The sequence below is a fragment of the Neoarius graeffei genome, chromosome 7, assembly GCF_027579695.1.
Source record: "Neoarius graeffei isolate fNeoGra1 chromosome 7, fNeoGra1.pri, whole genome shotgun sequence".
Classification (NCBI taxonomy): Eukaryota; Metazoa; Chordata; class Actinopteri; order Siluriformes; family Ariidae; genus Neoarius; species Neoarius graeffei.
Window position 1 is genome coordinate 74,088,717 of NC_083575.1, and position 288,358 is coordinate 74,377,074.

Here is a 288,358-nt window from a genome sequence, read left to right on the forward strand (position 1 = left end):
GGACTGTGGGGGAAGCTGGAGCACCCGGAGGAAACCCACGCGGACATGGGGAGAACATGCAAACTCCACACAGAAAGGCCCTTGTCAGCCACTGGGCTCGAACCCGGACCTTCTTGCTGTGAGGCAACAGTGCTAACCACTACACCACCATGCCACCCCCATTCAAATACTGCATATATTTGATTAAAACTTCTCAAATAATTTGCCAACTCTATGATTTTTAGCACTGTCGCCTCACAGCAAGAAGGTTCTGGGTTCGAGCCCAGCAGCCGACGAGAGCCTTTCTGTGTGGAGTTTGCATGTTCTCCCCGTGTCTGCGTGGGTTGCCTCTGGGTGCTCCGGTTTCCCCCACAGTCCAAAGACATGCAGGTTAGGTTAACTGGTGACTCTAAATTGACCGTAGGTGTGAGTGTGAGTGTGAATGGTTGTCTGTGTCTATGTGTCAGCCCTGCGATGACCTGGCGACTTGTCCAGGGTGTACCCCGCCTTTCGCCCGTAGTCAGCTGGGATAGGCTCCAGCTTGCCTGCGACCCTGTAGAAGGATAAAGCGGCTAGAGATAATGAGATGAGATGATTTTTAGCACTGTCGCCTCACAGCAAGAAGGTTCTGGGTTCGAGCCCAGCAGCCGATGAGGGCCTTTCTGTGTGGAGTTTGCATGTTCTCCCCGTGTCCGTGTGGGTTTCCTCCGGGTGCTCTGGTTTCCCCCACAGTCCAAAGACATGCAGGTTAGGTTAACTGGTGGCTCTAAATTGACCGTAGGTGTGAATGTGAGTGTGAATGGTTGTCTCTATGTGATCTGGCGACTTGTCCAGGGTGTACCCCGCCTCTCACCCATAGTCAGCTGGGATAGGCTCCAGCTTGCCTGCGACCCTTTACAGGATAAGTGGCTACAGATAATGGATGGATGGATATTCTATAAGCTGGTTTTCATTACTCTGCCACAAACAAAAATACCTTCAGTAGAACGAAGGTGAGGTATTCACCCACCTACTCCACTCACCTACTCCACCCACCTAACCACCCTATCCATATACTTATATGCTAATCCACTTACCCATGTACCTACCTACCAACCCACCTACCAATCTATTCCCATACCAACCTATGCATTAACGCAATCCCCCACCCACCCTCCTACACACCTTACTACACACCTAAATATCTTCCTACCTACCTACTGAACTATCTATACAGGTATCCACGTACCTGCTTACTGACACACCACCGACATAACCACACACCTACTCATCTTACTCAGACCCACACTACTTCACACACACACACACACACACACTGAACTTAATTAATTCCAGGGCAATATCTCCAGCTTTAATTCCTTGTTAAGATATGCATAAATATATGTCATATTTGCTGAAGGTACTGTACTGAAGGTATTATACGTATTGCTTTGTTGGGCATATTAGGATGCCACCTACTGGACAAACACAGTAACATGTCTACACCACATCATTCACATTAGCCATCAAATAGACTGCTTTTCCCAAGTTTGAGCCTATCATGTGCTCAGTATTATTCCTGTTCAGAACAAAAACAATGATCAGGTATGAACAGTAGTTTTTAAAGAGCAAATGTGCTTCATATGTATAACTTTAACAGCATGATATTGCACACAAGCTATCGGACGTCCGGCAGACCACATTACTTGACCGGTAAAGATGCATTTTTAAATTCTGAAGAATATTAATTTCATATTATTTTTATACTACTGTGTAATGAATAACACACTCGCCAGTCACTTTATTAGGAACACTCATACACCTGTTTTATACAGTTATCTCATCAGCCAATCCCTTGGCAGCAGCATGATGCATAAAATCATGCAGATACAAATCAAGAGCTGCAGTTCATGTTCACTTCAAACATCAGAATGGGAAAAATTGTGACCTTAAAGTGTGAATTTCACTGTGGCATGAGAATTGGTTTGAGCCAGATGGACCGGTTTGAGTATTTCAGAAACTGTTCATCTCCTGGGGTTTTCACACACAACAGTCTCTAGAGTTTACACAGAATGGTGTGAAAAACAAAAAAAAAAACAATGAGTGAGCGATGGTTCTGTGGCTGGAAACGCCTTGTTGATAAGAGAGGTCAGAGGAAAATGGTCAGTGGTGGGTTTCCCAAAAGCCTCTTCACACTAAGAGCAGCTTAACTAGGAGAGAGAGCATTCATTGTGCTGCTCACGCAACCATTTAACGATGATCTTTGTGCTGCGATGCTTTTGCGAAACTTAGGCCAGATTGGTTCGAGCTGCCAGGAAGGATATAGCAACTCATAGAAACTCTTTACAACCATAGTGAGCAGAAAAGCATCTCAGCATGCAACAGTAGAAGACCACATTGGGTTCCACTCCTGCAGCCAAGAACAGCAATCTTAGGCCCTGTTTACATTATTTCGAATCAGCGGATCATCAGATTAACGTTTTTAAAACGATTCGCGTGCACACAGCAACGCCAATACACGATCCGCGTGCACACAGCAACGCCAATACACGGATACGCTAATCACATGACTAATTAGACGGCACGTTACATGATCCCAGTGCATATCGGGCATGCGCAAGTCACTCACCACTTGCAAGTGGAAGGATGGCAAGCGAACACCTTCTCCAGCAGATAAACACACCTGGCTGTGATGTTCATGTTCTCACTGAGTTTAAGCGCCTGAAGGAGGTTGAAATGTGTAAATAAACCTCAGTGCGGCTCAGCGCTTCCTCCTGCGCTCCAAATCACTCCACCCTGAACAGCGAGTGCCCTCTGGAGGGTGCGCACTCCGGCCCTGCGCAGCTCACAGAGCCCGCGAGTGAAGCGCACGAGCAGTGATTCGGGACTGAGCCGCTGTGTGTGTGATCCCAACGCCAGCGAATCAGGAAGGTGGATGTCACAGTGACGTTGTCCAATGACGACGTCAGCTAGAGCTCAGCACAGCGTATTCGCGTATCCTCAATGTTTACACAGCACCGGATCAGATACGAACTGGGTTGAATACGTAGGCCCTGGCGGATTCCCGTTTCCCGGCGTTTTAATGTGAACGGACAGTGCATCCGCGAAGAAAATGAGACAGATACGGTCTAATGTAAACTTGGCCTTAGAATCAAGTACAAGTTCCAGTTAAAGTGGCTGGTGAGTGTACATGAACTACTAGGCAGGAGAAGGAAGTAAAAAAAAAGACTATAATCACTGCTGAAATAATCAGTCTGAAAGCATTCTTCTTTCAAATTGTTACAGGAAAAAAATTGCTAGACTAAACAGAGGAGGAGAAAGAGAAGTATTCATGGAAAAGAAAAGTCCTTAAATCAGATTTGAAGATTGAGAAAGAATAGCAGCCACGTAGGGATTGAGGGAGAGAATTCCAGAGCTTGGGGCCATGGCACTGAAGGACCTGCCTCACAAGGTGGATAGTCTGGTACGTGGGACAGTAAGTTAAAGGAAGAGGACCTGAGAGAACGAGAGGACGAGTAGGGGATCAGGAGTTCACTGAGGTCAAGGGGAGCCAAGTTATGTAGAGTTTTAATGGTGAGAAGCAGTATTTTGAATTTTATCTGGGACAGGACCGGTAACCAGTGTAGCTGAGAGTGATGGGTGCCATGCATTTTGTGTGATTGAGAACTCTGACTGCCGAGTTTTGAATGTACTGTAATTATTGAAGAGACTTTGCAGGGAGGCCAATAAAAAGAGAGTTGCAGTAATCAATACTGATATGTAATCACAAAAAAAGTAATCATAATGAAACCATGACCCAGAGTTTGTGCATCATTATTGAACAGGAATGGGCAAAGGCGTGCAATGTTACGGAGATAAAAGAAAGCAGTCTTGGTGAGGCATTTAATACATGAGTCGAAACTGAGGTCTGGGTCAAATAGTACGCCAAGATTTTTGACCACTCTTGTGGGTTTAACAGGCGCACCATCAATGCTAACTGAAAGATTGGAATATTTGGAATGTGAGGATTTGGGGCCAATCAGTATGTTTTATTGGTGTTTAGCTTGCAAAAGTTGTCAGGCATCCAGAGTCTTAAATCAGAAATACGATCTGTTAGTTTACTGTGGGGGAGGAGGTGTCTGTGGAGGAATGTGAGCTGAGATACAACTGAATCTCATCAGCATAACAATGAAAGTAGCAGTGCAGCAGAGGAGTGGCTAGCCGGCTGTCCTTACTTAGGCCAAGTTTACATTAGACCGTATCTGTCTCGTTTTCTTCGCGGATGCACTGTCCGTTTACATTAAAATGCCTGGAAACGCCGGGAAACGGGAATCCGCCAGGGTCCACGTATTTAATCCAGATCGTGTCTGGTCCAGTGCTGTGTAAACATTGAGAATACGCGGATACGCTGTGCTGAGCTCTAGCTGGCGTCGTCATTGGACAACGTCACTGTGACATCCACCTTCCTGATTCGCTGGCGTTGGTCATGTGACGCGACTGCTGAAAAACGGCGCGGACTTCCGCCTTGTATCACCTTTCATTAAAGAGTATAAAAGTATGAAAATACTGCAAATACTGATGCAAATACTGCCCATTGTGTAGTTATGATTGTCTTTAGGCTTGCCATCCTTCCACTTGCAAGTGGTAAGTGACGCGCATGCCCGATATGCACTGAGATCACACACACAGCGGCTCAGTCCCGAATCACTGCTCGTGCACTTCACTCGCACTCTCTGTGAGCTGCGCAGGGCCGGAGTGCGCACCCTCCAGAGGGCACTCGCTGTTCAGGGCGGAGTGATTTGGAGCGCAGGATGCCTGCGGAGCCGAGCGTATCCGTGTATTGGCGTTGCTGTGTGCACGCGAATCGTGTATTGGCGTTGCTGTGTGCACGCTAATCGTTTTAAAAACGTTAATCTGATGATCCGCTGATACGGTCTAATGTAAACCCCACCTTAGCCAAGAAACCCTAAGAAAGGGACCCAACCCAGGACACACTGGACAGGCGAAGAAGAAGAAGAAGAAGAATTAAAGCCATGACTACAGATTATTTGGCTAATAGGTAGGATGTAGATTAAGAAGAGGAGGGGCTCAAGTACAGAACCCTGGGGGACACCATATGTGACTAGAGAGATGGAGGAGAGATCTCATTTTGATGAAATTTGGTAGACAGTATTATCCAATCTCTTTGGGATCCCTAGCAAGAGTCTTTAAAGACTGCAATACATTCAGAATAGCGCTGCAAGGATCCTGATGAGAATGTGAAAATATGAACACATCACACTCAATTCACTAACTCCCTGTATCTGCCAGAATTGAATACAAGGTCTCCCTCCTTACTCTCCAGTCTAAAGTCCTTCCCGCACCATGCAATCAGGTGACACTGATCTCCGTTTCCATAGCCCTCGGCCTCTCACCTATACAGCTAGGGTTACAGTGGGGGTCTAATCCTCTGGTAACCACAAGAGTTTGACTCCCCACTCACATCTGTATTGCATCATGCCTTCCCAGACAGCACTAGGTACCATTTTTTACGATGGTCTTTGGTATGACCTGACCGCGAGTAGAACTTGCAGTCTTCCGATTGAGAGGCAGACACACTAATCACTAGGCCAACTCATGGTTTACTCTCCAATGCAGAGCATTTTTTAACATAGTTACTGGGAGACCAAATGGTCTCCCAGTGGCCAGATTTGGTCTCCTAGTCAATGCCAAACCAGCTTCACTGGGAGACCAAATTTTAAACCAAGTTATGTCTTAGGGTGTTTTCACACTTGGTCCCTTTCAGCCATCTAACCGAACTCAGATCGATGACTCAGCATTTTTTGCGCATATGTGAACACTCCAACCGTACCCAGACCCCTTTAAAGCGAACCGAACTGAGACCACCTCAGGAGGTGGTCTCAGTACGGTTCGCTAAAAATCAACGGTATGGTTCGCCTAATCTGCGCATTGTGAACAAAAAGCGCACCGGGTTCACTTCGCCTTTTTCACTGTAGTTTAACCTTCTTCGTTTGCTGTAGTTGGTCACGTGACTGTAGCAGGGAAACTCAACTTCCTTTTGGAACTTACCACAGCTGCTTTACAGTTTTCTGAACTTACTGACTGATGAGTCGGCCACAATAATATAACTATATATATATATATATTAATATAATAAATTTATTTTCCTTAATCCGCACTATTTTGATCAAAGAATACAGCAGGGCAAGCATGGCAGCAGATATTTTGATTCAAGAGAAAATTACCCAGAATTCCGTGCACTGGGGGTCTGAGGGCTCTAGAGGACCTGGTGTGAACAGAAAGAGGACTAAGGCCCCATCAAAGCTTAACTGGACCAGAAAGAGAACCCAGTCCTCTTTGTAATAAATTCACAGTGTGAACACAAAAAGAACTGAGTTCTTTTTCTGTTGGTCCACTTTTTGGTCCACTTAAAGAGGACTGAGTCTGGTTCCTTTAAAGGGGACCAGGTGTGAAAACACCCTTATTTGGTTCAATCAGTTGCAATTAATTAACCAAGTACCATGTAAGTATACATTTAACAAGGAAAACGAAGATCTATGTTATAAGATATACACACAAGATCATGTTGGTTAAGAAAAACAAAACTAAAATTTGGTTACTGAGATGGCTGATGTCAGAATCCGATGTCATTACTGTGTAACTTTGAGTGTCTTTGACATAACATTTGTGCTTGGTAATTGCTCTTGATAGCTGTGTAGTCACTGTAGTGTGTTTGTCTGTATGGTGGTTGGTGAACCATTTTGCATCACAGAATATGCCGCAGCAGTGCAGCCGCATGGACTCTGGGGCCTGTGATTGTATTGCCCAGACCAGTTGGTCTCCTAGTGGAAAATCCTTAAAAAATGCTCTGCTCCAATGCATCTATGGAAATGCCCCATCTACCTGAAAGAATTACTTACCCCACTAACCTCAACGCGATCCCTCTGCTCTACCCACTCAAATTGCCTCCACCACCCCAGGACTAAGCTCAACACCATGGGTGATCGGACCTTCTGTTCTGCTGCCCCTCGCCTATGGAATGCCCTCCCTGACCATCTGAGGGCACCACAGACTACTGAGAGTTTTAAAAGAGGACTTAAAACATTTATTTTTAGTAGAATGTACATCTTTTAATTATGCTTTATCTCTGCTCATTTCTTGATGTTTTATGTTGTTTTTATCTGCCTTTTTAATCATGTGTTTTGTTTTGTTTTTTACCTTGTAGCACTTTGAGATTTGTTCTAAATGTAAAGTGTGTTACACGATAGATAAGATAAGATAAGATAAGATAAGATAAGATAAGATAAGATAAGATAAGATAAGACTTTATTGCTGGAGGCACGGAGGTGTAGTGGTTTGCACTGTCACCTCACAGCAAGAAGGTTCTGGGTTCGAGCCTGGTGGCAGATGGGGGCCTTTCTGTGTGGAGTTTGCATGTTCTCCCCGTGTCCGCGTGGGTTTCCTCCGGGTGCTCCGGTTTCCCCCACAGTCCAAAGACATGCACATTAGGCTCATTGGTGGCTCTATTGACCGTAGGTGCGAATGTGAGTGTGAATGGTTATTTGTCTCTATGTGTCAGCCCTGTGATGACCTGGCAACTTGTCCAGGATGTATCCCGCCTCTCGCCCATAGTCAGCTGGGATAGGCTCCAGCTTGTCTGTGACCCCGCACAGGATAAGCGGTTAAGGATAATGGATGGATGGAAGACTTTATTGTCATTGTAGTTATACAACGAAACTTAGTTTGGTAGCACTCAGAGAAAACAGCAGCAATAAAAAGAATATAAATAAAATCCAAGATAAAGTAAGTGGGGGAATTGGAGTGTAGGGAGGTATTGCACAATTGTAATAGGTGTGGGGTGGCACGGTGGTGTAGTGGTTAGCGCTGTCGCCTCACAGCAAGAAGGTCCGGGTTTGAGCCCCGTGGCCGGCGAGGGCCTTTCTGTGCAGAGTTTGCATGTTGTCCGCGTGGGTTTCCTCCGGGTGCTCCAGTTTCCCTGACAGTCCAAAGACATGCAGGTTAGGTTAACTGGTGACTCTAAATTGACCGTAGGTGTGAATGTGAATGGTTGTCTGTGTCTATGTGTCAGCCCTGTGATGAACTGGCAACTTGTCCAGGGTGTACCCCGCCTTTCGCCCGTAGTCAGCTGGGATAGGCTCCAGCTTGCCTGCGACCCTGTAGAACAGGATAAAGCGGCTAGAGATGATGAGATGAGATGTAATAGGTGTGTTTACTTATGTTTCTATATGTAAAGTGATCAAGTAAGTAAAATAAAGTGCACTGTAAGCAGATATTGCACAGACTGTAATAATTGCATTTACAGTCCTGAAAGTAAAGCAGCAACTTGTGTGTGTGTGTGTGTGTTTGTGTTGGGGGGTGACTGGCACTGACTGCCAATCACAAGCATTCATAAAACCACGTTTTCGGTGCTGGTCACTAGATGGCGCTGTTGTGTGATTTGACCTTGATTCTGTTCCTGGCACTATACTGCAAGCATTTGTGTGTGACTTTTGCTTGTTGGGTTGCAGGTCTGTAGTTGACAGCCAAATTGCTAATATTCCAATTTAAGCTGCTCTATTGTTCAATATTATGCATTTTTGTTGTGCAATAAAATTAAATATTTCTCTGAATTGACTGTTTCCAGTGTTTTTCATTTCAAATCTAATTTTGCCCTTAAAAAATTTCCCCTTGCATATTTGACAAGGTAAAAAAAAAAAACAGCAAATTTAATGATGTTGAATTGTGCCTAAATCAGCCCTAGATGCCACCAGAATGCACTATTTGAAGTCTAATTTCAAAATTTTCTGGGGGAGCACACCTCCAGACCCCCCCAGCAGCCTTACGGGTTGGGCTTCACTAGTCTGGCTAACACGACTTCAAAGCTCTACGAGCATTTGGTCTGGCAAAGATATTAAGCCCAACCATTTCCCAAAGGCATGGTTGACCCACCTCCCTGAAATGCCTCAGTTTGCTACTGGTCGAAGCCAGAAAAGGCTGTGACGAAGCTTAAACCAATCACATCACTCTTTCCTCTGACGTATGTGACGCGATGGAAACTGCTTGAATAACAGGAAGAAGATAAATACCTCCAGGGCTGCTCTTTGCTCCGTTTTCAATGAGAACTTCCCGTTGAATGCTTTCAATACAGCATCTACCGCTATGTCAAAGGCTTGCCGCTGCTCCATGTTCGTAATGTTTCTAGTGAATGAAGCGCTCCCGGCATAGATTCTGTAAACGATCTATGGCTTCCGGTCGCAGTTCTACTACGTCACTGCTTTGAACACGCCTCTACCCAGGGCCGTTGGAGATGCTCAAAGTTGATTGGCTCCCGATTTTTCGGGAGCTTGGAAGAGCTATAGATAGCTTGCTTTGCCAGACTAAGCTCGCAACAGGCCCTCGTGTTGCGTCACGCTTAGGATGGGCAGGCCCAGGCTAGGGCTTCACATCAGTAGCTCTGATATTTTTTTCTGGGGAAAGCCCTGTATCGTGTTAGAGGAGTGGATGGGTCTCATCTCATCTCATCTCATTATCTGTAGCCGCTTTATCCTTCTACAGGGTTGCAGGCAAGCTGGAGCCTATCCCAGCTAACTACGGGCGAAAGGCGGGGTACACCCTGGACAAGTCGCCAGGTCATCACAGGGCTGACACATAGACACAGACAACCATTCACACTCACATTCACACCTACGGTCAATTTAGAGTCACCAGTTAACCTAACCTGCATGTCTTTGGACTGTGGGGGAAACCGGAGCACCCGGAGGAAACCCATGCGGGCACGGGGAGAACATGCAAACTCCACACAGAAAGGCCCTCGCCGGCCCCAGGGCTCGAACCCAGGACCTTCTTGCTGTGAGGCGACAGCGCTAACCACTACACCACCGTGCCGCCCGAGTGGATGGGTATGCAGTTATATATGAATAGAGTGAAAAGGGCTGGACTAGGGATACAGCCCTGTGGTACTCCTGTGTTCAGGGTGAGAGTGGACAATGTGCAGTTGCCCACCATGACGTTTTGCAGTCTGTTCGTGAAGAAGTCCAAAATCCATGAGCAGAGTGTGGTGGTTAATCCCAGACAGCGGATACAAATAAGATACAAATAAAATGTATTATTATTATTATTATTATTATTATACAGATTAAAGTAAAAAGCACAGCAGAAAGGAGTCAGGTGATCCTGGCACAATCAGGCTGGTAAGGTACATCAGCAGCTCAGGGACCCTTGCCCCCTCTACATGCAGCCCAGACAGCGAATGGGACAAGTTCCCAGGAAGCGCTGCCTAGTCAAACCCACCAAGAACTTTCCTAAGGATATGAAGACTCCCCAACACAGCAGCCTTCTGCATTGTCCACAGAGTGAGAAGAGCTGTGCTCCTGGTGGAAAACCCTGGCACACTCCTAATCTGCGTCAAGAGATCAGGAGGTACCAAGCCTAGGGCACCGAGAACAATGGGGAGTCTGACAACTTTGTACCTGGGATACAAACGAGACATTGCATATGCGAGGTCCGCATACTTTGAGTGCTTCTCCTGAATCTTGTCAATCACATTAGTGCCAAAAGGAACAGAGAATTCTATGATGTAAATAATTTCATTGGTTTTGTCAAATAAGACAAGATCAGGTTTGTTGGCTTGTAAATGTTGTAGGCTGTATATTGGTCTATTTCAGTATAGTTTAAAGCACGCATTTTCCATGACGCCCTGTACATGTTCCGGGTCGTACCATGGATGGACCTCAGAGTCGAAGCTACAGTACAGGCATGCTGAAGACGGTAATAGGCCATGCTATTGTGCCTCTTGAGGTAGGAAGTTTGAGCCAAAGCAGGACATCCACTGACAAGATGCTGGACAGTCTCAGTCTCACTAAATTCATTGCACAATCTACATTTACTATTTACAATTTCCTTTAAAATCACAGTTTGGCTATTTTGGGTGGGAAATGACTGGTCCTGAGCAGCAAAAAGAAAGCCTTCAGTTTCACTTTTCAGGCCAGCCAACTTCATCCAAGCAAAGGAGTCAGAAGGACTTATTATTATCCATCCATCCATCCATCCATCCATCCATCCATTATCTGTAGCTGCTTATCCTGTTCTACAGGGTCACAGGCAAGCTGGAGCCTATCCCAGCTGACTATGGGTGAGAGGCAGGGTACACCCTGGACAAGTCGCCAGATCATCGTGGGGCTGACACAGAGACGAACAACCATTCACACTCACATTCACACCTACGGTCAATTTAGAGCCACCAATTAACTTAACCTGCATGTCTTTGGACTGTCAGGGAAACCGGAGCACCCAGAGGAAACCCACACAGACACGGGGAGAACATGCAAACTCCACACAGAAAGGCCTTCGCTGGCCGCTGGGCTCAAACCCAGTACCGTCTTGCTGTGAGGCGACAGTGCTAACCACTACACCACCGTGCCACCTATTATCTCAACTCATCATCTCTAGCCACTTTATCCTGTTCTACAGGGTCACAGGCAAGCTGGAGCCTATCCCAGCTGACTACGGGCGAAAGGCGGGGTACACCCTGGACAAGTCGCCAGGTCATCACAGGGCTGACACATAGACACAGACAACCATTCACACTCACATTCACACCTACGGTCAATTTAGAGTCATCAGTTAACCTAACCTGCATGTCTTTGGACTGTCGGGGAAACCGGAGCACCCGGAGGAAACCCACGCGGACACGGGGAGAACATGCAAACTCCACACAGAAAGGCCTTTGCTGGCCGCTGGGCTCAAAACCAGTACCGTCTTGCTGTGAGGCGACAGTGCTAACCAGTACACCACCGTGCCACCTATTATTATGTTCAAGTGATTTGACGTTTATATTGACGTTGATTATATGTGGCATGACAGAGGTATAGGCGGCACTGTCGCCTTATGGCAAGAAGGCCCTGGGTTTGAGCCCAGCAGCCAGCGAAGGCCTTTCTGTGTGGAGTTTGCATGTTCTCCCCGTGTCCGCGTGGGTTTCCTCCGGGTGCTCTGGTTTCCCCGACAGTCCAAAGGATATTTTCTTTGATTGACAGCTCGTTTCAAATATAGACAGGCAGCGGTGAATCTCAGTTCAGTCCCATGCGGATTCGCAAGTGCTGTGGTGTATTGTAAGAGATCGGCTTACATTTCGATTTCATTCATTACATACGGTTTCTACCAGCTTTTTTAGTTTGTATATATTTTCATTGTCAATAAAGTGTAAATATAGTGTTGTCAAGTTTGCTATCTTAGTTCCAGAAATTTCGTTTATTTGAGTGACTGAACTTGAACTTGAGGGGGCTAGTCAGCTAGCAAGAAAGCTGCGCACGGATGCCAAGCATTGCTGATTTAATTTTGGCGAAGCCATTTGCCAGTCTTCCTTTTGAGGAAAAAATTAAAATTAAAGAGCAGGGTAGACCAACGCCTCAAATTGACTTGGTGAAAAAGGTAGGGAATAATACTCATTCCTTTCAGCTCTCCTGGTACGAGAAAGTGAATTGGCTAACAGCAAGTGACCCACATCAACAACAGTAAATAGGCTACTTTAGTAATATGTCATGGATGGACCAAAAATATAGAATCTATTTAAAATGTTTATGCTGAATATATTATACTGGAATATATATTTTTCTGGATATGAATTAAACAGGGGCGGCATGGTGGTGTAGTGGTTAGTGCTGTCGCCTCACAGCAAGAAGGTCCGGGTTCGAGCCCCGTGGCCGGCGAGGGCCTTTCTGTGCGGAGTTTGCATGTTCTCCCCGTGTCCGTGTGGGTTTCCTCTGGGTGCTCCGGTTTCCCCCACAGTCCAAAGACATGCAGGTTAGGTTAACTGGTGACTCTGAATTGACCGTAGGTGTGGATGTGAGTGTGAATGGTTGTCTATGTGTCAGCCCTGTGATGACCTGGCGACTTGTCCAGGGTGTACCCCACCTTTCGCCCGTAGTCAGCTGGGATAGGCTCCAGCTTGCCTGCGACCCTGTAGAAGGATAAAGCGGCTAGAGATAATGAGATGAGATGAATTAAACACAGCTACAATTTGGAAAACATTTTTAAACAAAAACACAGCCGAGAACATTTCACACTACAGACCTGGATTAAAAGTGAAGGGTTATCAAAATTGTCAATAAAACATTTCTCAGTCAAAATAAGTAAAATATAGGGAAAGTGTCATTGAATGAAATGTGTGGCACCCAGCTCTATGTTTGGCTCCCCAAGGTCAGTGCTTGTGCCTATTCCAGAACACTCTGCTGTTACTGCTGAGGTTCCTGACAAAGAGCTGCTTTCAATAATGATCAATTTTTAAACAACATGCCACAATTTTAAAATATAAAATGTTAAAATATACCCCCCCCCCAACACCACCATCATGTATATTGGACAGTAGGCTAATGGGCCAAAAGAACCTGTTATTTTACAGTTTGTGACGCTGCCAACAATCAGCCAGATCAGAGGCAAGAGTATGGGCAAAATTGATGTGTTTTTTCTTTTAAAATCTGGAAATATCGTAACCGACCAGCCTCCCCTGTTTGAAAGACTACCAGCCGCCATTGCTCTAAATTGACCGTAGGTGTGAATGTGAGTGTGAATGGTTGTCTGTGTCTATGTGTCAGCCCTGTGATGACCTGGCGACTTGTCCAGGGTGTACCCCACCTTTCGCCCGTAGTCAGCTGGGATAGGCTCCAGCTTGCCTGCGACCCTGTAGAAGGATAAAGCGGCTAGAGATAATGAGATGAGATGAATTAAACACAGCTACAATTTGGAAAACATTTTTAAACAAAAACACAGCCGAGAACATTTCACACTACAGACCTGGATTAAAAGTGAAGGGTTATCAAAATTGTCAATAAAACATTTCTCAGTCAAAATAAGTAAAATATAGGGAAAGTGTCATTGAATGAAATGTGTGGCACCCAGCTCTATGTTTGGCTCCCCAAGGTCAGTGCTTGTGCCTATTCCAGAACACTCTGCTGTTACTGCTGAGGTTCCTGACAAAGAGCTGCTTTCAATAATGATCAATTTTTAAACAACATGCCACAATTTTAAAATATAAAATGTTAAAATATACCCCCCCCCCAACACCACCATCATGTATATTGGACAGTAGGCTAATGGGCCAAAAGAACCTGTTATTTTACAGTTTGTGACGCTGCCAACAATCAGCCAGATCAGAGGCAAGAGTATGGGCAAAATTGATGTGTTTTTTCTTTTAAAATCTGGAAATATCGTAACCGACCAGCCTCCCCTGTTTGAAAGACTACCAGCCGCCATTGCTCTAAATTGACCGTAGGTGTGAATGTGAGTGTGAATGGTTGTCTGTGTCTATGTGTCAGCCCTGTGATGACCTGGCGACTTGTCCAGGGTGTACCCCACCTTTCGCCCGTAGTCAGCTGGGATAGGCTCCAGCTTGCCTGCGACCCTGTAGAAGGATAAAGCGGCTAGAGATAATGAGATGAGATGAATTAAACACAGCTACAATTTGGAAAACATTTTTAAACAAAAACACAGCCGAGAACATTTCACACTACAGACCTGGATTAAAAGTGAAGGGTTATCAAAATTGTCAATAAAACATTTCTCAGTCAAAATAAGTAAAATATAGGGAAAGTGTCATTGAATGAAATGTGTGGCACCCAGCTCTATGTTTGGCTCCCCAAGGTCAGTGCTTGTGCCTATTCCAGAACACTCTGCTGTTACTGCTGAGGTTCCTGACAAAGAGCTGCTTTCAATAATGATCAATTTTTAAACAACATGCCACAATTTTAAAATATAAAATGTTAAAATATACCCCCCCCAACACCACCATCATGTATATTGGACAGTAGGCTAATGGGCCAAAAGAACCTGTTATTTTACAGTTTGTGACGCTGCCAACAATCAGCCAGATCAGAGGCAAGAGTATGGGCAAAATTGATGTGTTTTTTCTTTTAAAATCTGGAAATATCGTAACCGACCAGCCTCCCCTGTTTGAAAGACTACCAGCCGCCATTGCTCTAAATTGACCGTAGGTGTGAATGTGAGTGTGAATGGTTGTCTGTGTCTATGTGTCAGCCCTGTGATGACCCGGCGACTTGTCCAGGGTGTACCCCGCCTTTCGCCCGTAGTCAGCTGGGATAGGCTCCAGCTTGCCTGTGACCCTGTAGAAGGATAAAGCGGCTAGAGATAATGAGATGAGATGAATTAAACACAGCTACAATTTGGAAAACATTTTTAAACAAAAACACAGCCAAGAACATTTCACACTACAGACCTGGATTAAAAGTGAAGGGTTATCAAAATTGTCAATAAAACATTTCTCAGTCAAAATAAGTAAAATATAGGGAAAGTGTCATTGAATGAAATGTGTGGCACCCAGCTCTATGTTTGGCTCCCCAAGGTCAGTGCTTGTGCCTATTCCAGAACACTCTGCTGTTACTGCTGAGGTTCCTGACAAAGAGCTGCTTTCAATAATGATCAATTTTTAAACAACATGCCACAATTTTAAAATATAAAATGTTAAAATATACCCCCCCCCCCCAACACCACCATCATGTATATTGGACAGTAGGCTAATGGGCCAAAAGAACCTGTTATTTTACAGTTTGTGACCCTGCCAACAATCAGCCAGATCAGAGGCAAGAGTATGGGCAAAATTGATGTGTTTTTTCTTTTAAAATCTGGAAATATCATAACCGACCAGCCTTCCCTGTTTGAAAGACTACCAGCCGCCACTGCTCTAAATTGAGCGTAGGTGTGAATGTGAGTGTGAATGGTTGTCTATGTGTCAGCCCTGAGATGAGATGAGATGAGATGAGAATTCATTGACTTTTTCGACCTCTCTGCCTGGAGACTTGTATTTTGATGAGTGTTTAGTAACCCGGAAGTTGCTGCCACATTGTTTCTCGCCTGATACTGGTTCGAAAATGGCAGATGTCAGAACCAGATGGAGTATCATCTGGGTCATGTTGGTTTTGTCCGGATTTCTGGTGATCTCCTGAAGTGTGTGGAGTTTAGAGCCGGAAGTCGCTTTCACCTGCGTCGTGCTGTCTTCGATTATTTTTGGTGGTTCACATTGGCCGCGCGCGCGACTTGTTGCTAATCAAACTGGCTAATCCGGAATTTGTAAACATTGGCTAGCTAGCGAGTTATTCCCTGGGCTAGCTAAGCTAACGGTTTTTTTTTTCCTTTCTTCATTTTTTAATAAAATGGCCACTATGGAGAAATTAATGAAAGCCTTCGAGTCACTCAAATCATTCCAGCAACAACAGCAAGGCCCGCTGTCTGCCGAGGAACTTGTCCAGAAACAGTAAGCAAAAAAAAAAAAAAGATATAAGATTTTAAAAAGACAAAAAAAGTATTGCTAGCTAGTTAGCTAAAGTGTTGATAGTGCTAGTTTATTCTCGCCTTAACGTTTTCACGTCACATATTTATAGTTCAACGGTTTCTAATCCTGCTCCTGAAAGAAACATGATTAACATTAAAACTCCACCTGTACATCTATCTATCTATCTATCTATCTATCTATCTATCTATCTATCTATGTGATGGTGTGTGTGTTAGAACAGGGTGAACATATGTGTGTGTGTGTGTATATATATATATATATATATATATATATATATATATATATATATTCCAGATATTTCTAGCTATATTTCATTTTAGACTTGCATCTCATAAAATGTAAAATGGTACAGTAAAGTGTTGTTTATTTCTTACTCGTACAAAAATATGTGGAAAATGATGTAGAAATGATAAATAATAAGTTTATATAGTCTATATTTCAAAACAACAACTAGAAGTACCAAAAAAAATGCTTTTCAAGATTTATACCCTACCTGGTGATATACAGCACTGTACAGAAGTCTTAGGCATGTGTCAAGAAATGCTTTAGACCAAAAAAATGAAATAATAAGCCATAATAATAATAATAATAATAATAATAAATGAAACAAAGTCAGTATTCGGTGTGAGATGACCGTTTGCTTAAGGGTTGTTTTACAATCAGGGTATGCAAGCTAAAAATCACATTTAACACTTATTATCTTCAGTATTAAAAGGCTTGACTAAATAAACTTGGTTGTTTATTGTAGCCCTGTGATCGCTCTATTTACCATGCAAAAAAAAAATGTGGTGATAACGTTATTTTTGGTGAATGTATGGCAATATATGTCATATTTAGCAAAATTACTCGTGTCATTTAGAAAAAGTGCTTTTTTGACCACAGGTAGCTCCAAAAGGGATGCACTTAAATCATTCTTTATACCATAAAACACGTATTTGGTTCCATATAATTGGAAACATAGTTAAGTTTTAATGTTGAATGCCAGTAAGTTTTCAGACTATTTTGATCAAATTAGTATGTAATTGTGTCAAAAAAAGTCCTCTCCGAGACAGCTAATTTTTCAATATAAAATAACATATCTAAAATGATTATTTTCATCCTAAAATGTGGTCAAGATATTGGGACATAAATATTAGAGACAACTAACACAAAGCTTACAGCCTTGTATTTAAAAGCATTATGGAAGTAGTGGATTCTGAATTGTCCAAAAAAAAAAAAATGTCCTCTCCGAGAATTCCGGATATTTCTAGCTATATTTCATTTTAGACTTGCATCTCATAAAATGTAAAATGGTACAGTAAAGTGTTGTTCATTTCTTACTCGTACAACATATGTGGAAAATGATGTAGAAATGATAAATAATAATAGTTTATATAGTCTATATTTAAAAACAACAACTAGAAGTACCAAAAAAAAAATGCTTTTCAAGATTTATACCCTACCTGGTGATATACAGCACTGTACAGAAGTCTTAGGCATGTGTCAAGAAATGCTTTAGACCAAAAAAATGAAATGTTTCAACATTTCAACAGTAAGCCATAATAATAATAAATGAAACAAAGTCAGTATTTGGTGTGAGACGACCGTTTGCTTAAAAAAGTAGCAGTCTCAGGTACAACGCGTGCAGTTTTATAATGAAATGAGCTGTAGGTTTTACTGAACGTCTTACAGAACCAGCCCCAGTTCTTCTGGACACTTTGACCGTCACACTCGAGTCTTCATTTTGCCCCAAAACCCAGCAGCCTTCATTATGTGTGTGAAATGTCGTACATGTCAGCACGAGCTTGTGCTGCCGTTAGTATAGTATGGGGCCGAGTAAAATTAAAGATTAATTTCACGAGTGATTTCAAAGTTTTGCGACTCGGGCAATTTCAAAACTTTGCAATCATGAGTGAAATTGATCCTTAATTTTACGACGAACCGTACAATTACTTGTTTATAATACATACCGTAGGGCCAAATTCGTACTTCGGAAGCCATTCAAGTTCACAACATTTGTCGTTCACGTTTTCTGAACCAATCAGGGCGCAAGACTATCTTGCATGTTTGAATCAGTTTCTAAAGCGTCTTTCATCACGACACGACACGAGGATTTTGAAAGTGGTTTACAAACTTTTATTGGAACTTCTTTACAAAAGCCATTTTGTTGACAGAATTTGCTAATTTTTGTAACCGTAACCAAGCAATGAACTAGCCAATAGTGTTTCAGAAATACGGCCCTGCGTTAAGGAAAAAAGCCTTCCTTGAATGACCAATCAGAATTGAGTAATTTGGCCCTATGTATTATAAGTTTGTATATACTTCTGAGCCGTTTATATCTTTTTGTCCAACTTGTATGTTATTTATTGTTGATTTATTTATTGTACTACGTAATTTTGTGAGACCTCAGGTATTAGAGCTTATTGCTCTGTTGTGGATTCCCTGCCGTTTTTAAAGGCGAAGTCTATAAACAATGTTTTCTTTTTTTTTAATCGGAAAAGTGGTCTCTTGTGTAATATGCTGCTCAGATATAAACTTTTTTTTTTTTTTCCTGTAGCATTTAACCCCTTCAGTGCCCTTGGGACAAGTCATGTACGTCATGAAATCTTTTACCGCTGTGCCTTATGACGTACACTACTCGTCATAAACACCTCCTTTTATGTACCTTACATGGCACATATGTGCCACTTTTACTTCACAGTGGCACACATGAATTACAGTCAATGCCTAAAACATTCTTCCGCCATAAGCCAGAGCGGTAAAAGATTTCATGACGTACGTGACTTATCCAAGGGCATTGAAGTGGTTAATTTTGTGCTGGAAAACGAACATTTGGACTCTAAAATGTTTTTGTACTGACTCAATGATGTAGAAGTCATAAAATAGAAATCTAGAGCAAAGTTTGTATGGGTAAAAAAAAAAATAGGGGCAGTAAGACTTTTGCACAGGGCTGTATGTAAGTTAAGTGAGAAAAAGTTAAAGTTACATAAACACTTTGAATTTTTATGAAGAGAAGATTATGTATCTATGTTGATATCCTCTCAATTGTAGACAGATTAAATTATAAATGCCTCAGACTTTTGATTTCTTTATCATTAAAATTAAATTTTAGCTCTTGTACTTTTTCCTTTTTCGATTTCTTTCAAATGAATTCTTACCATTATTTATATTGTTTCCTGCATTGATTTTTTTTTCTTTTTGTCTTTATTTAATATATGAATGTAATATATCACCTCCTGCCTAGAATTAGTTTTAGAATTAGGGTGGCATGGTGGTGTAGTGGTTAGCACTGTTGCCTCACAGCAAGAAGGTTCTGGGTCCAAGCCCAGTGCCCGATGGGGGGCCTTTCTGTGTGGAGTTTGCATGTTCTCCCCGTGTCTGTGTGGGTTTCCTCCGCAGTCCAAAGACATGCGGTTAGGTTAACATGGGGCAGCCTTGGGCTGAAGTGCCCTTGAGCAAGGTATCTAACCCCTGACTGCTCCCTGGGCACTGTAGCATAGCTGCCCACTGCTCTGGGTGTGTGTGTGTTCACTGCGTCAGATGGGTTAAATGCAGAGGATGGATTTCACTGTGTGCTTGAGAGTGTGTATGTGACGAATAAAGGCTTCTTCTTCTTCTAGTTAGTCTATTGTTCGCAGGATGGCGTTACCTTATAATTATATTGTTTATTTTATTTTAATAAATTTAAACTTGGAGTTTAACCCATTCTTAAGGCCTCTGCATGCTCTTGCGACAAGGCTTTCGCAGATAGCTTTTCGCAGACAGTTGTAATTTATCGTTGAGCGGGGAGTAATAGGCGTGCGCGATGTTATTCACTGCCACAACGCAAGGGGGTGCGAAGTCGCGAAATCGCTAGGAGTAGTTGGTGGGTGTGGTTAGTGGAGTGTTTATCCTCCGGTTACTGATAATGACTAGAACTGGAGTCGTATAGATGTACGTACTTCCTCACTTCCTCGATCAACTGCTCTTCGTGCTGCTCCATCTTCGCTCGTGTTTTTAAAAATGGCGGTCGTGAAAACAAACCAAACCGGGAAAGTAGGGAAGCGGAAGTGCGTGTACAGCGGATGTAGAGTGGACCAATCAGAGCCCTCTTGTCTGCGACGCTGTCTGCGAGGCTTCTGCGGTGGTCACAATTTTTGGGAGGTGCGCGCAGAGCTTCTGCGAAGGTGGGGGGGGGGCTACGCAGACACTGTCTGTGATGCTCTCTGCGAGGACTGGGTTGTCAGCATAAATTGGCCTTTAGAACAAGTGCATTACATGGCTGGGAAAAAAAAAAGATGTTTGGAAACCTGACTTCCAGACCAGGATTGATTGATTGATTGATTGATTGATTTTTGTATTTGGATTAATTGCTTATCAGTCATTTTATAGCCACGCCCCCAACCCCCCGTCAAATACTCATCCGTCATTATAAACATGCAACTTCTGCTTATAGAGCTGTAACTTGGCTTCATAGTACTTGCATATCTGAGTGCAATTGAAACTGATGTCATGAAAGTCCTTGCTGTTCAGAGAGAGAGTTCTTAAAAGGGGATTAAAAAAGTTTAATTTGGGTGAAAATGTATAAAGCCGTGGGGTCTCTGAGGAGAGCCCAGACACTGTTCTGTTTGAATGGAAGCCTACAGGAGAAGTGGCTTAGTATCCTGAACAAACTCCTATTTCGTGAAAACAATTAGTTTCACAACAATTACACGACCTCTGTGATGATCTTTAACATCTTATCTATAGACTAACAAACTATGATGCCATCTGCTACGATCTAAAGAGAAAGAATGATTGTGTTGTGAGACAAGTGACCGTTTGAGGTGTTGCTCTTCAATTCGATTCTGACCTTTAATTCAGTTCAGTTTTATTTGTAGAGCGGTTTTAATAATGCACATTGTCATAAAGCAGCTTTATGGAAACATATAAATTCCAGATATAAATTTTAAACATATGGATTTATAAACGTATCCCTGCAGCGGTCTCAAAAGTAGCCGGTCACCGGCGGCAAATCGCCGGCTATGGCTTGTTATGCTGCCGGCTATTGTCAGTCGAGTCACAAAATTTAATATTAAATATTTCTGACAGCAAAAAAAGTTGTGAACGTAAATTACATCCACTATGTCATGTATGTCCGTTGCCGCGTCAACTGTGTTTACATCCTCGACACGAGTGCAGCCATTACTGCCGCCTGTGTTGCCAGATTGGGAGGTTTCCCGCCCAATCTGGGCGGTTTTAAGTGCATTTTGGCGGGTTTTGAACATATTTTGGGCTGTAAAACGTCAGCAGTATCTGGCAACATTTTTTTTTTACTTAATACAAGAAATTAATGGATGCCAACGTTTTTGCCAAAATGGTATTTTATTTTCCATTGTTTAGGCAGCTTCAGCATCATACTGTGAGATTCTGTTCAAATTGTTTTTTTTCTTCTATGAAGCCTGAGCCATTTATTTTATTAGTTTATAATTATTGTTTAATTTAGTCTTCAGGAGAGACTGCCTGCACACGGTACTAGTATTAATAGTTTTTTTTCTTACATGAAAGCTGAGGCATTTATATTATATTTTAAGGTAACTTCATGTTGTGCTGTGAGGTTCTATGCGCTTTAACTTTTGAACCAACAGGTGCATTTGGATAAGTAAAGCCTATTTTTCTGCATTTTTGTAGTCCTGGTAATCTTTTATATTGGTAAAGTTGTTTATAGGATCATTTCTCAGTGTCTGTTTTTTTAATCAATAGTTTTTCAGTAATAACTTAATATTTAACATATCACTCAATTTTAAACAACCCCCGTACCTCCCCCATGGCTTGCCCCCATAGTCTCCAAAATTTCTGCCGCTGGCAGACATTTTACCATTTTGCACCCTGCTGTAAATTATTTGTACCCTGCTATTCTCCCAAACTTTGAAGCCCCTGCCCTGATGAGCAAGCCAGAGGCTCAGGTGGTGGAGAAAAACTCCCCTGAGATGACATGAAGAAACGTTCAGAGGAACCAGACTCCAAAGGGAACCCATTCTCATCTGGGTGATAACAGATAGTGTGATTTATAAATAACTCACTTCTATAACTGTCCTACAGTGGATATAAAAAGTGTACACACCCCGTTAAAATGATAGGCTTTTCTGATGTTAAAAAAAAAAAAGCTGAGACCACGATAAATAATTTCAAAACTTTTTTCCCACCTTTCATGTGACCTATAACCTATACAGTTCAACTGAAAAACAAACAAATCTGTTAGGGGGGAAAAAACACAAAACATAAAGTACAATAAGCTGGTTGCATAAGTTTGCACACCCTTAAACTAATACTTTGTTGAAGCACCTTTTGATTTAATTACAGCATTCAGTCTTTTTGGGTTCACACCTACCATCAATTAAAATGACTCTAATTAACCCCAAATACATTCAGACATTTATTCATTTGCCTCCTCCAGCAAAAGCCACGGTTTGCCGAGAGCTTACAAAGCATCAAAGGGATCTCATTGTTGAAAGGTATCAGTCAGGAGAAGGGTACAAAAACATTTCCACGGCATTAGATATACCATGGAGCACAGTGAAGATCGTCTTGAAGAAGTGGAGAAAATATGGGACAACAGCGACATTACCGAGAACTGGACGTCCCTCCAAAATTGATGAAAAGACAAGATGAAAACTGGTCAGGGAGGCTGCCAAGAGGCCTACAGCAACACTGAAGGAGCTGCAGGAATTTCTGGTAAGTATTGGTTGTGTACTACATGTGACAACAATCTCTCGTATTCTCCATATGTCTGGACAAAATGGTAGGGTCAAAGTAAAACATCCAGGCCTGGATACATTTTGCAAAAAAATACATCAACTCTCCCAAAAGCATGTGGGAAAATGTGTTATGATCTGATGAAACCAATGTTGAACTTTTTGGCCACAATTCCAAAAGGTATTTGGTGCAAAAAACCACACTGTGCATCACCAAAAGAACTCCATACCCACGGTGAAGCATGGTGGTGGCAGCATCGTGTTTTGGGGTTGTTTTTCTTCAGCTGGAACAGCGGCTTTAGTCAAGGTGGAGGGGAATTATGAACAGTTCTAAATACCAGTCAATTTTGGTCCAAAACTTTCAGGTGTCTGCTGGAAAGCTGAAGATGAAGAGGAATTTCATCTTTCAGCATGACAATGACCCAAAAAAAGTTTTGGAACGGCCCAGCCAGAGCCCAGACCTAAATCCAGTTCAAAATCTGCGGGGTGACCTGAAGAGGGCTGTGCACAAGAGATACCCTCGCAATCTGACAGATTTGGAGCGCTTTTGCAAGAAAGAGTGGGCAAATATTGCCAAGTCTAGATGTGGCAGGCTGATAGACTCCGACCTGAAAAGACTGAATGCTGTAATTAAATCAAAATGTGCTTCAACAAAAAGCATTAGTTTAAAGTGCATATTCTGGACCAATTTCGTTTTTTTTTTTTTTAATATGAAAATATGTCCCAGTGTTTCCCCTAGAAAATGTTTGAAGGTGCGGTGGCAAGACCTGCGCTCAGACATCCCACCCCAGTACGAGGATAAAAACAGCCAACAGCACAGAAGGCTATACATAGATTAATCCATCGGTCATGACTTTAGCCCACAACATGCCAGCACATAACTGCGCAGAATAAAATGCTAAAACAGCCAACAGTACACAACAAAAGCACCTCGGTAGTAGGCTAACTCAACTTAAACAACTTGCTTGTATCAGTACCAATGCAGTATAGAAACATTGAAAACAGAGGAAGCAGTGCACTCGGCGGTGCTAATAGAAGTAACCAATGACTTACCCTTAAAACTTCCCAAAGGCCTGCCTGCGTCTGTCATTGGCCTGCACGAACTCCTTTGCGATGGCTGTCATGTCAGTTTGTTCCAGAATGTCACGGTGAATATGGCAGTTCATCAAGTCATTCAGTCTCTTTTGTGTCATTGTGGATCGGAGGTATGATTTCAGTCGACGAAGTGTGGAAAACGAACGCTCTGCTGATGCCGAGGGCACGAAGGCCAAAAGCCAGGGCACCGAGGCCATAAAATAAAACAATGATTTTAAGTTCATGTCTATAACGAATTTAATTTAAGGACTAATGACTCTTCTGAGGAAGATTGGAGTCCCGGTCAAAACTATCAAGCAGGTAAAGAAACATCTACAATATTATGTCTGAAGATAAGAAAATATTGAACACATCTAAACTTATCAATCCATCACTCACTTCAAAAACTGTAAAACTTATTAAATCTATATCCTCCCATAATTTCTGTTCAATTGACACCGAATGTGCAAGAGCATCTTCAGACTGTACTACTACGCAGATTTTTGATTAATCAGAATTGAGCCTGGAGTCCATCAAAATGTTTGACTGTAAATGGAACATATACTAGCATGCAGGCTGCTGATTAACCCGTAAGAGCCCAGACCGATTTCTCAATCAAGGAAAATTATTGAGGAAATAAAATGAACTAAATAGGCGACAAAGAAAACATCTCTGACCTTTTATTTTTTAAAATAGCACTTTCATGTCTCAAGATCTGAAATATTAAATTGCAAATTTGCAGAACACTGCAACACTATTACAGTGCACTGTTAACCCGAAAGGTCATTCTATGCAAACAGTTTGAGTAAATTCCACTTTTAAAGATTAGTTTTATTGCATTACTTAAACAGTATGAGTGTATGAAGAGTATATGAGACAGTCATTGGGTGTACTCATTTTTGTAATTTAAACAAACTTAAACTATCATGTTTTGCGTCAGGCCACAGTGCTGCCCTGTTGTGATTGGCTCAAAACTCAAGACAAGTTGAGCTGACGGCTACAGAGGAAGTTGCGCCATTTTCTAATTTACACAGAGCAATTTAAGGTCTTTGCACTTTTGACAGCAGGCTAATTAGCATGTTACCGGCTACAGTCGAGTCGGTATTCAGCACGTTAAAAGTGGGTCAACGTTGTAACGACATAACGTTACTGTACAAGCAATGCTTATTTAACGGTAGCAAACTTAAGCCCTATATGTTGAAACTTCTCTCTTATTCATTCGCTAATTTATCACACAGTCTTACCTCAGTCAACTTCTTCCCTCCTTCTGTGAAAATTCAACGTCAGACGCGGACACAAGTGGGCGGGGGATGCGTTTGATTAAGTCTCCTGATTGGCTGGTGGTAGATTGGTGGGCGGGGGATGCGTTTGATTAAGTCTCCTGATTGGCTGGTGATAGATTGGTGTCATTATAGCGCGTCGGAGCGGTTCATGCCAGGCTCGAGTCCGCTCAACGTCAAAAAATATTGGTTTAGCCTATTTTTTTAAATAGGACTGCCTAGGGGTGCTACGGAATTCCTGAAGGTGCGGCGGCAAAAATCAAGGTGCGGCGGCCCGCCGCAGCCAATTGTACATAGCGGAAACCCTGTGTCCCTTTACACACTCATCCAGAAGGGTAATTTTGCACAAGGCCATCTGTCTACAGCAGAAAAAAAAAAAATAAAACGTGTCTGGAAAAATCCCAAGGGAGTCTGGAGCCAGATTCGTGACGTTATCTGTGGAAGCGCCAGCAGGCTGTGCGAGCTTTGCACGGTTTCAGTGCACAGCCTGTGTAGCCCAAGCGCTCCCATTTCTCTCTCATTGTCCGGTCTTTTGGGAAACGATGAGTACTAATCCCATCAAGATTGGTGTTGCTACACCCTCCTACGATACATCTGTTAACCATTTTAATAATTACGCGATAACGTTGAAGAAATTTACAGAAAACCACCAGGTCGTTTTCTCATAAACAAATCAGCGCTCTCGTAAGATTCAGACGTCACGAAAATCAATGTTTGCTGGGAAATCCAAATGCCAAGTTTTTTCAGAGGTGGACCAGTTCGCCTCAGATGGCTTGATTTCAACTGAATTTTTCTGGTATTGCACAAGGTAAAAAATTGCACAAAATGCAAAATGTGACAGATATTTGACCAAAGTTTAATATAAAATAGGAGAATTACATTGATCTTGCTCCTGAATTTACCCGTGATATGCACTTTAAGGGCGTGCACACTTGTGCAGTCAGCTTATTGTACGTTTTAAATTTTTTGTTTTTCCCCCTCACAGATTTGTTTGTTTTTCAATTGAATTGTACAGGTTATAGGTCACATGGAAGGTGGGAAAAGTTTTTTGAAATTATTTATTGTGGTCTTTTTTAAACATCAGAAAAACCTATCATTTTAACGGGGTGTGTACACTTTTTTTGATATCCACTGTATATGGTCAAAAAGTGCAATTGTTTAACCAAGAAATTATAGTTTTAACAGGAAGTCTGTTTTGTTGAAGTTATAAACTGTTCATTGATGGAGACTCAAGTGCAAATCTCATCTCATTATCTGTAGCCGCTTTATCCTGTTCTACAGGGTCGCAGGCAAGCTGGAGCCTATCCCAGCTGACTACGGGCGAAAGGCGGGGTACACCCTGGACAAGTCGCCAGGTCATCACAGGGCTGACACATAGACACAGACAACCATTCACACTCACATTCACACCTACGGTCAATTTAGAGTCACCAGTTAACCTAACCTGCATGTCTTTGGACTGTGGGGGAAACCGGAGCACCCGGAGGAAACCCACGCGACACGGGGAGAACATGCAAACTCCACACAGAAAGGCCCTCGCCGGCCCCGGGGCTCGAAACCAGACCTTCTTGCTGTGAGGCGACAGCGCTAACCACTACACCACCGTGCCACCCCAAGTGCAAAACTGTTCTTGGAAACCCAAGTCCTAAAGTTATCATGGCAGTTGTAGTCCTCAGCCATCACTTCGCAAAACTTTTTGTATTGCAGGGCTTGACATTAACTTTTAAACCACTTTTGCAAGTACTCCTTTTTTTTTTTTTTTAATTAGGAAAACCATAGAATAGTTGTGAATTGCAACATAAAATGACGATCACACATTGAGTTGAAGTTTGGTTATTGATTAAGTTTATTGTTAAGTTTGGTTATTGGTTACGTTTTACTTGGAACGGACAATAACAATTTTATCCCAAATATTTTTCCTTGTTTAATCGATTTATTTCCATCTCACAGGCACGCAGCTGTTGTAAAGTTCAGTGTGTTTGTGTAGAACTCTCTGACTGTAGGTTCATTACTCGATAATGTAGAAATCATAAAATAGAAATCTATAACAAAGTTTGTATGAAGAAAACAATAGGGTGCCAAAAACAGTACTGTTTGAGAATATTTATATATTCATTTTTTTTTTGTTTTTGGTCATCATCCACCTCTAGGCTTAAAGAAAAAAAAACGTGCTGTGTCATGACCGACAGGATAATGTTTAAGTTTAAAATTATTGTTTAGTGTGTAGGTTGTGGGTGTTTTATACAGACCTGGCAACCTGTAACTGAGTCTGTGCAGCCGGTCTGCCATGGCATAAGGCTTTTTTTTTTTTTTTTAAATAAATAAACCTAGAGGTGGATGATGTAACAAAAAATAAATAAATATTTTGCACAGGACTGTGTTCCTCTGATGACAGAAACAAAGCTCCAGCTCTCTCTGCTCTTCATTAGGGGTGTCATGAGACACTCATCTCACGAGACGAGGCGAGATACAATTATTGGGTTCACGATAATGAAACAAGACGAGATTTTTAAAATATTTTTAAGAAAACTTCAAAGATAAAAAATATGTCTGGAAAAATAGTTTTATTTGACAAACTCAAAAAACTCAGTCAGCAGACTGGTTTCTCTCCTTTAGTCTCCTGAAACGTCCACCAAATCAGTTCCAGGCCTGGTTCGGGGCCAGTGCTGGTTCACAACTCGTTCAACTTGCGAGCCAGCTGAGAACCAGTTTACTTTTCCATAGCTCGGGGTGCTAAGGGGAGCCACGTCATTACGTCGCTGTATACGTCCGTTACGTTGCTGCGTTTGCATAAACCTTGGCACGAACATCGACGCAACAACAACACGGAGAAGAAGAAGCAGCAACAACAACAATAATGGATGACTTCGCGTTTGTACAGCTGCTGCTTCTCGGCGCTTAAAAATGGCGATCTTTCGCGGTCTTGCGATTGTTGTTGGTCTTAACAACTCTGCCCCCCCAGTTCTTTCCTCTGGCCCAGCAGAGAGTTGGTGCTAGCTTGGAACCGGTTTTTCTGGCCCCAGAGCCAGTTCTTTGTCAGTGGAAACAGAAAACCCGGTTCCAAACTAAGCACTGGCCCCGAACCAGCCCTGGAACTGCTTTGGTGGAAAAGGGGCATCAGAGTCTGTTTAATTATAGCCTTGGTCACTTCGTAAATATTTGGCACCACTGTGCGAGCAATATGCGAACGTGATGGTTTGGTGTATTTTGGTTCCAAAGTGTGGATGAGTCGCCTAAATCCTGCATTTTCTACTACAGAAAATGGTCTCGTATCAGCTGCAATGAAAACGCTTATGTCTCTTGTTATTGCCGTGGCTCTAGCACTTGACTGTGGAAGTTGAGGTCCAAAGGCATTTTTAAGTGTTGTCTGTCCTTTCGTCATTTTCTTTCCAGCCACGACTGGCTTAAGTAGAGAGCCATGGTGGTGCTGTGTTTTTGCATAGTGCTTGTATTAGCCGCAGTGTACGGCATGATTTTCTTACAGTGCTTACAAATGGTTCGTGTCTTGTTTGTCGCTGTATTGCCGTTTATTGTTTCCACCGGGAACCCAAAATGCAGCCAGACATACGACTTAAAAGTAGCGGGAGCATCTTCTACCCGAATTTCCTCCAACTCCGACATTACACTGGCTGCTACTACCCACTAGCAAAGATCCTCTGTAACTGATAACTACTTTTGTTTTTTGTTTTTTTGTTCCCGCGAGACAGGTTCAAGCTTGAGGAGAAATATCGTCATGTTTTAATCTCGCGAGATCTCGTGTCATGAGATCTCGTTACACCCCTACTCTTCATCTGTTCTATTCTTTCAGGATTCATCGCTCATGTCACTCCTTGTTGAGCTTTTTATGCCCAAGTTGTTTGAAACCAATCTGGGTTTTCTGTGTTGAATCAGGAAGCGGCTTCACCTTTAAGAAAGTCAAACAGTTTTTCATGAAAGAGCTAACTCTAATGCGAGCAGAAAAAAAATAAAACGAGATTCTTAAGCAAACTCTTCCATCCTCACTTCCGACTTTGTTTTTGTAAAATACATTTTAAATACAATTGTGAATTTCTCTGGCGTTTTCAGGCTGAGCTCCTCTCTTCATATTCTTCAACCACTTGTTCTTGAAGCATTTGCTTCTATTTGTTAACATTTTTCTTGATAGCAGGGAGACGGTAATGTCTTTTATCTATTTCTCTGTTTGAACAAGCAAAAACAGCGCAAAAATTAACCATGTTTAAGACAGATTAAGCCTTGCTTGCATGAAAGACGGTGTCTGACCCCAGCTGTAATTATCACGTGATGTGTGACGTCATGCACAAGGGGTCTATAAACAGTACGCGTACCATACTACAACAGTGGGGGTATATAAAATAACTTGCAAACAGTGTTGGGCACGTTACTTTCAAAAAGTAATTAGTTATAGTTACTTTTTGGGAAAAGTAACTAGTAACTGAGTTAGTAACGGAGTTACTTTGTCATAAAAGTAACTAATTACCAGGGAAAGTAATTATTCCGTTACATTTTGTGTCCCCCCCCCAAAAAAAAAATTCAATTAGTGTAATCATAATAAAAGTAAATGTTAAATGTGTTTAATGACTGAAATGGACACTTAACAGAACCAATTAGTAACGTTATCTACACTACATTAATATTTTTGTGGGACAATGTGAGATAAGACATCTATCAAATGTAATATATTTTTGTAGTTATTAAAATTGTTACTAATTACTGGCCACTGACGAGGACAAATGCTTTGTTCCTCGACATAATGTGCATTGCACGTAGACATTTTTGCCTTTTATTTCAAGTAATGAAAAGTAATGCTGTATTTCCAGTGTGAAAGCGCAGTGCTGGGCTGACCGCTCGCCATCGCGGTGTCTTCTGATTGAAAGTGTGTGCAGTAGTGCAGTAGGCGGAGGCTACCTACGTATGTTGTCCAAATCTACTCTGATTGGCTTACTGTGCCGTTGTCTCGCGTCTCCCCGCCCCACACTAAAGCAGAGTAAAGAAAGGCTGAACGAGCAGCGTGCCATATGAGAACAGCTTTAATAAAGTAACGCAGAGCATTTTATTGTAAGTAACGGGAACGGCGTTATAACGATGTAAAAAGTAATTAGTTAGATTACTCGTTACTAAAAAAGTAACGCCGTTAGTAACGCTGTTTATTTCTAACGCCGTTATTCCCATCACTGCTTGCAAAGCAGTAAATGAAACTGAGACTAAGAAAACAGTCGAGACGTAATGGCGGATACGTAGTGAGGGATGCTTTTAGGAACTGAAATAAAAGATCAAAAAGTAAAATTTTTGTGGTGCTAGTTTGTAATATATGCTCATTCCAACTTGCCTGGTTGGGCATGTCGGGGACATATATCCCACTTGCCCGAATGCATATTTCACTTGTCCCGGGCAATCGGGCAGTCCTTAGTGTCGAGCCCTGTATTGCCCAAAACCATCTACTAAGTGTATCTTTAGGTTGTCCCTGTAGGGCCGTCGTCTACAGGAGCGAAGTGATGAGAACTCCAGCCAAATTGTTCTCAGCCAGATTCTTAGAGATTTTTTGAGAATGACTTTTCCACAACATGTCGTACTGTCAGTTTTTATCACATTATAATCTGAAAGAGTGTGTGGCAGAAAGAAAAGATGACTGGCTGAGTCAAAAACAAAGCAAACCCCCCCCCCCCCCCCCCCCCCCCAAAAAAATCTAACTAGCTTAGCAGTGTTCAGTGCTCCTTAGTCAAAAATAGTTTTGTTTCATTGTGCTCAGCAATGCAGGGTTCTTCTGAGCATTTAATAGCTGTCGTGTACGATAAAGATGTGAATGGGCTGGGAGTGACAGCAGAGACAGTTGTGTAACGTGTACAGCAGTAGCGGCTGAAATAGCCAAAGTGTTTCTCAGCGAAATGGAGGTTGCTGTAGTATTTAGGGCGAGGAGTCCAGCGGGAGGAGAGAGGTGGGGAAAATTTTGTAGAATCACAGCTGGATGCAAAAGTGATGAGAACCGCTGGAGTAAGGAGCTTGAGTGTGTGTGACGAACAGGTACTAGACACTGATAGACGGAAATGTACTTTAATCATCGTTGAGTTAACTGTCTGATAATGCAGTGTGTGTAACTGTGAAACCATGACACTATAACAGCCCGAGTTGTCGTATACAGTACAGTATACTTTAGTTAATTCTTCAACTTCTCCAGCATGTACACCACTCATCAGCCAGCTATTTGAGCTCCATTTCCTGTGCAGGAATGAATACTGCATTCAGCTTACCTCAGAAATGGGGAGTCCGAGTCGGGGCTCGGAATGACGTCATTTCCAAGGAGGCACAGATGCCCAGATTCTATTTGATTTCAATTCACAAGCTAAAGATTTGATTTAATCCGATGCGATTCAATACTGATTCAGTAGGAATGAGGTTTGAAATAATTTACAGCAAAAGTTAAACAAAGAGTGGCATCTAAAAGGGAGAAGGGAGCAGTAATTGCCTTTAAACTAGTCAGAACCTGGATATTTAATTCTCCGGCTATGTTAAATCACTGAGGAAATGAACCTGGGGGAAGCCATGGTGTAATGGTTAGCGAAGCAGCTTTGGGACCAAAAGGTTGCTGGTTTGATTCCCTGGACCAGCAGGAATGGCTGAAGTGCCCTTGAGCAAGGCACCGAACCCCTAACTGCTCCCCAGGCTGCTCTGGGTATGTTGTATGTCACTCTGGATAAGAGCGTCTGCTAAATGCCATTAACAGAATGTAATGTAGTTCACCCAAGTAATACATATTAGTCTAAAAGCTTGATCCATAAATTTTATTGAATAAAATTTCAGATGGAATTGGATGAATTTTACAAAACGATTAATAAAAAAAAAACCCACACATTTTTGGACATCTTTATTTCCGAACTATAAAGTGGGGGGGAACACGGACAACTCCGTTTCTTTTGTTCGCAGCAGTGTACCTAGCTAACTGCAGGGCTCGAAATTCTTTTTTTTTTTTTTTCACCAGCCAGCCGGACTAGTTACCTTCCAAAGTAACTAGCCAAACAGAAAATCAACTAGCCAGAATTTGTTCATGTATGAATTTTACTTCTGTCAAAAATAACGCAAAAGAGAGTAGTTACCGTTGTTCATGACTAATGTGCATTTATTTCAAGACCCGAGTATTTTGATACTGTTGTTAAATACATAAATGAGAACAACACAGAGCACCATAATATAATATCAACAAGTAATAATATATTGGAAAACTTGACAACTTGGTGTATGAGTATTGAAAACAAATATACTTACTATCATGACTATAGCACCCAAAATATGTCCAACATGCTTTCTGTATTTAACCATTTATGAGAGAGAAAGCATTAGGAGCTTCATATTGACTAGGAATCAACTTGAAAAAAATTAATTATTCCATAAAAATCGTATCGCAGCCAAGGCCTACCCTGCTCCCATGTTTGTTTACAAGTCCTTTGTCGTTTCTCCTCTTCAGACCGAGGTCGCTTTGTCCCCGTCTCTGGCGGTTTCTGTACACCTTTCAGAAAATTCCACATCGCAACGTAGCTTTGGCAGATGGCGGTGTAAACAACAAAAACACACGTGTTTAAATGGGCGATAATGTGGCCACATCTATTGAATTTGATAACGTGATGTGGCAGCGGGGGCATGGCCAAGCGGCGGTCTGTGAATGGAGGGCGGAGTCAGGGAAGGTAAGTGGTGGAATCCTTGCACCTGATGGGGATTAACCTGTGTTTGTGTGTCTTCCCCAGTGACCGTGCCCTTTAAAAGGAGAGGAGAGCAGAGAAAGGGAGCTCTCTCTCCCCAACCAGAACACTTTTGTGTGTGCGCGCGCGCGCGGGGCTGGGAAGTGATAAAAGGCTGAAAAGCTAGCAATAAATAGTTCATTGAGAACTCAGTTCTGGCCTGTCGTGCTTCTGTGCTCCACCCACCTGGTCCAATACTACACGTGATTACCGCGATATTCAACGAGATGCGTTATATGCATGCGCAGTAGTGAAAAAACCGACAGCCTGACTCGTACACGATATGATTCAGAATTCGGTATTTTCCGTCCTGCCGATTAACACAGACACGGCACGCGCTTAATATGTGGCGGCTTTAGTTGACGGTGTGTCTGAATCTTCGCTTCATATATGTTTTTTATTTTCAACTAGCCAGCCCGGCTGGCTAGTGACAGGAATTACCAAATGAAAAATTAAGTCACCTCGGGTGATCGGACCACCGCGAATTTCAAGCCTTGTAACTGTGATGAGTGATATGTATTTTCTTCCTCAGACAGTGACCTGTATAGTCAGTGTACAAGCCTTAACGCCAGGTATTGCCCGAATGCCTGATTTGCCCGACCAAGACGCTCGGGCAGAAATATTTTAGCGAGTTAGGCCTGTTTGGGCACGCCGTTCGGGTCGGCTGCTTTAAGCACAAAAATGATTTTCGAGTGACTACATTACAAAAAACAAGACGTATTAACCAGCATCCTTGCCTCCCCTGCGATCGCCGTTTTGTTTTTTCTTCCCGGTTTGTATCGACGATTCTGATTGGCTCGCTTCAGGCGCACATGCACATTTGTGCTTTTCATGACTACAAGTGGTCGCTGGTGCCTTCAACGTTTTCCTGGGTTGACTTCAGGACGTCCACATATTAGACCCCTTGCACTGATGTCACATTTACCTTAGCAACCGTCTCTTCCCTATGCCTGGGGGGCAAGTGAAATTTGTTCACATACTGAAGCCAAGCGAAGATGTCTGAAGAAAACTACAGCTAAAAAAGCTCTACTACCGGATTACTTAGATAATCTTAATCAGAAAGAAGAGCAGGATAGATGTACACTGAAATTAGTTTTAGTGGTTATGATCCGTACAAAATTCCTCAACGACTGGAATGACGGTGCAGATTTGTGTCCTAGTGTTCGCATTAGCTACATGTTGGAATATACCTTCTTTTTCCCCGAAGAGTTCTGACACGGAAGAACAGTTTAAAACAAACAAACTAGAAAACCTTCTTTGTGTAAAGACTTTTTCCCCACATCAGCTTTTGGGAAAAGAATGTTGTAGAAGCCAAAGCATTTACTCTCAAAGGACTCCTACCTGAACTGTGGGCTGGATGGTATTCCCACCCCCCTCCATGTCTCAGCAACCCCAAGGACGTGTAGTTACAGAGCTGTTTGCACTCTATCATTTATACAGTGATGCTTATTATTGTTAAAACAGTATCTGAAATGTTATTTGTAAAATAACAAAATATCTTGCTCTAGACTTTCATACAGTGTTGTAAGGTTTTATTTAAATTTTATCTAATAGTGGATGGTACAATAATTACAAACGCAAACAGAATCAGCACATTCCAGTTGTAGCTATAGTCATAGTAACTATAATCAAAGCTAGTGGTAAGTACATTCAGTGAATGGAAAGAGATGCTTTTGTGTTTCACGTAGTAAACCACACTATAAAGGTTGTTTAATTTCCTCCTAAACGCAATGGCAAACTGAATAAGACAGTACTGCAGTCCAGACTCCTGTTTTATAATGTTTTTAGTTTTATAATTCATCTGTGCAATATTGCTGGTCGTTGTTATTGGCAAAACAAAGTGTGATTTTTGGTGTACGAAACTATATAAAAAGACGTATTATGTACTAGTACCGTACGTGAGTCTTACATATATGGTATTGATTTATGTTTCATGTTTTCAGGGCTTGTTTTGTTGCAGAAATAAATGTTTTTAAAAATAAATGGACTTTTGTCTAAATAACTCAATGATACCCCTAGAAAATATATCAGTATTGCCTTGCACGGTGTACTTGAAAACTTGCCGAAATACCGCAAAATTTTAGGGCAAAAGGAAATTCAAGGGGGGCAAAATTTTTTTTTGAGGCCATTCAAAGGTGTCAGAAGTTAACGTTGAAGCCTGGTGTGATAGATTTTAACAATTGAATATGTCTGTGTGTTCACTGATCGAAAGTAAATACTCCCTTTAAATATTCATTGACAGATGAGAAGCGCTGCTTTCTTTACTGTTCGTGCTGTGAGCAGCCACGTCACTTGCTGAACTCACTTGGGTTGAGGAGACCATTCAGGGCTTGACATTAACGGTTGTCCGCTTGTCCGGGACAAGTGATCCTTTATGTCGGACAAGTTCATCGTCTCAGTTACTTGTCCGATCGGACAAGTGCCAAAATACGCCAATATTCGGGTTACATATCAAATTTATCAGTTTATTCACATGATTTCCGAAGCATCTCACTTGACATATTGTTTTGATGAATCGCCGGATGTTTCTCTTCGGAAAGAGCGATGTGCGCATGCGCAATATTCCGCTTGCGAAACCGGCCAATACCGCTTCGTGTATTTGAGCTGAAAAGTAAACGGTCGTTTACCAGACCCTCCAGGATTTCGCGATGTTGCGATTTGCAACTTCAACGCAAATTCAACCAATCCCTGCGAATTCAGGGCGGTGTTGCAATTATATCCAATCACCGCAACTTTCCTGCAAATTTGACCAATCATTGGCGTCATCTTGAGGTGACGTCGACAAACTACCTTCCGCCTTACTTCCGTGTATGCGTTCAAGAGAAGCAGCATGTGCGAGTCAGTGTTTATGTAGGCTTAAATTCTGTTACTGAAAGTGTGTTATGTTTACAGTGAAGGACTGTGTGCACTTTACATTATTTTTTTACTTAATACAAGAAATTAATGGATGCCAACATTTTTGCCAAAATGATATTTTATTTTCCATTGTTTAGGCAGCTTCAGCATCATACTGTGAGATTCTGTTCAAATTGTTTTTTTTCTTCTGTGAAGCCTGAGCCATTTATTTTATTAGTTTATAATTATTGTTTAATTTAGTCTTCAGGAGAGACTGCCTGCACACAGTACTAGTATTAATAGTTTTTTTTTTTTTCTTACATGAAAGCTGAGGCATTTATATTATATTTTAAGGTAACTTCATGTTGTGCTGTGAGGTTCTGTGCACTTTAACTTTTGAACCAACAGGAGCATTTGGATAAGTAAAGCCTATTTTTCTGCATTTTTGTAGTCCTGGTAATCTTTTATATTGGTAAAGTTGTTTATAGGATCATTTCTCAGTGTCTTTTTTTGTTTTTTTTAATCAATAGTTTTTCAGTAATAACTTAATATTTAACATATCACTCAATTTTAATCACAAAAAGAGAAAATCGCAACAATTTCTCGCAACTTTCACTTCCTCCTGCAATGTAATCGCAACAAAAACCTAAAAAACACTGCAACTTTCATCGCAACCATTAAATACCATACAGGAGCCACACTGAATAATTAGACAACAACAATTAATCAATGGAGGATATATATTCAAAGTTAATAATTTAAAAATGAAAATGTACTGTATAATTGTAATTTTCTGGTTTTCAATTTCTCATAAATTAATGATTGATTGGAGTCCAATTTTTTTCTGCAGTGAATAGATTGTGTTAAACTAATTTCACCAGAATTACTTTATTACAAATAGTTTTTGTGTTTTTTTTTTTTTTTTTCTCAAATTTTTCTTCGGACAAGTCAGCTTCACATTCGGACAAGTAAATTTCCTTTCAACTTGCCCTACAGGACAAATGGTTTCAAAAGTTAATGTAGAGCCCTGCATCCCAAGTAGGAAGTCCTACTTTCCGAGTCGGAAGTGGGAACTTGCATGATGAGTTCTACCTGGTTATTTCAGAGACAGAGTTTTACAAATAGTTTAATAGAACTTGACCTTGAACGTCTTAGTAGTGTATTTCAGATTCCAAAAACATGCAAAATTCACTTTTTTTTTGACGCAGTGTTGAAAAATGACTTTCATGTATTCACACTTTGATTAGATCTCTGAAACATGACCTGCACGTCTTAAGGGCCTCTGCATGCTCTTGCGACAAGGCTTTCGCAGATAGCTTTTCGCAGACAGTTGTAATTTATCGTTGAGCGGGGAGTAATAGGCGTGCGCGACGTTATTCACTGCCACAACGCAAGGGGGCGCGAAGTCGCGAAATCGCTAGGAGTAGTTGGTGGGTGTGGTTAGTGGAGTGTTTATCCTCCGGTTACTTATAATGACTAGAACTGGAGTCGTATAGATGTACGTACTTCCTCACTTCCTCGATCAACCGCTCTTCGTGCTGCTCCATCTTCGCTCGTGTTTTTAAAAATGGCGGTCGTGAAAACAAACCAAACCGGGAAAGTAGGGAAGCGGAAGTGCGTGTACAGCGGCTGTAGAGTGGACCAATCGGAGCCCTCTTGTCTGCGACGCTGTCTGCGAGGCGTCTGCGGTGGTCACAATTTTTGGGAGGTGCGCACAGAGCTTCTGCGAAGGTGGGGGGGCTACGCAGACGCCATCTGCGACGCCATCTGCGAGGACTGCGTTGTCAGCATAAATTGGCCTTTAAGCCTCGGTCACAACCGGCCATACGTGCTCCTACGGCCGGTCTACGTGCAAAAAACGCAAGAAACGCACGGAGGGCGCGCGTGTGATGTGCTGATTTTCGAGCCGTAGACTGGCCGCAGACCGGCCACAGAGGTTCTTTGTCATGTCAAACAAACTCTATGGGCGCTTACGTTTTTTCAGGTTGCAAGACAAACTTGCGGCCAACGTGCGTCTTTCTCCACGAACAAAAAAAACGCAGCGATTTGGGAAACGCCAAAAATCGCACGGCCAAAAAATCGTACGACCGGTTGTGACCTAGGCTTTAAACTTGTGTGACATGCAAATCTTTGCTAAAGCAAGTGCACGTGCATGATTTCGGTTTTCTTATAGCAAGAGTTTTGCCATGATTTTAGCTTGTGATTAGGGCTCTTTGCTGAGGTGCCGCTTTAGAGCCCAGGACGGGCTGATTGATTGATTGATTTTTTTTTTTTTATGAAAGTTTTAAAAAAATAATTTATCAGTGAGCAGTCTTAGCATGTTACCTCCATGGTGTCTCAGAGCATGTCTATGCAACAACCTACTGATCAGTTCTCATTTCCTGGAACCTGTCTGGAGACGTATGTTTTTGTACTTAAGTCTATTCCGCAACATATTCAAGAATAACTTGCATCACATGTAAGGAACGAGACATGACAGTTCATGCTGTTATACAAAACTAATCCACACACAAGTGTACTGTATTATTTTCGTATAACAGCACGGTCCGAAGTGTGTTGTTTTGCTTATACCACAGCCCTGTTTCAGTAAGTGCCAATGTTTAATAAAGCAGTTTTATATCTAAATAATCACTGACTGAGTAGTAATGTATAACTTTTATAAAATGTAAAAAGTGATGTACAAGCAAATCCAACATGTAAATAAAGTGCACTGTTTTTCAGATACAGTATAAATATATACACGGTCGATGCTTTTTGTTTTTCTCTGCAGGAAAAAAGATCTAGCGACGACCAAAAAGGACCGAGTGACTCACTGCTTGACGATATGTGAGAATATTGTAGCCCAGTCTCTGAGGTAGGATGCACTCTCACAGCCACTTCATTTTAGTTTTTCAAAGGTTTGGTCAGGTTTCATGAGTCATCCTCAAAAAAACAAACTAATCTTGTCTTCTTCAACAAATATATACATACACAAGTGCCATCCTGAGTATCCCAGCAATACAGAATAATCTTTAAGCCAGATTTGAGTTGACGACTGAGATGTTGTTAATGCTGTCTACAGTTAGGAGCAGAGATGCACCGATTGACCGGCTGCCGATCGGAATCGGCCGATTTTCACGTGATCGGCCATGACCGGCGACCGGCCGGTCAAAATTAAAATATGCCGATTTTCTGCCGATCAAAACTTGTGTATCACATAGAGATGAAAGTGGAAATACTCGTAATTCGCAACTAAAAAGGCTGCAGCTACACTGGCAGCTTGAACATGCTTTCTAGTGCGATTGTGTTGCGCTTGCGCAGAACAGTGTCAGTCCTGAGCGCCTAACGAGCACCGGCGCGCGCGCCGTTAACAAAAAAAAAAATTCACGATAGTTAATTTTTTTTTTTTTGTGCCAGATATTGGATGTGAAAAGAAGAAAACATTTGTGGTTGTGTGAATTTCCCATTACAGGAATTAATACGTTAGCCTATTACCAAACATCTAGTTAGATTTGTACAAAGAGAGAAAGAAAAAAATGTCTTTTTGTTTGTTTTACGACCTTGGTTGCACTTGATTCCATTGGAAATTACTCTACAAATACACATTTGACAAAGATGATAGAATGGCTGTGGTATAAGTATGACTGGAAATTATTTTTGTATTTTGATACTGAATGAAGAAATGGGTTGTTCTATAAGGCATAAGTTTTCAGATGTAAATAGGCTTATGAAAGTGTGTTCCGTAGCAGTTGGCAAATAATATATGAGGGGGAAGTTGTTTTTGTGCCAGATATTGGATGGGAAAAGAAAAAATGTTTGTGTGAATTTCCTATTACAGGAATTAATATGTTAATACCAAACATGAAGAAAGATTTTACAAAGAACAATGTCTTTTTGTTTGTTTTCAACCTTTGAGGTGTTGAAAATTTATTACTGAAAATCTGGCAGAATGTTCTATTAAAGAAAAGATAAAAAGAAAATAGTCTTTGTGTGTGCTGTGAAGTGGTTTGAAAAAATGAAATCGGAATCGGCCAAAATCGGTATCGGCAGGTCACACTCCATGGAAAATCGGAAATCGGAATCGGCCCAAAAAATTGCAATCGGTGCATCTCTAGTTAGGAGAACTGAACCGATAATGCTAGTCCTTGTGTCATTAATACTGAAGAAGGAACCTGATTGGATATAAACATTTTTGGATGTTAATATATGAACGGCTGATTTATTCTGGGTCTCGGATTAACACGGATCAAAATGCCGTATTGGTTAAAGGGCAGCTCTGTAGACGTTAATATCCTCAGTATGATGGCAGACGGCCAGGCCATCCTTTAAAAAAAAAATCTGTTTCCTGTCCACCGGGTGAGCAAAAAAATTTTCAGTTGGGAGGGAGGGATTTTTTTTTTTTTAAATATATGGATGGATAAGAAATCGCAATGCTGTGTTTGCTTTTTCTTTCAGTACTTTTTTATTACAAAAGCAGACACATTTAATAAAATGACAGTTTAATCAACTGAAACTTGTACAAAAACTTTAAGTTAGCATTTTAAATGCTGACTGCAACATTTGCAAAACTTTTACAAAGGTACTTAAAATGTCCGACACACGGACTTTTTGTAGTTCTTAATCGAGCGTTAGGCCTAGTTCGGATGAAATTACACTATTAAAATGATCACTGAATGATTTGTTTTTCTGAATCTTTACTATTTTGTTGTTCGCTAGAATACCATTTTGCGATTTCACACTTAAGCAAATGTTTGAAAACTCCGGATCTCCTTCCTTCATGGTGGCTGCCGTTTTTTTTGTGCCGCACGGCGCATGCGCAGAGCTGATTCAATTCTATATTCTGCGCGGAATGCAGGGCTTTCCACAAGCGCCGGCTGCCGGCCACACAATTAAGTCCAGCCGGCTACTTTAATGACTATTATTTTTGTAGCCCACAGGCTCTAAATATTAATTTTCGATTTTAATAAAATTAAATGTTTATCTAACGGACTGACAATAATGTCAAACTGAACCGCACTCATTTAAGTTGTGATTCGCGCTGTTTGTACCGATAATAACCACAAATTCCCCGCCGACTTCGTTGATCAAGGGAGAGTAACTCATCCGCGGCCCCGACATGCGATGTGTGTGTGCGCGCGCGCACTCGGCGGAGGCAGTAGTGTGTCGGGGAGGGGACAGAAGCAGAGATAACGCTTATTTTGTCTCCGGTAAACCAGTCTTCTCTCGTTCAATTACGTGCTGGCATCAAAAGACACCGCTGGTTGTAAATGAACCCAAACTGAGTCGTTGGAGTGTATTTGGATACACAAATGGAGAAATGTTCGCTGAGTGTGTAATTGTGTAGCCCCACTGCAGACCGTTGTCGTTGTTAATTCATAGCATGCTCAGCTGCGTGAATGTGTCATGCACCGAAAATAAGAGATTTACAAGTCAGGAACGCCTCATGATGCAATACGCAAGAAAAGAAAGAAGATTTACTGCCATTTTACTTTGTATTTGAGTAAAGTGAATAAATAAATGGTCTGTGGAAAATACATTTAATCCTGGGAACTGCGTGCACAGGAGTTTATTTTGTGTTTACCCCCCCCGGCTGGCTACTTATTTGTCATGGCTGGCTAGTATGAGCCTTAGTGGAAAGCCCTGGGAATGCGTAAATGTCAAGTTCGATTTTAGATTTACGAACCCGAAAAAAATGTCGAAAAACTGGCGTTAAAAAAAAAATGCATCAGTTGCCCTCACTTTCATAAAATCTGATGCATTGTTGTTTGGGTGTTCCTTTTCACCAATAAAGACATCCTGTAAAATTTTTTGACCATATTCAAAAGTCTAATGGTGGCACCATGAGGTTCATTTTTTTGCCAAAAAACGCTTATTTTATGTTTTTGCGTAAGGTTTGAATCACAACGCTGGACTCCATTTATTGATTGCTTGTGAGCCAGAGATCATGTTAAGAACCTTTGCAACGGATTGAGAAGCATTAATGTGATTCATAATACATTTGTATTGTTTAAAAGTAGTTGAACAATGATTCAATGAACAGCTAAAACTCAAACTGTGCTTGATAATATATTTAGAATATGTACTAAAAATGTGTATCTAAGATATTTGGTCTACTCTATAAGGTGCCATAATGTTTCATGAAAAGTGATCGAAATTTTGTCATAAAAGTCATAAAATAGCAGCTTTTTCCATAACTTTGAGCTCCTGGTGCCACCATTAAACTTTTGAATTTTGTCAAAATATTTCACCCAGTGTGTTTTTTTTTACCAAAAGGAAAATAAAAACAAAACTTTTAATTTTTAGGGGGCAACTGATGCACCCTTATTTATTTTTATATATATATATATATATATATATATATATATATATATATATATCAGGGTCTCCGCGGATCCTTAAAAAGTCTTAAAAAGTCTTATTTTTAATATGTGTTTTTTAAGGTCTTAAAAAGCATTATATTTCGCTATTTTTTGAGCTATGGTATTAAATTTCACATGGGAGGTATTAAATTTCATCCGGGTAGCCTACGGTAAATGAAAAAAAAAAAACGTATGTCTGGATTTTTTTTTCCGCGCTAACGTTATTTATTCAACCAGCGTCGTTTGTTATCAAGATGCTGAACAAGTAGCACAAGGGCCGTTGTGTGTCTAGCACTAGTTCTAATAGCGCAGGAACCACGCCACTGGGGGCAGTGTGTTCTTTTATCCATGTACTAATATATATACACACACACACACACACACCGGCCACTTTAATAGGAACTTGTTCTTGATTCTAAGATTGCTGTTCTTGGCTGCAGGAGTGGAACCCAATGTGGTCTTCTGCTGTTGTATACTGAGATGCTTTTCTGCTCACCACAGTTGTAAAGTTGCTATATCCTTCCTGGCAGCTTGAACCAATCTGGCCATTTTCCTCTGATCTCTCTTATTTTGTCATGTTTTTTGGACCATTCTGTGTAAACTCTAGAGACTGTTGTGTGTGAAAGCCCCAGGAGATCAGCAGTTTCTGAAATACTCAGACCAGTCCATCTGGTGCAAACCAACACCCATACCACAGTAAAAGTCACAGAGATCACCCCCCCCCCATCCTGATGTTTGACGTGAACATTCACTGAAGCTCCTGATTTGTATCTGTATGATTTTATGCATTGTGCTGCTGTCAAGAGATTGGTTGATTAGATAACTGCATCAAACAGCAGGTGGATGGGTGTTCCTAATGAAGTGGCCAGGGAGTGTACAAATAATGATGGCTGGAAAAATAATTAAGCCTTGTGGACATTATTATTATTTTTCTGCAGGACCATCATTTAAAACTGTCAATGCTGCGAGTGCACATTTTTACAATTTGTTTTGTTTTGTTTGAAGTCAAATTGCTGTATGCAAATCATAGTGGCTATAAAAAAGATTCTGATTATGTATTTGTCTTTCTCCTGCACTACGGCTCTGGCATCAGGACTTCCCCGGAGTTCCAGAAACTTCTGGGAATTGCCATGGAAATGTTCCTGCTGTGCAGCGATGACAAGGAGTCCGACGTCAGGATGGTTGCAGACGAGTGCCTCAACAAAATCATTAAAGTGAGTTCTTCCGTGCTTCTAAAGGGGCATACACGTAAACAATGATTTGCTCGTCGCCCATTGCTTTGTAGCTGACAGTTGTTTGCTCGTGAATATTTGAGGGTCTGGTTGCCTCGGTATCCCTCTTGTATATTTATTGATCAGTCAACGGTATCCTTCACTCCCAGTGGTAGTCACTTCAAAGATGAGATTAGTTTAACTCGGTACCCGCCCACTTCATGTTGCCAACGGTTATTTCACCCGCCGTTGTTACACGTCGCCGAATTTCATTGACATTCCATGGTGTCTGGTTGCCACATCGCTGCTAGTCTCTTAGCCCAGTCGACATTATCAGTACAGTACAGGCATTTAGCAGATGCTCTTATCCAGAGTGACGTCCAACATGCCCAGATCTGCCTGGGAAGCAGTTAGGGGTTCAGTGCCTTGCTCAAGGGCACTTCATTCATTTCTGCTGGTCCAGGGAATTGAACCAATGACCTTTTGGTCCCAAAGCTGCTTCTCTAACCATGTGTACACCCCTTAATTCCTGAAGTCTGTCCTTGGTTATGTGTTTTATTTTGTTTTTTTTTTTTTCTTTAAAGGTGATATCTTGAAATGTATTTAATTATTGGAAACTTTTTGGAAACTTATTGACATGAAATAAAGCAGAAAGAAAACTTCTTATTTCTGTTCTCTCACTAGGCACTGATGGATTCCAACTTGCCTCGATTGCAGCTTGAGCTTTATAAAGAGATTAAAAAGGTACAGTCGACGTTTTTTTCCCCTCAGTAAAATGCATTCCATGTTCATTGTTCATCGTATTCATGAAAAACGTGCGATGTTGTCCCAGTAAGCTCTGTACATTTTATATGGTGTGAAATTTTCAAGAAAGTTCTGTTTGTAGGCAGTTTGTCTGTCGGTCAGGTGAAATGAACATGAACCAGTTCCTGTGACGAAGCTGCTTATGCTTTGTGGTTTGCATTTTAAAGCACAGCACAGTCAGTTTCAGGGAGAACAGAAACAACTGAAAATGCAGAAACTAAGCAGATCCAGTGCATATTAATATTGTGAATTCTAAGCTGTCTCTAACATTGTTTGATTACTGTAGATCTGGAAATACATTTAAATGTTACAAAGTGCACCTTTTAGATAATTAGTGTTCTCTCTTATGTCTTATTTTTTCAGAATGGTGCCTCTCGGAGCCTGCGGGCAGCGCTGTGGAGGTTTGCCGAGCTCGCTCATCTCGTGCGGCCACAAAAATGCAGGTACTATTAGCAGGGTGCATTCTCTTTTTAAGCTTCTACTGGATGTTAACTTGGCTGAAGCTTGCTGTAGGAATTATATGATCTATCACTGTCTCACTGCATATTCAGATTTGCTAATTCAGTCACATTTTTTTTGAGGTTGTTTGTTTAGATTTGGACCAATAATTGGTTTGAATTATACACTAATGTAGTATTCTCATGATTGTAGTTAGTAGATTTTTATATCAGATAGAAGTGTTTATTTGGATGTAACTGGCACTTTCCGCTCACGTGCATCAGGCCATATCTCGTGAACCTGCTGCCCTGCCTGACACGCATCACTAAGCGACAGGAGGAGACGGTGCAGGAGACTCTGGCGTCCTCCATCCCCAAAATCATGGCAGCCCTCGGGAACTTTGCCAACGACACTGAGATCAAGGTACAATAAGAAACTCCAGTGAAGAGCAAAATGATTTCTATTCATGTTCTCGTTATTCATTTTAGAGCTTTGCTTTGCATAATGAATGGAACAAGAACAGTTTGCAGGTGCATCCGAAAAATCGACCTTCACACTTCAGGAGCTGGGAGTTTTCATTTACAGTATTGTACAGCCTCACACTTCCTTTTTCTTTCTTTCTTTCCCTCGCTTGCTTTTTCTTTCTTGCTTTTTCTTTCTTTCTTTCTTGCTTGCTTGTTCTTTCTCTCTTGCTCCTTCTCTTTCTTGCGTTCTCTTTTCTTTCTTTCTCGCTTTCTTTCTCTTTCACTTTCTCGTCTCTTTCCCTTTCTCTCTCGCTTTTTCTTTCATTTGTCTCTCACTTCTTCTTTCTTGCTTTCTTTTTCTTTCTCTCTCCTTTTCTTTTTTGCTCTCTTGCTCCTTCTCTCTTTCTTGCTTTCTTTCTGTCTTTCTCTCTTCTCTCTCTCCTTTTCTTTCTTGCTTTTTGTCTCTTTTTCTTGTTTTCTCTCTCCTTTTCTTTCTCTCTCTCTCTCTCTCTCTCAAAATGAAACCGCTCTTTGACACCCCCCCCCCCCCCCCCCCCCCCACGATTTCCTGAGCAGGTTCTTCTGCACTATTCTGCTGTTCCTGTGTCACAGTGGAGCTTCAGGTTAATTGCTGAAATGATCATCAGCCCTTTTAGCATCCAGTGAAGTGTGCATAATAGACATGTGACCTTGTTTATGCCATGTGACTTGACTGTAATACTTGGGATCAGCTGCGGCTGTAACATGTTTTTCTCTTTCAGTGCTGCTCGCATCTTGCCTGCACCAATTCTAGTCATGAGAGCTTGAGGGTGACATCATATTCTAAATGTGGAGAGTGACTCATTCAGATTGGCTTCAATTATCCATGATCTCTCTCTCTCCCTCTCCATCTTTCCCTCCTCCACTGATTTTTCACTTGCTGTGTCTTACTCATTCACCCACTTTCCCTCACACTTTCCCTCTGGAGTGAAATACATTTTTTTTTTTTTTGTTTCTGTCTTAAATCTGGCATTATGTTGTTCAGTGTCTTTGTGGTTAATTAAATTGTCACACTGAACGTATGGACGGAGGCTCACTTTTTAACTGAAATAAAATAAATCTTATAAAAGTAGTCTTTACTTTATATTGCACTAGAAAGTGGCCCAGAGGATTATTTCCCTTAGTTAATCATCAACATGGGAAAGATTAGAGAAAACAGAAATGAAAAGAAACGGTGTGTTGGTCTTCATAAATCAGGCAGTGACTGTAAAATTAGTGACCTGAAAATGCTCATAACCACCGTCAGGAGATGACGTATCCCCCGCTCCGGCCTCCACATGAAACCCCACTCCAAATTTTCCTAAGTTTAATTGGTTGCCATGGAAATATGGCAAAAATAAAAATCTCAGAAATCCCAAAATGTCAAAAAGCATAACTCCTCTAGTCACTTAAGATAACGCTGGTTACGAATGTAACCGTGGTTCTATGACTAAGTGGAAGACTGCCAGGGCGGTGCTGAAAGCACTAGTGGAAAGATCTTTGCATCTGCGCGTTTCGAGAATCGCATACAAAAGTTGTCATCTCATGACGTATGACGTGCCTGCCTATATAAGGCAACATCCCACATCATTTGGCCTCAAGATCATTCTCGCGCAATCCGAGTGACCAAAGACCCTGGCGGTCTTCCACTTAGTCATAGAACCACAGTTACATTTGTAACCAGCGTTCTATTTCCTTCACTCCAGACCGCCAGGGCGGTGCTGAAAGCACTAGTGGAAGACGAATACCAACCCAGTCACGAGGAATTCAGAAGAGCATCACCACCTTCTGGAAGAACAGCTGCACACAGCAATGGCATGGACGCAACATTTAGCCTGTAGTACCGGGCAAATGTACATGTATTTGACCAAGTTGCAGCAGCACAAATGTCAGAGAGTGGTACGCCCCGGAGAGCTGCCCATGATGTTGTCTGAGCACGCGTCGAATGGCAGCGGACAGGAGAGGGCACAGTGTGTCCCATAGATTCATAGGCATGGGTGATTGCCTCCACAACCCATCGGGAGAGCCGCTGCTTGGACAGAGGCCTTCCTCTCGGAGCACTACCAAAACAAACAAACAATTGGTCTGTCATACAAAAGGCTGCCGTCCTATCAAAATAAAACCTCAGAGCCCTGACAGGGCACAACTCTGCACGCAAGTCCGTCCTGTCCGCCGGTATAGCAGTCAGCAAAATCGGCTGGTTGCTAAACTGGGGAGATAAGACTTTCGGGAGGAAAGCTGGGTTAGGCCACAATGAAACACTGTCAAACATAGGGCCCCAACGAAGACAAACAGTACTCACTGAGAGGGCATGTAGCTCACTCACACGCCGGGCTGTTGTGATGGCAAGGAGAAAAGCCGTTTTAACAGAGAGCCACTTAATGTCAGCTGCTGACAGGGGCTCATAAGGAGGCAAGCAAAGGGATTCAAGCACAGTGTTCAGATCCCATGACGGACTCCGCACAAAATGAGGAGGATTAAGACGAAATGCCCCCCTCAAAAAGGCTACCACCAGCCGGTGGGACCCAAGTGAAACACCTCCAATCTCTGAACGGTGGGCTGTTAGTGCTGCAACATACACCTTAAGTGTAGATGCAGCCCTGCCAAGCTCTAAAAGGTGCTGCAGGAAATCTAAAGTCTGTGGTACAGAGCAGCTTAGGGGGTCGATGTTGCGTTCTGCACACCAATCACAGAACACCTTCCACTTGCCTGCATACAAGCGTTGGGTAGATTCTGCACGTGCGTTCACCACAGTGTTCCTGGTCCCTTCTGAACACTCCAGTAGTAGCCCCGGGGCCCCAAGGGCCACACCCAGAGCTTCAGGCGTTCGGGACATGGGTGTTGAATCCTGCCCTCCATCTGCGTCAGCAAGTCGGGCCTGCTGGGGAGCTGACAAGGGGGTCCCACTAGTAGTGACAGCAGGAGTTGGAACCATGGCCTGGATGGCCAATGAGGAGCTATCAATAGCACATGGTGACTGTGATCGTGCACACGGCAGAAAGTCCTCCACAACAGTGGTAGAGGGGGAAAGGCATAAAGGATGGCCCTCGGCCAGTTGTGGGCCAGAGCATCCTGGCCCAACGCTGCCGTTTCTTCTCCCAGGGAAAACCATGTCGGACAATGAGTTGTCTGACTGCTCGCAAACAGGTCCACAGTTGCTCTCCCATAGGTTTTCCAGATCTGTTCCACCATGTCTGGATGCAGTTTCCAATCCCCTTGAGACACCTTGCTGCGTGACAGAGCATCTGCCACACTGTTTAGGCGTCCAGGTAGATAAGATGCTCTTATGGAAAGGAGGTTGTCCTGAGCCCATACTAGGAGACTGTGAGCCACCTGAAGCGCAGCTACAGACCTTGTGCCCCCCTGATGATTGATATAGAAAACAGTTGCCACATTGTCTGTACGTACCAATACATGTTTGCCCCGTAGCACTTCCTGACAGTGGTGCAACGTCAGAAATGCTGCCATCAACTCCAGTGTGTTGATGTGGGACGTGTGCCACAGAGCAGGCCAGGTGCCGTTCACACCTTGCCGACGCCGGACTCCACCCCAACCCATGAGGGAAGCATCTGTCTGGATAACCTCCCACTGTCCCGGTGGGGGACCAAGTGGAACTCCACAAGTGAGAAAGTGTGCCTGGGACCAAGGTCTTAGCGTGAGCATGCAACGGTGTGTTATTCTCACCCTCGTGTCTGTCTCGCACTGGACACAGACACAGTTGAAGAAGCCATCTCTGAAAAGCCCTTAGCCACAGAAGACCCAGAGGAATGACTACTGAGGCCGCTGTGAGTTTCCCCAACAGCTTAAGGAGAGAAACATAATGCTGAGTTCCCCCAACACGAAGGTGGTTCACTCCAGTGAGAATTGAACTTATTCTGTCTGGTGTGGGACTGGCCAGCATAGTGTTCGAATCCAGGGCAAGGCCGATGAAATGTGTTGCCTGGACTGGGACCAGTTTGCACTTCCTCTGGTTCAACCTTCTTAAATCTAAAATCGGCCTGAACCCGCCGTCTTTCTTTGGAACAAGAAAATAAACTGAAAAGAAACCCCCTGGGTGAACAATGGGGTTGACCATCTCTATGGCTCCTTTTTGTAGTAACAACTGAACTTCTCTCGACAAGGCTTCTGCCTGTCTTGGATTGGTTATAACTGTCTGCCTCACACCTGAATGCGTTGGTGGCCGGCAGCGGAATTGCAGGCGGTACCCTTCTGAGAGGGTGGTGAGTAGCCATTGGTTGGTTGTTATTTCGCGCCGGCGCACTAGCTGGCTGCCTGTAAAAACTCCTGCCACTGGCCCTGACCTGTCAGTGGTCCTGTCTACGTTTTTCGGAAGGGATGGGGGGGCGACGACAGCGGGGAGGACCTGTCTGTCGAAAAGGGCAAAAACTCACATGTGGCTGAGTGCCACCCTGCCTGGCTGAGGGAGATGAGGGAGGTGGGGGATTGGGGGCCTGCTGCTGGGGTCGATGGGGAGACCTTTGTGCAGCTCTAGGGGCCACATGCCTAAAGCGTGAGGCAGAAGGGTTTGGCGGAGCTCTGAAGGTGGGTGCTATGCCCACATGATGGGAGCAAGACTCTGTAACAGACACATGTCTGTCAAGGGCCTCTTGTGCTGCTGGCCCAAAGACCTGTCCAGGTGCCAGTGGGAGGTGCCTCAGGTTGTTCCTGCATACTTCTGGCAGAGGCGATTGAGCCAGCCACACTTGTCAATGGGCTTGCAGCAAGGTGCCCAAGGTAGTGCCACACTGGTTGGCAATGACACCCATAGCCTGCAGTGCAAGTTCCAGTACCTCAGCTGCCAGTGGGTCTGCCGATGATGTGTTGAGTGTCGAGTGCAGCATAACAAGCATGTGTGCCAGTGAGTTAGACACCCTGCCAAGAAAGGCAGTAGAGTTGTAAGCACGAGAAAGTCGCTCGTATGTGCGGCGGCACTCAGGGTTAGGGCAATGCACCTGCTCCTGAAGTGCTTCATTGGGAGACACAATGAGCGAAGCAATGCTTGAGTTGACTACTGGCATGCTACCCAAGCCAACAGCACCAGGGTCCTGCATCACCGCAAGCATGCGAGACATCTGGTCTGGACGGGCAGGTTTCATAGCAGCCTCCGGGGCAGAGGCCACCAGAGAAGTAAAGTCACGACACTGTGGAATTACCAGAGAGGCACGCTGAACACGGCGCAGGAACATGTTCTCAGATCCGGTAGGAGGCGCTGGGGTGTCCAACTGCAAACGTGCAAGCAAAGCCTTCAGTGTGGCCTCCACCGAACCCACCACTGAGGAAGACTCCCCAGATCGCCCAGAGGTAACATCACTGCCCGAATCACGGGGCTCAACACCTGGCAGGACTTCGCTTGGTGGCTGCGCCGAGGGAAGAAGGCTGACTGAAAAAGGTGTCTGAGGCAGCCACAGACATCACTTCCTCTTGGTCAGGTGGCTGAGAACATGAGCCAACGGGCGACAAGGAGGCAGGCGGTGCAGGCTGTTCCTCTACAGTACCTACCTGTGCCCTTGCTCTGGGGGGGGGCTTGCAAGCAGAGGCAGCAGACGCTCCACTGTAGATGAGAGCAGTTCCACTTTACGCTCTAACTCCGAAGACTTAGATTTTTTGCGCTGTTTTGCATGCACTGGTGGTGAAAGCTTATGCTGTGTCTGAGAATCTGAGAGCAGAAAACTGCTAGACGCACGTTCCACACCAGCCAACCGCGCCTGTCTAACAGTAAGCGGCATTAACGCACAGGAAGGGCATGGATCAGACATTGCCTCCCTTAGATGTTGCATGCCAAGGCACTCTGCGCAGCGATCATGTGCATCCAGCACCTCCATCAGGTTGGGGCAAGTGGAACACCTCACTGAATCCATCTCAGTGTCCACTCACCCATGATATTTATTTATTTTTTTTTTTAGAAAAGAAGCAAGGTGTAGCGCTGCTTGCTAGCCTGGCAACCAAGGCTAGCGAGTTCGCAAGCGCAACTTTACCGCTACAGACAACGATTTACTAGCAACCAGAAAACCGATGCTCACGTAAAGTTGTAAGTACGCGTTAATGTTATTGGCAACCAATTCGCTAACTCACTCAACACTGACAAACCTGCCGGCAACCGAACAGTTTGTGACAAGACTGATATAATAGCTGTCCCTGAAAACTTGGCATCCAAGATTCAGTGACTATCGATGCATAAAACAACCTCAAAATAATGTTTACCAAGTTACCTTAGCGACCAAACAGCTCGCGTGGAGTCGAGTCCCACTGAAGTCCTCTTCAGTCACAAGCTGCACTGTAGATTGTCGCAGGTATTCCCACAGTTAACTGATGACACACACACAATTCCAGTAGAAGAGATGCGATTCCAACGCGAGAAAAAAGAAGAGGCCAAATGACGTGGGATGTTGCCTTATATAGGCAGGCACATCATACGTCATGAGATGACAACTTTTGTATGCGATTCTCGAAACGCGCGGATGCAAAGATCCTTCCACTAGTGCTTTCAGCACCACCCTGGCGGTCTGGAGTGAAGGAAATAGAACTGTCAGGTTTCATGGAAAATTTCCAAATAGTTTGAGTTATGCTCCAGAAACTAAAATGTTTACAGACGGACAGAGCGATAGCTGTATCCCCCTGCATTATATGTCGGGGGGGATGATGATGAATCAAGAAGCTTCAAACAACTGGAGCTTGTGTGAACCTGCCTGGAGGAGGAGCCAAGTGCATTTAGTCTTCACACTCGGTATAAGCTGTTTCTTTGATTTAAACACAAGCATAAGCTCCTGGAATTCACGAGAACCTCGAGGTGGAGGATCTGTGAGGCTGTGCTGGTATTTTTCCTCCAAAGGCCCTGAAACCCTTGTTAGGATGTATAACGTTATGGATTGGCGTAAAGCATCAGGAGATTCTAAATGAAAACTTGGCTGCCGAAAAGCTACAGCTGGGTCATTGTTGGATCTTGTTGCAGCGATTCAAATGATCTTCTTTCAGCTGTTCCCGTTAAGGGTCACCACAGTGGATAACGTCCTTTCATCTCCTCCTGTCCTCCGTATCTTTTTCTGTCCTCAGTCCTCCAAATGATATATCCATATAAATAAAATTCACTGACCACAGAATCAAACTGTTGACGCTTTACTGTAAAAACCTGGAGCTCAGCTGAATAGGAGTCCACAAGAGAAGAACCAGGACCATGGAAGATCTGTTTCTCGCTCTGTATTCTCCAGTCTGATCAAGCATTATTAAGAATGTTTGTTTGTTTTTGTGCTATTACACCGGCAAAGGGAGGTGGCACAAAGTATTAAATGCACTGGTACCAATAATTGTCAAAGTCTATTTCACGGACTGCCTAACCACAATGTGGGTTTAATTTTTTTTTTAAACCAAGGGTGCCAATAATCCTGGAGCTGAATGTTTTTATATAGAAGATATCTAATGTTCTTTAGTTATATTCTAGAGACACTGATTTAAACAGCAGGATGTACGCTTGCTTATTTACTCGCTGTTGTCGTCATTGCCGAACCCAATCCGGGCATGAGGCGAACCATGTTTGGTTGACTTGGCCAGAATTGCAGCAGTAGGGTAGTCTGGCTAAAGCGACTTCAAAGCTCTGTGAGCATTTGGTCTGGCAAAGATATTAAGCCCAACCATTTCCCAAAGTGCGTGGTTGACCCGCCTCCCTGAAATGCCTCAGTTTGCTACTGGTCGAAGCCAGAAAAGGCTGTGACGAAGCTTAAACCAATCACATCACTCTTTCCTCTGACGTATGTGACGCGACGGGGCTAACTGGTAGATTAAACTCTTACCGAAGCCAGTCGGGAGCAAGGCGAAAACGTCCTTCCTTTCAATAAATCCCTCCAGGGCTGCTCTTTGCTCCGTTTTCAATGAGAACTTGCTCCATGTTCGTAATGTTTCTAGTGAATGAAGCACTTCCGGCATAGATTCTGTAAACAATCTATGGCTTCCGGTCGCAGTTCTACTACGTCAGTGCCTTGAACACGCCTCTACCCAGGGCCGTTGGAGATGCTCAAAGTTGATTGGCTCCCGATTTTTCGGGAGCTTGGAAGAGCTGTAGATAGCTTGCCTTGCCAGACTAAGCTTGCAACAGGCCCTCGTGTTGCGTCACACTTAGGATGGGCGGGCCCAGGCTAGCAGTAGGGTGGCTGGTTCCTTTCTGCGCACTCACACACACATTCACACCTACGGGCAACTTAGAGTAGCCAGTTAACCTAACTGCATGTCTTTGGACTGTGGGGGAAACCGGAGCACCCGGAGGAAACCCACACAGACACGGGGAGTACATGTAAACTCCACTCGGGAAGGCCCTTGTAGGCTCAAACTCAGAACCTTCTTGCTGTGAGGCAACAGTGCTAACCACTGCACCACCATGCTGCTGTTTATTTGCAAGGTGACCGTTAATGAAGAAAAGAAAATGTGCACCTTGACCTGAGATTGAATGTATGTTTGTGTAGGTGCTTCTGAAAGCCTTTGTGGCAAACCTGAAGTCCAGCTCTCCCACTATTCGGCGCACAGCAGCCAGTTCAGCTGTCAGTGTTTGTCAGCATTCGCGCAGAACCAACTATTTCTACACTTGGCTCCTTAACGTGCTGCTAGGTATGACACACACACACACACACACACACACACACACACACACACACTACTCCAACACCCATGCATACATCTCCGTGCTTTCATTTTCGCCTTCCTTCTTCTCTCCACGTCTCTGTTTTCTGTTCTCTCCTAGGCCTGGTGGTGCCTGTGGATGAGGAACACTCCAGCCACCTGATTCTGGGTGTGTTATTAACCCTGCGCTACCTGATGCCCCTGCTGCAGCAGCAGGATGCAAGCACCAGTCTGAAAGGCAGCTTCGGTGTCATGCGGAAAGAAGCGGACGTCTCCCCCACACCTGAACAGCTCATCCAGGTATGATGGCTTTATCCAAGATGTCTTGTGTTAATCTTTGATAAAACGTATTGAAGAGCTGTGAGGTTTTTTTTTTTTGGTTTACAAATCCTCAGTCTTTATATTAGTGGAGATGTGTGTCTCCAATCAGGTGTATGAGCTGACGCTACACTACACACAGCACCGTGATCATAACGTGGTGACCGCATCTCTGGAGCTTCTGCAACAGCTGTTCCGTACGCCATCTCCTGAGCTCTTAAACACACTCATAAGTCCTGGCAAAATCGCGCACACCCGTGTCTTCAGAGAGGAGCTGGAGAGCCGTGCGCGCAGCGGGAGCATCGTTGAGCTCATTGGTACTTTGTTGTGTTATTCATGCAATTTTTGTCTGCTTTTGTGATGGTGTGTTTGAATAAGGTCTTTATTCCATTATAAGCTTTCTGTTAACATTAATAATACAAGCACCATAAGATCTATTTGGTTATTCAGTGAATTAGCTTAAGCTACTTGATGGATAATATTTTAGCAGTAGGGGCCCTCAAGCAGCAATCTGATAAAACTAACCACGTTTGATATCAGGATTTTGCCTAGGTTTGTTTAATTCAACTTTGACCCTGCGTAGATCATAAAACAATTCGAAACATAATGAAGGTAGGTTTAAAACGTAATGGAGTTGATTATTTTCCTGTAACAACATGTCCTGAATTTTTTTTCCCTCTTATAACACCGCAATTTGCAAATTTTTAATTATATTAAAGAATCTCACACTACTTTTTTGCCTGTTTATCGTTGCCTTTAATATTGGAGCATGTGCAAAACAAGATCATTCCCATATAGCAGTTATTCTTTCTTTCTTTCTTTCTTTCTTTCTTTCTTTCTTTCTTTCTTTCTTTCTTTCTTTCTTTCTTTCTTTCTTTCTTTCTTTCTTTCTTTCTTTCTTTCTTTCTTTCTTTCTTTCTTTCTTTCTTTCTTTCTTTCTTTCTTTCTCTCTTTCTTTCTTTCTCTCTTTCTCTCCTTTGTTTTTCTTTCTCTCCTTTCTTTCTGTCTGTCTGTCTTTCTCTCTGTCTGTCTTTCTCTCTCTCTGTCTTTCTTTCTCCCTCTCTCTGTCTCTCTCTCTCTCTTTCTCTGTCTTCTTTCTTTCTCTCTCTGTCTGTCTTTCTCTCTTTTTCTTTCTCTCTTTTTCTTTCTTTCTCTGTCTTTCTTTCCTTTCTCTCTGTCTGCCTTTCTTTCTTTCTTTCTTTCTTTCTTTTTCTCTTTCTCTCCTTTGTTTTTCTTTCTCTCCTTTCTTTCTGTCTGTCTGTCTTTCTCTCTGTCTGTCTTTCTCTCTCTCTGTCTTTCTTTCTCCCTCTCTCTGTCTCTCTCTTTCTCGGTCTTTCTTTCTCTCTCTCTGTCTTGGTCTGTCTTCTTTCTCTTTCTCTCTCTTTCTCTGTCTTCTTTCTTTCTCTCTCTGTCTGTCTTTCTCTTTCTTTCTTTCTCTGTCTTTTCTTTCTCTCTCTGTCTGCCTTTCTTTCTTTCTTTCTTTCTTTCTTTCTTTCTTTCTTTCTTTCTTTCTTTCTTTCTTTCTTTCTTTCTTTCTTTCTTTCTCTTCCTTCCTTCCTTCCTTCCTTCCTTCCTTCCTTTCTCTTACTTACTTGCTTACAAAACCCAAAATCCAGCTTGTCCTGTTACAGAGAAACTGAAAAGACTTTCCTGTTTAGAAAAGTTTAATGTTGTAGCCTTATCTCTGACTGTTACAAAGCAATGACACTGGAGACTCCATCCATAAATGCTCACAGAAAACCTGAACAACCACACGTTTTTTAAAGGAGATACGCAGAACCTTTATTTTTAAATAAATTTCTGAGTGGATAGTATCTCCATCTTTGACTCTTATATGCTGCATAAACAGGAATAAAAAAAAAAAAAAAAAAAAATATATATATATATATATATATATATATATATATATATATATATATATATTTTTTTTTTTTTTTTTGAGAGTTAAAATCGACCGCAAAGTTGGCATTCGAGCTGAGCCAGCCAGCCCTGAGTGCGTGACGTCACTGCGGTAACCGGTTTTAAGGCCAAGGCCTTTTACAGCTACAGGCCAAAGTCATATAAATAAAAATTTATGGTGAAAGTAAGAAATAGCATTACCGACTTGCTCAACTAAGACTGATTTGACTTCACTGATTGTGGGTTGACTCTCATTAAAACAGGATGGGTGTTATAACTTATGCAACAAACATGTACATGCGTGCATTTTCACTGATAAAATGTAAAAGGCTAATTAAATAATCAGATGAACTGCGACAAATCACATTCTGAAGCAAATTAAATAATCTTATATCGCTAACTTAAACACACAATACAAGTTACATGTATTAATCTAAATGCAGGTAAACAACGAGTGTTGTTTTATCCAAATGAGAGTCGGAGCTTACCTGTCTGCGTTCTCGCTTCTTGAAGGCCGATCTTGTGGCTAATTGTTTTTGAAACAATCTGACTTTCAGTTGTTCGTTCAGTTCTCCGTTCATTCGCTTCTTCCACATAAGGGCGAGATGGCAGCGATATCCAGCAGAGAAATCAGACAGCTGCTCCACTCATTCTCCATTTTCTCCATACTGAGTACTCCGCCATTACTGCTCGACTCGGGCAATTACTAAAACCCGGGACGGAACGTCAGCGGTTTTAGCAACAACCACAGGGAGGTCACTGCCTCAGCAATAATATGTCCCGTTCCGTCCCAGGTTTTAGCAACTACCCTCGGCTCGCACTCCAGGAGAACTGGTGTAACTGAACTTACTTTCTTTTTTAAAAATAAATACTTTTTCTTGTAGTTTTCTTTAATTGTTGATACTGCACCCTCTTTTAGTACAGGCTTGTAGCCAACGCTCCTCAACAGATCAGAGGTTTCGTACGAGTCTTCAGTAAAATGTGCAGAGCAGAGGAGAGACCACTTCGTAGGCGCCCAATGTGTTCGTGAACTTCTCGCAAAACACGTCCAAATCTTTGCAGTTTGAAGATTCTCGGGCCATGAATGCAACGTAAATCCACCTTCTGTCATGTAGCTGCACCCGCCAGCAACACATCTACATGGCATGGCGATAAATTAGCTCAAAATGGAGGATCGGAGTTGCAGTCAGCTCTGTGTTTTAGTATAGCGGAAATGGCGATGAGACCGATAGACTTCCTGCTGTGACATTACGGATGTCAAGGTCATTCACTCAGACCGCTACCTATATAAATCACTTTAATCGTAAAAATTACTATATTAGATTTATTGTTAACGCTTAAAACTATTCCTGTGCCATTCTTGAGGTCTCAAAGCATTTATAAACAAAAGTGAGGCCATGGCTCTGCGTATCTCCTTTAAACTCTGTTTATCTGGACTTTTTTCTATACAAGTGCCTGCGTAAATTGTTACTATAGAAATAATAATGCATTAGAATGAGCCCATGCTATTGTTAGAGTTGTTATTATTTAATAATTATTCACCGAAGGCAAAGTGAATATCGGTGAATAATAACAGATGAAGTTGAGGTTAGTATTCACCAATATTCACTGAGCCTGAGGGGGATAATTGTTCTAGTATAAATACACAGGTGATTATTTTTAAAAAAATCATTTATTTCAAATTTCAAAAGCAGCCTGCAAATGTAATAACGGCACGGCGCAGGATTGTGTTACTCATCTATGCTGACTCACATAAAACACTTTTGTTTTGAAATGGATAAAATAAATCTCAATTCCACCTTACCTTTGAATAGTTTTAGACCAGACTTCGGAGCATCTTTAGCGCTTTTAGGAACCGCATTTTCTTTCATAATTTGTAATTCTTTCTCACTTACAGCGACGAAACGATTGGCTGCCATTTTGCCGAGTCACTCAAGGTGATTATCGAGAAATAGTCTGAATCTCTCGACCAATCTCTGCGTGCGATTTCCTGTAATCACCTGTGTGTTTATATTAAAGACAAGTTTTCAACTGCTTCTGACCTATAAGAATTAAATTGCTGTGTGGTATCAAGGGAATTGCAAAAAAAAAAAAAGATTCGCAAAGAAATCCCACAAAGTGAAATTCTGGTGTGAGGTCGGTTTCACCCAAAGCTCCTAACATCTCTAACAATGTTCTTCATTTTTCATATACTGTATGTAACTTGCATGTCACTGTTGTTGAATAAATATTTCTCTTATTCCACTTAATGACCTCCTGGGGAACTCGTATCATTCTGTGAAATAATCATTCATCTGATTTCAGTTCCTACTTCTCTGCTTTGCCTGTTGACCTAATCTCTAACTGTCTAAACTCCATTTTCCTTCGTTTCTGGGGCCTTTTGCTGTTCTCACTACTTCCTGTTGCATGCGTGCAGCTGGTGGATCAACATCCAGTCCACTCATCCTCAGGAAGCAGAAAGGTGATGTCCCGCCTGACCTTTTAACCTTTGTATCGCCCTGCCTTTTGATTCCATCACCATTTTAAGAGAAACATAAACCAGAAATAGAGTTGTAGGGTTTCTTTATATTTGTTCATTCATTCATGATGAGTAGCACGCTGCATTATTGCATGTAGCGCAAAATAAATATCGGGATACAAAATGGCATATTGATATACAGGTACGTTTGTCAAAAAATTGCCTAAACTTAAATTTGTCGAGTTATAACGTTTTGCATCATTAACTGCTTTTGGCCTGTTATATCTGTGAAGTAACTGCCATCTTTTGACCTTGTTTCAGCAACTTATCACTCATTGAGGGATGTTTTTTGGTTGGAACATGACATTCTGTTGTAGTCATTTAAAACTGTGTAATATGCACTACATTGCATAATTTTATGGGGTCGTTTCACCTACCTGCTGTAACTGTTTCAGGTAAACTCCTGTCTGGGGAAGAGGAGGGTTTGGAGGACGATCCTGAGAAGGCAGAACTCAGAACAAGCTCCTTTACAGGTAGGACTGAAGACATTAATGTTCAGGATGTCCATTCAGTAATAGACATAAAATACTTGGGGCATACTGTTATAGGAAAATAATCAATGAAGGGGTGATGGGATTTATTTGTTTTCCAAGAACAGCATAAATCCTGAGGCGTTTTATTCCTCTTGTCATGATATAGCAGTTTACCAACTATTATAATGTTATGTTTATTAAAAGAAGACATGCCATACTTTTAACCATTTCATGTTGTGGAACATTCACAAAGCAAGCTAGCTCCTGTTATGACTTACATCATAGGAGCGATAAACAATTGTTCCCCAACCTACCTCATTTTTTTTTCCTCTGTATTAAGTTAACGAGACAAACATTTTAGTTAAGAAAGTGTAAAGTCAGTTCTTTGCCCTAAAGACTTTCTCATATTGGACAACTTCCTGATAGGTATGTAACGATATATTGTGCTATGATAAATGGGCGTACAAATTTATGATGATGATTTGAAGTGATGAAATAAACAATGAACTGTGATTATCATCAGGCTGCGTAATCTTAGTTTTTCCAGTCTGTAATTGCGTTCTTTAGAGAGCAAAGGGTGCAATAACGTACAATGCACATGACTTCACCTTAAGCGGAAGTAACACAGCTCTAGTGCTGCAAAAACAGATAGAAAATCAGAGAGCGCTGTTCTGTATACACTACCGTTCAAAAGTTTGGGGTCACCCAGACAATTTTGTGTTTTCCATGAAAAGTCACACTTTTGTTTACCACCATAAGCTGTAAAATGAATAGAAAATATAGTCAAGACATTTTTCTGGCCATTTTGAGCATTTAATCGACCCCACAAATGTGATGCTCCAGAAACTCAATCTGCTCAAAGGAAGGTCAGTTTCATAGCTTCTCTAAAGAGCTAAACTGTTTTCAGCTGTGCTAACATGATTGTACAAGGGTTTTCTAATCATCCATTAGCCTTCTGAGGCAATGAGCAAACACATTGTACCATTAGAACACTGGAGTGAGAGTTGCTGGAAATGGGCCTCTATACACCTATGGAGATATTGCACCAAAAACCAGACATTTGCAGCTAGAATAGTCATTTACCACATTAGCAATGTATAGAGTGGATTTCTGATTAGTTTAAAGTGATCTTCATTGAAAAGAACAGTGCTTTTCTTTCAAAAATAAGGACATTTTCAAAGTGACCCCAAACTTTTGAATGATAGTGTAAATAGATTTAACAAGAAATCAGAGCTGTCTTTTTACAGACTGCTTAAAGCTAAAGAAAAGAGAAGCAGATGGAGGTAGGACAAATGCTCATGAAAGTTTTATTAAGAAAAGGCGTTTTTGTTATTCACATTCGAACCACGAATTGAGTGATTTGTTACCCGGCTACTTACTGACCGATCGTTCCCCAGCCCTGACGCTGGAGACGCCTTCTGTAAATGTTAAACGTTAACATCTGTTTATTATTAAGCGGAGCGTCCGCGATTGAAGTTCCTGTGAACGAGCTGTTGCTCTAGAACTGATAACTGTTGCATTAATATAATCCTGTGGTATGAATTACTGCTGCGATAGAAAATGAATCCTCACCTTTTGACCAATCAGATTTGAGAATCCGACAGCGCTTTGTGATTATACTAAATGATGTTCATTCACCAATTCGTTACATTGTGTGAAGCAATCTAAAACGCATTCTTCGCATTTATCTGTTGAACACCTGCAGCCTCGGTGGGAGGGGAAAGCTCCAGCGACGCCCCTTCCTCATCAGGCGTGTCGTCCCTCAGCCAGGCTGACATAATCACAGAGCAGCCGCGCTCTTCCCAGCATGCCCTGCAGCCAGGCGACTCTGTAGACCTGAGCGCATCATCAGAGCAAGGGGGTGGACCTGATACACCCGACGAAGAAGACGAAGACATGCTGAGTCGCAGCTCGAGCAGTGCCATCAGGGCCGTGGGCGCCACCACCGACTTGCACTCCGAGACCAATCCTCCTTCAGCGGGTGCAGGTTCATCGTCGCCTCCTAGCGACAGCTCCCAGACGACCACGGAGGGACCGGATTCGGCTGTGACGCCCTCGGACTGCGCCGAGCTCGTAAGATACACTTCCTTCCACTCCGACAGCGAGGCCTCTTCATCCTACACAGCCTCCTCTTCCACATCCTCTTCCATATCTTCTTCTTCTTCTTCTTCCTCTTCTGCCGTGTCCTTCGCTAGCAGTAGTGACAAGGTTAGCAGGTGGCAGAATGAGGATTGTTTTAATCATCCCATCATCCTGTCTGAGCTCATCTGCGTGTTCTCCCCCCCCCCCCCCCCCAAAAAAAAATAAGGCTTTCTTACCCATGCACGCACATAATGCACTTGACAGATTTTCTTGTAATATATATATTTTTTAAATTAGTTTCACTTTCTCCCTAAAAGAAGGGTTCAGAAATAACCCTCGAAACTTTTAATTCTGACCTTCAATAAGGAGCATGATTGAGATCTTCTTCTTTAGGTATTTGGATTCTAGCACCCTGAATGCATGTTTGTGCATTTTTGAGGTTCATCTGTTTAGTTTTTAGGGGTGTTCACACGGCAACTTTTACTCCGGTGTAGCACCGGGGCTGCCCCGGTAGAGCGTTCACACGGTACAAAGTTATACCCGTGTAGCTCCTGAAAGCTGCTTAAACCGGTGCAAATCTAACCCTGCTCGGGAGGTGGTTTAAGAAATTTACTCCAGAGTAAATGCTAGTTTGCGGGGCAGCACCGATATAAAATGGGACGTCTGAACGCTACAGGGGTAGACTCGCTACGCGTGAGGAGAGTTGATTACTGTACATACGGGCATTGCATAATTTGCATCCTGGTATTTTGCGCTTCCAAAATGGCGAATATCAACAACAGAACTGCGTTTCTTCCAGTGTTGCCAGATTGGGCGGTTTTAAGTGCATTTTGGCGGATTTGAACATATTTTTGGCTGGAAAACGTCAGCAGTATCTGGCAACACTGGTGTCTTCATCCACGTTGTTTTCTCGGCGCTTGGTGATGCCATGACAACCGGGAAAAGGAAGTACATTTTCACGCATGCGCATATTTCATTTCCGCATTATTCCTATTGTATAGCACGGTCGCAAAAACTGCCGTGTGAACGCAAGTGGGGCTGCACCGGTGCTAACATGCTTCTCTCTAGTAAGCAGGTTTGTGACATGTGAACGCTCCACAAAATTTACACCGGTGTAAGATATATCGCAACAAAATACATCTGTGCAACATCGATGCAAATATGTGCCGTGTGAACACCCCTTTTGACTCCGCACTCACTACACTTGCCTTTCTGCAACCATTTCTCCCAATAAAAAAATACCATATGCATTGATTTTGTGTACAAAGTGTACATTCTTTGGCTGAATATTTACATTGAGTCCATTCATGCTTTGGTTTTTCATAGCAGTTTGCAAACTCGAATATTCTGATTGGCTGTTTATTTAAGAAATGATAAAGCATGTCTGTTTTGTTTTTGTGTGTTTTTTTTTTTTTTCTTTATGCCTGTGTTTGTGGCCATGTTTGTCTGTGAATGTTGGTGTGTTCTTGGTTCTGCATACTCATTGTTGGTTGTGTGTGTGTGTGTGTAGGTGTTGGATGGCAGTGAGAGTCAGTACTCAGGGATGCAGATAGGCACTTTGCAGGATGAAGAAGAGGAGGGAGTGGCTCCTGCCCCTGATGAAGCGCCAGAGTCTTTTGCTCACTCTGTGCTGGGTACGAACCACATTCAGGAAATACACACATGCAGAGACACCGAGAATCATGGCCATATCAGTGTATTTCTGAACCTTCATATGACCTGTTAGCAGTACTGTACATGACCTAAAAGCAATTTTTAATAGTTTTTATCTGCTAAAATCTTTATCTGCTACCCACCATGTAGTCAATTCACTGCAAAACTTGCATTTAAGGCTATGTTCACGCTAATACAGTTTAGTTTTAAAATGCATCACTTTTGTTATGTTAACGCCTGGTGTCCATGTTACTTTGGATATGTATTTTCATTTTCGTTACGTTTATGGCGTCTGTAAATGTGATATGCATCTTCAGGCATGTTTGTACAGACATTATTTCTTATACAGAGCTAAAGCGCTCGTCTGGACGAAGATCATTAAAACATTAAAGTGCATATCACGGGTAAATTCAGGAGCAAGATCAATGCAATTCTCCTATTTTATATTAAACTTTGGTCAAATATCTGTAACATTCTGCATTCTCTGCAATTTTTTTGCGCAATACCAGAAAAATTCAGTAGAAATCAAGCCATTTGAGGCGAATTGGTCCACCTCTGAAAAAACTTGGCATTTGGATTTCCCGGCAAACATTGATTTTCGTGACGTCATCTGCGGGACGCCTCCTTCTGAATCCTACATCAGCGCTGGTTTGTTTAAGAAAACGACCTGGTGGTTTTCTGCAAATTTCTTCAACGTTATCACGTAATTATTAAAATGGTTAACAGATGTACCGTAGGAGGGTGTAGCAACACCAATCATGATGGGATTAGTACTCATCGTTTTCCAAAAGACCGGACAATGAGAGAGAAATGGGAGCGCTTGGTCTACACAGGCTGTGCACTGAAACCACGCAAGCTCGCGCAGCCTGCTGGCGCTTCTGCAGGTGACGTCACGAATCTGGCTCCAGACTCCCTTGGGATTTTTCCAGATGCATTTTATTTTATTTTTTTCTGCTGTAGACAGACGGCCTTGTGCAAAATTACCCTTCTGGATGAGTGTGTAAAGGGACATACTTTCATATAAAAAAAAAAAACACGAAATTGGTCCAGAATATGCACTTTAATGTGGATGTAGCCTCAGCGTCTGATTATATGGTACCATCTGATCTGATCTGATTTTGGCTACCAAACTCAAACTACATGCACATTGTTTTATGCTCTTTTAAATAGTTAAATGTGTGGTTGTCCATATTTGTTTTCCAGCACTGAGTAAGCCTCACCTACTGGAGGCTAAAGGCCACAACAGACAAGCTTCTGATAGCAGCGTGGATCGCTTTATGCCAAAGGATGAGGTTTTGGAGCCAGTGGACCTTGATAACAAGGTTAAAAAACACACACAATACAATGTTATGTTATTAATACAGACACACACACACAGTCCCTGTGTCCGAAATCGCTCACTCGTTCACTACTCCCTATATAGGGAATTACTATATAGAGGACTGTATAGTGAGCTCATTGGTAAAATGAATAAAAGCTTTCGGACACTACTCTGCCGCGCCGTTATTTACGTCATTACTGTCGCACAATTAAAACGTGCCAGATCAGGCGGCTGGTGGGTTTTCAAAATAATAAATACATGCATGTATTTTTGTGATAAATCCATATTATACTGAGCGCATTTCCCACATTAATAAATACAAAGTACCTGCATCTTTCACTTCTTTTTAAATCAAGGCCGAATACTTTCTTCTTCGTCGCTGCCTTTTATTAAATCAAATTGGAGGCTTTTGATTTGATTTCTTTCAGCGCGACCGCAATGCATGATGGGATATATTGCTTTGTGAGTGACCATCGGTTGTACACTACTTTTCGTGATGCATTGCGGGATACTTTGAGTGCACTATATAGGGTATAAATAATCCTCACTATACATTCGGACAGCACTACAAAATGGCGACCTCACTATAGACCCCTTTCACATGACGTCACCGCGCCGCGAGATTTTGTTAGGCGCCATATTGGAAGACCAAGTACATGCACTCACAATATAAAACAAAGTACGAGCGAGAGTAAAGTGACACGATGGCTGATAATTCTGGTTATGTGAGTACATTACCAGCTGCAGAAAGGGCACGGTATGTGGAGAAACTGGCTGTGATTGATGGGTTTGACCCATATGATAAGACTCGGGGCAAGGGAGAATGGAAACATAAGGAGGACCTGACACCAATTCTGCCATCTGTTTGCTACCCAGACATTGTAAACTATTTGTTGTTTACACCCAGTGCCTACACTCAGTGTTCGAACTATGCCGATATTTTCGGGGGTCCCTTTTTTCCCTTGGGGGGGGGGCGCTTGCGCTTGTCTCGGAGCGCGGATCTCCAAACACATGAGAAGCCTATCTTACGCACATATCATGCGGACTCCACACACGCATCGCGTCTGAAGTCATAACTCATCAGGGGAAATCGTGTCCGCATTGGCATGTTCAAAAAACAACCTCGTGTCAACAATGATACCACACGCAAGAAAAAAAAAACAGTCAGGCTACTCAACAACCAACCTGGCAGCAGCGAGCAAGCCACAAACCATCCTAAAGTATTATTATTATTATTATTATTATTATTATTATTATTCTCATCTCATCTCATTATTTCTAGCCGCTTTATCCTTCTACAGGGTCGCAGGCAAGCTGGAGCCTATCCCAGCTGACTACGGGCGAAAGGCGGGGTACACCCTGGACAAGTCGCCAGGTCATCACAGGGCTGACACATAGACACAGACAACCATTCACACTCACATTCACACCTACGGTCAATTTAGAGTCACCAGTTAACCTAACCTGCATGTCTTTGGACTGTGGGGGAAACCGGAGCACCCGGAGGAAACCCACGCGGACACGGGGAGAACATGCAAACTCCACACAGAAAGGCCCTCGCCGGCCACGGGGCTCGAACCCAGGACCAGATCCAATGAGTTTTTTTTTTTTTTTTTTTTTTTTTTTGGGGGGGGCACGATGGAGTGTCTGATTATAATTTCATCAAAGTAAATTCTGTATTAAAATTACTAAATAAGCAAATGCCGTTACAGTCCATGAAACATAGGAAGTATAAGTATGAGAAGAAAACAGTAAATCAGAAAGCTGCGCACGTAAAGCCAATTACGCAAGTTACGTTGGACTGACAGAAATCCTTGCGCGTGCAGTGAAGTGCAGTCAGCAGCAGATAATGGCGCACAGCCAATTGGCTTTACGTGCGCAGCTTTCTGATTTACTGTTTTCTTCTCGTACTTATACTTCCTATGTTTCATGGACTGTAACGGCATTTGCTTATTTAGTAATTTTAATACAGAATTTACTTGGATGAAATTATAATCAGACACTCCAACGCCCCCCCCCCCCAAAAAAAAACAAAACAAAACAAAAAAACCTCATTGGATCTGCGCGATTCACACAAGTCCCCCAGACAGCCGTGAAAAAGGCGGCATCCGCCAAAAGGCGCGCCGTTTGCATCCATGGAAAGTACAGTCGCTGTTGAGCTTTCCTAACCAGCTGGGTGGTGTTAGGTGTCCATGTGAGGTCCTCACTGATGTGAACACCCAGATATTTGAAGCTGCTCACCCTCTCCACTTGAAGCTCCCGGATGAACAGTGGCCGATGAGGTCTCCTCTCCTTCCTCGTGTCCACTATCATCTCCTTCGTCTTGTCCGTGTTGAGGGTGAGGTTGTTGTCATCACACCATGACACCAGACTGGCCACCTCCCTCCTGTAGGCCGTTTCGTCACCGCCAGTGATGCATCCTGTCACTGCGGTGTCGTCCGCGAACTTCAGGATGATGATGTCCTTGTGGGAGGTGGCACAGTGACAAGTAGTTATAATAATCCATCAGGAATGAAATAGTTGAAAGCTTTATGTGCTTCAAAGAAATACAGGCTTTGGTCTCTTCCCATTTGTCCTTAATCTACACTACTACCTTTTCTTTATTTTCATAAAAGAATGCGCAAATTCTGAAAGTGCCCTTTAAAGGGCTGATGACACAAACATGACTCTATGCAATTTCTTAAATAAACTATACAACATGGCAAACATGTTAGATTTCTAATTACGTGAAAAGAAGCTGTTACGCAAATATCCAACTTTTAATTGCACAGCGCAAGAAAACTGGGTCCGTGGCTCGCAGCCATGTTGTGACGTCAGCGGAAGAACACGCTGCGGTTCACTGGCTGTTCTACTCTGGTTCTACTCAATGGAAATGGCGCATGAAAATGCTGGTGAACTCTAGTGCTAGCTCTTCCTCTTCTGGGAGTCTAGAATTGTGTTGATCTCTTCCGAATAGAATCTATGATAGCCTACCCTCTTTACCCTTTGCCTCTCGTTGCTAGGCGGCAGTTACATGAAAGCCGCAAGCTTTCACAAGCAAATACATGACTGATATCACGCCGACTTTATGATTACATTTATGATTATCATGTAGAATCTATAGCTCTACGTACCTTTATCTTATGTCATTTCACAACACATGTTCTGACAGAAGGACTGTCTTTGGATCCGGCATAGCTACTAGTAGACCCCCTCCGGAATACTGGCAGTGTTGCCAGATTGGGAGGAATCCCGCCCAGTTGGGCGGTTTCAAGTGCATTTTGGTGGGTTTTGAACATATTTTGGGCTGGAAAACTTCAGCAGTATCTGACAACAGATACTGCTGACGTTTTCCAGCCCAAAATATGTTCAAAACCCACCAAAATGCACTTGAAACCGCTCAACTGGGCGGGAAACCTCCCAATCTGGCAACACTGTGTAGGCACTGCTGATGGTAGTAACACATGTTTGTGCTGAACTGAACACCCAAGAGATTCTTTTAAGCTGGGAAGGGTGTCAAAACAATCCAAATTGAAGTGTTCAGAGCACAGGACGGATGTTGGTGAGGGCTCCCACTTGTCACGAGTGCGCCTGACTTGCTTCACCCACTTCGCATGCAGCTCGGGATTTCTGGGAAACTTGAATAAACTTACCCCATCCTTGTGGGTTTTGGAGCAAAAGCCGGCAACACAACGCGAAGGCATAATAACTAATATATATATGTGTGTGTGTGTGTGTGTGTGTGTGTGTATAATAATAATAATACTAATAATGATAAACTGAACACCTGTCGCATCAACAACAAACTGGTAAGTGAGGAGGAAGATTCTTTCGCTGACGTCATATAGCTCCTCCTCCTTCGTCTCCTGGGTGCTGCAGCCCTGTCAAATTTGCCCAAATAGCCGCGGTTTTTATCATAACTTGTAAAATAGGCGCCTTCGTGAATTAATATATGGATCATCGGGAATTACTTTTTATGTTATAAAACATCGCCAAAGATGTCAAAAATGTGTCATCAGCACTTTAAATTGTGTGTTTTATCTGCGTGTTACAGCTGTCCAGGATTAAAGGGGACATCGGACACTACACCGATCCGGCAGAGGCGCCCCTGGTGCACTGTGTGCGGCTGCTGTCTGCCTCCTTCCTGCTCACCGGCCAGAGAAACGGTAAGAACTGTAAGAACATCAGCCATTCATTGCACTTTGAAAGTGCTGTGATACATGAGTAAATATGACATTTGAGCTGTGACACACATTTACGGTTAAACATGTACAGATGATATTTTGGTCAGGAAGTGTACGGTATAGTGGTTATAGAAATAAACCTCTGGCATTTTATTTTGACAGTATGTGCATGTACTACTTTGCAGGGCTGGTTCCTGATAAGGAGGTCCGTGTGAGCGTGAAGGCTTTAGCTGTCAGTTGTGTCGGAGCAGCAGCAGCTCTTCTCCCTGAAACGTTTTTTAACAGACTCTACCTGGAGCCCCTGGATGGACAGCAAACAGATGGCAAGATACTGGAATATGTTCTGAATATAATTATAGTAAAAAAAAAAAAAGCTTATATTAATATGCTGTTCATTGTTGTATATTGCAACTGGAGTTACACACCGATATCCACAACTTTCCCGCACTCTGACTTTTCCCATGATTCATAGCGGAAGCCGGGATCTTTCTTCCGCTTCACTGTGTTGACGTTTGTATGGTAGCTAACGCTAACTGCTAGGTAGGTAAGATCGAAGATGGTTACTCGGGTCCGATCTTCTGGCCTGCTCTAGGGAGAATACGATCACAGTGCCCCATCCGTCTGCCCTCACGGAATGGATAGACGATATGAAGATGTGGGCCGACGTCAGCTACGTTGACATTGTCAATAGGCCGTTTGCAGGAATTGGTCACATGTCAATTTTCCCCATACTGTAGCAACAAGCCCGTGGTGGGCAAGCGAACTTGACATTCCTTGACAACCATAAAAGTTTGACTGGCGATGCGAAGCAATCCATTTCTATAATAGCTGTTTTTACCTTTTCTACTGTCTTTTTTGACCCGAATTTTTGTGTGTACTTGGAAAAAGTGTTTGTGGTTTTAACTTCTGTCGTAAGTTAAAGCGAATCATTGGCCGTAAAAGAGTTTTTTGGACTCAAGTTGGTCGCCGCCGAAAGAAATTCACGTGCGAAATGGCGGATTTCTCAGGTATGTTTATAACTTTAATAATTTCTCCTTTTCTACCTTTATCATTCGCTCGAAACCCCTTTTGCACTGTTTCTTTTGCAAACATAGCATTGCTTCTTATGTATTTGAATCAGTTTCTTACCTGTCGACATGTCGTACGATTTTTCTTCTTTGCTTTACAGTACCACTCCAAGATTTTAGATTTCTTTTTCCTTTGGTACTTGCTGTTCGATAATCAATTTCTTTCGGCAGCAACCAACTTGAGTCCAAAAAACTCTTTTATAGCCAATGATTCGCTTTAACTTAGGACAGACGTTAAAACCACAGACTTTTTCCAAGTACACACGAAAATTCGGGTCAAAAAAGACAGTAGAAAAGGTAAAAACAGCTATTATAGAAATGGATTGCTTCGCATCGCCAGTCAAACTTTTATGGTTGTCAAGGAATGTCAAGTTAGCTTGCCCACCACGGGCTTGTTGCTACAGTATGGGGAAAATTGACACGTGACCAATTCCTGCAAACGGCCTATTTTATTCTTAGTGAGGGCGGTGATGGCGAGGAGCTAAGGAACTACAAAAGCACGGAGGCGTAGAATTATCTACACAGTAATAAAATTAGCAAAAGTATGTGTAAAAGAGAGGGCGAGTTTGTTTGCTCAAAGGCTGAGGTTGAGCAAAGCCAGAGCATGAATAAACCCAAACACCTGGCTTGGGTAATGGCATGATAAAAGCCTCAACGCTAACTTTTGACACCGTTTTTGAGGCCATTTAACTTTTGCCCCCCTTGAGTTTCCTTTCGCACTAAAATTTTGCAGTATTTCGGCAAGTTTTCAAGTACATGGTTCAAGACAATACTGATGTATTTTCTAGGGGTATAATTGAGTTATTTATGCCATGTACACACGTAGCCGGGTATTTTTAAAACCGAACATTTTCCCCCCCTCCGTTTATAAAAATGTTTTATCCACACCACCTCGTCTTCGAAAAAAATCCCTTCCACACATAACCGAACATCTGCGTTTTCAATCACATTCATAAGCATTCCAAACCTGTAGATGGCATTATTTCCCCAAATCCTCCCCCCTAATCACATCGCCTGTGCTCTTGGAGCAGTAGTTGGGCTTCTAAAATTAAAGATGTAAATAGCACCTGCACAATAATTAACGCTTTCAAGGCACTACTCCGATCCATTACTCTTTAGCTAGCCGCACACTACGCCGATTTTCAGCGTACCGAGCCAACTGAAGTCGCGAGTCAGGCGTAAAGACTAGTTTTCGATGGTACCGACTCATCTCACAGCCGATTCGAAAAACTAATCGGGAGCCAGACTGATCGGCGAGAGTCGCTAGCAATAGCCAATCATATCTTTCGCATATAACACGTGACATCATTAAACACAATTTCTAGCGTGAGGAATACGTGTTGGTAGCACCTAATGCAGGTATATACTGTAATTCCATAGACTGAAGCTTTATCCATAGACACAGTGGGCTGGAAAGCCACTCTGCTCAAGTTGTGTGGCTGAATTCCAAATCGCTTTAACTCCCCTATATAAGTGCACTATTTAAGGTTGGGAATAATAGCTCATGCAGCCTAGATAGTGCGCTACATATTCCATGTTGTGTCATTTGTAATTCAGCCTGTAGCATCTTCAAGTGTTGGATTTAACAGTAACTATATCCAATAGCCAATCACAAAGCTATTAAGATGTCACGTGTCGCTTCAATCGCGACTGCACTCGTCAACAGTCGGGCGATATGTGCGTGCCCTGTCGGGAGTCGGCTCTGAAATGGGTCGGTTCGGTACCGCGTGGATCGCCGTGGTGTGCGGCTAGCTTAAGTCCATGCTTAATCTGGCTTCTGCAGTAAACAAAGGTCGCACGTTTGACGTCAGGGCAGATTTGTTGTCATTTTTTTGGCACAGATTGTGACATTCTAAAACGCAAACCTCCGGTTATCTCTGTCCACACGAAAAGGCATACACGGAGTTTTCAAAAATCTTCACTTTGCCCGGAGTTTTTTTAAATATTCGTTTTTGATGTGTTTTCATGTGGATGACAGGCCAAAACGTAGAAAAATATCTTCGATTTAGCAGATACCCGGCTACGTGTGGACGGGGTCTTAGACACAAGTCCATGTGTGTTTTGTTTTTTGTTTTTTAAAAACCAACATTTATTTTTAAAAACATTTATTTCTGCAACAGAAGAACAAGACAAGCCCTGAAAACATGAAACATAAATCAGTATCATTATATGTAAGACTTAGGTATGGTACGGTACGAGTACATAATACATCTTTTTATATAGAGTTTAGGACACAAAACGCACTTTGTTTTGCCGATAACAACGACTAACAATATTGCAAAGATTAATTATAAAACTAAAAACATTATAAAACAGGAGTCTGTACTGCAGTACTGTCTTATTCAGTTTGCCATTGCATTTAGGAGGAAATTAAACAACCTTTATAGTGTGGTTTACTGTTTGAGACACAAAAGCATCTCTTTCCATTCATTGAACGTACTTATCACTAGCTTTTTTACATACATTATATATACACACACACACACACTACCGTTCAAAAGTTTGGGGTCACCCAGACAATTTTGTGTTTTCCATGAAAAGTCACACTTTTATTTCCCACCATAAGTTGTAAAATGAATAGAAAATATAGTCAAGACATTTTTCTGGCCATTTTGAGCATTTAATCGACCCCACAAATGTGATGCTCCAGAAACTCAATCTGCTCAAAGGAAGGTCAGTTTTATAGCTTCTCTAAAGAGCTCAACTGTTTTCAGCTGTGCTAACATGATTGTACAAGGGTTTTCTAATCATCCATTAGCCTTCTGAGGCAATGAGCAAACACATTGTACCATTAGAACACTGGAGTGATAGTTGCTGGAAATGGGCCTCTATACACCTATGGAGATATTGCACCAAAAACCAGACATTTGCAGCTAGAATAGTCATTTACCACATTAGCAATGTATAGAGTGGATTTCTGATTAGTTTAAAGTGATCTTCATTGAAAAGAACAGTGCTTTTCTTTCAAAAATAAGGACATTTCAAAGTGACCCCAAACTTGAAGTCAACCTGGGAAAACTTAGAGGGCACCAGCGACCACTTGTCGTGATGAAAAGCACTAATGCGCATGTGTGCCTGAAGTGAGCCAATCAGAATCGCCATTACAAATCGGGAAGAAAAAAAACAAAACGGCGAGGATGCTGGTTAATGCGTCTTGTTTTTTGTAATGTACTCGCTCGAAAATCATTTTTGTGCTTAAAGAAGCCGACCATAGGTGTGCCCGAACGGGCCTAACTCGCTAAAATATTTCTGCCCAAGCATCTTGGTCGGGCAAATCAGGCATTCGGGCAATACCTGGCGTTAAGGCTTGTGATAGAAACAGTCGGTTGTTCCTGCATTGCAGGGTTCAGGAAATCCTGCAGTCATGCAGCAGCTGTTATCTTGTATTACTGGATTGGTTTACTAATAATGTAGTGTTTATATATTGTAAGTCACTTTGGATAAAAGTGTTGGCCAAATACCATCACCATAACTACAACCCCGATTCCAAAAAAGTTGGGACAAAGTACAAATTGTAAATAAAAACAGAATGCAATGATGTGGAAGTTTCAAAATTCCATATTTTATTCAGAATAGAACATTGATGACATATCAAATGTTTAAACTGAGAAAATGTATCATTTAAAGAGAAAAATTAGGTGATTTTAAATTTCATGACAACAACACATCTCAAAAAAGTTGGGACAAGGCCATGTTTACCACTGTGAGACATCCCCTTTTCTCTTTACAACAGTCTGTAAACGTCTGGGGACTGAGGAGACAAGTTGCTCAAGTTTAGGGATAGGAATGTTAACCCATTCTTGTCTAATGTAGGATTCTAGTTGCTCAACTGTCTTAGGTCTTTTTTGTCGTATCTTCCGTTAGATAATCCGCCAAATGTTTTCTATGGGTGAAAGATCTGGACTGCAGGCTGGCCAGTTCAGTACCCGGACCCTTCTTCTACGCAGCCATGATGCTGTAATTGATGCAGTATGTGGTTTGGCATTGTCATGTTGGAAAATGCAAGGTCTTCCCTGAAAGAGACGTCGTCTGGATGGGAGCATATGTTGCTCTAGAACCTGGATATACCTTTCAGCACTGATGGTGTCTTTCCAGATGTGTAAACTGCCCATGCCACACGCACTAATGCAACCCCATACCATCAGAGATGCAGGCTTCTGAACTGAGCGCTGATAACAACTTGGGTCGTCCTTCTCCTCTTTAGTCCGAATGACACGGCGTCCCTGATTTCCATAAAGAACTTCAAATTTTGATTCGTCTGACCACAGAACAGTTTTCCACTTTGCCAAAGTTCATTTTAAATGAGCCTTGGCCCAGAGAAGACGTCTGCGCTTCTGGATCATGTTTAGATACGGCTTCTTCTTTGAACTATAGAGTTTTAGCTGGCAACGGCGGATGGCACGGTGAATTGTGTTCACAGATAATGTTCTCTGGAAATATTCCTGAGCCCATTTTGTGATTTCCAATACAGAAGCATGCCTGTATGTGATGCAGTGCCGTTTAAGGGCCCGAAGATCATGGGCACCCAGTATGGTTTTCCGGCCTTGACCCTTACGCACAGAGATTCTTCCAGATTCTCTGAATCTTTTGATGATATTATGCACTGTAGATGATGATATGTTCAAACTCTTTGCAATTTTACACTGTCGAACTCCTTTCTGATATTGCTCCACTATTTGTCGGTGCAGAATTAGGGGGATTGGTGATCCTCTTCCTATCATTACTTCTGAGAGCCGCTGCCACTCCAAGATGCTCTTTTTATACCCAGTCATGTTAATGACCTATTGCCAATTGACCTAATGAGTTGCAATTTGGTCCTCCAGCTGTTCCTTTTTTGTACCTTTAACTTTTCCAGCCTCTTATTGCCCCTGTCCCAACTTTTTTGAGATGTGTTGCTGTCATGAAATTTCAAATGAGCCAATATTTGGCATGAAATTTCAAAATGTCTCACTTTCGACATTTGATATGTTGTCTATGTTCTATTGTGAATACAATATCAGTTTTTGAGATTTGTAAATTATTGCATTCCGTTTTTATTTACAATTTGTACTTTGTCCCAACTTTTTTGGAATCGGAGTTGTATAACCGTATTAACCATAAGCACCTAGATCTAGTCTAATAGAACTTTACCAACCAACTGTACCGTAATGTCTCTTGTATAGGCTCAAGAAGCAAAAGCTTGGTCAGAGAAGCACAGGCTAATCATTTTAATGCAGATCCTGTCAAACTTTACCATATTGGATGGTATTTGTAGGCGCTTTGTTTTACACTAGTACTTCAGCACTGGTCGCTCTTGGATTCTCTTGGCTACTGAGAGAGAGAGAGAGAGACTTTATTTATAATGAGGGTAACACTAAATAGCAATGCTAATAAACTTGTGGCCCTCCCTAAAATAAATGTATACAATATCTCATCTCATTATCTCTAGCCGCTTTATCCTTCTACAGGGTCGCAGGCAAGCTGGAGCCTATCCCAGCTGACTACGGGCGAAAGGCGGGGTACACCCTGGATAAGTCGCCAGGTCATCACAGGGCTGACACATAGACACAGACAACCATTCACACTCACATTCACACCTACGGTCAATTTAGAGTCACCAGTTAACCTAACCTGCATGTCTTTGGACTGTGGGGGAAACCGGAGCACCCGGAGGAAACCCACGCGGACACGGGGAGAACATGCAAACTCCACACAGAAAGGCCCTCGCCGGCCCCGGGGCTCGAACCCAGGACCTTCTTGCTGTGAGGCGACAGCGCTAACCACTACACCACCGTGCGGCCAATGTATACAATATAAACTATAAAAACTATTTACACTAAATTACAATAAAAACAATACGATAATCATATTAATAGATATAAATAAGAAACAAATCATTATAAAATTATGTTACAAAATGATATAAAAGACGCTGCTCAGAAAATGCCCGCTCTCTGAGAGATTCCTTAAAGGGCATAAGCTGTTCAATTCGCCTTGTAGAGAGAGGGAGAGTATTCCAAAGGCGGGTAGCAGAAACAGGAAAAAGTGCGCCCGCCTTCTGTCTCCCTTCTGTATTTTGGGCAGCGTAGATTAAGATCAGCGTAGCGCGTGCGTCTTTTGTTGGCATAGCTATTTAGAACAAGTTGCTCTCTAGAAAGGTAGGAACGTTACCATAAATCCGCTTATGAACAAGAGCGCATTTGTTTATCTTAAACTGTTCGTGTACTGGAATCCATCCAAGTCTATTAAACAGTTCCACAGATGATGCTCGCGGTTCTGTGAAAAGAATAACTCTGGCAGCGCGCTTCTGTAATTTAAGAATCCGATTTAGACATTCTTTATCGCACTCAGACCATACTGCACTACCATAATTAATGATTGGTTGAATTAAGGCATTATGGTATTTTTTACGTTGTGCTAACGGCAAAAACGATCTTATTTTCCTTAGAATTGCAATACGGGAGGCCACTTTTTGACATATTTTTTTCTACATGTTCGTGAAACGGAAGTTCACTATCTATATCAAGTCCAAGTAATGTTGCACTTGAGACATTATCTAGTGCTGTGGCGCTATTGCCCGCCTTAACGCACAGTTCTACACTTGTCTTCGAAGCAAGGCGCTTGCCCGTACTGAGGCTACATGCACTTATTGTAGCCTTGAGTTTGACCTTTCAGGGTCACTCAAGGTCAAAGATCATGGTGCCAAATGAAAGGCCATATGGGCGTTTCTATGTGCTCATAATAGTAAACATTTGTCTATCAGCAACTGTTTTTGAGTTTTGACTAAAAACGTCAGCGAAATGACCAGTGTAATGTTTGAATAATGTACAATATCTAAACAACAGTTAGACAGAATTAATGTTGTTGATTCAGGTCCAGAATGCAGTGGTTAGTGGAAAGACAGGAATCGCTTGTACAGATGAGCAGCGTATTGTGCTGGGCAACACGCCTTGCGAGTTCATTTGTGCTCAAAACGGATTCCGTTCATAAAATATTTAAGCTTTCGCGAGTTGTTTGTGCACCCGACAACAGCACACACTGAACCAGAAAAAGACATAATTTAAAAAGACGTTATCGTAGCTAGCTCCACTCGGCTACGTTCCGCTCCATCAGCATCGGCTGCTTGGATAAACCGGAGCTCAAAGACCGGCATCCGGGAGAGGCAGGTGTCATGGCGACCCCCATTGTCTCTTGCAGGAAAGCCGTGGATACTGACAGTAACAGTATTCTACATAAATGTTACTTCTATATGCAGATTTCATTTGTGTTATGTAACATAGCTTAGATGTTTATTTTGATTGTAACTGAGGGCCCGTTTACACGAGGACGCTGTCGGGTAAAAACAACTAAATATTTTATCGGAAGTGCCTTTCGTCTTCATGGGGACGGCGTTTCCGAGGCTGAAAAACGGAAAAAATTGAAAACGCCTTCCAGAGTGGATAAGTTTAAAAACAGCCCCCGTTGCATATCCGTCTAAACTACCCAATACGCGAAACTCTGCTCGGATCTGCTCACGTCGGGTACGCGTTTACGTCATACATATGTCATATACTGTACATGCCAGCCCGGGAAGTAAGAAAGTAAGTAAAAAAGTAAGAGCATGTCTGATTACATCGATCCAACGGACCTTCAAGCTGCTCTGGCAGCTTTAATAAACGTCCAGGAGTCCTTCGAACATCTATACCGAATCTGCACATATACCGTTAATGAACAGAGGCGGGTATAGCATGCTCTTACTTTTTTACTTACTTCCTTACTTACCATAGCCTAGTAGTCAAAGTTTTCACGGCGCAGATGTGCAGATCAGACAAGACGGAAGACGTTGCGCATGCGTGCAGACATAGCGGAGGTCTTTCACAGCACCACCGAGCCGCCTGGCATGCACATCCAGTTGAATTCCACACATTTATGCGTCACCGTATAGACGCAGATTTCCTCCTTGAAAACGGTCGTGTAGACGCGGAAAAAAGTGAGAACGAAAACGGACTTTTGCGTTTTTGTTTCAGACCGTGTAAAGTGGGCCTGAATGCTTTCTTAGAGTGCTGCGCTTACAAATTTCATTCCCATTTTATACGTTTATTCCTTGCGTAATCTGTGACATGATGATGAAGCCAAACACATTAGCCGAACTCTATCATCGAACCATACGGACTTCACTACTCCATAATGCTGATTGTTGCATTGCTAAAATCTTCTACAATCTTGGCCTATAATCACAATTAGCTCACAAAGATGTCTTTCTTGTGCCTGCCAGGAGCTGCACAACAGATTGATTGATTGACCATTCAGTTGTCTTGAATCACTTTCAACATGTCCAGCTCTTACTGTGGTGACAAAGTGAGCTCTAACATGTGCTGGGGTGTTTGTTTAACAGAGCAGCAGTACATCAGTGACATCCTGCAATACATTGGGCATGGGGATCCTCAGATTCGGGGAGCTACAGCCATACTGTGTGGAGCTTTGATCCAAGCCATCCTGCTCAAGACTCGCTTCAGCACGGAGACATGGCTCGCACGCCTCCACAGCACTACTGGTGAGAATCAGGGGGGGAAAAAAAAAACATGCTAAACTTCAAAAAGATAAAAATCAAAAAGAAATTCAGTATAACAAGTGTTACCTGGCAAAACAAACCTCGCCCGGCAGCACTTATTTTATACCTGTATGTTGATAATGGTAATATTTCTCAATCATCAGCTGTCACTTTATAGTCCTAATGAAAATCCATGACCTTGAGTTTGACATTTCAAAGTCAAAGATCATGGTGCCAAATGAAAGCCCGTATGGCACTTCCTATAAGTTGATAATGGTAAACATCTATCTACCGTCAACCGTTTTCAAGTTATAGCCCTCTGAAAACCCATGACCTTGAGTTTGACCTTTCAAGGTCCAAGATCGTGGTGCCAAATGAAAGGCCATATGAGAGTTCTTGTCTGTGAAGATTCTCAATCATCCAGGTCATAGTAAACTGTGGGTGGTAGAAAAGGGCAACTGGACTTGCTTGAAGATTCTTGAAAACGTTTCACCTCTCGTCCGAAAGGCTTCCTCAGTTCTGTCTGACTAATAGGACAGAACTTCCTCAGTTCTGTCTGACTCCCTATTAGTCAGACAGAACTGAGGAAGCCTTTCGGACGAGAGGTGAAACGTTTTCAAGAATCTTCAAGCAAGTCCAGTTGCCCTTTTCTACCACCCACAGCATATGGGAGTTCCTATATGCTCATAATAGTAAACATTTGTCTCTCAGCAACCGTTTTTGAGTTATAATGGAAAATGTTATTTTGACTGAAAGGTTGACTTTTCCGGTGACCTTCACCTTGACCCGATTACCCCCAAAATTTAATCAGATCATCTACGGACCATTGCCCACCTACCCTGAAAATTTGAAGTCAATGGGTGCAACCGTCTAGACGCTAGATTGTTAACAGACACAAACAAAGGTCATGGTTCCAAATGAAAGCCCATATATGACTTCCTATATGTTGATAATGATAAACATCTCTCTATCTATAACCATTTTTGAGTTATATTGGAAAATATGCAAATTTTAGCAATGACCTTGACACCCCCCTCCCCCCCAACTGCTAAGAAAACTCTGAGCGAGACCCCATCATGTAGCATATCAATGGAAGCAGAATTGAAAGATGAACATTTTGGAATTGGTTTGAAGTAAATATGATGAATATGAAGGAAGATATGAAAAAAAAAAGATTTTGACTTTTTGGTGACCTTGACCGGATGACCCTCAAAATGTTGGAGGTTCTATTTGAGACCAATGTCCATATATCTTGAAAGTTTCATGAAGATTGATCCAGCCATTTTCCCGTAACGTTGCTAACAATAAAAGAAAGAAACCCCATTGAAAACAGTACCTCGCCCCCTGGTGGACTCCGTTCCGGGTGAGCTAATTAGGAGAATTAGCACAGCTTAAATGAAAACCCCCACCCTGAAACATTAATGATGAGCGCATTAAATACGTTTACCGTACAACTGAAATATTTGTCATGTGTTCAGTAGTTTCATTGTTCCTGCGAGAAGTTGATGTCCGTTGTTTCAGCAACAGCAAAAAAAAAAAAAAAATACAGGTCACGTCTTGCTGTTAAAATCTGAAAACCAACCAGCAAGAGCTTCCTTTTTTTAATTCACCTTATTTCAGCAGGGATCACTGCCATTATTGAGAAGCGTAGAGGTCGTGGAGAGAGCACATGTTTGACCCAAGGTCCCAGAATGCAATACAGCTGTGCTGAGCCATGGCAGAGACTCTGCTCGGCTAGCGAGATGACAAACGATAGTGGTATTAGCATGACAGTTAAAACTTTGGAACTGTATCTGTTTGAGCAGAGTGTACAAATGAGGAAGGAAGAGCGCTGGACAGACAAAAGAACTAAAGAGCTGCTTTACGACATGAAGTCCGACTGCCGCAAACCTTTAGGTACAATTTCAGTCATCGCTTTATCTCGTCGTCTTGTGCATTCTTTTTCTTTATGTCCAAGGAACCAAAGTGTCTCTGGAAGACATTGTACCCTTACTACAGCGCAGTCTGAAGGATGAGTCCTCCGTGACGTGCAAGATGGCCTGTTCGGCTGTGAGGGTAAGGACACGCGTGCATGTTCATGCCATGGCAATGGAGCAAATCTGCTACACATGGATATATTAAAATAGAAAATAGTTTTCTCTACACTCATGTGTGTTTCTTGTTTCAGCACTGTATCATGGCTCTGTGCAGCAGCAGTCTAAGTGAGCTGGGTCTGCAGCTCCTCATTGACCTCTTGACCCTGAGGGATTGCTCTTATTGGCTGGTCCGTAATGAGCTGCTAGAAACCCTGGCAGAAGTGGACTTTCGGTAAGATGAGGCTGAGGTTAACTCGGCTTCGTTATACCCCCGCTCTGAAAGAAGGGGGGTATGCTGGTTTACCTCTGTCCGTATCTCCATCCGTCCGAAACTATGGAATCAATTTTGTGCCAAAACGTTCATACAATACTTTTGAAATATCAAACAAAAACGACAAATCAAAATACAACAAAAAAGGTCAATTTTTTTAGACTGGCAAACAAATTATTCGTGTAATCGTGCAAAATATCAGTCTATTACTCTTCAGAAACCTTTTCTTTTTGTTCCACGTCTTTCTCAGTTTTGTTTGACGTAATTTATTTTGGTTGCGATTCCAGCTTTCTCGTTTGCGCTCCCTGACTTTTTGCTTGCAGTTTTGGCACAAACTTCACGTGTGGGTGGGCTGTCCAGGAATGCATTCCCATTGGCTAACTTGTGTTTGACTGACAGCTACGCTCAGCCATTCCCTACTCGGATTCTGGCGGACTGTTTGACGAGTGACCGATCCATTGACGGTAAACAAGGATCGAGTGGACTTCAGTGGCGACTATGATGTTGAATTAATTCAACAAAGTGTAAGTGCGGGACAAATGTGTTGTATGTGTTGCAGTAGTACACATTATGCAGGTGTTTTGTGGCAAGTCAAATGTTAGACTTGGCTCCACTACTCAATATAATAGCTGTCTTGCTAACGTTAAACACACCTGCATAATGTGTACTACTGCAACACATACAACACATTTGTGACGCCTCACCGAATTCAGGGACACATGTCGGCCGAAACGAATCCGAGATAATCGCAAAAGAAGCATTTTTTTTCGAAATTTGTGATTTTTGTTTTTTTCCATCATGTGCAAGTTGAGATCTTGAAGAATGCAATCAGTATTTCAGATAATAGATTGTTTTGTTGGAAAAGCATGCATTTTTTGTTGCAAATTGTCTCGTTTTTGTCAGGACTGTAGCCTGCTGGGGGGTGTGGGTAAATTACCATATGGGCCATTCACATGATGATTTAAGTCTTTTTTTTTTTTTTTTTTCTGCGAATCAGCTGTATGATCCGAGTTGAGCGCATGGCTGCTTAACTGCATACAGGCGTGTGATTTCACTATGGAATGAGTTACTAAACAGAGCGCAGAGGAGCAAACACCGCGAAGCAAACAGACACACGGTATTTACATCGGAGATAACCACTTCTAGCAAAAAAAACCCGCAACCTCGTTTTCCAGATTGAATGGAATACTTGAATGATCGGATGATACACGGGCCGTTCTAGGACTACATTCCATCGGAGGCATTGGTGTGTGCAAGGCGCCGTTTCTCTTTCTGATGGGGTAAGTTTATTAATCTAAGGCTGTGTGGTTATTTTTGCATGTAACGGAGAGTGTTGTGGTTTGGTTAAGCCTAGGTCACAACCGGACGTACGATTTTTTGGCCGTGTGATTTTTGGCGTTTCCCAAATCGCTGCGGTTTTTTTTTGTTCACGGAGAAAGACGCGCGTTGGCTGTAAGTTTGTCTTGCAACCTGAAAAAAATGTAAGCGCCCGTAGAGTTTGTTTGACATGACAAAGAACCTCTGCGGCCGGTCTGCGGCTCGAAAATCAGCACGTCACACACGCGCTCTCGTGCTTTTCACACGCGTGCTCTCGTGCGTTTCATGCGCGCTCTCCGTGTGTTTCTTGCGTTTTTTGCGTGTAGACTGGCCGTAGGAGCACGGTACGGCCGGTTGTGACCGAGGCTTTACATGAAACTAGTGTTGTGTTAGTTGTGTCATCATCGTGCTATCTTTCTTTCTTACGGTGTGAGTAATTTTTCAACCACAAAGCGTTAAAGTATACTTTAGGACTTATTTTTGTACTTCATAATTGTGTTGGGCATACTTTGCACGGAAGGAAAATTGACGTGGTGATCTTTGTTTACATGAAAGTAGTATCGTGCTAGCTCGTAGGGGGTAGGGCTTTCCTTAATGTCATGCAAATGAGCACCATTATGTGCCCGCCCTGCACCCAGAGTAGCTGAGATGGAAAACTTTGAGGGTGATTTTCTCCCTTTTCTGTTTTAAGAGGTATACACTTTCAAAAGGCCACACATTCTTCAAATATTGTCAGATCTCCACATGGAAGGCATCATTGGAAAGCTTAGAAACTGTACTTTCTGAATCTGTCAATAACTCAAAATGCCCCCGGGCCGACATGTGTCCCTGGATTTTGTGTTCTGCCACATTTGTCCCGCACTTACACTTTGTTGCATTAATTCAGCATCATAGTCGCCACTGAAGTCCACTCGATCCTTGTTTACCGTCAATGGATCGGTCACTCGTCAAACAGTCCGCCAGAATCCGAGTAGGGAATGGCTGAGCGTAGCTGTCAGTCAAACACAAGTTAGCCAATGGGAATGCATTCCTGGACAGCCCACCCACACGTGAAGTTTGTGCCAAAACTGCAAGCAAAAAGTCAGGGAGCGCAAACGAGAAAGCTGGAATCGCAACCAAAATAAATTACGTCAAACAAAACTGAGAAAGACATGGAACAAAAAGAAAAGGTTTCTGAAGAGTAATAGACTGATATTTTGCACAATTACACGAATAATTTGTTTGCCAGTCTAAAAAAAATTGACTTTTTTTTTTGATTTGTCGTTTTTGTTTGATATTTCAAAAGTATCGTATGAACATTTTGGCACAAAATTGATTCCATACGAAACACCCTTTTTCTCAGCAACCACAAATCATAGCCACTTGGTACCAAACTTCAGCTTGAGGTTCTGTACCGTTTTCAGGTCTGCCGCACATCAGCTTCCTGTTTACCGACCGAATGTATTTATGAAACATGTAGCGTGGATTTACAAAATTTTCCTCACACTTTTCTCAGTAACTACAAATCACAACTGCTTGATATTTGGTACTGAGCTTCAGCTTGGGGTTCTATACCGTGTGTACCATTTTCAGGACTGTCCCACATCGACTTCCTGTTTACTGACTGAATGTATTTAAGAAACATTTCGGATGGATTTCAACGCATTTCAAGAAGTAGAATGCCATTTCAAAATGACAGTTTACCAGGATGCTATTTCAAACCGCTGGGGAGAGACACTGCTCTTTACTTACTTGTTTGAGCGTTAATTCCGTTCTAATAAGTGTCCGATTGCTTGCATTCTGATATGAGCGGTGGTATACGTAAGTGAGCAATAACTCACAGTTGATCTTGTTCGTCATACCATGCTTAATACTCATCTTAAAATATGAAGATTGCAAATGTGTTGCTTTAACATTACATCACTACATTGTTAAAGCAGTGGTAAAGACTCTAACATGGCTACTCTTGATTGCAGGTTAGTCTGCTTCTTGGAGAGGAAAACAGAGAAGTTGCACAGAGGAGAGCATCACTACACTGGGGTAAAGCCACACAAACCTCACTCTCACTGGAAATAATACATTTTTATGATCAAGTCTGTCTAATGCTACAATGTCAGTCTTCTGCTTTACGGTCACTCCCTGTGCCTGTAGTACACCAGTGCCATCAGACTGCATTGTCACTTATTTATTTATTTAAAAATCCTCAAGAACAGGGGTTCTCAACCTTTTCTGCTTTGAGGCCCACCTATTCATACTTGTAACGAGTTGGGGCCCATTAAAAAAGATCCCCAATTATTTGGGCTCATCTGTTCTATTAGAATCTAATAATCTATTGTCAAGTGTAATTAACGGAATGCAACATCACTCCCTGTTACAGATGGGAGCCCAGGAATTAAATAAGTGCAATAAAAACAAACTGTTTTTAATTGTAGGTATTGTATTTAAAACTATATGGATGTGCTAGAAGTCAACGTAAAACCCTGCATGCAGGGCATTCTCACTCAAAACGGATCAATGATCCAAAAGTGGAGTCTGGTCCATTAACACAAGAACGGTAAACAAGCAAGTTATTAAAACCAAGAAGTCCACTCAAAAGAAGTGGATATACTGTAGAAACCACTCAATGGATTAGATCAGGGCTTTTCAAAGTGTGGGGCGCGCCTCCCCTAGGGGGCGCCAGAGTTCTTCAGGGGGGGCGCAACCTGAGGAAAAATAAACCAGAATAAGTTACTATTGCGGACATTTAGCGAACTTCAGCTCGCCTTTGGCAGAGACAAAATGGATCGATTTTTAGTACCTAAAACTACAGTGAGTGAGGAGACAGAGTCTGGGCCAAGCAAAAAAAAAAGTATGACTACGATTATTTAAAGTTTGGATTTTCACGGACTGGATCTGAAGATGCTCCACTGCCACAGTGTGTTGTCTGCCAAGAGGTGCTAGCTAACGATGTTATGAGATGTTTAAAATGTGTAAAACAAGATGATTTTTTTTTTTTAAAGCACAGATGTTTAAAATGTGTAAAAGAAAAAAATGTGTACAACCATTTTTTTTTTTTTTTAAAATACGAATGGAACATTAAGTATAGCAACAACAAAAATTGTAAGGGGTGGGGGGCGCTGTTGTTTATTTGCTCTCTGAGGGGGGGCTGACTCTCCCACACTTTGAAAACCCCTGGATTAGATCCTTACACGTTGAAAAAAAAAAAAAAAAGATTTTTCTTACAAGTTGGAAAATTATCCATCCGTTGAGTTCCCCGACATCTCAAACTACCTGGTGCTGCAGATATCGTTCTACACGGACAAACAGATGAAAACCTGGAAGAGCATGGAGGAGTATAACTTTTTATATGTGGCTGGGTTCAAGGTCTGGGGATCAGGACAAGACAAGATAGACAGCAGTATAGATGGAGCCAAGCGCAGGAAGAGTGTTTCTTAGGAGGCGTAATATTTACAAAAAACACAAACGGAAGCAGAATCATAAAGCAGAGTATTTAAACAGCATTATAAACATTGCTTGAAAAAAACGTGACGGTGATGATGAGATTTTGCAAAGCCTCTGTGAAAACAGCGTCCGTATCTGCTGATTGCACTCAAATTGGTGTCAGGTGTTTCCCATAACGACTGGGTCCTAAGAACATGCACCACACGCTCCGTGAGTGCACACGGCCGGTTGAGCTGCACCAGACTCAAGTGCGCAAAGGCGTGACAGTCAAGTGTTCGTGTGCTGTGTGACCGCAACTTTTACCGTAGCTCATGTGTATGTCACCATGCATCGCCGCCAAAATGCCTCATTTTCATCGATAACCCATCGCAAAGCATCGCGAGCTGTAGTGTGACCGTAGCTTAATGAGACGGATGTGACGTTGGATGCAATCCAGCAATTGTACCCTAGTAGTAATTGAGTAAAAATTAGCTTCAACATGGGGGATGGGGGGTGTAAAAATATTCACGGCCCACTAGATGGCCCAGTGGTTGAGAAACACTACTCGAACACTGATATATATTTAGGAAACAAATGATTGGATTTCATTTTTGCATAGAATTATAGTTTGTAATGTACGTTTCTGTGTGTTCTCGATCTCTCAGTTGTTGCGTCTGCAGGACAGAGTATTAAAGGACGTAGTGCTTTACCTTCTTGGTGACGACGATCCACGTGTACGACACGTCGCGGCTTCTATTGTTCCCAGGTAAATGACTATAACCCTGTGTTCACAATAATGAACAATAAAGTCACAATGCAGTGACCATTCATATCAGTGCATTCACAAGTATAACACAGATTTATTCTATCCACATTCACTGGATATGAGCAATCGCGCGCTGTGATTGGCTACTCTACTACTAGTCTATCAGCTCATATACCGTGAGTAGAGAAAAACAAAATGGCGGAGCGTGTTGCTGAACCAACCGAGGACGAAATAAAAACTCGAAAACAAAACCCCGAAAAATACAAAAAAAATCCCCCCAGCAAAATATGGAATAAAAGCATTTTGATGGTAAGAACGTATCTTTTTTTTTTTTCTCCCAAGAATTATAATTAATTACATTTTTCACAAATTGCTACTGTCATTTTGCCGGTTTGTTTACACTCTAAGTGGAAATTATTTTGTCGATAGTTTTGTATAAAGTTTTTATTTATTTATTTATCGAATTTGCCACCCCCAAAAAAAGCTCCATTTCTCAAAATCCAGTGAATGTGGATAGAATAAAACAGTTATTCCTCTCGATCTCGTCGTACATGGCTTATAACCATCTCGGCACTATGCGCCTCGTCAGCGATCAGCTCATGTACGACTCGATTTCATGGAATAACTGTTAAATATGCTGCGATTTCAGTGTCCCCAGCAAGCTACAAGCAAGATAAAACTTAAAACCATGCTTTTGTTTTATTGTTCTGTCATGTACGAGCTCTCCTTAAAGAAGGATTTAGTTTCTTAGTCACTCTGGTGAATATACAGTGGTGGGCAAAAGTTTACATACCCCAACAGAATGTTTCGTTTCTTGCCTATTTCTAAGAGAAATTGAATGATAATACACAAAAACCTTTATTTCACTTGTGGTTAATGGTTGGCTGAAGCTATTTATTGCATTCATTACTGCGTTTACTCTTTGAAAACCATGAAAACAACAAAAACTACCTAAATGACCCTGATCAAAAGTTTACATACCCCTGTGAATTGGCCTGAGAACCTGTACACAATTTGACATAAACAGGACTGAATGGCCTTCACCTGTGATCTGTTTTCTTCTAATTAGTGGGTGAAAATAAGTCAGTAAATTGCTGGACTTTTGAGAGAACCTTTTATCCCTCATCCAGTGCTGCGCGTCATCTTTGAGATTGAGCCATGGGAAAATCAAGGAATTGTCAAAGGACCTGTGTGAAAAGGTAGTTGAACTTTATAAATCAGGGAAGGGATATAAGAAAATATCAAAGCAATTAAAAATGTCAGTCAGCACTGTTCAAACAATAATCAAGAAGTGGAAAGTCAGGGGCTCTGTAGACACCGAAGCCCGTTCAGGTAGACCAAGAAAAATTTCACCCACCACTGCTAGAAGAATTGTGCATGATGTAAAGAAGAAGCCCCAAATAACATCTGGTGAACTTCGAGATTCTCTGAAACAAGTTGATGTGGATGTTTCAAAGAGTACAATTAGGAGACTCTTGAGAAGAAATGGGCTGCATGGGAGAGTTGCCAGAAGAAAGCCCCTTCTATGCAAATGCCACAAAGAAGCCCGTCTACGATATGCCAGACTGCACAGAGACACACCCCAAACCTTCTGGCAAAAAGTTGTGTGGAGTGATGAGACCAAAATTGAACTTTTTGGGCACAACACTAAAGGCTACATCTGGTGAGGAATCAACAAGGCCTATGATGAAAAGTACACCATTCCCACAGTGAAACATGGTGGTGGATCTCTGATGTTTTGGGGATGCGTGAACTACAAAGGCACTGGAAATTTGGTAAGAGTTGATGGCAGGATGAATGCAGTCACTTATCAAAAAATACTGGAGGAAAATCTACACGCCTCAGCCCGGAAGCTGCGCATAGGACGAACTTGGACATTCCAGCACGACAATGAGCCAAAACACAAGGCCAAATCAACTTGTCAGTGGCTACAACAGCATAAAGTGAAGGTCTTAAAGTGGCCATCTCAGTCTCCTGACCTCAACATTATTGAGCCACTCTGGGGAGACCTCAAACGTGTAGTCCATGCAAGACAGCCCCAGACTTTACAGGAACTGGAGGCTTTTTGCCAAGAAGAATGGGCAGCTTTACCATCTGAAAAGATAAAGAGACTCATTGACAACTATCACAAAAGACTTCAAGCTGCTATTGATGTTAAAGGGGGAAATACACAGTATTAAGAATTGGGGTATGTAAACTTTTGATCAGAGTCATTTGTGTAGTTTTTTTTGTTGTCATAATGGTTTAAAAAGAGTTAACATTTTCTTGACAATAAATGGCTTCAGCCAACCATTAACCACAAGTGAAATAAAGTTTTTTTTTTTTTTTTTGTATTATCATCATTCAATTTCGTTTAGAAATAGGCAAGAAATGAAACATTCTGTTGGGGTATGTAAACTTTTGCCCACCACTGTATGTAACTAGTACAGTTGGCTTGTTTTTCTAATCTGCCAGCAAAGTGACACGAGTGATTTGTCATTTGCTTGGGCGGACATGCTTGCTTGTTGAAAGTACCAGGCATTCATCGACAAGGAACTCCTTTCTGAGATCATGTTGTCTTTATTGGCACACTGTACGCCTATTTATTATCCTGGTCCATAAAAAAAAAAAGAAGCCAAGCTATTATTTTTGCTGTCTGTGCTACCTGAGTTCAAGACAAGTCAAGTTTATTTGTATAACGCTTTTAACAATAAACATTGTCACAAAGCAGCTTTACAGAATTTGAACAACTTTAAATATGAGCGAATTTCATCCCTAATCTATCCCCAATGAGCACGTCCGTGGCGACGGTGGCAAGGAAAGACTCCCTCAGATAACATGAGGAAGAAACCTCGAGAGGAACCAGACTCAAAAGGGAACCCATCCCCATCCGGGCAACAACAGACAACGTGACTAACAGTCCTAACATAAAGTCAGCTTCGTTGATGCTATAAACCCCTCACCGACGGAAACCCGAGCACAAAACCGTTCATGACAACCGTAGTCTCAAAGTCGGCAAGTCGGCTGCAGTCCCAAAGTCGGCAAGTCGGCTGCAGTCCCAAAGTCGGCAAGTCGGCTGCAGTCCCCAGCCACAAAAGCACCACTGCAAGAGTCCAGAGCGTCCTCCAGGCGCGACCCCCAACTGTCCTCGTGGGGCCGTCCTCCACAGGAGCGATGCGATGAGACTCCAACCAGACACAAAGCACCAGGATGGATCAGGCAGGTCCGAGGAGCAGAAGAGGTCAGCATCTCGATCCCAGGACCAACATGTAACTCAGAGGGACAGATTTGGGGGGGGGAGAAAATGCAGGTTGTTAGGTATGCCCAAAGAGTTCACACAGAGGGAGATTGCAGTCTTTTACCATTGGAATGCCAACAGTCTTTGTACCCTGTAAACATCTTTGTTTTTTCCCCACTTGACGTGAAAATGAAAAACCTGTGCGCGCTTCTTTCCAGGTTGGTGTCTAGGTTGTTCTACGATTGTGACCAGGCTCAGGCAGATCCAGTGGTGGCGATTGCACGTGATCAGAGCAGTGTCTACTTGCAGCTTTTAATGCACGAGACCCAGCCACCGTCTCAGTTTACTGTCAGCACCATCACACGGTAAAAACACTATCGATGCTTTAACGTGACATCACTGTCTAACATTTCAAGGTAAAATATTGCGAGATACGCCGTAACATTGCATACAGTGTCATGATCAATTGCGGAATGTGTTATATCTGAGATTTATTTATTTTTCCTCTCTAAATGACTGACTTGTGCAATGCATGTGTTTTCTGATAGGACATATCGAGGTTACAGTCTGTCACTGGGCGTTTCTGACGTTACAGTGGAGAACAACCTGTCACGAGTCATCACTGCTATCTCTCACGCGCTTACCTCTTCCACCTCTCGAGCTCTGACTGTAAGTTTCAGAAGGCTGAGACTTGAGTTCGGTTTCCTCTACAGCTATACAAATCAAGTCCATTGACAATTTCTTCAATTATACATGAAACTCGGGGCATAAATTTGTCTTGTGTTTTCTATTCTCTCTTCGAATCCAGTTTGGCTGCTGCGAGGCACTCTGTCTGCTATCCTTCACTTTCCCAGTGTGCACCTGGAGCACAGGATGGCACTGCGGCTTTGTCAGCTCCCCTGCGTTCCATTATGGCCGTTCCAGCCAGTACCGCACCCAAGCACGCTCCTACAGGTGAGCACTGTACTGTACGTGTGTGGTATTTTGTCAACAGTAAGTCGCTCCAAAGTATAAGATGCATCACCTAGAATGTGCGTGGGCTGAGAGAAAAATGTAATCTTATTGGTGCCCTTCCTCGAGCAAAATCATTCTCATGACACCTTCTGTCAGACTTAAGAGACATGTGTAACAAATAACAAACATCTATATAAAAATATAACAAAATATTAACAGGGCTTGACATTAACTTTTCAAGCCACTTGCACAGTCGGACAAGCAGCAAGATGTTTCTCTTGTCCTGACCATAACCTTTTTATTACCAGGTTTGTTGTACGCAATTCCAGGACTCGGACTCGAGTCCGACTCGTGACCTAATTTTAAGGACTTGTGACTCGACTCGGACTTGAGCACCGATGACTCGGACTCGTGCATTAACTGCATTCAGACTCGGAAAATGGAAACGAGGACTCGGATTTTTTCTTTATTTTTTTGTAGCATGCCATAATAATTTGGCATAAGATATTTATATCTACATTCATTGTGTACTAATTTCGTGCAAGAGTGTCACACCTGCACGCCTTGGCGCGTGCATTAGATAGACCCTCGGGCGCGCTCCGGACAGCGCATACCAAGTGGACTCTTGTGCCGTAAATGACTCTCACCTGCACAGGATTAAGGCGTAATCAGCACGCCAGTATACAAACTATGAAAACACACTCACTTTGCGAAGTATTGAGTTGTGTTGCTGACACATTACCGAGCCTTATTTCCTTGTTTGGTTTCCTGATTTGCTGTTTCTTGTCTTTTGATTCTGCCAAGTCTATGATAGCCTGTTTGTGCCTCGCTCGACCTATTTCCTGTTTTACAATTTTGCCTGCCGTTCTGGATTGTTTACCTTCTTCACTTGTATTAATAAACACACCTTCTGCACTTACATCCGTCTCCCAACCATCTCTGATCGAATACTTCGCACTCCCTGACAAACACTACGTTCAGACTGCAACCTGAAACGACCCATATCCGATTTGTTGTGAAATCCGATTTTTTTGTTAGGCCGTTCACATTACCAATTATATGAGACTTGTATGCGATCTCCAATATGAACAGAAAACGACCCAAAAGTGTCCCGCGTGCGCAAATTGACACGTAATAAGCACATCTACGTAATACGTAAACCAAAAAAAAAGCGCACTCCAAGTTTGCAAGTAAAGCATGGAGATGAGGCGAGACCTGGCGATGTGGTTTTTGTGGCGGCGGCGGAACTCACACAATAATCTGATTAATGTGGGCAGCAGACTAATGAGACCGAAGGTGTCAAATTACTGGAAATTTCCAGAACAATCTTATAATCTTGTAATACAGGATGGTTTCAGTTATAAATCAGTTATAGAAACTGTTTTATTAAATCAGGCTAACAGATCAACATCCAGGTCCCTACCAAATCCACCATTAGCTTGATCAATTCTATAAAAGTCTATTTAAATTCTGAAAACTGTACAAATGTTGTTGTTTTCCACCAAAGAGGCGGAATTAGCCAATGCAGAATAGTGACGTTTGTCTCTTGTTGATGACGTGTAGGTCGCATGAATGCGACCTGTCCGGTCAGACTGCAGTCGCATGTGAAAATAACGGATATGCATCGGATTTAGGACCACATATCCAAGCGGCCTGGGTCGCATGTGAAAAAATCAGATCTGTGTCGTTCAGATTGTCAATAACAAATCGGATACAGGTCGCATATGGGCAAAAAAATCGGATATGGGTCGTTTCAGGGTGCAGTCTAAACGTAGTCAAAGAGAAGCACATTCACCTGTTCATACGTCATGTTCAGGAACAAACTAATGTTAATGGCGCTAAAACAGCTGCCGTCAAATGGTGCGGTTGGAGTGTTGGACTCGACTCGGATCAATAGTGGACTCAACTCAAAATTTTCTTTAATGACTTAGACTTGAACACTGGAGACTGGACTTGGATACAACGCTGTTTATTACTACAGTGGTGCTTGAAAGTTTGTGAACCCTTTAGAATTTTCTATATTTCTGCATAAATATGACCTAAAACATCATCAAATTTTCACACAAGTCCTAAAAGTAGATAAAGAGAACCCAGTTAAACAAATGAGACAAAAATATTATACTTGGTCATTTATTTATTAAGGAAAATGATCCAATATTACATATCTGTGAGTGGCAAAAGTATGTGAACCTCTAGGATTAGCAGTTAATTTGAAGGTGAAATTAGAGTCAGGTGTTTTCAATCAATGGGATGACAATCAGGTGTGAGTGGGCACCCTGTTTTATTTAAAGAACAGGGATCTATCAAAGTCTGATCTTCACAACACGTTTTGTGGAAGTGTATCATGGCGCAAACAAAGGAGATTTCTGAGGAGCTCAGAAAAAGCGTTGTTGATACTCATCAGGCTGGAAAAGGTTACAAAACCATCTCTAAAGAGTTTGGACTCCACCAATCCACAGTCAGACAGATTGTGTACAAATGGAGGAAATTCAAGACCATTGTTACCTTCCCCAGGAGTGGTCGACCAACAAAGATCACTCCAAGAGCAAGGCGTGCAATAGTCGGTGAGGTCACAAAGGACCCCAGAGTAACTTCTAAGCAACTGAAGGCCTCTCTCACATTGGCTAATGTTCATGAGTCCATCATCAGGAGAACACTGAACAACAATGGTGTGCATGGCAGGGTTGCAAGGAGAAAGCCACTGCTCTCCAAAAAGAATGTTGCTGCTCATCTGCAGTTTGCTAAAGATCACGTGGACAAGCCAGAAGGCTATTGGAAAAATGTTTTGTGGACAGATGAGACCAAAATAGAACTTTTTGGTTTGAATGAGAAGCATTATGTTTGGAAAAAGGAAAACACTGCATTCCAGCATAAGAACCTTATCTCATCTGTGAAACATGGTGGTAGTATCATGGTTTGGGCCTGTTTTGCTGCATCTGGGCCAGGACGGCTTGCCATCATTGATGGAACAATGAATTCTGAATTATACCAGCGAATTCTAAAGGAAAATGTCAGGACATCTGTCCATGAAAGGAAAATGAGAAGGTGGGTCATGCAGCAAGACAATGACCCGAAGCACACAAGTCGTTCTACCAAAGAATGGTTAAAGAAGAATAAAGTTAATGTTTTGGAATGGCCAAGTCAAAGTCCTGACCTTAATCCAATCGAAATGTTGTGGAAGGACCTGAAGCGAGCAGTTCATGTGAGGAAACCCACCAACATCCCAGAGTTGAAGCTGTTCTGTACGGAGGAATGGGCTAAAATTCCTCCAAGCTGGTGTGCAGGACTGATCAACAGTTACCGGAAACGTTTAGTTGCAGTTATTGCTGCACAAGGGGGTCACACCAGATACTGAAAGCAAAGGTTCACATACTTTTGCCACTCACAGATATGTAATATTGGATCATTTTCCTCAATAAATAAATGACCAAGTTTAATATTTTTGTCTCATTTGTTTAACTGGGTTCTCTTTATCTACTTTTAGGACTTGTGTGAAAATCTGATGTTGTTTTAGGTCATATTTATGCAGAAATATAGAAAATTCTAAAGGGTTCACAAACTTTCAAGCACCACTGTATATATTTACTATTTCAATGAAAGGAAAGTGGTTAGCAAAGTTTATCAAAAAGCAGGTATAGTTATAATAATCATTATGCTTTAATGATTTTTTTTTCAATAAAACTAAGACTTTAACTGTAACAATAAAGAGAAACTATCCAATGCCCTGTTATGCTGCATGTGTTTTCATAACCTGTTACCTAATAGGCAATTTTAAGAGTTGGAATTGTCATCTTTTTCACTTTCTTTGGATGAAATGAAACGAAAGAAAACAAGTTGGACATGATAAGGGTGACAGAATCACACTGCAAACAAACTAAGTGAGTTCAGCGCTGTTGTAAATTTCCCGCAAAATATTTTACGACATTTTGTAATTGTTAATGTGTACCATGCAAAAGAAAAATGCAAGGAATGTCTAAATGAAATGAAGATTTACCACAGATATTTATTTTATTGCGGTATTTGACTAGCCTGGGAAATCCCGTGCTGCTTTGCACAATCGTTCCGATCTGAAAGGACAGCATGGAAACTATGGTCTAAAGGCTCGCCTGAGTTAGGGAGCCAATCAGAGAGTGGGGAGGGTGGAAAGACGGTGACGCGTACTACTCGACAAACGGAAGCTTGTAGTTTATTTGGGACTGTTTACGGATCACATTTAACATGGCGGCGAGCGATACGAACCAAACTTTCAATCAACCTTTAGACACTGTTCTGAATTAGTCTGGTTAACACCAGACCATATCACAAGTGAAATAAGTTCGGTGCCATTGTTTTCCTATTTTTGTTTTGCCTTCTCTTTCTCTTTCCTTCTCTTCTTCGTCTTCTTCGTCGCTCTAACTACGTCACCGGGTACAACTGCCATGATTGGCCATGGGCTACGTATACGCCAAATGATAGACATTCGCAACGTCCAATAAACCGCCGTTGACAATCGTAAACCACACCTCCCCTACGAGAAATTCAATAGGCGGATTCCAGACCATATTTCACTTGTGATATGGTCTGGTGTTAACCAGACTAGTATTTGACCACCGTTTCTCCGTTTTCATTGAATTCCAAGTCTAATGATCTATAATTAGGTATTACGATGTGGTTATTTTTACACACGCACCTGCTGTACTCGGCTTCCCGGAATTAAACGAAAACACGGCCGGATCGCTGAGGTGATTGAACTACTTTTGTTGCAACTTTATTGGTAAAATAATGCTTAAAAGCCTGGGAAACGTATACATACATACATACACACACACACACACACACACACACACACACAGCATACTCATTTCACACTATCTTGTTAACACTTATTACTCAAAGCCTTAATCTGTATCTCTCTCTCTCTCTCTCTCTCTCTCTCTCTCTCTCTCTCTAGTCTGTCTCAGAGCCAGAGTAGAATATTTACTATAAAAATGGGGATTTTCAACAAATATTCAACTTGTCCCGTTGGACATGTAGATGCGGATTTGACCGAACGTTTGGTTGTCCCGGACAGTCGGACTACCGTTAATGTCATGCCCTGATTAATGTTCCAGTAGAGCTTGTTTGTGGAAAGCATTCTAACTACTATATTGTAGTACTACCTAGCTAACATATAAACACCTGTTATGTTGCATTGCCTGCTAGATGGTAAAATAATGCCTAAAAGCCTGGGAAACATATACATACATACATACATACATACAGCATACTCATTTCACACTATCTTGTTAACACTTATTACTCAAAGCCTTAATCTGTATCTCTCTCTCTCTAGTCTGTCTCAGAACCAGAGTGGTAGCAGTGAAGACAGCCGCAGGTCGTTGATTGTGGGCGTGGCCAGCATGGTACTGTCCCTGCTCTCCTCGGCCTGGTTCCCGTTGGATCTCTCTGCCCATCAGGATGCCTTGATGCTGGCTGGAAACCTGCTTGCTGGTCTGCACCTACCTTCGACTGTCGATCATTAAATTTTGGTTTGACTGATGATAATCGACTGTCATTTCTGTTAATTTAATGCTGCGGTTTTAGCATGAGTACAAAAATTGAGCATCAGATATGTCAAACACTACAGTATCTCAACTTTAGGCATGGTGCTGTGGTCCAGCGACGCAGTGTCAGGGCTGAAAACCAATCAGGGCAGAGTGTGAGAGAATGCGAAAGTGTAAATAAAGAGGAGTCAGAGTCTGATATGATGCCATCAAGGTCAAAAAGCAAACAGGACTGATGGAAATTGTAAATCCTTATATCCTGTTGCCTTAAATTTGAATCAACTGGTGGCTTAAAAGGAGCAGATGTGTGACAAAAGTACCATAATCTTGAAGGTTCGTTCTTGTGGGTGTGAGATTTATTGCCTTACCTGTTTTTGTTTCCTTTCTGAAACTCAAGCTGCTGCACCAAAGTGCATGAAAAGCCCCTGGGGTGGTGAGGAAGAGTCCAGCTCCACTCCTTCCAAACAGGAAGAGGTGTGGCCTGCTCTGAGTGACCGTTCCGTAGTTGCTATGGCAGAGCAGTTGTTTTCACACTTGCTAAAGGTCCTCAACATCTGTGCACATGTGCTGGAGGACACTTCCCCAGGCCCTGCTGTGAAGGTAATATCAGGAAGGTCCTGAGCAGAACAACACTGCAGTAATTTTCTAAACAAGAAATGCTTTGAATATATATTTCATATTTGCATGTTTGATGATATTTTGGTATGTTATAAATCACTGTATGAAACTATACTTTTGATATCTTCAGTAAACCATTATTATTATTATTATTTTTAACCAGGCTACATTGCCATCGCTGGCCAACACTCCATCGCTGAGCCCAATCAGGCGAAAGGGCAAAGAGAAGGACACGACTGAACCCAGCGCCACTCCCCTGAGTCCAAAGAAAGGAGGAGAGACCAATGCAGGTAAGATGGGATGACCCATCACGCTTACTTCACAAGTATTTGCGTCAGTCCGGTCGCGTTTTCTTTGCCTGTTGTGGTCAGCAGTTCCATTAAGTAGTTGTCAGAAGTTGAACATGAAAGCCTCCTTAAAGGAGATACGCAGAACCTTTATTTTAAAATAAATTTCTGAGTGGATAGTATCTCCATCCTTGACTCTTGTATGCTGCATAAATAGGAATAAAAAAAATATATATTTAAGAGTTTAAATTATCCACAAAGTTGGCATCCGAGCTGCCCCGCTGAGCCAGCCAGCCCTGAGTGCGTGACGTCACGGCGGTAACCGGTTTTAAGGCCGAGGCCTTTGACAGCTATAGACCAAAGTCATATTGTATAAATAAAAATTTATGGTGAAAGTAAGAAATCCCGTTACCAACTTGCTCAACTAAGACTGATTTTGACTTCACTGATTGTGGGTTGACTCTCATTAAAACAGGATGGGTGTTATAACTTATGCAACATACATGTACATGCATGCATTTTCACTGATAAACCGTAAAAGGCTAATTAAATAATCAGATGAACTGAGACAATCACATTCTGAAGCAAATTAAATAATCTTATACCGCTAACTTAAACACACAATACAAGTTACATGTGTTTGTAACAGTTCCTAATGTGGGTGGAGCACAGAAGCACGGCAGGTGAGAGTTGATGTTTACACAAAACACTTTATTCAGCTTTTCAGCTTGCTTTTTACTCTTTCACTCGCTCACTCGCTCACTCACTCACTCACTCGCTCGCTCACTCACTCACTCACTCACTCACTCACTCACTCACTCACTCGTTCGTTATGGTTGGGGAGAGAGCCCCTTTCTCTGCTCTCTCTCCTTTTATGCTCCATTCCTGTAACAAACACACACATTAATTGACAGCAGGTGGAACGACTTAGCCACTTACCTTCTCCAACCCCGCCCTCCATTCACAGACTGCTGCTTGGCCACGCCCCCGCTACAGGTAAACGAGTTTTTTTTTTTTTTTTATCCAAATGAGAGTCGGCGCTTACCCGTCTGTGTTCTCGCTTCTTGAAGGCCGACCTTGTGGCCGATTGTTTTGAAACAATCTGACTTTCAGTTGTTCGTTCAGTTCTCCGTTCATTCGCTTCTTCCAGGTAAGGGCGAGATGGCAGCGATATCCAGTTTAGAAATCAGACAGCTGCTCCACTCTTTCTCTCCATACTGTGTACTCCTCCGTTACTGCTCGGCTCAGGCAGTTACTAAAACCCGGGATGGAACAGGATGTCACCGGTTTTAGCAACAGCCGTGGGGAGGTCACTGCCCGAGCGATATGTTCCGTCCCGGGTTTTAGCAACAACCCTCAGCTCACGCTCTGGGAGAACTGGTGCAACTGAACTCACTTTAAAAAAAAAATAAATACTTTCCTTTTCTTGTTTTATTTTCTTTAATTGCTGGTACTGCACCCTCTTCCAATACGGGCTTATAGCCAACACTCCTCAACAGATCAGAGGTCTCGTACGAGTCTTCAGTAAAATGTGCAGAGGAGAGACCACTTCGTAGGCGCCCAATGTGTTCATGAACTTCTCGCAAAACGCGTCCAAATCTTTGCAGTTTGAACATTCTTGGGCCAACGTAAATCCACCTTGTGTCATGCTGCTGCACCCGCCAGCAATACATCTACGTGACATGGCGATAAATTAGCTCAAAATGGAGGATCGGAGTTGCAGTCAGCTCTGTGTTTTAGTATAGCGGAAATGGCGATGAGACCAATAGACTTCCTGCTGTGATGTTACGGACATCAAGCTACCTATATAAATCATTTTAATCGTAAAAATTACTATATTAGATTTATTGTTAACGCTTAAAACTATTCCTGTGCTATTCTTGAGGTCTCAAGGCATTTATAAATGAAAGTGAGGCCATGGCTCTGCGTATCTGCTTTAACAAACAAAACCAACCAAGCAAAAAAGACCTTTCTCCATTGTAATTTTCTGCCATTCAATTTGAAGCTTGAATTCACTGCCAAAGTTCAACAAATTTAACTTTTTAGCTGGAAAACCGAGGGCTTTGCATCCTATAAACCACGACTGAGAAATGTTCTTATTAGTCATAAACTTGATAAGAGTGAATAACCATCCATGCTCATAAGCCTGTTTCGGTGGTCCGGTTCTTGAATATGTTGACTTGAACTACTTGGTCTGTTTTATAAAAAAAAAAAAAAAAAACAGGATCTGCTTAATTGTATGAATTCCTAAGTCACAAGTAATTGTAAAATGTCTCAAATATTCTGAGAGGCCTGTTTTTCATTTTACTGTTGAGATCTGAATCCTGGGATCCTTCTCTCCTTCTCCGTGTTTACACAGGCAGAGCAGCAGACAGTACAGGCACAGCTCCAGCAAGCAAATCCACCTCTGTGGGCAGCTTTTATCACCTGCCTCCTTATCTGAAGCTTTACGACGTGCTAAAGGCCACTCACGCCAACTACAAAGTGAGACAGTTTCATGGCGGATATCTGGTTATTTCATCTGAAAGTTGTATGACCTCAGAAGGATGTCTGTGCATTATAAATGAATGAAATGATTAATGGGTAGTTTGTCATGTCTGACTTTGTGGGTGTTTTCAAGGTAACGCTCGACCTCCACAACACCAGCGAGAAATTTGGCAGCTTCCTGCGCTCTGCGCTCGACGTTCTGTCCCAGCTGTTGGAGTTGGCCACCCTGCACGACATTGGCAAAGTATGACTGAATGCATGACGTTCATGGAATTATTTTTGTTTCTTGGAGTACGCCGGCATTTTTAACTTAATCTCCAACCTTAACCTCGTCTGCGTCAGCAGACAGGGATTTTGACGCGTTTACGAAAAACTCATTTGCTCAAAGCTCGCTTAAATAATGAAAGTCTTGTGGTAGTTGTTGGCCTCGGTTAGCAAACGTTTTAATTCTAGTAGTGGATGAAACAGATGAGAGGCTGCCTTAGTAAAGCTGTTCATGAGTTTATTCACCTCTTCATTATTATAACAATATAATGAAATCCGGCGGCACGGTGGTGGAGTGGTTAGCGCTGTCGCCTCACAGCAAGAAGGTCCGGGTCCGAGCCCCGTGGATGGCGAGGGCCTTTCTGTGTGGAGTTTGCATGTTCTCCCCGTGTCCGCGTGGGTTTCCTCCGGGTGCTCCGGTTTCCCCCACAGTCCAAAGACATGCAGGTTAGGTTAACTGGTGACTCTAAATTGACCGTAGGTGTGAATGTGAGTGTGAATGGTTGTCTGTGTCTATGTGTCAGCCCTGTGATGACCTGGCGACTTGTCCAGGGTGTACCCCGCCTTTCGCCCGTAGTCAGCTGGGATAGGCTCCAGCTTACCTGCGACCCTGTAGAAGGATAAAGCGGCTACAGATAATGAGATGAGATGAGATTTATATAGTGAATCAGTATGGTCGATTATTTTCTTGAAACATCACGTCTTCTGTTTTATTCTTATTTCTGTGTATATTGTAGTTTAGTTTATTGTAGTTTGCCACAAAAAGTGAAATCATTACAGTTATTAAAATGGATGAAAAAAATCCCCACCAGAATTAAATACAACCAAATACAAAACAATAAACATGATGACAAGGGACAGTAACAGTGCACGCGCCCCAATTCAAAATAGTCCCTTAGGCTATAAAATGAAAAAATATATTTAAAAAAAAAACCCCATAAATATCAAAATACAAAAGTACAGAAAAATCGGAATATTAGTAATAAAATAATGCTGCAATGAATGTTACATGGAAGAATATAATAGGCCGATGTAAATCTGTTTTATAATATACTTTTGAAATATGTAATCAAGTGTTTAAAAAAAAAAAGGAAAAAGTATCATCTTTTGCAGCCACTTGAAGCGAGTAAGGCGCCAGGATGATGATTATACAGGAATTGATTTTCAGGGAAGCGTGTGCTTGGAGACGACGACGGTTGCACGATCCGTCATCCACTTGGTAGCAAGGTCCAGAATCCAGGGCAAGAAAGAGAGTTCAAGACGCTGGTAGACACAAGCCACTGCAGGGCAGTTTCTGCCGGTCTTCCGGTTGCCACAGGACTGAGTGAGTCTGCCGTTGGCTGGATGAGCTCATCCGCCAGGCTCGCCATCCTGTGACCCTGGGTAGGGAGGCAGGAGGGTACTATCACTTGCCCCAGGTGAACCCTCAGACTCGTGGAGGGAAGGAGTCGTCTTACTTCTCCGTTCTAGACCGGCTCTAAGCAAGGTCTCGCCACTGCCTAGTAGGATTAAGGAAGCTGGTAATTATGTTGTTTGTCTTTCAGAAACTGCAGTAAGGCAGTATTAAATGCACTTGCATTACTTTTGCATGAAGACGGCAGATTGTTCCATAAGTTTACAGCTCTAGGGGGAAAAAAGAAAGTCTAAAGTAACTTTGTTTCTTGTGATTGATGATGCACAAGTTATTTGACTTACGACTGCGAATGTTATAGTGAGAAATGTCAGGTTTAAAATACTTGTCACAGTTAATATGCATAATGCCAGTTTTATAAATTTGAAAAGCATAAATGCATCATTTCTGTGTCTGCGCTATTCGAGAGACAGCAAGTTCAGTGTTGAGTCTTTTCTTGATGATGAACATCAGCTGGATAATTAAAGATGAGCTTTGTAGCACGTCTTTGTACGTTTTCTAGAAGACGGCGGTGCTTTATAGTCTGTGGTGACCAAAGACAACCGCAGTACTCGAGACGTGGTCTCACTAGCGAGCAGTAAAGGAGCTTTCGAGTGTATTTTGTCCGTAACGTCCTTGCACACCCTTTTAATCAGTCCAAGAACCTTGTTGGTTTTACGAACAGTGTGTTCGGACCAGTCAAGGGATTGTAATGTGTTAATATGGATAAAGAGAACGAGAGTTCACTCTCTCTGTGTTTTGCATTCAGTGTGTGGAGGAAATCCTGGGTTATCTGAAGTCGTGTTTCTCACGGGAGCCAACTCTCGCCACAGTGTGTGTCCAACAGGTGTGTCACATGCTCACAGCTTCGCACTTACGCATACACACCTCTAACTGTACCATATACACTACCGTTCAAAAGTTTGGGGTCACTTTGAAATGTCCTTATTTTTGAAAGAAAAGCTCTGTTCTTTTCAATGAAGATCACTTTAAACTAATCAGAAATGCACTCTATACATTGCTAATGTGGTAAATGACTATTCTAGCTGCAAATGTCTGGTTTTTGGTGCAATATCTCCATAGGTGTATAGAGGCCCATTTCCAGCAACTCTCACTCCAGTGTTCTAATGGTACAATGTGTTTGCTCATTGCCTCAGAAGGCTAATGGATGATTAGAAAACCCTTGTACAATCATGTTAGCACAGCTGAAAACAGTTGAGCTCTTTAGAGAAGCTATAAAACTGACCTTCCTTTGAGCAGATTGAGTTTCTGGAGCATCACATGTGTGGGGTCGATTAAATGCTCAAAATGGCCAGAAAAATGTCTTGGCTATATTTTCTATTCATTTTGCAACTTATGGTGGGAAATAAAAGTGTGACTTTTCATGGAAAGCACAAAATTGTCTGGGTGACCCCAAACTTTTGAACGGTAGTGTAATAGCACTGTGATATTCCGCTGAGCCTTGTTGTTTCTCTCTCAGCTGCTTAAGACCCTGTTTGGGACTAACCTAGCCTCCCAGTACGACGGGACCTCTTCGCACCCGTGCCGCTCTCAGGGGAGGGCCCTCCGTCTGGGCTCGTCCAGCCTGCGACCAGGCCTCTATCATTATTGCTTCATGGCACCGTATACACACTTCACCCAGGCTCTTGCAGATGCCAGTTTAAGGAACATGGTGCAAGCTGAACATGAGCAAGACACATCAGGGTGAGTAAAGGCACACACGTAAAGATTCACATGCTTTCATGGCACTTTTTAATAAGAGATGGTGGGGTTTGTCCACGTCTGCAGGTGGTTTGATGTCATGCAGAAAGTGTCCAATCAGCTGAGGTCAAGCATCACTAATGTGACGCGTCATCGAGGAGACAAGGTAAAGCAGACTGTAAGATTATCTTTATTCTCAACCTCTCATGGTTAAGTCTTTCTAAACGAATGCGATTTCTTAATTTTAATTAGTCCCTGAGATGATCTCGTAAGAAATGATGCGTGTTTAGATCACGCTCAACGTTTGTAATAGATACAGTGGCTCTTTTAAAAATTAGAATTAAAGTGCATCTTTAAAATATTTGGGGGTGGGAGGACCCTTTACATTGTGATAGCCGCCTCCCCCTACTCCCACGCAGAATACCATAGTAGGCATAAACCAGGTTTATTTGGTTCCTGGATTAGTCTGCTAAATGTCAATGTACCCTCACTGGCCACTTTATTAGGACCAGCCATCAACCTGCTGTTTTATGCAGTTATGTAATCAGCCAATCCCTTAATGGCAGCACAACAGGCTTGTAGTACTCGAGTCCAGGACTCGTGACTCGACTCGGACTTGAGCACCGATGACTCGGACTCGTGCATTAACTGCATTCGGACTCGGAAAATGGAGACGAGGACTCGGATTTTTTTCTTTATTTTTTGTAACATACCATAATAATTTGGCATAAGATATTTATATCTACATTCATTTTTGTACTAATTTCGTGCAAGAGTGTCACACCTGCACGCCTTGGCGCATGCATCAGATAGACTCTCGGGCGCGCTCCGGACAGCGCGTGCCAAGCGGACTCTTGGCGCCGTAAACGACTCGCGCCTGCACAGGATTAAGGCGCAATCAGTGCACCTGTATAAAATCTGTGAAACCACACTTACTTTGCGAAGTATTGAGTTGCATTGCTGACGCATTAACGAGCCTTATTTCCTTGTTTGGTTTCCTGATCCCTGATTTCCTGTTTCTCATCTTTGATTCTGCCGAGTCTATGATAGCTTGTTTGTGCCTCACTCGACCTACTGCCTGTTTCACTGTTTTACGATTTTGCCTGCCGTTCTGGATTGTTTACCTTCTTCACTCGTATTAATAAACACACCTTCTGCACTTGCGTCCGTCTCCCAACCATCTCTGACAGAATACTTCGCACTCCCTGACAAAGAGAAGCACATTCACCTGTTCATACGTCATGTTCAGGAACAAGCTGATGTTAATGGCGCTGAAACAGCCGCCGTCAAATGGTGTGGTTGGAGTGCTGGACTCGACTCGGATCAATAGTGGACTCTACTCAAATTTTTTTTAATGACTTAGACTTGACTCGGACTTGAACGCTGGGGACTCGAGACTGGACTCGAACTCGAGGTTTAGTGACTCGACTACAACACAGCAGCACAATGCATCAAATCCTGCAGATACAAATCAAGAGCTTTAGTTAATGTTCTCTTCAAACATCAGAATAGGAAAAATTGTGATCTCAGTGTGTTTTTCACTGTGGCGTAGCCAGGGCTTTGAACCAGAATTTTTTTCCTATTGGTTCGTTCCGAACAGAAACGGAATTTTAACATTTCCGGTTTTGGGTTCCACCATTAAATAGACGTTCCCGAACCGGTTAGAACAAAAAAATTTCGCTCCCGGAACGGTTAATTACGTTCCCTGTCAGCTGTTTAACAAATGGCTATAAAATTATGTCTCTGTCTCATCCAGCTTAAGCCAAATGTAGGCTAATTCTATTACAACCTTCATTAAATAAGACAAGAAATAATTCAAAACAATTATTTCAAATGTTGGCGATTTGGATTCTCAGTATGTCTTCCCATCTACACAAACAGAAAAAGTGCCAAAAATGAAAGAGAATTCGTTTAGTGTGTTACCAAAGGCGAGTCAGGCCCTATGCATTGATAGGCTAACAGAGGTTAACGTCATTTAATGTTCGCAAGCCTCTCATTAACGTGGACAAATATATTGATATCGTGTTTGAAATTGATGTTTTTGAATAACGATAGACTGCAATATTTACCTCTTATTTAAGATGTGGAGACGTGATAGTAGTCCACCTTCCCGCTCTCTCCATTCAGTCAGCGAACGTCACACAGGAAGTGAACCTCAGCGGGTCATAGAAACTTGCGCAGGAGAAGAATGACTTTATTTGTAGGCTACAGAAATTTTGAGGAACGAAATAAAAACCGGTATTAACCGGTTACCATTATTTTTAATAAGCGTTTCTGTTCCGGAACATAAAAAATAATAAAGTTTCTGGTTTCGTTTCTGTTCCATGTGAAATAGAAAAAGTTCCCGGTTTTCGTTGTGGTTCCTTGAACCGGTTCAAAGCCCTGGGCGTAGCTGCTGGTGCCAGATGAACTGGTTTGAGTATTTCAGAAACTGCTGATCTCCTGGGGTTTTCACACACAACAGGCTTCAGAGTTTACTCAGAATGGTATGAAAAAAAAACATGGAGTGATTGACGGTTCTGTGGGTAGAAACGTCTTGTTGATAAGAGAGGTCAGAGGAAAATGGCCAAATTGATTTGAGCTGCCAGGAAGGATATAATAACTCGGATAACAACTCTTTCCAGTCGTGGTGAGCATAAAAGCATCTCAGCATGCAAGAGTAGAAAACCACATTGGGTTCTGCTCCTGCAGCCAAGAACAGGAATCTTAGAATCAAGACCAAGTTCCTGTTCTAGTGGCCGGTGAGTGTATATTTCCGTCCATAAAATATTTATGCGTGACTGACGTTTTGCATTGTGTGTTTCAGAATGCCATCCACAATCACATCCGTCTGTTTGAGCCGCTAGTGATCAAAGCACTCAAGCAGTACACTACCAGCACCTCCGTGGCCCTGCAGAGGCAAGTGCTGGACCTGCTCGCTCAGCTAGTGCAACTCCGAGTCAACTACTGCCTGCTCGATTCTGACCAGGTGAGTCACACAGCTTTACCAAAAAATACTGGCGCTTAGTAAAGGTACAGAACCTTGAATTAAATCAGTGACTCAGGTCCACTACTGCCTGCTAATAAAAATGTTATACACAATTTTCCACTTATCCCAAATGTGCTTAAAGCATTTACGCAGAGCCATGGCCTTACTTTTCATTTATAAATGCTTTGAGACCTCAAGAAAGGCACAGGAATAGTTTTAAGCGTTAACAATAAATCTAATATAGTAATTTTTATGATTAAAGTGATTTATATAGGTAGCGGTCTGAGTGAATGACCTTGACGTCCGTAACGTCACAGCAGGAAGTCTATCGGTCTCATCACCATTTCCGCAATACTAAAAAACAGAGCTGACTGCAACTCCGATCCTGCATTTTGAGCTAATTTATCGCCATGCCACGTAGATGTGTTGCTGGCGGGTGCAGCAACATGACACAAGGTGGATTTACGTTGCATTCATGGCCCGAGAATGTTCAAACTGCAAAAATTTGGACGCATTTTGCGAGAAGTTCACGAACACGTTGGGCGCCTATGAAGTGGTCTCTCATCTGCTCTGCACATTTTATTGAAGACTCGTACGAGACCTCTGATCTGTTGAGGAGCGTTTGCTATAAGCCCGTATTGGAAGAGGGTGCAGTACCAACAATTAAAGAAAAATAAAACTATAAGAAAAGGGAAAGTAAGTTCAGTTGCACCAGTTCTCCTGGAGTGCGAGCCGAGGGTAGTTGCTAAAACCTGGGACGGAATGACACACGCACTAATGCAACCTCATACCATCAGAGATGCAGGCTTCTGAACTGAGCGCTGATAACAACTTGGGTCGTCCCTCTCCTCTTTAGTCCGAATGACACGGCGTCCCTGATTTCCATAAAGAACTTCACATTTTGATTCGTCTGATCACAGAACAGTTTTCCACTTTGCCAGTCCATTTTAAATGAGCCTTGGCCCAGAGAAGACGTCTGCGCTTCTGGATCATGTTTAGATACGGCTTCTTCTTTGAACTATAGAGTTTTAGCTGGCAACGGCGGATGGCACGGTGAATTGTGTTCACAGATAATGTTCTCTGGAAATATTCCTGAGCCCATTTTGTGATTTCCAATACAGAAGCATGCCTGTATGTGATGCAGTGCCGTCTAAGGGCCCGAAGATCACGGGCACCCAGTATGGTTTTCCGGCCTTGACCCTTACGCACAGAGATTCTTCCAGATTCTCTGAATCTTTTGATAATGATATGCACTGTAGATGATGATATGTTCAAACTCTTTGCAATTTTACACTGTCGAACTCCTCCTTTCTGATATTGCTCCACTATTTGTCGGTGCAGAATTAGGGGGATTGGTGATCCTCTTCCCATCTTTACTTCTGAGAGCCACTGCCACTCCAAGATGCTCTTTTTATACCCAGTCATGTTAATGACCTATTGCCAATTGACCTAATGAGTTGCAATTTGCTCCTCCAGCTGTTCCTTTTTTGTACCTTTAACTTTTCCAGCCTCTTATTGCCCCTGTCCCAACTTTTTTGAGATGTGTTGCTGTCATGAAATTTCAAATGAGCCAATATTTGGCATGAAATTTCAAAATGTCTCACTTTCGACATTTGATATGTTGTCTATGTTCTATTGTGAATACAATATCAGTTTTTGAGATTTGTAAGTTATTGCATTCCGTTTTTATTTACAATTTGTACTTTGTCACAACTTTTTTGGAATCAGGGTTGTATCGTCTTGTATTGCTAAAACATTTAGATCATTCTTTGTTTTTCCGAGTGACAGTAAGAGAAAAAAGACCTGAGGTTATGAATGGGTTGTTTTGCTTTTCAGCAATTTCTGCACTGAAGACCATGTTTTCATGGCTGGGTTTTAGCTAAATAATATTAGCTTCCAGGGCAGCATAAAAAAAAAAAAAGCAAACATAAGGGTAAGTGGGGTAAGAAGGAAATTGCGCAAGTTTGAATTTTTTTTGGACTGAATTGTGTTTCATCAAATCCAGGCTTGTTCAAAAAACAATAACTACCAGATCCAAAACCATCAATTAATTAAAATCATCCTCCATTTGTACCAATGAGGCTTTGATGCTTAAATGTCGATTTTGCCCAAATTTCAGTAAAAAGAGAAATCTTAGCCAGCAAAAAGTTAACATGTGCGACATTGTGCATTTCAGGTGTTCATTGGTTTTGTGCTGAAGCAGTTTGAATACATTGAGGTGGGGCAGTTCAGGTAAGCTGTAGTGACGGAATAAATACACACGTACATTTATAATAGTAACAGTTAACAGTGCTATGTGCTTCTTATACCTATGCAAACTTCAAATAATAAAAAAAATCTCTAACTTTTTTTGTTTTTCTCTGAAATATTTCCCTGCTCTACAAGCTCCCTGTTGATGAAAATGGTTGTCTGCTTACACACCAAGATCCTCTGGACTATTTTTAAGGCATCCGTTATTTACTTTCTCTTTATTTCGCTCTTCATTTCTTTCTCACTGTCCCAGGGATTCCGAGGCAATCATTCCCAATATTTTCTTCTTCCTGGTGCTGCTGTCCTATGAGCGCTATCACTCCAAACAGATTATCAGCATTCCAAAGATTATTCAGCTGTGCGACGGCATCATGGCGAGCGGTAGAAAAGCGGTCACCCATGGTGCGTGATACCTCCCTGAAACATACCACTTGCCGAAGTGTGTTCTTATATCGTTGATGAAATGAATACAGTAATTAACGTTTTCTTGATAAAAGCATTAGATAGTTGCTGTGAGTTGTTTTTGTTTTGAAATTTATTTGCATTGCTTCTCAGCAATCCCCGCCCTGCAGCCCATAGTGCATGATCTTTTTGTGCTGCGAGGCTCCAATAAAGCTGACGCAGGTAAAGAACTGGAGACTCAGAAAGAGGTGGTTGTGTCCATGCTGCTGCGCCTTATACAGCATCACCAGGTAGCACCGCACTCGAGAGCGTCTGCACTGTGCACTGCTCCGACACGCTGATCTGTGTTTTTCTGAAAGCGTTGCGTGTGTGTGTGTAGGTGTTAGAGATGTTTATCCTGGTCCTGCAGCAGTGTCATAAGGAGAACGAAGATAAATGGAAGAGGCTGTCACGGCAGATTGCTGACATCATCCTGCCCATGATCGGTAAACAACAGGTAAGACGTTGTTGCTTAAAGGTAGACTGACTTTCAGATTTTTCAGGTTTAGGTTATATAAAGAATTTTCCCCGACACCCAATTATTTTTGTTTAGTGGACCGAAAGCTACTGAATTCGAATCACAGACTTCCAATTCTATTCGTTTTTTTAATTAAAAAAAAAAATAGAACCGTTAATGAATTTAGGGCCATGTGGCCCTAAATTCTCCGCTGTTATTTCTTGCAATCCAAGATACTACATCATGCATCACGTGCTGGGCTTTCCCTGTTCGTACAAGGCATTGCAGGATGTAAATTTGAAACAGGAAAGGAAAACGAATGAAACGTGGAAGACCGACTACAGTAATGGAAAGCGAGAAGAAATGTATGTTATTTACCAGCTGGGAGGTCCGTATCGTGAAATACCGTGACCGAGGTCTTGAAAGTACTGCCCGAGGCCCTCTGGTCCGAGGTCAGTATTTAAGGCCGAGGTCACGGTATTTCACCATACGGACCGACCTTAAGCTGGTAAATAATATTTTAATTTTTTTCTTTACCAAATTCTAACAGAAAACGAGAGCGCCCGAAAGGGCAAACCGAGCTGAGGCGCCATTTTGAATCCTCATTCACGGCTGTAATGCAAATGGCTTCCTCCTCGGTATACAAGTGCACTTCTATGGCAGGAAAAAACTACATTTTGCTGCCTATGTAGTCCCCTATTTATACAAAACTGAGTCATTCAGGATTCAGCCATGTTTTTGCTCGGCGTTAGCAAGAGTTAGAGGTTTTTAGCTTTCTCCTGAAATGTTTTATTTTATTTCTTCTTCCTCAGGGTAGTAAAACTCGCTTTCACTGTGAGCACTGTCGTTATCGCTGTCCATGCTGTAAAATTAATGCTATTCTCCTGAGAAATGCGAAAATAAATGTTGACAAAAATTGCTACTATGTTTGTTGTTGTTGTGAACGAGCAAGTCGCCAGAGGTCCATATCCGGGGTCTGTAACCGGGGTCTGTATCGTAGGCTATGGACCCGCTTGCCAGCCAATCAGAGCGCAGGATTTGATGGAAGCCGGACCGTGAAAAAAATAAGACATTATGTTCTATACAAAGGAAAGGAAATGCAGGACCAAACTAATAAATATCAGCGGTCGGCGAGCACCTCGGTGTGATCAGCTGTTCGTTTAGTGACAGAATGATGGAACGGTCAGTGCACGGTCAAAGGTAAACCTGTAGATGGCAGTAATGCAACACTAGATGCCAGCTGCTGTAAAACCCAAGATAAGAAGACGACGATGCCGAAAAGTAAACCTGCACATGCGTACACCGGACTTCCTCTATCTGCTTGACTGTGCGAAGCAAGCGATTTCATGCACATTATTTACTAGAGATTAAATAACTTCCCAGCCACAGAATAGCCTGATTGTAAATAGATATTACAGAAATAAACATCCATCACAATGACCAAATTTCAGAGGGAACTAAAGTTCACTGGTTTTATGGAATCGAAAGGCCGTCTTGGTTTAACAGTGTATGTTAATTATTTATTAGAGGCATGTGGATGTGTTTATGTATGATACAGATGCACCTGGATTCTCCTGAAGCATTGGGAGTGCTGAACACACTTTTTGAGACAGTGGCACCATCGTCACTGAGACCAGTGGACATGCTGCTGAAGAGCATGTTCGTCACACCTCCTACAATGGTCAGTGCTCAGTTACAAATAACCATATGAACCCATCGCCATCCATGACATTTCATCATCATAACTGTCTGCACTGTTGTATTTATGTTACCCACTTTTCTTTAAATTCAGTTGCAGATAGATAAATAAATAAATAGACATTTGTTGTATACAGACCGGTAGGTAGGTAGATACATACATACAGTTGTGCCTGAAAATTTGTGAGCCCTTTAGAATTTTCTATATTTCTATATAAATATGACCTAAAACAAAGTCCCAAAAGCAGATAAAGAGATCCAAATTGGACAAAAATATTATACTGTCATTTATTTATTGAGGGATATTGCATATCAGTGAGTGGCCTAATACCCTGTCCACACTAGGGATTTTGTACTGATACGAAACTACTTTCGTACCGCAACACCTGTCCACACTAGCAACTATACCGGTACTGTAGCGGTATAACTGTATCAGTACGAAACCCACAAATGTATGGGTTTCGTACCGGTACAGTATCGGTACTGTAGCGCTTCGCTGTAGTGTGGACAGACGAAGCGGCTCTGTATCGATGCAAATATAACGCGCATGCGCAAAGTCACACACCTCAATCGATGTCTTCGCTGAATAAAATAGTGAAGAACGGAGATTCATTTGTTTCTTTCTCAACTGCCTCGCGTGTTTTATACGATTCGACTGAATAAATGACCACCAGAAATACAGACTGTACATTAACAACAAAAAGCACACACACGTTGTTTCATCCGCCATATATTCTCGGAAGGAAGTTACTCGGTAACCACGGAAACATTTTGCGCACGCGCATTTCAACTACCGTGAAAGAAAACCACAAACATTTCCCGCTAGTGTGGACAGATGCACTAAACTGTACCGGTATACTTTGTATCAATACAGTTATACCACTTTCGTACCGGTATAAGTGTGAACACAGCATAAAAGTCCCCCCAAGTCGATGTGCAGGACCGATTAACAGTTCCCGGAATCGTTTAGTTATTGCTGCACAAGGGGGTCTGAAAGCAGTAAAGGTTCACATACTTTTGCCACTCACAGATATATATAATGGATCATTTTCCTCAATAAGTAAATCACCAGATATTGTGTGTGTGCGAGATTAGAATACACAATTATTGTTAATGCTACACATTTTCTTGTGTTACTGATTTGATAATTTGATTGAGGTGCAGATGAAATTCCATAGCTTCAGCTCTATTGTTTGTGTTAGAGGTGATTTTTGAAATCAGGTGATTCTAGATTTACCTACGTGATTTTGGGTTAGGGTTGGGTAATCTAGTGGAATGTTTAGTTTCTTGTCTAATAAGAGGATAGAAGATATAAAGGGGATGGCGTGAGTGAGAAATGAGAGGGAGAGGTGAATAGAGAGTGGTTGTCGAAGTGTTCTCATTCTTTTATGAAACCCCTAAAAAATCCAAGCCCCTTTTTATCCCGCACTGGCTGAAAGGCCCGAATGGGGATTATGTCATGGCGATGTCTGTCCGTCCGTCTGTCCTGGGAAGGGAACTCGCCTTCTGAAATCAACTCCTCTCACAATTTTTGGTAGCCTGGCAAGCCAGACTAAATGTGAATATTTAGTCTGGTCTCGGCCGTAGACATTTCCGAAGGGTGTGGGAGGAACAAACCGCTGTCTTTCAAACTGTCTCTGTGCGTATAGGCCAACGCTCTGACCAATCAGCGCAACAGTGACTGTGACATAGTCAGAGCGACAGAAAGCAGTGGGGGAGGCCTTGAAATAAATAATTTTTCAAAATGCGTATTAATTAATAAACAGGTTCTAGATATTAAGAAGTTTGGAGATAATGACCGCAAGTTTGGAGTCTGTACCACATACTTAACATACTCATTTTTTTTCCAAGTGTTTTTCAAGGGTTTGCTTAAACTGTTTTTGAGAGTTTTTTTTTTAGTGGTGTTTGGTGAAATAATTTCCCTTAAATTTAAAATAACGGGAAAATAAGAAACAATCAAAAAGTAATGTTTCAAAGCTGTTTATTAATTCTTCGTCCTGCACAAACTAGCCCCATCCTTTTGGCTACGAGCGGAGCCAGCTGGTAGATCAGACTTTTGCCATAGCCGGTCGGCAAAACAGCGAAAACGTCCTTCTTGAAAAGGAATGAGCGGAGAGCCTCTTCCTGCTCATGTTTCAACGAAAACTCCAAGTCTAATGCCGCTTTTCCACTACAAACGCGGCTGAGTTGGGCTGAGCCGTGCCGTGCTGAGTGGGGCTGTTGGAGTTGCATTTCGACTACAACTGCGCTGAACCGTGCTGGCTGGAAGTGGGTGGACACATTAGGTGGAGTTAGCGAAAGTGGGTGGACGTCACGTGATGTCGTTAAGCAGCGCAAACAGTGACATCAGTGAGCTTTTAAGCGGTAGTCTCACGACCCGAATAGTAAACAATAAACATGGAGGACATGGAGTCGTTAGTGTTGCTGGTCTTGGTGCTGTGGCTTGTTGTCACCGACAACGCCAACAGATACTGGCAAGAGCGCATAGATGAGGCGAGGCGCATAAGGCTTCAGAAATTCTCGTAATTCGTAATTCTCCTTCTTCCGGGTTTGCGGTGTTTACAGATCCCAACGTGCTCGCGGGGCGTGTGTGGGCATGTGAGGACACTCCTCCTCACCAATCAGTGCACAGGGGAGTGTCTGCTCACGCCCCCAGCCTCACTCGGCTCGGTTTGGCTCGCTTCAGCCCCACTCCAAAACGGTGCGAGTTTTAGGGGCTAAGCAGGGCTGAAGCGAGCCGAGTCATGCTGTTCTTTGGTAGTCGAAACGCGAGCCGTGTCGGGCTGAAGCGAGCTGAAGTGAGCTGAAAAAGGGTAGCGGAAAAGGGCCATAATTCTTCTAAAACTAATTCCAAAGCGGAGTCAAACGAGCACTGTTCAATAGCCGTAGCCATCTTTCCTGTTGTGCTTTCTCCAGCGTCGCGCAGTCTTGTCGTCACTCCTGCAAAAGCCCGCCCAAAGAATCCAAACAAAAACCTTGCGTTGTGATTGGCGGGCACGATTTGATGCCTGGGGTGTTTTGTTTATATGGTGCGAGGCTAGACCCACTCGTAGGCAAAAATATTTTTGGCCGCTAGGTGGGTGGGTCTAGTTTACTAGGCTAAATTTTTGGAGGAATTTCACGAAACTTGACAGGATTCTTTGTTATATGTCGGTAATACGCATTTTTGCAATTTCATTCAATTCAGTCCTATTTTGAAGAAGAAGAAGCCTTTATTTGTCACATGCACACTCAAGCACAGTGAAATTCATCCTCTGCATTTAACCCATCTGAAGCAGTGAACACGCGCGCCCACACACACACATGCACACCCAGAGCAGTGGGCAGCCATACTACAGCGCCCGGGGAGCAGTCAGGGGTTAGATACCTTGCTCAAGGGCACTTCAGCCCAAGGCCGCCCCATGTTATGTCTTTGAATTGTGGGGGAAACCGGCACACCCGGAAGAACATGCAAACTCCACACAGAAAGCCCCCAGAGCCTTCTTGCTGTGAAGCGACAGTGCTAACCACTACACCACCAGAGTTACAGCCCTTGATTACCAAACTTGTACTCTGACAATTTCATGAGGGTGTGCTTGTCTTCTGAAATGAACTCCTCTCACAATTCTTGGAGGAATTTCACGAAACTTAGCAAAAGATTTTGTTATATGTCGGTAATACGCGTATTCAATTTAGTTCAGTTCAGTCAAATTTTTTCAGAGTTAGGGCCCTTGGTTACCAAACTTGTACTTTGACAGTTTCATGAAAGTGTGCTCGTCTTCTGAAATCAAGTCCTCTGACAGTTTTTGCAGGAATTTTCTGAAACTTTGCAGAAGGCTTTGCTACATGTCGGTAATGCACGTATTACAATTTCATTCAGTTCGGTCACATTTCACCAGAGTTATGGCCCTTGATTACCAAACTTGTACTTTTGACAATTTTATGATTGGGTACTTTGGAAAAAAGTATTGAAAAAGGGTGTATTAAGCACTTGTAGCATAAATATAGTTGCCAGCGGAGGATATTGTGCTCTCAGAGCACTCTTGTTTTAATGAGTCCCACCCCACCCACCAAAAAAATCCCTTTTAAGAACGTCACCCTAATTCACCTAGGTAAATCTAGAATCACCTAGATGAATCCGGATTCACCCGATTTTCAAAAATCACCTGTAGCATTTATATTGTTTCCATCTTTGCATCTGCTGCTTTGCTAATCATCTGCTTTACATCTTTTATACTAATTACAACCCCGATTCCAAAAAAGTTGGGACAAAGTACAAATTGTTAATAAAAACGGAATGCAATAATTTACAAATCTCAAAAACTGATATTGTATTCACAATAGAACATAGACAACATATCAAATGTCGAAAGTGAGACATTTTGAAATTTCATGCCAAATATTGGCTCATTTGAAATTTCATGACAGCAACACATCTCAAAGTTGGGACAGGGGCAATAAGAGGCTGGAAAAGTTAAAGGTACAAAAAAGGAACAGCTGGAGGACCAAATTGCAACTCATTAGGTCAATTGGCAATAGGTCATTAACATGACTGGGTATAAAAAGAGCATCTTGGAATGGCAGCGGCTCTCAGAAGTAAAGATGGGGAGAGGATCACCAATCCCCCCTAATTCTGCGCCGACAAATAGTGGAGCAATATCAGAAAGGAGTTCGACAGTGTAAAATTGCAAAGAGTTTGAACATATCATCATCTACAGTGCATAATATCATCAAAAGATTCAGAGAATCTGGAAGAATCTCTGTGTGTAAGGGTCAAGGCCGGAAAACCACACTGGGTGCCTGTGATCTTCGGGCCCTTAGACGGCACTGCATCACATACAGGCATGCTTCTGTATTGGAAATCACAAAATGGGCTCAGGAATATTTCCAGAGAACATTATCTGTGAACACAATTCACCGTGCCATCCGCCGTTGCCAGCTAAAACTCTATAGTTCAAAGAAGAAGCCGTATCTAAACATGATCCAGAAGCGCAGACGTCTTCTCTGGGCCAAGGCTCATTTAAAATGGACTGGCAAAGTGGAAAACTGTTCTGTGGTCAGACGAATCAAAATTTGAAGTTCTTTATGGAAATCAGGGACGCCGTGTCATTCGGACTAAAGAGGAGAAGGACGACCCAAGTTGTTATCAGCACTCAGTTCAGAAGCCTGCATCTCTGATGGTATGGGGTTGCATTAGTGCGTGTGGCATGGGCAGCTTACACATCTGGAAAGACACCATCAATGCTGAAAGGTATATCCAGGTTCTAGAGCAACATATGCTCCCATCCAGACGACGTCTCTTTCAGGGAAGACCTTGCATTTTCCAACATGACAATGCCAAACCACATACTGCATCAATTACAGCATCATGGCTGCGTAGAAGAAGGGTCCGGGTACTGAACTGGCCAGCCTGCAGTCCAGATCTTTCACCCATAGAAAACATTTGGCGCATCATAAAACGGAAGATACGACAAAAAAGACGTAAGACAGTTAAGCAACTAGAATCCTACATTAGACAAGAATGGGTTAACATTCCTATCCCTAAACTTGAGCAACTTGTCTCCTCAGTCCCCAGACGTTTACAGACTGTTGTAAAGAGAAAAGGGGATGTCTCACAGTGGTAAACATGGCCTTGTCCCAACTTTTTTGAGATGTGGTGTTGTCATGAAATTTAAAATCACCTAATTTTTCTCTTTAAATGATACATTTTCTCAGTTTAAACATTTGATATGTCATCTATGTTCTATTCTGAATAAAATATGGAATTTTGAAACTTCCACATCATCGCATTCCGTTTTTATTTACAATTTGTACTTTGTCCCAACTTTTTTGGAATCGGGGTTGTACATCGTTTATATAATTTGTCCCAAATTAAGCTATTTGTCAGGCATCAAATATCTATCGTTTGCCATATTTATTATGTTATGTCTAATCGTACAGTATGTCATGCCTGAGTTCATGATGTTACTTTTCGGCATTTCTTGCTTGAGTGTTGTCTGTATTCACGATGCTCTTTTGTTCTTGCTGCAGATGTCCGTTGGCACAGTGCAGTTGTGGGTATCTGGGATCCTGGCCATCTTACGTGTGTTGATCTCGCAGTCAACAGAGGACATCATTCTGTGTCGCATTCAGGAGCTGTCTCTGTCTCCTTACCTTCTGTCCTGTGCTGCCATCTGCCGTCTCCACAACAACGATTCTTCTTCTCCAACTGCCCCGCCTGCTGCTGCTGATGATGCAGAGACCAATGGAGATCCACAGCGCTTCCTGCCTGAAGAAACATTCGCCAGGTGAGACTCTGTTTCTAAGGAAACATTTTTGGAGCCTGTTTGGAAAAACTCCTCCTCTCATTTTTCTTCATCTCTCTCTCTGTGTCAGATACCTTCTGCAGTTGGTAGGTGTACTGTTGGATGAAATCTCCAGTAAGCAGGTGAAGGTGGATATGTCTGAACAGCAACACACTTTCTACTGCCAGCAGTTGGGCACGCTCCTTATGTGTCTCATCCACATCTTCAAATCAGGTATATAACGAGCTCGTGTGTCATCCGCGTTTTTCGATTTCTTTATTCATCTTTGATTTGCTGTGCTATTGCAGTATTTGTCCCATAATCATCGCTTGCATCATCCTACGTGTTGTGTTCAGGAATGTTCCGGCGCATCACGGCTGCAGGCAGCCGGCTGCTGAAGGTGGAGGGGGCTGAGGGGGGGAATTTCTACACACTGGAAGGGCTTAATGGCCTGGTGGTGCAGCTCATCACCACGCACCCCTCACTGGTGCTGCTCTGGTGCCAGGTGCTCCTCATCATCAACTACACTAACTACACCTGGTGGTCCGAAGTGCACCAAACCCCCAAGTATGCTGGTCTTTCAAATACAGTTTATTTAAATTCAGATTAATAATAATTCAGATTAATTTGGCTCTAGGTTCTTCTAATGTTAAGATCCATGTGATGATGCAAAAATTGAGCAAACCCTATCTGTGTAATCATGTCAAGACCACATTATTCTTGCATTACCCATATATATACAATTTTTTTTTTTTTTTTTTGTCTCTAGGAGGCACAGTTTATCCAGCACGAAGTTGCTGAGCCCTCACTTGTCTGGAGAGGATGAGGAGCAGAGGCCTGAGGGAAAGCAGGCCATGTGTAACAGAGAGATTGTTCGCCGAGGAGCGCTTATTCTCTTCTGTGACTATGTGGTGAGTCTTATAGCTTGAGGCAGTTTAAGGGTGCTTCCACACCAAGCTAGTCCTTTGTTGTGTCCTAAATCAAAAAATATATAATATATATAATTTTTAATCTTAGTCTTAGCAGTGGGACTATACCTAGCTCATGGAAGACAGCACTGGTCCTTCCACTGTTAAAGGTCCCATGGCATGGTGGTTTGTTGATGCTTTAAACGGGCTCGTGGAGGTTTCCGGATGTTATATCCGCAGCCTTTCTCGAAATGAACCCTCGGCACGTAGATATAGCCTCCTGGGAGAAAGCCCCATTTCAGCGCTTTTCCCAGTGCGTCGTTTTGCTAATGAGAAGCAGGAGGCGGGGAAGGGTAGAGGGTGGGGGCGGGTCTTATCATTAATATTCATGACATGTAAACGTGTTACCTCTGATTGGCTAACAGCACTGTGACGCTACCTCCAGTGGGTCAGAACAAGCGGATGTGGGTGTCTTACTATGAGACAGAAGGAACAAACCACGAAGGGAAAAATACCGCGCGCTGACGTCATTAAGGTGCGACGCGAGGAAATAAAATAAATTCAACAGATGTTTGGGTTTTTACTGAACAAACAAACAAATAAAATGAACGAGTGACTTAAAAAAAAAGAATGTGGGTGTCTTTGTAAAAACTGCTTTGATTGGCTATTATAACAGAGCATGCTGCATGCTTTTTGGTTTTGTAGCGCAGAGTACCTGGCTAACTGCAGGAAGCGGTTAGCTGCACAGCTAATGTAGCCATTGCAAGGCTAACGTGGCACCGATTTTAAAACACGGCAAAACGACTTAACAGTTATACACTTACTTGTTCGGTGTTTGTTGCTGATGCGGCAGGGATGCTTGGTACGGACCCAGGCTTCAGTGACAGTTGATGTGCAAAACCTGCCCTGTACTGTCCCAAGTTGTGGAAACATTCATCAGGAAAATGCTTCTGACAAACATACACCGTCTTAGGTAGACTCGACGGCGTATTATTGGAGTAAATAAAATTAAGCCACTGCGTCTTCAGGGGCTCTCCCGTCGGCAGTAAAAACAGACTCCTTTCTGTGTTGTCACATCCATGTACAGCACAACTTCCATGTTTGGTGGCAACTTTTGAGCTGGGTGGGCAATCCATACAGTGGGTGGGAATCCGGGGGGGGGGGGGCGTGGGGATCATCTCCCTTGCTGACGTAGGCAAGGGAAGAGTTTATCAACGCGCCGTTTTGACGCGCCATTCTCAAATGTTGGGCATAGTTTGGTTTACACATTATGAAATTTCTAGCCACTGGGGTGACTTAAGAAGGTCAGAGGAACTCATTTTGACGTTAAAAAACCTCAGAAAGTGACAATTTCATGCCATGGGACCTTTAAAAGGTGGCGATCCCTCTATTTTAGATAACTACCGTCCCATTTCGAGGCTGTCTGTCACAGCTAAAGTTTTTGAATCTCTTGTAAATGAACAACTGAAGTGTTTTTTTTTAACAGAAAATAACATTTTAAGTTCCTCACAATCAGGTTTTAGACAAGGCCACAGCACAATAACTGCAGTTACATCTGTTACAAATGATATCATCACTGCCTTGGATAACAAAAAATCATGTGCAGCCCTTTTTGTTGACTTAACCAAAGCTTTTGACTCTGTAGACCATGGGCTTCTTCTACAGAGCCTGAAATGTATAGGTTGCAGTGATGGTGTATTGAACTGGTTCACTAATTATTTAACTGGGAGAACTCAGTGTGTGTCGGTCGAAAATTATAATTCTAAATATCTACAGGTGAAGATGGGTGTTCCTCAAGGATCCATTTTGGGGCCCATTTTGTTTTTCTATTTTTTTTATTAATAATCTCGGTGTAGGTTTAGAACCGGCTAAAGTTCACCTCTATGCAGATGATACAATTATCTACACCACAGCATCATCTGTTCAAAGGGCAGTAGATTCTTTACAGTCTTCTTTTAACACTCTGCAGGTCTCCCTTCTTAGGTTGAAATTGGTTTTGAATGCCAAAAAGACTAAATGTATGGTTTTAACACGCTCTCGATTAACTAATTTAAATGATGTTGTTTCAACACTAGATGGCAGTCATCTAGAGAGGGTTACCTGTTACAAATACCTAGGTATATGGCTTGATGATAAACTGTCCTTTGGCACCCACATAGTCTGTTAAAAAAGCTAAGGCCAAAGTTAGGTTTTTATTTTCGTTTGAAAAAATGTTTTCCTTTTGCTGCCAGAAAGAAACTAGTTCAAAGTACTTTTATGGCAGTTATAGACTATGGTGATATAATATCTGTCTGGGGAAACACCTACAAAACCACTCTGCAGCTGATATGTACAATACAGAAAAGAGCAATAAGGACAATTAACAAAACACGATACAGAGATCACACAAACTCACTATTCATAAAATCACATGTTGAAATTTATGGATCTGGTCAAATTCAGAACAGCACAAATAATGTACAAAGCGAGAAATAATCTATTGCCAAAAAATATACAAGGAATGTTTAGTGAGAGAGAGGGGGGATATAATCTAAGGGGAGACCTCAATTTTAAAAAACCAAAGGTTCGAACAAATATGAAAAGCATGTGCGTATCGAGCTGTGGGGTGACTTTATGGAACAGACTGGAGACAGAAATAAAACAAAGTGCAAATATAAATCTGTTTAAAAAAAGGTACAAAAAATATTTTTAAACAAGTATATAGAAGAGGAAGTATGTTAACGGAGGATGACGAGGGATAAATAGAATAGGGTTGATTGTTATATTAGAACTAACTTAGTATATGGTATATATTTATTTATGGGGATAGTTTATATCTTCATATTTACAGGGATAGGTATGTAGTATATATTTATTTTTGTAATTATATATTTATATAGATATTCATGAAGTGTATATATGGTATGTAATATATATTTTTGTAATTATATATTTATATAGATATTCATGAAGTGTATATATGGTATATATTTTTATAGGAGTATTAATGAAGTTTGGATTTCAGGGTAGTTAAAAAGGGGTGGGAAATTAAAACAGTACTGTACTTCTTCCCACTCCTTTTCGAGCAATGTGCGGTGTATTGTAATGTCTTAGCTCTTTATGTATTTTATTTATTAACTTTTTTTGTCACTTTCCTGTTTTCTTTCTTTTGTATGTACAAATAGTTACTTTTTTTTATACATGTTCGAAATAAAATAAATTCATTCATTCAATATATATGCATGCTGGCACATCCCTTCTGAAAAAGTTGGATGTGGTGTACCATTCTGCCCTGCACTTTATAACGGGGGCAAACGCAAGGACGCATCACTGTAACCTTTATCATATGGTTCAGTGGACATCTCTGTCTATAAGAAGGAAAAGTCATATTTTAATATTTGTTGCAAAAGCTATCTTAGGTAAGTTGCCGTTCTATATATCTAGTCTGCTTGTATGGCGTACTTGCACTTATAGCACTCGTGCATCAGAGAAAATACTTTTTCAAATTCCAATGTCACGAACAGAACTTGGTAAAACAGCCTTCTGTGCATATGCACCGTGTGCTTGGAATGAGCTACCAAATACACTAACACTACGTTCAGACTGAAACGACCCATATCCGATTTGTTGTGAAATCCGATTTTTTTGTTAGGCCGTTCACATTACCAATTATATGAGACTTGTATGCGATCTCCAATATGAACGGAAAACGACCCAAAAGTGTCCCGCATGCGCAAATTGACACGTAATAAGCACATCTACGTAATGCGTAAACAAAAAAAAAAAGCGCACTCTTCAAGTTTGCAAGTAAAGCATGGAGATGAGGCGAGACCTGGCGATGTGGTTTTTGTGGCGGCGGCGGAACTCACACAATAATCTGATTAATGTGGGCAGCAGACTAATGAGACCGAAGGTGTCAAATTACTGGAAATTTCCAGAACAATCTTATCTTGTAATACAGGATGATTTAACATCCAGGTCCCTAACAAATCCACCATTAGCTTGATCAATTCTATATAAGTCTATTTAAATTCTGAAAACTGTACAAATGTTGTTGTTTTCCACCAAAGAGGCGGGATTAGCCAATGCAGAATAGTGACGTTTGTCTCTTGTTGATGACGTGTAGGTCGCATGAATGCGACCTGTCCGGTCAGACTGCAGTCGCATGTGAAGATATCGGATATGCATCGGATTTAGGACCACATATCCAAGCGGCCTGGGTCGCATGTGAAAAAATCGGATCTGTGTCGTTCAGATTGTCAATAACAAATCGGATACAGGTCGCATATGGGCAAAAAAATCGGATATGGGTCGTTTCAGGGTGCAGTCTGAACGTAGTCTAAATCTTGTGACAATACCTTCTATTGCATTTTTTTTAAAATTGTTTAAAGTCCGTACTTACAGAAGAGTGCCATTGTTTTTAATCAAGCCTACTGCTTCTTCATTTTATACTACTTATGTTTCATTTCTTTTTTGCTCTGTGTTCTGTGTGTGATTGACTATTTTGTCCTGGTGTTTTGGTTTGTTAGTCTGTATTTCTTGTATGAAACTTTTAAGTCGCTATCTTGGCCAGGACTCCCTGGAAGACGAGATATTGTATCTCAATGGGACCTTCCTGGTAAAACATGAGATAAATAAATAAAAAAATATATAGAGCTGAAAACAACTCCTAAAACTATTTTATTGATTGGTCAGAAATGCATTATGGTAACATGAACGCTAAATAAAACCTCATCCAAGCACAGAGAACGTGGAGCTGGTGTTAAATAAATACTATTAACTAGTTTTCTCTTTTTGTCCATTTTTCCAAATATTCATAACGGATCACATTTCCGGAGTCGTCGAGGTCTGTCTTTTGGCTCGGTGTAGCAGCTCGTGTTGAAAAAAAAAAAAATGCTGCTTGTAATACACATTTGGTTCATTTCATGCATTTGAGTTGAATCCGAGTCAGATCACTTTCTCACTGCGACTGAAGCGACTGAACCATGCTAGTGGATCAGAACTACTCGAAATTTGTTTTGAAGATTTTAAAGGGGGCGGAAAAAAAGGCATCTGCTTATCTGAAGACATGCATTCCCATCCTCCCTTCCTCTTGTAAACTGGTGTAATTGTAATTGTCATGTAATCTGCATTATTTTCTATGACACAATAATTCTTGCCTGTCGTATGTTAAAGCTTACTTAAATTTGTTTTTTATTCCCCACCCAAATGAAGTTAGGCGGGGGATATATAGTAGAAACAGGTTCCGGCTGTCCGGTCACGTTTTTAGTTCCGGGCCATATCTTTAAAACCAGGGCTTTGAACCAGAATTTTTTTCCTATTGGTTCGTTCCGAACAGAAACAGAATTTTAACGTTTCCGGTTTTGGGTTCCACCATTAAATAGACGTTCCCGAACCGGTTAGAACAAAAAAATTTAGTTCCCGGAACGGTTAATTACGTTCCCTGCCAGCTGTTTAACAAATGGCTATAAAATTGTCTCTGTCTCATCCAGCTTAAGCCAAATGTAGGCTAATTCTATTACAACCTTCATTAAATAAGACAAGAAATAATTCAAAACAATTATTATTTCAAATGTTGGCGATTTGGATTCTCAGTATGTCTTCCCATCTACACAAACAGAAAAAGTGCCAAAAATGAGAGATAATTCGTTTAGTGTGTTACCAAAGGCTAGTCAGGCCCTGTGCATTGATAGGCTAACAGAGGTTAACGTCATTTAATGTTCGCGAGCCTCTCATTAACGTGGACAAATATATTGATATCGTGTTTGAAATTGACGTTTTTGAATAACGATAGACTGCAATATTTACCTCTTATTTAAGATGTGGAGACGTGATAGTAGTCCCCCCTCCCGCTCTCTCCATTCAGTCAGTCAGCGAACGTCACACAGGAAGTGAACCTCAGCGGGTCATAGAAACTTGCGCAGGAGAAGAATGACTTTTTTATTTGTAGGCTACGGAAACTTTGAGGAACGAAATAAAAACCGGTATTAACTGGTTACCATTATTTTTAATAAGCGTTTCTGTTCCGGAACATAAAAAATAATAAAGTTTCTGGTTTCGTTTCTGTTCCATGTGAAATAGAAAAAGTTCCCGGTTTTCGTTTTCGTTCCTTGAACCGGTTCAAAGCCCTCTTTAAAACTACTGAAGATATCTTCATGAAACTTTATATACATATCAAGCAGCATGTGAATTGGTGCCTTTTGCTATTTTTTATTTTTTGAAGGAAAAAAAAGTATTTTTTTTTTTTAGTGCTGTCAAGCGATTAAAATATTTAATCGCGATTAATGTCGCGACTGTCATAGTTAACTCGCGATTAATCGCAATTTAATCGCACGTTTTTGTCACATGAAAAACCATTGTAATTCTCTTATCAGCATAAAAAAGTGAATGGGCTTGCTTTGTACCAATGTTTTTTTTTTTTTTTTTATTGCAGAGCATAACACGTCTTGTCACAGCCACTGACATCCATAACTTCCATATTAGATGAGAAAACCAAGGGATGAAAAATAGTGCATATCACTGTGAAAATAAAAAAAGTTTTATTTTACTCTTCATTAGTTTCTTTTGAAGAGAAGTATTTGTCATAAAAGAAGAAAAAAACAGATAAAAATAAAAACATTCATCATACGTTCAAAAACGTTCATCATAGTGTGGCACTCTATTCTCTAATTCTCACTGCTTATAACTCTAGACCTACCCGGTGGAGATGAGCTGGGAAACTGAAGACTGAAGGAACAGTATTGAAAAGTATTTTTCCAGTCTCACCTGTGAAAGGTAATCCCATGTGATCTCGTTTGGACGGTAAACCTGTTGGTACAGTTAAACGCAGCACATGAATGAGGCGTCTTTATTCTCAGCTACTGTCTAGACGCTATACCAGAGACAGTTGAAGAATCTCCACTTTGCCCCATCCAATATGGCGGTGAGGATGTTTATATGTCTATGCCTTTCTCCATCACTCACACGTACTCTTATTGAAGCAGCGCGCGACAAGCCTCAGCAGGAACTACGGGTGACTCGCAGGGCCAAATTAGAATTTGCGTTAACGGCACTATTTTTTTTTAATCGCGATAAATTGAGATCGCGTTAACGCGTTATCGCGTTAACTTTGACAGCACTATATTTTTCAAATTTTTACGTACAAAATAGATTTTGACTTAGTTTCTAAGAGCAATGCTCGTTTCCTGAGCATATATCCAAAACTTTTCATGATACGTATTTGAAACTTGGTGTACATGTTAACAAGGTGATGTACTGTAGATGTGCCTTTTCATATTAAGAAATTTAAATTTTTCATGTTTCCATGGAAACAATTTCAGGGTTAGTCTTCAGGGTAGGTTGTGTTTCCGGAGCAGAACTTGAAAACTATGGTCTTGAAAGTTGGTATACGTGTTGATTAAGTAATGTATATGTGCGTTTTGATACTAAGAAATGTGAGGAAATTTTAATTCTTAGCTCACATGGACCAAAGGTCCGGTGAGTTTATGCCATGGGCTGCTGAGGTCAGTGTAAAGAGTTAGGGTTGGTTTCCTGCAGCAGAACTTGAAAAATGTGACAAATAATATTTTTGAAACTTGGTATATAGGGCGGGGGATATAGATGACTGTCATCTTGTTTAATTAGTTTTTTCAGATTTTTTTTTTTTAACCGGTTTCTTAAAAGTATTCTGCAAAGACATTCCATGTAATGACAACTTTTACACATTGACCAGTCTGCACACTTGAGATGAATTTCCCCTTAAATAATTTAATCATAAACAACAATCTCTAGCAGCTTGAGTTCTACAATTTTTAACTCTACAATATAGTGTAACCCCCCGAGTTTTTCTTTCACACTTTACAGTCAGTGCGTTTACATGCACATCCAAATCGAGCTACTGTCGGTAATCGAGCTAAGGGTCCCAGCAGGGGTGCCAGAGAAATCCAATCCTACATGCACACAAGGAAATCGAGCTATTGTGTGAGGTACATTGTGCACCCGAGCCACAGGTGGCGCTACACGCCCCATCGTGTTGGTACACTTCCGGTTGTCGTCATGAAGAAGAGCTATTCAGGAGTATAAACAAAGTTATCAGCAGTGTTGCCAGATACTGCTGACATTTTCCAGCCCAAAACATGTTCAAATCCGCCAAAATGCACTTAAAACCGCCCAATCTGGCAACACTGGCAGTTCCGTGTTCACAAGTTCCGTGCTCAAGCTGTTAGGCTTGCTCTAACAGACTGTATGGCTACAAACTGTCCTGCGCAGACCACTGTTTTGTAAGACAACTTATTTTGCACAATTGTATATTTTTCTAAAGTCCATTTTTTGCTTACAAAAAAATATGTATTTTTTTGCTTACAATTTAACTTATGTCTTAATAAACACACAAAAAGTTCACTTGTTTTGTTTTTATTGACATTCTTCAGATGTTGGACACGTGTGTATGTATGTGTGTATATATATATATATATATATATATATATATATATACACACACACACAAATACAATTACTTGTTTATGTACACAATTCACAGCTATGCAACAGCTGTACAGATGTATTTGGTGATACAGTAAGTGAGCTAAATTTTAACAGTGCAAACAATGCCACAAAAAGAAAAGATTCATGCCGTTGTCATGATTCGTTGTCATGCCGACTGAGGCTGTTGTGTTTCCCTTGTGGTCTCGTCACTTCCGGAAGGGGCAGTGCTGAAGTAAGTAGCTCGAATACGTAGCTCAATAGGGTATACATGCACTAAGTAGTTCGGCAGAAATCGCATAATCTAGGTCGTGTAGCTCGATTCCGAGAAATCAAGTTCGGTTCAATTTCAGCCGAATTAAGGTGTATACATGGCATTTTGAACTTCGATTTCAGTCGAGCAACGGCAGAAATTCGATTCTCTCTATGTGCATGTAAACGCACTGAGTGTCTCACTTGGAAACTCTTGCACTTACTCATACAGTCTTACCCTCGTTCTCTCTCCCTGTGCATCTTAGTGTCAGAACCTGCATGATTCAGAACATCTGACGTGGCTGACTGTGAACCATGTGAGGGATTTGATCAGTCTGTCCCATGAGCCGCCCGTGCAGGACTTCATCAGTGCAGTGCACCGCAATTCTGCAGCCAGCGGCCTGTTCATTCAGGCCATCCAGTCCCGCTGTGACAATCTCTCTACTGTACGTCACACACACAAATGCTGTACACACCCAACAGCCAGTGACCTCATCATTTTAGGCTGTCCAGTCTTTATTCGTTCAATGTGGTAGTGAGACATTAGGAATGAGTCGGTAATGAGACTTTCCTGTGTTTTCTGTTGTCCGAAACACACCCAATAACTCTTCTCTTTCTCTCTCTCTCGCGCGCTGTCTTCCTCTTTTTCTGTGCAGCCGGTGATGCTGAAGAAGACTCTGCAGTGTCTGGAGGGAATTCATCTGAGTCAGTCTGGAGCTCTGCTCATGCTTTATGTGGACAAGTTGTTGAACACGCCCTTCCGTGTGCTGGCCCGCATGGTGGACACACTCGCCTGCAGACGAGTGGAAATGCTGCTTGCTGAGACTTTACAGGTCGGGGAAACACGCAAACACACACGCTCCCGATATCATGCACAACAGTTCAAATGACACTTTTATACTTTGGAACACTGAAGCATGGGAGAAAGTTCATAATTATTGTGATGTGGTCACTTGTCAATGAAGGATGCGATCACTTGGAAAGAACCATCACTAAACTGTTAGCCTTTACTTAAACAGTGATGCTGCAGTCTCTACCTCAAACTAAATGAAGTTTCGCTTTGTCACTATTTCACATAATTCTGTTTTGTGGCTCGGCAATATTAACAATCAATATTATTATTATTACAATAGCCCCGCTCCAAAGGAGGGGTATACTGGTTTACCGCTGTCTGTCCGTCCAAAACACCCTTTTTGTCAGCAACCACAAATCATAGCCACTTGGTATCAAGCTTCAGCTTGGGGTTCTATACCGTGTATACCATTTTCAGGTCTGTCGCACATAGACTTCCTGTTTACCGACTGAATGTATTTACGAAACACACAGCGTGGATTTATAAAATTTTCGTAACATTTTTCTCAGCGACTACAAATCACACCTGCTTGATATTTGGTAGCGAGCTTCAGCTTGGGGTTCTATACCGTGTATACCGTTTTCAGGTCTGTCGCACATCGACTTCCTGTTTACCGACTGAATGTATTTACGAAACACACAGCGTGGATTTATAAAATTTTCGTAACATTTTTCTCAGCGACTACAAATCACACCTGCTTGATATTTGGTAGCGAGCTTCAGCTTGGGGTTCTATACCGTGTATACCGTTTTCAGGTCTGTCGCACATCGACTTCCTGTTTACCGACTGAATGTATTTACGAAACACACAGCGTGGATTTACAAAATTTTCGTAACATTTTTCTCAGCGACTACAAATCACACCTGCTTGATATTTGGTAGCGAGCTTCAGCTTGGGGTTCTACACCGTGTATACCATTTTCAGGTCTGTCGCACATCGACTTCCTGTTTACCGACTGAATGTATTTATGAAACACACAGCGTGGATTTACAAAATTTTCATAACATTTTTCTATGTTAGAAACACCTCATGGATGCACTGGGACGCATCCTCAGTGATGTATCCTGGGGTCCTCGGGTGTTTTGGGTCTCGCAACATCATACACCCTCACCCAGGCGACCCAGCCGGGGTTGATCAAGCCCTGACTTGCGTCCCAGTAGCAGTCCACGGATCACCCCTTTTAATCCAAAGCCACCGTGTGGCTTTCTCTGCGGCTTCGCTTGCGGATGCAGTGGCCCTCTTCTTAGCTGCTCCTATAATGCCCAAGCGGCTCAGGACTTTGCAGAGGGAGTGCCCTGCAAAACCCCTACAGCCGACTTCTATGGGCTCGTAGAAGGTTCTCCAACCTCTCTCCCTGCACTCCTCCACCAGCTCCTGGTACTTGGCTCTTTTCCTCTCATTGGCCTCCTCAAGATGCTCTTCCCCAGGGAACTGTTAGTTCCAGAATGATGGTGTTTTGAAGCCTCAGATGTTATCACCACGTCTGGACGGAGAGTTGTTGCTGCCACATATTGGGGAAACCTCAGCTGCTTTCCTAGGTCGGCCTGCAGCTGCCAGTCATTTGCCATGTGGAGGAGGCCTGTTATATGTTGGCGTGCTCGGGGTTTCTCTCCAGCTTTTACGAAGGAGACTGCCTTCTTTGGGGCATGATGAGTTTTCTCAGTAACTACAATTCACACCTGCTTGATATTTGGTAGCGAGCTTCAGCTTGGGGTTCTATACCATGTTTACCGTTTTCAGGTCTGTCGCACATCGACTTCCTGTTTACCGACTTAATGTATTTACGAAACATACAGCGTGGATTTACAAAATTTTTGTAGCATTTTTCTCAGTAACTAAAAATCACACCTGCTTGATTCATGATAAGTGTTCTATTCTTTCGATTGCTTGCATTCTGATACAAGTGAGAGTGGGGGGGGGGATACGCAGTAGCTCACAGTTGATCTTGTTACAAATTGAATTACAAATAAATGAAATGCGCTGATGCTGATCTTCAGTTTCCTTGTCTCTCTTTCCTCTGTAGAATAGCATAGCTCAGCTGCCAGTGGAGGAGCTGGACAGGATCCAACAGTACCTCCAGACCAGTGGCCTAGCTCAGAGGTAATTCTGTGTTTTTCGTGATTTTCTTGTGGTGTCTCCATGCACTTAATAATTAATTTACTGTTGTGTGGGTCTCACTGTTTATACAGAAGCAAACGGCCTGCTGTTGACCCATTTTGTCGTCCCTTTTCGCAGGCATCAGAGGTTCTACTCCTTGTTAGACAGGTTTAGAGCCACTGTTGCAGAGGAAACCACAAGCCCCTCCCTTCCCATTACATCACACCCGCTGGACGGGAATCCACCCCCTGCCCCAGAGAGCGTCACGGCCAGTAAGGTGAGATTTGTCACAGGGTTCATAGCACTGACCTGATATGATGCTTTATTGTGTCATTTTCTGTAACAGCAGCGTTTACAAGATTTACAGGCTCTAATTCAAATTATAGATTTATTTTAATGCACTCGTTCTACATTATCATTTATATAGCAAAAACCTTTTCGCAGGGAAATGTATAGTGGACACTTCATAAACTACAACTAAAAATACACGTATCGAATAAAAATGTGTTATTTAACAAAGACGTATAATTGTTAACATGGTGAAGCCTTTTCATAGGAGATGCTTAACATTCATGGAAGGAGTTTCCAGTGTCAGAGCTGTGTAACAGTTAGTAGGTTTCCTCCATGAAAGAGTCTTCAGAACAGAGAATTTGCTTTACGTGGGTTTCCTCCGGGTGCTCCGGTTTCCCCCACAGTCCAAAGACATGCAGTCAGGTTAACGTGGGGCGGCCTTGGGCTGAAGTGCCCTTGAGCGAAAAACAAAATGGAAAAACAAAATGGCGGCGCGTTTTGCTGAACCAACCGAGGACGAAATAAAAACTCTACTCCAGTGGTTCTCAAACTTTTTATACTCTGTACCACCTGAGAAAATATTGAGCTCTCTGAGTACCACCATGATGACCAACATTATAATATAGCAGCATAGGCCTTCCCTATTAACTTCAGCCACACAGGAGAGATGTTTATTCCTTATTATGGTTATTTATTGATAGCTGTTAACACCGAATCAGACATTTACAACTCTGTCCAACAATTCTCACATACTCCTACATACACAGCGCAATACACACTCAAATTGCAACTGAATGAAAATGGCACAGAGCCATACAGTACATATTCGACCTCTACAAAATTATGCTCCTAATCTGGCCCACAAGTAACACAAACATCAAGTCTTTTTTTCTCAGCAGAAGATATGTGAAACATCAAACATCTCAGCACAAAAAAAGGAAAAAAAAAAGAATCCTGAAGACTTGCATTGCCACAAAAATGTAAAAGCCAGACATAATTTTTCACATTCTCACACGTAGCTACACATTTCTTTTGAAACGTTGTATTTATTATGCACTGTATGTTTCAGGGTTTTTTTTTTTTTTTTTAGCTGAAAATGTTAATGCGAAAATATGACTTTCCCCTGCGTACCACCAGAGAGCGCTGGCGTACCACCGGTGGTACACGTACCACAGTTTGAGAACCACTGCTCTACTCCAAAACAAAACTCCCCCAAAAATACAAAAAATAAAGTGACAAAATATGGAAAGTGGATATTATAAAGAAGAAGAAATCTTTATCTGTCACATGCACACTTCAAGCACACTGAAATTCATCTATTTGAAAACTGTGCTTTACGATTTCTCCGTAACAGCTGTTAATATCTGTTTAGTATAAATATGCAGGTGATTTATAGGAAATCGCACGTGTTGATTGGTCGAGAAACTCGGACTATTTCTCAGTAATCCCCTCGAGCGACTTGGCAAAATGGCGGCCAGTCGCTTCGTCACCGTAAGTGAGGAAGAATTACAAATTATGAAAGAAAACGCCGTTCCTAAAAGCACTAAAGATACTCCAGCGTTTGCTCTAAAACTATTCAAAGGTAAGGTGGAATTGTGATTTATTTTATCGATTTCAAAACTAAAGATTTTGTGACTCGGCGTAGATAAGTGACACAAGTCTGCTCATGCTTTTATTACATTTGCGTGCCGCTTTTGAAGTTTGAAAATTGTTTTAATAATATTTTTTTTTAAATAATCACCTGTGCATTTCTACTAAAACAATTATCCGCCTTGATTGTTCTATCCACATTCACTGGATATGAGCAATCGCGCGCTCTGATTGATTGGTTAATCTACTACTAGGCTGTCAGCTCATATACCGTGAGTAGAGAAAAACAAAATGGCGGCGCGTTTTGCTGAACCAACCAAGGACGAAATAAAAACTCTACTCCAAAACGAAACTCCCCCAAAAATACAAAAAATAAAGCGTCAAAATATGGAATGAAAGTGGATATTACGTATAAAGAAGAAGAAATCTTTGTCACATGCACACTTCAAGCACACTGAAATTCATCCTCTGCATTTAACCCATCTGAAGCAGTGAACACATGCGCACGCACCCAGAGCAGTGGGCAGCCACACCAGAGCGCCCGGGGAGCAGTCAGGGGTCAGGTACCTCGCTCAAGGGCACTTCAGGCCAAGGCCGCCCCATGTTAACCTGACTGCATGTCTTTGGATTGTGGGAGAAACCCATGTAGACACGGGGAGAACATGCAAACTCCACACAGAAAGGCCCTCGCCAGCCACTGGACTCGAACCCAGAACCTTCTTGCTGTGAGGCGACAGTGCTAACCACTACACCACCGTGCCGCCCTTAAAAATATAGTACCGCTTTTTCCACGCAATCTTGTCATACAAGGCTTATAACCAACTTGGTGCTACGTACGTGCCTCGTCGACTGTCAGATCATGTATCACTCGATTTCGTGGAATACTTGTTCAGTAATAACCTCAACTTCGTCTGTTATTATTCACCGTTCTTCACGTCACCTTTGGCGAATATTTGTTGATGATTACCGTACGCAAGTGAAAACAAGAACGAATTTCCCTCATGGATGGTCCACAGCATTACATATAACATTTAATATTATGAGATGAAAGTATGTGTTCTGTAATACAATAAAAATTTAATAAATAATTTTTGGCTAATAGCTGTGCTATGAGAGCAACAGAGCACTTTGGGATACTTCGCTTGATGTTGGGCTGCATCACACCACCCCACCCTGTCACTGAGGATTTTTCCTCTGATGCCCCTTTTCCACCAAAGCAGTTCCAGGGCTGGTTCGGGGCCAGTGCTTAGTTTGGAACCGGGTTTTCTGTTTCCACTGACAAAGAACTGGCTCCGGGGCCAGAAAAACCGGTTCCAGGCTAGCACCAACTCTCTGCTGGGCCAGAGGAAAGAACCGCTTATGTCAACGGGGGGGCGGAGTTGTTAAGATCAACAACAATAACAAGACCACGAAAGGTCGCCATTTTTAAGCGACGAGAAGCAGCAGCTGTACAAACACGAAGTCATCCATTATTATTATTATTGCTGTTGTTGTTGCTGCTGCTTCTTCCGTGTTGTTTTTGCTTCGATATTCGCGCCAAGGTTTATGCAAACGTAGCGACGTAACTGACGTATACAGCGACGTAATGACATGGCTTCCCTTAGGCAGCTGGGCCATAGAAGGTTCACGCTGCACGCTACACGCGTGTAAAGAAAAGTGGACAAACGTAGCATGACTTGCTCTGGGCCATAGAACGGCGTTCACGTTGCACGCTGCACGCTGCACATTTTACGCGTGAAGCGAGAAATGAACATGCACACTTTTTTCTAGGCGTGAAGATGGAAATTCCAGTCAATGCATGCGGTCACCGCCGCGCCAGCCAATCAGAACGGGTCTAGGGAGATAACTCTATGCTTTCAGGGGAAAACTTCAGAAAAAATATAATTGAATGGTATAATTGAAAAATAGTTCTTCATCGGGATTGTCAAGCAGATTATAGAATGTTCGGTGAAATTCACCACGGGTTTCTCTCAGAAGGAAGTGTTCTCGGCTCCAAATTCTGTTCCTTTTTCTCTTCCTCTGTCTCAGTAAAAGCAGAATGAGGCAATCGTCGTCATCCGAAGAGTCCATATTGTTGGTTACTCGGTCAAAGTAGAACAGACGCAACACGTGAACATCCAAGCATGAAGTTTAATGGCCCAGGGTCCGGTTCTTCACGTGAACGTGTAGCGTGCAGCGTGAACCTTCTATGGCCCAGCTGCCTTAGCACCGTGAGCTATGGAAAAGCAAACTGAGAGCATTTCCCAAGAGCTTTCTTCCTTGCGTACTGTAATTGTGTGTGTGCTCTCGTATGGCTTGTCTGTTACAGGATTGGTATGTTGCCCTGGTGAAATCCCAGTGCTGTGTGAGAGGTGAAGGATCTCTATATGAGACAACTGACCTGCTAACCAAACTACCCCAATCTGACTTAACCGCCATCATGTCCTGCAAGGTACGCATCATAAACCTACATAAGGAATACACTGATGATGAAGTTACAGGAAAAAGCAACTTGGTAGCCTTTGTGCCTTCTGTCTGCGTGTCTGTCTCAGGACTTTAACCTGTGCCTGCTGGCTCCGTGTTTGAGTGTTGGACTGCAGAGGCTGTGCAGAGATCAGGGAGCGGTTCTTTTTGAGACAACCCTCCAAGTGATTTTCGAGCAGTTGGCAAGCATCACAGCACTGCTGCCCTCCCCTCATCAACCACTCCTCCTCTCTTCACAACCCAACGCGGACTCTGCTTACTGGAACGCACTTAGCACTGTATATGGTGAGTGTTCCAGATTGTAAATAGCCCTGTTTATATCTGCTATTTTCACGGGTTTCAAATGCGTCCCCACGGAGTACTTGTTATCTGGTTTTGTGACGAGGTGCAAACTATATGGCCCAGTATGCACATGCTTATCTGTAGCATTTATTATTTTTAACCTCTCCCTGCGATAACTGAGGAGACACCTAAACCTACACTTTTCTGCTTTCTCAGCTAAAACAGCAGTCACAACAAATGCAGATCACATTTGCTCAGTGGACAAGCCAGCTCACTGAAGGTCACACGTGAGCCCTGAAAGAGGCATGTTCTTTAGTTAGGTGAACTTTGACGTATGAATGCACAAGCCATGAACCTTTTGTTGCTTTGTGATGGCCGGATAAAAAAAATTGCCGTCCCATTTAAGATTTTTTTTTTTTGTGTGTGTGTGTGGTAAGTCTGTTTTTATCCAACTCTACTAGGATTTTCTTGTCAGCCTCTGTTGCAAAAAGAACAGCAGGGTTTATTATTTATTATGTTACGTTTTACTACTATTAATTGTGTGTGTGTGTGTGTGTTGCAGGTGAGGCAGGATTTTACCAGAAAGTGATGAGTGTGTGTAGTGCATTGAGTCGGTACCTTCTGTCTCTGCCCAAACTGCCCTCGGCACTACAGATCCCTCCTGCCACCGAGCACCTGATCACCTCCTTCACCACCCTGGTCATTGAGGTATATAAACACACACACACACACACACACACACATTTTATATTTATATACAACCCCGATTCCAAAAAAGTTGGGACAAAGTACAAATTGTAAATAAAAACGGAATGCAATAATTTACAAATCTCAAAAACTGATATTGTATTCACAATAGAACATAGACAACATATCAAATGTCGAAAGTGAGACATTTTGAAATTTCATGCCAAATATTGGCTCATTGGAAATTTCATGACAGCAACACATCTCAAAAAAGTTGGGACAGGGGCTATAAGAGGCTGGAAAAGTTAAAGGTACAAAAAAGGAACAGCTGGAGGACCAAATTGCAACTCATTAGGTCAATTGGCAATAGGTCATTAACATGACTGGGTATAAAAAGAGCATCTTGGAGTGGCAGCGGCTCTCAGAAGTAAAGATGGGAAGAGGATCACCAATCCCCCTAATTCTGTGCCGAGCAATATCAGAAAGGAGTTCGACAGTGTAAAATTGCAAAGAGTTTGAACATATCATCATCTACAGTGCATAATATCATCAAAAGATTCAGAGAATCTGGAAGAATCTCTGTGCGTAAGGGTCAAGGCCGGAAAACCATACCGGGTGTCCGTGATCTTCGGGCCCTTAGATGGCACTGCATCACATACAGGCATGCTTCTGTATTGGAAATCACAAAATGGGCTCAGGAATATTTCCAGAGAACATTATCTGTGAACACAATTCACCGTGCCATCCGCCGTTGCCAGCTAAAACTCTATAGTTCAAAGAAGAAGCCGTATCTAAACACGATCCAGAAGCGCAGACGTCTTCTCTGGGCCAAGGCTCATTTAAAATGGACTGTGGCAAAGTGGAAAACTGTTCTGTGGTCAGACGAATCAAAATTTGAAGTTCTTTATGGAAATCAGGGACGCCGTGTCATTCGGACTAAAGAGGAGAAGGACGACCCAAGTTGTTATCAGCGCTCAGTTCAGAAGCCTGCATCTCTGATGGTATGGGGTTGCATTAGTGCGTGTGGCATGGGCAGCTTACACATCTGGAAAGACACCATCAATGCTGAATGGGATGTCCAGGTTCTAGAGCAACATATGCTCCCATCCAGACGACGTCTCTTTCAGGGAAGACCTTGCATTTTCCAACATGACAATGCCAAACCACATACTGCATCAATTACAGCATCATGGCTGCGTAGAAGAAGGGTCCGGGTACTGAACTGGCCAGCCTGCAGTCCAGATCCTTCACCCATAGAAAACATTTGGCGCATCATAAAACGGAAGATACGACAAAAAAGACCTAAGACAGTTGAGCAACTAGAATCCTACATTAGACAAGAATGGGTTAACATTCCTATCCCTAAACTTGAGCAACTTGTCTCCTCAGTCCCCAGACGTTTACAGACTGTTGTAAAGAGAAAAGGGGATGTCTCACAGTGGTAAACATGGCCTTGTCCCAACTTTTTTGAGATGTGTTGTTGTCATGAAATTTAAAATCACCTAATTTTTCTCTTTAAATGATACATTTTCTCAGTTTAAACATTTGATATGTCATCTATGTTCTATTCTGAATAAAATATGGAATTTTGAAACTTCCACATCATTGCATTCCGTTTTTATTTGCAATTTGTACTTTGTCCCGTGCATTTATTTATTCATTCATTCATTTTTACACGCACACACACACGGTTGCATTAGAGTATCCAGTCACTGGCTTGCCACGTTTATTTTTATATATTTAATGAAATTAATGTTGGCACACACTGAAAGTTAAGGTGTTTCACATTTGGTCAGTGTGCGTCACTAAAGCATAAATCTAAATCTAAAAATCTTTTTTTTTTTCATTGACCCTTTTTCATTTCCGTTTCCAGTTGAGAGTACGCCGTGCGCATTCTGGTCGGCGCTCCTCACCGGAGCGTTTTATTTTATTTTCTCTTGTTTTTTTCTTTTTTGTGCTTGTGTAGTTTGATGTTTGTTTTTGTTTTCTCTGCCGGTTGTGGTGTAGCTCCGGACCCAGTTTTGGGCGTCGGTTCCCTCCAGGCCTTGGTTCGCTGTGGGTGATGCCTGTGCTGCTCGCTGTGGACTGCAGTGAGCTTGTCGCTCATTTTAACATCGTGGTTGTCAGTGCTTTAGTGTGCTTGGCATGGTGTTCCGAGCGATGTTGCCTGGTGCCGTCACGGCGGCTGTGCTGGCGGTGTGGGACTTGTTTTCGTGTTCCTTTTTGTGGGACTGTGGCTGCTACACCATTGCAATGACATCCTGACCTTTATTTGGTGGAATTTTTTTTTTCTTTTTTCCCCCCCTATAATTGTAAAGCGACCTTGGGTTTTGAGAAAGGTGCTATATAAATTGAAATTGTTATTAATATTATTAATAATAATAATAATAATAATAAAGAGACCGTAAAATACCAAATAATAGCCCGGGCGATTATTTGTCTCAATCACGTAAGAGACCCGGTGCGTATTAGAGACTAGGCGGCTATTTGGAACAGGCGATTAATTCCTTCTTCACAAATACCTTCCCCAAAATCTACCTCAAAACGGGGAAAAAATCATCCTCAGATAGGCCTACTTTTAACCAGTATAACTTACAGTTTGTTTAGAGTTAGATTACAGATAGCACGGTGCCGACTTCGGGGAATTTTGAAGACGCAGAATGCATCTTCGCATGGCACAGTCGGGGTGGATAAAGGATAAATCACACACCTTTTCCTGTTAATGACTAGTTAAGTGCATGCTTTACAAAATAATCAAGAAACCACACCATTGTCTGTGCGCAGCACTGTGATTTAATTACTCTGCAAAGTTATGGTCACTTGCGATCACCCTCACCCATGCAGCCTCCACCCTTTGCGCTTCGCGATGTCTGTCAATCTGAAATTGCATGGAGGGCGCGACGTTGAAGCAACATAATTAGGGTGCGAAGTGTCAAACCAAAGGGTTTTTTCTTATGCTGAAAAATAAGTGACCTGCAGTGGCTACATACTGTCATCTTGCATTCTCACGTTTCTCTCCAAGACGTCTCCCTATTTGGCCGATATGAGCCTATTCCCCGAGTGAGTTGGTACGGTGGCTCGACCCCGTAGAAAACTTAAAGTTCGGATGAAAGTTAGTTGAATAGGTTACTGACTTGTAGGCCTACATGTTGCCTGCCTGACGCGTGCTTCTGCCCAACTTGCACGACAGATTACTTGTTGAAAAGGCCCCTTGGATTAGATTGGCCGCGAGCAGACTGAAATGCATGTTAGAACGCTCTCACCTTTTTTGGAAAGCGTCTTCCAGATCCGAATGGGTAAGGGCAAGTGAAATGGTATAAGGTCTTTAATAAAACTCAGTGTGTGCTTTGACGCATGCATTCGGCAATTTAGGTCGTTTAACAGAAGCAGCAGTCCAACCTTGGAAACCCGCAGTCCTCAATGTCACCACACACGCTGGCTTTCGTTGGGTATACCCAAAGGGGTGGCTAAGACATCTGTCAAAAGTTACGGAGTTGCATTCCTCAAGAAATATTACGGTAGACCAAGATTATAACATTGAAATGGCATGTTTATTATCACGTAACAAAATGTTGTAAACAGTATTATAGAAATAATTTCATTCATTCATTCATTCATTCATTCATATTGTTTCGGTAGAAAACTATGCAATGCAAAATCGTTTAAACACCAGAAAACCAGAAAAGTGCTGGGCCTCAAGATTCTAGATAGAACGTTCGGACGCTTTTTTTTTTTTTAGACCCCGGCGAGTATTCGGAACCGGCCTTTATTTGTCACAACACACGCGTACACCCGGCTGTTAAAGGGAACTCGGCGGTTAATTGGAACTCGGCTATTATTTGGTATTTTACGGTAAGCATGTAACGATTTGATTCACAATATTGGGTTTACAATTCGATTTCCCCACAATATTTTTGAAATGATATTAAATGAAGAAACTTTCTTCTCCTTTTTTGTATCAACTTAAACATTCTTTTTGTTGATTTAACAAAATCCTTTTGTTTCATTGTCTTAACAATAATTATTTACCCACATTTGCAAAGGATGGAGTAAAAAATAATCGCCTATTAACTAAAATATTCCACTTAAGGTTTTTTTTCCTTCATTTTTAATAACAGATGGGTCTTTTCTTAATACCTTCATTTGTCTTCACTTTTCTTTAGCATTCGACAGTCTGGAAAAAGAGAGCTTTGATTTCTTGTTAAATCTATTTGTACAGTCTACAATTTGTACACTGCACACATTTCTACACAGTCTGTTTATACGCTAACAGCTCTTTCCCATTTTAGATCTGTTTTTTTTTTCATGGCATTAGAGCTGTGTTACATCCAGAGTTACAGCTCGGAAAAACTAAGCTTGCGTCACCTGACAATCGGGATTCATTTTTTTAAATTTTATCTGTTTGATCCGTCATAAATTTGTATTGCGATTTATCATCACGTGATGTGATATATCGTTTCATGCCTACTTGGAGCTCGGTAATATGACAATGTAGTACAGATATCGTAATAATTTATATGGCAATGCACTGTTCGGTGGTGATGCTGGTATAGTGATGTTTTGACATTTTTAAAAAAATACTTTTAATATAACAATTGCGTACAGTGGAAGCACCTGATTTGATGTTGATTTATAATATTTTGAATTGTTAAAATTGTACCCCCCCTTCTTTTCAGTGTTGATTTATACTGATTTTAAAAAAAAATAAATTTCAAACTAATTTTTGTCATTTTATATTTTTTTATAATTTTAGATATTTTTACTAATATAAAAACGTCAAACTAATTTTTAAATGTTTGTGCTTTCATTGACGCCGCAGTACAGTTTTCGTATCGGCTCTCTTCAGCTAATGATTGATGCTAATTTTGTAGACGTGCAGTAAGTAATATTAAAAACATGCGCTGAAATAATCTCTGTGAAGTTCCAGGTCCTGTCTGTGGATGCAGACTTGCATTACTCACTCTTGTAACTCCATGCATTTGTTTTGCAGGGCTTCATAGTAGTCATTATGTTGTAAGATCGATAAAGAAAGTGTAATGGTCTCATCTCATTATCTCTAGCCGCTTTATCCTGTTCTACAGGGTCGCAGGCAAGCTGGAGCCTATCCCAGCTGACTACGGGCGAAAGGCGGGGTACACCCTGGACAAGTCGCCAGGTCATCACAGGGCTGACACATCGACACAGGCAACCATTCACACTCACATTCACACCTACGGTCAATTTAGAGTCACCAGTTAACCTAACCTGCATGTCTTTGGACTGTGGGGGAAACCGGAGCACCCGGAGGAAACCCATGCGGACACGGGGAGAACATGCAAACTCCACACAGAAAGGCCCTCGCCGGCCCCGGGGCTCGAACCCAGGACCTTCTTGCTGTGAGGCGACAGTGCTAACCACTACACCACCGTGCCGCCCAAGTGTAATGGTGATCAGGAAAGCCAACAATTGTGCATTTTAGTTAATATTCATAACCTGTGGTTGGTGATCCATCTTCTTCTCCATCTGCCCCCCCCCCAAAAAAAAATAAGAAAATCTGGATATTCTGACACACTCTCTTTCTGTCTATAGCTTGTGACATGGCGTTTGCTCCAGGACCGGTTACCTCTCAGTGTGGATGTGCAGATGAGTGTGTCCTGCCTGTGTTTGGCCCTGCAGCAGCCGTCAGTCTGGACAGACTTTGCCTCTCGAACCTACCTCACTCACACCTGCTCCATCATCCACTGCATCCACCTGATAATCTACGCAGGTATGTGTGAGTAGAATGTTAGCGAACTTCAAACATGAGCTTTTATTGGTTATATAGGATGTATGAAACTGAATGTTTTGTTTTGGGTGTGTTTCATGCAGTCACAGTTGGTCCTGGTGATCAGCTAGTGAGGCCTGAGAGAAAGACGCATACTGACCGAGACTCTGAGGAGGACCAGGTGGATTCGGGAAAAGCCAGTGAGTATTATATGTATGCACACACTTACTGAGGCATATGCCGACAGAGCTGGCACTAAGGATGGGCCTGAGTACTTACAAGCGAATAATCATAACTTGAATGTCTGTTTGTTTACTTATTTCCGCTTATAACTTATTGAGACCAAATCACTGTGTGTATTTCAGACCTGTGTGAGCAGCAGTGTTGCGAGATCATGGCTGAGCTAGTGGAAAGCCTGCAGAGTGTTTTGGCTCTCGGTCACCACAGAAACAGCAATATCCCAGCATTCCTTACTCCTACTCTTAGGAACGTCATCATCAGTCTGGCCAGGCTGCCTCTTGTCAACAGCTACACACGCATCCCTCCGCTGGTGAGTGAAATATAGTTGGGCAGCGTATAGACACATTTGATTTCACTTTGTCAGTATCTTTTCAAAATTCTCTTCCAAATAGCTTTCAAAAAATTTGCATACAAAAATTTTCTACATTTTGTAAACCTGGAACTGAAGTTGACTTAAAGGAGAACTGAAGTCATTTTTAAACTTGCTTTATTTCTTAATTAACGTGTTATTCAGTTACGTTTTCGGTTTTTAGTAACCTTATATCGTGACTCGTATTGGCAATTAAATATTAGACTTATCGGCCTATTCGGTTTTTAGCCGTGTTGAATTTAGTTCGTTTGGTCCACGGCAGGCGTCGCTTATCCACGCGATCTTCACGAGACTTGTGCGAGACTTCGAAATGTCAAGTGTCAGCGCCACCATTTTGAAAACTGTTTTCCAAACGAAGTATTGCACAAAAACGAGTTTAAACGACTGCCTACTTTTTTCAAACTTTCCTGATTGCGATCAAAACAAACAAAACTTCCGGCTTGATTACGTCAGCATTCGAAAGAGGGCGCGCATTAGCCTAGTAAACTAGACCCACCCGCCTAGCGGCCAAAAATATTTTTTGCCTAGCGAATGGGTCTAGCCTCGCACCATATAAACAAAAACACCCCGGGCATCAAATCGTGCCCACCAATCACAACGCAAGGTTTTTGTTTGGATTCTTTGGGCGGGCTTTTGCAGGAGTGACGACAAAGCTGCGCGACGCTGGAGAAAGCACAGCAGGAAAGATGGCTACGGCTAGTGAACAGCGCACGTTTGACTCCGCTTTGGAATCAGTTTTAGAAGAATTAGACTTGGAGTTTTCGTTGAAACATGAGCAGGAAGAGGCTCTCCGCTCATTCCTTTTCAAGAAGGACGTTTTCGCTGTTTTGCCGACCGGCTATGGCAAAAGTCTGATCTACCAGCTGGCTCTGCTCGTAGCCAAAAGGATGGGGCTAGTTTGTGCAGTACGAAGAATTAATAAACAGCTTTGAAACATTACTTTTTGATTGTTTCTTATTTTCCCGTTATTTTAAATTTAAGGGAAATTATTTCACCAAACACCACTAAATAAAAACTCTCAAAAACAGTTTAAGCAAACCCTTGAAAAACACTTGGAAAAAAAATGAGTATGTTAAGTATGTGGTACAGACTCCAAACTTGTGGTCATTATCTCCAAACTTCTTAATATCTAGAACCTGTTTATTAATTAATACGCATTTTGAAAAATTATTTATTTCAAGGCCTCCCCCACTGCTTTCTGTCGCTCTGACTACGTCACAGTCACTGTTGCGCTGATTGGTCAGAGCGTTGGCCTATACGCACAGAGACAGTTTGAAAGACAGCGGTTTGTTCCTCCTGCCCGCTTCAGAAATGTCTACGGATCGAGGCCAGACTAAATATTCACATTTAGTCTGGCTTGCCAGGCTAGGCGCGCATGTCTTTTGACAACGTTGGCAGATGTCGGTCGCTTTGATTTCCGCTGTACGTTTTACTTTCGTCCTACGATGTCTCGCACAGGTCTCAACGAATCTCGTTTACGGCCATTACTCTGACATATGGACTGATATATATTACAGAGCGTATTTCAAACACTCGTAACTTGCTATAGCAGCGACAAAATAGCCATCAGAAATGCATTCCGATATTTAAGAACATGAGAGAAATAGAATTTTGATGATAAAATATTTGCCTTCAGTTCTCCTTTAAATTGGATTATACGTCACAAATCTACACATAACAGCCTATAATATTGGAGTAGAGGAAAATTAACTTTGTTTTGTTTTTTTTTTCATTTGTAAATGGTTGTAATTCCAGAAATTGATACTTGTTGATGTGTAACCCCTAAACCAGTTGCCATCAGAAGTCACCTCATTCATAAAGCCAAAGATGCCATAGTGTCAGTCCAGTCTGGTTATTAAAAAAAAAAACCTTTGAACAGTCTGTGAAACGCCATTAAAACCGCTTTTAAAAGTGGAAAAGGATACATCCCAACAGCAACTCTAACTAGAGCAGCCAACAAGCCAAGGGTATCGTTCAACATAATGCTGCCACCACCATGCTTCACTATGTAGACATTCTCAGGATGATGTGCGCTGTTGGGTTTCTGCACATCACTGAAAATAAGCCAGCTCTCCTCCTGTGTCATTAAATGTCGCTGTTTTATTTACATCTAGTATGTATATCTCCCACCACTAATGTGTAGTGTGTTTAGTAATCAAATGTGTGCCTGTGTGTGCGTGTGTCATAGGTCTGGAAGCTGGGCTGGTCCCCCAGACGTGGTGGGGAGTTTGGCACAGCACTGCCTGAGATTCCTGTCGAGTTCCTGCAAGAGAAAGACGTCTTCCGAGAATTCCTCTACCGCATTAATGTTCTCGGTACAATAAAAACCGATGTGCTTGGGCTCTCGTTGCATTCTTATGATATCAGAAGCTTGTTTCGTGTGCTGATTGGTGTGTTTTGTCTGCTGCAGGCTGGAGCAGTAGGACCCAGTTTGAGGAGACTTGGGCCACTCTGTTAGGGGTGCTGGTCACCCAACCAATCACGATCGATCAGGAGGAGGAAACTCAGCAAGAGGTGACAGCATCGAGTGCACACCGAATTATTTGCCATTTCATCGTAATCCAACTGACCCTGTTACTGAAAAATGTACTGTGTGTATCAGGAGGATCTGGAGCGGACACAGATAAATGTTCTGGCGGTGCAGGCCATCACCTCCCTGGTGCTGAGCGCCATGACTCTGCCTACAGCCGGGAACCCTGCAGTCAGCTGCCTGGAACAGCAGCCGCGCAACAAGAGCCTCAAAGCATTAGACACCAGGTGCATTTGAAGAGCGCTTTTCCAAAATGCTATAAATCCATTTTGATTGTTTTGAGAAAAATGACTTTTTTTTTTTTTTATACACAGACCCAAAAATCCCCCCCCCCCCCCCCAAAAAAAACCTCATTCCTCTGATTTAAAATGGTTTATTAGAAAAGTCTGAACATGTCCAACTGCAAACTTCAAATCTGTCAACATTTTGGTTGATTATAGGGGTGTTCACACGGCAACTTTTACTCCGGTGTAGCACCGGGGCTGCCCCGGTAGAGCGTTCACACGGTACAAAGTTCTACCGGTGTAGCCCCTGAAAGCTGCTTAAACCGGTGCAAATCTAACCCTGCTCTTGCTCCGGAGTAAATGCTAGTTTGCGGGGCAGCACTGATATAAAATGGGACGTCTGAACGCTACAGGGGTAGACTCGCTACGCGTGAGGACAGTTGATTACATACGGGCATTGCATAATTTTCATCCTGGTATTTTGCGCTTCCAAAATGGCGACTATCAACAACAACAGAACTGCGTTTCTTCCAGTGTTGCCAGATTGGGCGGTTTTAAGTGCATTTTGGCGGATTTGAACATATTTTGGGCTGGAAAACGTCAGCAGTATCTGGCAACACTGGTGTCTTCATCCACGTTGTTTTCTCGGCGCTTGGTGATGCCATGACAACCGGGAAAAGGAAGTACATTTTCACGCATGCACATATTTCATTTCCGCATTATTACTATTGTATAGCACGGTCGCAAAAACTGCCGTGTGAACGCAAGTGGGGCTGCACCGGTGCTAATATGCTTCTCTGTAGTAAGCAGGTTTGTGACGTGTGATCGCTCCACAAAATTTACATCGGTGTAAGATATATCGCAACAAAATACATCGGTGCAGCATCGATGCAAATATGTGCCGTGTGAACACCCCTTACATAACCAAAGCTAATTATTTTTTCTCCCAAAATGATAAATATCCATGAATTTGAACTTTTTTCCAAATCGCTATAAATCCAGGAACTCTGTTTTGCCTTATTAACTGCTGTTTTTTCACCTGCTGTATCAAAAGTCTATGTTCCAACCTTGCAGGACATCATAAATCAGTATGAGTGCAGGTAGTATCAGAGTTCCTTACTGGATGTCCAACCTCACAAAAAGGATCACCCGTCAAAACGGAGTCAAATCCATATTTTACTTCGTATATGGGACGTGGTTCCTTTGGCAGAACATAAAAGCATGTAAAATCGGTCACTTTGAGTCAGCTTGTCTGCATGGCATAGCTGTGCGTTACGAGCAGCACTGTGTGTATGGACTACTGCTGGAAACAGTCCGCCACCAAAATGGTGAATTTTCTTTTCTTTTTTTTTTCTTTTCCCTTTTGTGGTTGTCTGTGTTTAATCTACGCTTCCTACCACCTGGCGAGAGCATCACCTGCTCGTCAGAGCCTTCGAAATTGTTCATTTTGTACAACCTCGATTCCAAAACAGTTGGGACAAAGTACAAATTGCAAATAAAAACGGAATGCGATGATGTGGAAGTTTCAAAATTCCATATTTTATTCAGAATAGAACATAGATGACATATCAAATGTTTAAACTGAGAAAATGTATCATTTAAAGAGAAAAATTAGGTGATTTTAAATTTCATGACAACAACACATCTCAAAAAAGTTGGGACAAGGCCATGTTTACCACTGTGAGACATCCCCTTTTCTCTTTACAACAGTCTGTAAACGTCTGGGGACTGAGGAGACAAGTTGCTCAAGTTTAGGGATAGGAATGTTAACCCATTCTTGTCTAATGTAGGATTCTAGTTGCTCAACTGTCTTAGGCCTTTTTTGTCGTATCTTCCGTTTTATGATGCGCCAAATGTTTTCTATGGGTGAAAGATCTGGACTGCAGGCTGGCCAGTTCAGTACCCGGACCCTTCTTCTACGCAGCCATGATGCTGTAATTGATGCAGTATGTGGTTTGGCATTGTCATGTTGGAAAATGCAAGGTCTTCCCTGAAAGAGACGTCGTCTGGATGGGAGCATATGTTGCTCTAGAACCTGGATATACCTTTCAGCATTGATGGTGTCTTTCCAGATGTGTAAGCTGCCCATGCCACACGCAATAATGCAACCCCATACCATCAGAGATGCAGGCTTCTGAACTGAGCGCTGATAACAACTTGGGTCGTCCTTCTCCTCTTTAGTCCGAATGACACGGCGTCCCTGATTTCCATAAAGAACTTCAAATTTTGATTCGTCTGACCACAGAACAGTTTTCCACTTTGCCAGTCCATTTTAAATGAGCCTTGGCCCAGAGAAGACGTCTGCGCTTCTGGATCATGTTTAGATACAGCTTCTTCTTTGAACTATAGAGTTTTAGCTGGCAACAGCAGACGGCACGGTGAGTTGTGTTCACAGATAATGTTCTCTGGAAATATTCCTGAGCCCATTTTGTGATTTCCAATACAGAAGCATGCCTGTATGTGATGCAGTGCCGTCTAAGGGCCCGAAGATCACGGGCACCCAGTATGGTTTTCCGGCCTTGACCCTTATGCACAGAGATTCTTCCAGATTCTCTGAATCTTTTGATGATATTATGCACGGTAGATGATGATATGTTCAAACTCTTTGCAATTTTACACTGTCGAACTCCTTTCTGATATTGCTCCACTATTTGTCGGTGCAGAATTAGGGGGATTGGTGATCCTCTCCCCATCTTTACTTCTGAGAGCCGCTGCCACTCCAAGATGCTCTTTTTGTACCCAGTCATGTTAATGACCTATTGCCAATTGACCTAATGAGTTGCAATTTGGTCCTCCAGCTGTTCCTTTTTTGTACCTTTAACTTTTCCAGCCTCTTATTGCCCCTGTCCCAACTTTTTTGAGATGTGTTGCTGTCATGAAATTTCAAATGAGCCAATATTTCGCATGAAATTTCAAAATGTCTCACTTTCGACATTTGATATGTTGTCTATGTTCTATCGTGAATACGATATCAGTTTTTGAGATTTGTAAATTATTGCATTCCATTTTTATTTACAATTTGTATTTTGTCCCAACTTTTTTGGAATCAGGGTTGTACATGAAATCGAAGTTTGAAGTCCAAAAATCCACGTTGAAATTCCTAAAGCGTGGGTGCCGCCATGTTGGATATCGATTGGTCGAGAGGAGCTATCGCGGTTTGCGGAAAAACGGGAATGGCGCTTGTCAGGATATGAAATGAAACTATGATCAGGAGTGTTAAAGACATGGGGGTTTATCGCGATTTGGTAAAAGACAAAGACGGAATAACAAACGGGGATCGGCTCTTGATATGTTGGCACTGCTAAGTCTTTTTTTTTTTTTTTCAAATCGGGAGCTTATCACGTTTTGGAAAAGAGCGCTTCATTTCCTTTATAATGGTTGAGGGTCAACTTCTAAACTAGTGAGCAGAAGATCAGATGCCAGGACTGCAATAGTGAAATGAAGGCGTTATCATTGCTCTTAAGACTGACTTGCTCAGTTATTCACTTGCATTATATGCCATCTTTACTGTAAATGTCTTCTGAAACCCAGAAACTGACCTGACTAGGCTATAAAGTTGGATCTAATTAGGTAATTAGTGAATTAACTATAGCTAAACTCCCAGACACAGAATCTGCTCGGCCCTGAGACAGTGACTCATCCTCGTCTCGTATTAAAAGAAGACAACTGCGATTTGATGTTTCTGTGGAAATGAGAAGAGTAATGAGAAAATTAATTAGCGTAAAATTATTAAATGAAGAGTAATTGGGTACAAATTCAACAAGGTCACCAGAGGCCTAAAGTCATCAGTAAATGAGTTGTGAAGTCTTTTCTTTCTTGCCCTTTCTTTCTGCAGGTTTGGACGTAAGCTGAACGCCATCAGAGGTGTAGTGGAGAGGGAGATTCAGGCCATGGTGTCCAAGAGAGACAATATAGCCACACACTTCCCTTACCAAGCCTGGGACCCAGTGCCATCGCTGTCATCTTCATCTGCAGGTCAAACACAAGCAGTCCTATACACTACTGTTCAAAAGTTTGGGGTCACATATGCCTCTTTTTCACCAAATCAGTTCCAGGGCTGGTTCGGGGTCAGTGCTGGTGCTGGTTCACAACTCGTTCAACTTGTTAGCCAGCTGAGAACCAGTTTGCTTTTCCATAGCTCGTGGTGCTAAGGGAAGCCACGTCATTACGTCGCTGTATACGTCATTACGTCGCTACGTTTGCTTAAACCTTGGCACGAATATCGAAGCAAAAACAACACGGAAGAAGCAGCAGCGGCAACAACAACAATAATAATAATGGATGACTTCGCGTTTGTACAGCTGCTGCTTCTCGTCGCTTAAAAATGGCGATCTTTCGCGGTCTTGTTATTGTTGTTGGTCTTAACAACTCCGCCCCCCCGCTGACGTAAGCGGCTCTTTCCTCTGGCCCAGCAGAGAGTTGGTGCTAGCCTGGAACCGGTTTTTCTGGCCCCAGAGCCAGTTCTTTGTCAGTGGAAACAGAAAACCCGGTTCCAAACTAAGCACTGGCCCCGAACCAGCCCTGGAACTGCTTTGGTGGAAAAGGGGCATTTGAAATGTCCTTATTTTTGAAAGAAAAGCACTGTTCTTTTCAATGAAGATCACTTTAAACTAATCAGAAATCCACTCTATACATTGCTAATGTGGTAAATGACTATTCTAGCTGCAAATGTCTGGTTTTTGGTGCAATATCTCCAAAGGTGTATAGAGGCCCATTTCCAGCAACTCTCACTCCAGTGTTCTAATGGTACAATGTGTTTGCTCATTGCTATATGCCCCTTTTCCACCAAAGCAGTTCCAGGGCTGGTTCGGGGCCAGTGCTTAGTTTGGAACCGGGTTTTCTGTTTCCACTGACAAAGAACTGGCTCTGGGGCCAGAAAAACCGGTTCCAGGCTAGCACCAACTCTCTGCTGGGCCAGAGGAAAGAACCGCTTACGTCAGCGGGGGGGGGGCGGAGTTGTTAAGACCAACAACAATAACAAGACCGCGAAAGATCGCCATTTTTAAGCGACGAGAAGCAGCAGCTGTACAAACGCGAAGTCATCCATTATTATTATTGTTGTTGTTGCCGCTGCTGCTTCTTCCGTGTTGTTTTTGCTTCGATATTCGCGCCAAGGTTTATGCAAACGTAGCGACGTAATGACGTATACAGCGACGTAATGACGTGGCACCGCGAGCAATGGAAAAGCAAACTGGTTCTCAGCTGGCTCGCAAGTTGAACGAGTTGTGCACCAGCACCGGCTCCGAACCAGCCCTGGAACTGATTTGGTGGAAAAGGGGTATCAGAAGGCTAATGGATGATTAGAAAACCCTTGTACAATCATGTTAGCACAGCTGAAAACAGTTTAGCTCTTTAGAGAAGCTATAAAACTGACCTTCCTTTGAGCAGATTGAGTTTCTGGAGCATCACATTTGTGGGGTCGATTAAATGCTCAAAATGGCCAGAAAAATGTCTTGACTATATTTTCTATTCATTTTACAACTTATGGTGGTAAATAAAAGTGTGACTTTTCATGGAAAACACAAAATTGTCTGGGTGACCCCAAACTTTTGAACGGTAGTGTACATTCAGGTGTGGATAGTTTTCTGAGCCTTTTTTCAAACTTTTTTTTTTTTTCTGCTTTGTGCAGGCACTTTAATCAGTCACGAGAAACTCCTCCTGCAGATCAACACCGAGAGAGAAATGGGCAACATGGATTATAAACTAGGCCAGGTTAGAAAATGCAGATCCAACTAGCAATAACGCAGTAAACCTTGTCCATCTTTTAAAAGCGATCTGGTCATGTCTGGCTTGTATTCTGATTGCTGTAGGTGTCGATTCACTCTGTGTGGTTGGGGAATAACATCACTCCTCTGAGGGAAGAAGAGTGGGGTGATGATGAGGAAGATGAAACCGATGCTCCTGCAATTGCCTCACCTCCGACATCTCCTATTAATTCTAGGTGAGGTCATATAGAGACACTTAGACACACAGAACTACATTCAATTTGAATTTTCTCAACCTCGTTTCACACCCGCATGCAAAAGAGCCTCAGGCGAGAGGGCTTTTTCTCGGTACGTGTGCTATATGGGTCAACCGTTTCAGCAACAGCAGCAAGCAACACTGTCAAGCTATGCACTTTAACCATAGGCGGTACTCCAAGTTCAGTATGAAGCAGTAAAGCGACTGGCTCGGATGAGTCTTCGGACCAATCCAGTGGAAAGTGTGGTCAGCCTTTTTTTTTTTTTTTAAATTCCCCACCCATATTTCTTACTTGCAGTTAGTTTTGTACAAAATTGGTGTCTCATCCTTTCATGTACACCAATATTAAATGTCCATAGAGGCATTACGAAGAAACATAACGCTTGGACAGAAGTAGCAGAGATCATTGGTGCCTATCAGGCCTTTCAATTACATGAAACCTGTGACGGATAACGTCCTAGACACCCAAATTAAAAAGGCGCCCAAATTAAAGTGCCATTCCACCATTGGATGTATTCTTTGGCATAAAATACAATATATTTTATGACAACATGACTAGACAGAGAAATCTTTTAGCTTCAAAATGATATATCAAACATAATTTTTTGACAACGACAAGTATATTAATTTTGCGACCAAAGTCACCTATCCTTTTAATTTCCGCACGGTAGTGAAACGTGATGTCATCGGCAGGTTCCCCTTCTTGTGTACCACGTCACGTGTGACGTGGCACAGATTATCAGCAATGGCGGATAGAACGTGATTGTCAGCTTCGGAAAAGAAGCGAAGGAAAATAGCAAGTGATGCCCAAAGGAGACGGTCGATGGTGAATACGGCACAGCAATCGACAAGTGGAAATCGCGTTCTATCCGCCATTGCTGATAATCTGTGCCACGTCACACGTGACGTGGTACACAAGAAGGGGAACCTGCCGATGACATCACGTTTCACTACCGCACGGAAATTAAAAGGGTAGGTGACTTTGGTCGCAAAATTAATATACTTGTCGTCGTCAAAAAATTATGTTTGATATATCATTTTGAAGCTAAAAGATTTCTCTGTCTAGTCATGTTGTCATAAAATATATTGTGTTTTATGCCAAAAAATACATCCAATGGTGGAATGGCACTTTAAGGTCAAGCGCCCAAAATATGCTACCAAAAGTTAAAAAAAAAAATGTTGGTTAAATAAACTTGGCTGCATAAAACCCAATATCTTGACTTTTTATCTTTAAAAACACGGAAATTAGCAAGAATTAGCATGTATTTCTCGTAATTGAGGCAAAATCCGCACCATTCATGTCGTTCCGGGTTCGTCGAACTGGCCGTAAGCCTCGCGCAGAGCTTGAATTCTCTATCAACGGCAATCGGCACACCATGATTTCGTAGAGGAACGAGACTCGCGTACCAATGACCAGAGTAGGATTTCCACATCATCTTTCTTCTTTTTATGCCTCCGCCACCGTAAGGTGCAGGAGGCATTATGTTTTCGGGTTGTCCGTCCGGAAACCTTGTGAATGCGATATCTCAAAGGCTAATGAAAGGAATTTCACCATACTTTCACCATTTGTGCGCTTTGGGACGAACATGAACTGATTTAGATTTTGAGATCAAAAGGTCTAAGGTCAAGGTCACTGTGAGGTCAAATGTCTGTCCGAAAACCTTGTGAACACAATATCTCCAAGGCTAATGTAAGTAATTTCACGAGGTCAAGATTACTGTGAGGTCAAATGTCCATCCCCAAATCACAACTTACCGTAATAAGGCGTGTAGTCTACCGGGTGGAGGCATCCCCATCGACGCCGTTGGCCTCGAGTTCTATCTAGTTTTATATTGTTTTATGGCGGTTGGCAAACAGCTCTTATGTGCATTACCGCTACCTTCTGGACTGGAGTGTGAACCAGGATGTCCTATTGTGCTAAATTCTCCTAATAATTCCTGTATCATTTAAAAACCTAAAGCCTAGGTCACAACCGGACGTACGATTTTTTGGCCGTACGATTTTTGGCGTTTCCCAAATCGCTGCACTTTTTTTGTTCGTGGAGAAAGACGCACGTTGGCCGTAAGTTTGTCTTGCAACCTGAAAAAAAACTTAAGCGCCCGTAGAGTTTGTTTAACATGACAAAGAACCTCTGCGGCCAGTCTACGGCTCGAAAATCAGCATGTCACACGCGCACCCTCCGTGCGTTTCTTGCGTTTTTTGCACGTAGACCGGCTGTAGGAGCACGTACGGCCGGTTGTGACCTCGGCTTTAAAATAGCCCGATATCTTGCTTTTTCATTCCCAGGCTCCTTTCCTCCAGGCTCTCCTCAGGCACCAACACATCTTTTAAATACTAGCTAACTGTATTCTAATTATTTTTGTCATGTACATCAAGACGGATTAATGCTGTAGACATTTTGCAGTAAAGGTAAAAATAATTCATAGATTTCTTTATTTATTCATAACTTTGTAGCTAAAAAAGCAGCAGCGGGTTTAAACACAGAGCGCTGGGAAAACAGTATTTTGCGCGTGCAGAAAAGCCCAAATTACCCTGCATCACGACGGAAAAAGCCCAGATTCAGAAATACAGGGTGTAGGCCAAATTATGTAATTGAAAGGCCTGCCTATGGTGAGTGTATGTGGCTAGTACAGCTAGCTTAGGCCCTGGTCATACTACAGCTCACGATGGGTTTACAAATACTTGGCAATGGAAAAATTGGTAGCATCGCCACCAATCATGCAATGTTCTCTGAGCTTCGCGAGTTGTTTTCTGATGCATCTCTGCATCATGAGTGGCCAAAAACCTTATGAAAAATTTCAGAGCATGCGTTGAAATTTGGTGGCGATGTTTTCATTGGCAAACTAACTGGTGAATACTTGCATATGGGTTTGGGAATATTTCCTGAAGCTCAGGGAACCTTCGCCGAGCCGCTTGAGATGTATTTGTTTCGAATCCATGTCCGTGATACTCGTGAGAGCCTCATCAACGCAGTGGCTCGGCATAGCCTAACCTTCGCCAAGACTTGAAAAGTGCGTTTACATCCTGGGATCCTTTGGAGCGCGTTTTGCGCGCACTTGGGACCCAGTCGTTATGGGCATCTGATGTTGATTTGAGGGCAGTCAGCACACGCATACAAGGACGCTGTTTTCATAGAGACTTTGCGAAGTATTCAGTCAGGTATGCAGCGGTAGACGGATGTACGTGCAAGAAGAGTGTTTATTAGCAAGCATGATATTTACAAACACAAAGCGTGAGGCAAGGTCAGAGAAACAAAAGCGAAACAGAAAGCAGAGTCATAAACATGGCTAGAAACAAACATGACAATACTTCGCAAAGTCTCTGTGAAAAGAGTCCTTTTCTGTGCATGCTGATTGCACTCAAATCAGCATCAGGTGTTTCCCAGAACAACTGGGTCCCAAGCGTGCGCACAGTGCGCTTTGTGAGCGAGTGTTGCCGCTTGAGCTGCGCCAGACTCAAGTGCGCGAAGACGTGACAGTCAAGTGTTCGCCTGCTGTGTGACCACAACTTCTCGCTCACCTGTATATTGCCATGCATCACCACCAAAACACCTCATTTTCATCGATAACCCATCGCAAAGCATCGCGAGCTGTAGTGTGATCGTAGCTTTATATTGCTAGTCTGGCAGTAACATGAAAATCAAACCGCCAGTTTCTACATGGAAACATTAGTGCATTTATTTAATTTATTGAACTAGTTAGCTGTAGGCTATATATTTTGGTTACTATTGTTTCTCATTATTATTATTATTATTATTATTATTATTATAATACCCCTACTTGGGGATACTGGTTTACCTCTGTCTGTCTGTCTGGAACATCCTTTTTCTCAGCAACCACAAATCATACCATGTATAGGGTTCTATACCATGTATAGGGTTCAGGTCTGTCCCACATCGACTTCCTGTTTACCGACTGAATGTATTTATGAAACGTATAGCTAGTGTGGATTTACAAAATTTTCCTAACACTTTTCTCAGCAACTACGAATCACAACTGCTTGATATTTGGTAGCAAGCTTCAGCTTGGGGTTCTGTACCATGTATACCGTTTTCAGGTCTGTCGCACATCGACTTCCTGTTTATTGATTTAATATATTTGAGACATGTAGCGTGGATTTACAAAATTTTCGTCACACTTTTTTCTCAGCAACTACAAATCATAACTGCTTGATATTTGGTCGCGAGCTTCAGCTTGGGGTTCTATACCATGTATACCGTTTTCAGGTCTGTCGCACATCGACTTCCTGTTTACCGACTGAATGTATTTACGAAACGTATAGGGTGGATTTTGACGCTATTTGAAGAAGCAAAATGCTATTTCAAAATGCCAGTTTACCAGGATGCTATTTGAAATCCCTGGGGAGAGACACTGCTCTTTACTTGTTTCAGGGTTCATTATTTATTGAGGTCAACATTCATAAGTGTCTGATTCCTTCGATCGCTTGCATTCTGATATACAGGTGCTGGTCATATAATTAGAATATCATGAAAAAGTTGATTTATTTCAGTAATTCTATTCAAAAAGTGAAACTTGTATATTATATTCATTCATTACACACAGACTGATATATTTCAAGTGTTTATTTCTTTTAATTTTGATGATTATAACTGACAACTAATGAAAATCCCAAATTCAGTATCTCAGAAAATTAGAATATTGTGAAAAGGTTCAATATTGAAGACACCTGGTGCCACACTCTAATCAGCTAAAGGCCTTTAAATGGTCTCTCAGTCTAGTTCTGTAGGCTCCACAATCATGGAGAAGACTGCTGACTTGACAGTTGTCCAAAAGATGACCATTGACACCTTGCACAAGGAGGGCAAGACACAGAAGGTCATTGCTAAAGAGGCTGGCTGTTCACAGAGCTCTGTGTCCAAGCACGTTAATAGAAAGGTGAAGGGAAGGAAAAGATGTGGTAGAAAAAAGTATACAAGCAATAGAGATAACCGCACCCTGGAGAGGATTGTGAAACAAAACCCATTCAAAAATGTGAGGGAGATTCACAAAGAGTGGACTGCAGCTGGAGTCAGTGCTTCAAGAACCACCATGCACAGATGTACGCAAGACATGGGTTTCAGCTGTCGCATTCCTTGTATCAAGCCACTCTTGAACAAGAGACAGCGTCAGAAGCGTCTCGCCTGGGCTAAAGACAAAAAGGACTGGACTGCTGCTGAGTGGTCCAAAGTTATGTTCTCTGATGAAAGTAAATTTTGCATTTCCTTTGGAAATCAAGGTCCCAGAGTCTGGAGGAAGAGAGGAGAGGCACAGAATCCACGTTGCTTGAGGTCCAGTGTAAAGTTTCCACAGTCAGTGATGGTTTGGGGTGCCATGTCATCTGCTAGTGTTGGTCCACTGTGTTTTCTGAGGTCCAAGGTCAACGCAGCCGTCTACCAAGAAGTTTTAGAGCACTTCATGCTTCCTGCTGCTGACCAGCTTTATGGAGATGCAGATTTCATTTTCCAACAGGACTTGGCACCTGCGCACAGTGCCAAAGCTACCAGTACCTGGTTTAAGGACCATGGTATCCCTGTTCTTAATTGGCCAGCAAACTCGCCTGACCTTAACCCCACAGAAAATCTATGGGGTATTGTGAAGAGGAAGATGCGATACGCCAGACCCAACAATGCAGAAGAGCTGAAGGCCACTATCAGAGCAACCTGGGCTCTCATAACACCTGAGCAGTGCCACAGACTGATCGACTCCATGCCACGCCGCATTGCTGCAGTAATTCAGGCAAAAGGAGCCCCAACTAAGTATTGAGTGCTGTACATGCTCATACTTTTCATGTTCATACTTTTCAGTTGGCCAACATTTCTAAAAATCCTTTTTTTTGTATTGGTCTTAAGTAATATTCTAATTTTCTGAGATACTGAATTTGGGATTTTCATTAGTTGTCAGTTATAATCATCAAAATGAAAAGAAATAAACGTTTGAAATATATCAGTCTGTGTGTAATGAATGAATATAATATACAAGTTTCACTTTTTGAATGGAATTACTGAAATAAATCAACTTTTTCATGATATTCTAATTATATGGCCAGCACCTGTAAGTGAGAGTGGGGGGGATACATACAGTTAGGTCCATATTTGGACACTGACACACATTTTGGTTTTTTACCTGTTTACTGAAACATATTCAAGTTATAGTTATATAATGGATATGGACATAAAGTCCAGACTTTCAGCTTTCATTTGAGGGTATCCACATTAAAATTGGATGAAGGGTTTAGGAGTTTCAGCTCCTTAACATGTACCACCCTGTTTTTAAAGGGACCAAAAGTAATTGGACAATTGACTCAAAGGCTATTTCATGGGCAGGTGTGGGAAATTCCTTCGTTATGTCATTCTCAATTAAGCAGATAAAAGGCCTGGAGTTGATTTGAGGTGTGGTGCTTGCATTTGGAAGATTTTGCTGTGAAGAAAACATGCGGTCAAAGGAGCTCTCCATGCAGGTGAAACAAGCCATCCTTAAGCTGCGAAAACAGAAAAAACCCATCCGAGAAATTGCTACAATATTAGGAGTGGCAAAATCTACAGTTTGGTACATCCTGAGAAAGAAAGAAAGCACTGGTGAACTCATCAATGCAAAAAGACCTGGACGCCCACAGAAGACAACAGTGGTGGATGATCGCAGAATAATTTCCATGGTGAAGAGAAACCCCTTCACAGCAGCCAACCAAGTGAACAACACTCTCCAGGAGGTAGGTGTATCAATATCCAAATCTACCATAAAGAGAAGACTGCATGAAAGTAAATACAGAGGGTTCACTGCACGGTGCAAGCCACTCATAAGCCTCAAGAATAGAAAGGCTAGATTGGACTTTGCTAAAAAATCATCTAAAAAAGCCAGCACAGTTCTGGAAGAACATTCTTTGGACAGATGAAACCAAGATCAGCCTCTACCAGAATGATGGAAAGAAAAAAGTATGGCGAAGGTGTGGTACAGCTCATGATCCAAAGCATACCACATCATCTGTAAAACACGGCGGAGGCAGTGTGATGGCTTGGGCATGCATGGCTGCCAGTGGCACTGGGTCACTAGTGTTTATTGATGATGTGACACAGGACAGAAGCAGCCGGATGAATTCTGAGGTATTCAGAGACATACTGTGTGCTCAAATCCAGCCAAACTGATTGGTCGGCGTTTCATAATACAGATGGACAATGACCCAAAACATAAAGCCAAAGCAACCCAGGAGTTTATAAAAGCAAAGAAGTGGAATATTCTTGAATGGCCAAGTCAGTCACCTGATCTCAACCCAATTGAGCATGCATTTCACTTGTTAAAAACTAAACTTCAGACAGAAAGGCCCACAAACAGACAGCAACTGAAAACCGCTGCAGTAAAGGCCTGGCAGAGCATTAAAAAGGAGGAAACACAGCGTCTGGTGATGTCCATGAGTTCAAGACTTCAGGCAGTCATTGCCAACAAAGGGTTTTCAACCAAGTATTAGAAATGAACATTTTATTTACAATTATTTAATTTGTCCAATTACTTTTGAGCCCCTGAAATGAAGGGATTGTGTTTAAAAAATGCTTTAGTTCTTCACATTTTTATGCAATCATTTTGTTCAACCCACTAAATTAAAGTTGAAAGTCTGAACTTCAACTGCATCTGAATTGTTTTGTTCAAAATTCATTGTGGTAATGTACAGAACCAAAATTAGAAAAATGTTGTCTCTGTCCAAATATTTGTGGACCTAACTGTAAGTGAGCAGTAGCTCACAGTGGATCTTGTTGAAACTAAAGCAAACAGTGGACACCCAGGAGAAACAATTATTGTAGATGCTACACACCAACAACAGAGAAACTACGTCTGACACTCGTGACCGGTCACGTTATTGTGAGTCTAGGGTGAAGCGCAGGTCCTGGCGTGGTATATTACGCATCACATCAAATATGCTCATCAGCTATGCATGGAATTTCTCTCAACTGACACTGCTGCTGCTTGTCCTCTCTCCCATTCAGAAAGCACCGCGCTGGGGTTGACATCCACTCCTGCTCCCAGTTCCTCCTGGAGCTCTATAGCCAGTGGATCCTCCCTGGCAGCCCCAGCAACAGAAAAACTCCAGTGGTGCTTATAAGTGAGGTGGTGCGATCGGTGAGTGTGTGTCTACTTTCTGATTGTGTGTGGGGGGGGAAGCTAGTTCTTTATACCACAGAGCTTTGAATTCTTGAATCTGATTGGTCAGAAAGTGGTGATTCGTTTTCTATAATAGCATCTCTGACGGCAGTTGTATGACATCACAAATAATTATGCAGGTTGGTACATGGTGTACTACCGTAAATATGCAAATTGAGACACGGCGAATGTAATCACTCACTTTCTCGCATGCTATGCACGACATCACGTCAATACAGCATCTCCATACAAGTTTAATAGAGAGAGAAGAATCTGGAGTTTTAATGGTATTGAAAATCATACTGTTGAGATTTCTAAATACCCCAGTATACCATAATATTGTGATACCACCCAAGCCTAATGGACGCGCCATATAAATGGATTTTTTTTTCTTTTTTTTTTTTAAATCATGTGAAAATGGTAAAGCTTTTTATTAGAAGGCATCAAGCACTTTCTGGAAGGAATCAGAGTTTTCTAACAGTCAAATGGCAGATTCTACCGTAACTGGATCCATTAACCACTTGCCCACAAAATAAGAGATTTTTCTTGTCTTTTTTTCAGTGAGGTAATATTTTCAAGATTGAAAATATGGTATTTGGTCTTCTAAAACAGCACGTCATTTAAAAATACACCGAGTATATCAATAAAAGATTTTTAAAGAATAAAGTTCTATTTCTTTGACATATCTGACAGACATAACTCCCATTTTAAAAATCACTTACATTATCCCTGTTGCTATCGTCAGTGGATTTCTGTCAGATGACCTGACGATAGACTCAGCCATTATGGATCTTTGGTAGTTATCATGTGGAAGCAGGCTTTATCATTTTTGGGTGTCAACAGATAGAGTTGAAATACACTTGTGTTCAAAATAATAGCAGTCCAACACGACTAACCAGATCAATCAGTGTTTTTGGTGGAAATTATATTACTACATGGCAAATAATTTACCAGTAGGTGTAGTAGAGTCATAGAAAACCAACAGACCCAACATTCATGATATGCATGCTCCTGAGTCTGTGTAATCGAATAATTAAGTGAAAGGGACGTGTTCAAAATAATAGCAGTGTGGAGTTTAATTAGTGAGATCATTCATTCTATGAAAAAACAGATGTCAGTCAGGTGGCCCTAATTTAAGGATGAAGCCAGCACATGTTGTACATCCATTTCTCTCTGAAAACCTGAGAAACATGGGTCGTTCCAGACATTGTTCAGAAGAACAGCGTGCTTTGATTAAAACGTTGATTGGAAAGGTAAAACGTATACTGTAAAGAAGTGCAGAAAATGATGGGCTGCTCAGCTAAAATGATCTCCAGTGCTTTAAAATGGACAGCAAAGCCAGAGAGACGTGGAAGAAAACAGAAGACTACCATTCGAATGGATCGAAGAATAGGCAGAATGGCAAAGACTCAGCCAATGATCAGCTCCAGGGTGATCAAAGACGGTCTGAAGTTACCTGTGAGTACTGTGACAATTAGAAGATGCCTGTGTGAAGCTAATCTATCAGCAAGGAGCTCCCGCAAAGTTCCACTGTTAAAAAAAAAAAAAAGACGTGCTGAAGAGGATACAATTTGCCAAAGAACACATCGACTGGCCTAAAGAGAAATGGAAAAACATTTTGTGGACTGATGAAAATAAAATTGTTCTTTTTGGGTCCAAGAGCCGCAGACAGTTTTTCAGACGACCCCCAAACACTGAATTCAAGCCACAGTACACTCTGAAGACAGTGAAGCATGGTGGTGCAAGCATCATGATATGGGAATGTTTCTCTTACTATGATGTTGGGCCCATTTATTGCATACCAGGGATCATGGATCAGTTTGCATATATCAAAATACTTGAGGAGGTCATGTTGCCTTATGCTGAAGAGGAAATGCCCTTGAAATGGGTGTTTCAACAAGACAACGACCCCAAACACACCAGAAAGCGAGCAGCATCAGGGTTCAAGACCAACAAAATGAAAGTTATGGAGTGGCCAGCCCAATCCCCGAACCTTAATCCGATAGAAAACTTGTGGGGTGACATCAGAAATGCTGTTTCTGAGGCAAAACCAAGAAATGCAGAGGAATTGTGGAATGTTGTCAAATCATCCTGGGCTGGAATACCTGTTCACAGGTGCCAGAAGTTCTCAGAAACCGTGGTTATACAACTAAATATTAGTTTAGTGATTCACAGGAATACTAAATCCTTAAGATTTTTTCAGTTTATACAGTAAATATTTGGAGTTTGTAATGAAAAATGCAGACACTGCTATTTTTTTGAACAGCCCAACGTTAATTTTTGTTAATTTTCTATAAAGTAAGTAAAATATTGATACATTTTTCTTCATGTTTTGATGTAGAATATAATGTGCATTGTTCCGAATGCATGGAAATCAAAACTATTATAAGGATTTTGAGCTTTGCTCACGTTTTTAAACACACTGCTATTATTTTGAACACAACTGTAGATTAACAGCAAAAAAACTATTTCGTTCACGAGAGAAGCCCACAGTTATTTTTAAAAAATGCTATCGTCAGTCTGTCAGTCAAATGCACCTGACGATAGCAAAATTCAAGCCTTCACCACGCACACGTTGACTGACGCAAAGAGGAAATTCTGCTGCGCATGATTTTTGTGACAGCAGACATTTACTTCCGGGCAAGACTTGGAGTTCTGACAGCTAGATTTCATCAAATAAATCAAGGTAAGATTTTCAGTCAGCTATCCTGACGATAGAAATTTTTGACGATAGAAACATTGAGAATATATTTGTGCATTCATATTTAAATTTTTCTGGAGGAAAACTATCGTAAGTTGAGATAAATCAGAGCCACTTGCGACCCTTTCAGCCGACAGGCCGTTTCAATGTGTTATTTCCCCGCGAAAGTGATACGGTCGTGTCTATCGTCACTGTTCTGACAATTATTGTTGATATTTCAATTTTGAAAATAAAATTTATCTTTTTTATTTCAATATTTTATTTTATTATTTGGTTCTAGTGATGAGGTATTTAATATTATTACTAAATTTGTCAGATTAATAATGTAAGAAACAGTCTTGTTGCTATTGTCATCTAGAGCGTCTGTCAGAATATGATGGTAGACGTTAGTTTGTCTGTCAGATTTTGATGATAGAAACCGATGTGTTTCTATTGTCATTTAGCATGTCTGTCATGTCAGGCTTTTATTAATTAGTTACCAGGACTACTGTCCTAAAATTTACTGTGAATGTCCAAGACCCCAAATGCTACTAGAAAAACTTAATAGAATGATCAAAATAATCAATTCAGCAATTTAAGGAGATGGGACTTAACTGGCCTCTGTTATGGTAGAATCTGCCACATGTAAATTGTATCCCCGATATCTTTAATTGATGTTTAATTCACATGTAAAGCCAAAAATCATGGTCATAATTAAATGATAAATAGCTGTACTTTCTTCATGTGCATTCTGTCCTTCTCACTGTTTGTCTCTAGCTGTTGGCAGTGTCTGATCTGTTCACGGAAAGGAATCAGTTTGATATGATGTTTTCCACTTTGATGGAGCTGCAAAAGGTTCACCCTCCAGAGGATGAGATCCTCAACCAGTATCTTGTCCCTGCTATCTGCAAAGCAGCTGCCGTGCTAGGCATGGTGAGTGTGTGTGTGTGTGTGTGAGAGTGAGTGTGTGAGTCTAGCAGCAGTGGGGTGATGTAGGATTGACTTGGTAAAGGTTTTGTGTTTGCTTAATCATGCGAGTGAGTGAGTGTGTGAGTCTAGCGGCAGTGGGGTGATGTAGGATTGACTTGGTAAAGGTTTTGTGTTTGCTTAATCATGCGAGTGAGTGAGTGTGTGAGTCTAGCGGCAGTGGGGTGATGTAGGATTGACTTGGTAAAGGATTTGTGTTTGCTTAATCATGCGAGTGAGTGTGTGAGTCTAGCGGCAGTGGGGTGATGTAGGATTGACTTGGTAAAGGTTTTGTGTTTGCTTAATTGTGGAGTGTGTGTGTGTGAGAGTCTAGCGGCAATGGGATGATGTAGGATTGACTTGGTAAAGGTTTTGTGTTTGCTTAATTGTGGAGTGTGTGTGTGTGTGAGAGTCTAGTGGCAATGGGATGATGTAGGATTGACTTGGTAAAGGTTTTGTATTTGCTTAATCGTGTGAGTGAGAGTGTAGGAGTCTAGCGGCAGTGGGGTGATGTAGGATTGACTTGGTAAAGGTTTTGTGTTTGCTTAATTGTGGAGTGTGTGTGTGTGTGTATGTGAGTCTAGCGGCAATGGGATGATGTAGGATTGACTTGGTAAAGGTTTTGTGTTTGCTTAATTGTGGAGTGTGTGTGTGAGTCTAGCGGCAGTGGGGTGATGTGGGATTGACTTGGTAAAGGATTTGTTTTTGCTTAATCGTGGTGTGTGTGAGAGAGAGTCTAGCGGCAGTGGGGTGATGTAGGATTGACTTGGTAAAGGATTTGTGTTTGCTTAATTATGGAGTGTGTGAGAGTGAGTGTGTGCGAGAGTGTGCGAGTCTAGCGGTAGTGGGGTGATGTAGGATTGACTTGGTAAAGGTTTTGGTTTGCTTAATCGTGGTGCGAGAGTGAGTGTGTGAGTCTAGTAGCAGTGGGGTGATGTAGGATTGACTTGGTAAAGGTTTTGTTTGCTTACTCGTGGTGTGAGAGTGAGTGTGTGAGTCTAGCAGCAGTGGGGTGATGTAGGATTGACTTGGTAAAGGTTTTGTTTGCTTAATTGTGGTGTGAGTGTGTGAGGTGAGTGTGAGAGTGAGTGTGTGAGTCTAGCGGCAGTGGGGTGATGTGGGATTGACTTGGTAAAGGTTTTGTGTTTGCTTAATCATTGTGTGTGTGTGTGTGTGTGTGTGTGTGTGTGTGTGTGTGTCAGGATAAGATGACAGCAGAGCCTGTGTGTCGGCTGTTGGAGTCGTCACTGAGGAGCACTCATCTGCCCAGTCGAATTGGAGCACTGCATGGAGTGTTGTATGTGCTGGAGTGTGATCTTCTAGATGACACAGCTCGCCAACTCATACCCACTGTCAGCGAATATGTACTGTCTAATCTTCGGGCCATTGCCCAGTGAGTGACTACATGTGCACTTTTTTTTTTTTTTTTTAAATAAATACATCCTGTCAGAACTTAGAGCTAGTCCTCTGTGACGAATAGCGTATGAATACCATGTGTCCAGTTGTAAGATCTCCATGCGCCACTGAAATAAATACCATCCGTCTTGATGTGACAGTGAGTAACGATATTCTCAGTCTTTCTGACCTCACAGTGATCAGATTGGAACACACACACTTGCAGGCACTCAGCTTGATGATAAATCATTAGAGCTAGCGTGGACGCATTTGTCTCATATGAGGGAATATGAGATGAGAAGGAAACTGTCAGCAGCTCATTCCCGCTCCAGATAAAAGACCTCATGCTGAAATGGCTCTCTTTAGTCTCGGATGCCTGGTTTTAAAGTTAATGGCAGAGCTTGTGTACCATGCCGAGAGCCTACATAAGAGATACACACCCTTTTAGTTCCTTCTTAGCTGTAGTATCGTGTCTTATAGAGCCTTGAGGTTTTGAATTCATTGATGGCAACTAAACTCGTTTGTTTGTGTGTTTCAGTTGTGTGAACCTGCATAATCAGCAGCATGTGTTAGTAATGTGTGCTGTGGCATTCTACATGATGGAAAACTACCCACTGGATGTCGGGCCAGAATTTAATGCAGGAGTCGTCCAGGTAACAACATACACACACGTTCAGAAATGCACCATGTGGCCAAAAGTATGTGGACGCCTCATCACCACACCCATATATGTGGTTTCTCATCAAACTGTTGCCACAAATTTGGAAGCACACAGTTGTATTATAAGTTATATATCCTTGGACGCTATACCATTACAATTTCCAGCATGACAATGCCCCTGTACACAAAGTGAGCTCCATGAAGACATGATTTGCCAAAGTTGGAACGGAAAAAATCAAGTGGCCTGCAGAGCTCTGACCTCAACCCCTTTGGAATGAACTGGAATGCTGACTGCTCCTCAGGCCTTCTCGTCTGACCTCACTAAACCTCGTGTGGCTGAAAGAACATGAATCACTAATTTATCCCCAATCCCTAATTTATCCCCAATGAGTAAGCCTGTGGCGACGGTGGCAAGGAAAAACTCCTTCAGACGACACGAGGAAGCAGATGAGTGAAGAAAATGGTAAAGGGGGACTAAATCTGGAGTGGGATCTTCAGCATATAGGGTGTAATGCTCAGGTGTCCGCAAACTTTTGGGCATGTAGTGCAGATTATTAAATTTTAAAGGAGAACTGAAGGCAAATTTTTTTTATCATTAAAACTCTATCTCCTATTATTAAATATAGGAATGCATTTCTGGTAGCTATTTTGTCAGTGCTATAGCAAGTTATGAGCGTTTGAAATATGCTATGTACAACCCCAATTCCATAAAAGTTGGGACGCTGTGTAAACTGTAAATAAAGACAGAATGCGATAATTTACAAATCATGGAAATGCTGTATTTAATTGAAAATAGTACAAAGACAACATATCATATATTGAAACTGAGAAATTTTATTGTTTTGTGAGAAATATATGCGCATTTTGAATTTGATGTCAGCAACATCTTTCAGAAAAGTTGGGACAGGGGCGTGTTTACCACTGTATTGCGTCATCTCTACTGTTAACACTCTGTAAACGTTTGGGAACTGAGATGATCAGCTGCTCTAGTTTTGAAAGAGAAATGTTGTCCCATTCTTGCCTGATATACAATTTCAGATGCTCAACAGTTCGGGCAGCGCTCGAAACTAACGGTGTCCTGACGTCCCGGGGACCATAAAAAATGTCACCGGGACACAAAATTATCATATCTGGGACAATCCCGGGACAATGGAAAAAAAATAGATCTAGAAAAAAAGTTCTACATTAAAGGTGCAGTACGAGATTTTGGAATAACGGTTCCCGCAAGCCATATTTTGAAAAGAAACACTCCCACCCCCCGCGTCTCCACCCCTCCTCCCCCTTATAAAGCCTGAGAAATTCCGGCTTTATAATGGGTGTCTATTGCGTTACACACCAGTGGAGCTCGTTAAGTTAGAGTGTAGAGAGCTTGGAAAAATAGCTCAAACTTTCTCATTTAAACTGTGTTTTCAGCCCCAATTTTCACTCCACACACAATTTTCTCAAAAGTAGTAGCCACAATTGTCCTGATTCACACAATGTGTCTACCTGAGCGATAGGATTTACAGTTTTTGAATGAGAAGCCTGAAAGTAACGAGAGCACAGCCGCGCAGCCTCATAGACTCCCATTATAAACGTGGCAGAAAAGTCACTCGTTTTTAACTCGCTCTAGTGACCTCATTTTTTACACTACAGAAAAAAAATTACATCCGTGTGTTCAGGAGAGCCTTGTGGCGCTCACTGTGAAAGAATTTTGTGAATATCTCCTTCTGTTTTCGTGTAAATCCCCGTTGTTTGGAGGGAGCGCACAGAGAATCCTGCGCTCTGTGTGACACTCTGCTCGCTCGCTCTCTCACACACACGCACAGAAGGGCCGGGTTGTTCGCGGGCTTCAGTCTGATTGACGTGTCAGTATCCAATCATTTTGAGGTGGTACCTCGATATGATTGGATGGCGTTTTTCCTTTATTTTACACTGTAGACTGGATTAAAATATTTCGTTTTTGGGTCAAACCTTCTATTGTACTGCTTGCAACATGGGTGTGCATTTCATCCATTGATGGTATGGCTGATGGCTTTCAAAACATCTCTGAATGGGGCAACAGGTATATTACATAAAAATGGATAACGGTAATGGTGAAAATGATAAGTTGGCCTTATAAGTGCCAACAGATATTCAAGGTATAAGTAGATGAAACGAACATAAAAGGGGTCTTATTTTCAGCTAAAGTGTCCTGCAGATGTAGGGAGTTGAAACATTTTCTGAATGAGCTAGTTGGCCCCTTTAAATAAACGGGTATCTATTCATACAGTGAGATCGCCAAAGTTTAATAAACTGAAAATGCAATAACTGTAATTTTGAAGTAGATGATGTATAGGACATGTCACTTGTGTTTTGTGACTTATTGTAAAAATGATAAAGGGTTCAAAATCGTATAGTTACAAATATAATAGTAACTTCATATGATAATATTAACCACTGGTTATTTCAGAGAGGAAAAAAATGGGGACACTATTGCTTCCATTCGGGACAATACAACACAGAATTCGGGACCACTGGGGGACACAAAGAAAAAAAGTTAATTTCAAGCCCTGAGTTCGGGGTCTCCTTTGTCATATTTTGCGCTTCATAACACGCCAAATGTTTTAAAAAGGAGACAGGTCTGGACTGCAGCAGGCCAGTTTAGCACCCGGACTCTCTTACTACGGAGCCATGTAGTTTTAATATGTGCAGAAAGCGGTTTGGCATTGTCTTGCTGAAAGAAGGAAGACCTTCCCTGAAAAAGATTTAGTCTGGATGGCAGCATATTGCTCTGAAACATGTTTATATCATTTCAGCATTAATGATGCCTTCCCAGATGTACAAGCTCCACATGGCATGTGCACTAATGCACCATCATACCATCAGAGATGCTGGCTTTTGAACTGTGCACTGATAACAAGCCGGATGGTCCCTCTCCTCTTTAGCCTGGAGGACGTGGTGTCCATGATTTCTAAGAAGAATTTCTACTTTTGACTCGTCAGACCTCGGGACAGTTTTCCACTTCGCCTCAGTCCATCGTAAAAGAGCTCGGGCCCAGAGAAGGTGGCGGTGTTTCTGGATATTGTTTATATCTGGTTTTAACTTGCATTTGTGGATGCAGTAATGAACTGTTTTCACAGGCGATGGTTTTCTGAAGTGTTCCTGAGCCCATACAGTGATTTCCACTACAGACACATGTCTGCTTTTAATGCAGTGTCGCCTGAGGGCCTGAAGATCACAGGCATCCAGTGTCAGTTTTCAGCCTTATCGCTTGCATACAGAGATTTCTCCAGATTCTCTGAATCTTTTAATGATATTATGGACCGTAGATGATGTGATCCACAAATTCTTTGCAGTTTTACATTGAGGAACATTATTCTTAAACTGTTGCACTGTTTGCCCACGCAGTCTTTCACAGAGCGGTGAACCCCTCTCCATCTTTACTTCTGAGAGACTCCGCCTCTCTGGGATGCTCTTTTTATACCCAATCATCTTACTGACCTGTTGCCAATTAACCAAATTAGTTTTTTAGCATTACACAACTTTTTCAGTCTTGTTACCCCGTCCCAACTTTTCTGAAACATGTTGCTGACATCAAATTCAAAATGAGCAGAAATTTTTCGAAAAAAAATAAAATTTCTCAGTTCCAACATGTGATATGTTGTCTTTGTACTATTTTCAATGAAATGTAGGGTTTCCATGATTTGCAAATCTTCCTTCTCATTCTCTTTTTATTTAGATTTTACACCATGTCCCAACTTTTTTGGAATTGGGGTTGTAATATATCAGTCCATATGTCAAAGCAACGGCCGTAAACGAGATTCGTTGAGACCTGTGCAAGACATCGTAGGACGGAAGTAAAACGTACAGCGGAAATCAAAGTGACCAACATCTGCCAACGTTGTCAAGACGTGCGCGCCCTCTTTCGAATGCTGATGTAATCAAGCCAGAAGTTTTGTTTGTTTTGATAGCAATCAGGAATGTTTGGAAAAAAGTAGGCAGTAATCGTCATTTAAACTCGTTTTTGTGCAATATTTCGTTTGGAAAACAGTTTTCAAAATGGCGGCACTGACCCCTGGCTGACGCTTCACATTTTGAAGTCTTGCACATGTCTCGTGAAGATCGTGCAGATAAGTGATGCCTGCCATGGGGGGTATACTGGTTTACCTCTGTCCGTATTTCCATCCGTCCAAAACGCCCTTTTTCTCAGCAACCACAAATCATAGCTACTTGGTACCAAACTTCAGCTTGGGGTTCTATACCGTTTTCAGGTCTGTCGCACATCAACTTTCTGTTTACCGACTGAACGTATTTACGAAACAAACAGTGGGGATTTTGACGATATTCCAAGAAGCAAAATGCTATTTCAAAATGCCAGTTTACCAGGATGCTATTTGAAATCCTTGGGGAGAGACACTGCTCTTTTACTTACTTGTTTCAGGGTTAATTATTTGTTGAGGTCAACATTCATAACAAGTGTCCGATTCCTTCGATCGCTTGCATTCTGATATTAGGAGGGGGATACATGAGTGATCAGTAGCTCATAGCTGATCTTGTCTTTTTTCCTGGTCGTCAAGTCAACTTTTGTCAAATATGCTATACATGCTCGACATACAGCACAGATGAAATTTCAGTCCTCTCTAGCCCACGGTGCAAACAGGCAATGCAATGAATAAAAATAAAAATAGAATAATTGAAAAAACAAACAATATAAACAGTATAAACACTCTAGATATGAACTAGACATAGACTAAACACTCATATTCTGGACTGTTGACCTTTATCCGATGATTAAGCGTAACTATCCTGATGGGATTGGACGTTTCCAAAATGTCTCCGCCCCATCCATAGGACATGGGGGCTCGCTGAACGGTTGGATGAGGATGAAAACGATGTCGGTCTATGGAGCGATTTGAGAAAAAGGTCCTCATCTACTAACTGTGTATTCTCAGTAGCAGCACTGAAAGCAAACATGGCGAAACATTGCTGTGCGCAGTACATTTAAGAGTGATTAGACATTGCACTCATATGTACATTCTTTCTCCCTCTCTAGGTGTGTGGCACAATGCTGTCAGCCAGCGAGGAGGCGACTCCGCCTGTAATCTACCACTGTGCACTGCGAGGCCTGGAGCGCTTGCTTCTGTCTGAGCAGCTGTCGCGCATGGACGCAGAGACTCTGGTGAAGCTGAGCGTGGATCGCGTGAACATGCCGAGCCCGCACCGCGCCATGGCCGCCTTGGGTCTCATGCTCACCTGCATGTACACAGGTGTGCCTGGAGAGGAAGGCAGGACACATTTCAGCTCACTTCCCCCCCACTGACCCACCTACTAATAAATATCCTGCAGCTGAACAGATCAGCCCCAACCTCATACTAACACACCTGACTAATACACAACACATCTATATACACACACACACACACTTCATATAGTCCTTACAGCAAGGGGAAGTAAACAGGACTCTTTTTATTTTGATCAACAAGTATGATCAATAAAATGTTGGACATTTTTTGCTGTAGCCTGTGTAATGAATTTACATATGAAATAAGCTTTTGTGTGTTGAATAGAATAAGTACAATAGTTCAGAGAGGCATGGTGCGCTGTTAATAAGAGATGGCATTTGCTGACAACCTTTTTGTTTTCCCTCCACAGGGAAGGAGAGAGGGAGTCCTGGTCGGCCGGCCGACGCGGACCCCACTGCTCCCGACAGCGAGTCGGTTATTGTTGCCATGGAGCGCGTCTCGGTTCTTTTTGACAGGTATAACTGATACATCTATGATGATGTATGTAAATATAATTCATGCATATTAATGTTCCAGTCGAAGATTTATTTTAGTTTCAGCTAACTGCCTCGTGTGTTGTTGTGTGATCGCTCCTATATCCGAATTCAGGATCCGTAAAGGTTTTCCGTGTGAAGCACGTGTGGTGGCACGGATACTGCCCCAGTTCCTGGATGACTTTTTCCCACCGCAGGACGTCATGAACAAAGTCATTGGAGAGTTTCTGTCCAATCAGCAACCTTACCCACAGTTTATGGCCACAGTGGTTTATAAGGTGGGTTTTGTATCGCTACTACATTTAAATTGGGGGAAGCCATGACCTAATGGTTAAAGAAGCAGCTTTGGGACCAAAAGGTTGCTGGTTTGATTCCCTGGACCAGCAGGAATGGCTGAAGTGCCCTTGAGCAAGGCACCTAACCCCTAACTGCTCCCCAGGCTGCTCTGGGTATGTCGCTCTGGATAAGAGAAGCCACTAAATGCCTGTAATGTAATGTAAATTAACTGCCTCTTATGTATAATGCAGTAACGATGCTCTGGGCTAATAAGTAAATGGCTGAATAATTTGAGTGAATTATATGAATAATCAGTGTGCTAAATATGGCAGGATGCCCAAAGTGCTGCCCCCCCCCCCCCAAAAAAAAAAAAACCCAAAACTCTTAAGGCCAAGAGAGTCTTAAACTACCTCTTAAGATCCATCGTCAAGCTAGTGTGGTTTTCCCAAACAACATCGTAGCCAAAGTAGTCCTTTAGTTTGCTCAAAATGTCCAAGAGACCCGGACCACTCGTTCAAAACAAAGAGCGACTCGCTCACAGCCGAATACACAGAATGCGCATGCGCCGCGGAGGAACGCTCACAGTCAGCGGGAGAGACTGGTGCTGAATCTGCTGCCAGTGTTAAATTATTTTTATTGTACATTGCAAGTATATCGAGTTACTTATTAAATAAATATACGCAAAGCGTTATTAATATATTTCAATATGTTACGGAATTATGTATGGATATCAGAAGGTCACATTGATATCGCTAGATTTTAATCAAATTTAACTCCATTAGGTGAGTGATTTATCTAATTTAGTGTCATAAATGAGATGCATTTCTGCACCTCTAACAGTGTGTGCGCGCACTGTGAAGGAAATTTAGTAGATGTGAACATTCCTATTCTCCGTGTTCCTGTGTCCTTGGCTCAACAGCTGGTGATGAGCAGGCTGCCTTGTTTGTTTCATGTTATATTATGCCTAACCACGCATCCGCTGCGCATCTCAGAGCACACCAGGCGCATGCCCTAACAAAGAACCAATGTTTAGCTTCAAGGGCAAGCCTCAAGCCAATCACGTGCAGATGCGAGCAGGAAGTGAATGCCTTTAGAGAATAATAGATAACAGCCACTAAGACACAACTCAGAGTGCGCACTCTCAGCATTACCTGAGGTGGTGTCTTCTTTTCCTGTTTTATAGCTCTTGTTTTATAAGATGTACTATAATAAATAACTGAAAAGACAACTGCGAAGCATACTGAAGTATTTATTAGAAGTTTCCACTACAGCGCATACGTGTGAGAGAGGTTTTGATCATATATACAACCCCGATTCCAAAAAAGTTGGGACAAAGTACAAATTGTAAATAAAAATGGAATGCAATAATTTACAAATCTCAAAAACTGATATTGTATTCACAATAGAACATAGACAACATATCAAATGTCGAAAGTGAGACATTTTGAAATTTCATGCCAAATATTGGCTCATTTGAAATTTCATGACAGCAACACATCTCAAAAAAGTTGGGACAGGGGCAATAAGAGGCTGGAAAAGTTAAAGGTACAAAAAAGGAACAGCTGGAGGACCAAATTGCAACTCATTAGGTCAATTGGCAATAGGTCATTAACATGACTGGGTATAAAAAGAGCATCTTGGAGTGGCAGCAGCTCTCAGAAGTAAAGATGGGAAGAGGATCACCAATCCCCCTAATTCTGCGCCGACAAATAGTGGAGCAATATCAGAAAGGAGTTCGACAGTGTAAAATTGCAAAGAGTTTGAACATATCATCATCTACAGTGCATAATATCATCAAAAGATTCAGAGAATCTGGAAGAATCTCTGTGCGTAAGGGTCAAGGCTGGAAAACCATACTGGGAGCCCGTGATCTTCGGGCCCTTAGACGGCACTGCATCACATACAGGCATGCTTCTGTATTGGAAATCACAAAATGGGCTCAGGAATATTTCCAGAGAACATTATCTGTGAACACAATTCACCGTGCCATCTGCCGTTGCCAGCTAAAACTCTATAGTTCAAAGAAGAAGCCGTATCTAAACATGATCCAGAAGTGCAGACGTCTTCTCTGGGCCAAGGCTCATTTAAAATGGACTGTGGCAAAGTGGAAAACTGTTCTGTGGTCAGACGAATCAAAATTTGAAGTTCTTTATAGAAATCAGGGACGCCGTGTCATTCGGACTAAAGAGGAGAAGGACGACCAGAGTTATCAGCGCTCAGTTCAGAAGCCTGCATCTCTGATGGTATGGGGTTGCATTAGTGCGTGTGGCATGGGCAGCTTACACATCTGGAAAGACACCATCAATGCTGAAAGGTATATCCAGGTTCTAGAGCAACATATGCTCCCATCCAGACGACGTCTCTTTCAGGGAAGACCTTGCATTTTCCAACATGACAATGCCAAACCACATACTGCATCAATTACAGCATCATGGCTGCGTAGAAGAAGGGTCCGGGTACTGAACTGGCCAGCCTGCAGTCCAGATCTTTCACCCATAGAAAACATTTGGCGCATCATAAAACGGAAGATACGACAAAAAAGACCTAAGACAGTTGAGCAACTAGAATCCTACATTAGACAAGAATGGGTTAACATTCCTATCCCTAAACTTGAGCAACTTGTCTCCTCAGTCCCCAGACGTTTACAGACTGTTGTAAAGAGACATGTTATAAAGAGCCACAGTGGTAAACATGGCCTTGTCCCAACTTTTTTGAGATGTGTTGTTGTCATGAAATTTAAAATCGCCTAATTTTTCTCTTTAAATGATACATTTTCTCAGTTTAAACATTTGATATGTCATCGATGTTCTATTCTGAATAAAATATGGAATTTTGAAACTTCCACATCATTGCATTCCGTTTTTATTTACAATTTGTACTTTGTCCCAACTTTTTTGGAATCGGGGTTGTATAAGGAGGTCAAGTCAACCTCCTTTGGTACACACTGCGCACAGTTTAAAATCTCTCTCTCTCTGCACACGCACACTTGGTTATCAGGGAAAACCTTGCCCACTCTGCACTGTGGACAACAGCTGAAATAATCCTGACTGTATGATCAGGGGGTAATAGTGAAATAAGTGAGCATGGGGAACACAGCTACCTAATTATTACCTCCGCCAAGGAGGTTATGTTTTCGGTAGTGTTGGTTTGTTTGTTGGTTTGTCTGTTAGCAACATTACGGAAAAAGTTATGAACGGATTGCTCTGAAATTTTTTCCAGAGGTGTGACTGGGCACAAGTAACAATATATTAAATTTTGGCGGTGATCCGGATCACCTTCTGGATCCCGGAATTTTTTAAAGGATTCTTGGCGGAGGTCTGCGCTCTCCGAATGCTTTTCTAGTTTAGCTTATTATTTGCTCATTCTTTCATGTGAATGTTTGTTCATTTAATTAAAAACACACTTGGAATAAAAGAAATTGCCAAAAACGTAAAATAGTTGCATTAATTCATGAATTACCACATTTATATATGTAATGCTTCCAGATGATACTGTATATTATCTTATTTTAAACACTTTAGATTTCATTAAATTTTGGTTAAAAACAAATGCCATGTGACCGTATCGACTTACAGCCTTCAGCAGCGACAGTACGGTTGCCTTTAGCAGCTACTTATGCCTGTATCGGGGACGTGCATTGCAAAGATGCTCTTCATCCTGTTGCTCTTTAGGCTCCTTCTTATGAGTGAGTTTGGGAAAACCACATACAGAGACAACGTTGGTTGCTTAAAGCCTAGGTCACAACCGGACGTACGATTTTTTGGCCGTGCGATTTTTGGCGTTTCCCAAATCGCTGCGTTTTTTTTGTTCGTGGAGAAAGACGCACGTTGGCCGTAAGTTTGTCTTGCAACCTGAAAAAAACTTAAGCACCCGTAGAGTTTGTTTGACATGACAAAGAACCTCTGCAGCCGGTCTGCGGCCAGTCTACGGCTCGAAAATCAGCACGTCACACACGCGCCCTCCATGCGTTTCTTGCGTTTTTTGCACGTAGACCGGCCGTAGGAGCACGTACGGCCGGTTGTGACCTCGGCTTTAGAGAGTCTGTCAACTCGCGCTTTAGCTCTAAAGGGCAACGTTATCGGGAAACCCACCCCAGATTGGTTTCTTCCTCCACAAGAACATGTAATGTTGATTTTGACAATGCGCATAGTTCATTTCAGGGCCTAGATCTTTTCACGAGATACGAGTCTCTCACAAACACACACACACAAACTGTCAAAGCAGAGTGATCAGATTTAAGCAAAAGAGAATCAGGTTTATAATGTTTGTGTGGGGTGGGTTTTTAATTTATTTATATTTTATTATTTATTTTTTTAATTAAAGAGTTCCGTGACAGCGATCCACTATAACATTAACAGCAATATGGTCTTAGCCCGGTTATTATAATTTGCATTCCTTGTTCCAGGTGTTTCAGACACTCCACGCCACTGGTCAGTCCTCCATGGTGCGAGACTGGGTGCTGCTCTCGCTTTCCAACTTCACGCAGAGAACACCTGTTGCCATGGCGATGTGGAGCCTTTCTTGTTTTTTCGTCAGCGCCTCCACCAGCCAGTGGATATCTGCCCTGTATCCTTAAACACGGTTTTACATACATACTCACGTGCGTGCGTGCGTGCGCGTGCACACATTCTTCCTTCTGGTTATTATTCTCTACTTGTAGAGAAGCTGTGTGGTCCTCCTATGAAGATTAGACTTCAAAAAAGCATTGTGGAGGATGCGGTCATTACAAACTCAATATATACCGTACAGTGGTGCTTGAAAGTTTGTGAATCCTTTAGAATTTTCTATATTTCTGCATAAATATGACCTAAAACGTAATCAGATTTTCACACAAGTCCTAAAAGTAGATAAAGAGAACCCAGTTCAACAAATGAGACAAAAATATTATACTTGGTCATTTATTTATTGAGGAAAATGATCCAATATTACATATCTGTGAGTGGCAAAAGTATGTAAACCTTTGCTTTCAGTATCTGCAACTAAACACTTCTGGTAACTGTTGATCAGTCCTGCACACCGGCTTGGAGGAATTTTAGCCCGTTCCTCCGTACAGAACAGCTTCAACTCTGGGATGTTGGTGGGTTTCCTCACAGGAACTGCTCGCTTCAGGTCCTTCCACAACATTTCGATTGGATTAAGGTCAGGACTTTGACTTGGCCATTCCAAAACATTAACTTTATTCTTCTTTAACCATTCTTTGGTAGAACGACTTGCGTGCTTAGGGTCGTTGTCTTGCTGTATGACCCACCTTCTCTTGAGAGTCAGTTCATGGACAGATGTCCTGACATTTTCCTTTAGAATTCGCTGGTATAATTCAGAATTCATTGTTCCATCAATGATGGCAAGCCGTCCTGGCCCAGATGCAGCAAAACAGTCTCAAACCATGATATTAACCACCACCATGTTTCACAGATGGGATAAGGTTCTTGTGCTGGAATGTTTTCCTTTTTCCAAACATAACACTTCTCATTTAAACCAAAAAGTTCTATTTTGGTCTCATCCATCCACAAAACATTTTTCCAATAGCCTTCTGGCTTGTCCACGTGATCTTTAGCAAACTGCAGATGAGTAGCAATGTTCTTTTTGGAGAGCAGTGGCTTTCTCCTTGCAACCCTGCCATGCACACCATTGTTGTTCAGTGTTCTCCTGATGGTGGACTCATGAAAATTAACATTAGCCAACGTGAGAAAGGCCTTCAGTTGCTTAGAAGTTACCCTGGGGTCCTTTGTGACCTCGCTGACTATTACACGCCTTGCTCTTGGAGTGATCTTTGTTGGTTGACCACTCCTGGGGAGGGTAACAATGGTCTTGCGTTTCCTTTATTTGTACCCAATCTGTCTGACTGTGGATTGGTGGAGTCCAAACTCTTTAGAGATGGTTTTGTAACCTTTTCCAGCCTGATGAGCATCAACAACGCTTTTTCTGAGGTTCTCAGAAATCTCCTTTGTTTGTGCCATGATACACTTCCACAAACATGTGTTGTGAAGATCAGACTTTGATAGATCCCTGTTCTTTAAATAAAACAGGGTGCCCACTCACACCTGATTGTCATCCCATTGATTGAAAACACCTGACTCTAATTTCACCTTCAAATTAACTGCTAATCCTAGAGGTTCACATACTTTTGCCACTCACAGATATGTAATATTGGGTCATTCTCCTCAATAAATAAATGACCAAGTATAATATTTTTGTCTCATTTGTTTAACTGGGTTCCCTTTATCTACTTTTAGGACTTGTGTGAAAATCTGATGATGTTTTAGGTCATATTTATGCAATAAACACACCTGACTGATAAAATGCTGCAGGTGAAAAAATGATTTAATCCTTTACGCAGTTATACTGTTCTGTAACAGAATAAACATTCACGCAGAAGGAGGTTTTGTCTAGAAGTATAATAATGTTCTGTTTTCCGTGCTGTTCTGAGGATTAATAGGGCTATAAAATAGCAGGATCAGGACCTTTTCAGGAAGTTGGACGCTGTATGAGGTGTTCAAAGATCACAAGATCTGTTTATTTCAAAGATTGTGCATCTCTGTTTAATGTTACGATGAACAAATGCGTCAGAGTTTTGTTTTTGTGGCTACAGCCTCATAGTGTTGCAAATGAGTGTAACAATGGCGCGATACGCATACACATGTTCCGATTAAAATGGCCGGTGAGTGTATACAATTCGGTTCACCATTCGAAATAAATGGAGTAGACTAAAGAAATCGCTTTCAGACATGTTTATGCTTATTACTGAGGGAAAGTGCGTTCCTATTTTAAAATCTGCTCCAGGTCGTCCCCCTTTTCCTCTCCTTCTTCCTGGCCAGTGGTCCCATGTGTGATGGAGATGTGACGCACTTCCGAGTCGTTACAGGAAGTTGTTGAAAAGAGTATTGAGACCACTGAGCTCTAGCGCCGGGCCTTTTCCAGGAAATAAGAGTTTGGGTCATGGCGACAGCTTGTGTATGTCAGCCTCGGTTCGGAGGTTTCAGTTTCGAAAACTCTAAGAGGTAAGCGTAGAATAATATAGAGTATAGACACTTGGTATATTTTACTTCAGAGCAGGTTACTTCTAACAAGTCGGACGTGATAAACTTCTCAGAGTTCAAAAATCCTCAAGCAAAAAAAAAAAAACCTTCTACAATATTGACAATTACAGTTGGTTCATTAGAATTTTGGTCAGAAAACTATATTACTCCAAAGCTGACCATCTTCTTTCCGTTAATACAACCCCTACATCCACGAACACTAAATGGTATTTTATACAAGCAAAAGCACATTTATATTACTGTTTAACAAATTACTAAATAAAAAGATAAAGCAAAGCTCTACTGAACACCATCAGTCTCTTAAAATGGCTTCTACTGGGGGCGTCGTGGCTCGGGTGGATGGGGCGCCGTGCCATGGATCCGGGGACCCGGGTTCGGTTCTGGCCCGGGGTCATTTACCGATCCCTCCCCGTCTCTCTCTCCCGCTCATTTCCTGTCTCTACACTGTCCTATCCAATAATAAAGGTGAAAAAAGCCCAAAAAAATATCTTTAAAAAAAAAATGGCTCCTACTGTACGGTAAGTCTGTTCACATTCTGACAATTCAAGGTATTCTTACTTCTCAAGGAAATTTTTACAGCCAGGAGAAATAATCCTTCAGCGAAGTCCTTTACAGGGTCATGAATCTGTCTGAGAAAATCATAACTCAACCATTGAGACAAATTAGACTAAAATTAATTTACTCGAGTCCGTTCCACTGACGAAATCTTAACCACAACAAAGAAAAAAAAAGACTAAAATGTGACTCAAACCAATAACAGTTTTCAGTCAGCAGTTAGACTAAAACAAAATGAAATTCTTGTCAGAATTAACACTGATCCTGTGCCGTTCTTTTATTGGTCATACTTTAACGGAGAACTGAAGTCATTTTTAAACTTGCTTTATTTCTTAATTAACGTGTTATTCAATTCCGTTTTCGGTTTTAGTAACCTTATATCGTGACTCGTATTGGCAACTAACTGCAATTAAATATGATACTTATCGGCCTGTTCGGTTTTAGCCGTGTTGAATTTAGTTAGTTTGGTCCACGGCAGGCGTCATTTATCCTCGCGATCTTCACGAGACTTGTGCGAGACTTCAAAACGTGAAGAAGTGTCAGCCAGGTGTCAGTGCCGCCATTTTGAAAACTGTTTTCCAAACGAAGTATTGCACAAAAATGAGTTTAAATGACGATTCCTGCCGACTTTTTTCAAACTTTTCCGATCGCTGTCAAAACAAACAAAACTTCCGGCTTGATTACGTCAGCATTCGAAAGAGGGCGCACGCGTCTTTTGACAACGTTGGCAGACGTCGGTCACTTTGATTTCCGCTGTACGTTTTACTTCCGTCCTACGATGTCTCGCACAGGTCTCAACGCATCTCGTTTACGGCCATCGCTTTGACATATGGACTGATATATTACAGAGCATATTTCAAACACTCATAACTTGCTATAGCAGCGACAAAATAGCGATCAGAAATGCATTCCGATATTTAATAAAATGAGAAATAGAATTTTGATGATAAATTTGCCTTCAATTCTCATTTAAGATTTAAATACAAAATTTGTGTCACTGCCACAACTTTGTCGTAGACTCTTCTTGATCACAGCGGTGCACACATGACATAAAACTGTAGACCTTAACAGCAAAATTGGGCTAGAAATTGTACAGAAATTTCAAAAAACAATGGATGTCATTGTAGCGGGAACTTGCTGACCATTTGACGATGAAACTTTGATCAGTGCGTTTATTATACAAACCTATCGTTCTTTGTTTTTATCTTTAACTCATTTTGCCTCCTCCAGCTTGCCTCACGTGATCAGTCGCATGGGCAAGGCAGACACCGTGGACGTTAGCCTGTTCTGTCTGGTAGCTATGGACTTCTACCGACACCAGATCGATGAGGAGCTGGACCGCAGATCCTTCCAGTCTGTTTTCGAGATGGTGGCATCTCCTGGGAGTCCTTACTACCAGCTCCTGTGCTGTCTGCAAAGCATTCACCAGGACACGTCACTATGAGACACACACACGTCAAGCCATTAGACTGGTTGTAATGCACTGCTCATCATGCAGGACACAGTAATCTATCAACTGGGGCATCGACGGTTTACTTTTACATTACCCATAGGACCAAACCACAGAGGCAGCGTAGTAGACATTAAATAACCAGCTTCACAAAGAGCAACCATGGCATGTCCCCTAACGTATGAGCCCTGCAAATCAGAGTTGCCTTTCAGTTTTGTTAATTGTGAAACATGTCCCGGACAAATCAGTACTCAAGTTTAATGGAATGTCTGTCTGAAGGTACGTAAATGTTGGGATAAGAGCAAAACGTACATCTCTAAACACTCGTTACCGCTAGCTGACGTATTCACAATGAGCAGGTTATGGTACAAATCGTTTCTCCGGGTTTAGGACATCATTTTTCTCACTCGAGTATAATAGCTGCATGAAAGAGTAAACATTTTTAGCAGACCCACCACCTTCTTGAAGTCGTTCATTCCTTTGTACAAAAGTTTGCCCATGTCGACCTGTAGCCCTTGGGCGGGGCGGGGGGGAAGTAGAGAGAGTTGAACTACTGTAACCTGACTTGATGATTCTTCCTCATCTGAGGAAACTTGTGGAAGCCATGTTGAAAGTAGATTATATTATTTCTATGTATTTAAAATGTAAAACGCGCTTGATTTATATATTTTTAGGGCTGTGAGATGGTAGAATCAACTGACACAAAGTTTACCATTATCGAACACCAGTTTTCTCTCTCTCTTTTTTTTTTCTGCGTCTTAGTTTTTATGTTGAAATATTTTTTTAAATTTGACACTCGACCTTCAAAGTGAAGCCTGACGCAGAAAGGCTCGAAACAGCCGTCTCGCTCTATTGTTTTTAGATCGTGGAGTCGTAGCAGATAAGAATCCAGAGTGAGCTCGTTAAACTGGTGTATGCACTTAGTGATTCGATGTAATCCGGTTCCCCTTTCTGAACTGATTTTTGAAGTCTGACTTGTTTTAATGCTCAGGATGTAATGTGATTCTCGATCTAGTGTCACGACCGAAAGTCTATTTTTTATGTTGTGTCCAAAATCATGTAAAATGTATAGAAGAAGAAAAAAAAAAAAAGTGTTCTACTACTAAAACTCTGCTGCATGAGAATAGCCATCATGTGACAGATGGTATAAAGAGACTACATTTACTTACTGAATGTTTGCGAACCACTTCCCCTTGATGTAAACGGTGTGTAATGATAAAATGACAACTTTCACTCTCCAAAGGCTTGAAGCGAACAATCAGATCGGAGTCGATTAGATAGCCGAGGCATCCCTTCACTGTAAATAGAAGCCTGGCAGCATCTTGTATATTTAGCCTGCAGCATGCTGTTGTCTGCTTTTAATCTCGAGTCTTCATGTGATGTGAAAACCACAGTGGAGGAGGATGCGACACCTGAAGTATGCCGACCAACTTGGAATAAATTTGACGCTCTGTCATGTCACAGCCGTGAGATTCCTTGCATTAGTGTCATCTCGACGTACCCAATTCTGCGTTGTTTTAGCAGTATAGAGTCCAATTTTCATCCTTTCCCATTTTCCAAGCTGAAGTGTAGCCTACACTTTTGTAGACATGCTGAGTCAGTGTTTCTTCACACGTTTCAGCTTCATTGCCGCTCGAAAGTCTGCATTTCCTCAATAAACTTCTCAAAACAACTTTATCCAAGCCTGGATGTAAAACCCGAATGAGATGAATCAAATCTGAAGATGATGAAAGTCACTGATTAGAATCAATAACAGGTTTGATTTTAGCACTTCCTTTCTTCAAAATCTCCTCACACCTCCCTCAGCATCCTTTCCTCTCGTTCACTTCAGCTAGAACGCTTCATTGCTAATTTCCATTTAACTCATTATACCGGAGGCGCAGATCATTCAGTGTGTGGAAGCTGATAGTTGACAAGTGAGTAAAGTCAGCATGGATTATGAGACCATTTGTCTCTACTCACTCATTTACTGTCCTGTTCAGTAAGGAAGGCTGTGATGGTGCTGCACTGGAGCTTCCTGAAAACCTGCATCGGGGTGTTAAAATATTCCACATTCGTGCAAACTGGTGGGATGAAGACAAAGTCGTTGTATTTACTGTAATGGCATATTTTAATATAAAATTACTGGAAAGATTATAATGTAGTAATAAAATGAATAAAATTGTTTTAAATGTGTTTTTGTTGATTTTGCATTTCTTTTCTCCCATCCACATATTTATCCTCATTTATGTTCGAAACTGTTTTCAGTTTTTTTTTTACTTTTCAAGCTCGTCATAGTCAGTCTGCATTTAATATCAGCCCTTCATGCCAGAGTGTTTTGCTTTAGACAGCTGGGCTGGACAGGGTGTAGTGATAATCCTCTCAAGCACTTAGCACTTCATTCAGCGGGACAGGGGATTAAATGAAATCTCCAGCTGGATGAGATCTATTAGTATGAGAAATTAGAGAACTTCCAGACTCAACAGATTGTGTGTCCATGGGTAATGAAGGGAAAAAAAAAAACACCTGGTGACTTATTCTGTCGGGGACATTTGTCCCATTAGAGTGAAGAGTCCGTGCAAATCAATATAAAGTTCTTCAGACTGCTGGCCACCTTTATGCTATGATGAGACATTTCTATCCTTGAACAGGCTCTTTCAGGATGACCAATCGCTGATCACGTTTTATGCCGGGATCGGACAACATGATATTTTTGTCTTTCACGATAGTCACCATGTCAGACCTAGTTCTTGCTAGGAGATCTTGATCTGGAGAATCTTGATCTGGAGAAATCGTCAATCGTGGCTATCAAGGAACATGTCATAGGAGTCGTCAAACTAGGCGAGAAAGTGCAGAAACGATCCGACATGCTAGACTTTACATAAGGGTGTTGTGCGACATCCCAGCTACCACATCGTTTGGTTGTCATGCTACAAAACCCGTTTGTCACTTCTGATGCTGGAAATTTGTCAGCCACGACAAAATCGGGCTGAATTCGTGTAGTCTGATCCCGGCATTAATAAGCAAATGATAATAAAGATGTGCTTAATTTGAAACTTAGTTTATGACATTACAGTGCCTTGCAAAAGTATTCATATCCCTTGAACTTTTTCACATTTTTCCACCTTACAACCACGAACTTAAAAGTTTTTTTTTATTGAGATTTTATGTGATAGACCAACACAGAGTAGCACATAATTGTGAAGTGAAATGAAAATGATAAATGGTCTTCAAAATTTTAAACAAATAAAAATCTGAAAAATGTGGTGTGCATTAGTATTCAGCCCCCTGTACTCTGATACCTCTAAATACAATCCAGTGCAATCGATTGCCTTCAGAAGTCATCTAATTAGTTAATAGAGTCCTACTGTGTGTAATTTACTCTCAGCATAAATACACTTGTTCTGTGAAGGCCTCAGTGGTTTGTTAGAGAACACTGAAGAACAAACAGCATCATGAAGACCAAAGAACTCACCAGACAGGCCAGGGATAAAGTTCTGGAGAAGTTTAAAGCAGGGTTAGATTATAAAAAAAATATCCCAAGCTCTGAACATCTCAAGAAGCACTGTTCAATCCATCATTCAAAAATGGAAAAAGTATGGCACAACTGCAAACCTACCAAGACATGGCCGTCCACCTAAACTGACAGAGCGAGCAAGGAGAGCACTGGTCAGAGAAGCAGCCAAGAGGCCCATGATCACTCTGGAGGAGCTGCAGAAATCCACAGCTCAGGTGGGAGAATCTGTGCACAGGACAACTATAAGTCGTACACTCCACAAATCTGGCCTTTTTGGAAGAGTGGCAAGAAGAAAGCCATTGTTGAAAGACAGGCATAAGAAACCATGTAGGGGACACAGCAAACGTGGAAGAAGGTGCTTTAGTCAGATGAGACTAAAGTTGAACTTTTTGGCCTAAATGCAAAGTGCTATGTGTGGTGGAAAACTAACACTGCTCATCACCCTGCACACACCATCCCCACTGTGAAACATGGTGGTGGCAGCATCATGCTATGGGGATGCTTTTCTTCAGCAGGGACAGGGAAGCTGGTCAGAGTTGATGGGAAGATGGATGGAGCTCAATACAGGGCAATCCTGGAAGAAAACCTGTTGGAGGCTGCAAAAGACTTGAGACTGGGAAGGAGATTCACCTTCCAGCAAGACAATGACCCTAAACATACAGCCAGAGCTACAATGGAATGGTTTAGATCAAAGAATATTCATGTGTTAGAATGGCCCAGTCAAAGTCCAGACCTAAATCCCATTGAGGATCTGTGGCAAGACTTGAAAATTGCTGTTCACAGACTCTCTCCATCCAATCTGGCTGAGCTTGAGCTATTTTGCAAAGAAGAATGGGCAAAAATTTCAGTGTCTAGATGTGCAAAGCTGGTAGAGACATACCACAAAAGACTTGCAGCTGTAATTGCAGCAAAAGGTGGCTCTACAAAGTATTGACGCAGGGGGGCTGAATACTAATGCACATCACATTTTTCAGATTTTTATTTGTTTAAAATTTTGAAGACCATTTATCATTTTTGTTTCACTTCACAATTATGTACTACTGTGTTGGTCTATCACATAAAATCTCAATAAAAAGCTTTTAATTTCGTGGTTGTAAGGTGGAAAAATGTGAAAATGTTCAAGGGGTACAGTATGAATACTTTTGCAAGGCACTGTAGCTACTTTCTGAGCTTGTACAAGCATTAGCTACCGTCCCCTGGTGGGAGGGCTCACTGAATGGTTTCATGAAGCTGAAACTGATCACTGTCATTAAAATACCAGTTGAATGAATATGCACTCACTAGCCACTATAACAGGAACTTGGTCTTGATTCTAAGATTCCTGTTCTTGGCTGCAGGAGTGGAACCCAATGTGGTCTTCTGCTGTTGCATGCTGAGATGCTTTTCTGCTCACCACGGTTGTAAAGAGTTGCTATGAGTTCCTATATCCTTCCTGGCAGCTTAAACCAATCTGGTCATTTTCCTCTGACCTCTCTTATCAACGAGGCATTTCCACCCACAGAATTGTCACTCATTTACTCAGTGTTTTTTTTTTTCTCCCCCGCACCATTCTGTGTAAACCCTAGACTGTTGTGTGTGAAAACCCCAAGAGATCAGCAGTTTCTGAAATACTCAAACCAGTCCATCTGGCACCAACACCCATGCCACACTGAAAGTCACAGAGATCACAATTTTTCCCATTCTGATGTTTAAAGTGAACATTAACTGAAGCTCTTGATTTGTATCTGCATGATTTTATGCATTGTGCTGCTGTCAAGGGATTGGCGGATTACAACCCCAGTTCCATAAAAAGTTGGGATGCTGTATAAACTGTAACTAAAAACAGAATGCGATAATTTGCAAATCATGGAAAACTTATATTTCATTGAAAATAGTACAAAGACAACATATTGAATGTAGACACTGATGGATTTTGTTTTTTGAAAAATAGATGCTCATTTTGAATCTGATGTCAGCAACACATTTCAGAAAAATTGGGACAGGGGCATGTTTACCACTGTGTTGCATCACCTCTGCTTTGAACAACACACTGTAAACATTTGGGAACTGAGGAGACCAACTGCTGTAGTTTTGAAAAAGAAATGTTGTCCTATTCTTCCCTGAGATACGATTTCAGTTGCTCAACATTTCTGGGTCTCCTTTGTTGTATTTTGCGCTTAATATTGCACCAAATGTTTTAAATGGGAGACAGGTCTGGACTGCAGGCAGGCCAGTTTAGCACCTGGACTCTTTTACTACAGAGCCATGCAGTTTTAATATGTGCAGAAAGTGATTTGGCGTTGTCTTGCTGAAAGAAGGAAGGCCTTCCCTGAAAAAGATTTCGTCTGGATGGCAGCATATTGCTCTGAAACGTGTATATATCATTCAGCATTAATGATGCCTTCCCAGATGTACAAGCTACCCATGTCATGTGCACTAATGCACCATCAAACCATCACAGATACTGGATTTTGAACTGTGCGCTGATAACAAGCCGGATGGTCCCTCTCCTCTTTAGCCTGGAGGACGTGGGGTCCATGATTTCTAAGAAGAATTTCTACTTTTGAATCGTCAGACTTTGGAACAGTTTTCCACTTCGCCTCAGTCCATCGTAAAAGAGCTCGGGCCCAGAGAAGGGGGCAGTGTTTCTGGATATTGTTTATATCTGGTTTTAACTTGCATTTGTGGATGCAGTAATGAACTGTTTTCACAGGCGATGGTTTTCTGAAGTGTTCCTGAGCCCATACAGTGATTTCCACTACAGACACGTGTCTGCTTTTAATGCAGTGTCACCTGAGGGCCTGAAGATCACAGGCATCCAGTGTCAGTTTTCAGCCTTGTCTCTTGCATACAGAGATTTCCCCGGATTCTCTGAATCTTTTAATATTACTGTATGTACCATAGATGATGTGATCCGCAAATTACTTGCAATTTTACATTGAGGAACGTTATTCTTAAATTGTTGCACTGTTTGCCCACACAGTCTTTCACAGAGCGGTGAACCCCACCCCATCTTTACTTCTGAGATACTCCGTCTCTCTGAGATGCTCTTTTTTTTTTGTAATCCCCAGTCATGTTATTTTCCTGGTGCCAATTCACCAAATTAGGTTTTTTGTTTTTTTTTAGCATTACACAACTTTTTCAGTCTTTTGTTGTCCCGTGTGGCTGACAGCGAATTCAAAATGAGCATATATTTTTCAAAAAACAATAAAATTTCTTAGTTTCAACATTTGATATGTTGTCTTTGTACTATTTTCAGTGAAATATAGGGTTTTCATTTTTTTGATTTGCAAATCTTCACGTCATTTGTTTTCATTTGTGTTTTACACAGTGTCCCAACCGGCATGCTGGTGTAGTGGTTAGCGCTGTCGCCTCACAGCAAAAAGGTCCGGGTTCGAGCCCCGTGGCCGGCGAGGGCCTTTCTGTGTGGAGTTTGCATGTTCTCCGGGTGCTCCGGTTTCCCCCACAGTCCAAAGACATGCAGGTTAGGTTAACTGGTGACTCTAAATTGACCGTAGGTGTGAATGTGAGTGTGAATGGTTGTCTGTCTCTATGTGTCAGCCCTGTGATGACCTGGCGACTTGTCCAGGGTGTACCCCGCCTTTCGCCCGTAGTCAGCTGGGATAGGCTCCAGCTTGCCTGCGACCCTGTAGAACAGGATAAAGCAGCTAGAGATAATGAGATGAGTGTTCATTCTTCCCGTACAGTTCCTGAGACTTGAGGTTCCTACGATCTGTGTGAAGGAGCACTTGAAGCTGTTCTGGTGGCTCCTGGAACAATTCTTGAGACAGTTTTGTCACCTTTCTATGTGTTACTCGAAATGATATGAACCAAGAGGCTCTGATTTGATTGTTGTGTTTGTGTTGCTGTCCTGTTACTGGACTTTGTGGAAATACAGTGTTTCCCCTCCCTCCAGAAATCCTGAGGTCACGTGACCAAGATGGTCCACACAGCAGTGGTCCAGTTCTATCCCACTCTCACCTCCTTTTGTTTTAGCAAAACACAGTCACATTGTTATCCAGAACAACGTGTGGAGTCCAAACCCTGAATAAGGCAGGAAGGAGATCACTGGAGGAACTGGTGAGTAAACTTTTATGAAAGCTTTCTAGCTTTTCTGGGTTGCTACTTCAGGAGTTTAGTGTTACTTTGGAAACCAGATTAAACACCTGGAGCACAGCAGCTGTGGCACTGACTCGCCTTTCCTGATATTAATTAAAGTAAAGAATATTTTATCAGGTTAGTCTCATGATCCAGCCCTCCCACTAGCGCCTGCTCCTCAGAAAACTGCATTAAAGCTCAAGGAAAGGACAAGAGGAGGAAGAAGAAATATTAATAATTATTGTAGAATGAAAACGTAAAACAAAATATATATTATTTCCTTGTTTATTCCTTTATAAACATTCACCCGATACCTGTGGAATACTTTGGATTTCCAGCCGACTAGTTAGTCTCAACCAGGCTGGATCTCCGAACTGGGAGCAGTTCTCAAGATGATCGACAAGGCCGCTGGCCAATAGGCGTTGAGAAATGGAGCGTTGCTGTTCAGTCGCCATGGCGACACAAGGCGAGGTTGGGAGTGTTATCCAATGGGAGCGCGCGGATGGGCGGGGACCAGATAGCAAGGTTGAATGAGTGTTCATTGCAAAAGCGACGAACAATAACGGAAAGTTAAAGCTAGTTGTAAAGTGTGAGTGAGTGAGCTCGTTCGGAGCGGGTTTACATTGTAATTGTGAGGGAAACACTGCTGTAAAAGTCTTCCAGAAGCCCGAAAGCTATCTTTGAGTAATGCATGTTTGGGCTTTTGAGCGTTCTTGCATGCTGAAAGTCATAATGTAGATAATAGAAATATATTACAGTCAGAAATACATTATATGAAGTTGTTGTTGCTCTTCTGTTTCTTCTTCTTCCTCTTCTGTTTCTTCTTCTTCTTCTGTTTCTTCCTCTTCTTCTTCCTCTTCTGTTTCTTCTTCTGTTTCTTCCTCTTCCTCCTCTTCTTCTGTTTCTTCCTCTTCTGTTTCTTCTTCTGTTTCTTCCTCCTCTTCCGTTTCTTCCTCTTCTTCTGTTTCTTCCTCTTCCTCCTCCTCTTCTTCTGTTTCTTCTTCTATTTCCTCTTTCTCTTCTTGTTTCTTCCTCTTCTTCTATTTCCTCTTCCTCTTCTGTTTCTTCTTCTATTTCCTCTTCTTGTTTCTTCCTCTTCTGTTTCTTTTTCTTTCTCCTCTTGTTTCTTCTGTTTCTCTTATTCTCTTATTCTTCTTCCACTTCTGTTTCTTCTTCCTCTTCTTCTGTTTCCTCTTCTTTTTCTTCTTTTGTTTCTTCTTCTTCTTCCTCTTCTGTTTCTTCTTCTGCCTCTTCTTGTTTCTTCTTCCTCTTCTGTCGCTTCTGTTTCTTCTTCCTCTTCTGTTTCTTCTTCTGCCTTTTCTTGTTTCTTCTTCTTCCTCTTCTGTCGCTTCTGTTTCTTCTTCCTCTTCTGTTTCTTCTTCTGTTTCTTCCTCTTCTGTCGCTTCTGTTTCTTCTTCCTCTTCTGTTTCTTCTTCTGTTTCTTCCTCTTCTGTTTCTTCTTCTGCCTTTTCTTGTTTCTTCTTCCTCTTCTGTCGCTTCTGTTTCTTCTTCCTCTTCTGTTTCTTCTTCTGTTTCTTCCTCTTCTGTTTCTTCTTCTGTTTCTTCCTCTTCCTCCTCCTCTTCTTCTGTTTCTTCCTCTTCTTCTGTTTCTTCTTCTGCCTCTTCTTGTTTCTTCTTCTTCCTCTTCTGTCGCTTCTGTTTCTTCTTCTTCTTCTGTTTCTTCTTCTTCTGTTTCTTCTTCTGCCTCTTCTTGTTTCTTCTTCTTTTTCTTCTGTTTCTTCCTCTTCTGTTTCTTCTTCCTCTTCTGCCTCTTCTTGTTTCTTCTTCCTCTTCTGTCGCTTCTGTTTCTTCTTATTCTTCCTCTTCTGTTTCTTTTTCTTCCTCTTCTTTTGTTTCTTCTTCCTCTTCTATCACTTCTGTTTCTTCTTCTTTTCCTACCTCCTCCTCTTCTTTTGTTTCTGCTTCTTCTTCTTCTTGGTAGTAGTACTGTTGTATGTTGTTAAAAACAACAACTAGATGGTCTGTGGATGGTCATCATAATGTTTCCTTCATGTACAGCTTTATTTATTTATTTATTTATTTATTTATTTTATATGACTTATCTATCCCTCACACTTTGCAGGAGGTGTTTCCTCCTTAAACCAGGTTTCCAGTGTCAGGACGTTCCTCTCCTGAAAGCGACTGTAACAGAGGATGATCTCACCTGAGTGTGACATTTAGCCCTCCTGGTCTATATTTGTGAAGCCCTTGGCAGCTGCATGTGAACGAAGACCCCAACCGACAATGTTCAGATCATCTGAGGCAAGCAGACGGCGTGCTAATGGCCAGGCACTGGGCCGCATCAGAGGGGTGGAGGTAGCTCGAGGAAGGACAGGTTACGGTTTCACACTCTCAGGCCACTCACCATGTGTACTGAGCTGCGTCCTGAAAGGCAGTCCGGCCGACTACGTTGGCCTACGCGCTGGAGACCAAATCCTCGCCGTGAATGACATCAATGTGGCGAAGGCATCCCACGAGGACGTGGTCAAGCTGATCGGCCGTTGCTCAGGTGTGCTACACTTGCTCATCGCTGAGAGTGGACAGTTGGACTCGTGCTCCAGTGACGAGGAGCTTGGATTCCATGAGCACAAAAGCCACTGGCTCCGACCAAAGATGGACTCCAAGACTTTGGGAATAAACCGTGCTGAGCGCGTGGTGGCCGAGATGCAGTCTGGAGGGATCTTCAGTATGATCTTTGAGAACTCCTCCAGCCACTCTTCCAGCAGCTCGGAGAAAGCCGCTGCAAAACGGAGACCGATGTCTGAGCTGGACTTCCTGTGTGGAGATGTTGAGGCACACAGGAGTGATGTGAACCCCCTTTCAGAACAGGAAATGGCCAGAGTGCTGCGTGATGACTCTGTGTTCGTGGATGTGTTTGAACCTGACTCAGGCAGGCAGGAAGCTGACTCAGCCAGCATCCTCAATGTCGGCATGATCGTGGGTTACTTGGGTTCCATCGAGCTGGCGTCGAGTGGTGCCAACCTGGAGAGTGACAGTATTCAGGCAATACGTGGCTGTATGCGCCGCCTGAGAGCCGAGCACAAGGTGCACTCGCTGGTCCTGCTCGAGGTGCTTCACGACCGTGTACTCCTACGCAGTGAACGCAGAGCCGTCCTGGCTGCCTACCCAGCCGAGAAGCTGGCATTCAGCGCCGTGTGCCCAGACGACCGCCGCTTCTTTGGCCTGGTCACTATGCAGGCTGCTGATGATCACGGCATGAATGCAGTTGCAGATGAAGACCAGGGCTCGAGAACCTCCTGCCATGTCTTCCTTGTTGATCCCGAGCTTTGTCACCACAAGGTATTAAAACTCATCTTTTTGTTTTTTCTTTTTTTTCCCAGTGAAATGTGTGTCTATGATATGATGTACCATTTTGAAGATGCTTTAGAAAAACTGATTTCCAATATTGCCTGATTTTTCTGACCCTGAAATCAAGCTCCGCCCCCAGCTGGACCAGTCTCAACATACAAGCCATATGTAGTTTGAACAGATAAGGTTGGGTCTGTTGGCCGAATATGAAAGTTAGTCAGTGTTTTCATTGCAATTTTAAATTGCCATGCCAACAGCAGGAGGTTAGAAAAACAACAAACTGCCCCTTTAATGTGCAAAAACATTTTGGTAATAGGCATATCTGTTTAATGATTTGTTTGTTTCCACATACAATAAACACTTTGAGCTGTGTAAGATAATTTGTAAATAATGTTTATTATTGTTGTTATTATTATTAAGGTACATCAGGGGATCTCTCGGCGCTTCGGTTTTAACTGCACTCCAGATCCGGACACCGGTGGCTGTTTGGAATTCCCCCCAACATCTCAGCCGCTGCTCCAGTTTGTATCAGTGCTCTACCGTGACATGGGCGAGTCCATCGAAGGCGTGCGAGCACGAGCGTTCCTCGACGGCGACCTGGACGCTCAGCAGAACAACAGCACCAGTAGCAACAGCGACAGTGGAATCGGCAACTTCCTACCCGAAGAAAAAAACAACCGCGTCCTTTTGGTTGACCTCGGTGCCAATCCTGCCCGCCATGTGCCTCTGGCGTTATGGGAAAGTGCACAAGGCGGTAGGAACCCCAGCACTCAGGGTGGTCTGCCTTCTTCTCCTCCTCCTCCCCATCCTCCTCCTCCTCCCTCTATAACGCATCGGAATGGCTACAGGCACGAGTTCTCCGAGCCGCACCCACACTCCCACCCAGACCCAGCCCCTCTGTCCGGCAGACACCTGAACTCCTCGTCCCGGCTGGACGTATCCGGACTTCCCACCCGCCACCATTTCCCCGCCCACTCTAAGAAGGGCGCAGGGAGCCAGCGCTGGCTCCCTGTTCACGTCCTGAGAGAGTGGCACCAGGGCCGCAGCAGCGATCAGGAGTCCTACAGCGAGTCCACAGACGGCTGGTCCAGCGCTAACTGCAGCACGCTGCCGCCTCCCATGAGTAAGATCCCAGCTGACCGGTACCGCGCGGCGCGAGACATCGCCTCCCAGCCCCACCGGCTCCATGCCCACAAGGACGAGTGGGCCAACAAGCTGTTCGGGACGGAGAAACACTTTAGTGAGCACCAACATCTTCCACAGCAGCACAATGGCAAGAGAGCAAAAGACTCGGAGAAAAAGGTAAGAGGTGTTTTTTTTTTTTCAAATCCTGCATTAACTTTTATTCTGTTTCTCTGTCCATAAATCACACTGATTTATTTATTTATTTATTTGTGATTTGCTTTCCCAAATAATGAAACATAACTGACCTGCAGTATTGATTTAATGTTAGATATCAGTTCATACTTTCTTATTAAGTAAGTAGATAGATGGGCAAACAAATAGACAAATATATACACTACCGTTCAAAAGTTTGGGGTCACTTTGAAATGTCCTTATTTTTGAAAGAAAAGCACTGTTCTTTTCAATGAAAATCACTTTAAACTAATCAGAAATGCACTCTATACATTGCTAATGTGGTAAATGACTATTCTAGCTGCAAATGTCTGGTTTTTGGTGCAATATCTCCATAGGTGTATAGAGGCCCATTTCCAGCAACTCTCACTCCAGTGTTCTAATGGTACAATGTGTTTGCTCATTGCCTCAGAAGGCTAATGGATGATTAGAAAACCCTTGTACAATCATGTTAGCACAGCTGAAAACAGTTGAGCTCTTTAGAGAAGCTATAAAACTGACCTTCCTTTGAGCAGATTGAGTTTCTGGAGCATCACATTTGTGGGGTCGATTAAATGCTCAAAATGGCCAGAAAAATGTCTTGACTATATTTTCTATTCATTTTACAACTTATGGTGGTAAATAAAAGTGTGACTTTTCATGGAAAACACAAAATTGTCTGGGTGACCCCAAACTTTTGAACGGTAGTGTAGATGGGTAGAGACACAGATAGACCGATAGATCAAGCAAGTAAGTAAATACATTCTGCAAATCAACAAGCACATAAATGTTTGCAAATAAATACAACCCCGATTCCAAAAAAGTTGGGACAAAGTACAAATTGTAAATAAAAACGGACTGCAATGATGTGGAAGTTTCAAAATTCCATATTTTATTCAGAATAGAACATAGATGACATATCAAATGTTTAAACTGAGAAAATGTATCATTTAAAGAGAAAAATTAAGTGATTTTAAATTTCATGACAACAACACATCTCAAAAAAGTTGGGACAAGGCCATGTTTACCACTGTGAGACATCCCCTTTTCTCTTTACAACAGTCTGTAAACGTCTGGGGACTGAGGAGACAAGTTGCTTAAGTTTAGGGATAGGAATGTTAACCCATTCTTGTCTAATGTAGGATTCTAGTTGCTCAACTGTCTTAGGTCTTTTTTGTCGTATCTTCCGTTTTATGATGCGCTAAATGTTTTCTATGGGTGAAAGATCTGGACTGCAGGCTGGCCAGTTCAGTACCCGGACCCTTCTTCTACACAGCCATGATGCTGTAATTGATGCAGTTTGTGGTTTGGCATTGTCATGTTGGAAAATGCAAGGTCTTCCCTGAAAGAGACGTCGTCTGGATGGGAGCATATGTTGCTCTAGAACCTGGATATACCATTCAGCATTGATGGTGTCTTTCCAGATGTGTAAGCTGTCCATGCCACACGCACTAATGCAACCCCATACCATCAGAGATGCAGGCTTCTGAACTGAGCGCTGATAACAACTTGGGTCGTCCTTCTCCTCTTTAGTCCGAATGACACGGCGTCCCTGATTTCCATAAAGAACTTCAAATTTTGATTCGTCTGACCACAGAACAGTTTTCCACTTTGCCACAGTCCATTTTAAATGAGCCTTGGCCCAGAGAAGACGTCTGCGCTTCTGGATCATGTTTAGATACGGCTTCTTCTTTGAACTATAGAGTTTTAGCTGGCAACAGTGGATGGCACGGTGAATTGTGTTCACAGATAATGTTCTCTGGAAATATTCCTGAGCCCATTTTGTGATTTCCAATACAGAAGCATGCCTGTATGTGATGCAGTGCCGTCTAAGGGCCCAAAGATCACGGGCACCCAGTATGGTTTTCCGGCCTTGACCCTTACGCACAGAGATTCTTCCAGATTCTCTGAATCTTTTGATGATGATATGCATGGTAGATGATGATATGTTCAAACTCTTTGCAATTTTACACTGTCGAACTCCTTTCTGATATTGCTCCACTATTTGTCGGCGCAGAATTAGGGGGATTGGTGATCCTCTTCCCATCTTTACTTCTGAGAGCCGCTGCCACTCCAAGGTGCTCTTTTTATACCCAGTCATGTTAATGACCTATTGCCAATTGACCTAATGAGTTGTAATTTGGTCCTCCAGCTGTTCCTTTTTTGTACCTTTAACTTTTCCAGCCTCTTATTGCCCCTGTCCCAACTTTTTTGAGATGTGTTGCTGTCATGAAATTTCAAATGAGCCAATATTTGGCATGAAATTTCAAAATGTCTCACTTTCGACATTTGATATGTTGTCTATGTTCAATTGTGAATACAATATCAGTTTTTGAGATTTGTAAATTATTGCATTCCGTTTTTATTTACAATTTGTACTTTGTCCCAACTTTTTTGGAATCGGGGTTGTACATACTGGATATAAAAATGCATTTTATAAAAGGAAACAAATTTAAGACAGAAAATGAATCAACTGAAGCAAGTAAATCACTAAATAGGACATAAATCCATTTAAGCAGGTAAATAAATAAACTGAAGCATAAATAAATAATGTAATCAAACAAATACAGCTATGCAAATGATGAGTAAATAAATACCTATTTTTTAAGCAAGTAAAAATAAATACATAAACTTATGCAATGAATAAATACATTTAAACAGGTAAATAAATAAATTAATTAATCTAAGCGTCAATTTAGATCAATTAGTCTCAGCTCTGTGTAATTGGGATGGTGCTGTGAGACTCGTCGACTTCTCACAGGCATTTGCTCTCTCCTTACGGTACTGTGCAAAAGTCTTAGTCCCCCTGTTATTTATTTTTTTCATATAAACTTTGTTCTAGATTTCCATTTTATGATTTCTACATTATCGAGTCAGTACCAAAACATCTTAGAGTCCAAACGTTCATTTTTCAGCACAAAACTAAAGGGGAACTGAAGTCATTTTTAAACTTGCTTTCTTTCTTAATTAACGTGTTATTACGTTTTCGGTTGTATTAACCTTATATCGTGACTCGTATTGGCGTATTATATTACACTTATCGGCCTTTTCGGGTTTTAGCCACGTTGAATGTAGTTTGTTTGGTTCACAGCAGGCATCGCTTAGCCGCGCGATCTTCACGAGACTTGTGCGAGACTTCAAACATGAAGTGTCAGCGCCGCCATTTTGAAAACTGTTTACACAGCGGCCAGATCGTTCCAATTTAGATTAATTTCGAGATTTGCCAGCTTCATCAGTGATGGAGTGTCAGTCCTGCGCGATGTGGCACGACTTGTCTTGATTTCCTGTTTCACGATCCTTGTGCCAGTTTCTCGTTCTTGTCCTCGCTTAGCCTTTGATGTATTGTTTGTGCCTCGACCGACCCTTCTGCCTGTATTCTCGTTTTTGATCTAGCCTGCTGTTTTGGATTGTCTGCCTGTGTATATATTGACTCACTGTATATATATTTTGCACTTTATTAAACTGTATACTTCTGCACATGCATCCGCCTCCCTCGCGTACGTGACATGGAGATTATTCCATACGACTTCGAACCAGCGTGGAGTAGAGAAGAGTTGGAAAGACGACAGGATAAGGACGAGTCCGTCACGCTGGTATTTACGTCATTACCGTCGCACAATTAAAACGTGCCAGATCAGGCGGCTAATGGGTTTTCAAAATAATAAACACACATCATACTGAGCGCATTTCCCCACATAATCCTCACTAAGGTTTCGGACAGCACTACAAAATAGGGTCCACACCATATAGTGAGTAGGGAGCGATTTCGGACACAGGGAAAACTTCCGGCTTGATTACGTCAGCATTCGAAAGAGGGCGCGCGCGTCTTTTGATAACGTTGGCAGATGTCGGTCACTTTGATTTCCACTGTATGTTTTACTTCCGTCCTACAAAGTCTCACAAAGGGCTCAGCAAATCTCGTTTACAGCCATCGCGTTGACATACGGACTGATATATTACAGAGCGTATTTCAAACACTCATAACTTGCTATAGCAGCGACAAAATAGCGATCAGAAATGCATTCCGATATTTATTAAAATGAGAAGTAGAATTTTGATGATAAAAAATTTGTCTTCAGTTCTCCTTTAAATGTTACAGAAAAAAAGTGTTTGGCCCCGGTCACACCGCCCGAACTTTGCTGGAGCGTTCCTTGAACGGTAGGGAGGGGGGGCCGAATTTCGACAACGCTCGTCACCGCGCACAAAATGGGAAAAAAATCGAAAACACGGGCGTTGGCTTAGCGGTGCACCGCTGAAGCCGGCATTGCTTTGGCGTTGGTTTAGCGGTAGTGAGCGTTGGTTTAGCGGTGACGCGAGCGTTGGTATAGCGGCGTTCTGCGCATGTGGGCTTTGGCTCGGCGGGGGTATAAAGTTGGTTTAGTACCAATCATAGCAAGTCTCTCAGCATCCATGGTGATACAGTTTTACTGTAACTTTGAGCAAATTCGATATAGATGAGGTCTGAACTCAACGGCAGCTCGATTCCAAATGAGCTCCTGGTCCATTTCTTCCCGTATTTATAGCCAAATTCTGGTCCTGCTCCGACACCTCTATACCAACGCCAAACCAAAGTTCATCGCCGCCATGGATAGCTGCTTCAACGCTCGACACCGTTCCAGCAACCCCGTGTCCGCTAATAAAACGCTTACAACCGCTCCACCGAAGTTTGTGCAATGTTTAATCGCCGCCCGGGCAACGCTGGCGAAGCAGCGGTGGTCCAGCGTTCAAGATTTCTGCGTTGGCCTAGCGGACCCAAGCGTCCACGAACTTGCGTCTAGCAGTGCCAAACTTTGACTGGGCATTGGTGGAGCGGGGGTGAACTTTGCCGGGGCGGAAAATTGCCCCCTCCTCACCGCTCGCAATATTTTGTGCAGCTCAAAACTTTCGGAGCGATAGGAGGGCCCCTCGAGAAACATCAGCAATGGCCGAGCGTATACGGCGTTGCTTTAACGGGGGCCAACTTTTGTTAAACGGTGGTGAACGGTTACGAGCGGTGATTAATTTTTTTCACCGCTCCAGGAACGCTCCAGCAAAGTTCGGGCGGTGTGACCGGGGCCTTAGTATCTGAGCGGCATGTTACATAAGAGAGCACTTTTCAGATTAAAAACGAAAACATAGTGAAGGCTGCTGGGTTTTGGTGCAAAATGAAGAAGCGAGTGTGACGGTCAAAGTGTCCAGAAGAACTGTCTGGTTCTGTAAGACGCTCAGTAAAACCTACAGCTCATTTCCGCATAAAACTGCACTCACTGTACCTGAGACGACTATTTTTATTTTTTTTAAAGCAAAGGGTCGTTTCTCACCATATATTGATTCTGTTTCACTTATTATGGCTTACTGCTTAGTGTTTATAGTATTTTTTTTTTTAATGTTGAAGCATTTCATTTCATTATTTTTAAGCCATTTTTGGTCTCCAGCATTTCTTTACATGTCCCTAAGACGTTTGCACAGGACTGTGTATAGAAAGCTTAAATGTTAATAAGAACGTTGTGACTAAACTGAGTATCAAAGCTTGAAGCCGTGGGTTTATTTAATTATGCCCAGTAGTTTTAGCTTGGTGTACGTGTGTGCTGGGTGTTTCCACAGCACCTCTCCGTACATGGAGGGTGTGTGTTAAAGCTGACTATGAAACGAGAAGACAGAGACGGCGCTCGGACCTCTGATCGTCATCCAGTAGCTTGAAATGACTCTGTGTTCCTCTGATCCTTCTGTTCTGACACCCTGGAGATGAATCAATAATAACTGTACAGTGCTGGAGGCCATGCGAATGCTAAACTGTAGACTGCTCTCTCTCTCTCTCTCACACACACACACACACACACACACACACACACACACACACACACACACGTTGTGTGTATCAGTCGCTGAGGCTTGCCTAATGATTTAAGATGACAATCTAGCCTCAGGTTTCATAATATTAGTCAGCATCAGCATTTTCTTCTTTTTAAAACGCTAAGAAAAATAAAAGCGCCCTAGAAGTGATGATGAGCTGGCGCATGTCCGTTTTCGAAGTAGCTTACAAAAAAAACAGGACAGCGCAGGCACTCTTAACCACATCATAAATCAGTATAAGTTGATGGTTATAGAGTTCTAGCTTCAATTTCATGCCATTGAAAGTGATGTCCTGACTAACGCTAACGCTAGTTGAACTCTACAAGCCACTATGGACCCTTTTCACGTGACGTCACGACAAACGCGGCCGCCATTTTGGACATGTACTACCAGTAGTTTACCACAGCCAGCATTGAGGAACGGCAGCAAAGAAAGTGTTTATTTTCAGCAAGACTTCCATCATGCCACTATATTGTTGTGCACCTGGATGTAGTAACCATCAACACACAAGGCAAGGGTTATCATTTTATCGGATCCCGGTAGATGCTGACTGACGGAGAAGATGGATAGCGGCCATAAACAGATTGGCAGCCCTCGGCATACCAACGCTTGTGTAGTGACCACTTTGTTGGAGGTAAGACGAATAAAATTAGCCAGAAAAGGCATTACATTGCTGTTCACATTGTGTGGCGGCGAGTGTAACCAAATAGGCTAAAATAACCCATTGTAACCTCTTTGTTCTTCTGTAGTAGCTATTAGCTAACGACATTAGCTAGCGTTGTGTTCCTTTGCTGTTGGTAGACTGTAGGACAGATCAGAGGCAGTGTCCTACAAACAGCGCTTAATTTGAGGGGGAGCAAGCCGGAGCGCGCTCCGGAACCTCGGCCGTTGGCTCCGGCAGCTATTTACACTGGATCCGGTGATCCGACACCTCTTTTGACTATGTAACAAAAAAAAAAATTAAATAAAAAAATGCAAGTTTATTTAGTGTTAATGTCTGATTTTGATATCTGTCTTGTTGGTGATTTCTCTCATGAAACGACATCCACAAAATATCTGCAGATGAACTTAATTTGCAGTGTTATTACAAAACATGCCCAGAAGCGCAGCGCAGCGCCCCCCTCCCCCCTCTTTTTTTCCGCACCGGAGCCGCTCATCCTCTGCGCTCCGGGACCTCCCACTTTACAAATTAAGCACTGCCTACAAATAAGTGTTCAGAACAAGAGGAACATGTATTTGTCTCTTAAATCCAGGCCGTTCCCTGTAATCTGTAACAACGGTTGGAGAAAGTAATGGCAAATAGTGAGTGCACAAACCATAGAAGGTAAACTGTACACAGCGCCAGGGCAGTGTGATGGTATGTCTACTTTTAGATTGTGTTAGCTTATCAATGAACACACTCGTCACTCGATGAGTTTCACGTCTTTACGACGGATACTTAAATGTGTGTTAGGTATTATTGTTGCAGTCTAAGCAGTCATTGTAGCAGCTAGATGAGCGAGAACCGAAAGGGTCTGTGCCATAAACCGTTATTTCTGTACGGCGTTGCTAATGTGTCATTACTGTTGTTATTTCTCCCTCTGCTCGCCCTGTAAATGCCCTACGTCGCTGGATAGCGAAGGTGTTTTCTGCATCTCGCTCCTTTTTCTTGTATGTTCTCTGTTTGTCGCCTTCCTCGCATTCAAACCAATTTGAGCCGAAGTCCGCTACATGTCCAAAATGGTGGTCGCGTTTACGAAGGTCACGTGACTGAAAAGGGTCTATAGATTCTAGGGGCGGAGCTTTGTGCACAATGTCTCATCTCATCTCATCTCATTATCTCTAGCCGCTTTATCCTGTTCTACAGGGTCGCAGGCAAGCTGGAGCCTATCCCAGCTGACTATGGGCGAAAGGCGGGGTACACCCTGGACAAGTCGCCAGGTCATCACAGGGCTGACACATAGACACAGACAACCATTCACACTCACATTCACACCTACAGTCAATTTAGAGTCACCAGTTAACCTAACCTGCATGTCTTTGGACTGTGGGGGAAACCGGAGCACCCGGAGGAAACCCACGCGGACACGGGGAGAACATGCAAACTCCACACAGAAAGGCCCTCGGTCCAAAGACATGCAGGTTAGGTTAACTGGTGACTCTAAATTGACCGTAGGTGTGAATGTGAGTGTGAATGGTTGTCTGTGTCTATGTGTCAGCCCTGTGATGACCTGGCGACTTGTCCAGGGTGTACCCCGCCTTTCGCCCGTAGTCAGCTGGGATAGGCTCCAGCTTGCCTGCGACCCTGTAGAACAGGATAAAGCGGCTAGAGATGATATGAGGTTAGCTGTGTGTTGCGATTTCTGATTTCGCTCATGTTTTATTAAAACAGCAGCAAATTTCATGCGGTAGCCCCTCCCATAACCACTGATGTCAGTGGTTCCAACTTTGGGTTCCAGATTTTGTGGTGCTGTGTTGGTGGCAGCTTTTTAGCAACAGCATCAGCCTTTTGTTAAAATGCGTGGAACTGGTTCTAGATTAGGCATAGGCACTGCGTCGGTGGAAAAGATTTATCTGTGTGGTGTTTTCCTGCGTCCAGCATTCCTGGAATAGGCTCCGAATCCTCCATGACCCTTTTGCAATTGCTAAAGATGAATGAATGAATGAATGAAGATATATTTTAAAGAAAAAAAGTCAGGGAAGAAAAAAAAATCTCATGTTGCAGAGAATTTTCTTATCAATCTCAACTGTGTTGTCATATCCGATAATGAATAGCAGTACTCCAGTTGTGACTTTAAACATTGTTTAAGTACTGAAATACGAGTGTATCTGAAAATTCCTGATTAAAGTTGCTAACGAACATGTACACCGATAAACAAGTCAGCTAGCCTTTGAGTTGTCAAACCCATGTTTGATCTGTCCATTCAGATCAACAGAACATTCAAAAGGTTTCGCTGAAATATCACTTACTGCCCCTTTAAAGGAGAACTGAAGTCATTTTTAAACTTGCTTTATTTCTTAATTAACGTGTTATTCAATTACGTTTTCGGTTTTAGTAACCTTATATCGTGACTCGTATTGGCAACTAACTGCAATTAAATATTAGACTTATTCGGCCTATTCGGTTTTTAGCCGTGTTGAATTTAGTTCATTTGGTCCATGGCAGGCGTCGCTTATCCGCGCGATCTTCATGAGACTTGTGTGAGACTTCGAAACGTCAAGTGTCAAGTCAAATCAAGTTTATTTGTATAGCGCTTTTAACAATAAACGTTGTTGCAAAGCAGCTTTACAGAATTGGAACGACTTAAAACATGAGCTAATTTTATCCCTAATCTATCCCCAATGAGCAAGCCTGTGGCGACGGTGGCAAGGAAAAACTCCCTCAGACGACATGAGGAAGAAACCTCGAGAGGAACCAGACTCAAAAGGGAACCCATCCTCATTTGGGCAACAACAGACAGCATGACTATAACATGAACAGTTTTAACATGAAGTCAGTTTCGTTGATGTTATAAACTCTTCATTGATGGAAACTTGAGTGCAAAACTGTTCATGATAACTGCAGTCCTAAAGTCACCAAGTCAACTGTAGTCCTCAGCCATAAAAGCATTACTGTAAAGTAGGGGTGTGCAAGAATATCGATACGGCGATATATCGCGATACTTTGTCTTCCGATTCAATATCGATACTCAAAATTTGAATATCGATATTTTTTCAAATAATAAAATCATGTTTCAGACGGGTTGTAAATCCAGTACGACTTCCGCACCTCCACTCCGCAAGGTGTCGCTTTGCCGCTACCTCACTGCAAGGCACTCTTCGTCTTCTCTTTTTTCCCTGGCGGTTGCAGTGAGGAAAAAAAACAGGCAAGCATGGCTGTTAACATAAACCTAGAGACGCCGCCGAACTGTAAGGCAGATGTTTGGAGGCACTTTGGATTCCAAAGGAAAGGAGAAAAAAAAACAGTTAGCCGGACAAAGAGTACGCACTTTGCAAAACCTGTTTCGCTCCAATTAAATTAAGATGCCCACTGCACTTTTCAATGTGTTTCAGACAGTGTGTTGTTCCTGCAAAATAAGCACAAGTTAAATGTTCTCAGGTATATGTTCTCAAGTTTACAAAGAACAAATTGATATTAGTGTTAGCACTGAAATGTATGTGCAGTCTGCAGTGCAAGTTTTAAGTTTTCATAAAACAATTTGATTCTGCTTGTTAAGCAGCACTGATGTGTCCATGCTTACAGAAAAGTTGAGAATACTAGCACAGAAATGGGAATTTTCTGTATGTTGTAGTGAAGCAACTCTTGGTTTTGCCAGCAGTGGAATAGAGACAAATATATGTCTGGCAAGAGTGTGTAGTTATGTATGTGAAATGTAATTTTATAGTGGTCAATAAATTCTGATTTTCTTCAGTGACACAGATATTGTGATGTGGTTGAAATTTCTTGCAATATATCGATTATCGCAGAATCGCTGTACCGTGATATTATCGTTATCGTGGGCAAAATATCGCCATAGTATCGTATCGTGAGGTATCTGGTGATACCCAGCCCTACTGTTAAGGCCTCTGCATGCTCTTGCGACAAGGCTTTCGCAGATAGCTTTTCGCAGACAGTTGTAATTTATCGTTGAGCGGGGAGTAATAGGCGTGCGCGATGTTATTCACCGCCACAACGCAAGGGGGCGCGAAGTCGCGAAATCGCTAGGAGTAGTTGGTGGGTGTGGTTAGTGGAGTGTTTATCCTCCGGTTACTTATAATGACGAGAACTGGAGTCGTATAGATGTACGTACTTCCTCACTTCCTCGATCAACCGCTCTTCGTGCTGCTCCATCTTCGCTCGTGTTTTTAAAAATGGCGGTCGTGAAAACAAACCAAACCGGGAAAGTAGGGAAGCGGAAGTGCGTGTACAGCGGATGTAGAGTGGACCAATCAGAGCCCGCTTGTCTGCGATGCTGTCTGCGAGGCTTCTGCGGTGGTCACAATTTTTGGGAGGTGCGCGCAGAGCGTCTGCGAAGGTGGGGGGGCTACGCAGACACTGTCTGCGACGTTATCTGCGAGGACTGGGTTGTCAGCATAAATTGGCCTTAAGAGTCCAGAGCGTTCTCCAGGTGTGACTTTCAAAGTGTCAGCCAGGTGTCAGCGCCACCATTTTGAAAACTGTTTTCCAAACGAAATATTGCACAAAAACGAGTTTAAATGACGATTACTGCCTACTTTTTTTCAAACTTTCCTGATTGCGATCAAAGCAAACAAAACTTCCGGCTTGATTACATCAGCATTCGAAAGAGGGCGCGCGCGTCTTTTGACAACGTTGGCAGATGTCGGTCACTTCGATTTCCGCTGTACGTTTTACTTCCGTCCTACGATGTCTCGCACAGGTCTCAACGAATCTCGTTTACGGCCGTTGCTTTGACATATGGACTGATATATTACAGAGCGTATTTCAAACACTCATAACTTGCTATAGCAGCGACAAAATAGCAATCGGGCGGCACGGTGGTGTAGTGGTTAGCGCTGTCGCCTCACAGCAAGAAGGTCCGGGTTCGAGCCCCGTGGCCGGCGAGGGCCTTTCTGTGCGGAGTTTGCATGTTCTCCCCGTGTCCGCGTGGGTTTCCTCCGGGTGCTCCGGTTTCCCCCACAGTCCAAAGACATGCAGGTTAGGTTAACTGGTGACTCTAAATTGACCGTAGGTGTGAATGTGAGTGTGAATGGTTGTCTGTGTCTATGTGTCAGCCCTGTGATGACCTGGCGACTTGTCCAGGGTGTACCCCGCCTTTCGCCCGTAGTCAGCTGGGATAGGCTCCAGCTTGCCTGCAACCCTGTAGAACAGGATAAAGCGGCTAGAGATAATGAGATGAGATGAGAAAATAGCGATCAGAAATGCATTCCGATATTTAATAACATGAGAGAAATAGAATTTCGATGATAAAAAATTTGCCTTCAGTTCTCCTTTAATGGTGACACAGACAGCATATAATCTGCTAATCTGTGGTATCTACCCACTGTCTTTCTAGAACACTGGATTCCTCACGAGTTTCATGACGTCATGCTGTAATCTCCAGATAGCATCAGAAAAGCGCGAGATAATTCCAGTGTCTTTGGCTTTGGCAGTGTCTTGATGCTGTTTGATGCATGGCCTTGTTATTATACTGTACAAAGATCCAACCTGAGACCTAAACCTTCTCAAGCACAGAATCTCACTCGAGTTCCGTCACTCGGGGAGAAGAATCTCTGAGGCCATGACGTGTAACACGCTCGTCATGCACACACACACACAAGCTGTGTTTTATAGGCTGCAGGAAGGTATCGGGGCAGGATGAGGTTTAGTAGCGGACTGTTAACTCGCACGCAGCAGCTCACAATTAGATTTAATTTCAGCAACAAATCCGATGTGCTTTGAAATGCGTAAGTGATGCACTGTTGCGAAAACGGTTTCTGTCCAGGTGATGGGTGGGGGAAAGGTTCGGTTTGTTAGTCACGTAGTCACCACCTGGGGGCAGTGTTTCATTATTTGAATGTGATCTTACGCACTGGAAGGGACAAGTGCAAAAGTTTTCCTCTTTGTTTAGGCTTGGTTTAGTATTTATGCTTTTTTTTATTTTAAATTTGCTCTTTTGGAGAATATGGTCAAGCTAAATACAGGTCTCGTGCAAGACACAACAGGCGATTGGCAGTTAATTGCTGATTCTTATATGTTGGGGGAAAAAAAGAAGAGTGGGATCTAAAAGTCTGAGAGCACGAGTGAAAACGCTTCGATTTTACATTACAGGCATTTAGCAGGTGCTCTTATCCAGGCCGATGGACAACATACCCAAGTGTTAGGTGCCTTGCTCAAGGGCACTTCAGGCATTCCTGCTGGTCCAGGGAATCGAACTAGTGACCTTTCGGTACCAAAACTGTTTCTCTAACCATGAGGCCGTAGCTTCCCCAGTTCGCCATTTTGAATGACATCAGTGGGAGTGAAATATCGGAAAATATGTTCCTCAGATACGGTGATATATTCATCTCATCTCATTATCTCTAGCCGCTTTATCCTGTTCTACAGGGTCGCAGGCAAGCTGGAGCCTATCCCAGCTGACTACATGTCAACCTATACGGAATGTCCGTATTTTATACGGATTTGATTCAATAAACATAGTATACGGGCGTATAAATAAAGTTATACGGATTCTTTAAAAAAACTTCAATATTTATTTAGAGCTATAATCAATTCCCACGATGATAAAAGAGCGCATAACATTTACAAACGTACTGTACACCACAGACAGCCAGTAAAGAGTCTTATGAAATCGCGCATTGTCTTGTGGTAGCGAGACTTCGTTCCACTTTTGATCATGCGCACACCGCATTGCGAGAATCCCGCCAACCGTGAAGTCATAGACATATAAACATAGACGCCGCCTTCTGCGTAGAATCATACGTCATCCTCGCCGCCATATTGGATGTGGCAAAGTGGAGATTCTTCAACCGTCTCTGGTATAGCGTCTAGACAGTAGCCGAGAATAAAGACGCCTCATTCATGTGCTGCGTTTAACTGTACCAACAGGTTTACCGTCCAAACGAGATCACATGGGATTACCTTTCACAGGTGAGACTGGAAAAATACTTTTCATTGTATTTGGTCATTATAACATAATTTTACGAACAGATTTTCCTGACTTTGTGGCTAATATGAAGTCTCGTGCATAATAGCCACTCGGTGAAACCTGTCTCCAAACAACGAAGTATTTCCTTCGTAACTACGCTGATAACACTTTGTGTTTTTGTCAAACATTGGAGCTTTGTATTCATTCTGAAGGTTTATTGTTATTAATATTGAATAAAAAGTAACTGGGATATATCATTGCTAATTATCATTCAAATTTTAGGTAAATTATTTTAATTTGCATCTTATACGGATTTTATAAGGGAAATACGGATTTTGGAGGTTGGTTATACAGGTTTGATTGACCAAAGGTTGACATGTATGCAGCTGATTACAGGCAAGAGGCGGGGTACACCCTGGACAAGTCGCCAGGTCATCACATAGACACAGACAACCATTCACATTCACACCTACGATCAATTTAGAGTCACCAGTTAACCTAACCTGCATGTCTTTGGACTGTGGGGGAAACCGGAGCACCCGGAGGAAACCCACGTGGACACGGGGAGAACATGCAAACTCCGCACAGAAAGGCCCTCGCCGGCCACGGGGCTCAAACCCGGACCTTCTTGCTGTGAGGCGACAGCGCTAACAGTGCTGCCCTACGGGATATATTTTGTATGAAAAATGTGAGTTTTTCAACACGAGAAGTTTATCTTTAAGCCAACATGTGATGTTCTTTTTATTATATCGACACATTCACAAGCAAAAAGTATGCAAATTTATCAAAACAATTCATCGATTTCCTCACAAATGACAGGTAGTACACATGAAAAATGAGTGGTGTATTTCCCAGTAAAACACTCGTGTGTGTATGTATGTACAGTGTGTGTGTGTGTACACAGTGTCTTGCAAAAGTATTCATCCCCCTTGGTGTTTGTCCTGTTTTTGTTGCATTACAAGCTGGAATTAAAATGGATTTTTGGAGGGTTAGCACCATTTGATTTACACAACATGCCTACAGCTTTAAAGGTGCACATTGTTGTTTTATTGTGATGCAAACAATGATTAAGATGAAAAAAAAAACAGAAATCTGGAGTGCGCATAGGTATTCACCCCCCAAAGTCAATACTTTGTAGAGCCACCTTTTGCTGCAATTACAGCTGCAAGTCTCTTGGGGCATGTCTCTATTAGCTTAGCACATCTAGCCACTGGGATTTTTGCCCATTCCTCAAGGCAAAACTGCTCCAGCTCCTTCAAGTTAGATGGGTTGCATTGGTGTACAGCAATCTTCAAGTTATGCCACAGATTCTCAATTGGATTGAGGTCTGGGCTTTGATTAGGTCATTCCAAAACATTTAAATGTTTCCCTTTAAACCACTCCAGTGTAGCTTTAGCAGTATGTTTAGGGTCATTGTCCTGCTGGAACGTGAACTTTCATCCCACTCTCAAACCTCTGGCTGATTCAAACAGGTTTTCCTCCAGAATTGCCCTGTATTTAGTGCCATCTATCTTTCCTTCAGTCCTGACCAGCTTTCCTGTCCCTGCAGATAAAAAAAATGTCCCCACAGCATGATGCTGCCACCACCATGCTTCACTGTAGGAATGGTGTTCTCAGGGTGTTGGGTTTGCACCACACATGGCATTTCCAATGATGGCCAAAAAGATCAATTTTAGTCTTGTTTGACCAGAGAATCTTCTTCCATGTGTTTGGGGAGTCTGCCACATGCTGTTGGGCAAACGGGTTTTCTTAAGCAATGGCTTTTTTCTGCCCACTCTTCCATAAAGCCCCACTCTGTGGCGTGTATGGCTTAAAGTGGTCCTATGGACAGATACTTCCATCTCCACTGTGGATCTTTGCAGCTCCTTCAGTGTTATTATTGGTGTCTTTGTTGCATCTCTGATTAATGCCCTTCTTGCCCGGTCTGTGAGTTTTGGTGGGCGGCCTTCTCTTGTCAGGTTTGTAGTGGTGCCATATTCTTTCCATTTTGCTATAATGGATTTAATGGTGCTCTGTGGGATATTCAAAGTTTGGGATATTTTTTTATAACCCAACCCTGATCTATACTTCTCTACAACTTTGTCTCTGACCTGTTTGGAGGCTCCTTGGTTTTCATGTTGCTTGCTTCGTAGTGTTGTAGAGTCAGGGTCCTTCCAGAACAGGTTGATTTATACAGACATCATGTGACAGATCATGTGATACTTTGATTGCACACAAGCGGATCTTAATCAACTAATTATGTGACTTATGAAGTGAATTGGTTGGACCAGCTCTGATTTAGGGGTTTCATACAAAAGGGGTGAATACTTATGCACACTCCAGATTTCTGTTTTTTTATTTTTCATTTTAATTATTGTTTGCGTCTCAGTAAAACGACAATGTGCACCTTTAAAGTGGTAGGCATGTTGTGTAAATCAAATGGTGCTCACTCTCCAACAATCCGTTTTAATTCCAGCTTGCAATGCGACAAAACAGGACAAACACCAAGGGGGATGAATACTTTTGCAAGGCACTGTATATACATCCACATACATGGGTGACTTGTTGCGATTGTTCTGAGTGGGTGGAGCCTAAGTGGGAAAAAAACAGTGAAATAACCATATTACTGATGAAATTGTAACGTAGCATAACAACAGAGTAGCTTTGAGTTCTCATTTACCTTTTACTATTTTACTCCGTTTGGGTTTATGGTGATATGTACAGTATGGTGGTAAGTTAAGCTTTGTTTGTTTTCCATCACATAAGCTTCATTGTGCTGAAGGTTGCTGGTAGATAGATGGTTCTCGCTGGCTAGGCTGCATCCCAAACCACATACTAAATTCTACACATGTACACATGCGAAGCAACTCTGGAATGAAGTACGTACTATTTTGCCATATATTTAGCATAGTAGTGTTTTGTAGTGATTTGGCAAGCAGTGTTAGCGTGGTCTTGTATGTTAATGTCTGAGAAGAGAGCAGTTGGAGGTTTTGTCAGTCAAAATCAAAGTCTTTCCTATGCCCGTCCCAGTCCTAACTAGGCCCTTAAGGTGCATTGCATGGTGCCAATCTCTGCTTCTGTAGCCCTCGACCTGTCACCTATACAGCCGGGGTTACAGTGGTGGGCCAGTTCTCTGGCAACCGCGAGAGTTTGACTCCCTACTTTCATCTGTATTGTGGCGCGCCTTGCCAGATGGCAGTAGGTACCATTTTTATGATGGTCTTTGGTATGACCCGACTGTGACTAGAACTCGCGGACACGCTAACCACTAGGCCAACTCGTGGTATAGTTTGAGGTTTTGAATGCACCTGAAAATGCCTTTCGACAAATGTAAATGGTTAGAGGACATACACTGTTAGCTTCGACTACGGCATAGCTGAATTCTTGAATCTGATTGGTCAGAAGGTGTGCATTAGTTTTGTATCACAGCAAAGCTCAGATAGTAGTTCGGGCTGTAACATGAACGATAGGTAAATATTAATGCACTCCTTCTAATACATGATCGTTTCTATAGTAACAGCTCATACGCAGGGACGTGTATGGTGGACACATCATGTGATCTAAGACAATGGATTTTAAAGACATACTGTATTGTTTAACAAAGTCCAACATGTAATTGTTGATGTAGTGACTTTTACTAGGAGACGTTTATCTATACTACTAAAGGAAGGCGGTCTGTCTGTCTGTCTGTCTGTTCACCTGTGCAAATCGACACGGCTGGACGCACATACTCCATACTTTGCACATGGATTGGTGACACCCCAGAAGGGTCCAAGACAACAGTTTCAATTTTCCAAAACATAGGATTAGTGCTAATCCAACACACTATTCATTTCCCGTCGGCTACACACTCACGCTAACCGCGAGTTGGCCTAGTGGTTAGTGTGGCCGCCTGTTGATTGGGAGATCATGAGTTCTACTCACAGTCAGGTCATACCAAAGACCATTATAAAAATGGCACCTACTGCTATCTGGCAAGGCACGTTGCAATACAAGTACGAGTAGGGAAGTCAAACTCTTGTGGCTACCAGAGGACTAGCCCCCCACTGTAACCCTAGCTATATGATAGGTGAGAGGCCGAGGGCTACGGAGATCGGTGCCGTGCCTCAAGGAGTTGGGTAGTACTGGGACAGGAGACTGCCTGGGAAGACCAGATCCTGGTGTGAGAGGGACTTTGATTTGACTTTTGACTTGCTCACGCTAACACACTGCGCGCAGCCTTGACAGGGAACCCCTTCCCCGACTCGCAGAGCCGATCTCCGTTTCCATAGCCCTCGGCTTCTCGCCTATTACATAGCTAGGGTTACAGTGGGGGGCTAGTCCTCTGGTAACTGCGAGAGTTTGACTCCCCACTAGCATCTGTATTGCAGCGTGCCTTGCCAGATGGCAGTAGGTACCATTTTTATGATGGTCTTTGGGATGATCCGACTGTGAGTAGAACTCGCGATCTCCTGATCAAGAGGCGGACACGTTAACCACTAGGCCAACTCGCAGTCAGTTTACCTGATAGTAACTTGTAAACTTTACAAGTGTGCCAATATGGCAGCAGAAAGTTGGTGATATAGATCCATCATATAAACTCGCCTCCCTGCACATAAAGCGTTCAGTTACTATCAGGTAAACTGCCCGCGAGTTGGCCTAGTGGTTAACGTGTCCGCCTCTTGATCAGGAGATCGCGAGTTCTACTCACAGTCGGATCATCCCAAAGACCATCATAAAAATGGTACCTACTGCCATCTGGCAAGGCACGCTGCAATACAGATGCTAGTGGGGAGTCAAACTCTCGCAGTTACCAGAGGACTAGCCCCCCACTGTAACCCTAGCTATGTAATAGGCGAGAAGCCGAGGGCTATGGAAACGGAGATCGGCGCCACCCCATGTGCCACATGGCATGGGAAGGACTTTGACTTTGGCTTTTAGGTAAACTGTCTCTGTGAATCTATTGTTCATACTCCAATGTGAAAACATAACAGTCGTGGTTAATGTTACATTTGACCCCTGACTCCTCGGGTAGACTGCCCAATTCCAAGCAGCTCTATGACCAAACTCTCGGACCAGCACAGCCCCTGTGAAGAGCACCATTCAGAGGAAATCAGGTTCTCGGGCAATAACTACTAGTTTAACATTAATGGGGAGAGAGAGAGAGAGAGAGAGAGAGAGAGAGAGAGGGGGCTGGTGAGGGAGTGACTGTTTATCTGAGCTATAATGTAGCTGAGAACAGGAACCGACTTGTCTCTTAGAAGTTCCACAACATTACATCTATCTATAAACACAGGGTTCCCTCTAGACATTTTCATTTGCGAGTCAACATGACTCCTAAGTTTTTATTTAGAGAGTCAAAATTGTTTTTTGACAGTCAGGATTCCAGAAGTCTATACTTTATTATTTCATTATATTGAACAAAGAATGGACAAATCTGTAGGGTTTTTTTTTTCCTTCCTTTTATTTCAACTAGTAGTTCTTGCTCGTGAACCTGATTTCCTCTGAATGGCCCAGTGGAGAGTTGAGTGGACACATGTGATATATATGTTTTCACTGCGTTCTGTCAAAATGACGTAAATCGCTCCCCATGTCTCCTCAGTGACATAGACTCGGCCCTAGCGGAAGTCTCCGGCGAGGAGCGCTGATTGCGAGGTCCGGTACATTCAAAACTCTCAGGCGAGTCGGGGAGGGGATTCCCTGCCAAGGCTGCACGCAGTGCGTTAGTGTGAGCATGTAGCCTATGGGAAACGATAGCGTCTTGGATTAACACTAATCTACGTTGGCTGGGAAGTGCAAAACAAAATTACAAAATGTGAAACACTTTTATATTTTATAAAACAAAATGACATTAGCGAAACACTTTTACCAAGGACAAAGCAAATTTACATCTTAGAAAACAAATTGACAAGACGCGAAACACTTTTACGAGCGCTGAGACATATTTACAAGTGGCAGAACACTTTTACCAGTCCCGAAACAAATTCACAAACAAAAATCCTCACAGAAGGGGAATGTACCGAATACTACAAGCGGCCTGGAAGTGAGAGTGAGTGGTGAATTCGTGTTGTCTTCTTTGGAGTTTATGGTGACAGAACGTCGACTGTGATCGAATGATGTTTTGCCCCTTTTGTGGAAAACGCATGAACCGCTTAACATGGCTTTGCTTTTCGTGTGGACGGTCTCTAGAGTTTTTAAAGGACATGGACCAAACAGTATACATGTCTGTATGTATGTATACGGGTCTGTCTCAGAAACTGGGTACTGTGGGGTACCCCACTAAATATACTCACAGTCAATAAACTATACGGTTTTGAATGATGTTGGTTTTCATTTGAAATAAAATGATGAAAGAAATAATACAGATAAAACTAAATCTTTGATGTGAATACTCTATTCAGAATTTGGCAAAAATTCTGCAAATTTGTGGAAAAATGGCGGCTTGATCTGGGACATGATAAACAGCTGACTACATCACATTCCCTTAAAAAGGTTGTCATCCACTGAAAAGTCTACAGTTATCACTAATTGTATTTTAAGTTGTAACTTTATACACCTAAGGATTGGTGCGCTCACAGAATAATCATAACCGTAATAAAACATCATGCAGAATATTTGATCACCGTTGTAACTCCATTTTCCGCAGACCCAAAACCAATACAAGCGTGTGTTTTGATCTAAACGGAAAGCCTCAGGGTCAAGGTCACGACCTCACCAAAAGTAGGAACTTAAAATCACTACGCCATATAAACATTTAGTTATAAATCTGCGATTTTGTTTTTTAAAATGAAAGCTGAAAGTTAGGTATAGAATATGTTTCTTACAGAATATGTTACGATGGTAGCTGGTCTTGGATGAATTTCTGAGCTAGTTTTTACCGTAGCGTGTTATTTGTGTGTGGGGAAGGACACACATTAACAAATTGCATGTGTAGAATGGGATTTTCCACTCCAACAGTTAGAAGTTGATCGTGCTTCCATTTGCGGTCTCTCTGTTACGCGGGTGATCTGTTCGGACGTTATCACTGAAAAGGTGAGTTTTGACAGTTTTATTTTGTTTTAGTCTTGCAGTATAAGGCAATAGAATGTTTCTTTTTCATCTTACTTTCATATTTTTTAGTGTTTGCATATTTTTGGCCAATATTTTGCAACCATGGTCAATTTAGATCGAACTTTTGATAGAACCTACGGCCAGTCATTTTGCCCCGCCCCCGCCTCGCGCTCCGTCCGGTGCGGTAGTGATGTCCCGTTGCTCGTGCGCCGCAGCAGAGACCCGCGCGCCCTTCAGCCGGTACAGTCGCTGTTCTTTTACCACCGCCGTTATTCTCGTCTTTCCGGTGTGTTCTTGATTTTTCCATTGTGTCCTATTTCGCCATATCAAATACCCAAAATGTATCATATTATTAATATTTAAGTGAATAATCAATTCAGTCATCGTAACTTGGCATTTTTAACCCAAGCAATCAAAAAGAGGAAATGTATTCAATATTTTCACTCATCTGTGAAGGAGGGGCTTTAATTCTTCATGATGTAGTTATTTTATATGGAAATCAATTTTACAAAAGCATTTGAATTGTAATCAAAAACATTTATCACAGTGGAGGCCAGATAAAGCAAGATACTATCTTTATTCTCATTAAACATGACAAAAGAAACATTGAGTGTTCGGTAAATGCAAAAAAAATAGTAAAATTAGAAAATTAATTTTTTGACCATAATGTCCCAAATGGGGCAGCACGGTGGTGTAGTGGTTAGCGCTGTCGCCTCACAGCAAGAAGGTCCGGGTTCGAGCCCCGTGGCCGGCGAGTGGAGTTTGCATGTTCTCCCCGTGTCCGCGTGGGTTTCCTCCGGGTGCTCCGGTTTCCCCCACAGTCCAAAGACCTGCAGGTTAGGTTAACTGGTGACTCTAAATTGACCGTAGGTGTGAATGTGAGTGTGAATGGTTGTCTGTGTCTATGTGTCAGCCCTGTGATGACCTGGCGACTTGTCCAGGGTGTACCCCGCCTTTCACCCGTAGCCAGCTGGGATAGGCTCCAGCTTGCCTGCGACCCTGTAGAACAGGATAAAGCGGCTAGAGATAATGAGATGAGATGAGATAATGTCCCAAATGAGAGACCAGTTTCTGAGACAGACCCGTATATATATATATATATATATATATATATATATATATATATATATATACTGGTTCAAGGTAAGGAACATTATTCAGTGATATTGTTTATTATTAACTCCAATCGTGATATAAAAGTTCCAAGTGTGACACCTGCCTGCTTCAACTGTGCTGCCCTCGTCGCCCTTAGCCAATTGGTATAATTACGTCATTACGTGGATCCCTCTGAGCCGAGCTTTTCCAGTACACTCGAACACACACACACACTTAAACGAATTATAACCAAAAACAAGGAAATTTGAATGATTTCCTCAAAATATTTTTTGTACTTTTATTTATTGTCATGTTGACAATATATAAAAACTTTTTAATGCATTTCCTGTGAAACGAGACGAGCTACTTTAGACTGGTTCCCTGCTCTCTTAGCGCAGAGTGAGCATACAGTCAATGTCTCTGACGCTTGGTAGGATTCATTTTATCCAGGAACCAGTCCAGGAAAACAAGATTTTTGATGCACAAGTGAACTTTGTTTTGAGGAGGAGCCAGATGTCACGATGCATGATTCACTTTGCAGAATAATAATAATAATAATAATAATAATAATAATTATACCACTGCCGGACTGACAGTTCAAACCTGCACCACGGAGCGGTTGCCTGTGTTGCTTAGGTTGCCAGCACTAACTTTTGTCGTCCGATCGGACGATGACCATTAAAGTTTTACTCGTCCTTGCACAGACTTTAGTGGTCCCGGACAATCGGTTTTTCTAGCATTGATAATCTCATCTCATTATCTGTAGCTGCTTTATCCTGTTCTACAGGGTCGCAGGCAAGCTGGAGCCTATCCCAGCTGACTACGGGCGAAAGGCGGGGTACACCCTGGACAAGTCGCCAGGTCATCACAGGGCTGACACATAGACACAGACAACCATTCACACTCACATTCACACCTACGGTCAATTTAGAGTCACCAGTTAACCTAACCTGCATGTCTTTGGACTGTGGGGGAAACCGGAGCACCCGGAGGAAACCCACGCGGACACGAGGAGAACATGCAAACTCCACACAGAAGGGCCCTCGCCGGCCACAGGGCTCGAACCCGGACCTTCTTGCTGTGAGGCGACAGCACTAACCACTACACCACCGTGCCGCCCAGCATTGATAATGTTACGGGAAAAACCTTCTAGACAGCCAAACTCGCCAGAATTAGTATTTCTAGCAGTATTTTTTTTTTTGTGAAAGATAATGACACAAAGACACCCGAACGTGTAAATGTGACTTAAAAACTCATGGATTTTTTTAACTTTTATTTTTTGGGCGTATGATCCTAGTCTGCGTCAAGTATGCAGGAATCCTGCATCAAGCGAAGCCCTGAAACAGTTAAAATATGCGACATGTTATTCAACAATAAATTAAACATTGTAATCTTTGGTAAATCTCTGTGGTGTAAACGCAGTAACACACTCCAGTCAGACTGTGTTAAAGGTCTCTCATGAGTTATTCCTTACATTCGTGATGACGTAGAGTAACAGTGACTAAACCAAAAAGTATGTTAGGTTCGATGAAAAAAAACTTTCACTAAGGAAAATGGAGTAAAGGTTCTGTGAATACACCAGCCAGTAAAATCTTACATAACAGCAATTAAAAATAACTAATTTGTCCAAAAGGACAGAGATTTGATTCGGACATAACATGCTGCCTTCCAGGCTCCAACTCATGATAATTACTTGTTATACAGAACCGTGCAAAAGTCTTAGTCCCCCCCCCTCCCTTTTTTTTTTTTAACCATACAAACTCTGTTATAGATTTCTATTTTATGACTTCTACATTGGGGCGGCACGGTGGTGTAGTGGTTAGCGCTGTCACCTCACAGCAAGAAGGTCCTGGGTTCGAGCCCCGTGGCCGGCGAGGGCCTTTCTGTGCGGAGTTTGCATGTTCTCCCCGTGTCCGCGTGGGTTTCCTCCGGGTGCTCCGGTTTCCCCCACAGTCCAAAGACATGCAGGTTAGGTTAACTGGTGACTCTAAATTGACTGTAGGTGTGAATGTGAGTGTGAATGGTTGTCTGTGTCTATGTGTCAGCCCTGTGATGACCTGGCGACTTGTCCAGGGTGTACCCCGCCTTTCGCCCGTAGTCAGCTGGGATAGGCTCCAGCTTGCCTGCAACCCTGTAGAACAGGATAAAGCGGCTAGAGATAATGAGAATGGGATGAGATGAGTCTCTTATGTAATATGCTGCTCAGAGACAAACACTTTGTTTTTCCTGTAACATTTAATTTTGTGCTGGAAAACAAACGTTTGGACTCTGAAATATTTTTGTACCGACTCGGTAATGTAGAAGTCTCATCTCATCTCATTATCTGTAGCTGCTTTATCCTGTTCTACAGGGTCGCAGGCAAGCTGGAGCCTATCCCAGCTGACTACGGGCGAAAGGCGGGGTACACCCTGGACAAGTCGCCAGGTCATCACAGGGCTGACACATAGACACAGACAACCATTCACACTCACACTCACACCTACGGTCAATTTAGAGTCACCAGTTAACCTAACCTGCATGTCTTTGGACTGTGGGGGAAACCGGAGCACCCGGAGGAAACCCACGCGGACACGGGGAGAACATGCAAACTCCACACAGAAAGGCCCTCGCCGGCCCTGGGGCTCGAACCCAGGACCTTCTTGCTGTGAGGCGACAGCGCTAACCACTACACCACCGTGCCGCCCTACATAAGAGACTAAAAATTAAAAAAGAAAAAAACATAATGAAGGCTGCTGGGTTTTGGGGCAAAATGAAGAAGTGAGTGTGACGGTCAAAGTGTCCAGAAGAACTGTGGCTGGTTCTGTAAGACGCTCAGTAAAACCTACAGCTCATTTCCTTATAAAACTGCACTCACTGTACCGGAGACTGCCATTTTTTTTAAAGCGAAGGGTCGTCTCACACCAAATACTGACTTTGTTTCATTTATTATGCCTCACTGCTGTTCATATTTTTTTTAATGTTGAAACATTTCATTTCATTATTTTTAAGCCCTTTTTGGTCGACAGCATGCCAAAGACTTTTGCACAGGACTGTAATTCTGTGACGATTCTGAGAGTTTCTTTGATCAAAGATCTACAGTACTTGTGTTTCGACACACATGTATGTCCATTGGTACTTTCAGACCAAACAGTTCTGGGGCGCTCCTCTGAGAACTACATACCTTCAAAGGCTTTTGTTCTGTTTGCATTCGCACCATCAGTACGAAGGCTGAAGTGACGTGAGCCGGCCAACGGTTGCTATAGCAATGTCACTTTGGTGCGACATGCAGTACAACAGCAAGAAGATGATGGAGGACGGCAGTCCATTTGTTTGTGAGGTTTTTTTTCTTTCATTTTTTTGAAGCTAACATTGTTTACATGGCTAATATCTTGCATGGATTTTTCAAAATGGCGGTTGCTGGCGCTGCATTGGCTCATACGTGTTCGACCAATCGATGTACGCTTAGATTACATCTGGATCAAACATCGTACACTTTTGCCACTCATGGTTCCTCTTATGCTGGGAGAGGACCTACCCTGATGTCGGCGCTTAAAAAGTCCCTCAAAGCAGCTTTCTAAGAACTATAATCGTCCTCCTTTCCAGCAGTGAAGACGCACAAAAAAGGAGGAATTTCTCCAGTGGTTCTAAGAACTATGAAGAAGTTCCTCTGGTCTGAAACCATCTCATGTTTAGCTCATCTGTCCGTAAGGCCGATGAGCTGTTGCCATGGCGTGGTGTCCGCCGTCCACAGTTCAGTTAAATCGTATCTCCTCCATCAGTTCTCCAGGGATTTCCGTTCCGATTGTTTTGTTTGAAAAAACTCATCACTCCACACAAAACGTGGTCATTGTTTTGTCAGATTATTTGCTAACGAGTTCGTAATTAGGCCAAATGAACGAATTTTCCAGGTCTTTCACTAGAATTGCATCTCCTCTCTCATTTCTCATCTGATTCCATTTCTGATCGATGTTTTGAGTAGATCTTCCCTTGAGGAACAAAACTTGGTTGTTGGTTTGTTGATTTTCCTGTTGTAAACAATTTGTTTACAACTTTGTTTATTTTCAGTTAAATCCTATCTCCTCCGTCAATTCTCCACGGATTTCAGTTCAGTGGTGGGTTTCCCAAAAGCCTCTTAACGCTAAGAGCAGTGTTCGAACTATGCCGATATTTTCGGGGGGTCCCTTTTTTTCCCTTGGGGGGGGGGTGCTTGCGCTTGTCTAGGAGCGCGGATCTCCAAACACAAGAAGCCTATCTCACGCACATATCACGCGGACTCCACACCTCCACACACGCATCGCGTCTGAAGTCATAACTCATCAGGGGAAACCGTGTCCGCATTGAATTTGGCATGTTCAAAAAACAACCTCGCGTCAACAATGATACCACACGCAAGAAAAACAAAAACAGTCAGGCTACTCAACACATCTGATCCACAGCAGCACCAAAGCATCACTGGAAATCATGTCAACAACCAATCTAGAAAGGAAGTGTGTTGGCACTGTTGGCACACTTCCTTTCTAGTAGTTTGTGTCCCCAACCTGTGAGCAGCAGTCGTTGTCGTATCGGTTTATTTTATCTTTGATGTAAACGCAACACTTCGGATATGCAAATGCTTCCCGTTACACACGATTGCTATGTCAATAAACATCATTTTGCCAATATTTTAGAGACCCCCCAACATTTCCCAAATCATGTTTTCAAGGGATCTCATGTCTGTTTCAGGGGATCTCGGATCCCCCCGAGTACCCCCGTAGTTCGAACGGTGGCTAAGAGCATCTTAACAAGGAGAGAGAGTGTTCATTGTGATGCTCGCTCTACCATTTAACGATGATCTTTGTGCGATGATGCTTTTGGGAAACCCATCCCTGATTATTTTTGTTTGAAAGAACTTGCCATTCTGCACAAAACTTGGTCGTTGTGTTGTTAATTTTTTGCTAACGAACTGCTAATTAGGTCAACTTCACAAATTTTGGGACTTCTCATTAGAATTGTATCTCCTCTCGCAGTTCTCACCCGATTCCTGTTGTGATCGATGTTTTGGGTAGATCTTCCTTCGGGGAATAAAACTTGTTTGTTTGTTTGTTTTCTAGTGGTAAACAATTTGTTTACAACTTTGTTTATTTTCAGTTAAATCATCCCTCAGTTCTCAATGGATTTCAGTTCTGATTGTTTTGTCTGAAAGAACTTGACCTGCACAAAATTTGATCATTGTATTGTCTTTTTTTTTTTTTTTGCCAACAAATTACCAATTAGGTCAACTTTAACAAATTTTCTTCTGACTAGAGTTGTATCTCCTCTCTCATTTATCATGCAAATTCAGTTCTGATCGATGTTTTGGGTCGATCTTCCCTTTGGGGAACAAAATTTAGTCCTTTGTTGATTTTCCTGTTGTAAACAGTTTGTTGTGGAGGTTGGTCCTCTCTCACATCGTCACGTTTCAGTTCCGTTTGATGTTTTGGAAGTCAGGGTTGTTTTGATGGCAGGCCAGATGCACTACTGCGTCCTTGACGTTCTGGTTCCAGTACTTTGAGAAGAAGCTTAACCAAATTCAGCATGGATACTTGGGTATGGTAATGAGTTATGAGTCACTTGGCAATGGATGTGACGGCAAAACATGTCCTTCTGTCATATAAGTCACTTGGAAAGTTGAAATAACAAAATGTTAAGTTGCAATAATAACATATCTTGAAATAAGTACGTTTAAAATAACGACACACTAACTTTTTGATTGATTGATTGATTGATTGATTGATTGATTGATTGATTGATTCCGAACAGTAAAGAAGATATAAAAACAAACAATAAAACAAAAAATAAAAAGTGCAATCATCAAAACATCGTCATAAACAGAATAGCGTAGCCACAAGGCAATAACATAATAATGTTCGGAAATGATTAGGAAGAAGTAAATAACTTATCAAATCCTAACCCTCTATACCACCGTTAATCAAACGTCACTTTCCACCATAATAAACTATATATACACAAAAGAAAGCAAAATCAACAACAACAAAAAAAAAACATACCAAGACATACCAACATGGTATAATATCGCCCAAATCAAATCATATATATATATATATATACAAATACTTATGCTATGCATATATACACACATACAGTACATATATACAGTACATACATATACACATACCTATAACTATACACATCCATACGTACACAGACACCCATATCATAAGTATGCATCTCATCTCATCTCATTATCTCTAGCCGCTTTATCCTTCTACAGGGTCGCAGGCAAGCTGGAGCCTATCCCAGCTGACTACGGGCGAAAGGCGGGGTACACCCTGGACAAGTCGCCAGGTCATCACAGGGCTGACACATAGACACAGACAACCATTCACACTCACATTCACACCTACGGTCAATTTAGAGTCACCAGTTAACCTAACCTGCATGTCTTTGGACTGTGGGGGAAACCGGAGCACCCGGAGGAAACCCACGCGGACACGGGGAGAACATGCAAACTCCACACAGAAAGGCCCTCGCCGGCCACGGGGCTCGAACCCGGACCTTCTTGCTGTGAGGCGACAGTGCTAACCACTACACCACCGTGCCGCCTATATATATATACACACAAATACTCACTTTTTATATAATATATCTGAATGTACCCATACCCACATATATACACTTATATTATCAATAGCATGTTATTGTAATTCCTCCTCCCTATACCTCATAAACATCTGTTCCTTATACCTTTTTTTGAACTGGTTTATAGTTGTACATTTCATGAGCTCATTAACAGATGTATGTTAATGGTTTAGAAATCCCCCCAATAATAGTTTTCACTAGTTTCATATCAATATCATTACAATCTGTGGATATTTTATTCCTAAATTTATTAACTATATCAATAATTTCCTTCTCATCTACTGGTGTAAGAAACATAGAACAAGAATTCCTCTTTATAATATTATCTATACAATATTCACAGTCAGGATAATTTGCTCCATGAAACCAAATTTATTTATTTACTTACTTACTAACTACAAATTTTCTGGGCGTCATGATGACAAAAGGAAATGTCTACATGAACAAACTGGGGCTCTCTCATTAGCGCAGTATCTCCAGGTTTACTAGGAAGCAACTCGTAGAACTGCGATGCAGTGAGGAAGTGCGTTTAGTATGAAAATAATTGACCAGGAAGTGCGTCCCGTCTGCAGAACAGCCCGACTCTTCTGGTTTATTCTAGCATTGTCGTACTTACAGACACCTTCAGCTGGCTCTGCTGCGTGCTTAACAATTAACTGGCCATGCCAAGCGTCTAACATGTTGACACTGAACAGTGTTCATTTTGATTAAGCTCCTGGGGTGAGGGGGTGGGGGGTGAAAAGAGGAGCTGTGATTCCACAGGGAGAGTTGCAGCCACGCCGTGTGTGGAGTGACATGTTTTGGTGGGGTTTGTAGTCGGCCTCTCTGGAATGGCGTAAACAGGAAAGATGGCTCTTCAGAGACCCAAATAGACATGATAAGCCTGTGAAGAGAGAGAGAGGGAGAGAGAGACTTTAAAAAACAGTCACCTTCCTGCTGCTCGATGTTATTTTCCCCTAAGAACTGAATCTGAATCCAGTTGTCGACGTGGGAATGGGAATAAAGGGGAACATGTAGGAAGACAAATGCAGTTACTCGATGAGGCATGATCAGCGTGCGCGTGTGTGTTCTCTGACAAAATATTCTCACTCTGGCTACAACAATGCCCTTTTCCCTATATGACAGGTTCCATAATTGATTAACTGATGTCCATAAAGCAAATATTCTCCCATTAGTCAACACAATTGAATGAGTTGATTAGGGTTGGACCTGAATATTCAACTATTCAGATATTCATTCGTTGGCCAGGTATTTGGTTTTTAGTTTTACGATTCGGAGATTCTGTTTTTTTTTTTTGTTTGTTTTTTTACCTCTGCCAAGGAGGTTATGTTTTCGGTAGCGTTGGTTTGTTGGTTGGTTTGTCTGTTAGCAACATTACGGAAAAAGTTATGAACAGATTGCTCTGAAATTTTTTCCAGAGGTGTGACTGGGCACAAGTAACAATCCATTAAATTTTGGCAGTGATCCGGATCACCTTCTGGATCCCGGAATTTTTTTAAAGGATTCTTGGCGGAGGTCTGCGCTCTCCGAGTGCTTTTCTAGTTTTTTGTTTGTTTTTGCTACATCATTTCAATTCAATGTTATTAGTGCTTTTAACATTGGAGATTGTCACAATACAAACAACAATGCTGTAGAATGACAGGATACTTAAAAATCACTGCCTTTAATTAAACCCAAAGGCACGTGTTGCTGCGACATGCTGTCCATCTCAGCCGAGCAGAGGGGGAACCGTCAGGGGCTTCTAGGCCTTCAGAAAAGGCCCGAACATATCAGCATTTCAAATGTTATATTTCATTTCTTTCATTCTTTTTTGGGCTTTTTTCACCTTTATTGGATAGGACAGTGTAGAGACAGGAAATGAGTGGGAGACAGAGAGACGGGGAGGGATTGGGAAATGACCTCGGGTCGGAATCGAACCCGGGTCCCCGGGTTTATGGTATGGCGCCTTATCCACCTGAGCCATGATGCCCCATTTCTTTCATTCTTTCATAATTTCATGATAATTATTCTCTTCTAATTCTAATTTGGCCTCATTTTCTATCAAATTTGCTTCAGAAATGAAAGGGTTACTATCCTGAAAACATTAAAATCGAGTTATCCAATGAGATCTTTTTGTTTGTTGTCTCGAGGCTGAGAAGAGTTTAGAGCTGCTCACTCATTGGTTAGGACTTCATTGCCAGGACAGAAGGCCATGGCAGTGTGTGTTTATGTAGGAAGTGACGGCTGAATTAACCAATCAGATTTTTATTTATAGTGGGAGGGACCAAAAATCTATCTTGCTTATCTGCGAGTCGGCACTGTCAGCACAGCAGTGAAGTCACCTTCCAGCCGGTGTAGCGTTCATCAGTAGTGTTAGCGAATGCTAATAAAGCGGTCAAACTAGTGCTATCGAGAGCAAGTCGCACAGGCTAACGACTGAGAAACTACGATTTCTGTCTCCAGACTCTTCTTCCACGCTGCACGCTCGCTAAAGTATTTTTCACTCAGACTTAAGTATTCATTTCCCTGTGTAATTTACTGAGTTACTTTTAAAATCAACATCGACACCTACACACAACGGAGCGACCTGGCAGCCTGCCACTAATCCCAAGCAAAATCCTTTGCCCTATTGCTTTTTTGGTGTCTGGCTTAGTTTTGGTTGAGCTCAAGTCCCAGGTCTAATAGTAACGGTTCACCACTGCAGCCGAGAATGGAGAAATCTCTGGCTGGTTCTTCCTGAGTCAAACTGAACAACTTAATAACTGTCGAGTGCAAACTTACAAACTTTATTGCAGTTTATTGTCAGGCACGTTAAACAAGACGTGCCATTTTTTCTCCACTAAACTTACTCCGAATGTGATACCATAGTGAAACCATGGGAGGCGGCAGTGCTGCTGTTACTGCACCACACAGTGCTGTGCGCAAAGCTGTTTTCAGGCCCAACACTGTTAAAGCAGGTTTAAAGAGCGCGCACACACACAAAAAAAGCCTGATTTCACTTGCTTCTAGAAGCTGATCAGAGCTGGCAGACCAAATGCAGAAAAAGGTTTAATGTTGTTTCATGGTGAGTTTGTATTAGGCTTGCCACCCGTCCCGTAAAATACGGAATCGTCCTTTATTTGGCAATTAAATCTTGTGTCCCGTATTGAACCGATACGGGACGCGATTTGTTCCGTATTTTCATAAATGTCCAATACACATGTCTGTCTCACACATATCAACACTAAATCTAACAATAATGAACTACAACCCCGATTCCAAAAAAGTTGGGACAAAGTACAAATTGTAAATAAAAACGGAATGCAATAATTTACAAATCTCAAAAACTGATATTGTATTCACAATAGAACATAGACAACATATCAGATGTCGAAAGTGAGACATTTTGAAATTTCATGCCAAATATTGGCTCATTTGAAATTTCATGACAGCAACACATCTCAGAAAAGTTGGGACAGGGGCAATAAGAGGCTGGAAAAGTTAAAGGTACAAAAAAGGAACAGCTGGAGGACCAAATTGCAACTCATTAGGTCAATTGGCAAGAGGATCACCAATCCCCCTAATTCTGCGCCGACAAATAGTGGAGCAATATCAGAAAGGAGTTTGACAGTGTAAAATTGCAAAGAGTTTGAACATATCATCATCTACAGTGCATAATATCATCAAAAGATTCAGAGAATCTGGAAGAATCTCTGTGCGTAAGGGTCAAGGCCGGAAAACCATACTGGGTGCCCGTGATCTTCGGGCCCTTAGATGGCACTGCATCACATGCAGGCATGCTTCTGTATTGGAAATCACAAAATGGGCTCAGGAATATTTCCAGAGAACATTATCTATGAACACAACTCACCGTGCCATCCGCCGTTGCCAGCTAAAACTCTATAGTTCAAAGAAGAAGCCGTATCTAAACATGATCCAGAAGCGCAGACGTCTTCTCTGGGCCAAGGCTCATTTAAAATGGACTGTGGCAAAGTGGAAAACTGTTCTGTGGTCAGACGAATCAAAATTTGAAGTTCTTTATGGAAATCAGGGACGCCGTGTCATTCGGACTAAAGAGGAGAAGGACGACCCAAGTTGTTATCAGCGCTCAGTTCAGAAGCCTGCACCTCTGATGGTATGGGGTTGCATTAGTGCGTGTGGCATGGACAGCTTACACATCTGGAAAGACACCATCAATGCTGAAAGGTATATCCAGGTTCTAGAGCAACATATGCTCCCATCCAGACGACGTCTCTTTCAGGGAAGACCTTGCATTTTCCTACATGACAATGCCAAACCACATACTGCATCAATTACAGCATCATGGCTGCGTAGAAGAAGGGTCCGGGTACTGAACTGGCCAGCCTGCAGTCCAGATCTTTCACCCATAGAAAACATTTGGTGCATCATAAAACGGAAGATACGACAAAAAAGACCTAAGACAGTTGAGCAACTAGAATCCTACATTAGACAAGAATGGGTTAACATTCCTATCCCTAAACTTGAGCAGCTTGTCTCCTCAGTCCCCAGACATTTACAGACTGTTGTAAAGAGAAAAGGGGATGTCTCACAGTGGGAAACATGGCCTTGTCCCAACTTTTTTGAGATGTGTTGTTGTCATGAAATTTAAAATCACCTAATTTTTCTCTTTAAATGATACATTTTCTCAGTTTAAACATTTGATATGTCATCTATGTTCTATTCTGAATAAAATGTGGAATTTTGAAACTTCCATATCATTGCATTCCATTTTTATTTACAATTTGTACTTTGTCCCAACTTTTTTGGAATCGGGGTTGTAAATAAAACAGGAAATACTACGTTGCGGGATCTACCCAGGACACAAACCCCTCCACTCTGTGTCACGCTCTGTGCATCTGTGCCTGGCTGCCTGCGTCACTGCGTGTGGCGCTGTCACGGTTGCCTAGAAACAGACAACACACACCGGCACTGCTCAAAAAACCCGGGCCTTTTAAAAATGTCTGCTGCACCCGGGACTCCACCACGTCCTCAAAAGCGTAAACGCTTACAAAAATACAGACGTGAGTGGGAAGAGGCACATCCTTGGCTGGACAGCGTGAGTGGAGACGACTACAGAGCAAACCGTAAAGTCTGTCGGCGAGTGTTTTCAGTGGCGTACGGTATATTATAATAGTAACAAATAAATAAATACATACATTTCCTAGATTAAAAATGTTATTTTATTAGTGTGTTATATTATTAGCTTTCTTGATCACCCCTTTACTAAAAACACCTACAAAATAAAACATACCACTGCTGCGGGCACCCCACCCCATGGGAGTCATGCCCGTGGTGGTCACGGCCCCAAGGAGCCGTGGTGGGCGTCCCTTATTTTCATTTCTGAATGGTGGCAACCCTAGTTTGTATAAACTCGAAGAATCCATGCCCCTTGCAATGGCCTAGAAAATACAAGAGCAAGCCTTTGGTCTGTCTTCTTTCAAACGCACCTTCTACAGGACAAAAGAAGTCACGTATCACAGACAGAGCTTTGAAAGAAATAGCGAAAGAGTGAACCTGAAGCACTGATAGTTTCAGTCAGTAGAAGTACAGTACAGTTTGTGTAAACAGCAGCACCTTGATGATGCATGAACATTAAAATAAAGACGGCACACAATCTCCTGCTTGGTGAATGAATTAGGGCAGGGCTTTTCAAAGTGTGGGGCGCCAGAGTTCTTCGGGGGGCGCAATGTGAGGAAAAATAAACCAGAATAAGTTACTATTGCGGACATTTAGCGAACTTCAGCTAGCCTTTACCAGAGACAAAATGGATCGATTTTTAGTACCTAAAGCTACAGTGAGTGAGGAGACAGAGTCTGGGCCAAGCAAAAAACAGAGCCTCAGGATGTTGTGATTTGCAACTTCAACGCAAATTCAACCAATCCCTGTGAATTCAGGGCAGTGTTGCAATTATATCCAATCATCGCAACTTTCCCGCAAATTTGACCAATCGTTGGTGTCGTCTTGAGGTGACGTCGACAAACTACCTTTGGCCTTACTTCCGTGTATACGTTCAAGAGAAGCAGCATGCGCGCAGTGTTGCCAGATTGGGCGGTTTCAAGTGCATTTTGGCGGGTTTTGAACATATTTTGGGCTGGAAAACGTCAGCAGTATCTGGCAACACTGTGTGCGAGTCAGTGTTTATGTAGGCTTAAATTCTGTTACTGAAAGTGTGTTATGTTTACAGTGAAGGACTGTGTGCACTTTACATTATTTTTTTTTTTTTTACTTAATACAAGAAATTAATGGATGCCAACATTTTTGCCAAAATGGTATTTTATTTTCCATTGTTTAGGCAGCTTCAGCATCATACTGTGAGATTCTGTTCAAATTGTTTTTTTTCTTCTATGAAGCCTGAGCCATTTATTTTATTAGTTTATAATTATTGTTTAATTTAGTCTTCAGGAGAGACTGCCTGCACACAGTACTAGTATTAATAGTGTTTTTTTCTTACATGAAAGCTGAGGCATTTATATTATATTTTAAGGTAACTTCATGTTGTGCTGTGAGGTTCTCTGCACTTTAACTTTTGAACCAACAGGTGCATTTGGATAAGTAAAGCCTATTTTTCTGGATGTTTGTAGTCCTGGTAATCTTTTATATTGGTAAAGTTGTTTATAGGACCATTTCTCAGTGTCTTTTTGTTTTTTTAATCAATAGTTTTTCAGTAATAACTTAATATTTAACATATCACTCAATTTTAATCACAAAAAGAGAAAATCGCAACAATTTCTCGCAACTTTCACTTCCTCCCGCAATGTAATCGCAACAAAAACCTAAAAAACACCGCAACTTTCATCGCAATTTTTTGGAAAAATCCCCGCAACATCAGACATTTTAGCCCGCAACAATCACAAAAAAGGCCCACGGAATCCTGGGGAGACTGAAAAAAGAAGGAAGTATGACCACGATTATTTAAAGTTTGGATTTTCATGGACTGGATCTGAAGATGCTCCACTGCCACAGTGTGTTGTCTGCCAAGAGGTGCTAGCTAACGATGCTATGAGATGTTTAAAATCTGTAAAACAAGATGTTTTAAAAAGCACAGATGTTTAAAATGTGAAAAATAAAAATGTGTACAACAACCATTTTTTTTAAAATACGAATGGAACATTAAGTATAGCAACAACAAAAATTGTAAGGGGGGCACTGTTGTTTATTTGCTCTCCGAGGGGGGGCTCACTCTCCCACACTTTGAAAACCCCTGAATTAGAGTAAATGCTTAATGCTATAGCTTGTGATATCACAGCGTGGTTGAGTGTATAAAAGCACAGCGAGTTCTGGCTGGAACATGAACGGTTCATATTAACATACTCACTGCAGTACATTATAGTTTCTATAGTAACGGCTCTACATAATGCAAGACGAATAAATTTTTTTAAGTGTCATTATTTAACAAAGTAAAACCTGTAATGGTTGCTGTGGTGGTGTATTATTATCTTTTTTTTTTTTTTTTATATATATGACATTACCCTCATTTAGCAGACGCTCTTATCCAGAATGATGTACAGCATGCTGAGAGCAGTCTGGGGTTCGGTACCTTGCTCAAGGGCACTTCAGCCATTTCTGCTGGTCCAGGGAATCAAACCAGCAACCTTTTGATCCCCTAAGCTGCTTCTCTAACCTGTAGGCCATAGCTTCCCTTTTAAGAACCATTTGTTTAAAGGAGATACGCAGAACCATGGCCTCCCTTTTTGTTTATAAATGCTTTGAGACCTCAAGAATGGCACAGGAATAGTTTTAAGCGTTAACAATAAATCTAATATAGTAATTTTTACGATTAAAGTGATTTATATAGGTAGCGGTCTGAGTGAATGACCTTGACATCTGTGACGTCACAGCGGGAAGGCTGTCGATCTCATCGCCATTTCCGCTATACTAAAACACAGAGCTGACTGCAACTCCGATCCTGCATTTCGAGCTAATTTATCGCCATGCCATGTAGATGTGTTACTGATGGATGCAGCAACACAACAGAAGGTGGATTTATATTGCATACATGGCCCAAGAATGTTCAAACTGCAAAGATTTGGACGTGTTTTGTGAGAAATTCACGGATTGGGAACCTATGAAGTGGTCTCTCCTCTGCTCTGCACATTTTACTGAAGACTCGTGCGAAACCTCTGATCTGGGCAATTCCATGTAAATGTCAACCTCACCATGCAAAAATAAAGCAACATGTAATACATCAAAACCACTCCCAGAGATATCACCTAGGCCTGTATTTTACGGATGTGAATAAGTTGAACCAGTTTGTCACATTTTGATCACCTAATATGTCACTGTCAGTCTTTTTTTCTTATAATGTAAAACCCAAGCTGAAATCAACTTTGATCATGTACAATTCTATATTATTGCCACAAGCCACAGAAATGAATGCTAAAATCCACAAAACAGCAAAACAATAGCCATCCTAAATATTATTTAAGAACTTTGATAGTTTTAGCTGATATTTAGAGAGTTTTTCAAAGGGTTATGGTGGTTAAATTGCTGATTTTCTAAACATATGCCATGTCTATTTCAGACGCGTCACATCCATAACGGAATTTCGTCACATCCATAACGCTGACTTTTCCTTCCGAAACTCTGCATGAAATACAAAATATTTTAAACATAGATTTTTTAATATTCATCTTGGACCCCTCTATCAAATGGATATCTCCATTTCGACATTAGGTTTACAATTTCACAGAGTTTGATAAAAAAGTCACCCAAGAAAAGTGATACTTTTTCTGGCACATCCATAACGCATCTTTTATTGGCATTTTCTGGCATGCCCTAGATGTACTATGGGAATTGTTCTTGTTCTATCACTTCTCCAGTATGGTACAGCCTTAAAATATGCAACACCTGTTTAAATACTGGGAGACAATAAAACATGCACTGGGTCATTTGTTGCCATTTTGAGTTCAAGTGTTACGTCCATAACGCTGGAATTGCTCATCTGTTGAGGAGCGTTGGCTATAAGCCTGTATTGAAAGAGGGTGCAGTACCAACAATTAAAGAAAACTACAAGAAAAGGAAAGTAAGTTCAGTTGCACCAGGTCTCCCGGAGTGTGAGCCGAGCAGTAATGGCGGAGTACTCAGTATGGAGAAAATGGAGAATGAGTGGACCAGCCGTCAGATTTCTCCGCTGGATATGCTTGCCTCAGCAGCAACATCTCGCCCTTACTGTATGTGGAAGAACTGAATGAACGGAGAACTGAACAAAGAACTGAAAGTCAGATGGTTTCAAAACAATCGGCCTTCAAGAAGCAAGAACACAGACGGGCAAGATGCGACTCTCATTTGGTTACATCACAACAACAACACTCGTCGTTGACCTGCATTTAGATTAATACATGTAACTTGTATTGTGTTTAAGTTAGCGGTATAAGATTATTTAATTTGCTTCAGAATGTGATTGTCTCAGTTCATCTGATTATATAATTAGCCTTTTACGTTTTATCAGTGAAAATGCATGCACATGTATGTTGCGTAAGTTGTAACACCCATCCTGTTTTAATGAGAGTCACATGAGACTGTCAGTTCAATTCCATCCATTTCTCTAGACGGCTTTAGGGGTGTTCACACGGCACATATTTGCATCGATGCTGCACCGATGTATTTTGTTGCGATATATCTTACACCGGTGTAAATTTTGTGGAGCGATCACACGTCACAAACCTGCTTACTAGAGAGAAGCGTGTTAGCACCGGTGCAGCCCCAGTTGCGTTCACACGGCAGTTTTTGCGACCGTGCTATACGATAGTAATAATGCGGAAATGAAATATGCGCATGCATGAAAATGTACTTCCTTTTCCCGGTTGTCATGGCATCACCAAGCGCCGGGAAAACAACGTGGATGAAGACACCAGTGTTGCCAGATACTGCTGACGTTTTCCAGCCCAAAATATGTTCAAATCCGCCAAAATGCACTTAAAACCGCCCAATCTGGCAACACTGGAAGAAACGCAGTTCTGTTGTTGTTGATATTCGCCATTTTGGAAGCGCAAAATACCAGGATGCAAATTATGCAATGCCCGTATGTACAGTAATCAACTCTCCTCACGCGTAGCGAGTCTACCCCTGTAGCGTTCAGACGTCCCATTTTATATCGGTGCTGCCCCGCAAACTAGCATTTACTCCGGAGTAAATTTCTTAAACCACCTCCCGAGCAGGGTTAGATTTACACCGGTTTAAGCAGCTTTCAGGGGCTACACCGGTATAACTTTGTACCGTGTGAACGCTCTACCGGGGCAGCCCCGGTGCTACACCGGAGTAAAAGTTGCCATGTGAACACCCCTTTTGTTCTCTGGCTTTATTTCGTAAGGTGGGGGCCTCCGTGGCCGATGTTTTACTATTGGGATTCACTTTCCAATGGTTCAAACTGATACGGTTCTACATGTATAGCAGTAGCATGTACACACACTCCAATTTCAGGGCTATCACAGTCACACGTATTACTATCTGAGGAATCCGAAGACTCTCCAATAAATCCGAACGAAGAGGCCATCGCAACCACTCTCACCTGCCGAGTCTGGCTTTGGTCTATAGCTGTCAAAGGCCTCGGCCTTAAAACCGGTTACCGCCGTGACGTCACGCACTCAGGGCTGGCCGGCTCAGCGGGGCAGCTCGAATGCCAATTTTGCGGTCAATTTAAACTCTCAAATATATATATTTTATTCCCATTTATGCAGCATACAAGAGTCAAGGATGGAGATACTACCCACTCAGAAATGTATTTAAAAATGAAGGCTCTGCGTATCTCCTTTAACGTTTATAGGAGTCTCTGGATGTTTGAGCTTTGTAACAGTCAGTAGAAATATCCATTTAAATCCATACATTTCACATTTCTTTTGTTTTTCTTGAAAGCATTCCTTATTCCTTTGGTTGTTCTTGTAGCGGGGAATAATCATTAGATTAGCTGTGGAGGAACGACGTGTTCAGTACATGTTAAGTTCTTCCTCGCAGTCTGTTTTACATTATATTATAAAAAAGCAACAAAAATGCCGTGTGATGTTCCAGCTGTTTGCATTTATACGCTAATTTACTTCATTATTCACATGAATAATCAACTGTTCAAATATTTGCTTTTTTGAAGCCCTAATCCAGTTTACAGTTTACATAATACAGATCATTCCTGCCGTTTAGGCTTTTAATTATTGATTTCTCAGAACATGCAAATGACCTCCAGAACGAGCCGCAGTTTTATTTGTGCTTTTGAAGCATTTCGACCAGCTCAGGGGTTCCAGGCGCATTTTCTGTGGGCGTTCTGATTCATTGTGGTCTTAATTGTTATGCAAATAAAAGCAAATGTTAATGGTCAAATTAATACAAGCCAGGCTTTAACCAGTTTGTTACTGCAAAAATAAAAGTAATATATTGTGATCCATCTCAGAGTCAGTGTGTAACAGTGTGTAAGCAGCATGAACACAACATGCTGTAGCTCCACGTTGTGACGACTCTAAGAGGAAGTCTGTGATCAGGCTGCTGATTTCTTTCAGCGTCAGAGGATTAAACGTGTGCGAGTCTCCGCTTGAGGCAGGGGATCATCTGAAAGCAATCATATGAGCCGACGCGTTTACTCTCTCTCTCTGTCTGTCTCGCTCTCTCTATCCCCCTCTCTCTCTGTCTATCTCTCTCTCTCCCTCTCTCTCCCTCCCCCTCTCTCTCTCTGTCTGTCTTTCTCTCTCTGTCTGTCTTTCTCTCTCTGTCTCTCTCTCCCCTCTCTGTCTGTCTCTCTCTATCCCCTTCTCTCTCTGTCTGTCTCTCTCTCTCCCCCTCTCTCTCTGTCTATCTCTCTCTCCCCCTCTCTCATTCTCCCTTCTCTCTCTCTCTCCCTCCCCCCCTCTCTCTCTGTCTGTCTGTCTCTCTCTCTGTCTCTCTCTCCCCTCTCTGTCTGTCTCTCTCTATCCCCTTCTCTCTGTCTGTCTGTCTCTCTCTCTCCCCCTCTCTCTCTGTCTTTCCCCCTCTCTGTCTCTCTCTCTGTCTGTGTGCCTGTATGTCTCTGTCTGTCTATCTCTGTCTGTCTCTCTCTGTCTCTCTCTCTCTCCCTGTCTGTCTGTCTCTCTTTGTATCTGTATCTCTCTCTCTGTCTGTCTCTCTCTTTTTCGGTCTCGCTCTCTCTATCCCCCTCTCTCTGTCTGTCTCTGTCTGTCTCTCTCTCTCCCTCTCTCTCTCTGTCTGTCTGTCTGTCTCTCTCTCTCTCTGTCTGTCTCTCTCTCCCCCTCTCTGCCTGTTTCTCTAACCTCTCTCTAGCCCCTTCTCTCTCTGTCTGTCTCTCTCCCCCTCTCTCTCTCTGTCTGTCTCTCTCTCCCCCTCTCTCTGTCTCTCTCTCTCCCCCCTCTCTCTGTCTGTCTGTCTCTCTCCTCTCTCTCTGCCTCTCCCCCTCTCTCTGTCTGTTGCTCTCCCCATCTGTCTCTCTCTCTGTCTGTGTGCCTGTATGTCTCTGTCTGTCTCTCTCTCTTTCCCTGTCTGTCTCTCTGTCTGTATATCTCTCTCTCTCTGTCTGTCTCTCCCTCCCCCGTCTCTCTCTCTCTGTCTCTCTTTCTCTCTGTCTGTCTCTCTCTCTCTATGTCTGTCTCTGTCACTCTGTCTGTCTGTCTGTCTGTCTGTCTGTCTGTCTGTCTGTCTCTGTTTCTTTCTGTCTGTCTGTGTCTCTCTCTCTTGTGTACACACACACACACACACACACACTGTAATCTCACTTTTGTCTTGTCTTTTGTTTAATGAGCAGTCAGTGAGCAGTGGTGGTTGTTTAACAGTGTGCTGTAGGGGAACATGACAGTGTGTCTTCTGTCCCTCTTTAGATTTTACGGCTTGTGCCGTTTCCTTTTATGGCGCGTTTCCGTGCACGGGTTCGCTGTTCGATTTGTGTGTGTGTGTGGGCACACGGCTGCGTTTTGTAGGCATGGAGTGGACTTGAAGCAGACGTTTCTATATTAAATGATATACCTTCGGATACTATTAGTGATTCTAAATACACTTAGCTGATATTCGATATGATACGACACATCACAGATCTTTCACATGAACAGAGGACACAGATTGGCTTAAATCATCAATCTTCAATACCAGTGTCCATTTTCTGACTCACTGGAAATTTGTGAAGTGGGACATAGACATGCTCCAAAAAAGTAACAAGGTTAGCATGGCTGAATTTAGTCCTTGTAAGACAATAGAATAAAACAGAATGGTGTATTTATAGTGCTCTTTGCAAATGCAGTGGCAAGGACAAAAACCCAAAGATGGAGAAAACCTATGATTAAGCAAGAGTAACCAAGAGTGCAATGCAACCGTACTTTCAGTCCTTAAAATCCTTCATATACGGTTCAACCTCAGCTTTAAGAGTCTTCATTTCTATTCTAATCTGGTCTGATACCATGCTTATTTCGGCATACATGCAAAAAATGCTCAAATCTAACCATCCAGTACCATTTGATGCTGTCTGACAGAAGCCTAGTGTGGTGTTTCACAATTAAAGCACTGTAATGAGCTGTAAACTAAATGATATGACTGTACTGTGATGAAACACATCAAAGCTGGTGTTAATATTGACAAAATGACCATTTTTAATGAAATTTTACAGCATTTTATGGGTTGAAAATGGCTCAGAACACCATCTAATGGTTAAGTCATCCTGAATCTTTCAAGGCCGATGCTGATGTAGAATTGACCATATGTATGTATAAAATACACTCGGGGACTTCACAAAATTCTCAGCCTCACCCGGAACCAAGAGCCATAACTCCCGTTCTGGGGTAGAACTGTATACTCATCTCATCTCATTATCTCTAGCCACTTTATCCTGTTCTACAGGGTCGCAGGCAAGCTGGAGCCTATCCCAGCTGACTACGGGCGAAAGGCAGGGTACACCCTGGACAAGTCGCCAGGTCATCACAGGGCTGACACATAGACACAGACAACCATTCACACTCACATTCACACCTACGGTCAATTTAGAGTCACCAATTAACCTAACCTGCATGTCTTTGGACTGTGGGGGAAACCGGAGCACCCGGAGGAAACCCACGCGGACACGGGGAGAACATGCAAACTCCACACAGAAAGGCCCTCGCCGGCCACGGGGCTCGAGCCCGGGCCTTCTTGCTGTGAGGCGACAGCGCTACCCACTACACCACCATGCCGCCCTAACTGTATACTAACTGTATACTATAAAGCCTTATATTACTGTCCACAAAAACTTAAATAAAAGAAGCATTCAAAGAAAAAGGAGAGGAACACTTTGAGCTGGTGTGCTGTTGCTCCAGGACAATGTACTTGTCCATGCAGCACAGGTGGCAGGGGCAGAAGCAGCCAAATGTGGCTTTGAACCGTTACCCCATGCACCTTACTCACCCGACCTGGCACCGTCTGACTTCTATCTGTTTCCCAAACTGAAATCCCACTTGTCTGGTCGCCATTTTCAGACTGATGATGGAGTCATCATACTGTTGAGGAGGATCCGGAGGCTCAAGATGTGCCCTTCTTCCACAAAGGGATAGAGAAGCTTGAACATCAGTTGGACCAAGTACATTGAAGTTAAAGGAGACAATGTTGAAAAATAATGCAAGAACAATCTTTTCCTGTGATGCTTTCTGGGTGAGGCCAAGAACTTTTTGAAGTACCCTCATATATACATATATAAACTACCCCACTCACCCCTCCTTCAGGTGGTCTTTTTTTTTCCCCCTGAAGCTCGGGTTCTCTGCCAGAGACCTGGGAGTTTGAGGGTCCTGTGCAGTATCTTAGCTGTTCCTAGGACTGTGCTTTTCTGGACAGAGATCTCGGATGTTGTTCCTGGGATTTGTTGTAGCCACTCTCTCAATTTGGGGGTCACTGCACCGAGGGCTCAACCATGAGTTGACCTAGTGGTTAGTGTGTCCGCCTCTTGATCGGGAGATCGCGAGTTCTACTCATGGTTGGGTCATACCAAACACCATCATAAAAATGGTACCGTCTGGCAAGGCATGCTGCAATACAGATGCGAGTGGGGAGTCAAACTCTCATGGTTACCAGAGGACTAGCCCCCCACTATAACCCTAGGTATGTAATAGGCGAGAGGCCGAGGGCTATGGAAATGGAGATCGGCGCCCCCTATGCGCCACATGGAATGGGAAGGACTTTGATTTTTTTTTTTAATTTGCACCAAGGGCTCCTATCACCATGGGGACTGCTCTTGTCTTCATCTTCCACTTTTCTAGCTCTTCTTTCAGCCCTTGATACTTCTTGAGCTTCTCAAGTTCCGTTTTCTTGATGTTATTGTCACTTGATATTGCCAAATCTATCACCACAGCCTTATTCTCTTGTTTGTCCACCACTACCATGTCCATTAGGCTAGCCATTACCAGTTAGTCCGTCTGGATCTGGAAGTTCCACAGGATCTTAGCTTGGTCATTCTCAACTACCTTTGGAGGTGTGTCCCACTTTGACCTTGGGACTTCCAGTCCATACTCGGCACAGATGTTTCTGTACACTGTGCCAGCCACTTGGTTATAGCGATCCATGTAGGCTACCTGGGGTCCTGCCTCGTGTGGTAGGCCATGGATCTCTATCGATCTCTCTCTCTCTCTCTCTCTCTCTCTCTCTCTCTCTCTCTCTCTCTATATATATATATATATATATATATATATATATATATATATATAAAGGAATGTTAACGCCCTCTAATTAGAGGTGGGCAGCCCACCTCTCCCAGCACCTGCCCATGAATGTGAGTCTGTAAAACCGTGCTCATTTTTTTTCCAAGTTTATGCTGATCAAGACTAACTGAGCAACTCCTGTCTCACACATCCACATCCCACTCCCTATCCCATGTCCCCCCTCTCAGCCCCTGCCCACTCATTATCTCTAGCCGCTTTATCCTGTTCTACAGGGTCGCAGGCAAGCTGGAGCCTATCCCAGCTGACTACGGACAAAAGGTGGGGTACACCCTGGACAAGTCGCCAGGTCATCACAGGGCTGACACATAGACACAGACCCTGTGTTCACCCTCACACCTACGGTCAACTTAAAGTCACCAGATAACCTAACCTGCATGTCTTTTAGCATTTTTCAAAATTATGCAGTGGGTAGAATTAGGCTCAGAGCAGGGGGTGAAGTTACACTTTAATGCTCAAAGCAATCAAAACAAAGCAGAGTGTAAACGTTGCTCTATGAAAAATACCAGGAGGCAGGATTACGGCATCTTCACACAACTTGATAAAACATTTCATGGGCTGACCAACCTGACTATCGGTGAACATGGTCATTAAAAATGAATGCAAAGTGCCAGAAATTGTGCGTACACAAAGGTATTTGTGTAAAGAAACCCTTGCACATGAGAGCACTTCAGTTCAGCGAGCACTGAGTACTGAGCACTGAGTGATGCAGGGTTTCCTCTTTGCTTATGGTGCAAATTACAGCACTTTGTGTTGTGAACTTGGGTCTGGTGAGAGTCTTTCACTTTCTGTTAAAGATGCTGTTTAAATGTTATAAAGCTCACTTTTATTGAGGAGTTTATTGCAGCGCACAGCAGCAACCAATATAATCACAGCTCATAGTCATTCCATTATCAGCATTGGGGTTGATAACGAGTTCCAAAAACATTTACTCATACTCACAGATGATATTAATGCACCAACAGTTGCATTTACAGACTCAAGTCCTAAATTGGACACTAGGTTTTGTTATCACTGACTTACAATGTTTATGAACTTGAATTTCTAGAAAACCTGATCTAAATATAACTCATGATTCACAGTGTGATGGGTTCTCCTGCTGTGTTTTGGTTCCTCCTTCTTTTTTTTTCTCTCCCCCTCCTCCTTCCCCTGTGTAAAACAGCCTTGGGTTTCTAAAAGGCGCTATGTAAGTGTAGCTTATTATTATTAGCTCATCTAGCCGACAGGTGATGAGTTTATGCCATCACGTGTTGTCCGCCGTCCATCCGGCGTCATCCACATTTCACGAAAATCGGTTCTTCTCTCTCAGTTCTTCATTGATTTTTATTCTTTTTGGCAGGAAGGTAGGTCTGCCTGGGATGCATATGGCTTCTCCCCAAATGTGCATAATTGCAATTAATAATGAAGATATGGAGTAATTAAGCCCTAAACGAGCAGTTTCCACACAAATCGCTTCTTCTCCCTCAATTCTTCACCGATTTAGATTCTTTCTGACGTGAAGGTACGGGTACCTAGGGTGCATATAACTTCTACCCAGATTTGCTTTAAGGAAAAGAAAGTACATAGTTAAAATACAGTTATGAAGATAGATTATGATATAAACCAATGATTCACGCGAATAATTGAAAATAAGGCGCTCACACAGCTAAGATATCCATCTCCAAAAGTCAGTTTCTATGCAGAATTCCCCCATCATCGACAATTTCATAAATGCCACCATTGAAAATATTTTAACCAATCAGAAAAATCCCCCCGATCGTTTGCAGCAATGCTCTGACATCACTTGGGCGTAGCACATGGAAGCTCTGCATGGCGAATAAGACTTGAAGCATGGCGATCATAAGCCATTACATCAACCATTGTTTTCACCATTTTCCTGCGCTAAAGGACACTGTTAGTCTCAAACAGACCTTACTATGCAGGGACATTTTTCAAGAAGGCTGTTCGACGACCGAGAGAGAACAAAATTGCCTAGCTGTGCAGCGTTCGGGTGCACATGTAGGACTGGATCAGGTCAGCAGCGTGGCTGCACGTTCTATGGCTTTCTGCTGAAAAAAACAGACTTGCTCAAGAAATGGCTAGTCAACATGAAAAAGGTGGGCTTCGTTCCTACAATAAATTTGCGCTTGTGTTCAGCAAACTTTCTGGATACCTGTTTTAAGGAGGATTTGTACGCCAAGTACGTCGGTGTGGTGGAAAGCCAGAAGAGACAGAGATGATTGAAGGAAGATGCTGTGCCAACAGAATTTCAACATGGCACGGGCAAGGCTCCATAAGAACATGCAAGTACGGTATCAAGGATACGAAAACGAGAAAGGGAGGGCATTATTAAAGAGGTATTTACAACCCCGATTCCAAAAAAGTTGGGACAAAGTACAAATTGTAAATAAAAACAGAATGCAATAATTTACAAATCTCAAAAACTGATATTGTATTCACAATAGAACATAGACAACATATCAAATGTCGAAAGTGAGACATTTTGAAATTTCATGCCAAATATTGGCTCATTTGAAATTTCATGACAGCAACACATCTCAAAAAAGTTGGGACAGGGGCAATAAGAGGCTGGAAAAGTTAAAGGTACAAAAAAGGAACAGCTGGAGGACCAAATTGCAACTCATTAGGTCAATTGGCAATAGGTCATTAACATGACTGGGTATAAAAAGAGTATCTTGGAGTGGCAGCGGCTCTCAGAAGTAAAGATGGGAAGAGGATCACCAATCCCCCTAATTCTGCACCAACAAATAGTGGAGCAATATCAGAAAGGAGTTCGACAGTGTAAAATTGCAAAGAGTTTGAACATATCATCTATAGTGCATAATATCATCAAAAGATTCAGAGAATCTGGAAAAATCTCTGTACATAAGGGTCAAGGCTGGAAAACCATACTGGGTGCCCGTGATCTTCGGGCCCTTAGACGGCACTGCATCACATACAGGCATGCTTCTGTATTGGAAATCACAAAATGGGCTCAGGAATATTTCCAGAGAACATTATCTGTGAACACAATTCACCGTGCCGTCCGCCGTTGCCAGCCAAAACTCTATAGTTCAAAGAAGAAGCCGTATCTAAACATGATCCAGAAGCGCAGACGTCTTCTCTGGGCCAAGGCTCATTTAAAATGGACTGTGGCAAAGTGGAAAACTGTTCTGTGGTCAGACAAATCAAAATTTGAAGTTCTTTATGGAAATCAGGGACGCCGTGTCATTCGGACTAAAGAGGAGAAGGACGACCCGAGATGTTATCAGCGCTCAGTTCAGAAGCCTGCATCTCTGATGGTATGGGGTTGCATTAGTGCGTGTGGCATGGGCAGCTTACACATCTGGAAAGACACCATCAATGCTGAAAGGTATATCCAGGTTCTAGAGCAACATATGCTCCCATCCAGATGACGTCTCTTTCAGGGAAGACCTTGCATTTTCCAACATGACAATGCCAAACCACAAACTGCATCAATTACAGCATCATGGCTGCGTAGAAGAAGGGTCCGGGTACTGAACTGGCCAGCCTGCAGTCCAGATCTTTCACCCATAGAAAACATTTGGCGCATCATAAAACGGAAGATACGACAAAAAAGACCTAAGACAGTTGAGCAACTAGAATCCTACATTAGACAAGAATGGGTTAACATTCCTATCCCTAAACTTGAGCAACTTGTCTCCTCAGTCCCCAGACGTTTACAGACTGTTGTAAAGAGAAAAGGGGATGTCTCACAGTGGTAAACATGGCCTTGTCCCAACTTTTTTGAGATGTGTTGTTGTCATGAAATTTAAAATCACCTAATTTTTCTCTTTAAATGATACATTTTCTCAGTTTAAACATTTGATATGTCATCTATGTTCTATTCTGAATAAAATCTGGAATTTTGAAACTTCCACATCATTGCATTCTGTTTTTATTTACAATTTGTACTTTGTCCCAACTTTTTTGGAATCGGGGCTGTATATTGTTTTTATCTAGTAAAAGTAAATTTGTCAGTCTGTCTGTTTAGATCTATTCGCATTAGGAAGACCAAATGCGCTAACTGATCGCTCGATGCCCTATTATCGCTCGGCACGAACCACATCACATGGCCTTTTTTTTTTTTTTTTTAAAGATATTTTTTGGGGCTTTTTGCACCTTTATTGGATAGGACAGTGTAGAGACAGGAAATGAGCGGGAGAGAGAGACGGGAAGGGATCGGGAAATGACCTCGGGCCGGAATCGAACCCGGGTCGCCCGCATTCATGGTATGGCGCCTTAACCACCTGAGCCACGACGCCCCCATCACATGGCCTTTTTGAAGGAACAATTCTGATTTCTTTCCATAGTATTGGACCCTTTGTATATTCGTTCAAGACCCCCTAAAACTGAACTGATGGCAGTTCCGAGTCACTTTCCGCCATCTTGTCTGCAGAAGTTGATTACCGCTTAACGCTTTGCCCCTTCAGTACTGAAGAGCGACACTCAGCCTTGCACCCAAGTGACGTCACGCATCGCCCTTCCAACAGGCTGCATGGCAGCATACTGGTTGCTTTAGAGCAGCGATACAGAAATGCTCACAATTTTCTCATAAATGGTCAACCATGCCTGAAACTTTTCTTACAGGATCTCAATATTACAAGCTACCGACCCATGCATGTATCTACTTTACATTTTCCATTCCTTTAATTCCAATTATTATTGAAGTTATGGAGTAATTACTGTAAGCCTTAATGAGGAGTTCAACAAAAATCGCTTCTCGGTCAATTCCTCGCAGTTTTGGATTCTTTCTGGCAAATAGGTCGGTATTCCTAGGGTGTGTATGGCTTCTATATATAGCGTGTATATAGCTTGCAACATTTATTGCGCAAGATGGCCCACTTTAGATCGTTCCTTCTGAACTAGACGGGGCCGGAGTGAGTTATGCCGTCATTGACAGTCTTGTTGTTGTTGTTATTATTATTATTATTATTATTATTATGTTCCACAATGCCTGCGATAACCTGGCGACTTGTCCAGGGTGTACCCCGCCTTTCGCCCGTAGTCAGCTGGGATAGGCTCCAGCTTGCCTACGACCCTGTAGAACAGGATAAAGCAGCTACAGATGATGGATGGGGGGTGGCACGGTGGTGTAGTGGTTAGCGCTGTCGCCTCACAGCAAGAAGGTCCGGGTTCGAGCCCCGTGGCCGGCGAGGGCCTTTCTGTGTGGAGTTTGCATGTTCTCCCCGTGTCCGCGTGGGTTTCCTCCGGGTGCTCCGGTTTCCCCCACAGTCCAAAGACATGCAGGTTAGGTTAACTGGTGACTCTAAATTGACCGTAGGTGTGAATGTGAGTGTGAATGGTTGTCTGTGTCTATGTGTCAGCCCTGTGATGACCTGGCGACTTGTCCAGGGTGTACCCCGCCTTTCGCCCGTAGTCAGCTGGGATAGGCTCCAGCTTGCCTGCGACCCTGTAGAAGGATAAAGCGGCTACAGATAATGAGATGAGATGAGATGATGGATGGATGTTCTGCAATGCAAAAAGCAGAAATCCAAAATTTATATTTTCAGTTCCATTTTTGTTCAACTAAGTGGTGAAATAAACTGTTCCAGCTGTCTGAACAGCTGTCTTCAAGCACAGAATAAGGATGAACGAACGCTGAATACAATATGTACAGTTATAAAATGCATTCCTCATTGCTTTATGTATTTACACTTTTGTTGACTCAAAAGCTTGTTACGCTCGAGCGTCTGCACCAGCATAAGGATTTGTTGTCGAAGTAGATAATCAACCACTATGTAAAGCAAAACACTGTGCCAAACGCTGTAGATGTGCACTTGAGGCTAGATTACAGGCGAAACTTAAACCCTTCAGTGTGTGTTTGATTCTCCGTGTCTTCACTGCGTGTGTGTTTGAGGCTCAGGGACATGGTATGAAGACAGGCAGTTGAGAGCTCTCTGCGTATCCAGGCAACACAGGAGAGTGTTTGATTATACACTCCTCAATTCAGACTTGCCACCCTCTCTCCTGGAGCTCTGCGCTCACGTCTGTGTGTCTGTCCTGCTGGCAGGCTTCTTATTGTCCTGTTGTTTTCTCTGTCGAGATACAGAGTATCATGTTAAATCAGAAACAGCGTTTCTCCAACTTTTTTTCTTTAGTCCCTTCTCTGTAAGGATAGCCTAGTAACGCTGCGTTCAGCTAAAACTTGTAACTTGGAAATTCCCACCTCTAACTAGGAAAAAGCAAAGAAATTGTGAAAGCTGGAGAGGTTTCCTCTACCCAGAGTGCAAAGCAACATAGCTGATTACAGCATAAAGTTATCTCATCTCATTATCTCTAGCCGCTTTATCCTGTTCTACAGGGTCGCAGGCAAGCTGGAGCCTATCCCAGCTGACTACGGGTGAAAGGCGGGGTACACCCTGGACAAGTCACCAGGTCATCGCAGGGCTGACACATAGACACAGACAACCATTCACACTCACATTCACACCTACGGTCAATTTAGAGTCACCAGTTAACCTAACCTGCATGTCTTTGGACTGTGGGGGAAACCGGAGCACCCGGAGGAAACCCACACGGACACGGGGAGAACATGCAAACTCCGCACAGAAAGCGGGCTCGAACCCGGACCTTCTTGCTGTGAGGCGATAGCACTAACCACTACACCACCGTGCCGCCCCGCATAAAAATATTTCAGAGTTATTCCACAAAATCGAGTCGTACATGAGCTGATAGCCGATGAGGCACGTAGCACCGAGCTGGCTATAATCCATGGTCGATGAGATTGAGTGGAAAAACCATTTTATTCTATTCACATTCACTGAATTTTGAGAAACGGAGCATCTCATCTCATTATCTCTAGCCGCTTTATCCTTCTACAGGGTCGCAGGCAAGCTGGAGCCTATCCCAGCTGACTACGGGTGAAAGGCGGGGTACACCCTGGACAAGTCGCCAGGTCATCACAGGGCTGACACATAGACACAGACAACCATTCACACTCACATTCACACCTACGGTCAATTTAGAGTCACCAGTTAACCTAACCTGCATGTCTTTGGACTGTGGGGGAAACCGGAGCACCCGGAGGAAACCCACGCGGACACGGGGAGAACATGCAAACTCCACACAGAAAGGCCCTCGCCGGCCACGGGGCTCGAACCCAGGACCTTCTTGCTGTGAGGCGACAGCGCTAATCACTACACCACCGTGCCGCCAGAAACGGAGCATTTTTATCTTAATTTTTTTGCAAATTCAATAAATAAAAACTTTATACAAAACGTCTGACAAAATCATTTCCACTTCGAATGTAAACAAACTGGTGAAATGACAGTAGCCATTTGTGAAAAATGCTATAATAATAATAATTCTGGAAAAAATATATATACATTCTTACCATCAAATACTTTTATTCCATATTTTGTTGCTTTTTTTTTTTTTGTATTTTTTGGGGGTTTCCCCCCTCCTTCTTCAGGGTTTTTTGGTGGTTGGCAAACCAACTTAAAGGTGCATGACTGCCACCGACTGGGCTGGAGTGTGGAACAGGAGATATTGGGGTGGAAAAAAAAACTGTATTCTTTTAGCTATTTCTGTTTCTTTTAAATACTTTGATAACAAAGTGATATATCTGACTTGATGTGCTCTGCCATTTTGTTTTTCTCTACTCACGGTATTGCTGGGTTTCACGTGACGTCACATCCGCCTCATTAGTTATTCAAAACTTTAGCTGGTGGTCTACCAAAGCTCAGTTGATAAAGCGTTTGTACAGAGAAGGTGCATTGCTCGCATGAAAAATGCCTCACGCTTGCGTTGTTTTAGGTTGTTCGAATCGATCAAACCGTGAAACCTATAAAAGTTTCTTCAGGGTTCGCCGTGAACTAATAAAAAAGGGTGAATGAACACAGGATTTTACAAAAAGATGTCGAGAAAGGTGGCTTTTGAACCTCTCACTGAAATCGAAGGGAGCCGAGTCGAAGCAGTGATCACTCAGTGAAAGATTTGTATCTCCATCTCAGCGATGTCCTTAGTGTTTTCCAAGTACTTTTATTTTACGGTACTTTTTTAGTCCCGAAGTGCTAAAGTCCCCAGCTGTTTCTTTGTTTCCTCCTCACAAAGTCCATATGCATGAAGGTCGCGACAAAATTCTTCCCCAGCCGTACAGTTACAATGCGCCGTGATCACTTCTCCGTCTTGTTTAACTAAGATCCAGGTCTTTAAAGGGGTTTCTGATGATCTTTGTGAATGATTTACCTGAGAGATAAGAGCCAGCACAAGTGAGAATCAAGCCAACTGTTGTTTGTTTACACTTCAACTTGCAGCGCTTCGTTGTGAAGACATGAACAAAAAGCTTAAAAAACCCATATTTAAACGGGCAAAAACAATACAGGATTCATTCAGCAGCGACTTGATAGCGAGGTCCTTTACCCAGCCACATACAACAAAGTTGTAAGCCTCCATACTCTTTCACGCTTTCATCTGTTTTGCGGTGTAGAAGGACGTCTGCAACACCAGATAGTTCGAGATGTCGGGGAACTCGACTGAAGGGTCGTTTTCGAGATCGTATGACAAATCCTCCTTTCCCAGACTGTAGGGGTCGATTCCATTGCACATAGCAATCTTCTGAATATATCTAAAGCCAGCAGTGGCTTCTAGATTATGAGCATACTCTGATAAGTTATCACTAGTTGTTTGCACTACGGCAGCCGTTTAGATCACCAGCTATTTCACTTCCGGTAAAACCGCTAAGAAAAGTCACATGACTGAAATCCAGCAATATGAGCTGAGAGCCTCGTGGTAGAATAGCCAATCAGAGCACGTGATTAATCATATCCAGTGAATGTGGATAGAATAATACATATACAGTAAATATACAATAAATGAATTAACAATTCATTAAAAACTTGAAACCTTTGTTGCCAAGTCACTGTGGTGTAAGGGGAATAAAACCCTTCGGGATGTGCAGTTATAGGAAAATAATTAACTTCAGGGAAAGACAGTAGCTCAGGATGCATTACACCACCCTGTCATGTTGTATTCCTGAAATAAAATAATGTCTGATATTTTTAAACATGGCACAAATATAATTTTTTTTTATAAATATGCCTGAAGCAGATTTAATCAATCGATAAAATTAAAAGTAAGAAGAAATACAACTTTGGATCAGTGTTGTATGGAATGGGTTCTTAAGAAAAATGATAGCTGGGGACTATGTGAGGGGAAAAATGTATCTCCCCTAAGCCAGCGTAAAAAGGGTGTTGACCCTTCATCCCAAATGGATGGTGAGTTGGACTGAGCCTTCAAAATCTCAAATGCTGAGCTTCATCACATAACCTGATCACAATCAGTTGAGGATTTCTGCCACCTCAAATCCATAGCACGCTTGTGCCAAATGCCAAACGATGCCGTACAGAAAGTTGTACAGTTCGACAAGAGAAGGAGTTGGAAGAAGTTGGAAGAATTGCTCAGGGTCGATAAAAAGCGCGCCCTAAAGACAGTGATGGTCAAGCAGGACTTCATACGGTTATTGGAGATCAGATTTCCCTGCTTCAAGCAACCGCGCCCCAAGGCCGATCTCATGCCAGGCGGGAAACTACAACCCCGATTCCAAAAAAGTTGGGACAAAGTACAAATTGTAAATAAAAACGGAATGCAATAATTTACAAATCTCAAAAACTGATATTGTATTCACAATAGAACGTAGACAACATATCAAATGTCGAAAGTGAGACATTTTGAAATTTCATGCCAAATATTGGCTCATTTGAAATTTCATGACAGCAACACATCTCAAAAAAGTTGGGACAGGGGCAATAAGAGGCTGGAAAAGTTAAAGGTACAAAAAAGGAACAGCTGGAGGACCAAATTGCAACTCATTAGGTCAATTGGCAATAGGTCATTAACATGACTGGGTATATAAAGAGTATCTTGGAGTGGCAGCGGCTCTCAGAAGTAAAGATGGGAAGAGGATCACCAATCCCCCTAATTCTGCACCGACAAATAGTGGAGCAATATCAGAAAGGAGTTCGACAGTGTAAAATTGCAAAGAGTTTGAACATATCATCTACAGTGCATAATATCATCAAAAGATTCAGAGAATCTGGAAGAATCTGTGTGTGTAAGGGTCAAGGCCGGAAAACCATACCGGGTGCCCGTGATCTTCGGGCCCTTAGACGGCACTGCATCACATACAGTACAGGCATGCTTCTGTATTGGAAATCACAAAATGGGCTCAGGAATATTTCCAGAGAACATTATCTGTGAACACAATTCACCGTGCCATCCGCTGTTGCCAGCTAAAACTCAAAGAAGAAGCCGTATCTAAACATGATCCAGAAGCGCAGACGTCTTCTCTGGGCCAAGGCTCATTTAAAATGGACTGTGGCAAAGTGGAAAACTGTTCTGTGGTCAGACGAATCAAAATTTGAAGTTCTTTATGGAAATCAGGGACGCCGTGTCATTCGGACTAAAGAGGAGAAGGACAACCCAAGTTGTTATCAGCGCTCAGTTCAGAAGCCTGCATCTCTGATGGTATGGGGTTGCATTAGTGCATGTGGCATGGGTAGCTTACACATCTGGAAAGACACCATCAATGCTGAAAGGTATATCCAGGTTCTAGAGCAACATATGCTCCCATCCAGACGACGTCTCTTTCAGGGAAGACCTTGCATTTTCCAACATGACAATGCCAAACCACATACTGCATCAATTACAGCATCATGGCTGCGTAGAAGAAGGGTCCGGGTACTGAACTGGCCAGCCTGCAGTCCAGATCTTTCACCCATAGAAAACATTTGGCGCATCATAAAACGGAAGATACGACAAAAAAGACCTAAGACAGTTGAGCAACTAGAATCCTACATTAGACAAGAATGGGTTAACATTCCTATCCCTAAACTTGAGCAACTTGTCTCCTCAGTCCCCAGACGTTTACAGACTGTTGTAAAGAGAAAAGGGGATGTCTCACAGTGGTAAACATGGCCTTGTCCCAACTTTTTTGAGATGTGTTGTTGTCATGAAATTTAAAATCACCGAATTTTTCTCTTTAAATGATACATTTTCTCAGTTTAAACATTTGATACGTCATCTATGTTCTGTTCTGAATAAAATATGGAATTTTGAAACTTCCACATCATTGCATTCCGTTTTTATTTACAATTTGTACTTTGTCCCAACTTTTTTGGAATCAGGGTTGTATGATGATGATGAATGTTGCCGATTTCAGCAACACTTGTAGCTTTTCATGTGTTTTATGTTTCGTCTCATAAATTTGTCTATAAGTATGTTCTTAACTGCAAGTGTGTGTGTGTGTTTTCAGGAAGCATCTTAAAGCCTGTACATATACTCATGTGTTTGTCTTGTGTTTATTGTGACTTTTGTTTATTGTGTGTGTGTGTGTCTCTCAGGGCGGAAGGTTCCGGGGCGTCACTATGGGATTTCCCTCACGCTCATCTGGGAGGAGATCATTTGGTCGCTCCAAACGTCTCAGCATGTCTCATTCGCTGGATGACCTGGAGGTAACACACACCGAAATCACACACCACATAGACATCCACTAAAGAAAACACACACTGCAAAGACACTTCACATAAAACCAAATTAAAAAAAAAAAAAAAACACACCCTAAAATTAAATCTGTGCCCCATGATATATACTACATGCCCTTAAAACATACATGCTACAACAGAACGCTGCATAGACTTGATGCAACAAAACACACTTAAAAAAAAAAACCACACGCACTTCAAACTCCAGGCAACCTGATTAAAGGACAGGTGCCCTCATCCTGCCTTTGTCTCTGTTTTCTTTCTGTTTCTCCCTCTTTTCTCCCTCTATTCAGCGTCTATCTGTTAATCTGTCCACGCTTCTTCCTAAAGTCTGCTGGAGATGTGATACTGTCTGGCCTGGATAGCTGTGATTATATAAAGCCTGAACTCCAGAGAGCGAGTCTGCTTCCTCTCAGAGCGATCCAGCACACAGTAACTCTCTCCCACTGTCAGCTCCTTATATTCCACACATGTCCTTAAATATCTGCAAAAATAAGACCTCATGCTGTTTTTTTTACTCTTTTTAGAGGACTGTATCCCCATGTGCCTCCCGTATTCAGACACACGCAAGTTTAAATTTAGACCTCAGCAGTCAGGAGGGTTGCTGCGTGCATGCGAGTGTGTGTGTGTGTTGTGACGTGTACATGTGTGATTCCAAAAGAAGCGCCTGAGTGTGATGATGGCAGGTCACCATGGTGACCAAGGAGGCGGGAAGGCGCAGGAAGCTTGGAGATGCTCGTATGATGTATTTAGCCACTGATGGCAGCGCGGTCCCTCCATGTCTCAATCCATTCTGAACGATGACGGACGTGTCGAGACGGACATCCATCTATTCTTTAGCAAGCACTTCTTTTATCCAGGATGGCTCAAGTGAAGCAGTGAGCTGTTAAAATATGTGATACAAACACACAGCTCCAAGCAGGAACCGACTTCAAACGAGTAAAACTTGGAATATCAGTAGCGTTCTGCAATTGGCGCAAGTTATGGAAACTCTATATAGGATATTGTTGCATATCTCTCTCTCTCTCTTTCTCTCTCGCTCTCACCTACTCGCATAACTCCAGAGACTTTCACCCACTCATAAGGAGGCAGGGGTTCTCAATCTTTTTGTAGCCACACGTACATAAATGCTAATGCTGCCATTCTAATGATAAGTTGTTAGAAAGGCAGACAAGTGAAAATGACACGGTTTGGAAAAGGCTTGCTATACAAACACCAGCAGCTCACGACCATAGATTTTGTCGGGCTGAGACAACATTTAACAGTAATTCCATGAAATCGAGTCGTACATGAGCTGATAGCCGACGGGGCGCCTAACACCGAGTCGGCTAATAAACCATGTACGACGAGATTGAGTGGAATAACTGTTTTATTCTATGCACATTCAATGGATTTTGAGAAACGGAGTATTTTTATTTTTTTACAAATTTGATTTATAAAAGCTTTATACAAAATGTCCGACAAAATCATTTCTGCTTAGAACGTAAACAAACCAGCAAAATGAGAGTAGTAATTTGTGAAAAATGCGATAATAATAATTTTAGAAAAAAAATACATTCTTACCATCAAATACTTTTATTCCATATTTTGTTGCTTTTTTATTTTTGGGTTTTTTCCTCCTTCTTCTTTAGGGTTTTTGGTGGTTGGCAAACCAACTTAAAGTTGCATTACTGCCACCGACTGGACTGTAGTGTGGAACAGGAGCTATTGAGGGGAGAACAAACAAAAAACTATATTCTTTTAGCTATTTTTGTTTCTTTTAAATACTTGATAATTTTTAGAGGCCTCTATGGAGGCTAATATATATATATATTTTTTTTTTTCAAAAATGCTTCTCACCAAACTCCAGGAAATACTAAGGTGTGGGATGCACATTAATGGGTGCAGATATATTCGGAATGCCCTTTTCTTGACCTGGCAACAGTTTGGCGACAAACTGTCAACATCTAATATCAGAAAACTGACTTTTATTCCATCAACCGGTCTGCGTCACTACACATTTACAGTGGTGCTTGAAAGTTTGTGAGCCCTTTAGAATTTTCTATATTTCTGCATAAATATGACCTAAAACATCATCAGATTTTCACACAAGTCCTAAAAGTAGATAAAGAGAACCCAGTTAAACAAATGAGACAAAAATATTATACTTGATCATTTATTTATTGAGGAAAATGATCCATTATTACATATCTGTGAGTGGCAAAAGTATGTGAACCTCTTGGATTAGCAGTTAATTTGAAGGTGAAATTCGAGTCAGGTGTTTTCAATCAATGGGATGACAATCAGGTGTGAGTGGGCACCCTGTTTTTCAACCCCGATTCCAAAAAAGTTGGGACAAAGTACAAATTGTAAATAAAAACGGAATGCAATGATGTGGAAGTTTCAAAATTCCGTATTTTATTCAGAATAGAACATGGATGGCATATCAAATGTTTAAACTGAGAAAATGTATCATTTAAAGAGAAAAATTAGGTGATTTTAAATTTCATGACAACAACACATCTCAAAAAAGTTGGGACAAGGCCATGTTTACCATTGTGAGACATCCCCTTTTCTCTTTACAACAGTCTGTAAACGTCTGGGGACTGAGGAGACAAGTTGCTCAAGTTTAGGGATAGGAATGTTAACCCATTCTTGTCTAATGTAGGATTCTAGTTGCTCAACTGTCTTAGGTCTTTTTTGTCGTATCTCCCATTTTATGATGCGCCAAATGTTTTCTATGGGTGAAAGATCTGGACTGCAGGCTGGCCAGTTCAGTACCCGGACCCTTCTTCTACGCAGCCATGATGCTGTAATTGATGCAGTATGTGGTTTGGCATTGTCATGTTGGAAAATGCAAGGTCTTCCCTGAAAGAGACGTCGTCTGGATGGGAGCATATGTTGCTCTAGAACCTGGATATACCTTTCAGCATTGATGGTGTCTTTCCAGATGTGTAAGCTGCCCATGCCACACGCACTAATGCAACCCCATACCATCAGAGATGCAGGCTTCTGAACTGAGCGCTGATAACAACTTGGGTCGTCCTTCTCCTCTTTAGTCCGAATGACACGGCGTCCCTGATTTCCATAAAGAACTTCAAATTTTGATTCGTCTGACCACAGAACAGTTTTCCACTTTGCCACAGTCCATTTTAAATGAGCCTTGGCCCAGAGAAGACGTCTGCGCTTCTGGATCATGTTTAGATACGGCTTCTTCTTTGAACTATAGAGTTTTAGCTGGCAACGGCGGATGGCACGGTGAATTGTGTTCACAGATAATGTTCTCTGGAAATATTCCTGAGCCCATTTTGTGATTTCCAATACAGAAGCATGCCTGTATGTGATGCAGTGCCGTCTAAGGGCCCGAAGATCACGGGCACCCAGTATGGTTTTCCGGCCTTGACCCTTATGCACAGAGATTCTTCCGGATTCTCTGAATCTTTTGATGATATTATGCACTGTAGATGATGATATGTTCAAACTCTTTGCAATTTTACACTGTTGAACTCCTTTCTGATATTGCTCCACTATTTGTCGGCGCAGAATTAGGGGGATTGGTGATCCTCTTCCCATCTTTACTTCAGAGAGCCGCTGCCACTCCAAGATGCTCTTTTTATACCCAGTCATGTTAATGACCTATTGCCAATTGACCTAATGAGTTGCAATTTGGTCCTCCAGCTGTTCCTTTTCTGTACCTTTAACTTTTCCAGCCTCTTATTGCCCCTGTCCCAACTTTTTTGAGATGTGTTGCTGTCATGAAATTTCAAATGAGCCAATATTTGGCATGAAATGTCAATGTTTCAGTTTCGACATTTGATATGTTGTCTAGGTTCTATTGTGAATACAATATCAGTTTTTGAGATTTGTAAATTATTGCATTCCGTTTTAATTTACATTTTGCACTTTGTCCCAACTTTTTTGGAATCGGGGTTGTATTTAAAGAACAGGGATCTATCAAAGTCTGATCTTCACAACACATGTTTGTGGAAGTGTATCATGGCACGAACAAAGGAGATTTCTGAGGACCTCAGAAAAAGCATTGTTGATGCTCATCAGGCTGGAAAAGGTTACAAAACCATCTCTAAAGAGTTTGGACTCCACCAATCCACAGTCAGACAGATTGTGTGCAAATGGAGGAAATTCAAGACCATTGTTACCCTCCCCAGGAGTGGTCCACCAACAAAGATCACTCCAAGAGCAAGGTGTGTAATAGTTGGTGTGTAAAATTTTCTAAAGGGTTCAGAAACTTTCAAGCACCACTGTATATAGAGATTCACTTGTGCAGATTCGTGACCATTCTTGTCACCAAACTCCAGGAAATACTAAGGCGTGGGGTGAGCATTAATGAGCAGAAATATATTGGGGATGCCTTTTTCTTGACCTGGCTACAGTTTGGATACAATCTGTCAGCATTTCATACAAGAAAAGTGACTTTTATTTAATGAACCAGGCATCTATCCAGCCATCATGGCAGTGGCTGAACAGGCTGGATTTCTCTGAGAATGTATTTCATTCGTGTTCTCGTTTAATATGTTGAGGACTATTTCTGCTGAAATGCAAAAAATGCTTTGAAAAAACTTGAAATATGAAACACTTGATATTCATCTTACACTGTGCATGCTCTGCATCGTAATGTAATGCTCTGGATCTCATTGACACTATGTGTAATTTTAAGGCTAATGGTGTATGTTGTCTAATAAATCGACAGTATAGCTTGGCCTCCTGTCTTTGGCCTCCTCTGTTGCCTCCATGCTTTCTATGGTGAAAATGACAAAGAACTATGACAAGTCAGCAGACTGATCTGTTTTTTTTTTTCTTTAAATGCCATAATAAGCTTTTTGACAGAAAATGTGATTAAACTTCCAGAAAAAAAAATCATAGAAAAATCTAGGTAACTGATCGTTCATGACGGCTGCATGACCGCTTACAAAAATGCTGTCGGGAGGGACCTCGTGTTCCTTGAACACATCTCTACTTGGGGTTTTGTTTTCAAGTTGAGTTTTTATTTCGTCCTTGGTTGGTTCAGCAACACGCGCCACCATTTTGTTTTCCTCTAGTCACGGTATATGAGCTGATAGCCTAGTCGTAGAGTAGCCAATCAGAGTGCACGATTGCTCCTATTAAGTGAATGTGGATAATACTTCTTATACTATAGGCTACTATCTAGTGAATTTTTAGCCTAATGCCTGTAACAGGCAGGACGTGTAGCTGTCCAGCAGCTCATTTTTAGCCTGTTAGAAAGTATCGCTTTTTGACGAACACAATAGAACTAATACCCTTATCCAGAATTGCCAGAAATCAGCAAAAAAAATAAAATAAAATGCATCACAAATAAATACATTTGAAAAACCACACAAAGGACTTCAAATTTGCCCAAACAAAAGATACACATCCCCCCCCCCCCCCCCCCCCCCCACACACACACACACACACACACACACACAGTCTATGCATGGGAGACATGGCCACTGTAGTGCAAATGCGTTTTCATTATGCGGATATTATCCACTCCATAATTGCCGTTTTCCATCTTCCAGTCTTTGCAGTGCACTGTCAGAAATAAGGGTACAGTAGGAGTCCATTCCTGTCTCCCCAAGGTATAGTCTACACTCATGTACCCCATAGGGCTCATTTTTGGACCTCAAGGTAACTATGAGTATCTTTTTAGGCCCAAAAAGGTACATATATGTCCCCAAGCAGTATGTAAAGGGTACAAATAAGTATTTTAGAGGGTACTGCCCCAGTGACAAGCTGTTGTACCCCTAAAGGTACAATAATGTACTTTATTTTCTGAGAATGTGAGTATTTCAGTAGAAATAGGTCTTTACATCACAGACACACTGTCTGCATTAGGAGATTTAAGTCTGATTATTTGCTATAAAATGAGATCCTGGTGGCTGTAGAGTATTTTTACAATCCTGTCATCGGATGTCCTGCTGCTGCTCCACTTCACAGACTGAGCATGGGGCAGCAGGACACCTGCCCCAGTGGGCCTCCATTCGCATCTGTTCTGCTTCATGTCTCTCCCACCAGTATACACGAGGGTTCTTTCTTTCTTTCTTTCTTTCTTTCTTTCTTTCTTTCTTTCTTTCTTTCTTGCTCTCCCTTTCTTTTTCTTTCTTTCTCTCTCCCTCTTTCTTTCTTTCTTTCTTTCTTTCTTTCTTTCTTTCTTTCTTTCTTTCTTTCTTTCTTTCTTTCTTTCTGCAGGAATGTTATTGTTAGCAGTGTTGGCAACTATGACACAAATATGTCCTTTCTTTATTTACACACTTTTTGAACAACTTTGACTAAAATCTGAGGAAGAGTGGATTTCCCCTGAGCTTCCCTCAACTTCGTTTTCCCAGATTATCTCTGCAATAGCTAAAAATCTCTTTGTTCATTAATTCTTAGAACAGTTAGCGAATTAACACAATTCACAATCATACAAGTCTGTCATGTTGCAGGGACAGAGCCATGATTGTATCAAGGTTTCTGCACACATGCATGCAAACATATATATGGAATATTGTCCCTTAATGATAATCTCTTAAAAATATACATACACACTGCACAGTTTATGACTCTCATATATGTGTGGGTGAGTGACTATGCTGCCCGATAAGATCAAACTCTAGATGGTTTCCGCTGCTGGGCGTTTGCCACAAACACAGCTCTGCACGGAGATAGATTGTTCTGGAAAGGGCCAGGATGGTACTGAGGAATTCATTCAGTATTAAAGCATAAGAGCTTTAGAGTGGAAACAGCTCTTATGGGCTTGATTCTCTCAAGCCCATAGCACACCATCACAAAGATGTTTTTATGACATCCATCTAGGTGTCTTGTCTAACTTCTTCATGCCATGAATAAACACTGTGGTTCTGTTTAATGGAGATTAGAAGATCTGGTTGCCTCAGTTTTAGGAATCAGTGTCCAGTCGTAAGGCCAGTTTGACCGTGGCAACTTGGCATTGCTACTTTGGCTTCATGCTTCTGAATGACTTGTGACGTGGTTTAAGATCAATCATCATGTGGACAAAAGGGACAAAGTTTCCACAACCTACATAGACAAAGACAACCATATATGTACCTATAGCAGGAAGAGACACGTCATTATATTCAGTTTCTCAGCAATGCAGACACCCTGTGATTCTTTGAACAAAATGGCTTTATTGCAGGGCGGCACGGTGGTGTAGTGGTTAGCACTGTCGTCTCACAGCAAGAAGCGGCCGACGAGGGCCTTTCTGTGTGGAGTTTGCATGTTCTCCCCGTGTCTGCGTGGGTTTCCTCCGGGTGCTCCGGTTTCCCCCACAGTCCAAAGACATGCAGGTTAGGTTAATTAGTGGCTCTAAATTGACCGTAGGTGTGAGTGTGAATGGTTGTTTGTCTCTATGTGTCAGCCCTGTGATAACCTGGTGACTTGTCCAGGGTGTACCCTGCCTCTCACCCATAGTCAGCTGGGATAGGCTCCAGCTTGCCTGCAACCCTGTAGAACAGGATAACGAACAACCCCATCCCGTAATAAACTGTAGAGGCTCTTCGGAGCTACAGTGGTCCCCAGAGGTCAAATGCGCAGGCTCACATGGAGTGACACGCCCTGCATTGGCCAACCAATATCCCGCTGCCTTGTGGGTAAGTCGAGGATGACAAAGACTAGGGGAGCACACCCTGAGAGAAAAGCAATGTGTGTGGCGGCGTGCGACAGGCGGTTCTCTGAAAGACTGGAGTTCCAGCAGCCTCCTGCAGCTGTGGAAGAGTGCTGGTTGTCTTGGGCTTTCCCTCGCCACCAGGTCCCACCCTCTCATGGTGAAGAAGTGCTGCTGGGACATGCACACCCCCAACGGCACTCCAAATAATGTCTCTGCACAGGTATCCACCTCTGCCTCGGTGAGACCAGCAACCGGAAATGGAATGTCTGGCAGTGATAGGGTGTCTGGTGATGGGAGCAGGTTTGAATGCACTGGGAGCTCCTAGTCAGATCCCTACATGCCAGCAGCTGGGCTGAGTGGCAGCTGCTCTTGGCAGACCCCTGTGTGACTGAGCAGCCCTATTTAGGAGCCACACTGCTCACCCCAAGTGGGGAGGGGCCTAGAAAAGGTGGCCTAAACATTGCCCACTCAGAGTATCCTGGATAGGCTACCGCACCTATTGGAACATTCCACTCTGCGGTCAAAATAAATGCAAGAAAACTGTCCCTCTTAAACTGGCAAAATGGAACATTCAAACCCTGCTGGACACCAACGACAAAAGATCTCAGCGAAGAACTGCACTAATTGCAGCGGAACTCCACTGCTACAACATTGACATTGCCGCTCTGAGTGAGACAAGGTTCCTGGATGAAGGCTCCCTGAAGGAGGACACCTACACCTTCTTCTGGAAGAGATACCCTGCAGGAGGACAACACCAGCATGGTGTAGGACTTGCAATAAAAAATAGCCTCCTACCAAGACTCACTGAAACACTGATTGGCATAAGCGAAAGGTTCATGTCACTCAGGATCCCTCTGGCTAAGAAACGCTACGCTACCCTCCTAAGTGCCTATGCACCAACACTACCATCAGAGGATGACGTGAAGGACCGCTTCTATCAATCACTAGATGAGGCTCTCCGTCATATACCCAAGGAAGACAAGATCCTTTTGCTGGGCGATTTCAATGCTAGAGTGGGGAAAGACAACAAGGTATGGAGTGATGTCATTGGTGGGCATGGCATTGGTCATGTCAATGCAAATGGGCTGCGTTTGCTAAGCCTCTGTGCTGAGCATAGCCAGACCATCACAAACACACACTTCCAGCTCAAAAATAAACACAAAACATCCTGAATGCACCCACGCTCCAAACATTGACACCTGCAGGACTACATCATTGTGAGATGGTCTGAGATAAAAGGCGTCTTACTCACTTGTGCAATGAGAGGCGCTGAGTGCTGGACAGATCACCGGCTCATCATGACCAGGCTCCTGGTGAAAGTACGCCCGCCCTGCTGTCCGTCTCCAGAAGCCAAGAAAGAAGAAGCTGGACTGATACATCCAGCTAGAAAAGGCTGAGATCCAGAACAGCCTCCATCTCACTCTGGCTGAAAACCTGGAAGACATTGAGCTTCTCCTGAGCACAGATGACTCCATAGATGAGAAGTGGCCTTCTGTGAGCTCTAGGCTCTACGAGGCAACTTCCCAATCCATCGGGTACAAGGGCAGAAAGCAGCAGGACTGGTTCAGTGACAACACGGGCACAATAACTTCCATACTGAAAGGCATGCACAAAGCACATAGTGCTGTCCTCACAAATCCTACATCAACTGCTCTCTGGCAAAATGGCAAGAATCCAGGAGAGAGGTGCAGTCAAGATTGCATGCCCTGCAGAATGAGTGGTGGATATCAAAGGCAAATGAAATACAATCTCATGCCGACAGAAATGATATGCACAACTTTTATGATGCAGTGAAAACGATCTATGGCCCAAGAAACTGCTCCATCTCCCCCCTGAAGCCTGGCGATGGTACCACCCTCCTAAAGGACCAGAACCTGATCTCAAAAAGGTGGGCTTGCAGCTGCTACAAAGGCATATGGCAGGATGGGGCTTTCCATAAACATGGCCAAGACTGAAGTAATATGCCAGTGGGGCTCTACTCCTTCACTCCACTCACCGACCTTCATCGTCTCCGACAAACCACTTACAATAGTGGAATCCTTCAATTACCTGGGCAGTTTCCTCCCTGACGACTCCAGCATTGACAGAGAGTTACAAAACCGGATTAAACATGCGTCATCTTGGGGGCACTGTGGCTCAGTCGACTAAGGCGCCATGCCATAAATCCGGGGACCCGGGTTAGATTCCGACCCGAGGTCATTTCCTGATCCCTCCCCGTCTCTCTCCAGCTCATTTCCTGTCTCTATACTGTCCTATCAAATAAAGGTGAAAAAAGCCCAAAAAAATCTTTAAAAAAAAAAACGTGTCATCTTACTTTGGCAGACTCAGAAAAAGGGTCTTCCAAAATAAAGACCTCAAACTCCACACCAAAATGTCAGTCTATCTGGCAGTCGTCATCACAATTCTCCTCTACACCTGTGAGGCGTGGACCCTGTACAGTCGCCACCTCAAGATGCTTGAGGCTTTCCATGTCAGATGCCTCCAATGCATCCTGGGAATAATCTGAAGTGACCGAGTGCCCCATACTGAAATCCTCCGCAAGACCAACTGCATCAGTATGGAGGCCATCATCACCCAGCACCAACTTTGCTGGCTTGGTCACGTCATCAGGATGCCGAAGGAACGCCTACTTCGCAAGGTGCTGTATGGCCAGCTACATGTTGGCTGCCGCCTGGCAGGGGGCCAGAAAAAACATTACAAAGACCAACTGAAGATGACTATGAAAAAGTGTGGTTTGAACCCAAGCCAGCTGGAGGACATTGCCACCCAATGCTCCATCTGGTGGCAGCTCTGTCAGCAAGGGGTGCAGAAGCTTGAGGAGACCGACAGACCAGGAGACGCTTGAGGAGACATGAAGCCAGTTCCACACCCATACCCCCAGTCAGTGCCCTTAACTGTTGTGTCTGCGGCAGGCAGTGTGGCTCACGGATTGGACTTTATAGTCACATGAGAACTCACAAGTAGCAGAGGCAGGATTGTCATCATTGGATATGACAGACATCCTTAAGCGAGTAAGTAAGCGCACACTTGTTCACCGCTTCAGATGGATTAAATGCAGAGGAGGAATTTCACTGTGCTTGAGTTTACATGTGACAAAAATAAAAACTAAAGGCTTCTTCGTCTTAATTTACCCACAAATGTATTTATTCCACTTGAAAAGTATACGGCAAACCAGCTGTCGGATTTGGGACACTACGACATCCTGAACTAGTTAGTATTTGGGACTTCTAAATACACCGGAGATGCTAAAAGCTTACAAAAGTACAGATGCCTACCTATAGGCAGGTTTCGTGCCGGAATGTTATGGGAAATTCCCGATAAAGAAACACACCTTATTATGACAAAGGTAAGCTCAAACTCGGACTTCTAGCAGTAATAAACAAGCCAGGGCCTAGCTCTAGCATATTTTATGGTGTTTAGCCTCGTCTACATTATCAATACATAACAAACATGCTGCTAGTCGAGCTAAGCATTAGGTCTAATAAAATATCTCGCATCCAAAGCCCACATCCAGATCTACATTTTAACGTTGCACAGAGCTTTCATACTAACCTGATATAAAATGTTCTCCACACACATGGGAATGTTTTTATCATCCAGTCTTCCTGTTTTAACTGCAGCTCTCCATTTTTCTCGTCTTTCTGGGTTCACTGGGAAGCAGTGAAAAGTTAAAGCAGGTTTATCTCCACGTCTGTTATTACATCCAAAAGCACTACAGGTCTATGGCATTGTTCTTTTAGATGTAACTTCTACAAGTTTATCTGTAGATGTTTACTGGATTTGGCTTACAATCACTCGCGTACACAAAACTTGCCAGGCAACATGGCCGCATCAACAAATCCGCACTTGTGATGATGTCACGTGAAAAGCCTGTATATGTCAGTATAAAAGAAACTGACTTTAACTTAAAGCTGTGAAAGTTGCTTTGTAGTAAATAACAGAGAATTGACTGATGCTTTATAAAGCATAAGCAGTCTGTGAGCTGCATTTAATGTTAAATACTTTGTGATAGCAACTTGTGTACAACAAAAATGTAAGTGTGAGATGCTAAACTGTAGCTGTTAACCTGAACTACTTTGATGAATTGCATGAAGAAGGGATTCGTCAACTTTGAAGGTTTTTTTCATGCTTGATCTAATTCTGGGTCGTTCTGAAGAGAACGTCATCATGGATGATTTGTTTTCACACAGACGAATTCTTCCGAGCCAGTTTAGCAGCTTGCGTTTAAAAAAAAAAATCCCAAAATGCACATCCAATCGGTGATGAGTTTATGCCATCACGTGTTGTCCGTCATCCGTCCGTCATCCATCATCCACATTTCACGAAAATTGCTGCTTCTCTCTCAATTCTTCACCAATTTTTATTCTTTTTGGCAGGAAGGTAGGTCTGCCTGGGATGCATATGGCTTCTACCCAACTTTGCATAATTGCAATTAGTAATGAAGATATGGAGTAATTAATCCCTAACGAGCAGTTTCCACACAAATCGCTTCTTCTCCCTCAATTCTTCACTGATTTTGATTCTTTCTGGCATGAAGGTAGGGGTACCTAGGGTGCATATAACTTCTAACCAGATTTGCTTAATTGCAATTATTAATGAAGTTATGGACTAATTAAGCCTTAATGAGCAGTTCAACAAAAATCGCTTCTTCTCGGTCAATTCCTCACCATTTTGGATTCTTTCTAGCAAATAGGTGGGTATTCCTAGGGTGTGTATAGCTTTTATATATAGCTTGTATATAGTGTATATAACTTGCAACATTATTGCGCAAAGTGGCCCACTTTAGATCGTTCCTTCTGGACTAGACTGGGCCGGAGTGAACTACGCCGTCATTGACGGTCTCGTTAAGACTTGTGATGAGATGCAACTTGTACTTAAATCGGTGATGCTTTAAAGCCTCTTTGTCTGTCTGTTGAACTGTTTTCTTTGACAGGTTTGTTTGCCAGACGGCACGGTGGTGTAGTGGTTAGCACTGTCGCCTCACAGCAAGAAGGTCCTGGGTTGGAGCCCAGCAGCCGGCGAGGGCCTTTCTGTGTGGAGTTTGCATGTTCTCCCCGTGTCTGTGTGGGTTTCCTCCGGGTGCTCCGGTTTCCCCCACAATCCAAAGACATGCAGGTTAAGCTAATCAGTGGCTCTAAATTGACCGTAGGTGTGAATGTGAGTGTGAATGGTTGTTTGTCTCTGTATCAGCCCTGCTTTAACCTGGCGACTTAGTGTACCCCACCTCTCACCCATAGTCAGCTGGGATAGGCTCCAACTTGCCTGTGACTCTGTAGAACAGGATAAGCGGCTATACAGTAGATGATGGATGGATGGTTTGTTTGCCGTAGCTTTCCACCTAGCATTAAACAACAACAGACGTGCAAAATTGTCGTATGCAGTTCCACTATTCTTTCCAACTTGTTCTCACACTCTTTATCGGTTCTTTATCTTCCGTCCTTCCGGTTGCCTGATCACTTTTCCTCAGTGTGGAACACGCAGGATGATGACAATGACATGTGAACAGAGCCTGCTTTGTGTAAAAGGAGCACAGTAATTAGTGTGTGGTGTGCGAGAGTGTGTATGTGCGTGCGCACTTCTAATGAGTATTGAGCAGCATTTTGTTCGTTCTCGTTAGCAAAGGACTCCATGTCCACATACATAGACATACAAACACTCTAATGACTGCCCTTTGGTGAAACACCCTCATGCTGTCTTTCTCTCTCTCAAACACACACACAACTTGACACATAGATACACACACACACACACACACACACACATATATATATATATATATATATATATATATATAATTACTGTCTCTTAGAAAGTACACGGTCATACACACGCCACTGTGAAACGTGAAAGCACATAGACACAAATTAAATGTTAATAAAACACAGTGCTTAAATTCTGACACACGAACAGCATTGAGGCAAGGACTAATCACTGATGCTCCAACACACACACACACACACACACACACACACACACACACACACACACACACACACCTCTGGGTTTCTCAGGGTAAACGAACAGGCAGCCAACCTGACTGCTAGGCCATGACGTGGGCGAGTGTTTACTCAGTGAGAGAGGGCATCCCGGTGCCCACGCGCCAGGCTCCTGCTCTCTGTCACTCACTGTCTCCTGCCTTAAACACACTGACAGCCTCCAAAGCTCACACTTCATTCCTCTTCTTTATATTTACTTGCACAATGCAAGCACCCATTCATCACCTGGGTAAGCAGGTGACATTGAACAGCAATTTTGAATAGAAATGTCCTTAACATTAATTAAACTGGTTTATTTATTAAACTGGTTACAAATGGAGTTATAGGTAAATTGTTTGCAAGAGCGTTAAAAAAAAGATTTGTGGTATTCACTAAACATCCAGTTAGTTCAGAAAAACATTCACATCCCACAAGAGCTCCTGAATTTAAATATAAGGAGACGCAGTAATGTGAACCGCAAGTGATAGTACCATTTTTTTTTTAAAGTAGTTCTCATAGTGTTGTGCCATGCATCAGAGTGCGAAGAGCTGAATTGAAAACTTGTTTAATTTTCTAAATACGTCTAAAGAACCAAAGTTATGAACATCTGAAAATCCAGTGTTTTATAAAATTTCTATTTATGGCCGTTGCCCTGGTCACAAACCAGCATCCTTTGTGTTTATGCCCAGGTCAGACGGTAGGCTGCAACTAGTTTTCAACTACTTGCGTCTACCTGCGATAACAAAATCGCAGGTAGACGCAAGACTGGTCTTGCATCGACACACGACGACGCAGATAACGGCAATGTTGCAGAGGGTCTTTAGTAGAGGCAGGTTGACACAAGTGGATCACGATCTGTTCACATTTCAGCTGCGATTCTCTTCCAGTCGATGCAAATAGCAGGTTGACGTATGTAGAGGCAGGCGGTCGGGCAACGCTTGAGCAACCAATCGCAGGTCGAAGCAGTTTGGAGTGTGTGAAGAAGAAGAGAGGAAGGCAAAAACGCACGTTCATACGAACTCTGCGACTTCCACAATACTCGTAGTTTATTAACTTACGACAGCAAAATTCCCAGAGTTAATTTCCCAGTGTTAAGCAAAAGTGTTAAAATATAGAGTTGAAATGACACTGTAAAAAGCTGATTTAACTTTAGGAAGTGTTAAATTAACACTGCAGAGATTGGGACAAAATAAACACCAGCGTAGTGTTAAAATTGACTCTCAGAGTTGATTTAACACTTTAACATTTGCTGTGTGTACTTCAACCTTACCATACCCGGTTGAACGGCTCTATCTTATCATACATGAACAAAGAAGAAGAAGCCTTTATTTGTCACATCTACAATCAGCACAGTGAGATTCGTCCCCTGCATTTAACCCATCTGAAGCAGTGAACACACGCGCGCACACCCGGAGCAGTGGGCAGCCATACTACAGTGCCCGGGGAGCAGTTAGGGGTTAGGTACCTCGCTCAAGGGCACTTCAGCTCAAGGCCACCCCATGTTAACCTAACCGCATGTCTTTGGACTGTGGGGGAAACCAGAGCACCCAGAGGAAATCCACGCAGACATGGATAGAACATGCAAACTCTACACTGGGCCTGAACCCAGAACCTTCTTGCTGTGAGGCGACACTACACTACACCACCGTGCCACCGTGTAATAGAGGTCACACATTCCCTAAACGTTACTCTCGAGTTGAGGAGCGAAAAGAAAAGGAGCTCATTAACAGACACTCGTTTCCAGCAAGGTGCAACTAACAGAAAATACAAGCATGAGTTGATGACGCTGCCTCTCTAGGTAACACAATATTTCACAATTTCGACTGTTACAACGTCTGACCACAACGAAGGATTTGGTGCAAAACACCTGCGTCCACTCACCACCGGACCGATCGCAGGTCGCAGCATCCGTCTTTCTGCCGTCTGACCTGGGCATTAAACATAAATGCCAGCATTTAGCGGGTATGTTCACTTTTAAATTGTGGACACTTAGCATGACTAACGACGGTAGTGCTCAAATGCGCTGTGTAGAAAAGGGTAAAATTTTTGTGAATTCTGTTCAAAACAGTATTACTGATATTTATACACCTTCTCATTTTTTTCTCCATGAAAAAAAATATTCTGAAAATCATTTCTTTTTAGGAAGGATACAAAAGTTTCTTCAGTGATCGGATCTTCATGGGGACTAGACAGCAAAGTGTTCAGCCGAACCATCCATCCATTATCCATAACCACTTATCCTGTTCTACAGGGTCGCAGGCAAGCTGGAGCCTATCCCAGCTGACTACGGGCGAAAGGCGGGGTACACCCTGGACAAGTCGCCAGGTCATCACAGGGCTGACACATAGACACAGACAACCATTCACACTCACATTCGCACCTACGGTCAATTTAGAGTCACCAGTTAACCTAACCTGCATGTCTTTGGACTGTGGGGGAAACCGGAGCACCCGGAGGAAACCCACGCAGAACCTTCTTGCTGTGAGGCGACAGTGCTAACCACTATACCACCGTGCCGCCGTGCTCAGCCGATTTTATTGTAAAAACAAGTCAACACGAGAGATTCGACCACTAGGTGAGAATCATGAGTTTCAAGCTGATTGAACCAACAGTGAGCGAGCTGGAAGTAACAACAAAACACACACACCGGTGACGAATATCACTAAAAAAATCCAAGATGGCGGGACCTGTGAGTTTGGTGTATTGCATTATACAACGCTAAAAAAAAAAAAGAAAAAAAGCACGCTTAAAGTAAAAACTCATCACGCGCTGCACAAAATTAACAATATCTCATCTCTCATTATTTCTAGACGCTTTATCCTGTTCTACAGGGTCGCAGGCAAGCTGGAGCCTATCCCAGCTGACTACAGGCGAAAGGCGGGGTACACCCTGGACAAGTCGCCAGGTCATCACAGGGCTGACACATAGACACAGACAACCATTCACACTCACATTCACACCTACGGTCAATTTAGAGTCACCAGTTAACCTAACCTGCATGTCTTTGGACTGTGGGGGAAACCGGAGCACCCGGAGGAAACCCACGCGGACACGAGGAGAACATGCAAACTCCACACAGAAAGGCCCTCGCCGACCACGGGGCTTGAACCCGGACCTTCTTGCTGTGAGGCGACAGCACTAACCACTACACCACCGTGCCGCCCCACAATTAACAATATATTCCATAAATGTTATTTATTCTTGAATCAACTCTAGTTTAATGTATATTAAACACTTTTAAGCTTCTTTTAAAGGCCGAACGAAAACATGCTGTTCTCCCATACAAGTGTATGGGAGGTTCATCAACGCAGCGGCGCGCTGTCATCGCTAGTGAAAGTCTTCAAATCGTAGATCTTGTGAGTCATGCTGCAGTTCGGTACAGAGATTACAACGTGCAGTAGTGGATGAGCTGTAGAGCATAACGGGAAGATTCAGCGTGCAAACTCTGAATCTTCCAGTTATCCCTCTCAGCTATGTCCTTAGTGTTTTCCAAGTACTTTTCTTGCTATGCGTCGTTATTTTACGGTACTTTTTTTAGTCCTGAAGTGCTAAAGTCCCCAGCTGTTTCTTTGTTTACTCCTCACAAAGTCCATATGCATGAAGGTCGCGACAAAATTCTTCCCCAGCCGTACAGTTACAATGCGCCGTGATCACTTCTCCGTCTCGTTTAACTAAGATCCAGGTCTTTAAAGGGGTTTCTGATGATCTTTGTGAATGATTTACCTGAGAGATAAGAGCCAACACAAGTGAGAATCAAGCCAACTGTTGTTTGTTTACACTTCAACTTGCAGCACTTCGTTGTAAAGATGTGAACTAAAAGCTTAAAAAAACCATATTTACACGGGCAAAAACAATGCAGGATTCATTCAGCAGCGACTGGATAGCGAGGTCCTTTACCCAGCCACATACAACACAGTTGTAAGCCTCCATACTCTTCCACGCTTTCATCTGTTTTGTGGTGTAGAAGGACGTCTGCAACACCAGATAGTCCGAGATGTCGGGGAACTCGACTGAAGGGTAGTTTTCGAGATCGTATGACAAATCCTTCTTTCCCAGACTGTAGAGGTCGATTCCATTGCACATAGCAATCTAATGAATATATCTAAAGCGAGCAGTGGCTTCTAGATTACGAGCATACTCTGATAAGTTATCGCTAGTTGTTTGCACTACGGCAGCTGTTTAGATCACCAGCTATTTCACTTCCGGTAAAACCGCTAAGAAAAGTCACATGACTGAAACCCAGGAATTTCTCAACAAGGCTTAATTCACAACAACTACTACTACTTTTTCTTTCGGCTGCTCCCATTAGGGGTCGCTACAGTGGATCTCATGATCTGCATATTTGATTTGGTATAGGTCTTTACGCATAGTTGCCCTTCCTGACACAACTCTCCCCAATCTATCTGGCCTTGGGACCGGCACTAAGTACGTACTGGCTTATGTAACCCCAGTGGCTGGGTATTTTACCTAATCTGCACGTCTTTGAACAAGGTTGAATTAACAGTTCATTAATTACAATACAACACTACTGACATTTTATGAGACAGTCTTTCACGGCATGAGAATATTATCAAGTGCGCATGTCAACCCAGTGAAACGCTCGGACTGACGCAAGGTGATGGTATGATGTACGTTGTTTTACTGCTTATCACTTTTTTAAATCACTTTTTGCAATTATGTGCCTGTATTTCAAGCTGTGATTTGTTCAAATTTCGAAATGACAAATTTAAAATAAAGACAAAATAAACAAGACCTTCAATGACGGTGTAGCTCATTCCGGTCCCGTCTAGTCCAGAAGGAACGATCTAAAGTGGGCCACTTTGTGCAATAAATGTTGCAAGCTACACTGCCGTTCAAAAGTTTAAATGTCCTTATTTTTGAAAGAAAAGCACTGTTCTTTTCAATGAAGATCACTTTAAACTAATCAGAAATCCACTCTATACATTGCTAATGTGGTAAATGACTATTCTAGCTGCAAATGTCTGGTTTTTGGTGCAATATCTCCATAGGTGTATAGAGGCCCATTTCCAGCAACTCTCACTCCAGTGTTCTAATGGTACAATGTGTTTGCTCATTGCCTCAGAAGGCTAATGGATGATTAGAAAACCCTTGTACAATCATGTTAGCACAGCTGAAAACAGTTGAGCTCTTTAGAGAAGCTATAAAACTGACCTTCCTTTGAGCAGATTGAGTTTCTGGAGCATCACATTTGTGGGGTCGATTAAATGCTCAAAATGGCCAGAAAAATGTCTTGACTATATTTTCTATTCATTTTACAACTTATGGTGGTAAATAAAAGTGTGACTTTTCATGGAAAACACAAAATTGTCTGGGTGACCCCAAACTTTTGAAAGGTAGTGTATATACACTAAATACAAGCTATATATAGCAGCGATATACACTCTAGGAATACTCACCTATTTGCCAGAAAGAATCCAAAACGGGGCGGCACGGTGGTGTAGTGGTTAGCGCTGTCGCCTCACAGCAAGAAGGTCCTGGGTTCGAGCCCCGGGGCCAGCGAGGGCCTTTCTGTGTGGAGTTTGCATGTTCTCCCCGTGTCCGCGTGGGTTTCCTCCGGGTGCTCCGGTTTCCCCCACAGTCCAAAGACATGCAGGTTAGGTTAACTGGTGACTCTAAATTGAGCGTAGGTGTGAATGTGAGTGTGAATGGTTGTCTGTGTCTATGTGTCAGCCCTGTGATGACCTGGCGACTTGTCCAGGGTGTACCCCGCTTTTCACCCGTAGTCAGCTGGGATAGGCTCCAGCTTGCCTGCGACCCTGTAGAAGGATAAAGCGGCTAGAGATAATGAGATGAGATGAGATGAATCCAAAACGGCGAGGAATTGACCGAGAAGAAGCGAATTTTGTTGAACTGCTCATTAAGGTTTAATTAGTCCATAAGTTCAATAATAATTGCAAATCTGGGTAGAAGTTCTATGCACCTTAGGTACCCCTACCTTCATGCCAGAAAGAACCAAAATCGGTGAAGAATTGAGGGAGAAGTGATTTGTGTCAAAACTGCTTGTTAGGGATTGATTAATTACTCCATATCTTCATTATTAATTGCAATTATGCAAATGTGGGTAGAAGCCATATGCACCCCAGGCAGACCTACCTTCCTGCCAAAAAGAAGAAAAATCAGTGAAGAATTGAGAGAGAAGAAATGAGTTTCATGAAATGTGGACGACGGACAGATGACGGACAACACATGATGGCATAAACTCATCACCAGTTTCCCGGATGAGCTCATAACTGTTTCACTTCCTGAAACTCCCCATCATCATTTAAAGAAACAGGCACTCAATTCGGCCCTTTTGAACAGGGGTGTTTAGACAGCGTGAGAAGGTGCTGCGCTGCTTTATACTTGTAGTATATTGATTAAAGCACGTCACAGACACTTCATTAACACCTCAGGGAACTGTTTCAACTTGTGGAAAAGGGGTATAATATGTCACCTTTAAAACACAAGTTGTGTCATGAGGTCTGCAGGAGGGTTAGAGTTTCCGTACCATAGAGAAAGCCATATAGACTGGTACCAAAATCCAGAATTGTGACACCCAAAGGCATTTTTGAGACAAAGTCGGCAAACAGTCTTATTTCGTCAATTTGGGTGTGCCGAATTCAAATCTGCAATATGCCGAGCTCTATCTGACCTCTGTTGACCTCTAGAGGTCATTGAACTTTGGGCCTGTAAACGTCTCAGCTGAACCCAGTTTCTCAGCTTTCTAAGGAATGAAATGTACTAAAATGATTAATGAAGTTAGCAAATGGCCTTGTTTGTTAAATGTTTGGGTGCTGAATTCATTTTTCATTTGTAAAACAACATATGACCTCTGATAACCTCAAGGTCATTAAACTTGGCCTATAGGCCTATGCATTTAACGGCATTTTTAAACTGACTTTACTCCCCCAAAAAGAATATGAACAGACAAAAAACAAATAGAAAGGAACAAATACAACATTAAATGCCAGTCCATGTACAGTGGTGCTTGAAAGTTTGTGAACCCTTTAGAATTCTCTATATTTCTGCATAAATATGACAGAAAACATCATCAGATTTTCATACAAGTCCTAAAAGTAGAAAAATAGAACCCAGTTAAACAAATGAGAAAAAAATATGATACTTGGTCATTTATTTATTGAGGAAAATGATCCAATATTACATATCTGTGAGTGGCAAAAGTATGTGAACCTCTAGGATTAGCAGTTAATTTGAAGGTGAAATTAGAGTCAGGTGTTTTCAATCAATGGGATGACAATCAGGTGTGAGTGGGCACCCTGTTTTATTTAAAGAACAGGGATCTATCAAAGTCTGATCTTCACAACACATGTTTGTGGAAGTGTATCATGGCACGAACAAAGGAGATTTCTGAGGACCTCAGAAAAAGCGTTGTTGATGCTCATCAGGCTGGAAAAGGTTACAAAACCATCTCTAAAGAGTTTGGACTCCACCAGTCCACAGTCAGACAGATTGTGTACAAATGGAGGAAATTCAAGACCATTGTTACCCTCCCCAGGAGTGGTCGACCAACAAAGATCACTCCAAGAGCAAGGCGTGAAATGGTCGGCGAGGTCACAAAGGACCCCAGGGTAACTTCTAAGCAACTGAAGGCCTCTCTCACATTGGCTAATGTTAATGTTCATGAGTCCACCCTCAGGAGAACACTGAACAACAATGGTATGCATGGCAGGGTTGCAAGGAGAAAGCCACTGCTCTCCAAAAAGAATATTGCTACTCATCTGCAGTTTGCTAAAGATCATGTGGACAAGCCAGAAGGCTATTGGAAAAATGTTTTGTGAACGGATGAGACCAAAATAGAACTTTTTGGTTTAAATGAGAAGCGTTATGTTTGGAGAAAGGAAAACACTGCATTCCCACATAAGAACTTTATCCCATCTGTGAAACATGGTGGTGGTAGTATCATGGTTTGGGCCTGTTTTGCTGCATCTGGGCCAGGACGGCTTGCCATCATTGATGGAACAATGAATTCTGAATTATACCAGCGAATTCTAAAGGAAAATGTCAGGACATCTGTCCATGAACTGAATCTCAAGAGAAGGTGGGTCATGCAGCAAGACAACGACCCTAAGCACACAAGTCGTTCTACCAAAGAACGGTTAAAGAAGAATAAAGTTAATGTTTTGGAATGGCCAAGTCAAAGTCCTGACCTTAATCCAATCGAAATGTTGTGGAAGGACCTGAAGCGAGCAGTTCATGTGAGGAAACCCACCAACATCCCAGAGTTGAAGCTGTTCTGTACGGAGGAATGGGCTAAAATTCCTCCAAGCCGGTGTGCAGGACTGATCAACAGTTACCGCAAACGTTTAGTTGCCGTTATTGCTGCACAAGGGAGTCACACCAGATACTGAAAGCAAAGGTTCACATACTTTTGCCACTCACAGATATGTAATATTGGATTATTTTCCTCAATAAATAAATGACCAAGTATAATATTTTTGTCTCATTTGTTTAACTGGGTTCTCTTTATCTACTTTTAGGACTTGTGTGAAAATCTGATGATGTTTTAGGTCATATTTATGCAGAAATAGAGAAAATTCTAAAGGGTTCACAAACTTTCAAGCACCACTGTACATGTGACTTACTTTTCACAATGAGAATGCCTAGGCGATCACCTTACATAACATTGCATTACATTTAGCGGTTATTGTTTATACAAAGCTACTGAAAAAAGGACAGATTCAGCAGCATACAAAATGTGGGGGCATACAGGGTATACAGGTTAATCAGGGTTAGTATATATGAGAGTTTTTTTCTTTGTTGTTTGTTTTTTGTAAAGGCTTTACCCCGTTTAAAACAAAACAAAAAACAAACAACAAAGAAAAAAACTCTCATATATACTAACCCTGATTAACCTGTATACCCTGTATGCCGGGGCGGCACGGTGGTGTAGTGGTTAGCACTGTCGCCTCACAGCAAGAAGGTCCGGGTTCGAGCCCCGGGGCCGGCGAGGGCCTTTCTGTGTGGAGTTTGCATGTTCTCTCCGTGTCCGCGTGGGTTTCCTCCGGGTGCTCCGGTTTCCCCCACAGTCCAAAGACATGCAGGTTAGGTTAACTGGTGACTCTAAATTGACCGTAGGTGTGAATGTGAGTGTGAATGGTTGTCTGTGTCTATGTGTCAGCCCTGTGATGACCTGGCGACTTGTCCAGGGTGTACCCCGCCTTTCGCCCGTAGTCAGCTGGGATAGGCTCCAGCTTGCCTGCGACCCTGTAGAAGGATAAAGCGGCTAGAGATAATGAGATGAGATGAGACCCTGTATGCCCCCACATTTTGTATGCTGCTGAATCTGTCCTTTTTTCATTTTAGTACATTTCATTCCTTAGAAATCTGAGAAACTGGGTTCAGCTGAGACGTTTACAGGCCCAAAGTTCAATGACCTCTAGAGGTCAACAGAGGTCAGATAGAGCTCGACATATTGCAGATTTGAATTCGGCACACCCAAATTGACAAAATAAGACTGTTTGCCGACTTTGTCTCAAAAATGCCTTTAAATCCTTAAATAAGCACTTTTTTGAATTTTGGTACCAGTCTAATACTGGTTTGTTTTTTTTCCCCCAGACATTTCAGATGTGTTTGTTTTATGAAGTGACATCATGCTCACCACAGCGTGCTTCGTAGCACAGTTCAGTGAATCAGTAATGAAATTTGCTGACAGCTATTTTTGTCATCGATTTGTATCAATTTTGTCAATAAATTGTTGTAGCCTTCTGCTTCTGCTTCTTCGTGGCCCAAGAACTCTCTCCACGCACAGAGGTGACATCGATCAGCCCTTAAAATACTGTTTACTATTTTAAGCAAGAGATGGAAAGAAATGTTGCGCACTGAGGGGTGCGGTGTGTGTGTCTGCATTTTACCGTGCGGTCTCAGTCAGGTGACTGGATTCTCCTGCATGTTGCAGCAGATACAGAGCCATAAAACTTGTCGTTCTTTCACGTTCATACACATTAAAGCATTTTTGCATTCAAGTGCAAATGATTTCTTCACACCAAGCACTATATATTATTACAGTATTTTGATTAACATTACTATATCTTATTGAAATACTTTATTAGGAACATCTGGATATTTGCTCATTCATGGAATTATCTGATCAGCCAATCACATACCAGCAGAGTAACGTATAAGATCGTATATGTACAGGAAGTGGTCTCTGGTTCAGTTTTGAAGTTGATCGATCCGTGGTACAGGACTGAGTGCCTCGTAATTGCTTAATTTTTTATTTATTTTTTTTTTTGTGTGTGTGATTGCTATGCTGATTGTTGGCATTCTGTATTTTTCGACACACACATCTCCAGGTTACCATGTGTTGCTCAATGGGAGGAAAACACAATGCTGTGACTTGCTGAAGAATGTAGAGCTTCCTAATTCCACACACACACATGTCTGACATGTCAGATAAATCACACACACACGCGCGCACACTGATATCTAGAGACAAAGACACATGCATACAGCTGAATCTGGAGGTATATTGTACGCAACAACTTGTACACAGGTTTCCCATTTAAAGCATTGGAATAATTGGCACCCTTCAGGAAAATGATCAGAAAAACTGTCATCTAAAATGTGTAACCCTTGTCATAAACGCTATCCTGAGGTTAACCGTATGGAAATGCCGGAAGTTGTTTTTATTGCTTGCTCACTGCATCCTTTTCCTCGCAAGTCTTCAGTGTTTCAGTTTTTAGCAGAGGTGGACAAAGTACCCAACTTCATTACTGAAGTCAAAGTACAGATCCCGCTGGTCAAATGTTACTCCGATACAAATGAAAGTTGTCCAGACAAATTTTTACTTAAGTTAAGTATTGAAGTACTTGCTTTTAAAAATACTTAAGTACTAAAAGTACATTTTGTGTCAACACGTTGTATTATTGCCACAACGCTTACAATACCTAACGCCTCTGAAGCAATCGACTGGATTCACTGACTAACTTGTAGAACCTGTAGAATAAACGTCTGGTAGAATGTTACAAAATGAAACACAACTAAACTGAAAATAGAACCAACGTTTGTTTTCTTTTTTTATTATAACACTCCTCCGCACCCCCACAAAGCAGCATGGTAGTTTTCTGACCCAGCTCTGGCAGTGTGTGCACACATGTATGTGTATGTTAATCAGGAAGACAGTGGAATAGCTGTAAATGCAGCTTGCACAGAAAATAAAAATGACAATCCAACCTGATTAAAACCCAGATCCACACCTCGAGTTTAATAACTGCCCAACAGCAACACTGCTTTAACCAAGACAAAAAAAAAAAAAAGGGCAGGACCATCATCTGACATCAAAACAAAAAATTCCAACAATTTGTTGTGACTGACTAGTACAATACTGTCCATCTCACAGGTCTCACGCTTGCGTGTGTGTATTAATGCACATATGAATCTGCCTGTGGAATCAAAGTGGTTTAATGTTAAGCTAGCTAGTCAGTGACGCTCCATCTGACATACTAGCAAAATCTTTTGAAACTCAAAATCATATTGGGTCGCTAACGTTACTAGAAAAGAAAGATTTCTACATTTTGTTTATTTGGCAAGATTGTGCTTAAAAATATTTCTGAAAGGACTTCAGATAAGTTAATGTTATTCATCTTAACATAACTCTGTTTTTACATGCTAACTAACGGTGTCCAAGTTAACTAGCTATGTGTTAATGTTAGCCGTGGACAAGGCGATAGCAACTTGGCGGGAAAATCCATAGTGACTAACCAAACTGCACAGCTATTGCAGCGTTATCGCTAGCTCTAAAAGCACAGACAACTTCATTGCAAGCTTTCTCTTGGAATAAAACATTTACATACATCAATGTGTTTCCGCAGATTGGACGGCGAGTTTTTGTAGGCCGTGATGCAGTTCATTTTAGGCAAACAAAGTAAACATTTAAAATGAAACGACTCTTTATTCCGGGCGGCACGGTGGTGTAGTGGTTAGCGCTGTCACCTCACAGCAAGAAGGTCCGGGTTCGAGCCCCGGGGCCGGCGAGGGCCTTTCTGTGTGGAGTTTGCATGTTCTCCCCGTGTCCGCGTGGGTTTCCTCCGGGTGCTCCGGTTTCCCCCACAGTCCAAAGACATGCAGGTTAGGTTAACTGGTGACTCTAAATTGACCGTAGGTGTGAATGTGAGTGTGAATGGTTGTCTGTGTCTATGTGTCAGCCCTGTGATGACCTGGCGACTTGTCCAGGGTGTACCCCGCCTTTCGCCCGTAGTCAGCTGGGATAGGCTCCAGCTTGCCTGCGACCCTGTAGAAGGATAAAGCGGCTACAGATAATGAGATGAGATGAGATATCTTCTGAGCTTTTGGATTATTCTTTTTGTTTTTCCCCTAGATTGTATATATTGTAAATAAACTGTTTTTGATGCTCTACTTTCGCCTCACGCCTCTGCACTTGAGTCATCCCCCTGGTGGCCTAGTGGGGGTTTGCTGGATTACCACACCAGCGAACCGGGTTCGAATCCCAGCAAAACCCTAACAGGTTTATCTCAGAGATGCAAAACGTACCCCGAATTCTAGAATGACCTGTATATAAATAAAATGTAACAAAATCTGATCTGAATCTAGACAGAAGTGATGAGTTTTCACTCGCATATCTCACTAAAAAGTGTTGATCTGATGTTAAGCTTAAGCTCATGTGCTGTGACACTGCTATGAACTATGAGCATGAGCACGACTTGTTTCACTGGCAAGCTTCCAGAACGCATCATTGTGCTCACCGATCTGACACACACACTTTCATTTGTGCAAACAATCAGAGAGAGAAATAAATATCTCCTTTATCTTTGCATCAAAAATAGTCAGCTCAGTGGGGGCGTCGTGGCTCAGGTGGTTAAGGCGCCATACCATGAATGCGGGCGACCCGGGTTCGATTCCGGCCCGAGGTCATTTCCCGATCCCTTCCCGTCTCTCTCTCCCGCTCATTTCCTGTCTCTACACTGTCCTATCCAATAAAGGTGCAAAAAGCCCAAAAAAATATCTTTAAAAAAAAAAAAAATAGTCAGCTCAGAGAAAGACGATTGGATTGGAGACAATTGGATTAAGTCCAATCTACAACTATGTAGAAAAAATGTCAACTATTCTAGTCCTGCAATCAGAGGTGGACGGTAACGAAGTGCATTTATTTGAGTACTGTACTTAAGTACAAACTTTACTTGAGTATCAATTTTTTTGGCAACTTACACTACCGTTCAAAAGTTTGGGGTCACTTTGAAATGTCCTTATTTTTGAAAGAAAAGCACTGTTCTTTTCAATGAAGATCACTTTAAACTAATCAGAAATACACTCTATACATTGCTAATGTGGTAAATGACTATTCTAGCTGCAAATGTCTGGTTTTTGGTGCAATATCTCCATAGGTGTATAGAGGCCCATTTCCAGCAACTATCACTCCAGTGTTCTAATGGTACAATGTGTTTGCTCATTGCCTCAGAAGGCTAATGGATGATTAGAAAACCCTTGTACAATCATGTTAGCACAGCTGAAAACAGTTGAGCTCTTTAGAGAAGCTATAAAACTGACCTTCCTTTGAGCAGATTGAGTTTCTGGAGCATCACATTTGTGGGGTCGATTAAATGCTCAAAATGGCCAGAAAAATGTCTTGACTATATTTTCTATTCATTTTACAACTTATGGTGGGAAATAAAAGTGTGACTTTTCATGGAAAACACAAAATTGTCTGGGTGACCCCAAACTTTTGAAAGGTAGTGTATGACTCTAACTTCACTGCATTTAAAAGACAAATATCGTACTTTGTACTCCACTACATTTCTATCAAGGTCCTCATTACTCGTTACTATGAAGCAGCTTTGAAAGTGGATGTTTTTTTTCTTTTCTTTTCTAAATCGTGATTGTTTTTTCACAGGTGACACTGAGACAGTCCATCAGTAATCACTAGGGTCACGTCACATCCACAGACTGTATAAAATCAAGTTCAGTGATTTCTCCGCAACATTATTTAACACTATCAGTTGATGGCAGAATGAAAGGAGGCGGTTCTTCTGGGGAACGCACCCATGGCTTTACCTAGAACCCATGTTTCAGTTTTCTGAAAGGAATAAAGATTCGTTTCATTTTAAATGTTTGCTTTGTTTGCCTAAAATGAACCGCATCATGGCCTATAAAAACTTGCTGTCCGACCTGCGGAAGAATATTGAGTTATGTAAACGTTTTATTCCAAGAGAAAGCTTGCAACAAAGTTGTCTGTGCTTTTAGAGCTAGCGATAACGTTGCAATAGCTATGCAGTTTGGTTAGTCAAATGACTTTATATGGATTTGCCTGCCAAGTTGCCATAGCCTTGTCCACGGCTAACATTAACACACAGCTAGTTAACTTGGACACTATTAGTTAGCATGGAAAAATGGAGTTACGCTAACATGAATAACATTAACTTATCTGAAGTGCTTTCAGGAATATGTTTTAGCTAAGGTGACCAGACGTCCCGGTTTTACCGGGACAGTGTGTCCCGAGTCCCGACAAAACTCTGTCGGGACACGGATATGTCCTGGTTTTCGCCACTCGCAACGTTTGCGACTGAGCAGCGTGGGAATCATTAGCGGAGAAATGTCTGCATTTACTATTTTGATGAATTGACAGGAATCGCAAACTTTCCTGGTTACTGCCCCCCTGGCCCTGTGGCATGGGTGTTTATTTAGCCACATTATTCCTGACAACAGAACGTGTTGCCATGCAACAATAAAATAAATATTAACTGGCGTGAATGTTCTTTGTCTAGCAGCTAGCAGCAGTAATGCCACAGCAATTATGCTGAAAAGAAAATGTACCTTTTCCAAAGATTTACAGGGCACCTACCCCTTCCTCCGAGAGGTGCAGAACAACGCCCACGAAGCCTACTGCACACACTGTAAGTGTTCCTTCTCCGTCGCCCACTCTTCTTGTAAATATACGTAGGCTAATGCATTTTGTTTAGGGTGGGTGGATTGACAGTCGCCTTCGCTTTGTTCCTGTGCTTTGTTCTTGTACTGAGTTGGGTAGCCTATGTTGCAAATGATGTGCGCTCCTGTGGGGGCTTTCCTCGGGCTGTCGCCCCTCTCCTCCTTTACTGCTGTTTTGTTTGAGTGTATATTCTCAAATCACTTGTCTCTTTTTTGTTTCTGTTTAACATACCATTCTGACAGTTTGGCCATATTGCTGTGTTGAACAGCTTGTTGCACCTTCCATTAAAGTGTTCACTTTTGTACACATCTTCTTGCTTTATTCATTCAGTTGTGGGGAATGGTTAGTAAGGTTGATTCTGACCTAGGCTATGTTGAGGTCACATATCTACTTTTTAAGTTCATGCTATAGTGCATACAATTTTAGAGATATAGCCTACATGTGCATATGCATTCTTCTTGGTGTTCTCACAAACAGGTGAAATAAATCAGTTTAAATTTGGCCTATGGACATAGCCTGGCCTATTCTCAGCCATTACAAAATCTGTTGTCTGACCATAATTTAACTGATCTGTATACCACTATGCTACTAGATAACAAAATGCCTGTTTGTTTTATTTCATGTGAGATGTTGATAAATGTGAGCTTCAACAAAATAAGAGCACCTCTCTGAGTGTCACGTTTACATAAAAAAAGTGTGTGGTCGCGCACAAAAGTGTCCCGGTTTCAGACTAGGGAAATCTGGTCACCCTAGTTTTAGCATAATCTTGCCAAATAAACAAATTGTAGGAATCTTTCTTTTCTAGTAACGTTAGCGACCCAATATGATTTTGAGTTTCAAAAGATTTTGCTAGCATGTCAGGTGGAGCTTCACTGACTAGCTAGCTTAGCATTAAACCACTTTGATTCCACAGGCAGATTCATACATGCGTGAATACACACACACGCACGTAAGCACAAGACCTGTGAGATGGACAGTATTGTACTAGTCAGTCACAACAAATTGTTGGAATTTTTTTTGTTTTGATGTCAGATGATGGTCTTACATTTTTTTTTGTCTTGGTTAAAGCAGTGTTGCTGTTGGGCAGTTATTAAACTCGAGGTGTGGATCTGGGTTTTAATCAGGTTGGATTGTCATTTTTATTTTCTGTGCAAGCTGCATTTACAGCTATTTCACTGTCTTCCTGATTAACATACACATACATGTGTGCACACACTGCCAGAGCTGGGTCAGAAAACTACCATGCTGCTTTGTGGGGGTGCGGAGGAGTGTTATAATAAATAAAAGAAAACAGACATTGGTTCTTTTTTCAGTTCAATTGCGTTTCATTTTGTAACATTCTACCAGACGTTTATTCTACAGGTTCTACAAGTTAGTCAGTGAATCCAGCCAACTGCTTCAGAGGCGTTAGGTATTGTAAGCGTTGCGGCAATAATACAACGTGTTGACACAAAATGTACTTTAAGTATTTTTAAAAGCAAGTACTTTAACTTAAGTAAAAATTTGTCTGTACAACTTTCACTTGTATCGGAGTAACATTTGACCAGCGGGATCTGTACTTTGACTTCAGTAATGAAGTTGGGTACTTTGTCCACCTCTACCTGCAACTAATGATTATTTTGATAATTGATTCATCTACGAATGTAAACCCAAAATAAATCATTCTATACATTTTGTTTCAGGTTCCCCACACTTTTTTTTTTTTAAATTGTGACTTATCTACATTTCAAGCCCTGATTTGTTTAATTGTTTACTAACTCTAGTACTCAGTGCCTTGACTCAGTGAGTCGACTCATTTTGGAATTGACTCACTCCATTGCGAACCAAAAGCATGTTGGACATTTCATGACATGACACTGAACAATTATTACAAATATATATTGTGTATGCTAAGAAACATTGTGCTGTGCTACTGCCCACGATTAATGCGCTTGAGACCACGTTCAGTCATCACACAAACTCCTGACATTTTGTCTGAAGTAGGACAAGATAATGGTTTTACTTTGCTTTCGTTTATTTAAAAGGGACAACGCACATTAATCAACGTCTCCATCTGAATTAAAAATGTAAATGTGCCAGAGTTAGCAAATTAGCTAATTTTCATCTGTAGTCCCTTGGCAGGTCAGTACAGCAACATAAAACGACAATAACAACAGCAACAACAACAAAACACAATACAAGCACCCAGCACAAGAATGAGTAATTTTGTATAAGAGTGATGTGTGACCTGAGGGCTATTCATGGTTACAAGACTGGTTAATTTTGATCCATCTCTTAAGTCTGGTTTTAAAAGTTGTATAATTTGAACTTTCCCTTACTCACAAGGAAGACTATTCCAGTAGTTAGAGGCCCTTACTGAGAAAACTGTATGCCCAAGTTTACTATATCTGCGTTGTATCGTACAGTCTCCTCGGGTTTTTGCCCTAGTTACCCTGCCACAACCATCCATCTGCTTCACAAATTCACTCAATGGGGAAGGTGCAAGCCCATGTAATATCTTAAAAATTAGGCAAGCATCTAAAAAATGTAAAAAAAAAAACCTATCAAAATTAAATAAATTATACTTCTTAACAATATGACAGTGGTGATAGCTGATTGTTTTTTTTGTCAAGAACTTTTAAAGTTTGCTTATATAGGACCTCTATTGGTTTCAAAGTTGTCTTATTAGCTTGAGACCAACTTGTGAAACAATATGAAATGTAAGAAAAGATCACGGTATGCATAAAGAGGTTAGCTGCCTCTGTTGTTAAATATGGTCGTATGTGTCTAAAATTTGCCAGGTTGAATTTAATGGTGTTGATCACCTTTTTAACATGTTTTTTGAACGTTACGTTAGAGTCTAAAATGATTCCAAGATACCAACCATGAGCTTTTCTCCACCAATTAACGCATCAGGTTGATGTGTCTTAACATGTTTCTGTGAAAAGAACATACAAACTGTTTTATTTCTGTTTAAATGTAAGCATGAGTTTCTTAACCACTTAGAAACATGGACCAAGGCTGTAGTTAACTTGCTTGCAGCTTGTTGTTTTGTTTTTTGCATGTACATAAAGAACTGTCATCAGCATACATCTGTATGTTGACAGATGGACATACTGATGGCAGATCATTAATGTACAGACTAAACAAGATAGGTCCCAACACTGATCCCTGTGGCACGCCTATATTACAGGTTTGATAAGTGGAATGAGTATTGCCAATAAGTTTGTTTCCTGTTAAGTAAATAAGAACTCATCCATTTAATGGCATCTATTGAAAAATTAAAAAAAGATAGTTTTGCTATTAGTGTTTGATGGTTCACAAACCATCAAACACTTATGGGAAAACAGGAAAGCTAGATAAATATGACCATAAATATGAGATACAGTTAGAAGACCAGTTAAGGTGGGGCAACTCAAAAGAATACACTGTGTTTAATAAGCATGATTTGACCAGGGACTCTGCACATTCCCCCAAACGAATGATGACAAATCAAAAATATTACTCATATGAGAACACAAGTTATGTCATGACGTCAAAATATCATGTAAAAAGGTCCCATACTTTAGAGGAGTTTTCTCTGGAGTAGCATCCTAATTCATTTCCACTTAATTTTTTTTTGCATTTTTACTATACATGTAACAATGTATCATGTGACGATAAATTGCGATACAAATTTACAATTCAGCTCGATTAAATAATAAATGAATCACGATCAGGCTTCGTAGTCTTAGTTTTTCCTAGCTGTAATTGCATTGTTTAGACAGCAGAGGGTGCAATAATGTATGTATAATAGCGAGATTACACGTGACTTCACTGTAGGTGGAAGTAACACAGCTCTAATACTGCAAAAACACAAAAATGCAGATCTAAAATGGAAAGAGCTGTTGTGCGATTGTACAAAGACTTAAGAAATCAGAGCTGTCTTTTTACAGGTGAAAGAAAAGAGAACAAATGATGGTAGTACAAAAAAGTTCATAAAAGTTTATTAAGGCAGATTTGTTAATGTTTTCATTTTAAATAAAAGAAGTATTTTTAACAGTTTTTCCATGAAATCGAGTCGTACATGAGCTGATTGCTGATGAGGTGCTTAGCACCGAGTTGGCTATAAGCCATGTATGACTTGATTTCATGGAATAACTGTTTTATTCTATCCAAGTTTACTGGATTTTGAGAAACGGAGCATTTTTATTTTTTGCAAATTCGATAAATTAAAAACTTCATACAAAAACGTCTGACAAAATCATTTCCGCCTAGAAAGTAAACAAACCGGCGAAATGACAGTAGCAATTTGTGAAAAAATGTGAGAATGATAATTCTTGAAAAAAATGTAAAAGATACGTTCTTATCATCAAATACTTTTATTCCATATTTTGTTGCTTTTTTGGGGGGGTTGTTTTTGAGTTGAGTTTTTATTTCGTCCTCGGCTGGTTCAGCAACACGTGTCGCCATTTTGTTTTTCTCTACTCACAGTATCTGAGCTGATAGCCTAGTAGTAGAGTAGCCAATCAGAACCCATGATTGCTCATACCTAGTGAATGTGGATAGAATAATAGTTAATATCTATTATGTTTTACTCCAACCTTTACAAATGTGTGTACATAGTTATCGTTGGTTATTTAGAAAATGGAAGAAACTTTTTAATGTAACGAAAAGAATGTTTATGTTGATGAAGAATGGGAGAATAAATGTTGCATTTTTTGCAGATTTAAAAATTTTTTTAATTTAATTTACTTTTCAAAAATATCGTGAGAACATTGAATCATGAACCCAGTATCATGAATTGAATCGAGTTGTAAATTGTATGAATCATTACAGGCCTGGGGCGGCACGGTGGTGTAGTGGTTAGCGCTGTCGCCTCACAGCAAGAAGGTCTGGGTTCGAGCCCCGTGGCCGGCGAGGGCCCTTCTGTGTGGAGTTTGCATGTTGTCCGCGTGGGTTTCCTCCGGGTGCTCCGGTTTCCCCCACAGTCCAAAGACATGCAGGTTAGGTTAACTGCTGACTCTAAATTGACCGTAGGTGTGAATGTGAGTGTGAATGGTTGTCTGTGTCTATGTGTCAGCCCTGTGATGACCTGGCGACTTGTCCAGGGTGTACCCCGCCTTTCTCCCGTAGTCAGCTGGGATAGGCTCCAGCTTGCCTGCGACCCTGTAGAAAGATAAAGCGGCTAGAGATAATGAGATGAGATGAGTATACTACCGCTTACTTCATAACGCAGTCCAACTAATTAATAATGAAATTTGTTGGTAACTATTTAAATTTCTCTCCTGTCAATCACAGTGACACTCGGCCGTCAAGGGCGTCTGTGAGTTCACGTATGCGGAAAAGGGCAGATAGCACTTTCCTCTGAGTGCGTGATGCTGTCCTGCATGTGCAGTCGTGAGAAAAGATGTAATTAGCTGGCATCACTTGTCTTCAAAGAAGCACATGTTTGCCTTCAGCCTCCCTGGTTGGTAGCTGTTATATGGTATGGTGGGTGGGAATTGGCAGGAGATTCCTCAGGGAATCCCACGTTCCCTCTCAGCGGGTTCTCCTATCAGAAACCTCCTTGAAGAATCCTTTTTTGTGTTTGAAGAACGGATACATAATGTTTATTTTCTACATAATATTTTTGCTTCGATGAAGGGTGCCAATAGTTCTGGAGATGACAGTATGTACAGAAGATGGGGAACACACATGAATATGTGGATTCTGGAGTTGAGGCCCCACGCACCCCTTTCTCTTACGCACAAAGTTTTCTTAGTATTCTTGTGAGGACCTTCTACTGAAACCTCCAATTAATGCTGTATCTACACCGAAAGAAACACTTCAGCCTTAACCTCAGTGATCAAAAAGAAAATTCTACTTTTTTTTTTAAGGAAAAGCTGCAGTTTTTATCTAAAAAATAGGAAAAAAAGGAATGAATAAATAAATAAGTTGTCTTTGTGGGGACCAGAAGGTCCCCACAAGGTCATCATGGTCATTTAAAAAAATCTAGTCATATATTCATATCCATGCGAGGACATTTGGTCCCCACCAAAGTCTAAAAACATGCCCACACATACACTTTGACTCACGTTCCCTCTCTTTCACACACTCGCCCCTTGTCTTAAAGCAGATGCTGTGCTTTAGGCATACCAAGTAGGCGACACAACACATTGTGTAAAAAAACAGGAGCGCAGGGGGCCGCCCCGCCATCAAGTGCTTTCTGTGTGGGGATATAATCCGTGCGGAGCTCATCGAACAGCGTGTCATATATATATATATATATATATATATATATATATATATATATATATATATATATATATTAAACCCCCTCTCAGACATCTTATGGAGGGTTGAACAAATACACACACCTCTGTGTTGCGAGTGTGTCTCTGCATCTTTTTGTGCGAGCCCTGGGCTCTGTGGGTGGAATAGGAATTACAGGGTGGTTGGAAAGAGGGAGGAGGGAGAGAGAATGAAAGAGAGATTGAGTCAGAGGAAGAAGCGCAGAGATCACGACGGTGACTGAGACGGATTGTGGACACGGACTCGATCACTCGCTCACACACACTCTCGCGCAGTGGATGGATGTTTTTACAGAGCGCAGAGTGGCCTGACGTCCAGCTGTAGTGTTGAGACTCACACTGCTGTAGATGGAGCAAACTTTGAGCATCAACCCTGATAGAGTGAGTACCTGTAGCACACGCCCACACACTTTTTTTTTTACATATTTTATCAAATCTATTTAACAAAGCTGTTGTCCTGACACACACACAGTGCTTTTTCTCATTCATCTTCTGTACATTAATATAGCGAGCACTTTTTCAAGGTGCTTCTCTTTCAAAGCAGTGGTTATTTATATCAGAGTGGGATTGTGTGTGTGTGTGGGGGGTTATATGTATATTTGTGTGTTGTTAATACGTAAATGCTCATGCTTTTTTTTCACAAGTGCCTGTGCAGTCATGCTATGGAATGCGCCGATCTTCTCCAGCAGAGTCGCTTCTCTGACTTCAGCACTAGCTGCCATTCCCAAACCTCTCTAAAGCTAGTGTGCACTTTGTGTCTACATTCAGATTCGAACAGGATTCAGTGCTCGGCTTCAAACCTGATGCAGGTTCACCTCGCTTCACAATCGAGACGTTGAGCACTAGGACATATTTCACAATGTTGTGTCTCAGTCAGTCCTCGTTCGGCCAAAACACGTTGTCTCAAAAGAAAAAAAAAATCCTGACAGCTGAATTCTGAAACGTGGTGACTTCTAGCAGGTGATTAACTCTCCACTCGGAAGTTTTGTGCAGTATCTTGTGTTCATGCCGATGCTAAATGACTCCGAACACCAGCTTGCTTGCTCCATGCATTCAAACAGATGGAACTGTCTGTCTGTTTGGATCTTTCTGCTCACACAGAGAAAGAGAGAGAGAGAGAGAGAGAGCGCAAACATAATTGTAGAACATGAAATTAATTAAAACTGCTGATTGAAGCGCGGATGAATAATAAATGGCACCCTCCTGGCATTGCACCCACCTTCTCCGTCTCCCATCAAATGCAAAACAGGTCATTACTGCGTGCAAAATGTCACTTTCATTACTGAAGCTGCAAGCTCTTGAACTTTCTTTCATTTTTCATGATATGCATTTCAGCAGTTCTGTAGGAGTGTGTGAGAAGGTGAGAAGGTGCCTCACACAGAGCAGCTTGACTTTTTATCAAAGAAAGGCTTATTATCGAATGTGCTAGTCATGAGAGTGTCATATTTATTCAGACGGGGAAAAATATAGAAGAATATTCCTTCCTTCCTTCCTTCCTTCCTTCCTTCCTTCCTTTATTTATTTGCTGACATGTTAAGTAACAAGTAAAGGAATAACAGCGCAATTTGGACGTCTCATATCTGTGTATCTATTTACTTATTTGCAGACGTTAAAATAACAATACCTTTTAAACTTTTATCTATCTATCTATCTATCTATCTATCTATCTATCTATCTATCTATCTATCTATCTATCTATCTATCTATCTAGGTCTGTCTCTGTCTCTTAGTCTATCTGTTTTTTTTATCTTTTTTTCTGTTTCCTTATTTGCTTATTTGCATACATGTTAAAACATCATCCTTTTGATGTTTTAATCTGTCTATTTGTCTGTCTATCTATCTATCTATCTATCTGTCTGTCTGTCTGTCTGTTTTTCTATCTTTGTTTCTGTTTCCTTATTTACTTATTTGCAGACATTTTAAAACATCCTTTTGACGTTTTAATATATGTCTACCTGTCTGTCTCCTGTCTGTCTGTCTGTCTGTTTGTCTGTCTGTGTTTTTCTATGTTTGTTTCCTTATTTACATATTCGCAGACATGTTAAAACATCATCCTTTTGACTTTTTAATATCTGTCTGTCTGTCTATCGACTGATTGATTTAAATATTTATAAAAAACCTTTTTTGCTTCTTTTATCATTGTTTATGAATTATTAAGTGTTAGTTAGTTAGTTAGTTAGTTAGTTAGTTAGTTAGTTAGTTAGTTAGTTAGTTAGTTAGTTAGTTGCAGGCATGATTTAAAAAAAATTAAAAAATTCAAGACGTGAAAAGATATTTTAAACCCAGACAATTTACATTTTATTAAACTAATCCTGTATATGAAATTACACAAAACTAGCAGGTCCTGACTTCAACAACGACCTCAAGCATAAAAACAAAACATAAGCACATGCTCAGCTTACTCTGTGAAATATAAATGAATTTTTTTTTTAACAAAATTACCAAAAAATTTGTATTTCATATCACAAGGTGAGTACTCTGGCTGTAACGATGTAAAGATGCTCTGGTGTGTACATTGCATTATTTCTTACATATTCTTCATTGCTTTCTTCTCTTAGTGGTGTATTAAGAGTTTCGAAACACATTTTTAAATTCCAGGGCCTTTGATAGTTTTGGGGATTCATTTTGTTCACTGTAACTTGTTAAAGAAGCATGGAGTTAAAACATTACTCTGTAAGGGTAGGAGAATATATATATATTTTTTAAATGGGAGAAATGACCGAACTGTCATTTCAATTTATTATTGAAATGACAGTACAAATGTGGAAAGAATATTTTTGCCTTCTTAGTTTTATGTAGCTTTTGTACACTGATATACATTCTGCTGTACCTTCCTGGATGGCTATTCACACTGATATTTGTCTTTGTGATGAATATTCAGCACGGTCTTCTGCTCTGAAATCTTTGATTGGATTTAGAGAGATGAATGTTCTCTTTCCTTGATGGTAAATGTGCATAAGTGTGTGTATGTGGGGGGGCGTTATATGAGAGCTGGATTCCACAGCAGAGGGCAGTGTTGAGGAAGGTTGGAGTGCTTACGGGAGTTTATTTGCTAATCACACACACACAAAAAGGTGCGAGGAAAATGTGCACCTCATAATACATGTAACATATACTTTACTTTAAAGTGTCACTTGTTAAATAAATAAATAAAAAAAAACAGGGCCTCTGCTTGTTCTCCAGAGATCCCTCCATGCAGAATTCAGGTTAAGGTGACAGTCAGATGGTATGATAGTACAGCAGATAGCATTGCTGTCTCACAGCTCCAGGGTCCCAGGTTGATCCCAAGCTCCCGTTAATGTCTGTGTGATGTTTGTGCATCTTCTTCCTGTGTCCATGTGGGTTTCCTCCAGCTTCCTCCTAAAAACACGCATGCAGGTGGATTGGCTACACTCAGTTGTCCCTAGGTGTGAACGTGTGTGCATCGTGTCCTGCAAAGGACTGGCGTCTCATCCAGGCTGTGTTCCTGCCTCACGTCCAGTATTCCTGGGATTGGCTGTGGATCCACTGTGACCCTGACCACTTATTGAAGATGAATAAACCAATCCCGACATTACACATTCTTCATGTGTAACCACAAGACAAAATAGTGTGACAGATCTTTCATTTATCCTGTTGCTTCTCGATACTGCGAGATGAGTTTTCGTCTCAATCTTATCGTGTCCTAATTTGAGTGTTGGTGCCCGATCTGGATTTGTTTTATCACGTAGGTTTGTCGGTGCTCCTGCAAGATGAGAAGCAGAGTGAGTGTTCGCACTAAAGCTCAAAAGTTCAGTTTAATCAGCAGAAAATGTAGCTTTCATTAGCAATGAACTCTTCCCATGTATAAAGTGGTCACCACGCACACGCGCGGGTGTAATGAACTTTTTCCTCAGTTAAGTCCTTACGATATATGTTTTTGAACATACATCGTAGGCACGACGTTCTCTGGACAGTTCTTCATCTGTTTTGTCATTGTTTTTAATTACTTTGGGAATTTTGAAGAACCGGGGCGGCACGGTGGTATAGTGGTTAGCGCTGTCGCCTCACAGCAAGAAGGTCCTGGGTTTGAGCCCCGGGGCCGGCAAGGTGTGTGGAGTTTGCATGTTTTCCCCGTGTCCGTGTGGGTTTCCTCCGGGTGCTCCGGTTTCCCCCACAGTCCAAAGACATGTAGGTTAGGTTAACTGGTGACTCTAAATTGAGCGTAGGTGTGAGTGTGAATGGTTGTCTGTGTCTATGTGTCAGCCCTGTGATGACCTGGCGACTTGTCCAGGGTGTACCCCGCCTTTCGCCCATAGTCAGCTGGGATAGGCTCCAGCTTGCCTGCGACCCTGTAGAACAGGATAAAGCGGCTAGAGATAATGAGATGAGATGAATTTTGAAGAACCGTTTGTCACGAGTAGCATTATTACCGCAATTATATACCACACACAAAGTAAGCATTGCCTTTCTTCAAGGGCAATGAAATCAATAGAAAATCACGAAGCGTCGCAGCAGCTCACACATGAAGCACTGCTATTTTGGTTATCATCCAACATGGCCAACTTCCGGTTTGGAAAATGAGCGTTACGTCACATGCGCATCAAGAATGGCAGTTATAAACAGCTGTTTCCTCATAAGCCTTGTTTTTTTTTTTGAGACAGAAAAGTTAAGAACACACACACACACGAAGTCTCATGAAGTTTTTCCAGTGGATGAAAAGCACCAATGCTGGAGACTCATCTCATCTCATTATCTCTAGCTGCTTTATCCTGTTCTACAGGGTCGCAGGCAAGCTGGAGCCTATCCCAGCTGACTACGGGCGAAAGGCGGGGTACACCCTGGACAAGTCGCCAGGTCATCACAGGGCTGACACATAGGCCAAGTTTACATTAGACCGTATCTGTCTCGTTTTCTTCGCGGATGCACTGTCCGTTTACATTAAAACGCCGGGAAACGGGAATCCGCCAGGGTCCACGTATTCAATCTAGATCGTGTCTGGTCCGGTGCTGTGTAAACATTGAGAATACACGGATACGCTGTGCTGAGCTCTAGCTGGCGTCGTCATTGGACAACGTCACTGTGACATCCACCTTCCTGATTCGCTGGCGTTGGTCATGTGACGCGACTGCTGAAAAACGGCGCGGACTTCCGCTTTGTATCACCTTTCATTAAAGAGTATAAAAGTATGAAAATACTGCAAATACTGATGCAAATACTGCCCATTGTGTAGTTATGATTGTCTTTAGGCTTGCCATCCTTCCACTTGCAAGTGGTAAGTGATGTGCGCTGGGATCTCACACACAGCGGCTCAGTCCCGAATCACTGCTTGTTCACTTCACTCGTGCGCTCTGTGAGCTGCACAGGGCCGGAGTGCGCACCCTCCAGAGGGCACTCGCTGTTCAGGGCGGAGTGATTTGGAGCGCAGGATGCCTGCGGAGCCGAGCGTATCCGTGTATTGGTGTTGCTGTGTGCACGCGAATCGTGTATTGGTGTTGCTGTGTGCACACTAATCGTTTTAAAAACGTTAATCTGATGATCCGCTGATACGGTCTAATGTAAACCCCACCATAGACACAGACAACCATTCACACTCACATTCACACCTACGGTCAATTTAGAGTCACCAGTTAACCTAACCTGCATGTCTTTGGACTGTGGGGGAAACCGGAGCACCCGGAGGAAACCCACGCGGACACGGGGAGAACACGCAAACTCCGCACAGAAAGGCCCTCGCCGGCCACGGGGCTCGAACCCGGACCTTCTTGCTGTGAGGCGACAGCGCTGACCACTACACCACCATGCCGCCTCCACTGGAGACTCTTTCCATAATTTTTAATTTAACATCTCTTTACAGAAAGCTTCAGCGATTATACGTCTTGGAGAAAACTCCCCTTCCCTGCATCTATATCAAAGGATACTGGGATCGATGCAAATGACCTGCCAAATGATAGAGAGGTGTGGTGAAGGGTTGTGCAGGGCATCTCATCCGAGACCGAAAGATGGATAGATACGTCTTAGAGTCCATTTTTCTTTGATAAAAAGCAATGCACATTTTCGATCTGTTTTATATTAGGCTTAGATTATGAGGAGTGTCCACTGTACAGGTTTGTGTGAACGAGTGGTTATAGTAAATACTACAGCATTAACATATGGCCCGTTCTATAATAGCGGGTACATTTCAAGTGTTGACTCTGTCAGTCATCGTCAACTCCGTTACCGCTAAACTGGGCAGTCCATTAACAGAATCGACGATAACAGAGTTGACATCTCCCACCGTTTTGTGTCTTAGCTCCACACGCTAACCTCAAACTAGCAACCACATGGCATGTAAAAAACTAGAATTTTAGGGATTTTAATCTTTTTTTTTTTAATGAATGAGAGATTCACTCCAATATCACAATAACAGATTTGACAAATAATTAATCTACTCTTGGTGTCTCCTCAAGATTTTGTTGAAATTAATGAGAGAAGAAACATAACACGCCTCACTGCCTTTCTGAAGTTTCCCGCCAGAGGAAGTGACCTCACTCGGTGCAGGTGTCATGAGTATTATTAAAAGTCTTTGTGGATTTTAGGCGGTTTTATAACAGAGTCAACAGAGTTGACCAGAACGTTGGGATGGATCTCATCTCATTATCTCTAGCCGCTTTATCCTGTTCTACAGGGTCGCAGGCAAGCTGGAGCCTATCCCAGCTGACTACGGGCGAAAGGCGGGGTACACCCTGGACAAGTCGCCAGGTCATCACAGGGCCGACACATAGACACAGACAACCATTCACACTCACACCTACGGTCAATTTAGAGTCACTAGTTAACCTAACCTGCATATCTTTGGACTGTGGGGGAAACCGGAGCACCCGGAGGAAACCTATGCAGACACGGGGAGAACATGCAAACTCCACACAGAAAGGCCCTCGCTGGCCATGGGGCTCGAACCCAGACCTTCTTGCTGTGAGGCGACAGCGCTAACCACTACACCACCGTGCCGCCCACGTTGGGATCGATAATTTTTTCTATTACTGAAATTTCACATAATACAGAAAATAGACTGATTTGATTTGATAACAGTTAATAGAATAAGCCCCCCAAAACAGCTTGTTAGACCGAATCACTTCATGTTTGTTCAAGTTGAATGGATGAATCAGGAGTTGAAGTTGGCCAATAATGTGGAGGGAGGGGTGGGAGTCATTTAATAAATGTTTTATGGATAAATTGGGTCTAAAATGTACATCAAGCATCGCTATTAGTGAAAGTTTGTCACGATTTGGATTCCTGTTCAAAACTGATTCAGTAAAGATTTCGTTCGTGGAAAATAACCAAAGGTTTGTGTCGGAGACGCGAAATGTACCCCGAATTCTAGAATGACCCATAAAGATGTAAGAATTCTCCATGGGGGCGTCGTGGCTCAGGTGGATAAGGTGCCATACCATAAATCCGGGGACCCGGGTTCGATTCCGGCCCGAGGTCATTTCCCGATCCCTCCCCGTCTCTCTCTCTCCTGCTCATCTCCTGTCTCTACACTGTCCTATCCAATAAAAGTGAAAAAAGCCCAAAAAAAATCTTAAAAAAAGAATTCTCCAGTGCTGTGGTTTAAGATACCAAGATGCAATGTCCATATCTCGTATTTTTAGTTCCTGGCTTGAATTATACCCTGGATGATGGTTCAACTATTTAAGTGCAGCCATTATTACTGGGGTTAAAATATTCTGACATTCACTGCACATCTGCTGTGTCTCGACAAGATAAACCACATATAAAGCACTAATTATGTCATTCCCCCTCGAAACAAAAATGTCCTCCGATTTATTTATTTATTGCTCAGTAATTGCAGCGTATCAAATCTCCCAGCTGGAAAATCTGTGCCTCTGCTTGTGAAAGTTGATATTGAGTTCATTAAAGCTGATGCTATGTAGTTGGCAAAAACAAGACAGTCTGATGTTTGAGGTGTGGAAGGATGACAAGTCCAGAAGATTGTGTTTGTGTAATGTAAGAAGAATCAAAACCATCTTTCGTAGCTCCCCCTCTCCAGCTTGGAATGAGACAGCTGAATGTTTTTAAAGGCTTTTTTTTTTTTTTAACCCAACATCTGGGACAGGAAACAGTTCTTCATAGCACGCACAGGTTTAAGCTTCGGCCCACGCCCATGTGGTACCTATCAAACACAGCCTTTGCGTCTGTACGTCTCGTTCTCTGCTCTGATGCTGCAAAACTTTCATTAAACCAACGCACCTTTTATGCATCTGTGCTACGTCATGTCCAGACTTGGATGTTCCCCCCCCCGATAATAAGTGAAATCCCAAACCCATATGTCTCTGGTCTCTTGTACAAGCTCTTCACACATCCTCACATGTCTCTGTGCTGAGCCGACAACCT

The 288,358-nt window shown here is 42.2% G+C and overlaps 3 protein-coding genes across 5 annotated transcripts in view; all 3 read left to right on the forward strand.

Annotated features, from left to right (window-relative positions):
• Positions 1-15,779: 15,779 nt before the first annotated feature.
• htt (huntingtin) lies at positions 15,780-180,057 on the forward strand. Of its 3 annotated transcripts, none has more exons than XM_060926394.1 (67): positions 15,780-16,198; positions 38,616-38,699; positions 43,277-43,397; positions 44,079-44,138; positions 44,562-44,641; positions 44,921-45,059; positions 53,569-53,710; positions 53,844-54,022; positions 54,153-54,357; positions 58,356-58,400; positions 58,853-58,930; positions 60,636-61,003; positions 62,523-62,646; positions 63,869-63,987; positions 68,020-68,131; positions 68,335-68,472; positions 77,570-77,728; positions 79,683-79,780; positions 79,893-80,032; positions 83,344-83,407; positions 85,453-85,553; positions 88,989-89,135; positions 89,319-89,439; positions 89,579-89,724; positions 95,036-95,193; positions 95,644-95,846; positions 96,028-96,154; positions 98,511-98,635; positions 98,772-98,882; positions 101,062-101,139; positions 101,773-101,996; positions 102,081-102,159; positions 104,800-104,961; positions 107,138-107,193; positions 107,465-107,613; positions 107,767-107,903; positions 107,993-108,109; positions 109,668-109,790; positions 115,817-116,073; positions 116,162-116,304; positions 116,427-116,637; positions 116,840-116,981; positions 125,936-126,115; positions 126,326-126,502; positions 128,546-128,622; positions 128,758-128,896; positions 132,809-132,931; positions 133,032-133,248; positions 133,808-133,953; positions 139,501-139,678; positions 139,780-139,875; positions 140,041-140,225; positions 142,474-142,600; positions 142,696-142,799; positions 142,888-143,042; positions 146,875-147,014; positions 148,669-148,751; positions 148,850-148,980; positions 156,973-157,105; positions 160,584-160,739; positions 161,975-162,165; positions 162,706-162,820; positions 167,842-168,073; positions 168,441-168,546; positions 168,680-168,842; positions 173,246-173,406; positions 177,663-180,057. In XM_060926394.1, the coding sequence occupies exons 1-67, from the start codon at positions 16,098-16,100 to the stop codon at positions 177,874-177,876; spliced, it is 9,402 nt and encodes a 3,133-aa protein (XP_060782377.1). In that variant the 5' UTR covers positions 15,780-16,097; the 3' UTR covers positions 177,877-180,057. The 3 variants fall into 3 exon arrangements, with proteins under 3 accessions (XP_060782377.1, XP_060782378.1, XP_060782379.1); XM_060926395.1 differs by having other exon boundaries at positions 167,842-168,055; XM_060926396.1 differs by lacking the exon at positions 58,356-58,400.
• A 6,014-nt stretch (positions 180,058-186,071) lies between these two features.
• LOC132888913 (regulator of G-protein signaling 12-like) lies at positions 186,072-245,661 on the forward strand. Its single transcript, XM_060925005.1, has 5 exons — positions 186,072-186,139; positions 187,539-188,755; positions 189,185-190,066; positions 245,156-245,266; positions 245,590-245,661. Exons 2-5 carry the CDS (start codon positions 187,700-187,702, stop codon positions 245,659-245,661), a joined length of 2,121 nt encoding a protein of 706 aa, XP_060780988.1. The 5' UTR covers positions 186,072-186,139; positions 187,539-187,699.
• Positions 245,662-280,191: 34,530 nt separating this feature from the next.
• The window catches only part of rgs12b (regulator of G protein signaling 12b), a 118,621-nt gene continuing 110,454 nt past the window's right edge, over positions 280,192-288,358 (forward strand). Inside the window, exon 1 of the mRNA XM_060926399.1 lies at positions 280,192-280,405. Within this exon, the coding sequence (XP_060782382.1) occupies positions 280,373-280,405 (33 nt within the window). The 5' untranslated portion in view covers positions 280,192-280,372. The remainder of the gene's footprint in view (positions 280,406-288,358) is intronic.

What these genes read in the sequence shown, in the direction of transcription:
- htt (XM_060926394.1), top strand. Translation starts at nt 16,098, where the DNA reads ATGGCCACTATGGAGAAATTAATGAAAGCCTTCGAGTCACTCAAATCA. An exon ending in CCACCTCTCGAGCTCTGACT is followed by an intron (nt 89,440 to 89,578) that starts GTAAGTTTCAGA and finishes CTTCGAATCCAG; the next exon opens with TTTGGCTGCTGCGAGGCACT. An exon ending in CGCGTCATCGAGGAGACAAG is followed by an intron (nt 102,160 to 104,799) that starts GTAAAGCAGACT and finishes TGTGTGTTTCAG; the next exon opens with AATGCCATCCACAATCACAT.
- LOC132888913 (XM_060925005.1), top strand. Translation starts at nt 187,700, where the DNA reads ATGTTCAGATCATCTGAGGCAAGCAGACGGCGTGCTAATGGCCAGGCA. An exon ending in CAAAAGACTCGGAGAAAAAG is followed by an intron (nt 190,067 to 245,155) that starts GTAAGAGGTGTT and finishes TGTGTCTCTCAG; the next exon opens with GGCGGAAGGTTCCGGGGCGT. An exon ending in ATTCGCTGGATGACCTGGAG is followed by an intron (nt 245,267 to 245,589) that starts GTAACACACACC and finishes CCCTCTATTCAG; the next exon opens with CGTCTATCTGTTAATCTGTC.